The 288,358-nt window shown below is 43.3% G+C and overlaps 3 protein-coding genes and 2 non-coding genes across 6 annotated transcripts; 1 reads left to right on the top strand and 4 right to left on the bottom strand.

Moving 5' to 3' along the window:
* Positions 1-74,705: 74,705 nt before the first annotated feature.
* FHL5 (four and a half LIM domains 5) lies at positions 74,706-141,895 on the bottom strand. Of its 2 annotated transcripts, none has more exons than XM_040350127.1 (6): positions 141,525-141,895; positions 103,832-104,003; positions 98,255-98,429; positions 92,448-92,617; positions 82,123-82,309; positions 74,706-75,156 (listed from the first exon to the last, which is right to left on the bottom strand). In XM_040350127.1, exons 2-6 carry the CDS (start codon positions 103,988-103,990, stop codon positions 75,005-75,007), a joined length of 843 nt encoding a protein of 280 aa, XP_040206061.1. In that variant the 5' UTR covers positions 103,991-104,003; positions 141,525-141,895; the 3' UTR covers positions 74,706-75,004. The 2 variants fall into 2 exon arrangements, with proteins under 2 accessions (XP_040206061.1, XP_040206060.1); XM_040350126.1 differs by lacking the exon at positions 141,525-141,895 and adding an exon at positions 124,174-124,361.
* Positions 141,896-158,277: 16,382 nt separating this feature from the next.
* UFL1 (UFM1 specific ligase 1) lies at positions 158,278-267,482 on the bottom strand. Its single transcript, XM_040350125.1, has 19 exons — positions 267,277-267,482; positions 251,943-252,088; positions 251,825-251,853; positions 248,496-248,593; positions 237,691-237,805; positions 236,093-236,223; positions 234,145-234,203; positions 229,368-229,514; positions 220,068-220,243; positions 217,943-218,122; positions 215,592-215,712; positions 206,399-206,521; positions 198,281-198,401; positions 192,728-192,894; positions 182,550-182,680; positions 181,648-181,728; positions 180,288-180,373; positions 161,011-161,191; positions 158,278-158,648 (listed from the first exon to the last, which is right to left on the bottom strand). Exons 1-19 carry the CDS (start codon positions 267,351-267,353, stop codon positions 158,430-158,432), a joined length of 2,388 nt encoding a protein of 795 aa, XP_040206059.1. The 5' UTR covers positions 267,354-267,482; the 3' UTR covers positions 158,278-158,429.
* Positions 260,763-260,835, bottom strand: TRNAK-CUU. Its single transcript has one exon. It is a non-coding gene; the product is annotated as a tRNA-Lys (tRNA).
* On the bottom strand, positions 261,880-261,950 carry TRNAG-GCC. The gene has a single exon. It is a non-coding gene; the product is annotated as a tRNA-Gly (tRNA).
* Positions 267,483-271,199: 3,717 nt separating the features above from the next.
* LOC120935372 (cystatin-like) lies at positions 271,200-279,052 on the top strand. The gene is made up of 3 exons (XM_040347490.1): positions 271,200-271,471; positions 273,653-273,766; positions 278,814-279,052. The coding sequence occupies exons 1-3, from the start codon at positions 271,274-271,276 to the stop codon at positions 278,889-278,891; spliced, it is 390 nt and encodes a 129-aa protein (XP_040203424.1). The 5' UTR covers positions 271,200-271,273; the 3' UTR covers positions 278,892-279,052.
* Positions 279,053-288,358: the final 9,306 nt, after the last annotated feature.

Below are 288,358 nucleotides of genomic sequence, written 5' to 3'. Positions count from 1 at the left end.
GTCTTCCTGTGTTACAAAAAAAAAATCAATTCTCGAGTATTTAGTATGTAGTGGTGAATAATAAGTGTAGTCTTTAGTCGTAGGATTGAGCGTACGCCATGTGTCATGTAAGGTCAGCAAGTCTAGTTGGGTTTTAATGGCCCGGAGGGCTCGGTAAGTCAAACAGGAAGATCCATTGGATGTGTCAAGAAGGGGATTCAGGGGGACATTGAAATCTCCTCCTAAGATCAGTATCCCAGATTGAAACATCGTTAGTCTTTGAACAATATCTCTAAAAAAGCTAACTTGTTGTGTATTCGGTGCGTAGATATTGGCAATGGTCATCGGGGAGTTATATATCTTGCCCTTGATGAAAAGAAACCTCCCATCCGGGTCTTGTTCAACGCTCTCTACCTGAAGTGGGCAATGTTTAGACAATAAAATGGATACTCCTCTCGACTTTGATACCCCGTTAGTGGCGTGATACGCGTTCGGGAAATGGACGCTCCGTAATATGGGAATGCTATCTGACCTGAAATGGGTTTCTTGCAAAAAAACTATGTGAGGCCTTTCCTTCCATAAAGAGGAAAGTAATAAGGATCGCTTCTCTGGTGTGTTTAAGCCTCTTGTATTCAGAGAGTATAGTTTCAAATTCATATTAGTAGTGTCTTGATCAGTGGATCGTAGGGTTATGTTATTTCTGTCAACCATCTTCTCCCTATTGGTTAGGAGTGTGGGTAAGAAAGAAGCAGGAGTGGAAAGGAAAGGTAGAGGAAGATGAGAAAAGAGGTCTAATTAAGCAAGTAATATTGCAGAACCCGCGGAGTGGAGGATTGTATAATAGTACAGGATTCAGTAAGCAACCGAACAAATAAAAGGCCGAACGGCAAAGGGTGCGGTGCACCCAAATCAGGTATACCGCAACCAGCGGGTATAGAAGCAACCAGGCCCCACCGTGTGGGGGTCAGCCAGACCGAGTCCGAAGGCAGAATGTATTGACTCGAAAAGTATAATCAGTAATATCAACAGTAAACTATTAATAACTAGAATAACCCATGCCACCCCAGGACAACCCCTAGCATAAATTAACCTAAACCAGCCAATCTTAAAACTATTGGCGAATAACGTAACCCATGGAATATAGATATTGCTAGGGAGGATGGAACTCAATCCCCCCAGCAATGGATCTAGTAATGTATAGTAAGGGAAAGAGCCCCCCACCTATTATCAAAGTGAGAATACCCAATCCCCCTGGTAGGGCAGCATCTCCACCCCCCTTGGCTTTGTTAGAGATGATGACTCCCTGCCCAATAGGAGCTATAGGAAGCATCCTAACCCTCTCACATCTTCCCAGTGGTACCCGAAGAATTAATATCGTATACACCATGTTATTTGAGCCAATATCATATAGGGGTAACATTTGAGGTAACTAAGCCATCCCTCCCCACTAAATCATATCTATAAAGCAAGATCAAAACTTAATGGAAAAGACATCCTCACAAACTATTAATGTTGAGGCTAAAATGTTACATTGGAGTAAGAGAGGTCGCGTTCAGTTGACTCATGAATGACCAAGTTTTCCAGGATGTAATTCCAAGTGTAGAAACTGCAAATATCTTCCATAAGGAGAATGAAGAAGGGTAAAATCTTAGACATTGCTAAGTCTGTACTCAAAGAGGCTCGTTTAGCAGTGCATCCATGTGGTCCTATGGATTTATCCGTTAGTAGGACAACCACCATCTGTTTTGTAAGGCAATATATCCTAAGTGCTCTTCCTAGGTTCATCATGGAATTCCAGAGTTAATATGCTAAATCCGGAAGGATCGTGTATAGATAAATGGCATTGGTCCTCCAAGGCATAAAAGCATCCAGAGATGTGGAATACCTGAAGCCCCGTGCTAAAGACTCCAGGTGGAGATCTGGTACTAGTCATGTCACCAAGCACCGTTACACAGTATTCTGTGTTTGAAGAAAACCTCCTAAACCACAATAGTTTAACAATTTTCATTTTATGCTGTCATTCACTCCTAGCATACAAGGTACTTTGGTCCTATACCATATGTATGAGGGACCCTTGAAACCCTCAGGGTAATGAAATATAATTGTGCCTTGTCAGTAAGTGTTTAACATGGCAGAGCTGAATAATATAATGTCTTCACCACTATAGAAGTATGAGTGAAGTCATCTGGTTCAATAGGTTTCAATGAGCTGTAAGCCAAAAGGGATGTGGGATTCCAGTTTTCATTCTCAAACAGAAGCCTTACCAGCCCTCATCTCTATCCCAAGAATGACATTGACAGCGAACCCACAATTCCAATTAGATGAGAGCTATATACATTAACTTTTGAATACCTCTCAAAACTTGTGTCAAAGTTTCATTGCGAAGAACAGATAAACAGGGGAAACCGCCAACGGGGCTTGATGACTGAAATGTCTCAGTGGTCTCTTCGAGCTCTTCTAGCAGCTGGTCTGGTGGATCCTATGCTCTGAGAGCCGGGTGCCCTGTCGTCAGGTGGCAGTTCAGATTCCGATGGGGAGCGCCGACGACGATAGTTGGTAGACTGAGTCTCCATTGGTTCTGTACGTTGAGGTGGCCATCTGTTAACTGATTGACGGTACATCGCGTACCAATCCGGTACAGCAATTAAGGGGATCCCCAAAGTGTCGCAGAAATGTGGCAAATCCTCAGGAACTTTCAACAGAACAGTGCGACCCTGATGAGATGCTGATAAGCAAAATGGAAACTTCCATTTATAGCTTATGTTTCTGTCACGTAATACATTCAAGAGGGGTCTAAGATCTCTGCGGTGTTTTAATGTGATGCCCGATAGATCTTGGAAAAGTTGAATTGGTGCTCCCTGACAGGATAATTGCTTACCCCGCGCTTTTCTTAGAATATCTTCTTTAATTCTAAAATCAGCTAGGCAACAGATAACATCCCTTGGGGGGTCTGCTTCTTTACCTTTAGGGCGCAATGCGCGATGAATTCTGACGAGATCTATGTCAGTCTGAGGGGGTCTGTCAAGAATAAAATTAAACAGGCCCACCACTGATTGAGAGATGAGGTCCCCCTCAACCGATTCGGGTAACCCCCGCACCCTTAAGTTCTGGCGTCGTCCTCTATTGTCGAGGTCCTCCATGTGTCTATTCATATCCCTCATTTGAAGGGTGTGATCATCCACCTTCCTAGTACATCGCCTGAGGGCAGATTCATGGTCTTCTATAACAGTCTCCGTTTGCGATACTCTGTCTGTGAGGGAGCGGAGGTCTAACCGCAATTCCGAAATGGCGGCTGCCAGGGCGTCTTTAATATCAGTTGCCACACTTTTTAAGTCATCAATAGTTAGTGATCTTTGTGTTGCGACACCCTGTATCCCTGAAGCCTCCGGTCCCCTCGGGGTTAACGTTGGAGTCTGTGTCGGGCTTAGTATAATGTCATCAGAGCCCCTCTGCTGTGTCTGTGAGGTACCTGAGGTAATCCTCTGATGGGATGCTGCCATCTCTCCCCTGTTAGTGCGGGACCTCTCCGTGGATGAGAAAGTAGTTGTGCTGCTGTTTTGCCTGGGCGAACGGGATCTAGATGCTGACGAAGACCTAGAGGCTGTTCCCATGTCGGTAACGATTGTAAATTTTGGCTGGGTGAGCTGTACGGGGAGAAAGTTATCCTGAGGTGACAGGAGCTCAGCGGTTAGGCATCCATTCTCCCTCACGGCCCGGCCACGCCCCCCGTCATTTAAATTGTGAGAGCACTGAAAGCTGAAAATTCCGAAATGAGGGTTGGGACTTTAACCCTCCTGGCGGTATTCCCGAGCGTGACTCGGGGTGGATTTTTTGTGCCAAAATTGGTAACCCCGAGTCACGCTTGGGGTAGCTATGCAGAGCCTGCAGCGCGCGCTGGCTTACCTTGTCCCTGGATCCAGCGATGCCACTGCGCTGTGTGAGCGAGCGGGACCTTGCCCGATTCACACAGTGTCCTCCTGTGCCGCCGATCTCCGTTCCCTGCGACGTTACGACGCACGGGGGCGGAGATCGGTGCCAAATTCAAAAAGGTAAACAAACACTATACATACAGTATACTGTAATCTTATAGATTACAGTACTGTATGTAAAAAATACACACCCCCTTGTCCCTAGTGGTCTGCCCAGTGCCCTACATGTACTTTTATATAATAAAAACGGTTCTTTCTCCCTGCAAACTGTAGATTGTCCATAGCAACCAAAAGTGTCCCTTTATGTCAAAAATGGTTTTAGATCAGCTAGAAAACAGCGATAATAAATTATAATCACTTGCAGAATTGTGCGATAGCGATTTGTGGGGAAATTCGTCATAAAAAAAATAAAATAATGACAGCAACAATTCTGCAACTGAGCAAATTTCAGTGATTTTGAGTTGATTACATTATTGAATATTTTTTATTAGAATTATATTATTATTATTTGTTATAATTATTTATAATTATTTATTATATTATAATTTACAATTTTGTTTTTAAAAAAATATCATACCCGGGATGCCTATTAGACTCTGGTTTGGTCAGATTTAAGTGAGTTATTCCTAAGAATTACAGGCCTACAGTATAAAACGCCAAGTTTCCTTGCAAATAATGGTACCGCTTTCAGCATCTTTTTTCTGAAATAATCATACCGCCAGGGAGGTTAAAGGCAACCAAATATAGGTACGAAACCAATGAATATAAATTAAATGTAATTTATTAAATATGGTTAAGAAGTCAATAATGTGGACAACATTGGAATTCACTGGTTAATAAAAACAATATCAAAATGACAAAAAACAGTTACAATAAATTGACATAAATGATGTCTCCAGAGTGAAGATTACGCCCGACACGTTTCAGGATATTATCCTTTCCTCTGGGGCATTCCTTAGTGTATATCTATAACATGGGTCTTCAAATTACGGTCCTCCAGTTGTTCAGGAACTACAATTCCCATCATGCCTAGTCCTGTCTGTAAATGTCAGAGTTTTACAATTAACAACAAAACCTGGGGAATGCACAGGGAAAAACCAAGCCTCCTTACCGACCAGCCTGCAGAACAACCAATTAACCTGTCTAACAGTATGCGTTAAAAACAGGGGTTTTGTCCGCACGCATTTGCAAACGCATGCGTGAGCCACAGAGCCGCGCCAAGGCACCCTGTAATCTGTGGTCCTAACACTAAACAATGAGCGTCCCCACAGTGGAGGCACATGCATTCTAATGGATAGATAGGGGCAGGTGGACTGAAGGGGAGCCACCCTTCCTTAAGGGTTCAGAAGCACACCAAACACCCAGCATATAGCACAATGGCTGCAAAGGTGTTGGTGCACTGCTGGACTAATATAAACACCACAGGTGAAATATAAACGTGTCCACCGCTCCCATCTATAGCTGGCAATCGCAGTAAGTGGCATTGGAAGGCTAAAGCAGATAACAACAAAACCTGGGGAATGCCCAGGGAAAAACCAAGCCCCCTTACCGACCAGCCTGCAGAACAACCAAATTAACCTGTCTAACAGTATGCGTTAAAAACAGGGGTTTTGTCCGCACGCATTTGCAAACGCATGCGTGAGCCACAGAGCCACGCCAGAGTTTTACAATGCCTCATGGATTGTGTAGTTCCACAACAGCTGGTGGGCCGTAGTTTGAGGATCCCTGATCTATAACAAAAGAGTACAAAAGAAGGTTGGTAACAGAGAGACAGGGAACAAGCAGTGAGCATCGGAAACAAGAAGGCAGACTTGAACAAGATGAAACAAGGGACATGCGGTCAGAAAACATCAAAAATGACAATGTAAAAAATGTAACCTGATGTCAAAATGATAAGATTATTGCTGTCGGTAGCTCAAACATTGAGGACAATGGATCAAAGCCTCATATTCAGATGAGTGTTGTTGAAAACCCCGCACAGGGGATAAAAGTGAACCAATGCAAAACGCCCCCAAAAACGCCTGTCAGGAGGCAGCCGTACTCAAATTGAACTGATGGTCAGACCCTATATAACCATAAATAGTCAAAAGCAGAGTGGTGGTGGCAGTGCCGGCCCAAGACATTGTGCTGCCTGGGACCAAGAATGAAATGCTGCCCCCCCCAGAAAAAAAATCACGCCAACCAAAAGGCCCCCACATTCATTATTTTATATCATGATAACTAAAGGGGACCCGTCATGGCTCTATACATGTATAAAGGAGTATAAAGACGACCTGTCATTACTCTTTACATGTAAAGGAATATCAAGAGGACCTGTCATGGCTCTATAAATGTATATAGGACTAGAAAGAGTACTTGACATGGCTCTATACATGTATAAAGGAGTATAACGAGGGCCTGTCATGGCTCTATAGATGTATAAAGAGGACCTGTCATGACTCTATACATGTATATAGAGGACCTGTCGAGACTCTTTACATGTAAAGGAATATAAAGAGGACCTGCCATGGCTCTATAAATGTATATAGGAGTATAAAGAGGACCTGTCATAGCTCTTTACATGTATAAAGGAGTATAACGAGGGCCTGTCATGGCTCTATAGATGTATAAAGAGGGCCTGTCATGGCTCTATACATGCAGATAGGCGTATAAAAGGACCTGCCATGGCTCTCTATACATGTATCCAAAAATATGTAGAAGAATACATATTGGCCTTAACTGAAGAAAATAGTTTATTTTTCTAAATTTTGGGGATATTTATTATAGCAAAAAGTAAAAAAAATATATATTTATAGCACAAAAAAAAAAAAAAACGCAGAGGTGATCAAATATCACCAAAAGAAAGCTCTATTTGTGGGAAAAAAAGGACATCAATTTTATTTGGGTGGCGGAACGGGCTGGTGGGCATCAGTATGCTGCCCCCCTAACAGTGCTGCCTGGTACCCATGGTACCACCTGGTCCCATCATAGGGCCGGCCCTGGGTGGTGGTGTTGCTGCGATTTCTACAAAAAAATAGGAAATATAATATATTTTATTTGAAATATTTAAAATTAATACTGAAGAAATAATAATATGTCTCACCAGAAAACAATAACAATGCTTGGTGAGGCAGAAATATAACATCTATATAACAGCTACAGTAGGTAATTACTATCGGCCAAGCGGCAAATAGCCACTCGAGTGACAACCATTGTCGCCTAATCCTGACCCAAAAATATAAATAGTAAAACTGCCATTACTGTCCATAGATAAAGGACCAAATGCTAATGATGCTAATCAACTACTAGGGATAGATAGAATAAAATAGATAAAGAGCCAAACAGCAACATTTGCTCAGAATTGTCCAGCAAGAGAAGCCAGCTAGTGAGGACAAGGAGTCACTGAGACTCTAAACAAAAGTTTGCAGACAAGCATTACAATACTTGAAGCAGAAAACGGCACTATATGACGGTCCATGCATAAGGCAACAGCAGTGACATTGTGTATTGAGCCAAGTGGACTATATATAGGGGCCTAACAGCAGCGCTTCTGTGCAGTGGAGCTCAGATCGCAGCTGTAAAGGGGTAAAGTGTGATTGGGGGCGGTGATGGCCTGATGCGAGTGGCGCCGTCAGAGGCATCGGGACCAATTGAACCAGCTTCTAAGGCCCCATACACACGGGCGGATAATCTGCTGAAAACGGTCCGCCGGACCGTTTTCAGCGAACATGTCCGCCCGGAGATTTCTGTCTGGTGGTTGTACACACCATCAGACAGAAATCGACAGACAGGTTTCCAGCGGATAGATTTCTTAGCATGCTAAGAAATTTTTATCCGCTTGAAAAACGGTCGGCTGGACAAATGTCCGCCGAAAAATGTCCGCTAGGCCGTACACACGACCGGATTTGTCTGCTGGAACTGATCCACGGATAAATCCAGGCGGACAGATCCGGTCGTGTGTACGGGGCCTAACAGCGCATGCGCGGTCCAGAGGAGATACGTGACGACGCAAGCCCAACAGTACATGATAAAGCAGCAACAGCGTAACAAGCAAACGGCAAAGTCCCGCGAGAGTCAAAACCAAAGGTCGCGCACACACACAAACCAACAGGCCGTACATCCACACCCAGGCAGCATCGGCAAAAGCCGGCCGCAGCCGTGCATGCGCACAGCCAGCAAAAAAGGCTTAAAGAGAAACTGGCGCGCAAAACAAGACTTATGTTATCTGCACCACTACTGTTAATGCCCAATGGATTGGACAATAAACCAGAGCAGTGTATTAACCCTATATGCTCAATGTGGGGTAAAGATTTATATGCATATGTTTTGCCAAAATAAATATGTAAAGAGAATTGAAAGAGTACTACATTATATCTAAATAACCTACAAAAATGAGAGCCAGACAATCACATTGATGGTAAAGACGCACGTCAAATGAACATAATGGACAGACTGCCTCCCCGCCTTCAAGGCATGTAAACCAAACATGAACAGTCATATTGCATAACAATAAAATATAATCTTGCCTGACTAATGAAGAGTGACATTTTAAGCATATAATAAAAACCTCACACATTATATAATCTTCAAAAAAAGAGACCAGGGAAAAAATCATAAAAACAAAGACATACCTATGATAGGCTAGATACATTTACATTTTCACAGACTCCAGAGCTAAACCCCTCTAAGAATGGTCTATAGCTTAATAAAGTGTTTAAGCCTGGTGGTTATGTGGCACGCAACTCCATAATCCATCGGGATTCTCTTTGGAGAAGGATTTTATTCCAATCCCCATCCCTCGTGTTTGGGTGAATTCTGTCCAGAATTACAAACAAGATTTTTGGAGTTTTGCCTGCATGAAAATCCCTAACACGTCTCCCAAGGGGTAGGTCTGTATTTGCTGTGATTTTACTTTTAATATGTCTTCCAGCCCTATTACGAAACACAAGTTTCGTTTTGACAATATAAAACCTCTGGCATTGTAACATATAGATTATACCCAGGGTTTTGCAATTGGCAAAGTTCTGCGGTTTCAGCACTTTGCCATTGGGTAACATAATGTGGGGTCTAGTGTCCATATTTTGGCAGATGGTACAACCCACATGTAAAAGTACCTAATCGTTTACATGGGTCTTTTCTAAATTCCCCCACAAATTCAGTGTGAATTAACTTATTTTTCAAAGATGTGGCTTTGCGGAATGTATCGTTGGATATGTAGATATATGAGGGCATTAAAGGGGATCCACCTGTAAGATCGTTCAATGTTTCTTTAAGATATCTTTGATATTCTTGTGCTGATTGCTGAACTTAGTGATCAACCTTGTGTGTTGTGGTTGTAACAGCATATTGGTCTCTTTAGGCAAGAGTAAATCAGATCTAGGTCTATTGCACGCACGCCTGTAAGCCTTTTTCAGGCATTGCCCACACACCATCATTTTAAAAAAATTATGAAAAAAGCGTGGTGACGTACAACACGTACGACAGCACTCTAAAGGGGAAGTTCTATTCGCCTTTGGGCTGCTTTAGCTGATTCCGTGTTAGTAAAAGACGATTCGCGCTTTTCTGTCTGTTACAGCGTGATGAATGCGCTCCTGTCAATTAACTTGCTTCTGAGCATGCGCGGGTTTAAAACGTCGTTTTAGCCCACACACGATCATTTTTTACAACCCGAAAAACTAAAATTTTTAAAACGACGTTAAAAAATGCAGCATGTTCGAATTATTATTTTGTTGTTTTTCAGAAGCCGAAAAACTATGTGAAGCCCACACACGATCATTTTAAATGACGTTTTTAAAAACGTCGTTTTTTTTTATGCCAAAGAATGATCGTGTGTACGCGGCATTAGGTATTGACTGAAAGGAATAGAACAAATGAGCGATTGTGGATGAGCACTAGACGCATGGAGGATAGTGTTCCCACAGTGGGCTTCCTAAAAAGCCCACTGGAGAGGCCACCATTCTTGTTTTTGTGAATAGTGACATCCAAAAACATTATTTTGATGGCACTATATGTCAACATAAATTGAAAATTAAAGGCATTTTTGTTAATAGCCAACATCAACGCATTAAGACTATCGACGGAACCCTCCCAGATAACGAGCACACTTAGCTAGATTCAGTAAGAGTTAGGCCGGCATATCAGTAGATACGCCGACCTAACTCGGAATCTGCGCCGACCTAAGTTTAAGTGTATTCTCAAACAGAGATACACTTAAACCTATCTAAGATACGACGGCTTGCGCCGTCCTATCTTAGGGTGCAATATTTTGGCTGGCCGCTAGGTGGCGCTTCAATTGCGGTCGGCGTAGAATATGTAAATCACTAGATATGCCTATTCACGAACGTACGCCCGGCCGACGCAGTACAGATACGCCATTTACGTAACGCATTAGCAGGCCTAAAGATATTCCATCAAATAGCTGGAATAGTAATGTTAAAGTATGGCCGCCGTTCCCGCGTCGAAATTAGAAAATTTTACGTTGTTTGCGTAAGTCGTCTGTGAATAGGGTTTTACGTCATTTATGTCCACGTCGAAATCAATAGGACCGTGCGGCGTACTTAGCCGCAATGCACACTGGGAAATGTAGGCGGACGGCGCATGCGCCGTTCCAAAAAAACGTCAATCACGTCAGGTCAAACCAAATTATCATAAAACACGCCCCCTCAGCCTATTTTGAATTAGGCGCGCTTGCGCCCGCCACATTTACGCTACGCCGCCGTAACTTAGCAGGCAAGTACTTTGTGAATCATGTACTTGCCTCGCTAACTTACGGCGGTGTAGTGTAAACACGATACACTGCGCCGCCGCAAAGTTAGGGCGGCCTACCTGAATCTAGCTAATTGTCTATATAACGCTATAGAAAGCTGAAAATTGGTCTGAGCTGGAAGGGGGTATAAGTGCCTTGAAGTGGTTAAGCGACACTGATTAACCACTTAAGGGCTGAGCCTCTTTCTGAGATTTGGTATTTCCATTTTTTTTTTTTAGAAAATTACTTAGAACCCTCAAACATTATATATATATATATTTTTTCTAACACCCTAGAGAATAAAATGGCGGTCGTTGCAATACTTTTTGTCACACCGTATTTGCGCAGCGGTCTTACAAGCGCACTTTTTTGGAAAAAATTTGCTTTTTTGAATTCAAAAATAAGACAACAGTAAAGTTAGCTCAATTTTTTTTATATTGTGAAAGATAATGTTGCGCAGAGTAAATTGATACCCAACATGTCACGCTTAAAGCTGTGCCTGCTCTTGGAATGGCGACAAACTTTTACCTTTATAAATCTCCATAGGCGCTGTTTAAAAACTTCTACAGGTTACCAATTTTAAGTCACAGAGGAGGTCTAGGGCTAGAATTATTGCTCTCACTCCAATGATCATGGAGATACCTCACATGTGTGGTCTGAACACCGTTTTCATAATGCAGGCCCGACTTAAGTATGCATTCGCTTTTGATCGCAAGCTCAGCGGGACGGTGCACTTAAATTATTTTTCTTATTTCATTTTTTTGACACTGTCCTATTAAAAAAAAAATTGGGTCACTTTTATTCCTATTTTTAAGAGCATTGGCTGCAAGTGAAGTTTTGGCGTCGCTTCTGCCCTGCAATGATATGGAGATTGGTGGGGGCCATCTTTCCGTCACTCCTCTCCATGTCAGGCTAGGAATAGGATCCGATCGCCACTGCCACTGCAGATGGCTCCGGCTCTGGTAAGCGGCGGAGGGCACCGGGGGGCGGCGGGAGGGGGGCCCCTCTGACCTTTAGCAAAGACCACTTTTATCTTGAAGCGGACCGCCCTCTCTTGAAGAGGATACTGGGGTTAGTTAGTTAGCTGCTCCCATAACAACAGTATTCCTCTTCGAAGCAGCTGCGCAAAACGACGGCAGGTGGTCCGGAAGTGGTTAAAGTGCTTTTCTTACAGTGTCTTATATTCAACTGATAAACATACTTCCCCAGTATTAGGCTGGCCATACACGGTACAAATGTATTTCCTGCAACCACGGTTTCCCCATCAACACAGGCAGTGCTGAGAGGGGAATTTAGCAATCGTCTTCTCTTGGCAGGGAGTGAGTGGGGGAAGCCGTTTCCCCCGGGAGAAGACAGTGATTATTGCTAGGGGCTGTAGCAGTCCCTAGCAATAATCGCAAATGAATCCGGCAGTTTTTATCCAAGTTGATCGATTGCCCATTAACGGATCGAATCTCGGCCGGTTCCTGCTGAACTGGCCAAGAGTTGAACCCGTATATGGCCAGCCTAAGTAAAAGGTGGAACAAAATAAAATTACTGCAACGTGAAACGCTCATGTATTAAGTGCATTACTGCTTTTATTAAAGCATTCTTATCATTTAACACTGAAAAATGTTCGGTCACCACTTAGGAAGAAATAAACAATTCACTGTTATTATTAGGTATGATTAACCCATGTTGTTGTGCTTTCTGATTATTTGTGGAAGATCTCCCAAATGTATTTAGCTGCTGTGAAAAAATAGCTCCCTTGAAACTCCCTCTGTACTTCTGCATGCTGAAAAAAAAAAAAAACACCGGGGCTATATCCCCTTGTAACCATTTGTAAGCATTGTTATTTTTAACTTGGCTTTGAACAGTTTGTCGACAGATTCATCAACTGGCTTTGTAGACAAACCAGCTGGGACTGAGACACACGTTGCACTTACTGTACTGTAATGTTTGGGGGACCAGCTTGATCGCAGGACACAGGCTTTTTAAATCAAAACTAAGGTTTATTAAACTTAAATGGCTTAGCAGCAGCAAAAACAAAGGAAATAACAGTCTCACCGACTTGTACAGCTCAGAACTGCTATCGCAGTTAAACAGTCCTTGCAGGTAAGTCCTTCAGTAGCAGGCTTTCAGGCAACACACTGCCAAGTCCTTTCACAGCTTTTCATAGCTTCCACAGCTTTCCTTGTCCACCATTCACCATGCATAGACTCTCCTACACTCCTTCACTCTCACCTGCACTTCCTGTCTGCTTTAAACTACTTCCTTGGGCAGGTGCATTAACCCTTTCCGTTCCCTTAAAGGCACCACAGTCCAAACAGAGGGGAAATATAACGTCCTTCCAGGACCCAGCCATGGCGTCCTGTACATATCCCCCCCCTGTGCCCCAACGCCAAGGAGGTGGAGGCAACAGTGGAGCTCAAACAATGGACTCGGGAGAGGGCATCTGCATTTTGATGCAGTCTCCCGGGCCTATGCTCCACTACAAACTTAAATTCTTGGAGCGCCAGGAACCAACGTGTAATCCTGGCATTAGTCCCTTTACCCTGCCTCATCCATGTTAAAGGGGCATGATCAGAAATGAGCCTAAACTTCCTCCCCAAGAGGTAATACCTGAGGGAATCCAGAGCCCACTTAATGGCCAGACACTCTCTTTCAATAATAGCATAGTTTTTCTCCGCTGGTGTCAACTTTCTACTGAGGAAGACTACTGGGTGTTCCTCACCACAAACAACCTGTGACAACACAGCTCCCAATCCTACATCGGAAGCATCAGTTTGGACAACAAACTCTTCTGAAAAATTGGGCGCTATCAAGACAGGGTGTTGGCACAGTGCTGACTTGAGCACCAAAAAAGCCTTCTCAGCGTCTGCATTCCACTCCACCATGACCGATTTCCGACCCTTAGTCAGATCGGTCAATGGAGCCGCCAATGTGGCAAAGTTGGGTACGAACCTCCTGTAGTATCCCACCATGCCCAGGAATGCACGTACCTGCTTTTTTGTGAGGGGGCGGGGCCAACTCTTTATAGCCTCTACCTTGCTGACCTGAGGTTTCACCACCCCTCTACCCACAATATAGCCCAGGTATTTCACCTCCTCCATTCCCAAAGCACATTTTTCAGGGTTTATTGTAAACCCCTCTTTCCAGAGAGAGTCCAGTACTGCCTGGACTTTGGGCAAGTGTGACTCCCAGTCTCTGCTAAAAATGACTATGTCGTCCAAGTACACTGAGGCATACTCCCGATGAGGTCGTAAAATCCTATCCATTGCTCGCTGGAACGTGGCTGGAGCAGTTTGCAGTCCAAAAGGCATTCTTTTGTACTGAAAACTCCCCTCTGGAGTAGAAAAAGCAGTTTTCTTTTTAGCAGCCTTAGTTAATGGGATTTGCCAATACCCCTTGGTAAGGTCTAATGTTGTGATATACCTAGCTGGACCTAGTCTCTCAATAAGTTCATCTACCCGGGGCATGGGGTAGGCATCAAACCGTGAAACTTCATTAAGCTTCCGGAAATCATTGCAGAATCGCAGAGTCCCGTTGGGCTTTGGTACCAACACAATCGGGCTCGACCACTCACTCTGCGATTCCTCAATGATCTCCAGGTCCAGCATCTTCTTTACTTCCTCTGAAACGGCCTTCCTTTGAGCCTCTGGGATGCGGTAGGGCCTGACAAAAACTTTGACTCCAGGTTCCGTGATAATATCATGCTCTATGATACTAGTTAGCCCCGGCAAGTCTGAAAACTTCTCTTTATTTCTCTGCAAGAACTCCTTTGCCTGCTGACTTTGGTATTTAGATAGGGTATTTGCTACTTGGACACTCTCCACCCCAACCTGTGGCTCAAGCCTTGCACTAGCCAGGGAGGTCACCGGTTCCCTGTCTGTCCAGGGCTTTAACAAGTTGACATGATATATCTGATACGGTTTCCTCTTGCCTGGCTGGTGGACTCTATAATTGACCTCTCCCACTTTTTCCACAACTTCAAAGGGTCCTTGCCACCTGGCTAAGAACTTACTTTCCACAGTGGGAATTAGCACCGCTACTCGATCCCCCACTTGGAAGTGCCTTATTTTAGCAGCCCTGTTATAGACCCGTCGTTGAGCCTCCTGGGCTTTTTGCAAATGCTCTTTGACTAGCGGCATCACGGTTTGGATCCTTTCCTGCATTTGGGAGACATATTCCAGGACACTCTTATGCTGAACAGGTTCACTTTCCCACTCCTCTTTAACCACGTCAAGAAGTCCGCGAGGTCTCCGCCCATATACCAACTCAAAGGGCGAAAAACCCGTGGAGGCCTGGGGCACTTCCCGGATAGCAAACAGGAGAGCTGGTAACAGGCAGTCCCAATCTTTCCCATCCCTTTGTACCACTTTCTTGAGCATAGATTTAAGGGTCTTATTAAAGCGTTCCACCAACCCGTCCGTTTGGGGATGGTAGACCGATGTGCGTAGCTGTTTAATCCGGAACAGCTTACACACATCGGCCATAACCCTTGACATAAACGGGGTACCCTGGTCTGTGAGTATTTCCTTGGGGAAACCAGTCCGTGTAAACATCTGGAATAATTCCCGGGCAATGGCCTTTGAGGAGGTATTCCGCAGGGGAAGCGCCTCAGGATATCGGGTGGCATAGTCAAGAATCACCAATATGTAGGAGTGACCTCGAGCTGACTTTACCAAGGGACCCACTATATCCATGGCTATCCTCTCGAATGGGACCTCAATTATGGGCAGAGGGACCAAAGGGCTCCGAAAATGAGTCACCGGAGCGGTCAACTGACAGGTCGGACAAGAGGTACAGTATCTCTTTACCTCTGCTTTCAGACCTGGCCAGTAAAACCGGTCGGTGATCCGTGCCTCCGTTTTTTCAACTCCCAGGTGTCCCCCTAACACATCGTTATGGGCCAGGTCCAGAACCTTTCGTCTATATTGTTGGGGTACCAACAATTGCTCTACCACATTTTCTCTCTCCTTGGTAACCCGATACAGCAATTCATTATATATTGCAAAGTGTGGCCACCTCTCATTCGCACCTGGCTCTTGGGGAACCCCATTTACTACTACCACTTGTTCCCGTGCATGGGCAAAAGTGGGGTCCTGCATCTGAGCAGTCCCAAATGCCCCATGGGGAACACCCAAATCCGGCAGCGCAGGGGTAGAGGCCACTTCCTCATCCTCTTCCCCCAGCATTACCTGAAGTGGGAAAGGCTCCTCCCCCTTAGTGTTTTGGTAGGTCTGTGGACCACATATCTTGACATCCTCAATAGTATCAACACTACTTTCATCACCATTAACCCAATCATTAGCATTTTCCCCATCTGGGTCCACATTAACGTTTGGCAGTTCAGGGTTATCCCTCTCAGCAGCAGGAACAGGGGGGCTAGTTTCTCCCCAGTCTCTGAACTGTTCTCCTTGTTCCCACAGTTTTGTAAACAATGGACAGTCTCGTCCTATTATAACATCATGCACCAAGTTCTTTATCACCCCCACCTCTTGAGTAACAGTGCCACATGCTGAGGAGATAGACAACGTGATGAGCGGGTACTCTCTAGTGTCCTCGTGAATGCATACCACCCGTAAAGTTTTTCTTACCGGACCGATCTTCCCAATCACTCTAGGATGAACCAGGGTTACCATGCTTCCAGAGTCCAACAAAGCCCGGGCAGGGAGGTGGTTCACTTGGACTTCACACTCAAACTTTTCCTCATCCAGGTCGAGGTGTGTGGTGCACACTTTGTGGGCACAAAAAGACCCCCTCCGAAGAACCCCGCATTCCATGGGCTCCTCTTGCAGTGGGCAGTGTGCCCGGGTATGACCCCAGGAATGACATCGCCAACATTGTACATCCCCTCCTCTCCGAACAGGAACAGAACGCTGCGAAGGTACCGGGAGTGTCTCTTGGCCTTCCGGGGTGTTTGTCCCAGGGCTCCTTGGAACATCCTTTCGAAGGGCAGCAGTTGGTCGAACAGGCCGTGGCAGACTAGGCCCTATGCGCTTGGTAGGTCCGAGCAGGTCCTCCACCACTGTATATCGTTCCACCATCTCAACAAGGAGGTTTGCTGTTTTGGGGTCTCCATGGCTGACCCACCGTTGGAGGTCATCTGGCAGGGACCTCAGGTATCGGTCCAGCACGACCCGCTCCACAATTTGGGGGCCAGACAACACCTCAGGCTGCAGCCATTTTTTTACTAGTTGCACCAGGTCATGCATTTGAGACCGGGGAGGCCGATCTGGACGATATTTCCATTGGTGTACACGTTGGGCCCGAACGGCCGTAGTCACCCCCAGACGAGCCAGAATTTCTGCCTTTAACTTTTGATAGTCTTTAGCATCATCTGGTGGCAGGTCAAAGTAGGCTTTTTGAGGATCTCCAGTGAGAAAAGGAGCAATGAGGCCGGCCCACTGGTCCTGAGACCATCCTTCTCTCTCCGCTGTCCTCTCAAATGTAGCAAGAAATGCCTCTACATCATCGCTCAGGGATAATTTCTGTAGAAAATGGCTTGCCCTCACAGTCACCTGGTTGCCAGGGGCAACAGCCGCTTGTTCCCGAACCTGAGACAGCTGCTGCACTGCTTCCTTTAAAGCCGTCACCTGAGCCTGCATAACCCCTTGCTGCGTCGCTTGCTGGGCCGCCAACAGGCGAGTATTTTCTTGCTGCAGAGCCAGCGCCTCTTTGTGGTAAGTTTGTTGTGCCTCCAGCTGGGCTGCTAAGCGCTGATTAGCTTCCTCATTGCGAGTCTGCGCTTGCATGTTAGCCAAGGTCAGCTGTTTAATTAGCTCCTCCATTGCTTCAACTTTCAATGTTTGTGCAGCTTTAACCCAGGACATAAATTCAATGTACTGTCTCTTTAAATGTCAGTTCAATATAAAGTCCAATGCAAAAAGAAAAAAAGTTTTTTTTTTTTTCTCTTCTTATGCCTGTTATTCTGTCCTGCCCGCATTCGAGCACCAGTGTAATGTTTGGGGGACCAGCTTGATCGCAGGACACAGGCTTTTTAAATCAAAACTAAGGTTTATTAAACTTAAATGGCTTAGCAGCAGCAAAAACAAAGGAAATAACAGTCTCACCGACTTGTACAGCTCAGAACTGCTATCGCAGTTAAACAGTCCTTGCAGGTAAGTCCTTCAGTAGCAGGCTTTCAGGCAACACACTGCCAAGTCCTTTCACAGCTTTTCATAGCTTCCACAGCTTTCCTTGTCCACCATTCACCATGCATAGACTCTCCTACACTCCTTCACTCTCACCTGCACTTCCTGTCTGCTTTAAACTACTTCCTTGGGCAGGTGCATTAACCCTTTCCGTTCCCTTAAAGGCACCACAGTCCAAACAGAGGGGAAATATAACGTCCTTCCAGGACCCAGCCATGGCGTCCTGTACAGTACAAATGACATTCCAGTTGCAGGAGTCCAAAAATAAAAATGTCAGCATTGGAATAAAATTAGCACAAAGAGCAGAAAGTGTAAGGGCTGGTCTACGGTTCCAATTAATCCTGTCTTTGTAAGTACATTTCCAACTGGATAGCTTGTTCATCTTTGACAAGGCCCCGCCCATCCGGCAATGGAACCGTTCATATGGTCACGACTCATGCTGCAGCGATTATGAAAAAGGTTCCTGCACTACTTTTTTCCACTTTCATTGACTCTTGTTAAATGAAGTTGCAAGACGCAATTAAAGTGCAAATCGCACTAATCTACAGCTTTAAAATTATGCTGAAGTAGTGCCATTTCAAAGCTGCACCAGTGTGAACCAGGGCTATTAATCCCTAGTTATGCTGCTCCTTTAAAAGTGGAACTCATGATTTTCTCTTAAAAAATCGAACGAAATTACCGTGCAGGACGATCTAATGTATGAAAACTCTCAAAATTTGAGAAGAGGCTTAGAAAAGGGCATGTGCCAGTGGTGGTGGTGGAGGCTGTGGCACCCATTGCAATATTATAAATTGGTATTGTTACGGCTCATCTTGCCAATATCATCATGTGCAATGCAAGACGAGCACCCAAATGGGGGGAAGGGGATATTGGTCAATCATTTTATGTATTTGGCTCTATAGGTACTTGAGTTTTTGTTTTGTTTTTCAGCAGAGGAGTTAAGATTAGTCTGATGTACTGTGATTTCAGAACACCTTATAAATCTTAGCTGCTGGAAAGTGTAAAATGCAAGGACTTTAAAGCCCAATTTACGGTGCAATGCATGCCTTTTTTGTGCATTGACATTTAAGTTAATTGTGCTGCAACCTGTACTGCGGTATGCTTTGGAGGTGTAACAGAAAGCTTTTCACAATGAATGGCACAGCAGTGCACCAACACAAGTAGGGTGAGTGGGCACTAAAGAATCTAAGATTTTTGCAAAGTTTTGCTAAAATATTTGTGCTTTGCGTGGAGTTTATTTATTCAAATTGTTTTTTCTTTTCTCTGTGTCAGGCTGAAAAGCGTACGTATTAAATTTATTTTGCATCTAGTATCAGCAAACTACTACAGACCGTATGCTCTGCTGACTGTAAACAAGCTTAGTATAGTTCAAGCCTTATGGCAAATCTGATGATGCATGTGCACTGATATTTTAAAATATGCTTAGAAACAGTTTATGAAGTTCATGCCTAGCCTCAAATAACGCTATCTGCTGTTCTTCCTGCATGACTGGATGATTGCCTTTATATCTTTGTTTTGTGCTTATATGCTGAGATTAATTTGTTTATTAAATTCCAGTAGAATATCATTTCGTTTTGCTTTTTATTCACCATACAGAATTATAGTTTCCCAGAAAATCTATCAACTAGGTATATGCTATAAAATTGAGAATATGTTTGTATAGCAACTATTGCTACTGGAAAAAAAAAAAATCTTTTGCTTTCATGCTAGTTACATGTAAAGCAGTTATTAATAGTGATGTAGGTGGAGTTATTTACACATAGGGGGTTATTTACAAAACGCGTAAATAAATAAATAAATGTGTATTTGTAAAATACAGTTTTTTGTTTTTTTGAATAAAAAAATGAAAACAAATGCAGCCACCATATCTATAGACTGGTAAGCTGCAATATATAACTTTTTCAGATTTCTCTTCTATAATCCTATTCTTTAACCACTTGCTGACCTCGCTATAGCCGAATGATGGCTACAGCGCAGTTGGCCAGTTCTGCAAGAGCGTAATATGACGTCCTCCTGTGATCGCGCCTGCTGCTGCACTCTCTGTGATTGCTGTGTGCTTGGGACACAGCTGATCACAGATCAGGAAAAAGGGCCGATCACAGCAGCCTTTTATCATGTGATCAGCTGTGTGCAATCATGGCTGATTACGATGTAAGCACAAGTCGGTTATCAGCATTCCTTTCCTCACACTGGCAGCGTGAGGAGAGGATAGCTGGTAACCTGCTTGTGTAAAAGGGACACCTACACTGATAATCAGGGTACCGTGCACTGATGGGCAACAGTGGCCATTAGTGCTGCCTATCAGTGGCCATCAGTGCTGCCAATCAGTGGCCATCAGTGTCGCCAATCAGTGGCCATCAGTGTCACCTATCAGTGCTGCCTATCAGTGCCCATCAGTACAGCCTATCAGTGCCCATCTGTGCAGTATCATCAGCGCACATAGGTGATGAAGAAAAATTACCTGTTTGCAAAACTTTATACAAAGTATGAAAAACTTATTTTTTTTTCAAAATTTTCTGTCTTTTTTAGTTTATTTAGCAAAAAATAATATACCCAGTGGTGATTAAATAGCACAAAAAGAAAGCTCTATTTGTGTGAAAAAAATATAAAAATGTACAGTGTTGCATTACCGTGCAATTGTCAGTCAAAGTGTGACAGGGCTGAAAGCTAAAAATTGGCCTGGGAAGGGAGTAAAAGTGCCCTGCAAGTGGTTAAAGTTTAAGTTCATGATTTCAGAAAAAAATCAAAAGGAGAACTAACACCCTACACTCTCTCCCCCGTCCTCCTCCTCCTCTTTGGTCCCTCCATGGGTAATTAGCTGTCACTACCAGTGTTGTAAGTAACGGAGTTACAATAAACGCAGTTACCTAACGCAGCCCCTTTTGAGGGTAACGAGTAATCTACCTTCCCCTCACGGTAACGCAGTTACCATTACTTGGGCGGCGTTACTGCAATTACATCTACCGCCACTAGATGGCAGTAGAGTAATTGCTTCTGCCGGCGCTGTGAATATGAATATGGGTGGAACTCCGCTTTAGAATCATGTGACCGCTGTGATGGCCTGTCACAACGGTCTGAAAACTCCCAATCGCAAGGAGCCCTGGATACAATGAGCCCCATCTGCCTCACACTGACCTATCACCGGGGAACAACTCACATCGATCACACACACTGTGTGCGCAACCCAGAGCTTTTTTTCTCAGAAAATAGGTGCAGGAACTCAACCACGACCCGTTCAGATTTCACAAACAGTAGGAGGGTCTTAAAGGAGCATTAAATACCAGAATTGCATTACATACAGAGTGCAGAGTTCAGGGGGTTACAAAGCTGCCACTTGTAAACACAGAAACCAGACTTCTGTGTTTACAAGTGATTGTGGTGAGCAGGCACCAAAGGGTCTGAGCCAAAGGTGGTGGAACTGAGTTCCCCCAAGTTCCCCCTGAAAAAAAGCCCTGGCGCAACCTGATCAATGATCCGGGGAACACATGGCCGGAACAAAATGTTCCACAGAACAAACGTTCCCTATACAACACAGTGTACACAGCGACATCTAGTGGTCAACATGGTAAGTGCAGGACACCTATACAGACCAATGATCAGCAGGTCAGTGATTTCATCTCTTCATCAGACAACAAAGAAAAATCTGACATGCCCATTCCAGATCCCTTGCACCTAATAAAGCTTATATAAGATAAATAAAATAATAAACAATAAACTATAGAAAATTCTTATAAAGCCTAATATAAGATTTTGAATTACAGACTCTGTAAACGTCAAGGGAATGTATATTATAAACATACATTTTAATCCAGCTTATAATTTGGATGTAATATGTAGCAGATGGATAAGGGTTTTAAGTCCCATTAGCTGCACATACATGGTGGGACGGATGCACCTAGGCTGGGATATACACGAGATCACCATTTGTTTCCGGTTTTCTTCTCTCAAGGATCTGGCATTCTTTTGTCTTGGAGTATTAACTCACTGCTCCTTGGCAAGCGCCCATCATCTGCTTCTCAACAAAGCATTGTAGAATATTATTCAGTTACTTTGCTGAGTAACTAATTACTTTTTCAATGTAGTAACTGAGTCACTAACGCAATTACTTTTTCGGAGAAGTAATTTGTAACTGTAACTAATTACTTTTTTAAAATAAGATGGTCACTACCCATGCAGTCAGTATAGCTGACCAGGGATTTGATCTTTCCTTCTTTTTGTAGGGCTCCTGGGACAGATCAGAGCGATTTTGATTGGTCAAAGCAGTCATGTGCTGGTGCTGACCAATCAGAATTATTGTGATCCCTCCTTGAAGCCCTACAGAGAGAAGGGGAAGAAGAGCGCAGTTTTAAAATTCCTGGATCGCTCCACCAGCTGTGTATGCACTGACAGCTTATCACCTATAGAGGTAAATACAGTGAGAATCGGGGGTGGGAAGAGTGTAGAGTTCCTTTTTTTTTTTTGAAAAGGTGAATTAATACTTTAAATATTTCTAAACGGTGCATCATCCGTATGGTTAACACCTGAAAATTAAACAAAAGCTGTGCAGAAATGAATGATGATGAATGCCTGGATCTTCAGACAAGTACCCTTGCTAAAAATAGGAAGCTTAAATGATTACCATTGAACTTGGTTATTATAAGAATACCTCATGTCTATTTAAACCAAACCTTTTCTATTCAAAAGTCTTTACAGATCACCTTTTTCAAAGAGCTTTTAATAGCTTCTCTGCCGAGAATTTATGATGAGTTTCTTCTAAATGCATTCTCCAGTCTGCACTGTTCTTTCCTTACATTATTGTCCTATTCTGTGTGCTGAAATAACAACTTTCCATAGCCCCTATTAATAATGATATAAAAGATAGATAAACAACATAAGCGTGTGATTTGATAGCATTGTACGGCACTGTAGTTTAGTAGGCAAAGGGCAGCATTAATGTTTACTTTCAAATGTGCTAAAAAAAAAAACATTCCAAGTTGTAAGGTTATTCCTAGGTGATAGACAAGGATAAATGCATTCCACGTATTGCTATTGGCCCGGATTCACATACATTGGCGCATATTTATGCCGGCGTAGCGTATCGAATATACGCTACGCCGACACAGCGCACAGAGGCAAGCACAGTATTCACAAAGCACTCCCTCATAGTTGCTGTTAAAGATACACTGGGTTTCCTCAGCGTAAGCTAGCGTAGGTGGAAGTGGGCGTGAGCCATGCTAATGAGGCATGACCCCATGTAAATGAAGGACTGAGCGTCATAAAGTTACGAATAACGTACGGCGCATGCGCATGATTAGAATCACGTCGAAACAACTGCCTAAGATACGATGGATCACTGCCTACGACGTGAATGTAACCTACGTCTAGCCCTATTCACGTACTACGTAAACAACGTAAAATACGACGGCTATGTTCCCTGGTCCATACCTTTGCATGACTTGCGCCTCCTATATGGTTAATAACTTTACGCCGGACGTAGGACTTACGCAAAGCGCGTATATTACGCTCCGGGCGCAAGTACTTCGTGAATCGGCGTATCTCCCTCATTTGTATAGGTGAATAGGAAATCAATGGGAATGCGGTCATGTGACCGCCAATGAAGCAGAGGAGAGCAGTCAAATGACCGGGTCCATGAGAGAGAACGGCATTAATGGAGGTATTTTTAGAACTTTGCTTAACAATGAGAGTGACACAGTGTATGAGAAGGGGCTGACAGTGTGAAGTTTTCTCCACTTTAGAGTATGATGGCAGCACTGTCCCTGTCCCAGTGATGGGAGTGCAGGGGGGTCTTTATAATGAAAGGGGGTTGTGTTGTTGTACAGGGAGCTGTGTTGTTGTACAGGGGGCTGCAGTGTTGTACAGGGGGCTGCAGTGTTGTACAGGGGGCTGCAGTGTTGTGCAGGGGGTCCCTGTATTATACCAGGGGCCCGTGTATTATGTCAGGGGTCTGTGTACTATGCCAGGGAGCTGTGTAAAGTTTTTTCTAAAATTTTCCTCTTAAAGTTAAGGTGCGTGTTATACGCCCGTGCGTGTTATACGCAGATAAATACGGTACTATATTTTAAATATTTTTGCTTGTGAGGCACACTTTTTCCACCTTTATAGTGTAAATGTGGCTTTATAGTAATACAATGACATTAAAATAAACTGGATTACCTGACACCTTGGATTGTCCAAAATATTCCCTTCCACCTCTCCTATCTGTTGGAGGTGTGAGAGATTAGTGGGAAACCTATACCATACTCTTTGGTCATGCAAGAACCTTTCACGTTTTTGGAACTCAGTTTCCTCTTTTGTTGCAGAACTTACAGGTAATCAGACAGAACTGACACCACACCGGCAACAGCATTATTAGGACTAAATCTAGATGTATATCCACATTCAGGGCAGGAACTAGGGAGAACTCAGTTCCACCACCTCTGGCTCAGGTCTTCTGCTCCCTGCTCACCACTATCACTTGGAAAAACTGAGGTCCAGCTTCTGCGTTTACAAGTGATAGCTTATCTCCCAGTAGCTCCCACAGGTCAGATCTCCCACTGAGTGTCAGACAGGGACAAGTGAGATTCAGAACAGGTGCCAAGGGTTCAGTGTAATCATGGGCAGTAGGGGGAGCATGGTAGGCTGCACCTTCTGTGGTCTCCATTTTTTCCCTGGTGGCCAGTTGTTGATGCTCCTACTGCATGATCTCCCTTGCACGTGACTGTAGTATAGCATAGTATGCTGGGAGGTACTACAGCCAGATAGATGTTTCAGCTTAATATTGCAACAAAGGTAAGAGATATGACAAATGGTGGCGCTTTTAAGGAGGGGGGGGGGGCATGAGGGCAGTGGAGGGAGGGGGTTCTATGCAGAGAGAAGAGCTACTATTTGATGCCATTTAGCAGGTATGTGTGTGTGTGTGTGTGTGGGGGGGGGGGGGGTATGGTTGAGTTCCTGCACCTATTCTCTGAGAAAAAAAGCCCTGCATTGCTATAGAACAATAGTATCACATCCTAATAGCAGCGAGACTTACCATTGCCAACATGTGGAAACGCACAGAAGCTCCTAACTTGTCAAATGTCATTATAAGACTAAACACTCAGGCCCAATACGATTTGATGTTAGCATTCAAAAATGTCTCTATCACTATTTAAAAAAAATGGCAACTTGGATATACAACCCGAGAGTCTCGGATTACTTAAGGTGGTACTAAAGCTTAGATTTTTTTTTTTTAAATAACAAACATATAATACTTCCCTTCGCTGTGCAGTTCATTTTACACAGCAAGACCCCGGTCATCCTCATCTGGGTACCCATGGCAGCTCTTGTGGCTCCTCCCCGCAAGAGCTAACCCCCCTCTGGGAAGCTCTCTCCCGAGGGGGTAAGCTTGTGGGCGCGCTCCCGTGTCATACAATCGGCATCCATAGCCGTCGATTGTATGACTCAGCCCCGCCCCCCGGCGACCACAGAAATTCAGGGCTCAGGTAAGTAAAGCGAGGGCTCAGGGGGGCCGGTGACTGCAAGGTGTTTTTCCACCTTAATGCACAAGATGCACACTGGTGGCATGGATACTGGGGAGTGAGGTGTGTGTGTTGGAGTGCAGACCTACTAGTGCAGGAGTCTCCAAACTTTCTAAACAAAGGGCTAGTTTACTGTCCTTCAGACTTTAGGGGGGCCAGACTGTGGTCATCAGTAGTACAAAATGTACCAGCATCAGCAGGAGTAAACAATCCCTCAACATTGGTGTCATTGGGAGGAATAGGGCCCCATCACTGGTGTCATTGGGAGGAATTGTGCCCCATCACTGGTATCATTGGGAGGAATGGTGCCCCATCACTGGTATCATTGGGAGAAATTGTGCGTTATTATTGGTGTCATTGAGCCCCATTGTTGATGTCATTAGGAGGAATTGTGCCCCATCGTTGATGTAATTGGTAGGAATCGTGCCCCATCGTTGGTGTCATTAGGAGGAATTGTGCCCCTCATTGGTGTCAGTGAATGAAATAGTGCCCCAAGGCCCAGATAAAAGCAAGCAAAGGGCCGCAGTTTGGAGACCACTGTACTAGTGGAATAAATACTGGGGAGTGAGCTGTGTGCTGGAGTGCAGATCTACTGGTGACATGGATACTAAGGATTGAGCTGTGTGCTGGAGTGAAGATTTACGAGTGGCAGGAATACTGGGCAGTGAGACTTGTGTGTACTGGAGTGCAAATCCACTGGTGGAATGGATAATGGGAAGTGAGCTGTGTGCTACAGTGCAGGTCCCACTGATGACTTACACACTGGGGAGTGAAATGTGGGCTACAGTGTAGGGTGACCACATTTACAAACTACTATTCAGGGACACCCCCCTTCCCAAAAATCAGCTTGTGGTGTAACCAATCACAGCACAGTGATTGGACACAAGAGGCGGGATTTATGATTTCGCTAATCACGAGCAGGGGAAGGGAACTGTGCTCCTTTAGGCATTCCCAGCTAGGACAAGTACTGTCAGTAAAGCGATGATGTGGCGGCCATTTTTGGGGGGCATTAGTTGGTCTTCGGGGGGTGGCTGTGTCAGTTTCATTCCGGGACACTGTATTGTCCTTGAATTAAGGTGCCCGGGACAGACCTGAAAATGCGGGACTGTCCCGGGCAATTCGGGACACATGGTCACCCTACTACAGTGTAACTTCTTCTAATTGTATTGATACTAGAAAGAGGGTCGTGAAGAGGGTCGTGTGTGCCACAATGAATATTGCACTGATGGCACAAATACTGTGCAGTGAGGTGTATGTGCTAAAGTGCATATTCCACTAATGGCATTAATACATGGGAGTGAGGTTTATGTGCTACAGTACAGATACCACCTCTAGAAAGAATACTGGGCAGTGAGGTGTGTGCACTACAGTGCTGATGCCTAAGATGGAAAAGATAGGCAGGAGTGAACTGTGTCGGTTTTTATGTGCAGTGTGTTTTATAGTGTGTACTCGACTGTGCCAAGCAGTATTTGGGTATCATAGAATAATCCGACTTTATTACCAGTCAGGTCGCCCATGTTGATTGTGTACCATCTGCCAAATAACTTTTTTTTTTTTCTTTTTTACAGGATGGCATATCAGATGCCAGGAGGCTAGGGAAGACCCAAATCATTTCCAGGAATATAGTAATCAATTCAGCTTAAGTGACTTTCTCTGTCATTTAATCTAAATCCAGTCATGCATGTCTGGGATGAAATGGAGTGATACTAATACTGTCATGCACACTGATACCTGCAGTAGACACTGATATCATAGTATAAGCCACAGGTGATCAGCCAGTCAGTAAAATATCTATTTGCAATGCTTGCTTGGAAATAAATGCCTGGATTACTGCCTGAAAAATAAGCATGCTAAAAAAGTTCAGGGTTTTAGTGCTCTTAAAACAGATCTGCTGAGTGATAATAATCAAAAATTATAAACTATATATATATATATATATATATATATATATATATATATATATATATATATATAAAAAGATTCCCCTAAACAGAAAAGTACTGTGGAAAAAATAAAATGTAGGGAATTCAATAAAGCTGCTGCGCCACTCCTCTGGTGTTAATTGCTCATGTTTTTTATTACGCCAAATTAAGCTGTGAAAATTTTCACCAGCACGCCATGGATCTTCAGATTAAGTCCAAACGTTTTATTGAAGAATGATCAGATCACTAATAGGAGGGTGCAATGTTTTGGAGTCACGCAGGGCCCCTTCGTCAGGCATGTGATGATCATCACATGACTGACAAAGGGATCCTGCGTGACTCCAAAATGTTGCACCTTCCCATCCGCGATGTAATAATTCTTCAATAAAACGTTTGGACTTAATCTGAGAGATCCATGGCGTGCTGGCGAAAATTTTCTGTGTCATGAATGATCCAGTCTTGCAGCTGGTGGTTTCTGCAGCACCCAATATTTCAGAGCCTTCGTCAGAAATGTGTGTGATGGAAACATTGATGGTTTAATTCATGAAGCATTTGCACAGTGAATCGTGCATGAAATTCGGGTAGTTCTAATATGCACCACTTTTACATTGTGTCACATTAAATGAAACACTTTTACATTGTGTCAAAGTGAGTGACTCCACACTTGTGTAGCATTTAAGGGTAAACTTGAGCTGGCAAATCCATGTTATCCAAACATAAAGGACTTTATTGGCTACATGATTAAATACAGTGCAGATACAGCAACGCGTTTCATCTTTCAGAAAGTATTCATTGACCTTATAACCAATAAAGTCTTTTATGTCTAGATGATTCTGAGTTGCCAGCTCGATATTACCATTTCCCTAGGAGGGGCTATGAGTCCCCACACTGCAGTCCCCAAATGTCTTTTCAGATATCCAGCAGCCAGTGGGAGATTGTTCCAGGAAACTGACAGAGGAGACACCTTGTAAGTCAAAACCTTATTTTTCCGTCCCTAACCAACGGGGGCTTTGTACCTATTGTACTCCTATACTGTGGGCACCTCTAGGGTCACAAGATTTTACTATTTATGGAGTCTTCAGTCAAATTGGCTTCCAAAATCTCATGGGAAAATTCCGAACGTGTGTACGGGGCTTTAGTCTTCAATTGGCTCCTGCCACTCTAAAGAAAAGGCACAGTGCATGTAACGGAATTTCCAGTGGGACCCAGAGGCTCTTGAAGGGTGTGGGGTACTTCTGTTTCAGCTTCACTGATGACTCTTGTGTCTAAAGTCATCCTATGTCCACTAGGGGCATAGGATGACTGAGAAATTATATCTTGGACTACATGAGATGGGGCAGTAATGATAATTCACAATGTATTTCAGGATATCTTGAAATATTACTGTTTGTTGATTCTGAACCCAACAGGTCAATTAAAAGAGTGACCCATTCCATGTGGGAACACAGACTGTTAAGGTGTTAATATCGTCTGCTACTGTAATGTAAATTAACTTTAGTATGGCTCCCAAGAACCTATCATTTTGTCATGCTAATTGACACTGTATTGTGTGAAAGTTATATTGATGATAGATGTGTGTTGTGAGTTTGCACATTCTAAAGGTCAGACGTCTGACTTGTCAGCTGTAGTTAATTAGCTCCTGTAAATTATGTCTACTAAAGGAATGTGTATTGTATAGCAGGTGAGAGAAGCCGGAGTCATGATGTCTACCTAAAATATGTGTATTGGAGGCTCTTTAGGAACCATTGTATAATGGTATTATAACCAAAAACAGAATAGGACAAAGAGGAGGAGGCCTGGCGGTGATCCACAAGAATCACCTTGCGATCACTAAACCGGTCCTTCAAAACCCTCGTCCATTCATGGAAACCCTTACTCTGCAACTGCAAACAAACTCCCAGGAGACCGTTCATATTCTACTCTGCTATAGACCACCGGGTCCAAAATCGCAGCTTACATCATCATTGACGGACTTTATCTCCACTTACACCCTTAACAGCAAACACCTTTTGCTGCTCGGGGATTTCAACCTCTGGGCCAATTCCTCACAAGACCCCGTTGCCGATGCCTGCATTGACCACCTCAAAGGTTTAGGGCTACAGCAATTAGTATGTGGGCCCACACATACTTCAGGTCACACGCTTGATCTTATTTTCAGACAAGATCTGCAAATAAACATTTTGGAAAATGAACCGTTGTCATGGACAGATCACAATGCAATTAAATTCATAATCTCCAAAATCCCCCCTTAACAAAAACATCAAAACCAGTGACAACACACTGGACTAGATGTCAGAAGAAGCTCCATTCGGAACTCTTCAAAACCACATTAAGGGAAAAAATAAAAACAATTCAACCCTATCAAACAGCCTTAGAAACACTAGATGCCATTAGCACAGCCCTATTACAGTCAGCCGACTTAATAGCGCCGAAACGTAAAACCTGCATTCGGAAAAACACTTCCAGCTGGTTTAACAACCAGATGTCGTTACTGAAGCAAGAGCGCAGAAGGGCGGAAGCCGCCTGGAAAAGAAGCTCTTCAGAAGAAAACCTCACCAGCTACAAAGCAATAACAAGATAATACCACAAATAAATCTTCATAGCCAAGAAAAACTATTTTTCCAAGGCTATCAACAGTGCCCTAAACCGCCCCCGCGAACTCTTCAAGATGGTCACTCAGACCATGAATCCCGTCTGTCTTGAACCCCCCAATTCAGATACCCAGGAGTTCTGCAGTGAATTGTCGGATTACTTCATTAATAAAATTGAGGGAATCCGGGAAAGCATTCAGCAGAACAATAGCCCCGAAACCCCCCCCCCCCCCGCAATTACTCACATAATACCCACAGAAATTCACCACAATCAGGAAAGTTCACGCTAGAACCCATCTCCATCGATGCCACAAAAAATATCATCGGTTCTCTGCGAAACAGCACAGCACCAAATGATATTATCCCCACTAAACTGCTGAAGGAATGCGCCGACATCCTGGCACCTCCTATCACGCAGCTCGTAAACCAGTCTTTCAAGGAAGGCTTAGTGCCCTCCCAGTTGAAAGAAGGCATAATTCAACCCATCTTGAAGAAACCCACCCTAGACCCCAAGGACCCACTTCACCGCCGTCCCATTACAGGCCTAAACGTTCTCTCCAAGGTAATGGAGAAAGTAGTGATACAACAGCTGCATCAGCATCTAGATACCTATAATCTACTTGATCCATTTCAATCGGGCTTCCGTCCCGGATACGGGACGGAAACAGCATTGCTCGAAATATGGGACGACGCTCTCGAGGCCGCAGACGAAGGAGAATCTTGTCTTCTGGTTCTGTTGGACCTAAGCGCAGCCTTCGACACGGTAGACCACAAACTGTTACTAACTCGGCTAGCTGACGTAGCCAAAGTCGCAGAAGGTGATTTATCTCGGTTCTCCTCTTTTTTGGAAAACCAATCACAAACGGTGAAATTGGGACCTTTTACTTCTGAGAAACGCACAGTATCGTACGGAGTTCCTCAAGGATCGCCGCTGTCGCCGGTGCTGTTTAACATCTATCTTCGTCCTCTTTTTGAAATCATTAGTAGCCAAAAACTACTATATCACTCTTATGCAGACGACACGCAACTGTATTTCCGCATTTGCAACAAAAAGGATCACCATCTCAATCTAGAGACATGCCTCTCTTTGATAGAGAACTGGATGACGAAGAGTTATCTTAAACTCAACGGAGCAAAAACAGAACTTCTCCTGTTTCACGCCAAGCGTCTGAACCAACCTGCAACAACTTGGATACCCCCGCCCATTCTGGGCAAAATCATCACCCCTAGCGCCAAAGTCAAAAGTCTTGGGGTCATCTTCGACTCTCACATGACATTGGATGCACAAATAGGGTCAGTAGTCAGCGGATCTCACCATCTGCTGCGCCTACTACGCAAACTTACTCCTTTTATTCCCAAAGAAGACATAGCGGCCGTGGTTGGAGCGATTGTAAACTCCAGATTAGATTATGCAAACGCACTTTACCTCGGTCTCCCAAAGTACCAAATCGCTCGTCTGCAAATCGTTCAAAATACGGCCGCCAGACTAGTGACTGGAAAAAAAACATGGGAATCAATCTCACCTTCACTGAGAACCCTTCATTGGTTGCCAGTAAAAGACAGAATTGCTTTTAAAGCACTCTGTCTAACTCATAGATGTATCCATGGGACCGCTCCCCATTATCTGTGCGAAAAAATAAAAGCTCACAACTCCAATCGCGTTCTGCGATCCACCAACCAAAATCTGCTTCAGATACCGAAAGCCAATTACAAGTCCAAAGGAGAAAGAAGATTCGCGGTTCAGGGTCCCAGACTATGGAACGCTTTACCAACCAGCATTCGGTTGGAGGAAAACCACTTGGCATTCAGGAGAAAGATCAAGACGCATCTCTTTTGATATCAAAGGAGACAGGAACAACAAGCGCCCAGAGGCGATTTAGTTCGCATGTGCTGCGCTATATACGTTTTTCATTCATTCATTCATTCAATGTTGTGGGTGGAGTTGAGTCATTGTTCATATTTGGTTGCTGACTGTATATAAAGAGCCTGAGTTTCTCATTAAAGGGTCTATTCCTGTTGAACCAGAGAACAGAGCTGCGTGTCTCGTTTCTGGGGGGAAAATCCGTATGGGTCGTGTCGCCGGATTGTGGAGTGTCGATAAGCTGTCTTGGGCTCGGAATGGAATATCGTAAACGGCGTTAAACCCTGTCCCATTTGGGGTTCTGTTACAATTGGTGGCTAGCAGTGGGATGATTCCATCACCAGAAGAACAGCTACAAGGGGACACAGGACAATGGAGACACAGTATGAACGGCTGAAGCTCTCTTCCCTCAAGGACTTACTGGAGAGCCAGGGCAGAGTGGCCAACAACCATGAGAAAAGGGACATTATCGCAGAACTTGTCGAAATGGATAGAGCTGAAAGGCCAAGCGTAACAGACAGGACACCCGAGGAAGCAAGTTTTGATCGGGCTGTTAAACTAAGACTGGCACAGTATGGTCCTAACCCTCCACTGGAAATCATAGACCTAGTTATAGCTGCTGTGGATGCAACTTGGCTACATCAAAGAGGTTCTGCAGCAGCAGAAGTCACAGCAGCACCAACTAAAGAGAGAGGATATAGATACCAGTCGCCATGGAAGAGGAATTCAGAAGGAGGTTACAAGAGATGCAGATACAGCACAGAGGACCAGTATCAGAGGAGGCCCTGCTGGGATGGTCTGATTTGATCCGTTGCCAACTCTGGAAGGAAGCGCTAGCTCTTGAGCAGCAACATCAGGGAAAGGTCCTCCCCTCCATTCATGTAAGGCACTGGCCGCAATATGACGTACAAATGCCGTTATTGGGGAAACAACCGAAGCAGGAGTGGACAGCCGAGTTAAGCAGGCTGATCCGGGCAGAGATGCGGTTGGACGAGAGCTACAGAGCCCTCTGGTGGTATGTAGCCCAAGAGTGCCCGTGGTCAGTGGATGACAGCCCGACGGAAGGCTATGACTATGATGGCCTAGGATTGTTGTATTGGAGGATGTCCAGTGACCCTGACTTTGGGAGTGATTGGGAGTGGCGCTTGGAGGAAATAATGGAGCACAGAGAGAAAAAATGTAATGTCTCGGAAGGGCACTGGAAGATTTGGAGTTTCTGGCCGTTCAGGAATGGGAGCTGGAGATCGCCTACAGACAGCTGCTAGACTCTGCTCAGCAGCAGGGTGGGGCTCCCGTTTCCTGGGACTATGAGGAAATTTCAGCTGACAACTCTGAAATCCTGGCTGATGAATCGGCAGTGGAAAATCGGAAGATTGCCATCCCTAAAGCCGAAGCGGATGATGTGGAGTTCCAGGGGGCTAGGGCAGTTGGCTCACCTCCCCAGCCACAGATTACAGAATGCATGGACTCAATGGACCGTTCAGAGGATGTTACGGTTTATGCATCCCCAGCAGAAGTGCTGGCAACAGGGCAGAGTGCTACCAATCTCTGCCCAGCACCGGAACCAACTGTGGAGTTCCAGGGAGCCGGGGCGGTTGGCCCCTCTCTCCAGCAACAAGCTGAGGTGGTAAAACTTTTACTCCCAGCTGAATCACTGGCAACAGAGCAAAGTGCCACGGGGCGCTGCTCTCAATTAGCAGGAGAGGGAGTTCCTGTGGTAGTAGATGGGACTTCAGTTCAGTCTCCACTTGTATACCCCAGGGATTGGGGGCAGTTGGCCCAGATCCCCAACAGCATGATGAACTGAGCCCAGTCACCCTGTCTTCTCTCCAGCAGCTGAAAGGACTCCCGGGAGAAGGGCCAGTCCAGGCCTCTCCCCAGCAGCAGGCATGTTCTCTGAGAGAGGCAGAGGTTGGCTGGGTGAGTAATGCTCTGTTCGGAGCAATTTATTTGGGGTACTGTATGAATACCAACATTGGAGGAATGGAACTATGGACTAACTTTGGAGTCAACCCGTCTGGGGTCTCCTCCTGTGTTAGTCTCCTGCCGAAAGGGGAGAGATGTAATGGAATGGCCCATGGGACCCAGAGGCTCTTGAAGGGTGTGGGGTACTCCTGTTTCAGCTTCACCGATGACTCTTGTGTCTAAAGTCATCCTATGTCCACTAGGGGCATAGGATGACTGAGAAATTATATCTTGGACTACATGAGATGGGGCAGTAATGATAATTCACAATGTATTTCAGGATATCTTGAAATATTACTGTTTGTTGTTTCTGAACCCAATAGGTCAATTAAAAGAGTGACTCATTCCATGTGGGAACACAGACTGTTAAGGTGTTAATATCGTCTGCTACTGTAATGTCAATTAACCTTAGTATGGCTCCCAAGAACCTTTCATGGTGTCATGCTAATTGACACTGTATTGTGTAAAAGTCCTATTGATAATAGATGTGTGTTGTGAGTTAGCACAGTCTAAAGGTCAGACGTCTGACTTGTCAGCTGTAGTTAATTAGCTCCTGTAAATTATGTCTACTAAAGGAATGTGTATTGTATAGCAGGTGAGAGAAGCCAGAGTCATGATGTCTAATTAAAAGATGTGTATTGGAGGCTCGTTAGGAACCATTGTAAAATGTTGTGGGTGGAGTTGTGTCATTGTTCATATTTGGTTGCTGACTGTATATAAAGAGCCCGAGTTTCTCATTAAAGGGTCTATTCCTGTTGAACCAGAGAACAGAGCTGTGTGTCTTGTTTCTGGGGGGGGGGGAATCCGTATGGGTCGCGTCGCCGGATTGTGGAGTGTCGATAAGCTGTCTTGGGCTCGGAATGGAATATCGTAAACGGCGTTAACCCCTGTCCCATTTGGGGTTCTGTTACAGTGCCAACTTCAGGTTGGAGGATTTACTGCAGCCTCCTCCTGCATATAAAGTGACACTTTATAATATTTTCCCACATGTCCTGAAGTTATGTAGTTAGGTGAAGTTAGAGGCAGAGGACTTTGGCCATCAGAGACAGAACTAGGGAACTGACTAGTTTTAACCACTTCCCTACCGGCCCATAGTAAAATGACGTCCACAAAGAACCTCTGCCGTTCAGAGTGGACGTCATATGACGTCCTGGGCTTTGTGGGGGGATATCTGAATGATGCCTGCAGCTAGAGGCATCATTCAGATATCCTTCTCTTGTGCCGGCGATTCTGCACAACGTAAGAACGATCATAGCGGCGGTTCCGCCGCTAGATCATTCTTACAGGCGGCGGGAGGGGACATCCCCCCCTCCCGCCGCCATCCGGTGCTTCTCCGGGCTCTCCCGTGCCATCGGGGGCCCGGAGAACAAATTGTCCGGCGCTCGCAGGAAGCATAGAGATGACTGGTGACCAGATGGTCACCAGTCATCTCTATGACCGTCGGAGGACCCGGGCGCGATGTGATGACGTCACGCCCGGGTCCCCGTAAGTAAACAAAGCCGCGATTGCGGCTGCTAAGCAACGGTAAACATGAGATCTGTGAATTTTTTTTCACTGATTTCATGCTTTCCAGCCTGGAGGAGAGATGTGCGGTCTTATTGACCCTGCATCTCTCCATAAAGAGTACCTGTCACACACAATAAAAGTGATAATAAAAAAAAAAAAATAAAATAAAAAAGTGTAAAAAAAGAAATAAATATGTAAAAAAAAAAAAAAAAGAATTTTTTTTTTTTTAACGCCCCTGTCCCCAGTAGCTTGCGCGCAGAAGCGAACGCACACGCAAGTCCCGCCGACATATGTAAACGCCGTTTAAACCACATATGTGAGGTATCGCCGCATGCGCTAGAGTGCCAGCAACAATTCTAGCACTAGATCTCCTCTGTAAATCTAAACTGGTAACCTGTAAAAAATTTCAAAGTGTTGCCTATGGAGATTTTTAAGTACCGAAGTTTGGCGCCATTCCATGAGTGTGCGCAATTTTAAAGCGTGACATGTTAGGTATCTATTTACTCGGTGTAACATAATCTTTCATATTTTACAAAAAAATTGGGCTAACTTTACTGTTTTGTTATTTTTTTAATTCATGAAACAATTTTTTTCCAAAAAAAAAGGCGTTTGAAAAATTATTGCGCAAATACCGTGAAGAATAAAAGGTTTCAATGACTGTCGTTTTATTCCCTAGGGTGTCTGCTAAAAAACCATATATAATGTTTGGGGGTTCTGCGTAATTTTCTAGCAAAAAAACGATGATTTGTACATGTAAGAGAGAAGTGCCAGAATAGGCCCGGTATGGAGGTGTGTATAAAAGCCCGGTATTGAAGAGGTTAAAGGTACATTGCAAGTGAATGAAAAATAATTTATGGAAAGAAAACACTGCAAGTAAGCATTTAAAATGTTTGATCCTTCTATGCTTTTTGATCATGAAAAGTGAAAACTTGCACAATTTTTTTAGAATGCAATCACTTAACCAATACTGATACAAAATAATTCCACTATCTCCTTTGATATGACTCCCTAAAACTGAGACCATTAGTGCTTGTGTATGAGAATGTGCCTTTAGGCCACCACACACTCATGGGAATGAATGCCAACTCTTCAGGACTCCGGGAAATGACTTTGTAACCACTTTAATATAAAATAAAAGGTACTCACAAGAGTATAAAAATAAAACAGCAGATCAGGTAAGAACACACCACTCAGAAGTGTGTGCATATGCAATGATGTCATTACCAAGGCCCCCGCCCAACGCATTTAGACTCACCACTGCAACTTTGCTCTTGCTAGATACTTGCCAATTTGCCTGGCAATTCTCTAGCAAGAGCAAAGTTGTAGTGCTGACTCTACAGCAAGAGCTCTGCAAGTCTACAGCATGACAATTCAGCCACAGTGACCCCCTGTGATGGGATGACTATTGCACAACATAACTGAACCAGAACTTGCAGTAGACTTGCAGAATGTTTGCAAAGAAAGTTGATCTGGAGTCATGCAATGCTGCAATTGTGCAAAAAATCTGTGAAGCCTGGCAAGTCTAGCAATTAAATTTCAAACTTTCAGCACAATTGCTTATTATCTGGGTATCCAGTCGCAAAAGGGAGGAGGACCAGGGTCTAAAAATGCAATTTAACTGAAGCTGAAATAAATCAGGTCTTCTGCCCTGTCAAACAGGGCTGAACTTTATAGCAGAACTGTGTAAATCTCAGGATTGAATATACAGAATATAAATAATCTGGCAAAAGAAACATCTCACATGTGGGTAGACAGGTGGGGTTTGGGTGGTCCTTAGATGCCTGTGTATAGCTCTGTGGAAAGCGTATATACCCTGATTTACATGTACGGTACAAATGTACAGTGATGTACAAATTTTATTATGCTCTATTTAAATTCATATCTAGTGTGCACAGATTGGCAAATGGCACAGCACATCCTCAACCCAAACGATTTGTTATTTTAGGCTTGTGAATCAACTGGCAGCTGAAAAGCTGTGTTTCTGCATATTGCTGCATCATGTGGCTCTGTATATGCCAGATTTTATATATAGCCTAGATGCTGAGACACGGCTATTTATAGCACATCAGGTTTTGGGTCATGGAGCGCTTTATAATGGATTGCATTCAGAGCAGAAAATATGAGCTGGATAAAATGCTGCTGTCAAATATACACATCCTTATAATGTTTAAAGAGCACAGACCTTTCTTTTGTGCAGTCAAAGGCTGTTACTTCCACCTATGCTAGATGAGTAAGTATACTTGATGTAATAATATTCATAAATAGATGTGGAATGAAAATGTTGCATTGGAATTATTGTCGACACTGAGATTTGCTTTACAAAGCAGATATTCAAAATGCCCCTCGCAAGTAGTGAGCTGTTAAAGGGGTCCATTGAACCCCTTGCTAGTTCACTTAAAGTGGAGGTTCACCCGAAAACTTAATTTTTAACATTAGATTGAGGCTCATATTGTCTAGGGGAATCGGCTAGTTTTTTTAAAATCGAAGCAGTACTTACCGTTTTAGAAAGCGATCTTCTCCGCTGCTTCCGGGTATGGGCTGCGGGACTGGGCATACCTATTTGATTGACAGGCTTCCGACAGGCTGCCGATGGTCGCATACATCGCATCACGATTTTCCGAAAGTAGCCGAACGTCGGTGCGCAGGCGCCGTATAGAGCCGCACCGACGTTCGGCTTCTTTCGGCTACTCGTGACGCGATGTATGCGACCGTCGGAAGCCTGTCGGAAGCCTGTCAATCAAATAGGAACACCCAGTCCCGAAGACCATACCCGGAAGCGGCCAAGAAGATCGCTCTCTAAAATGGTAAGTACTGCTTCGATTTAAAAAAAACATCCGATTCCCCTTGACAAAATGAACATCAATCTAATGTTAAAAAAAAAATTTCGGGTGAACTCCCGCTTTAAGGCCGGGTACACACGGACAAACATGTATGGTGAAAGCGGTCCGTCGGACCGTTTTCACCATACATGTCTGCCAGAGGGCTTCTGTACGATGGTTGTACACACCATCGTACAGAAGTCCGCGCGTAAACAATACGCGGGGCGTGTCCGCGGTGTTGCCGCGTCGATGACGCGGTGTCGCCGCGACAATGACGCAGCGACGTGGGCGGCCCGCCTTTAAAATGCTTCCACGCATGCTTCGAAGTCATTCGACGCATGCGAGGGACGGCGGGCGCCTGGACATGTACGGTAGGTCTGTACTGACGACCGTACATGTCCGAGCGGGCAGGATTCCAGCGGACTGTTTTAAAACAAGTCCAGGAATATTTGTCCGCTGGGAAAAGGCCCGGCGGGCAAATGTTTGCTGGAATTCGGCCCGCTCGCGCCCACACACGACCAAACATGTCTGCTGAAACTGGCCTGCGGACCAGTTTCAGCAGACATGTTTGGTCGTGAGTACGGGGCCTAAGGTGTATGTCTGAGCAACATGAAAATAAATCATTAAATCAATAAATAATCAATAAATAAAAAGCAACTTTTCAGTATATTTCTCTAATATGTTTCCCCATGTTTTGTCTTTTTAAAAAAATAATGCAAATATAGGAAAACGCCTGATCTACCAGAACACTGCTGTGCTCCTAACGTTCTGCTTAGGCTGACAGCACAGTGACTTTGCTGTACTGGAATCCCAAGCAACCCTACCTGGTGAACTGCAGAACTTTGCCAGTCCCTGACTATCCTTCTGTCCTACTGTGCATGCATACTTTGATTACTTCCCGAGCAAAAAGTGCTGCTGCCTTGACTCCCAAGAGCTTGGCTGTTGGTAGTTCTGTTATCCAGAGGGGGCATACCTTTGCCAAGAGTAGCTGACCTCCCAACAGCTGCCCCTGCAAGAATATTAGAATACTGGTGAGGAGTTTGCAGTGACTAGTAAAAGCTCTTTCTTGCTACATAAACAAAGTAAAAAAATCATTAAAGTGGATGTAAATCCTCTCTCATCCTTTCTAAACTACTGTCATAGTGCTGATCTATAAGGATATACACGCCTCCTGCATGTATCCTTACCTGTCAAATGTTTCCCATCTGTCTGTTATAAGAACTGAAAAACTGCAGATTCTGTGGGTGGATCTGTTGTCTGGAGCTCTGTGGGTGGAGTCGTGATGTCAATAGACTCCCCTCCCTCCTCTACACTCCCCTTGTCAACATGCATTTTCTCCTGTGTATTCCTTACACTCAATTCTGCTATGATCACTAACATCCAGTCAAAATCCATAAAAGTAACCACATGACTTCAGAAAAGGAGTAGGGGTGGGAATTAAAAAATAATGCCTGTCTCCAGGCTAGTGCATGAGATATGTAAATAACCTGTCACTCACAGCAAGGGGGTGGAAGGGACTAAGGTTTTTCTCTGTAAGTCTGTTTTATTTCACTGAACAATAAAAGAGGATTGCTCAGCTCTGGATTAACTCTGTGTGGCAAGACTGGGCACAGATGATAGGAAATCTTATACTGTACATTGTGACATCAAAAAAATAAAAATACATTTTTTTCGGGTTTACATCCACTTTAAGTAATGCTTTGACACGACCTTTAAACAGCTGTAAGTGAGCAGAATCTAATGGAGGTCTTACTTTCTTTGATTGGCAAATAGTGCAAGGGATTGTGGGGGGGATACCTAGCTCTTTGATCTCTAAAATAATAATTAGTAATATCTATCAATATAGCCAATATAGCAGGTGGAGCTGAAGCAACAGGTCGTGATACTGTCTAGGAAAGAAAGTGTATTCTATAAATATGTACCAGTGAATCAGCAACTCAAGACATTATAAAACAGACATGATTATCTACAGTATTTGTTCCATTCCAATTTGGTAAAATAATCTGTGAAGTAATATCTTGGTCTCATCGCACCTTAGCTCCTTGTCTCCTCTTCTGTGAACACTTTGATTGCTGATGAATGCTTTAATGATTTTAAAACTGAAGCTCTCTCAGACAGACGACAATCAGTGTACAACTATGACTTCAGTAAGAGCAAGTGAAATCAATAAGATCAGTTGCATGTATTTAATTCCCTCATTTTATGGCCAGTATTCGACTGGTGATGTATCATATTGGGCTGCTGCAAATAGCATATACTGTAGCGCAGAAAGAGTTTGTCTGTATTATAAGCGAATGCTAATTCTACTTCCAATCTTTAGACAATTGGATATATAATCCTCTGGCATAACTTGGTTTCTTCTGGAGTCCTACACACAACTGTATGTTTGGAAGCATTATGGCCCAGATTCACAAAGCACTTACGCCGACGTATAACACGTTATGCCGACGTAAGTGCAAATGTGCGCCGGCGTATGTGTGTGCCAGACCCACAAACTAATATGCGCCTAAAAACAGGCTACACCCCGCCGACGTAGCTTGCACACGCCGGCGTAGGGTGGGCGCACATTTAGGCTGGACGCATGGGGCTGCTCCCATTGATTAGCCATTCAAACATGCAAATGAGGGAAATACGGTGATTCACGTACGTGCGCATGCTACGCGAGATGCGCGTAAGTTGTACGTCCGGCGTAAAGTTATTCCCCATAAAGGAGGTGCAACCCAGCAACAGACATGCACAGGTCTGCACCAGGGAACACAAGCCGGTGTATTGTGCGTTGGATGTGTGTCTGGCTGGGCGTACGTTATGTTCACGGCGTATGCAGTGATCCGGCGTAGCTTAGGCAGTTGTGCCGGCGTGGTTGTGAGCAGGCGCATGGGGGTGCTGTGCTTGCGTCCACATCACGGCGCATGCAAAGTTTGTGATACGTACCTGTCTGGCGCTCGGCCCATCATTTGCATGGGGTCACGCCTCATTTGCATGGGTTCACACCCACTTCAACCTACGCTGGCGTGCGACTTCGAAACCCACGCCATGCTGGCGCATCGTTGGGAGCACTGGCTTGCTGAATGCAATGCTTGCCTCTCTGTGCTGCGTTGGCGTATCATACAGTGTTTGCCTTACGGCGGCGTAATGTGCGCCTTGCTCTCTGTGAATCTGGGCCATAGATTCAGTAATGACTCTGTAAGTTCTATAATTGGAATTTGGGTCTTATGCAAGAAAGCAGTGTGATTATTTTTTTACCAGATATTGATCATTATTACAAACAAGTGGCTCCACCTATAACTGGTCTATGCAGCAAGGAGCACTGGAAGGACGACACATGTCAAACAAATACAAAAAGATTTCCAAGCTTAAACTTACCAACCAGCCAGCGACCAACCGAAACGACCTAATAATATGCTTTAAGAACAGGGCTTTAGTGTGCACACATTTGCAAATACATGCGTAAGCTACAGGCCCCGTCAAGGCACCCCGTTTTCTGTAGTCCCTGTTTTATGACATCGTTGCTGCTATAGTGCAATGTGCTGGTCGTTCAGTGTGCCCCTGTACCTTTAAGGAAGGATGGGCTCCTTCCAGGCCATCTGTCCTCACTTATCCATAAAAATGCATGTGCACCCATTGTGAAGACCCAGAAGTCAGGGTCCGGGACTACAGAAAACAGGATGTCTTGATGGGCCTGTAGCTTACGCATGTATTTGCAAATGTGTGCAGACTAAACCCCTGTTCCTAATGCCTATTGTTAGAAAGAAATAATTTGTTTGGTCTCTGGCTGGTTGGTACGTTTGAGCCTGGAAATATTTTTGTATTTGTTTGACATTGATCATTATTACACCTGTGCAGCGTGGCTAACCTATCACTAAAACACTCCCTTCTAGATTGAAAGCTCTAACAAGCAGGGCCCTCTGATTCCTCCTTTATTGAATTCTATTATAACTGTACTGTCTGCCCTCATGTTGTAAAGTGCTGCAAATACTGTTGGCGCTAAATGAAATCCTTTATAATAATAATAATAACAATATTATAGGGTTACAAGTATTAAAACTTGGGTCAAAAGAGAGCTGTAACCTATAGTTGGGATTTTCATTTTTCCATTAGTAAAATTTTAAACATAGTAGGTGAGGTTAAAAAAAGACACAAGTCCATCCAGTTCAACCTGGCAACATGACTGGTTGCGATGAAAAACACTTGTTTTAACCCCCAAGTTTTAAATGAAATAGCGACTTTAGAGACTACATTTTTGCACATTTTTTAACGCAACATAAAAAAAGTTAACACAAACATGAATTAAAATGATAAAAGTTGATAGGTTGCATAAATATAATCAAAGTGGACATCCTCCCTTATACTTCTATATAGCTTTCAGGTTGTCCATATTACCCCACTTTTTGGTATCATGCCTCATATTAGTACTATGATAGTGTTATTTGGTGCCGCAAATAATATTATTTTTCATGCTACCTTGTTGGTCAGGATACTAGGCAGGGTCTACAATAGGCCCAACAAGAAATAGGTTACTATAGACCAGGGGTGTCAAACTCAATTTCATCGTGGGCCACATCAGCATTATGATTGCCCTCAAAAGGGCCGGTTGTATCTGTAAGATTAGATGTCCAGTGTATCCCCTCCCCTTACAGAAGATGTCAAGAGCCACCCTACCTTCAGAAGTTGAGTCCCCCACCCTCTCTTACATCACAGTGCACCCCTCTTACCTTATGATGCTGCTGGGAAGAAGATGGATGCATTGCTTGAAAGCATAAAGTAAGGGTCTGGAGGAGGACCAGAGGGGAGGGCTGGAGCTCTCCTGCAGCTGCAGGAGAGGTGCGAGGGCCACATGAAATGGCCTGGAGGGCCAGATTCGGCCCGCGGGCCTTGTGTTTGACACCTGTGCTATAGACAAAAGAGAGGGGAAGGGAGGGAGACAGCATGGCCACTCTGGTGTAGTAAGTTCCAACAAGGATTAAAAAGAAAAAATTAAAATTCATACTTACAAAAGTATAAAAAACACAAATATATATACATATGGGAGTCCACGGGAGAGGGTGAGCCTGTGGTGGAGGCACAATCCTGAAAGGCTGCAGCTGGATGGTTGGATGATGAGCTGCTGCAGGTACAAAGTTCAGATCTCTGTGGCACTGATTGTTAAGGGAATCGTCCCTGACAGCCCAGCAAGCATGTGTAGTGTCATGGCTTCCTCGTTCTTGGTGTCAATGGCCGATAGATGGTAATGTCCACCTGGAGTGCAGGGCCACAGCCCTCTGATCCCACTCAGTCTTCCTCTTTGGCTATGGATCAATCTTATTTGTTGATACGAGAGTCATCTCTGACATTGAAGTCCACCTGTTCTATCTCAACTTTTACCCCCATGCTACAATAAGCAGAAGGTGTGAATAGAGTGCTCTCAATTGACCAATTAACTGGGCTCTCCTCCCCCTTCTACCTTACTCTCTAGATCCCATGCTGACTTTGAAAAGTTACCCTTGCGAGTGGATGGGCCCAACCATGCAGTGTCTACCTTATACCAACTGCTACACCAGAAAACACACACCTGAGTCTGAAATTTCTCTGTGGTATACAGAATTAAGCCTTACCCCAGAAGATGTGAACTGGGGTAAAAAAAATACATTTGCACAAAAAAGTTTAACTAGCTAGAGGAATGCAACTATAAAAATTGTATTGGTGCCAATGTCCTACAACCCTGCAAAGGATGAACCCTTATATTCCCAATATTCCTTTCCTGGATAAAATCCTACAAATATACCACATACTTAAAATGACAGGATTCCCAACAAAGCCCAAATGACTATTCTCTCTATGATTTCAGAGTCTGATAGACACGCTAAGCTGAGCCTACTTTCACAGTTAGTATCAGCTCATACTGTTATAGCTAGACGCTGATGCAGGACAAACCTACTTTCTCCTAAAGAGTTGATGTGTGAGATGGGCTCTGTATATCAAATGGAACTGATGCTCTCAAGGGACAAAAATGATGGTTAATTTTAATCTTTTTTAAGCAGCTTCCAAAGCAGTGGCGACTCTAGGAACAATATACGGAGGGGGGGACATAAGATACCACAGTCAAAACTAATAATTTTCACCACTAAATCATGCCACTGAAAAAACAAAATAAGTAAATATAAATTACATTAGATTACAAAATATGAGAGTAATTCAGTATACCTTTTTATTGTACTAACCTAACACTTAAGTGACAAGCTTTCAAGAGTTTTCCTTTCTTCGTCGGATATTGCTTCAGACTTGAGAAAGACTCTCAAAAGCTTTTCTTTATAGTAGTATATAGTTTAAAGCAATTTCAGCAAACACCAGGACTATGTAAATCATTCCCTTTGTTAAATAAGTTACTTATACAGATCCAAGAATAGACCCCGAGTGTTTGTTTAACTATCTAATACTATGTACCATCATGTACCAATTTTACACAGCCAGCCAGAGAGAGAGAGAGAAAGAGGGGGGAGAGGGGAGAAAGAGATATGAGAGAGGGAGAGGGGGGAGAGAGAGAGAATGAGGGAGGGTGAGGGGGGGAGAGAGGGGGGAGATAAAGAGGGAGAGAGAGAGGAGGAGGGGAGAGAGGGGGGTAGGAGAGATGTAGAGGGAGGGGAGAGAGAGTGTGAAGGAGAAGGGAGGGAGAGGTGGAGAGAGAGAACGAGAGAAGGTGAGGGTGGAGAGAAAGAGGAGAGAGAGGGAAAGAGGGGGAGAGAGAGTGTGAAGGAGAAGGGAGGGAGAGGTGGAGAGAGAGAATGAGAGAGGGTGAGGGTGGAGAGAAAGAGGAGAGAGAGAGGGAAAGAGGGGGGAGAGAGAGTGGAGAGAGAGAAGGAGAGGCAGAAGAGAGTACAGAAAGGTAAGAGAAGAGAGATGAAGGGGACCCCTCGCAATAAATATCTCTTTCCTGCGCACATTCTCCAGATTACCTTCTCCTTAATTGATGGCTCTGCTCCACCTTCTCACCTCCCCAGGTAGCTTGGTTCTTTCTCCAGCTCAGCTCTGATATTCTGTTCCCAATCAAAGTGGTAGGCTTGGGAAGGGGGTGGGAACCGCAGCGCCCATTGGCTCAGTGGGCTGCAGGAGGCGGACCAGCTGTAGCTGGACAGTTAACTCTTTGGTGCCTCACTCCTTGTCCTGCTGGCAAGGTTAGCAGCTGTTCCTATACAGTTTAAACCTGCTGGATCCTTCCTTTTGCAGTGCTGCTTCTACAGTAATAGGGCGGGGAGAACTGTAGGGACCCCTATGCATGTGGGGCCACAGGGCAGTCTCCTTTGGGTGCCCATGTATTAACACGGCCAGCTGACACCTCTTCACTACACCTCCAACCTCCCCACAGCTGCCTCTCTGCATAACTGCTCCCCACTTTTTCACAGCTCTTTCTAACCTCAGAAAAGCTTCAGACTAGTGCAGGGGACACAGTGCAGTCTCCACCTATCAGAAGTGTAGTACACAGCAGAGGAAAAGTTTGAGAGCTCTCGGTTCTGTGCTACATGTCTGACAGGCAGGGTGGGGACTGAAGCCACCTCCCAAAGCACAACAGGAATTCAGGCAGTTGTGACATCGGGACCTCTGCCCAACAGCCCAATTTAGCAGAAGGTGCACATGGGGGGATAATGTAGGGACAGTTGCCCCCTGCCCCCCTGTAGTGATGCCTCTGTTCCACAGGAACACACTACTCCCTCTACAGGTACCAATCACAGCGTACAGACACCTGGAGCTTTCCAAAATCATTGGGTAGACCCCACTCTCTTTAAACATTTTACAAGAATAAGGACATGTTAGAAGACTTCTAATAATGTGGAGTGCTGGACTAAAATGTTATTAGAAAAACCAAGCAGATCTGAAAGAAGGTATTGTCCTTACAAATGTACCCATAAGTGATAGTGATAATTATCATATTTTAATTGAACAAGAGAAAGTTAATTAGGATAAAAGAAAAATGCTAGGAAGTGTGTTGATGTTTATAGAAGTATCCTAAACCTAATGGAAGAAGGTTGATTTTGTATTTATAATGTGATGTTATCAGTACCTAATTTTGAACTGTAAAGTAAGCCAACGGAATCCATTTCTCTTCATTTCCATATTAAGCACTTTGTGCTCTCAGATCTGTGTTGCCATGACAGCATAAATGCCAGTGAACTGGAAGCTTAATTTACAGATTGTTTTATATCGCTTCGAAATAGGTGATTTATAATAACCCGATATCTGCTCCAATAGTACAGCGTGTGCATGTTGCGTTGTACAAAAAGATGAATTCAATTTGTCCATGACATATTGGCCACACAAGTAATTATGTGATCATTCATTATCACAGTCCTTCTGAAGAAAGAATGGAATCCTTCAGAAACTGAATGCATTAACTGGATGGATCAATCAATAAATAGTTGCTTTTGTACCAAAAAGAAACAATAGGTTCTGGCGGGAAATCCAGATGAGTTTGACCAAACTCATTTTTTGTTGTTGTTCTAGAATGAACTGAAAATAAATTGAAACAATAGGATCTATGATTGGCCATTTATTTTACCATATATGGCCAGAATTAGCCGCAGTGATCAATAATTCCCTTGATCTTGAGGTTTTGGGCTTTGCATAAAAAAAAAAAACAATTCTGCTTTTCCTCCCACAGTTGAAGGCATGCATTGCAATTCTTCCACATTTATGTTACCTGGATACTTACACTAAATTGTCTCTCTTCATCTGGTGGATTTTTTTCATGCATTTTTATTAAATAAATAAATAAATAACTTAAAAAATAAATTTGGAAAGTGGAAATTTGCATATGCAAATCAGCTGTCTGGACTAGACCTCTATTCCTGCAAATCAGTTTGCTAAAGTGTAGTCTGAAAGTTTGTAATTTTATCATTTCTGATGTCCTGCAGGTAGCTCTCATCCTTTTTATGATTCTTACTTTATATATTGCTACATATTTTCTTACGGCGTTGAAATCATTAAAGAAAATGAGATCCACCTTCCCTTTTTATTGCAAACTAATGTAATTGCACTGATATGCCATCACATAAATCAGCTGCATGTATTTGTTTGTCGGTTGCCGCTTGTCAAGGAAGATAAACACAAATCTTTATATAGTAGTCATTTCCTCTTAAATGGCAACTCATAGAAATGACTTAAGGCATGTTTAGGATTTATTTGTAGGGTAGGGAGTAAGCTATTTTAGGAATTTTTAAGCTAAAAGTTTCTTTACTAATAACAGCATATTACTGAGGCTGAAATCTCACTGTACTATTTGAAAAATGTTGGATTTTAGTGCACATTGTTTAAAAAAAAATGTAATGCATTTTAATACACATTTTGTAGTTTTTGCATTTAAGTACATTTAAGCACATTAACCTTATGATTAACACACACTTAAAAAAGGAGTAAAATATCCCTGCAGATCTTAAATGTTGGCACTTCCAATCATTTACTTGGTTTGAGTGGAACAATATATTAAAAAGGAATGTTTTGCCATGGCTCTATATTTTGCAGACCCTCCTGATCCATGTTCCCAGGGCTTTTCTCAGGTCAGTGAAGACAGAGTTCATCAATTTCCTCTGAGCCTATGAGGCTAGGAGAATTTTGTATCAGTTGTTGTCACTGCCTAAGCTTTACAGAGGTATGGGGTTCCCCGACCCCTTTAAATACTACCTGGCAGTACATATGGACTGGATTAAACATGGGGATATGAAGCGATGGGTGCGTCTGGAACAGGACATGTTTTTGATTCCATTGTCGACCGTTCCGTGGCAATATCCAACTTTTCCTCCTTCAATAACAACTCACTTAATAGGTAGTACCCTACAGGCACTGTCAAAATTGGAGTTTATACTGCCCTCATCATTTGGCCCTTCAGGAATGTCTACTGTCATCGGAGTAACAGTGAGTATAATGGACTAATGCTTAATGCCATTTCTGTCGACAAAGATTTTACCTCTGGGTGCGGTTGGAAACCTATCTCGGATATTTAACAGATGATTTTTTTTTCACCGATTTCATGCTTGTAAGCCTGGAGGAGAGATGTGGGGTCTTATTGACCCCACATCTCTCCATAAGGAGGACCTGTCACTCTGATTCTTATTACAAGGGATGTTTACATTCCTTGTAATAGGAATAAAAGTTATCAAAAAATAAAGTGTAAAAAAAGTGTAAACATAAAAAAGTAAGTAAAATACAAATAAAATAAAAAAAAATTTTTAAACGCCCCTGTCCCTGTTATCTCACGTGCAGAAGCGAACACGCATGCAAGTCCGGCCCACATATGTAAACGCCGTTCAAACCCCACATGTGAGGTATCGTCGCATGCGTTAGAGTGTGTGCAACAATTCTAGCACTAGACCTCCTCTGTAACTCGAAAATAGTAACCTGTAAAAAATGTTAAAGCGTCGCCTATGGAGATTTTTAAGTACCGAAGTTTGGCGCCATTCCATGAGTGTGCGCAATTTTGAAGCGTGACATGTTGGGTATCTATTTACTCGGCGTAACATCCTCTTTCACATTATACAAAAAAATTGGGCTAACTTTACTGTTTTGTTATTTTTTAATTCATGAAACGTTTTGTTCCAAAAATGATTGCGCAAATACCGTGTGAGAAAAAAAGTTGCAATGACCGCCAATTTGTTCCCTAGGGTGTCTGCTAAAAAAATATATATATATAATGTTTGGGGGTTCTGATTAATTTTCTAGCAAAAAAATTGTGATTTTTACATGAAGGAGAGAAGTGCCAAAATAGGCCCGGTTGTCAAGTGGTTAAATCAGTTTCCAGGTTTTATTGCCAAAGATTAATTGAATAAGCTGACCTTAGAATCTAATTAGCTACCATGCACAGCTGCACCAGATTCTAAATGTGCTCTAGTTTTAGTAAATTTCCCCAAGTGTGTGTTACAGACATTGAGCCCTGGTTCACACTGGGTACGATTTGGAACGATTTGAGATGCGATTTGACATGTCAAATCGCATCTCAAATCGGCGGCAATTGTCGGCAATGGCACTGTCCTAATCAGTGCGACGCCGCATCTGCGATTTCAAAAAGTAGTTCCTGTACTACTTTTTGCGATTTCGGGCCGCGATTTACATTAAATTGCGGCCGAAATGGCGGCAAAATCGCAGCCGCGAAATCGCGGTAAAATCGGGCATTTTACCGCGATTTTGAATTCGCAGCAGTGTGAACCTAGGCAAAGTGTCAGTTCACACCAGCGCAATGTGGGAGCCAGTGCGATTCCAGTGCCAGTTCCCACATCACATAGAACTTGCAGGCAGTTCCCACTGCCTTATGCGAATCGCTGCGGATGTCAAACAAAAGTTAATGACACCCCCAGATTGGTTTGCATATCGCAGTGCGAACTGTGAATTCGGAAAGGAATCGTATCGCATGGGTGTGACTGTGAACACGCATGCGATTAGATTCTGGTACAGACAAAAAAAAGGGTCCTGCACAATTTTGGTCCAAATCCAATGCAAATTCAGCCATACGATCTGTGTGGCTGAATTCACTTTGCACAGACATCGCATGTGATCTACACCGCAGTAAGGAGTGAATCACATGCGATGTCTGACATCGCGCTGGTGTAAACTGGCACTTATTCTTAAAGATTATGAGTTTCCTCCCTCTGTGTCAAAAGGGGGTGGTGGTAGCTTAAAGCAATCACTCTCAGGCTGCTGGCGCCTAGATTATGGCCCTGCAAGATGGAAAATCTTTGTGCAGGGTACAGCTGAGAGTGGCATTGTTACACATGTGACAGCTTGGTGCGAGATTGTCCAGTCCTGTGTCACGAGTTGGTGAGAAGGGCAGGGATCTGATACTGTGTTTCGTCACATCCCCCAATTCTTCAAGTTACAGAGCAATTGACTCCCTACATGACATTCAATATGTGTTTTTCATTTCACTTTAGTGTATCTGCCAGTGCCTACAAAAAAGCCCTACACTAATTTGTTCCTATGCAGTTTATCAGCAGCACTTCCTAGGCTTTCCTTTTACAGATAAGCACATTAACAATATGGCTGCTAGTAACTCCAAGTAACTGCTAGTAACTCACCCATATATAGTAAAGTTCAAATGCCAGGAAGTGCAATATGGATGATATTGCTGTAAAACCCTGCATTAGTTTGACATGTCCACGAACTATAAATGGTCAGGGTTCGGAGCTGCGGTGGCTCAACGCGATTGGCACTGCGCTGACAAGCCATTCACCTCTGCAGCTAGAGGTTCGGATCCCGGTCTCAGCTACATGTGAATTGAGTTTGGTGGTCTCAGCCCGGCTCCCAGTGGGTGTGCTATGCGAGGTAAGCCTGCGCTTAGTACGCCCACCCCCCTCCCACAAAAACCACCACACTTACACGCACTCGAAATTGGGGCTAACGGGGCTGGTTGAGCGGGCTAGATCCTCTCACTCCCTTATAGGGAGTCCCTCTGCCCCGTTGGGCTTCAAAGCGGAGCAGGTAGGGCGGACTGTGTGGGAGGACCCCCTCACACACCCACCATTGCCACCCGGGGCATGGAGAAAGGTGGCAGATTGCCTCTGGGGGAGGCCTGCCTACTCCCAACTCCTGCAGTCCAGCTCCTCTCTCGAGTACACGCACAAAATACACTTTAAAAGAAAAAAAAAAACAACCAAAAAAAAAAAATGGTCAGGGTTCACCTCCAAACTATGGAAGACCCAAACTTGAATCCTTCATGAGCACATAACATTGCATACTGCCTGTTATAAATGGAAGTAAATTCAATTAAGGAGTTATTTTAGTCATATAAATGGGATCAGTGTCAACCATAGGTGAGTGACTGTCATTGACCCCTTCTCACGCGTGTGGTGCCTTATGTTGTTGTGCATTGTTAGGCCTCGTACACACGATAGGTTAACCAGAGGACAACGGTCTGATGGACCGTTTTCATCGGTCAAAACCGATCGTGTGTGGGCCCCATAGGTTATTTAACCATCGGTTAAAAAAAAGCCAACTTGCTTTAAATTTAACCAATGGATTCCTAACCGATGGGAAAAAAACGATCGTTAGTAGGCACAACCATCGGTTAAAAGTCCACGCATGCTCAGAATCAAGTCAACGCATGCTTGGAAGCATTGAACTTCGTTTTTTTCAGCACGTCTTTGTGTTTTACGTCACTGCATTCTGACACAATCGTTTTTTAACCGATGGTGTGTAGGCGTGACGGACCTTCAGTCAGCTTCATCGGTTAACCGATGACAACGGTCCATCAGACCGTTCTCATCGGATGGACTGATCGTGTGTACGAGGCTTTAGTGTTTATTGCATTAAGGCAGTCCATTAATTTTTGTTTCCAACTGTGCATTGTCTTGCATCACAACACACATACGTTTTCAAGGTGCATTGGGTACAATTTAAAAATGTGTGTTTCATCAACTGCGTCACGTACTGCCTTTTATCTTTTCCAGCTGATAAAAAAATGATTTTGCAATTGGGGAAAATCCCAGCTGTCTGCCACAGGGAAGACACACACAGCCTGTCACACCAGGAAGAGTGGAGTTGATTGATCCTCACCCACAGCATTTGGCTCCCTTTCAACTGGCAGTGCAAGAAAACCTGTTGTTGCTGAAATGAAAAATGAAAAAAATAAAAATAGTGTGGACTAGACTAAATTCTAGCCAATATAGCCCTTTCTAAAAGATTTTTATTTATATATGATTTTATAAAATAAATATGGAGGATACCATTGCCGATATCTCCTGAAAATGTCTATCTACCGTATAGGCACTCTTGCCTAAATACCAGACCACCGCCCTAGAACAAGCATGCATTTAAAGACTCTAAACTTTAATGATGTACATGCTTTTTCCGATCAGTATTAGACCCCTTTCACACTGAGGAGTTTTTCAGGCGGTACAGCGCTAAAAATAGCGCTGCTATACCGCCTGAAAAACTCCTGCACTGCATACTCATTGTGAAAGCCTGAGGGCTTTCACACTGAGGCCCCGTACACACGACCGAGTTTCTCGGCAGAATTCAGCCAGAAACTCGATCGGAGCTGGTACACTTTTCACCGAGGAAGCCGACGAGGAACTCGTCGAGCCAAATAGAGAACATGTTCTCTATTTCCTCGTTGTTCTATGAGGAAAGTTGGCTCGCCGAGATCCTCGGCGGCTTCACACAGAACTCGACGGGCAAAACGATGAGTTTTGCCCGTCGAGTTCCTCGGACGTGTGTACGGGGCCTGAGGCGATGCGCTGGCAGGAGATAAAAAAATCTCCTGCCAGCAGCATCTTTGAAGCGGTCAGAGGACCGGCGTGTATACCGCTCCTTCACCGCTCCTTTCCAATTAAAACAATGGGAAACCGCGGCAATGCCTCTGCAGAGGCGCATTGCGGGCGGTATTAACCCTTTATCGCCCGCTAGCGGGGGTTAATACTGCACCGCTAGCGGCAAATCCGACGGTATAGCGCCGCTATACCGCCACCGCGCCTCCCGCCCCAGTGTGAAAGGGGCCTTAAAGTCAGCGGGTGAGTATAAGCTACACTAATACATTTTTTTAGAAAAAAGGTTTGCAATGGCATTAATTATCTTCCTCTACAGTTTTTGCTTAAAAAAATTAAAATCCAAGTCGCCCTGGTGTATTAAATGTATTATTACCAAAAGGTTAGATGTGGTTATAATATATTTTAATCTCTGACTAGACCCACCGCAGAGCAGACAGTGTTCTATATCTACTCATTATGCCTGAGTTATGAGTGTAATCCCTTTCTCCAGATGAATTCCCTTGCTCATATTTTTCAGTGGGTGGACAGTTGCTGCGGTCTACAACCTGATATAATCCCACCTCAGGACATAGCATGTCACCGTTTTGTAAAGAAATCAATTGAAGGAAATGTTGCCACGGCAACTGTAAAAAGTTGGAAATTTGGTTTTCAAACATTTATTTTCAACAGTAGGATTGGGCTGCCTTTTGTACTCTATAAACATTCATCACATACTGAAACTCACTGATATTCAAGTTATATCATTTCTGCAGCCTTCAGATTGCCTTTTCAAAGTCCCAGGAAGCAATATTTAACTTTTTATTCAGCTAATAGGGTTTTCCATCTGATTTGGCTTTTGCTAATGTTGTCGGAAATAAAAATGTATCTAAAGCAAGCTGGTCACTAGTGATCTTCAGCATTCAGGAAAGCACAAAAGTAGAGCACTAGGAGGCCTCTAGATGCTTTATCTTATGCTGGCCATACACTATACGAAAATTCGGCCGAAATTCGGTCGTTCAGACAGTTCTTTTGTTTTTCGAACAGTTAATGGGCACAAAATCGATAATCGTTGGGACGTTTTTCAGTCGAAAAAATGAAGGGCACAAAAGTAGAGCACTAGGGGGCCTCTAGATGCTTTATCTTATGCTGGCCATACACTATACGAAAATTCGGCCGAAATTCGGTCGTTCAGACAGTTCTTTCGTTTTTCGGCCAGTTAATGCGCACAAAATCGATAATCGTTGGAACGTTTTTGAGCCGAAAAAATAAAATGAAGGACACATTTGAAAATTTTCTGCCGAACGAACGATAAATCGTAAGGTTAATGTGTTTACCGTCCAAACTTTCTGCACTAGGTATATGTAAAAAAAAAACGAACCAATTTTTTTTTATTTATGTCCACTGAACGATTTATCGGTCATTACATGATGGCACTATCTTTTGCACTCACGACCGAACGTTCGTTTTTCGAAAGTTCGTTCGGACGATTTTTCGTGGAGTGTATGGCCAGCATTAGTCTTCAGAACACCCAATAACCCACAAACCAAGGGCGCTCAATATGTAACAATAGGTGCCAGTTTCTGAAACCCATATTTGCTGTCTCTACGGTCCTGTATTGCCCACAGAGATGAACGGTTGTAGAGGATATAGTGCAGGTCCAATATTCTGTGTGGAAAGCCAGCGTTTGCATACAGAGCGCCCTGGGCTTGATGAGTCTTGGGGTGTAGGGTTGACAGGTTTGCTTACTTTGTAATCTAATTTTGGCTACTTTTTAATAATGCTGATTATTTTTACATTTTTTTTTTTTGAACAGCCTTATTGATACATAAAGCACACTGCATTTGGTTTGACAGAGAAGAGTTTTATTGAAAATATTCCTTTAAAAATATAGTTAGTTACCCATTGGCTTTTATTGATTATGTATATCCAAGTATGTAGTTCTTGGCTACTTTTGAGAAAAATTTTGGCTATTTTGGCTGGTTTCTAACAAGTGTTTGGTTACTTTTTAGACTTTATACCTGGCAAACTTGGCTGGAGCTTTGACAGTAACACAATGGGGGTTATTTCCGAAAAGGCAAATCCACTTTGCACTACAAGTGCAAACTTCAAGTGCAAAGTGCACTTGAATTTGCACTGAAAGTGCACTTGGAAGTGCAGTCGCTGTAAATCTGAGGGGAAGATCTGAAATGAGGGGAAGCTCTGCTGATTTTATTATCCAATCATGTGCAAGCTAAAATGCTGTTTTTTATTTTCCTTGCATGTCCCCCTCGGATCTACAAAGACTGCACTTCCAAGTGCACTTTGCATTTGTAGCTTGAATTTTGGATTTTTTAAAATTCCTCTGGTGAATAAGTATTATATTTTCATTTGAAGTACAGCCTGGTACATAATTAATAATTTGAAGACTAATTGCTTTGCAGCTGACTACCCTGCCAATCATGTTCCTTATACAACCTCCCCTGGCTGCTATTAAACATTATCACTGTGTCCATCTCTGCTAACTCTGTTTATACTATAAGCCAGTGATCTGTGTGTACTCTAGGTATTTATTGATTCCAGGATTAAGCTATGAGGAAGTTCATTTGTTTTTTATTAATATGCTCAGTGTGGAGACCTATTTATACCCTAAATAATAATTTTCAATATATCAAAGATTATATGAAAATCCAAGTTATCCCAGAAACAACAGAGCACAGTTGGATGGCGATTAAACCAGTGCAAGGCATTGAACTGGCAATTCCCTGCTTCATATCACATAATTGAATATCTTTTGCTGCTTCCTAGTGGCTACTGTTGGAATAGCCTCACTACCTTAGATATTAAAATTAGCACAGTATATAGCATATAAAAAAATAAATAAAACACAAATACTTTTTTTGCCGCATATATAATATAAAACTGTTTTGCAAAAGAAAAAAGAAAAAGCTCAGCCACAATAATTAAATCACAGAAGCATATCCCTTTAAGGTAAACAGTTGTTCTACCTACATTCAGTTGTTCTATCTTTAAAATAAAAGTAAACCTTTTTCAAAGCGCTTTGTAACCCCCCTGAGTATGAGAGGTTGCTGGCTTTCTGCTAAGCCTTTACTTTATCTATGGTAATGGGCATCACGCTGCCAAGCTTCTGATCAACGTTCCGCCTCTTTTCTATGGGATCTCTTCTGTTGAATATCAGCCATATATGAACTTTTTTTCTTTTTCATTATTTCGTTTTACTTTTTTTTACTTTAAATGTGATTTAATATTGCACATATGTTATATATGATTAAGGCACATTGTATTATTGCACACTTGCACTTTACAGTTAGTCACATGCCATTCACTTGCGTTGTGTTATCATGAATCGCACAGTATTGTCCTAGCGCTGCACTTTATATTTTTAGTTTTTCTTTTGTGCCCAATATCTGGGTTGTAGTGCACAGCTGCTGGTTTCTTCTTTTTTATTCACTAAGCGCAGATATATTTTTACACTTACCTTGCAATACTTGTATAGCCCTTTAAAATAGTTACTAGTGATTTTATACACTGATGATACTGATAACTATAAGCTAGCTTCTGAACCTTAAGTCTGCCTTGCTTCTCTTTATGTGTAACATACAAATCTTCTTGAGACGTCTGACTGTTGCGACATGTGACCAATGCCAAATCGAAAGACATTAAGTCGTAAATGTTTAAAATAAATTATAGCTAGACAGCAGGAAAAGTCTGATGGAAAAAAGTCTAAAATTACAAACAATCGTCATGGATACCTGAATATTCTTACCAGTGCCTGATCACTGATTGTAGGTAAGGACACAGAGGACCTGCCTACAACCTGGGATCACGGACCATTTAGGCTTTGATCAAGGGGGTACGCCCCAGAAACGCGCCAGTCGTCCAGATGTTTGAGGTTCCACTGGCAGTTGCCGCAAGGTCCAGTCCAGCTGTCTGAAAAGCGCTTATTCAATTTTCCTTGTGAGTAGGACTATTGCTTTTTATTCTCTTTTTAATACAATTTTAAGTGGTAACGCACTAGGTTGGTGCAACCTTCTTTTCTTTTCTTTTTGTTTCAGCCATACGAACACCCTTTTGTTCTGTGGAGGGCTGCAAGACTTTAGACTTTGCCGTTGGACTATACTGCTGTACCTGGTTTTGGCGAAACACCAGAGCGCAGGAGGTTTTTTGTGTTATTGCTACAACCTGGTGTGCCAGAGGAAGAAGAGGAGCATTGGTTGCTGGAGAATGAGGGATAAGGTAAGTATAGTTTATATTTCTGTTCTCCCTAGACAAAAAAAGGAATGTTTAACCCTTGTATCGCTGGCAAGCCTAGAGTTCAGCTTTAAAATCTAAAGTTTAACTCACTAACATTATAATTACATTAGAAGGCAAAGCCTAGGAACAGTAAGATCTGCCTGATGATAGCTTGAGTAGCATGGTGGCCTTTTCAACACCACATAGTACCATGGACCGGAGGGCAAAGCAGACCTAGGTAAAAAAAAGCAGCTACTGAATGCCTCGTGATATATTGAAGCTGATATAGGATATAGGTACAGGATATAGGATATAGGTTTATTCGCAGTACTTACCTCTGGTAAGTATATTCCATTCCTTGGTTTTAAAATTGTTGGTATCCTGATGGCCACCCACACCTTTCCGTCATCTTTTATTTCGAAAAGTTATTGTATTGTTTTTACAGAATGCAACAGGTTCTGTGGATCAATAATATAACAGAAAATTGCGCTAACCCAACAAAAAATAATAAAGTAGTAACGAACCAGAAGGTTCTGTGGATGGGGGAGAGGATCCTGTCATTCATCCACATCCCCTCCATTCACAGAACATGTGGCATTCTGTAAAAAAAAAAAAAATACACAGAATTTTCTAATTGGAGGAGAGGATAGAAGAGGCTTTTTTAATGTACTGTAATGGTAGGGCCGAGACAGTTAACCCAAACAGTGACAGAAGTTCAACAATGTGAAGAGAACTTGTCATCACTGCATGACACTAAAGAACAGTTCGCAGGACATGGGATACAATTCATGTATTTTGCATAAAAAAATTTAACCATACTGCGGCTTCAATTAAAACTGACTTGTTGCACTGGAAGAAAAAAAAAAGCTTTAAATTGAACCTGTAAACTTTAGCAGTAAGGAAGACAGTACTATATGCCTGCTCTTAACTCTATAATCCAAATAACTCTGTTCTGTGCCCCTCTCTGATTGAATTTCACTATGTTTCCTAGGCTTGACTTCCCTGATTTTGTGGTTAAAGCAAAACACTGTATTTGAGCACCACAAACCAACAATGCTGTTTAATTAATTTTCAATGTTCAAAACATCCATGTCTCCATGCTTTATTTTGCTGAGAAAGCACTTTGAAAAACACCCCCTAGCATTTCTGGGTGTGGCCATCTTGAGTAAGGGAAGATGATTCATGTAGCATTTAATTTCTGGAATCCATCTGCCCTTAGTTGAGCAGGCAGGAGGGTGTGCTTAGCTGAGAAAATCCCTCCTCACATTCTGGGATGTATAACATAATTTGCCTAGGCCTGAAAACCAGGAAGTAAGTGAAGAAACGTTAAAAAAAAAGTTTAAAACAAGTAAAAATTATATACTTTCCTATCTATTTACTAAGCCATTGCTTATGCTAGCAGCATAAGGATTCAAAACAGTCAATGTTGATTGAGAAAGTGAAGTTCCGCTTTAAGTCCTGTCAACTGCCATTCCACTACCTAATGAGATTGTTTTGGTGGCCACTAAATTAAGGGGATGTACAGTTGGTGGAGCTTATAAATGAAGTCAAATAAACTTAGAACCCAGTAACAAAATAATCTGTCTCAGAGGGGAGCAGACAAGGCTTTTCTGCCGAATAAAGATAATAGAATGCACCTTCTGGTGACTGATCATAGTCAGAAATATCATGGGATTGTAGTCTGCAATATTACAAGACAAACACACCAATAAATGAATCAAAATGATTAAACAATAGATAATTCTACTTGCGGGCGGCGGGATGACGTGGTGCAGGTGAAGCACGCACGTCGGAGGGAGGAGCAGCCAGCGCTACTGATCTGATCCGGCTACGGCTGCGAGGGATGGAGGGATCTAGACCCGGCGGTGCTCCAGCGACGGCGGACGCGTTGCAGGGAGGGAGTCCACCGAGCGGTTAGCCCGTCCACCCCGCAGACCACATCAGCCCCCGCCGCTCTCCGGGAGTCTCTCATCCTCCGGCCCCCCCGCACCCCCCCCGGCAGCAGATGAAACATAGCATGGAGAAATAGCAGGGAGGATTCCTTCTGTGGCGCGCTTGTCGGCTGCCCGCCCCCCCTCCTTGTTCGGAGTGATTCTGGGATATCTCGGCACCAGGTGGAATTTTTTTTTTTTTTTCTTTAAACTGGAAGATCGGCAAATAGGTAATATTAACCCTTTGCTCACTGTCATAAGACTGTATTGTAGCAATGTGTGGATCCTGAGACCTAGCCCTAACAGCGAGGACAGGGTGAGAAAGTGAAGCCCACCTACTTTATTCACAATATTCCAAGTGTTATAACGGTGTCTTGCAAAAATCCCATTTCTTTTCTCTCCATATATACCCCAAGAGTTTAAGCACTTATGGTCTACAAGGTCTCAGCTCTGTTTGTTGTGGACATTGACACTGACACTGACTAAGGGGGATAAGTGGAAAAACATCAGATACCCCAAAGTCACTGTACCTACCTCCGTAAATAATAGGTAAACCACGAAGGGGGGTTTGTATTGGAACACAGCTGGCAAACATCAGAGGCCTACACCCAATTCGCCTCATTTTTTTTAATTTAGTCTGGCTACTAACTAAAAACAACAAAAAAGGAAAAGTTAAATTGCTACACTCAAGGAGCATAAGCATATATGGACTATAAATTCTTAGACCATACACGCTGTTGAAATAGCCCCTGAGGACTAGCTGGATAAGTACCAGTCACTTAAGAGACACTATACCTACCTCCGCAGAGCTCTGTTAAACCACTGGGGGACTGGAGCATTAGTGGCAACATCAGAGAGGTCTCCCCCTCCTCGGACCTGGCCTGTATTGTGGGCCGGGCGTGTTAGATTGCCCTGGGGGCATTTAGAAACCCGAGAGCAGAGGTCAATATCAAGGCACAGCGTGTAGCAGCCCCACTTTGCTTGAGGTCTCTGCATACCCCAAAGGGGGAAAGGAAAAGGGGAAAAGGAAAGGAAAAAAAAAAAAAAGGTGTATACAGGGGGGTGGTGGAGATACAAACCCCCCCCCCCCCCGGTTCGTTGCTGCTTGGAGACTGCTGGGTCCTTCACTGTGGAGGATCCCCCAAGAAGGTCTCTGGCTCAAACGGGGGTGGTATCACCTTCCAAGTAGAGGGTACGCAACCCTTCTCTTATGTATACACCCTAACGTCCTGGGTAATTCACTGAAACTTTTAATTTTTGAGGTTCTCTGGAAATACCCGGTGCAAAAAAAAAATTTCGGCTCCTTTTTTTTTTTTTTTTGTGTGTGTTCTTTAAATTTATTAATAGACGCAATCAACATCTCCCTAGTATTTCCAACTAGCCCCTCAGTAAGCTATAAAAACTACCGTTAAAAGGTAAAAAAAAAAAAAAAAAAGGGGGGGAGGCTTGCCCCTTCCTGGTCAAACTGGGGAAACGCATCAGAACGACAAAGAAATATAATATGAATAGGTCAACAAGGGGGGCTGCCCCGAAAATCCCTAAAGAGATTTCTTCTACCAGTACGATCAGACACTATATGACCCCGGACGGGAGCTCTAAGAGCCCAGGCCCGATAAAAAAAGTGGAAAAAACTGGGACTAATAAAAAGGGAGTGGGGGGGGGGCGGCAACCCCAATTGCTGACATTTCAATAGAATCTGAACACGTAGCCAACCAAATGGACGACACTAGCCTGGACTCCCATGTCCCCACCATGGGAGAAATGGAGGCTATGTTAAAGAGGTTGGAGAACGTAATAAGAGAGGAAATCAGCACATTAAGAACGGACCTATTTCACATGTTAGAACGAGTAGAGGAAGCCGAGAAAAAGATAGAAAAGCAGGACCTTGACCTTATTGAATTAAAAAATCAACATCTGACTTTGAAACAAAACCAGAGGTGGCTGCAATACCGATTAGAAGATCAAGGGAACCGTAACAGAAGGCAAAATTTAAGAATACGATCTATCAAGGAGGAGAAGGGTGAAGACTTGAGAAAAATTCTCAATGATCTGTTCCTCCCCCTCCTCGAAAATGGCTCGGAAGGTCCCCTCAAATTAGAACGGGTCCATCGTGTGGGGAAGATCAGGGAGGGAGGAGGCAATTGGCACAGGGATATTATTGCTAGGTTCAGACATTTCGAACATAAAGAGGAGATCTGGCGAAAACTGAGAAGAAAGCCGCCGTTATCCTATGCCGGGATGGAGATCCAGATCTTCACGGACTTGGCCTGGGAAACCCTGGCCAGAAGAAGACATCAAAAACCCTTACTGGAACAGATGCGCTTACTTAATATAAATTACCAATGGGGATTCCCGGCCTGTTTGATAGGCCACAAAGAAGGGGTGTCAGCAAAATTAATATTCCCCGAGGACCTGGCGGGGTTCTGCCGCAAATTGGATATGCCTGCTGTGGACTTACCCGGATGGGTCGAATAGCTAGTGGAAAGCAGCATGGCCCTCGGGGCGGACCCGAGGGATGCGATTCGGTGTTGCGGGGGGGAGTGGGGAGGATGACCGGAGAGGGGAATAGGGAGGGCAGATCTGTTACCCCACCCATATAAGATCAAGTCCCTGGGAATCCCTGGGGAAAAAAGGGCGGGAGGAGCGCGGAGGTGCTCCACCTCATCCATAAGAACCGACGGGTAGGGGGTACCAAGGATCCCTATGGTTCAGAGGCGATGTATCGGCCTGGGCAGGGGGGGGAGGGGGGAGGGGTAGAGGAGGGTGCGTGGGTTTGGAAGGGGAGAAGGAATCTACCTCTTCAAAACAGGGAGGGAATAGGGAATATGGCTCCCAAGGAATCTCATGGAAAGTTCAGTAGGAAATGATCTAGTTATAGAAAATGACAGAAGTAAAATGTTTATCTTATAACGTAAAGGGATTAAATTCAGCCGTTAAAAGACTTAAGGTCCTTGCCGAGATTGAACAACTTAGAGCGGATGTTGTCTTTATCCAGGAATCCCACTTAACCATAGACGCGAATATCAAGCTTTTTTCCCCTGCATACCCCACTTGGTTTTACGGGGACTCCATCTCAAAACACGCTAGGGGCGTGGCAATTGGGTTCACAAGGGGGTTCGGGTTCACCCTTGAGGCAAGGATGACAGACCCAGAAGGAAGATTTATATTTCTTAGGGTAAGGATTGATAACATTGTCTATACCTTAGCAAATATCTATGCCCCAAATGTACACCAAACCCAATACTTAGGGAAAATTCTGGGAAAATTGAATGATTTCGCCGAGGGATAAATAATCCTGATGGGTGATTTAAATTTCGTCTTTGATCCGAAAGAAGATAGTACGTTCCGTGGGAAGGAGACAAGAAATGTGCATTTACAAAGAATTAAACAAAAGATTCATGACCGCCAACTAGTCGATGTCTGGCGGATTTTTCATCCAAATGAACATGATTACACGTTTTACTCTCCTCCCCACGGAACATACTCCAGAATTGACTACATCCTGGCGGATCATAGGCTGCTGGACTCTATAACGGAGACGGACATAGGAATTATGACTGTGTCAGATCACGCACCAATCTCTATGAAAATTAAATTATCTATACAAAAGAGACAGCGGCCGTTGTGGCGCCTAGATGATAGCCTGATACGCGATGAAGGAGGGGCAAGTAGGGTGGAGGCGGAATTAAAACAATTTTTTCTCATCAACGATACAGAAGGGATTACCAGCGCAACCCTTTGGGAGACGCACAAAGCTTACATTAGAGGAATTCTAATTACGGAGGGCGTTAAAAAAAAAAAGAGAGGAAAAGTAAAGAAAACACCCTGATTAAAGATATAGAGTCCCTAGAACGCAAACACAAAGCGCAGGGATCAAAAGAGACTTACCATAATTTAATTATAAAAAGAGACGCTCTCAAGGAGATCATGGAACAGGAAGCGAGAAATAAACTAAACTGTATTTCCAAAGAGAGATACCTATGGGGTAACAAACCAAGCAAGCTCCTAGCTAAAATGGCTCAAAAAAAGAAAGCTAGAAATTACATCGGAAAAATTAAAAGGAAAGACGGGAATATGGTTTACGCAACCAGAGAAATTGCGGATACATTTAAAAAATATTATGAGGAACTATACACATTAAAACATCCAGGGTGGCAGGCAGGGGAAAGGGAGGGAAAGACCCGAGATTTCCTTGACAGGGCAGGACTTCCTAGATTAGAGGAGATGGAAAGTTCCAATATGGACCGCCCCATAACTGAAGAAGAAATAAAAATAGCTCTAAATACCACCACTGGCGGAAAAAGCCCGGGGCCGGATGGGTTTTCCTCCCTGTATTATAAGAGATATAGCAACATTTTGATACCGAGGATGTGCAAATACTTTAATGGGCTAGGGTCTGAATTTGAAACCAGCAGCGAAGCTGTGGTCGCAATAATTTTGAAAGAAGGGAAAGATAGCTCTCTCTGTTTGGGATACAGACCAATCTCTCTGTTAAATACAGATATTAAGCTTTTTGCCAAAATTCTTGCGGGGCGCCTGAAAGGGGTTATGCACTCCTTGGTACACCCCGACCAGGTAGGCTTTGTGCCCAACAGAGAGGGCAAAGACAACAGTCTAAGGGCAATTCTCCTGCTACAGACCATAAGGCAGAATGAGCCCCCAGGACTATTCCTGTCAGTTGATGCTGAAAAAGCTTTTGATAGGGTAGACTGGGGGCTCATGATGGAGACTCTTAATGCCATGGGAATAGGAAACAGGATGTCCCGCTGGATTAAAGCACTTTATCATCATCCCACTGCAAAAATAAAAATTAATGGTACACTATCTGACCCATTCGAGATGAAAAATGGGACAAGACAAGGCTGTCCCCTGTCCCCCCTCCTCTTCATTCTATCTTTAGAGCCTCTGCTGTCTACCATACGTAACGACCCTGACATTAACGGAGTTAGAGTAGAAGGGGAGGAACATAAATTATCGGCTTTTGCCGATGATATTTTGTTTTACTTAACCAATCCAGCCAATTCTATTCCAAAGCTCTCTAAAGTTTTGCAACAATATGGCGCCATTTCAAACTTTAAAATCAATGTAACTAAATCTGAAATTCTGAATATTAATTTAAATAAAAAGGAGGTATGTCGTGTCAAGGAAATCTGCGCATTCCCCTGGACCAAAGAACTAAAGTACCTAGGTATCAAACTGGCCAACACAGAGCAGAAGATGTATAAAATAAATTATGTTCCCTTACTAAATGAGATCAAGAGCGAATTAAAAAGAACGGTTAATAAACCCATATCATGGATCGGACGCATTAATATGCTGAAGATGGTTGTAGTCCCAAAAATTCTTTATAAATTTTTATTAGTTCCCATAGCTCTCCCTCAGCAATTTTTGAGAATCCTTAATGCCTTGCTACTAAACTATGTCTGGAAAAATAAGAAGCACAGAATATCCCTCTTCACCCTAAAACAGGGTAAGCCACTCGGCGGTCTGGCAGTTCCGGACATTAAAAGTTATTATAAGGCGGTTATATAAGTTATTATAAGTTATTATAAGTCTTAGCACGCGCGGTAGAATGGGCACGAGATAGGACTGACAAAAGGTGGGTGCAAATTGAGAAAGCACTAACAAGTAAATATTTGAAAAATATTATCTGGATCCCCGCACAACACAGAGCACTAGATCACAAAATACATGATTTAACACGGGACACTTTAAGAATGTGGGACAGGACCCTGACACAATTAGAAGGGAAATGTAATTCCCCATTAATGAATCTAAAAGAAAATCCTTATTTTGCTCCAGGGGAAAATAAAATTGGAGGGAATTGGATTAAGGTAGACACTGTTCACTTAGGGGATATTATTAAAGATGGAGAGATAATGTCCTATGAAGATTTGAGATCCAAAACGGAATCTGGATAGGTGGCATTATTCCCAGTTGCATCACTTTGTGCGGCACCTCCCCCGCCCATTACGGACGGAGGCGGAGCTAACCCCACTCGAGAAGATTTGCAAATCTAAGAATTCAAAGGGCACTATCACTAAATTATATGGGATATTGGTAAAGATAGGTTCACGGAGTGAAGCACCTTTCATAGATAAATGGGAAAGAGAGTTAGGAATCACACAAGAGGGACAAATAGTTATAAGAGGATTATGCACCTAACCCATTCATCTGCAATCGATATACGAACTGCCGAAACAAATTACAAGTGTATTTCAGGGTGGTATATCACCCCGGATAAAGCAAACAAATTTAAAGCGGATCAGACCGCAGAGTGTTGGCGGGGCTGCTCAGAAAGAGGCACGATGGCCCATCTTTGGTGGTTATGCCCAAAAATACAAACCTACTGGGACATAATTCTGAGTCAAATTAAAGCTATTACGGGCGAAGAATTAAAGAAAGACCCCTGGGTTGTGCTCTTTCATTGCAGCCAAGAGGGGGTAAAAAAATACAAGCAGTCTTTACTTCCTCACCTTCTAAACGCTGCTAAGAAACTCATACCCAAAAAGTGGCAGGAGATGGAAAGCCCACACGTCTGGAATTGGATAGACGAAGTGGAGGAAACGTACAGGTTGGAAGAGTTAAAGGATAGTCACCTAGAGACGATCGGTGAACATAGGGAGAAATGGGAAAAATGGAGGGATTACAAAAAAAACATGGAGTTATGCTGAGAGAGTCAGGGTATGCTATTAACAAGTTGTATGTTAGTAGTTTTATAGTAGAAACTATATCTATCCCTTCTATGGTCATTTCCTAGAGCGATTCATATACTTTTTATTCTCAGATGAACGTTTGAGACTGTTCTTGTACTCGAGGGAAAAGTTAGGAGATTCCTGGGAGCCATGAGGGGGAGGGGGGGGTGTAAATAATCTATAAAGTTGGCTATATGGTAATGTGTCCCGTCCAGTCCAGCTGGGACGTTGAGGGCTAAGGAAGTGGGGCCAGGACCTCACGGCCCCAGCGGGTGGCTGTTACATATATTGTTAAGTACACAAATAATTCAAAGGGGGGGGGGGGGAAGGGGCTACTGTCACAACTTGAAGTATATGAAAAAGCCATTTTTTTCTGTTTTCGCGCTAGGCTATTTAAAAAAACAAAAAAAAACAAAAAAACAAAACAAAGGAGCACAGAATATATACCACACATGATGCAAACCACAAACCGAGACATAAGAAGCATCAAATCATGAGCTGGTCTCTAGAATTTGGTAAAAGCTGAGGTGGTAAAAAAAAAAATGATTAAACAACAGTCCCCCCTTGAACCAATGTGACAATTCTCTTAAAGTGCCAGCAACGAAGGGGGGGAAGGACCGAAATTTGTAGTGTTGCTGCCGACCAAGAAGCCTCAGAGAGGCCCCTTTTATAGGGAATTCCCAGGTTCAGGAAAATTCGGGAAAAGACTGGAAGCATTCTTTAACTTCAGCCCCGGACCATTTGGCTGGTCAAAGACCAGGCCGCTTTTTGCGATCATATGATCTTCTCACCAGAACAAAGGAGATGCTGTCTGTAGCAAAGCTTAAACTGCACAAGATTATATCCAACAGCCAGGAACTTATGAATGCCTTTCACTCTGAGGACTATGCCACTAGTTTGAAAAACCTTGATGTAGGTACAGGTGTGTCTCCTGTACAGCGAAGTCTGGGTTTGTTGTGATGACTAAGTGATTAAGCGCTGACATTTTTGGTGCGAAACACGTCTATCTCTTTGTCCCCTGCTCCATCTGTCCACCACTTGTCATATGAAGCTTTAATAAAAGGATTTTTGGAAGTGCAGCCGCCTGGAATTATTTCTTCACATTATTTTTGAGGTCTTAGCGTAGGTCTGCCGTTTGATATTAAGGGGCCTAATTATAAAACTTTGCACAGCCATTCATCCATCAATGTGAAAAACAAATGTTCTATACTAGGACATTTTCTCTTCTGAACAAATGTTCTTATGGCTATTACATAGAGCAAAGGAGCATAGGAAATGTATGTTTTTGTAACTAGAGATCAAGAGATACAATGTAACAATTCTAGAGAATACTAGATGGAATTAACAGATTTATGGAACCAATGTTTACAACCAATGTTACATTGTATCTCATGTTTCAAAGACATACGTATTGTTCACCAGTCCCATATGGGGTCCATAATGTGATATTTTACTACTGTCCATTATAAAATAACATTCACTCAATAACCCTAAAGGATTTTTGTCTTCTACCCAATTCACACAGAAGAAATGTACATGCAAATTCACCTTTAAAAGTTTTCTGTGACAGATGTTTATTGAAGGGAGTTTGTTGGTAAGGATCAATAAAGATATCATCCAGTTCAACCTGTGTGGGTGTATGGGTGTGTATTTATGTCTCTACCATTTCACATATCCCTGTATATTGAGTTTGTTAGGATGCCCATCTATGAGTTTTTGTTAAATTATCATCACTCCCCGCTGACACCACCAATTGTGGAAGGGAGTTCCACATCCTTGCCAATTTAACAGTAAATAAACCCCTGTGTAGTTTAAGGTTAAACTGCTTCTCTCCCATCTTCATTCACTGGCCACGTGTCTTCTTACGCAATCTGAGACTGAATCGTTTTTTCCTTAAGCTAGGATCCCCATTTACATATTTGAATATTGCAATCGTATCTCCTACTAAAATGTAACTATTTAATTCAAGCTCTATAATCATTAATGTGCAAGGTAAACAGAACTGGTCCAAGGACAGGGCCCTGGGGCACCCCGCTCACAACTCTAGACTGTTCGAAATATTTTTCAACAATCTTTGGACATGCTCCTGTAACCAAACCAGTTTTCCATCCAGGTACGTACACTGTTGTCAATGTCAACAGACCTCAGTTTGTAAAGTAAGCATTTATGACGCTGTGAGTGGATAGATTTAGGGATTTTTTTTATCATTTTTACTGGTAATGGCGGCGATCAGTGGCGGCGATTTTTAGCAGGACTGTGACATTGTGGCGGACAAATCTGACCCCAAATGACACTTTTGGCTAGTGTAACAGTATGAGCAGAACAGAGGGAGTGACCTAGCTTCAGTAGCATGCAAGGAACATGTGTACAGGGTGGGTACATGGGAAAGGGGGGCTTTGTGTAGAGCTGACAGAGTTGTAAAGGGAAAAGAGATAAGTCTGGGCAAAGAGGGGACTCTGCTACTCGGGACAACAAAACACCAAACGGAGGACAACGCAATTTGTGATATATATATATATATATATATATATATACTTATAGGGCCCAGATCTTGGGATAAAGCTGTCACATGACAACTGACTGAAAAGCAAGACTAACCTAGCAAATTCAGGACAGTTGGTAAGTATGCATTTGGTTGTTATTGTTCTGTTGTATGCTTGCATCTAGTGACAGTTTTGCGTCACTAGAACTTGTTTACTATGTGATTTTGGGTTCTCCCTCTGCCCACCCCCCTCCTACTCTGTATCTTCTATGTCTAGTCAGTGTACTTTGCAGAGACAGGGCTTAGGAATGTAATTGTCTTCTTACACTTCAAAAGATTGGAAAAACATCTTCTGTACTGCATATAGCTGAAATAAAATTGTGTTGAATTCAACTTCTGTTTCTTATCGAAGAGTTAAAGTGACACTTTAAAAAAAAACAACAAACATGTTAAACTCACCATTTTTGGCTCCCCGTCCGCAAGAGCTTTCCACCTTCATGCGAGCAAGCGAGCGAGCATGATGGAAAGCTCTTGATACACTGTATCTTCCCGTGATACAGTGGTGGGCATAGCCGCTGACTGTATCACTCGGCCCCGCCCCCCTGTGCGCTGCGTCATTGAATGCGATTGACAGCAGCGCCAGCCAATGGCTGCGCTGCTATCAATCCGTCCAACCTAGTCAACCGCGGCCAGGCTGAGAACCGAAGAGGATGACGGGGACAAGCGCGGGACTATCGAAGGGTGAGGTAAGTAAAACGGGCACGGTCAAACTCTGAATGACCGGAGCAGATATCTCCATAGTGCTGAAGCAGCCTCCTTCATGCTGTACATTACCCATGACAGCACACACTACTTAGCTCACTGACTGCAATACTCTTATGCCCTGTACACACGATCGGAAATTTTGATGGAAAAAGTCAGACAGACTTTTTCCATCGGAAATTCCGCGTGTATGCCCCATCGGACTTTTTTCTCCAGAAATTCCGAGGAATTCTATCGGAGTTTAGATAGAGTACATTCGGAATTCCGATGTGATTTTGGCCGGTCAAAAGTCCGACCGTGTGTACGGGGGATTATTTTTCATATTTCCAAATGACAGTGTAAACAAGTACCAGATCCAGTTCCAATGTGCTGTGCAAGCCTCATGAACTGAGCCAAATCTTCCTTTATTTGTGCTTCACTTGTGACCAACCTTCTAAAAGACACCAGGATCCTATTATTTTATCAATATTTGGGGAAAAAATGAAGAAAAACTTGAGCCATTTAGACCCAGGAAGACAATAGTAACTCTGTTGAGATTATATATTTGGATGGAAGTAAATCCAAAACATCTGTGCTGTAGTTTTTTTTTTTTTTTTTGTACTCTCACTCTTTATGCGCAAAATATAATGTTTTAAAATGAATCCAGTATATTTGAAGTATCACACTCCTAAGTACAACTCACATTTGACTTATCAGCAGTTCCTATTCTCCTAGTTTAGACTACACATCCCATTGTTATCAGCAGGGTGCACTGTTGAGCAGTGTTTCAAAATAAATATAACAGTCAAATATTTTAATAAAATATTAAACAATGTAATGTGAATATCTGTTATTATAAGCCTCATAATAAAAAAGATTATCTTTTTAACATGAAATCCTTTTTAATTACGTTATCTCCTTATAGTCCATGAAGTCGTTTAGAAAGAATATAGAATAAAATATATTATTGGCATGTTATTATCAAGGTTTCAAGAACAGAATTTGTAATACAAAATTACTGGGTACACTTTAGGCAAATGTAAGTAAATGTAGCAGATAATGTTCCTTAAAATGAAAAGGGATAGTGATTAGTGAAAACAATCAGTCTAGCATAATGTTCTGAAGATGGAGGATACCAAATTTTCAATTGTTTTTTCATTGCTTTTATCCAGGCTCTAGGCAATAGCAATCATAAATCATAAAAGCTCTACTTTTGTACTATATGCTGTATATATATATATATATATATATATATATATATATATATATATATATATATAGTAGCTCACAAAGGTGCTGGCAACAAAAGTTATTCCCCCCCTAAGTGAAAATGTCCAAATTGGGCCCAAAGTGTCAATATTGTGTGTGGCCACCAATATTTTCCAGCACTGCCTTAACCCTCTTGGACATGGAGTTCACCAGAGCTTCACAGATTGCCACTGGAGTCCTCTTCCACTTCTCCATGATGACATCACAGAGCTGGTGGATGTTAGAGACCTTGCGCTCCTCCGCCTTCCGTTTAAGGATGCCCCACAGATGCTCAATAGGGTTTAGGTCTGGAGACATGCTTGGCCAGTCCATCACTTTTACCCTCAGCTTATTTAGCAAGGCAGTGGTCATCTTCGAGGTGTGTTTGGGGTCGTTATCATGTTTGAATACTGCCCTGTGGCCCAGCCCCCGAATGGAGGGGATCATGCTCTGCTTCAGTATGTCACAGTACATGTTGGCATTCATGGTTCCCTCAATGAACTATGTAGCTCCCCAGTGCTGGCAGCACTCATACAGCCCCAAACCATGACACTCTCACCACCATGATTGACTGTAGGCAAGACACACTTGTCTTTGTACTCTTCAGCTGGTTTCTGCCACACACGCTTGACACCATCTGAACCAAATAAGTTTACCTTGGACTCATCAGACCACAGGACATGGTTCCAGTAATCCATGTCCTTAGTCTGCTTGTCTTCAGCTTACTGTTTGTAGGCTTTCTTGTGCATGATCTTTAGAAGAGGCTTCCTTCTGGGATGACAGCCATGCAGACCAATTTGATGCAGTGTGCCGCGTATGGTCTGAGCACTGACAGGCTGACCCCCCACCCTTTCAACGTTTGCAGCAATGCTGGCAGCACTCATACCTCTATTTTATAAAAACAACCTCTGCATATGAGGCTGAGCATGTGCACTCAATTTCTTTAGTCGACCATGGCAAAGCCTGTCCTGAGTTGAACCTGTCCTGTTAAACTGCTGTATGGTCTTGGCCACCGTACTGCAGCTCAGTTTCAGGGTCTTGGTTATCTTCTTATAGCCTAGGCCATCTTTATCAGATCCCCAGAGTTTTTTGCCATAAGTTGCCATGTTGAACTTCCAGTAACCAGTATGAGAGAGTGAGAGCGATAACACCAAATTTAACACACCTGCTCTCCATTCACACCTGATACCTTGTAACACTAATGAGTCACATGACACTCAGGAGGGAAAATGGCTAATTGGGCCCAATTTGGACATTTTCACTAAGGGGTGTACTCACTTTTGTTGCCAGCGGTTTAGACATTAATGGCTGTGTGTTGAGTTATTTTGAGGGGACAGCAAATTTACACTGTTGAACATTTCTTCAGTGTTGTCACATGAAAAGATAATATAATATTTACAAAAATGTGAGGGGTGTTCTTACTTTTGTGAGATATTGTATATCTCCACACAGTAGCAATACGCTCACCGGCCACTTTATTAGGTACACCCATTTAATTGCTTAGTAACACAAATTGCTAATCAGCCCATCACATGGCAGCAACTCAATGCATTTAGGCATCTAGACATGAATGGGGAAGAAAGTGGATTTAAGTGACTTTGAACGTGACATGGTTGTTGGTGCCAGACGGGCTGGTGTGAATATTTCAAAAACTGCTGATCTACTGGTATTTTCATGCACAACCATCTCTAGGGTTTACAGAGAATGGTCCAAATAAGATAAAATATCCAGTGAGCAGAAGTTGTCTGGATGAAAATGTCTTGCTGATATCAGAGCTCAGAGGAGAATGGGCAGACTGGTTCAAGATAATAGAAAGGCAACAGTAACTCAAACAACCACTTGTTACAACCAAGGTATGCAGAATACCATCTCTCAACACACAACACATCAAACCTTGAAGCAGATGGGCTTCAGCAGAAGAAGACCAAACCGGGTGCCACTGAGGCTACAATTCGCACAAGCGCAACAAAATTAGACAAAAGAAGATTGGAAAAACGTTGCCTGGTTTGAGGAGTCTCTATTTTAGCTGTGACATTCAGATGGTAGGGTCAGAATTTGGCGTAAACAATATGAAAGCATCGATCCATCCTGCCTTGTATCAACGGTTCAGGCTGGTGGTGGTGGTGTAATGGTGTGGGGGATATTTTCTTGCCAAACTTTGGGCCCCCTGGTACCAATAGAGCATTGTTTAAATGCCACAGCCTACCTGAGTATTGTTGCTGACCATGTCCATCTCTTTATTTACTTTACTATCACAGTGTACCCATCTTCTGATGGCTACTTCCAGCAGGATAATGCACCATGTCACAAAGCTCAAATATTTCAAACTGGTTTCTTGAACGTGACAATAAGTTCACTATACTCCAATGACCCCCACGGTCACCAGATCTCAATCCAATAGAGCACCTTTGGGATGTGATGGAAAGGGAGATTTGCATCATGGATGTGCAGCCGACAAATCTGCAGCAACTGCGTCAGGTTACCATATCAATATGGACCAAAATCTCTGGGGAATGTTTCCCACATCGTGTTGAATCAATGTCACAAAGAATTAAGGCAGTTCTGAAGGCAGTACCAGCACTAATAAAGTGGCAGCTGAGTGTATATAAAGTATATCAATTTATATTAGTCAGGTACAACATGGAATTATTGTCAGGTACAACATTGAAGGTGTGTATGAGATGTCAACTAAATGCTAAGCAGCTACTACAGCTAATCAGGTGGATTTTAAGGGGGACACTGGTATTTGTGTTAATTTCAGAATGATAAGGTATGAAGCACAGCCAGCAATTCCCTTTAGTACACAGTATAGAATGGACACTAGACAATTCTTAGTGTTTAAGTATAATATCTTATATGGTTATGTAAAGGCAAAGTTTTGTAGTTTACCAGAGAATGATTAGGACCCCTGTCATGTTTTTAGTGCTGTCTGTGTCCTCGCTATGGAGATTCATCCCTCCATTTGCCCTGGTGACCCTTGTTGCAAAGACAGGAAGTGATAGGAAATCCAACATTTTAAAGTCGACAGTAGAACAAAGGAAGATTTCTTAAATTGTGACATATTCCTATGACAACTTTGGTTGGAATTCTGCTTAATTAGAAGAGGTTTCCTCTCATTTCCTGTTGGGTGTCCAGGACAGGAAGTGAAGAGAAATATCCCAGCCGGACACAAGACAGAAAAAGATACAAGTTTAGCTCATCCCTACCTTAGAAGCAGTGGCGGCTGGTGCTCAAAATTTGGGGGGGACAAACTAAAAAAAAAAACTCACTGTGCCCATCAATTTCCACCACTGTGCCCATCAATTGCCGCCACTGTGCCCATCAAACGCAGCCAGTATGCCATAAAATTGTCGCCACTGTGCCATAAAATTGTCGCCACTGTGCCATGCCATCAAACGCAGCCACTGTGCGATGCCATCAAACGCAGCCACTGTGCCCATCAAACACAGCCACTGTGCCATGCAAACAAACGCAGCCACTGTGCCATCAATTGGCACCACTGTGCCATGCCATCAATTGTCGCCACTGTGCCATGCCATTGTCGCCACTGTGCCCATCAATTGTCACCGATGTGCCATGCCAAACGCAGCCACTGTGCCATCAATTGTCGCCACTGTGACATGCCAAATGCAGCCACTGTGCCATGCCATTGTCGCCACTGTGCCATGCCAAACGCAGTCACTGTGCCATGCCATTGTGGTCACTGTGCCCATCAATTGCAGCCTCACTGTGCCCATCAAATTCCACCACTGTCCCCATCAATAACGTTTAAGTGTGGAATAGTGTAAAAATAATATTTCTATGCATGGTTTACTGTTATAGCATGTTTTATTGATATTTATTATGCAAGTACATAGAATAATACTGTACAGTTAACAAAAACACATACATTTCAAAAGATTCATATCTGATGTAGTCCTTGTCCTATCACTTTCGAGCTCTTAGTTACCTTTCATGATAGCTCTTCTAGCCAAAAGCCTCATACACATGAACAAATGTGTGACGGCAGTTTTTTTTGGATAATCCGACCGTTTGTATGCTCCATCAGACAACTGTTGTCAGAATCTCCGACAACAAATGTTTTATAGCATGCTTTCAAATTTTCCGACAACAAAATGTGTCTTTTCGGATTATCCGATCGTATGTATTCAAGTCCGTCGGAAAAAAATCCAAAGTACAAACTTGCATGCTTCGAACCAATGCTAACCATAGCACAAGATTAGCAGAAGTTGCCCAAAGGGTGGCGCTAAAGAGCTGAAAAAACACGTAGTTTCCTGTATGTTGCCTGAAAAAGTTCTGCCATCTGTATGCCTACCAAATTCATGGCCAGTGCCCTTTGCACAAAATTCCACAGATTTGTCCGTTGTAAATCTGATCGTGTGTACGAGGCTCAACTCCTTCACTTCACGTCTCCTTCTCATAACCTACTACTATGTTTTGCCATCAGATACCACTTGTTAACACATAACATAAGTGTGTAAAGTAAGTAAGATTGGCTAGGCTGGACGGATTGATAGCAGCGCAGCCATTGGCTGGCGCTGCTGTCAATCAAATGCGATGACGCGGCACGCCGGGGGGCGGGGCCAAATGATACAGTCGGCGGCTATGCCCACCGCTGTATCACAGGAGCGCGCCCGCAAAAGCTTTCCACCATGCGAGCTCGCTCGCATGAAGGTGGAAATCTCTTGCGAGGAGGAGCCGAGACAGCCGCCGAGGGACCCCAGAAGACAGGGTTCGGGGACACTCTGTGCAAAACTAGCTGAACAGTGGAGGTAACATGTTTGTTATTTTACAAAAAAAAAATAAAAATGACTTTAGTGTTCCTTTAAGGTCGGCCCAACCAATAGCCTATGCATGGCTTTCCTGCTGCTCCAATCATCAACAGGCAGTGAAGAGAGTCACAGCTTGGAGCTTACACAGGGCTGAGGACTCCCCTATCTATCCCCATGTGACAACATTGGGTGTCTAAATGGCCAATCATGTGGGAGGAAGGGAACCAAGTCACAGTTTGTCCATAGTTTGTCCATAGTTAAAGGTACTGGGTATTGTTCCCTCACTTCCAACAGCATAACGACGGCTTGGAAAATATTCTTTGTATAAGCTACTGCAGGGCCTGCCATTAAAGTGAAATAATTGCTTTTCTCCGCATTGGCAAAGCATTTTAAAGCAGGTTCATTAGCAATTTGGTTGTACATTAACAAATAACTGTTACCTGTCTGAAAACTGGCAAGCAGAAGATTTTTTACTTCTTTTACACTTTAAACATTATTATAACATGTATATAGACCGTTGCTTTCTCAAGCACCTTACAATCTTGTAATCACGCACACAGTTTTAACATTTTCAAAATAGTTTTTTTTTTAATACTGGTTTGAACTTTTCAATAAATGTGTGAAAGTGTGGAATGCTGTAATATCTAAGTGGATAATTTAAGACAACCAGTGATAAAACTAAAAGCCCACATGGTATGACCCACATGGACAACATGCATGGTTATGTGCGATTTGCTTAAAAGAAGCATAAAACTACACATCAAACATCTATGAATTTATAAGTCACGACCACACTGGAGGCACAGTATACCATAATCACGTTGGAGAAATTTTTGGCCAATGAGTGAATGAGTGCATTTTGAACAATTGAAGCAGTCTGTGTGCCAATGATTATCCTCAAATGAGATGTATTTGGCACCTCCTTGACCTGCAATGAAAATAAATATCAGATTACTGTGGCAAATGTTAGAGATGATACATTAGTGTCAGGGAAGTACGTGGTCCATATAATGTTGTCAAGAAGTCATTATCTCAATATGTGTCCAGAATTAACTGTCACGTAGCAACAGGCACAATATTTTGCTCTGTACTTATTTTAGTATGAACAGTGAGTCACAAAGCATCTGACAACGGGTAGACATATGAGAACTGATTTGGAGGTGTCTTGTGCCTAATAGTAGTTGTCAAGTTGACAACATTGAACTAATTCTGTTCCGTTCTATGATGATAAATACAGCTGGAAATGTCCTTCAGATGTTTTAGTATTAAAAAATATATATTAAGTGGTAATCACAGGTCCCATTATACCAACTGGAAGATTTTTGCAAGCATAAATATAAATCTGAATCTGGTAAACTCCAAGGGCACAGTACAAAAAATGATGTAAGTTAGATAGTGCACCATACAGTATCAATATCTAAATATACCTTGCTTGTGATTACAAAGGAAATGCATAGTGGTTTTGTACATATTTACTTTTTCATTTATTAAGGTTAGGACTAGAACAACGTATACAATTATATATTGCATGTCAATATTACATATTCTTATACCCAAGTCAGCAGTTAAAACTTTATACTCAACTGTAGTTCCTGTCCCCTAAACACACCAGCTGAAGCACCGAAATGGCACCTTTTATCCTGACTCTGGGAATAGACCTTTGAATGCTTAGGGGGTACCTGATGCTCATAGGACAATTCTGCATAGGAGGGCATGGAGGTGCAGAGGAGGAGGAGGAGGTAGAGATCACAGGTCTGGCATCATCACCACCAGCTGTATGGAGATGTGGGGGGCACAACAAGCTGCAGCACGGAGCCCTGTCCTGCATACTTTCGAGGTGCAAACAGAGTTACCCAGTGTGCTGTGAACTAAATATATCGTCCCTGCCCATGCTTGCTGGACCACGTGTCAGCAGTAAGGTGGATTTTTCGGCTGACTGCTTTGCCCAACGATGCCAGAACATTTCCTTCCACGTGATGGTAGAGAGATGGAATGGGCTTACGTGAAACGTAGTAGCGACTGGGAACCTGCCATTGTGGTACATCACATTGTGTAAATTCATAGAAGGGGGCAGAATCCACCAGGCTAAAAGGCAGAAGTTGGAGAGCCAACAGCTTTGACAAACTTGAATTTAGACGCTGGGCATGTGGGTGCCAGGGACTGTATTTTTTTTTCTGCTGCAGTCTACAGCTGGTGTTGTGCTGCTGGCAGATGTGCTGCTAGGACCTGGGACACCCTGTGATATACCATCATCCCTGTCAGTGGAGGCTGCTGAGAGGTAATGACTCAGTATAGCAGGGGCAGACTGAAGTGGGTAAGGAGGAGGAGGAGGGAAAGATTTGTGCCCCTTTTGTGGCTTTTGGGTGCTTTTGCCAATGGGCTGAGTGGTTGGACGTTAAATGCCTTGTTAAGCATGTGGTACCCAAATGGTTGGTGTTTTTGCCACGTTTGATGTGCCTGAGACATGGTTTGCAGATAGCAACAGTGCAATCTGCTGCAGATATGCTGAAAAAGGCCCAGACAGCTGAGCTGTGGGGAGTGGGCCAGGAGAAAACAGATAAAAGAATGTGATGGAATAGGTTGGCTGCTCTCTACTCTTTCTTGATGTCGGCATCCCTGAGGTTGTGACTCCTCATCTTCAGTTTTCTCCTCTGCTCTATCTGGCACCCAAGCCACATTACATCAGTGACCTCTCATCATCATCATCTCCATCTCCTCCATCATCATCATTACCACTGGAGACAACTTGGCAATTTGCTGCGGCTGGGGGAACATGAATGCCAATTTATCTACCAGTGTTCTCCCCTCTCTCAATGGCTGGGCATCATCAAGAAGCAAGTGGCTGACACTGTGGTCAAATAACTCAACTGACTCCACCACCTCCTCTGAATGCTGTGGCTGGTTATCAGGGGAAAACTCACGAAACATTGGAAATTATGCCCTGCCTGAGGAATGACCACCACGTCCACCTTTGCCTGTGGACACATTTGTTGCTGGCCCCCTTACAGTGCCAAGGGAACGTCTGCCTCTCCTCGTTGTCCTCCCAGATAATATTGGGAGGGAGAGGGCGGTGCTTATAAGAAACTGTATAGAAGAAGTGGAAATCTGTACGTAGATGCACTTTAATCAAAGTAAAGTGGTGTTTGGGGCACTTTAATTTGTGGACTCATACTATACAGATACACTATAATATAATGCGCCAAACATACAGTGACGCACAGAACTATATGGCATTAAACTTGCAGTAACGCACACAGAAATAAATGGCGTTAAACTTGCAGTAAAGCACACAGAAGTAAATGGTGTTAAACGTGCAGTAACGCACAAAACTTTATGGCATTAAACTGGCAGTAATGCACACAAAGCTATATGGCGTTAAACTGGTAGTAACGCACACAGAACTATATGGCGTTAAACTTGCAGGAATGCACAAAACTATATAGCGTTAAACTGCCAGTAACGCACACAGAACTATATGGCATTAAACTGACAGTAACGTACACAGAGCTATAAACTGGCAGTAACGCACAAAAAATTATATGGCGTTAAACTGGCAGGTATGCACAATAAAGTAAATGGCGTTAAAATTGCAGTAATGCACAAAACTATAGGGCATTAAAATGGCAGTAATGCACACAGATCTATATGGCATTAAACTGGCAATATTGCTCTCAAAACTATATGGCGTTTACCACTCCGCCGCTCTGTGAGAGGATTGCGATATAGCACACGATCACCAGTCTACCCCAGTGGGTCCAGCCACCAGCTGCTGGCAGAAGGACGCCCTGCAGTGGCACTCAATACAGCGGAACCAGATAGCAGAGTCCACAGATGGATCCCTGTCCCGGTTCAGCTGAAAGAGGAAGAATTGTTTGTTGGTCCCACCAGGTGACTCGAAGGTCTATCAGGATTGGTGAGGGGCTTGAGGCTGGGTTCACACTACTACACTACTTTCATCCTACTTTGCTCTGCTACATTGGTCCTACATTTATCCTACATTGGTCCTACATCCATCCTACTTTCATGAACAGGATACTACTTTGGTCCGACTTCAATGATATTCAATGGGCCTGAAGTAGGATCAATGTAGGACCAAAAGTAGTACAGGGAGCATTTTCAAAGTTGGACCGACTTGTGTAGGACGCTACAAGACGCTCTCATAGGTAAACATTGAACACAGAGCAAAGTAGGATGAAAAGTAGTGTAGTAGTGTGAACCCAGCCTTAGGCCTTGCTGTTAGGACAGTGTTGTTAGTACTCTTAAAGGGGACACTTAACTGGTCACTATAGTAGACTATCTCTCAATAAGATAAAGGTATTATAGGTCAGTCTGGGGTTTCCCTTTAAAGTGGACACTTTCCTTACGTTCATTGATAGCTTCTCAATATACTCTATGGTAATTGTGTATATTGCTGCATTCATGTGTCACTATTAATTGCTATTGTTACACGTGTTATTTCAGCCTAGTCGTGGTCCATCCAGGATTTGTCTGAATAATTCTAATCTCCACCTCTCATCTTAAAGAAGTAAAGTCTGAGAGAGTTGAAACTATTTGCTTTTTGTCTGTGTATCATTTAAAGGTGTACAAAATATGTCTGAGCCTAGAGTGTCAGAGGAACTGGAGGGTTTACAGGGTGAAGGTGGCATAAGAGAACCTGCATTATCAAGTAACCCCCAGTTGGTATCAGTGGGAGGAAAATCCCCCCATCATTGGTATTAGTTAAATGAATAGTGCCCCATCATCACTATGAATGGAAGGAATAGTGCCCCATTACTGGTGTCAGTGAAAGGAATAGTGCCACATTGTTGGTAATAACGGAAGAAATATTGCCCCATCATTGATATCCATTGGAGGAATAGTGTACCATAGTTGGTGTCAGTGAGGACTACTGCCCCATTGAACTATGCTGCACTGTTGCTGACAGTGGGGGGAATATTGCCCTAAGAGCTTGACAAAAGCAAGCAGTTTGGAGACCACTGATCTAGTTCATCTCCCAAGCTACAGCTATTAACCACCTCACTGCAGCATCAGAATGTGTTGTTTTATAGAACCTGTTTGTAGGAATGCTGCCTACCAGGGGAGTGTAGTGGTGGGTTACTGCTTTTACTGTTCTCCCAAGACTAAACAAGGAGTCAGCCCCTGCAGTGTGGGCACGCAGCTCCACAGCAAAGGAGATTTTTTAGGTTTCCTGAGGTTGGGTTTTAACAACACACTCTTATCTGGTTTTCACAGTCAGAGAACAGTGATCACCTGTGGAAAACCAGTTTAATTTAATGTATCATTCTTTTTATTGAAGAGAAATTTCACCCCCCCCCCCCTATTATTTTTTTCTCCACCACTTATTTGATGCTGGGCAGTGCACATTTCAAATACTCACCTACACAATGATCCAGTATTGTCCTGCTTATATACTCTTCTCAATTGCCCACTGGTGTGATGTCATCGGAAGGCTATAATGACTCTTCCAGGTTCTGGCCCAGCCTTCCAGTGACACGCTGCTAGGCCCATAACCCTCATATGTTAGTGAATGAGGTGACATGTAGGGCTCCCAGTGTCTCCTGGGATATGAATGTCACATATCCCAGGAGGCACTGGAGCATTGGCATCATTCGAGTTACGAAGGATGGAAAGTGGTCCAAAACAAATTCTTAAAAAAAAAGTAAACAAATAAACATAAAAAACACAATATATGTCCCTGGGTGGGGGGGGGGATGGGGAAGAGCCAAGTCCATTTAAAAGGGTGAAGATCCACTTTAATGTTCTGGTTTAAATAGAATATAACATAGAATATATATGGGGGAATTCAATACGACACTACCGACAGTTTTATGGCACTTTAAAATGTCTTGTGCCAGATTCAAAAATCCCTACCGCCTGTTTCTTGCTGCTTTTAGAGTTGCAGGCTTGTTTGTGGCTCTTTTTTGTGACCCCAGTGACTCATAGGCTGGTGGTTGGCTCTCCCCGATGGTTATTTAGGATGAGTCGCTATTGTGACAAAACATTGTACTATATTGTACCAGGTAACACCCCCCACAAATGAGACAACTCTATGCTGTATTTACTGTATCTATATTATATCTAATTGTATGTTTCTTTTAAAGAGTATAGTTCCTTTTTGTGGCTTTACAATATCCCTAAAGAAGAGTAGAGGAATACCATCCTTGAAACACGGTGGATATCTATAGTTTGGAGATTATCTCAAGTCGTGACCCACAACTGATGGGAACATTCTATATCCAACAACAAATAAGAATAGCCTTTGTACCATTTGTACTTTCATGTTTTTATTTTGAATCTTTTGTGAATAATAAAGCCTTGCTGCTTTTATACTATGTGATACTATATGAGTGATATATTGCTGTATATAACTCTGTTGCCGAGTCCCAACTACAAGCGTTCTCTTCTATTACCGCCTGTTTCGGTATCGTTATCAAGACATGCGGCAGATGCAGGTAGTTATTTTATAAAGTAGCACTATTAATGCACCAAATTCAAAACTGATTACCTCCAGTTTGTAGATAATAAAACTGGAGGTAATTAAGGTCTACTTCAACTTGGTGTACAGAGACAGGAAGGGTGCCTGTCCCTGTACACAGTGTACCAGAACAGTATATTTACCACTGCTATGCTCTCCTTTTCACTTGTTAAGGAGGCTGTGAAGACTACACTAGCTCCCCATCAGATCTGCTCTTGCCTTGTAACTGACAACAGGCAGTAAGTGGATAGCCAATATCAGGCTGTCTGTTGGTTAAGAATCCACCCAGCTGTCAATCACAGGGGGAGCTGACTTGATGGAAAACTAGTGTTTGTACATCCCCATCGGGGCCAGTTCCCCCCACGAAACAAATCTCCCTGTTGCTGCATTGTCTGACAGGTGCAGGAGCGGGGAAAATGCCCAGTTGCAATGACGGAGGAGTGGTGACAGTGCACCTCCACACTTGGTGCATGCTCCAGATTCATATACCTTTCTACAAAAACAGGTCATTTGTCATGTGGCAGCACACCAAATTAGACACTCCTCTGATGCCCTTGATAGTCTTTTTTACTGTTTGAAGCATTATACAGTGCATTTAAATGAGGTAAGTGTTATGTAATAAATATGTTTAATTTCCAGTTATTAGATATGCAGACTGCTTTTGGATTTTTACTACAACAAAATGGTTGTGCTTTGCTGCTTATCCTCACAATGCAATGCCAAGTCTATATGCCTGTCAATTAGGGTGACCACGTGTCCCGGATTGCCCTGGACAGTCCCGCATTTTGCAGGTCTGTCCCGGGCACATTCATTCCGGGACAATACAGTGTCCCGGAATGAAACTGACACAGCCACCCCCCAGGGCCAATCTGATGCCCCCAAAAAAGGCAGCTACATCACCGCTTTACTCACTGACAGTACTTGTCCTGGCCGGGATTGCCTGGAGGAGCACAATCCCGCCCCCAGCTTGTGATTGGAGAAATCATAAATCCCGCCTCTTGTGTCTAATCACTGTGCTGTGATTCGTTACAGCACAAGCTGATTTTTGGGAAGGGAGGGTGTCCCTGAATGGTAGTTTGGAAATGTGGTCACCCTACTGTCAATGCACTGAAAACAATGATCCCCCACCTCCCCAGTTTGATTTACTGCATATCTGAATTCAACAGCGATTGAGTAAATAGTCTGAACCAGACAGAGCTCCCTCTACACTACAGGCTGATCTAAAAAAATCTCTGTATTTAATACAATACAAAAAGATGAAAAAAAAAGTTTTTAAAAAGTAAAAGTCATATCAACAATCACTGTAAGATAACAGTGATAGTTAAAATATGTGTTCATTTAAAATGCATATATTTTTAAAAATTAAATAACATGCACATAATCTCTGTCTCTGCTTACTATAAACAATATGGAACTTACCAGTTATAGGTTTAGCACATGCAGTACACTTTTTGGCATACAGATTACCAAAGCAATCTAAACAGTATGGATCCTCATCATTCGCCGTGAACTCCTGTCCCACCAGCTTCTTCTTACAGTTTGTACATAGAAAGCATTCACTGTGCCATGGCTGATCTTGGAAAGATATTCCTGATGTGATGATTGCCTGTTTTTAAAATGTAAGGTACATGTCAGTGCTTTTCTACCCTTTTAGATGATCAAATAATAAATATAAATATACATAAAACAGAATTTTTTAGCTAAAAGTAACAAGATAAAAATGAATGGCTTGCTGAATGGCTCGCTGAAAGATACAAATGAAAAGCCTTCTAAAAGATAAAATAGCAAAACCATTTTGCTTTTTCTTCAACATTCAGCTCCAACCGAAATATGTCCCTTCGCAGTACTTTTTTCTGCCACTTAGATGTTCTCAGTCTGAAGAAAAATATAATTTAACCTGCTTCCTCTGAACCCAGGTCATCCTACACTCACCCCAGGCTGTAACTGGACATTGAATGGAGAAGCTGTACAGTGATGAGCTCATCTCTCTGTCGCTATGTTCTCTCTCCTACTCTCTTCTTTTATCAGCATGCTTCTTGTCAGCACAAACTGGTTCCTTGTACTCCTTCTGCCTCTCACACTCCAGTCCTATTATACAGGTACTTATATCGCTTGTTTTTTAAAAAAAAAGGGATTTTTAATAACAGCTTACCTGTAAAATCCTTTTCTTGTAGTACATCACGGGACACAGAGCAGCATAGCCATTACATATGGGTTATATAGTGTACCTTCAGGTGATGGACACTGGCACTCTCCGGCAGGAAGTTCCCTCCCTATATAACCCCCACCCATAGTGGGAGTACCTCAGTTTTGTAGCAAGCAATATGCATCCCAAAATTCCCCATAAGAGGGGTGGGAGCTCTGTGTCCCGTGATGTACTACAAGAAAAGGATTTTACAGGTAAGCTGTTATTAAAAATCCCTTTTTCTTTATCGTACATCACGGGACACAGAGCAGCATAGCCATTACATATGGGATGTCCCCAAGCAATGCTCCATGAGGGGAGGGAGACAACCAGAAAAAAACAAACAGGAGGTGCCACCGGACAGGAGGAGGTTAAATTGCGGCCTGGAGGACCGCCTGCCCAAAAGCTGAATCAGCGTTCCTCCTGACGTCCATTTGATAAAACTTTGCAAATGTGTGGACAGACGACCAGGTCGCTGCCCTGCAGACCTGAGCCATAGAGACCTGGTGATACGCTGCCCAAGAGGCACTCATAGCTCTAGTGGAATGAGCCTTAACCGATAAGGGTGGACTCTTCCCCTTCAGGCCATAGGCCTGTATAATTGTCTGCCTAATCCACTTTGAAATAGTGGCTTTAGACGCTGCCTGGCCCTTCTTGGACCCTTCTGGCAGAATGAATAAGACGTCAGTCTTACGAATCTGGGCTGTAGCTTCCAAGTAAATCTTTACAGCTCTAACTACATCCAAGGAATGTAGTAACCTCTCTTCCTTAGAAGAAGGCTTTGGAAAAAATGATGGAAGAATCACATCTTGATTAAGGTGAAAATTAGACACCACCTTAGGCAGGAAGGACGGAAGCGGCCGCAAAACGACCCTGTCCTTATGCAGTAACAAATAAGGTGCCTTACATGACAAGGCTGCCAACTCCGACACTCTTCTGGCGGATGCCATGGCCACCAGAAACACTAGTTTCCTAGTCAAAAGGACCAAAGGGATCGCAGACAAGGGCTCAAAGGGCTGCCTTTGCAAGGCCGATAGAACCAAATTTAGATCCCAAGGATACAGGGGAGCTTTAATCGGGGGATTCACCCGAATAACACCTTGTAAAAAGGATTTCATTAAAGAATGGGCAGCCAAAGGTCTCTGGAAGAAGACCGACAAGGCAGACACCTGCCCCTTGATTGTGCTGACCGCCAAACCTTTTTCCACTCCCTACTGTAAAAACTCCAGGATTCTCCCAATGGTATATTTGCGGGGATCCCATTTCCTGGTCTCACACCAGGTAATATAGGCCTTACACACCCTATAGTATATTAACCTGGAAACTGGTTTTCTTGCGCTTATAAGGGTGGAAACTACCTGCCCTGAAAGGCCTCTGTTTCTGAGAATCAGGGACTCAGCCGCCAGGCCGTTAAATTTAGGGCCTGTAAGGCAGGATGGTAGAATGGCCCTTGTGAGAGGAGGTCCGGACGTAGAGGGAGGACCCAAGGCTCCTCTACCGTCATCCTTTTTATCAAGGAGTACCAAGGTCTTCGGGGCCACGCTGGGGTCACTAGAATCGCTGGCTTGCGTTCCCTTTGAATTCTGTGAAGAAGACGGGGTAGCATCCGTATTGGAGGGAAGGCATAGATTAGCGTAAACTGATGCCAAGGGCACACCAAGGCATCCGTCCCGCAGGCCAATGGATCCCTCGTTCGAGAGACAAACTTTGCTACTTTGGCATTGAATCTGGACGCCATAACGTCCACCTCCGGAGTACCCCACTTCCGGCAGATGTCCTGGAACACTTCGGGGTGGAGGGACCACTCCCCTGGGGACATCTGTTGGCGGCTGAGGAAGTCCGCTTGCCAATTGTCCACCCCGGGGATAAAGATAGCTGAGATGCAGGGGACATGGGCTTCTGCCCATGAAAAGATCCGATCTACCTCCCTCTGGGCTGCCTGACTTCTGGTGCCACCCTGGTGGTTTATATAAGCCACGGCAGTGGCATTGTCGGATTGTACCCTTACTGGGGAGCCCTGCAGAATCTCCGTCCAGCCCAAAAGAGCCAACCGAGCTGCTCGGATCTCTAAGACATTTATGGGTAGGGCTGATTCTGCCCTTGACCATTTCCCCTGTAGGGTTAAATCGTCTAGGACTGCACCCCAGCCCGATAGGCTGGCATCCGTGGTTACTATCCTCCATGAGGGGGGACTGAACGATCTTCCTTTCAGAAGATTTTTTGTGACTAGCCACCAACACAGACTCTGCCTTACCGCATAGGGAAGAGAAATGAGAAGATCCAAGGCCTGGAGTCTTTTGTCCCAGGCCGTGAGAATTGCTCTCTGTAGCCTCCGAGAATGGATCTGGGCATAGGGCACTGCCTCGAAGGTGGCCACTATCTTTCCCAACAGGTGCATGCAGAGGCGTATAGATGGCCTTGTGCTGCTTAGGACTATCTGGATTAACTCCCTTATCGAGTCTACTCTGGACTGGGGCAGGAAGATCCGTTGTCGTCTTGTATCTAAAATTAGACCTAGATACTCCAACCTTCTTGTGGGCTGTAAGGCCGATTTTTCCTGGTTTAGAACCCAACCCAGGGACTCCAGGCAGTTTCCTACTAGCAACACTGCCCGATTTAAGCCGGCCGCTGAGTGGTCGACTACCAGAAGATCGTCTAAGTAGGCCATGACCAGAATGCCCTGTTCCCTTAGGATGGCTAACACGGGGGCCAGGATTTTTGTAAAAACCCGAGGGGCCGTGGCCAGTCCGAACGGAAGGGCCACGAACTGATAATGCCGATAGTTTAGGGCAAAACGTAGAAACCTGTAATGGCCTGGGAAAATCGGAACGTGCAGGTACGCGTCCTTTATATCGATGGAGGCCAAGAACTCCCTTCCTTGAAGGGCGGCCGCCACCGAGCGAATGGACTCCATTCGAAAGGACCGGACTCTTAAAAAGCGGTTTAATGACTTTAGGTCCAGTATAGGCCTGACGTCGCCGTTTGGCTTCGGGACAATGAAGAGGTTTGAGTAAAACCCTTGTCCTTGCTCCCCTGCTGGTACTTCCATAATCACTCCTTGAGATAGGAGTCGCTCTAGGGCGGACAGAAGTGATGCCTGCTTTTGAGGGTCGCCTGGAAGTCTTGACGCTTGAAAGTAAGGAGGGGGGAACTCCCGAAACTCCAGCTTGTACCCCTGAGTCACTGAGGACAGAACCCATTGGTCGGTAACTTTGGCCCCCCACAACTCCGAGAAGAACCGGAGTCTTCCCCCCACCCGAGAGAGTGGGGGCGCCCCTTCACAAGGCTGCCTTAGGGGCAGCCTTAACCGGCTTACGGTTTCATGGTCTCTTGTTCCCTGCAGCTTGCCCCTGTGGCCTGTTTGCAGCTGCGCGTCCAGGAGGCCGTCGATACTGCCTAGAGAATGAGGGCCCTGAGACTGGAGAGGTTGGACGCTTAAAAGAGGGACCCCGGAACCTTCTCTTAACCGGCAAGAGGGTGCTCTTACCACTAGAGATCTTTTGTATATATTTGTCAAGATCTTCTCCAAACAATCTTTCTCCCTGAAAGGAGAATCCAGTAAGGAGTTTCTTGCAGGGGGTTTCTGCAGACCAGTTTTTCAACCAAAGTAATCTCCTCATATGAACCAAAAATAGGGATAAGCGAGAAGCTTGTTGGATCGAATCCTTGATTGCGTCTACCGCGAAACATAAGGCCCTAGGTAGGTCAGCCAGCTCCTGAGCTTGTTGGGCTGGGAGGTCCTTTAGGGCCTGCTTTGCTTGGTCCTTTAAAGCCTGGCAGACGCCAATGGCGGCTACAGCCGGCTGGACCACTGCCCCCGCTGTGGCAAAGGGTGCCTTCAATAAGGTCTCAAGCCTTTTATCCACAGGGTCTTTAAACATGTGGATATTGTCTACTGGACACGTTAAAGACTTATTCACACATGAGATGGCCGCGTCCACAGTAGGGACAGCCCATTTCTTCGAAAACTCTTCCTCTAAGGGGTACATGACTGCGAACCTTTTGGGAGGCAGAAAAATCCTGTCCGGCTTAGCCCAGTCCTGAAATATCAGGTCCTTTAACAAAGGATGTACTGGGAATAACAAATTGGCTTGGGGCGCTTTCAGGGAGCCCAATGAGGATACCGCGGAGGCCAGAGGCTGAGGCCCAGGTATCTTAAAAGCCAACCGCACCATATCCGTTAGGGACTGAACCCACAGTCTTTCTGCGTGAGAAGCTGAAAAAGGTTCCTCTATTGTAGAATCCTCAGAACCTAAATGGTCAAGGAGATCCTGAGTCTGGTCTCCTGGATCTTCCAATTCGTCAGCGGAGAGGATATCCTCCTCCAGAGACTCAGACCTGGGAGATGGGGATCTAACCCGCTTCTTCCCTGACAAAGATGCCGTAATTAGAGCGGCCATCCTCCTTTCCAATCCACCCAAGGTGGAGGCTAACATCTCTTCCGTCACATAGGAAGGAGCTGGTTGAGTAGGGCCAGCCGTAGCACCTAGCAACCCTGATGGCTCACCTAGGACAACAACCTCCGGGCATTCCGGAGCAGTAGGGGCCGCTGGATTTTGGATATCCTCAGAGCCTGATGGAGAACCCTTTGGTTTTTTAACGGTCTTAGCGTTTTTAGCGCTACCTGCACCCTTAGGAGCCATAATATACAAATTCTGAGGCACTCCGCTAGTATACAACTGACTGTAATAGCTGGAGGAAATACACATATAATCAAATAAATGTGAAACAATAGGATAGGGTAATGTTAGAGAGACTCCAAACCTCCCATAACCTATAAAAAAGGAAAATCAATACTGAGCCCCAAGGGCTTCAACTACCAGTCTGGTATTGACCCCCTAATGCTGGGCTAGGTGAGCACCCCTAAGTGTTCAAGGCGCTGCTTAGTACACAGGCTTTGAATGCAAACTTTAAGCCAGAGGCTCTTTTAGTAAGGTGTACTTCCAACAACTGCCACCGGGTGTCACTGTGCCAGAAAGCTCTGTCAAACCTTCCTATGCTGTAGCCAGCATCGCTGCTCCGTGTCCCTCCACAGCCTTCACAGACTGAACAGCCCTTCAGGATTTATCCTCCCTGTATGCAGGGAGGAGGAGCCGTCCGGCATCACCCGCCCCCTCCCCGCGGCGTCGCCGCGCGCGCGCAAGCGCGCACACAAATAAGTAAACCGCGCGCGCGCGTCAGACGCCGCCAGGGGAAGCAGGAAGCCATGTGGAGAGGAGCATCAGGAATGGAATCCCATGACTCCTCAAACGCTGGAGCAGCAGACACAGGTAAAAAGGAAGCTTTCAACTGTCTCCCTAATGGTATGGTTCCCTCTCTGTGGAACACCCTGCCCAAAAAGGCCCTCCTTGTGACAGAAGCAGCAGCAGCCTACTAGCCCAGCCAGGGGAAACTATACCTGGGTGCTTTGAGCCATCCCGTTTGAAAACTTTGTGGTTCTCCTTTGCCCATGCACAGAGGCATAAATAGGCTGCCCAAGAATCCCCTGTAGGAAGCCTACTGACAAACCAAGTTCCGTAGGCCCCCTGCTTACCTTTCCACGCCGCAGGGTATTGCTCTGCAAGAGGCCCAATCTTCCCCCTTCACCGTGGGTATGGTCATAGACCTTCAGGGACCGGGGTCTTAAAAGAACACCACACACCTGGACCTATACAGCACCACTGGCAACAGGTATTCTCTAGGTATAGAAACCAGACCTGGAACCCAGGGTCCAGCCCTCCAAGGAGAGGCATTATAGGCAAAACCCCATCCACGAATTGGGGCCCGGGTACCGTCCACTTTGGCTATGAAGCACCTTGGACGGATCCGGTCAGCTGGCCCTGGTCCCAAGGACTACTACAGGCACAGCCTCAACGTGCACCAACACCTAAGACACTGGCGAAAAAACTGAGGTTCTCCCACTATGGGTGGGGGTTATATAGGGAGGGAACTTCCTGTCGGAGAGTGCCAGTGTCCATCACCTGAAGGTACACTATATAACCCATATGTAATGGCTATGCTGCTCTGTGTCCCGTGATGTACGATTAAGAAAATACATTAAAATTGCGTATTAAGGATTATAGAGCTGTATTCAGTTATGTTGTTCATATCTGCCTGACAGTCATCTTTAACTACTTCCCCTCTCATACCTGTGAACTGCTTATGGACCAGAGCATTTTTTACAGTTCTACTATGGACCTGTTTATTCATCAATATCTTTTTCATTACCTAAGATGTAATACAAATAGTGGGGTTCTTTTTATATATATATATAGTTAAGGACAAAGGTCAATATGTCAAAAGATAAAGTCAAAGCTCTTTTGGCTATACTTCTCCTGTGGGTCACAGGAGTGCAGTTCGTTCTGCATTCCTGTGACCCATTTTCAGCTGACAGTTGGCTAAGGCCCACTGTTGGTGGATATCACAGAGCGGGTCAAGGCTCTGAATAGATCCCGACCATATGGTTGGGATCTGTGCAGAAGCCTGGACCAGCAGCTGGCTCAGCCATCCACCTAGGTGAGTATATATACACTGAGCCAAATTATAAATGCAACACTTTTGTGTTTGCCCCTGTTTATCATGAGCTGAACTTAAAGATCTACAACTTTTTCTACGTACACAAAAGGCCTATTTCTCTCAAATATTGTTCACAAATCTGTCTAAATATGTGTAATGCCCTGTACACACGGTCAGAATTTCTGATGGAAAAAGTCTGATGGGAGCTTTTCATCGGATATTCCAACCGTGTGTATGCACAATCTGACTTTTTCCGTCCAAAATTCCGACGGACTTAGATAGAGAACATGTTCTCTATTTTTCCGATGGAAAAAAATCCTATCCGAAAATCCATTCGTCGGTATGGAATTCCGATGCACTAAAAACCATGCATGCTCAGAATCAAGTCGACGCATGCTCGGAAGCATTGAACTTAATTTTTCTCGGCTCATCGTAGAGTTGTACGTCACTGTTCTTGACAGTCGGAATTTGGTGTGACCATGTGTATGCAAGACAGCTTGAGCGGAATTCCGTCGGAATTCCATCAGAAAAAACATCAGAGTTTATTCCGACGGAAAAAACGATTGTGTGTACAGGGCATTAGTCTCCTTTGCTGAGATAATCCACCTCACAGGTGTGGGATATCAAGATGCTGATTAGACAGCATGATTATTGCACAGGTGTGCCTTAGGCTGGCCACAATAAAAGGCCGCTCTAAAATGTGCAGTTTTATCACACAGCACAATGCCACAGATGTCGCAAGTTTTGAGGGAGCGTGCAATTGGCATGTGGACTGCAGGAATGTCCACCAGAGCTTTTCCTTGGATTTGGATTATCTCGGCAAAGGAAAAGTGCTCACTAACACAGATTTAGACAGATTTGAGAACAATATTTGACAGTCCTTTTGTGTACATAGAAAAAGTTGAAGATCTTTGAGTGCAGCTCATGATAAATAGGGGCAAGCACAAACGTGTTGCGTTTATAATTTTGCTCAATGTATATACAGTAGCAGTAATCAGCATGGATTCATGAAGAATTGTTCTTGCCAAACCAATCTATTAATCTTCTATGAGGAGGTGAGCTGCCATCTAGATATAGGAAGGCCCGTAGACGTGGTGTATCTGGATTTTGTTAGCGCATTCGATACAATTCACCATAAACGATTACTGTACAAACTAAGGTATGTCAAAGGGTGAGTACATGGATTGAAAACTGGCTACAGGGGCTAGTTCAGAGGGTAGTGATAAATGGGGAGTACTCAGGTTGGTCCGATGTGGAAATTGTGGTCCTACAGGGTTCTGTCCTGGGACCAATCCTATTTCATTTATTCATAAACGACCTGGAGGATGGGATACGCAGCTCAATCACAATATTTGTGGATGATACTAAACTAAGAAGGGCAGTAATTTCTCTGCAGGATGTAGAAACCTTGCAAGAAGATCTTAACAAATGAATGGGGTGGGCAACTACATGGCAACTGAGGTTCAATGTAGAAAAATTTAAAATAATGCATATGAGTAGCAAAAACATGAATGCAATCTACTCACTAGGGAGTGAACTTCTGGGGGAATCTAGGATGAAAAAGGACCTGGGGGTCCTAGTAGATGACAGGCTCAGCAATGGCATGGTATGCCAAGCAGATGCAAGTAAAGCCAACAGAAGTTTAGCATGTATTAAAAAGGGGATTAACTCCAGAGATAAAATGATTATTTTCCCACTCTACGAGACTCTGGTTCCGTTGCACCTGGAGTATGCCTTCCAGTTCTGGGCAACAGTCCTCAGGAGGGATGTGCTGGAACTGACGTACTGTATATATATATATATATATATATATATATATATATATATATATATATATATATATATACACATATACATATATTGTTATCCCACACTTCTCTTTTAGCAGACGTCATCTGCAGGTGAAGTGCATCCTTCGATCTGCAGATGAATGAAAAGAAGAGGTAACAATGTTACATTGTATCTTTCTATTTCTGTCGGAAGAGTGTTTTTTTATAACAGTAACAGCTGGCACAGCTGCAGCATCCAGCCCACTGCCAGCAGCGTATCAAAAGCTATTAGACCCCTTTCACAGGTTCGCAGGTGTTTTAGCGCTTAAAATAGTGCCTGAAAACTGCCTGAAAACTGCTTCCCCAGCCACCCCAGTGTGAAAGCTCAAGTGCTTTCACACTGGGGCGGTGCACTTGCAGAAGTTAGAAAAAGTCCTGCAAGCAGCATCTTTGGGGAAGTTCAGGAGTGGTGTATAGATTGCCCCTGCCCATTGGAATGAATGGCATGCAGAAACAGCCTGCAAGCATGGGGAGACAGGGCACTTTATTTAATTTTTTATTTTGACACTGTTGCTTTAAATATCTTTTTTTGTTGTTGCTGTCACACGGAATGTTATCATCCTTTTAAAAGCAATAGACATGTGACAGGTACTCTTTATGGAGAGATCTGGGGTATAAAAGATCTCTCCCCTGCCCTTAGAAGCATTTAAAACAGCAAGATCTGTATTTTTGAATGCTTTAGATTTATTTTAAATGGCGCTGTTTACATACGGGTAAATCGGAAGTAATGTTAGGTCATCGCTTTTGGGTTACCATAGCAGAGAACTGATCAAAGCTGACCCTGGCTTTGTTGGGCTGTTCGACCTGCCGGCAGACGTGCCGAATGGTCGCTCGGGGGTCCAGGTGAGGCAGGAGAGCCCAAGCAAGCCACAGAAGGTGGCAAGAGGGGGGCTACTAGCAGCTAGTTAGAGCCGCCAGCTCTACAAAAAGGCACCTGAGTAATGCCTGGTCGGCAAGTGGTTATGGTACAATGAACAATTAATAATCTTAAATTCATGGCAACAGAACCTTTGCAAAAAAAGTTATCTTGTCTATAACAGTCCTGATTCTCAAGTACAAATAGAATGTTTTATTTATTTTATGGGAAGCTTTTATACAAAAAAAAAATCAACATTGTAATACTTTTCTGGGACAAAAGTGACAACTTCTTTCAGTAAAATCTGAGCATTTACAGAAAAAAAATGTATGACATCATTGAATAATGATCATATTTAAATTGTACCTTAACATTTTACCTTTTTGCAAAATGTGCAGTGACTTGCGAATTGATTCTCAAAACACTGCACACAATATAAACTGGATTGTTTGGGAATAAAGGGCTTGCTTCCTAAGGGCTGCTGACAGCTCTCGCAGACAAAGCACGTTTCATGCCAGCTACACCCCTTGTAGTCCATTTTACGAGAACCTGCAAGAAGAAATATGTTAGACATGTGTAAAGTAATGTATACAATGAGAGATTTTGTTCACTCCGAAAAATCACATATTCTTATAACAACCATTGTAGCATAGCATGGTTTTGAACAATTATTTCCTATAGTCCATTATAGTAGTTCTAATTTTATTTGGCAATAAAGGGAGTAAGGAAGAGTATTAGTTTTACTTTATTGCTGACTTGGGACTTTCCTTATGGTTCTAATAGACTCAGCAACAGGGAAAATGGTTGAAAACAATCAGTCATCAACAGCCACACAAATGTGTAAACTATACTGGAGCCCAATGGAAGGCTTTCATTTCATTATATACCTATAACCTCTTACTATCTTGTAGGTGTTTTTAATCCCATTGTGCCTGTAATAAATCTTTTAACCACTGCACTTAAAGGAGCCTTTCTCTTTCCTTTCATTTCATTTTATGATCTGCTGCACTGTTACAAAGCTCTCAATTAAAACCCAGTTCTCGATTTTTTTTTAATGTCCTATGAATGTACTGTGAATATGTATGCAGTAAATATGTCCTGTGGGTTACCCAAGCGCCCTGCATCATTCAACCCAAAGGTTGAGGACGTATTGGGAGAATGTATACTGTAAGGCCCCTTTCACACTGGGGCGGGAGGTGCACTGACTGTATAGCGGCACTATTTTTAGCGGCACTATACCGTCGGAATTGCGGCTGAAAAAGGGTTAATACCGCCCGCAATGCGCCTCTGCAGAGGCGCATTGCCGGCGGTATTACCACGGTTTCCCATTGCTTTCAATGGGAAGGAGCGTTGGAGGAGTGGTAAACACACCGTTCCTTCACCACTCCAAAGATGTTGCTAGCAGGACTTTTGGAGTGGTCCCGCTAGCGCACCGCTCCAGTGTAAAGATCTCTGACTTTCACATTGAGACTGCATGGCAGGAGTTTTTCAGGCGGTATTTAGGTGCTATTTTTAGCGCTAAAACGCCTGAAAAACTCCTCAGTGTGTAAGGGGTCTACGTATGCACTGTGGATGCATAACCACAGCACCTTGCACACACAAGGTAATGATTCAAAGAGTGGCACTAATATCATCATCATATAAAAGAAATGGATATTACTACGCTGTCTCAAATAAGTACATAAAAAGCAGCAACTTCCTGTGAGAAGCAAATAAACACTTTTCAAAAGTAAGGCCTTGGGGCTGCTTTTGCTAATTTCATGTTACTGCGTGTTAAGTAAAAGTTTGGTAAGAGACAATTTGCACTTTTCAGACTGTTACAGCATGACAAATGTGCTACCTCCATTACAAACGCTACTTTTACCGAAGGTGCGCTCCCGTCTCATACTTTATTCTGAGCATGCGTGGGATTCTTAGCATACACACAAACGTATTTCTCATCGAAAACCAGCCCGACGAGGAAATTGAGACTCCCGTCGAGTTCCTTGATAGTTTCCTTGATGAAAAACGTACACAGGAACGGTTTCCTCGGCAGAAAAGCTCTCCCACCAAGTTTCTTGATGGATTCTTTCGAGGAAAACGGCCGTGTGCACGAGGCCTCAGTTGTACTAATGACCAAAATTGTGAGTACAAAATATAGATGAGTGATATTAAGTAATAAAGTACATCTGATGAACTGACATCAACGTAGCAATAAATGACAATACACCCAAGAAACGTGATGTGTAAAGGGATACATTTCACCACTGATTTCACTGCTGCTTACCGACTCCCTATGCTCTCTTATTACAGGAGATCACAAGCGCTTTCGGCTTTGTACACAGGCAGGGCCTTTCAATAGACACATCAACAGACTTGATGTTTTGCCTGTGATGGTCCTGGGGACAATCAGTGCACAAAGTATACTCTTTCAACTGACTAGTGGTCTCATACCAGGGATCGCAGGGAAGAGAATTTCTAGCTACTCCTCCGTGGATTGGTAAATATTTGAGAAATTGTAGGCAAACTAAGTGGACTGCTTATGAGACTCTTTGGGGTAGAAATTTAAAGAGCATACATGAATTAGGGATGAGTTAAATGCCCGGGTTCGGATTCAGGGTAAGTTCACATACTTAAGGAAAGTTCAGTTGCTGAATCTTAACCCTACTAAAGTCAATAGGAATGGAATGTTAAAAAACAGTAATGGATGCTTTATAGGTTTGGGGTTGTCAAAAAAATGGTGTGGGGGCTGGGCACTGCCTTGGGCAAAGCACCAATTTTAATAATGCTTAAAGGGCAAGATTAAAAAATCTTAATTATTTAAATAAGCATGGGGGAGGACCTTAAAGTGTTGTTATTGTTGTTACTACAATCCCCTCTGTTATAATAAATGCTGTGCCCAACTGTATGTGTTTTAAAAAAAAATCTGCCGATAAATACCTTATTTTATAGTGTCAACCGGCAGTAACGTGACCGGCTGTGTCTCTCTTCTCCAGGTCTGACATCGAAGTGGGTGGAGCTGAGAAACCCCCACTGATGTCAATCACATACAGTGGGGCACAGCATTTATTATAACAGAGGGGATTGTAGTAATAACAAAAAGTTATGATACCAACAGGAAGGGGGGGGGGCACTGGTACGAGATGACAGGCAGAGAGGGGAGGGGAGGAGGACATAGGAGCGCAGAGTAGAGCAGAGCTGCAGATGACGGAGGCATGTAAACTGACCACAGTGTCAGGGCTTAGCAGCCATGATAAACCGTGATCAATTTACAGAGGGGAGGGTATAGCCAGGCAGGATCAGCAAGGTATTTAAGTTGTTACAGGGGGCAAAATTACACAGCACAAGCACTGTATAAAATGCTTTATGGGAACAGGACACAATTTTTTTTTTTTAGCTTAACAAACACTCTAGTTTGCCTGTGAAGTGGCACATCTGTATAATGTACTATATACAACTTACTTTAGCAAAATTTACATTTATAAAGAAAAAATTCAGTTTTAATTGGCAGTAAATGACAGCTCCCTGCTGCTTACTTCTGTTTGAAAACAAACAACTGGAAATTCCCTTCATCTATACCAGTCCCTTAGGCAGCTCATCTACTGGGAATATAACATCCCATATATATATATATATATATATATATATATATATATATATATATATATATATATATATATATACACACACAGTATCTCACAAAACTGAGTATACCCCACACATATTTGAAAATATTTTATTATATCTTTTCATGTGACAACACTGAAGAAATTATACTTTGCTACAATGTAAAGAAGTGAGTGTACAGCTTGTATAATAGTGTACATTTGCTGTCCCCTCAAAATAACTCAACACATAGCCATTCATGTCTAAACCGCTGGCAACAAAAGTGAGTACACCTCTAAGTGAAAATGCCCAAATTGGGCCCAAAGGGGCAATATTTTGTGTGGCCACCATTATTTTCCAGCACTGCCTTAACCCTCTTGGGCATGGAGTTCACCAGAGCTTCACAGGTTGCCAGAGCTTAAGTGTTGTCACATTAAAAGATATAATAAAAATATTTACAAAAATGAGGGGTGTACTTACTTCTGTGAGATACTGTATATGTATATGTATATATATATATATATATATATATGTGTGTGTGTGTGTGTGTATATATATATATATACATTGTAGCAAAGTGTAATTTCTTCAGTGTTGTCACATGAAAAGATATAATAACATATTTTCAAAAATGTGAGGGGTGTACTCACTTTTGTGAGATACTGTAAATATACTGTATATACTGTATATACAGTATACAGTTGTGCTCATAGGTTTACACACTCTGGCAGAATTTATGATTTCTTGGCCATTTTTGAGAGAATATGAATGATAACACAAAAACTTTTCTTTCACTCATGGTTAGTTTTTGGCCATTTATTATCAATCAATTGTGTTTACTCATAATGACAACAGTAACCATCTTCACCTGTGATCTGTTTTCTTATAATTAGTGTGTGTGTATAAAAGCTCAATGAGTTTCTGGACTCCTGACAGACCCTTGCAAGCAAAAGAATTGTCAAGGGATCTGTGGGAAAAGGTAGTTGAACTGTATAAAACAGGAAAGGGATATAAAAAGATATCCAAGAAATTGAGAAGGCCAATCAGCAGTGTTCAAACTCTAATTAAGAAGTGGAAAATGAGGGGTTCTTTTAAAACCAAACCACGGTCAGGTAGACCAACTAAAATTTCAGCCACAATTGCCAGTAAAATTGTTTGGGATGCAAAGAAAACCCACAAATAACTTCAGGTGCAATACAGGACGTTTGAAAACATGTGGTGTGGCTGTTTCAAGAAGCACAATAAGGAGGCACTTTAGGAAAGATGAGCTGCATGGTCGAGTCACCAGAAAAAAAGCCATTACTATGCAAATGCCACAAAGTATCTCTATTACAATACAACCAAACAGCACAGAGACAACCCTCAAACCTTCTGGCACAGCCATTTGGAATGAGGAGACGAAAATTTAGCTTTTTGGCCACAACCAAAAATGCTACATTTGGAGAGGAGTCAACAAGGCCTATGATGAAAGGTACACCATTCCTACTGTGAAACACGGAGGTGGATTGCTGATGTTATGGGGATGTGAGCTACAAAAGAAAATTTGACCAGGAAATTTGGTCAAAATGAATGGAAAGATGAATGCATTATGTTATCAAAAAATACTGGAGGAACCTTTGCATTCATCAGCCAGGAAGCTGTGCATGGGATGTACTTGGACATTCCAACATGACAATAATCCAAAACACAAGGCCAAGTCGACCTTTCATTGGCTACAGCAGAATAAAGTGAAGGGTTTAGAGTGGCCATCTCAGTCTCCTGACCTCAATATCATTGAGAGAACTCTGGGGAGGTCTCAAACATGCAGTTCATGCAAGACAGCCCAAGAATTTACAGGAACTGGAGTCTTTTTGCCAAGAGGAATGGGCAGCTTTACCATCTAAGAATATAAAGGGCCTCATCCACAAATACCACAAAAGACTTCAAGCTGTCATTGATGTTAAAGGGGGCAATACACGGTATTAAGAACTGGGGTATGTAAACTTTGGACCAGGGTCATTTGGGTAGTTTCTGTTGTGATTATGATTGAAAAAGAGTAAACACAGTTGATTGATAATAAATGGCTTCAGCCAAACACTAACCATGAGCGAAAGAAAAGTTGTTGTGTTGTGTGTTGTAATGGTGGGAGAATGGGAGAATCTGAGCAGGTTGGCAACAGAAAATTAGGCAGGACTGACACAGCTCAGTCCACAAAAAAATGCTGTCTGTTGTAAGCCACAACAGGGCTTAGTAACTGACTGCATTTCTGGCTGATCCACCGGTATTTTTATGTACCGTACTTGCAGGATCTTTCAAGAGATAAAACATTGGGAAATGTGTATTTATTTTATTTTCTCTGACATACACTTTATTTAATATGGTTATTTATTTATTTTATTTTTTTTTTCACAAATTTCTTTTTTTTTTCACAAGTTATTTTCACTTGTATTACCTAATAAAGTCAGCATAATTTTCCTTTATTCACATTCACTCACAAAGTGAACACTCTATAATATATCTATAATAAAAAGGTGATAAACATAGATTTAGGGCTAGTCATTACTTAATATTGCCATTGTTTCCAGTCCCAGAAATTAATATTTTGCAGTGGATAAGTCTTACCAGGCATTATGCTGGCCTTGCAGTTGAAGCACTTGGAGGAATACTCATTGGAGTAGCAATCAATGCACAGCAGCAGCTCATCCTTGGCAGCAAATGGTTTCTCTACCAAAGAGCAAGTGCATTTGGCACACTTGAAACAAACTTCATGCCAGTGGCTGTCTTTGTAGGTAAGATCCTTAAAGATAAATACATAAAAACGTTGATGCACAAATAAAATAAATCTTGTACTGTACCTTAAAAATGTGACATAAGATCCACAGTGGTTATTCATTTTAGAGTGGTGGTTGATTGATCATTTTATTACTATTTATAAGAAATAATGCTAGCGCCCTTTGGAAATGATTAACCAATACAATTGTTCCTGTTCCTCCAGTGGATGAAGAATATAGGGCCAGATCCACGTACAGCGGGCGCAACTTAATTTTTGGGATTTAAGTTACACCGCTGCACTTACAAAGCACTTACCTAGAAATGTTCAGCGGTGTAACTAAAATCCGTCCGGCGCAAGGCGTGCCCAATCTAAAGAGGGATTTTCCCGACGTGCTTTGCGCGAAGTTACGTTGTGCCGAGTTTTGTGAATCGCGCCGGGTAAAAAAAGTTGCGTCGAGAAAAAAAAGAGATGCGGCGGGAAAAAAAAAATGTAAAAAAAATTTGACAGCGTCGCGGGAAAGAAGGGTCTACTTTTACATGGTGTACTAACTTTACACTTTGTAAAAGTAGCCCTAATTTTGCGTTTGCAAACTAACAACTTAAGGAGACTTCACGAAGGGAAACCGCTTTGTAAGTGCTAATTTGCATACCCAACGCGGAATTTCGATGAGAAATGCCCCCAGCGGCGGCCCGAGGTACTGCATTCTAAGATCCGACAGTGTAAAACTATTACAGCTGCCGGATCTTAGGAATATCTATGCGTAACTGATTCTGTGAATCAGTCGCATAGATAGAAACAGGGATACGACGGCGTATCAGTAGATACGCCTGCGTATCCCTTTTGAGGATCTGGCCCATAGTTCTTGTTTTTCTAGGGGTTTATGTAATCTTACTGGATCCAGCAGTCCATTCCTCGACTCGCCAGCACCAGAATGTGGGTGTGCACTCTTATGTCATCATGTACAATACTATAAATAGGAGAACAGCAATAAGGGCAGCTTTGGGGGCAGACATCATAACTGGCAGGGAGGAAGATGGCAGGGCCATGTAAGTAAATATCTCTATCAGAAAAAGAAAAATTGCCACTATATTTTTCATCTTCGGCGGGGGTGCAATGTTAATTATTTTACTTATGAACAGAGTTAAGTTGGTCTTACACATAGATTTTTTGCAGACTGAATGGAAAAAAATCTATCAGATTCTTCCATCTACATTACAGAGCGTAGATGGATGGATAAATCCCCCACTGCAGCTATTGTACTTTGACAACTGCCCTCCCATAATACCTGAAGAGTGCCTGCGTCTGATTGGATGCCCACACTTTCTTCTTGGCAACTTCAGTTTTTTAATTGAGGGATGTTGGATGGTAGGAGGCCAATGGGGCCACCCATTGAGTACATTTCAGCTGCTTCAAAAGCTTATCATGAAGATAAATTGTACTGGTGCCATCATACTCTGTGGTGGCATATGGGTGGCTTACATGCCATCCTCTAGTGTAGTGACCACATATCCCCATAACATGAGGCTAGTCTATGGTCTGTGAGCCACCATACTTTGAAGGGAACCTGCTAGTGACCTAACACTTACACCGATCCAGTGGCCTTAATGCCTCTGAGTCACTGATATGAAATTAATATTCAGATGAAGGATTTTAATTTCACTCACTGCAAGGTTGGACTCAATAAATCAGAAGTTATAAAAGGAGGTCTGGCAGCCCTTACATTTTTAAAGGGCATGTTTACTAAAAGAATTGTCCAAAGACTACCTAGTTATTTGTATTCTATCATAGTTTAAAGACCCCTGGTGTAGACTGTATGGAGGGAGCTGTCAGCCCGGACACGCATATTTTTATATTGCACTTGATGTTTTATGGAATGTGAGTGCTTTTAACGTTTTTAATAAAATACATATATGGATAGAGAGTACTATGGTCTGCCTTATTGATTTTGCATGAGTGGAGGCTGTTAAAAAAGGAGGATGAAGTGGCTGCTAACTGGTGGTTTATGCTTTATTGACTTCCTATTATAATAGAGGCCCATTGCATCAGGCATTACCAAGAGCATGAGGTGGATCTGGAGGGGAGCATTGAAGAGTGTGAGCATAGGTGTGCATTTGAGCTTATTGCATTAAGCTCAAAAACACATGCGTGTGTATGTGTCTACATATACATGACCCCAGCACATTGATCTCCCTGCCGGCATAGTGAAAGAGAAGAGCATAAACACTTCTCTTACAGCAGAGCCAGTAAGAGGGAGATCTTTCCCATGTTCCTGCTGCTACACAGAGTGATAACACTAATGTGCATGGGGTTATTAGGGTGTGCCTGGGCACACCTGGCACACCCTGTGCGCACGCCTATAAGTGTAAGGTATATATGCACAAGAGGATTTGGACCATAATGCCTTGTACATATGATAGGAATTTCTGATGAAAACAGTCTGATGGAATTTTTTCATCAGAAATTCCTATCGTGTGTGGGCCTATATGTTTTTTTTTCCATCAAAAGTAAAAAAATTGAAAATGTTTTAAATGTTTCTGATGGAATAAAATCCTACGGGAAATTCCAATCCTCTGTGTGGAACTCCGTCTGAGAAAATTCCTGCACATGCTCAGAATCAAGTCGACGCATGCTCGGAAGCACTGAACTTAATTTTTTTCGGCTCGTCGTGGTGTTTTACGTCACCGCGTTTTGTACGGTCAGAATGTTGTCTGACAATGTGTATGCAAGACTGATGGAAAACAGCTTGATCGGAATTCTGACGAAAACATTCCATCAGATTTTAGTCCATCAGAAATTCCTATCGTGTGTACAAGGCATTAGACACTGGCTGGGACTTTACTAGAGTTTTTTTAATTTAAAGGAACACTAAAGGCAAAACATTTATTTTTTTTAAATACCAAACATGTTATACTTACCTCCACTGTGCAGCTCGTTTTGCACAGAGTGTCCCCGAACCGTGTCTTCTGGGGTCCCTCGGCAGCTGTCTCAGCTCCTCCTCGCAAAAGCTTTCTACCTTCATGCGAGCGAGCTCGCATGGTGGAAAGCTTTTGCTAGCGCGTTCCCGTGATACAGCGGCGGCCATAGCCACCGACTGTATCACTCGGCCCGCCCCCCAGCGCACCGCGTCATCCGCTCTGATTGACAGCAGAATTCCTGTTGGAGAGAATCTGATCATTAAATCAACTTCTCTTAAACTATATGGTCATAGATGGATTGAAATTTGCTTGGTCCTTGCTGAATATTTTCAGACAATTTCAGTCAATTTGCAGTCAATCCATCTATGTGGAAAATAGAATGCATTAAGATAAAAAAACATTCTGCCTTTACAACTCTTTTAGCTGAAGGAAGAGGACATTTAAACACAATTACTGTTCAGCTTCAGAAAGTATAGCCTTTGTATCAAATTCACAAGTACAGATATTCCCATGTGCATAAATATTTATAGAAACGATTTATTTAAACAAAGGTATGTAGGGTAAAAGTTAGATTCCATTTAGGCCCCTTTCAGACGTGCGGACCGTATGTCCGCATTTTCATCCATCCATTGCGGATGAAAACGGGACATAAATTGGTCCCTATGTGATTGCGGGTGTCAGCGGATGACCATCCGCTGACACCCGTAATCACCCGCCTCCGCAAGGCTCCGCAAAATCGGACGGAAGAAAATCCTATTTTTCTTCCGTCTGGTGGATCGGATCGGGAGATAACAGACATACGGTCCGTGTTCATCCGATCCCCCCATAGGGGAGAGCGGAGAAAAGACAGGACGGTCCCTGCACAGTGTGCGGGGACCGCCCCTGTCAGCCGACGGCTCAGCAGGGATTTTACGGAGGATCCCCGTTGAGCTTGACGGACACACGGAAGCGGATCATTACTGATCCGCCCCGTGTGAAAGGGCCCTTAGAAAGAATCTGTCACCTACTACAAGATGTTTGCACTTTCAGTAATTCAATAATTGGATAATATAACTTGTTTCTAATAAAATGTGGCAGTGTACAGTTTAATGTTACAATGTGAATACAATCAATCTAGGAAAATCCATCCCAAATTAGTCTCTGTGCTTGTGTTGCTATGGCAATTTCTATAGTGACTTTATTGTAATAATATAGAGTTTAGGTTTAGTAACAGTATATGTGTACAGAGCCCCTTCCATCCCCTCCATTCATAAACAGGAAATTGGTGGGAGGGGCTTGGAAAGGGTTTTGGAGATGCATGTGTTTAAAAAACAGATGGTGTTTGGAAGGACAAAGAGGAAGATGGTGGCCTGAATCTTGGAGAGTTTTGGAGAACTTTTAAGTTGGATTGAGCAAAGAACCATGGACATTACATCTTAACCCCCAAGTTGAGTACATGTTTCGTTTAATTAATGTGTACATATTGTACTTATAGCTTATATTTGTAGGCATATATTTTGTAAGCTATGAATTGTGTTGTATTGTGCATCCTACAGTTGTATGTGCAGATTTTTCCCTGTTTAGTAAAGCATTGATACACTACAGAAGTCTAAGGCCCCGTACACACGAGAGGATATCCGCTCGAAACGCTCTGGCGGATTTGGATCTGATGGCTGTACACACCATCAGATCGAAATCCGCGCGGAATACATCCGCGGTGACGTGTCGCGCCGTCCGCGCGACGATGACGCGGCGACGTGCGCGACGCTGGAAGGTAAATACTTCCACGCATGTGTCGAATCAATACGACGCATGCGGGGGAGCGGACGGACTGATCCGGTGAGTCTGTACAGACGACCGGATCAGTCCGCTGGACTGGATTCCAGCGGATAGATTTCTTAGCATGATAAGAAATTTATATCCGCTGGGAATCCGTCGGCTGGATTTTTATCCGCCGGAAATGTCCGCTCGGACGTACACACGATCGGATCTATCTGCTGGAACTGATCCGCGGATCAATCCCAGCGGATAGATCCAGTCTTCTGTACGAGGCCTAAAGCTTCCTTGGTTTTACCACAAGAACTTAATAGATAGACGCAAAGCATTACAGTGCTATACAGGCACAGAGCAGCTTCTTGAAGTTGAAGTCCATGCTGCTTGTATACAGCTGGTAAGCTACTCTGGGCAAAGGTTTGGGAGAGCTAAATGAAAGACACCAACCTAATGGTTGTCTACTGTTTATTAGTCAGCATAAATACAAGTAAAAAGGTTTTGCATTGTCTTAAGCTGGCTACACATTTTGCATTTTTTTTCCAATTTCCTTTAGATTTACCTTCAACTATGTAATGCAAGGACCTGACTGGTTGCATACAATTTGAAATTTTTTAGGTATGACCTCATATTCTATGGTTTTGCTAAACTTAAAGAAAAATTGTACAACAGAATTGTATAATGTGTTCTAAAATATTTGATCTAATCTAACTTATGTTAGATATATAAGGCAAACAGGTTGTACATAAATATCATTAGTACCTTGGAGTCACATTCAATGGGTTTTTTACATCCTTCACATATATTTGCAAAAAGGTTTTCAAAGCATTTGATGCAGTAGGGATTGTCGTCCTTAACGGTGTATTTCTTTCCATAGAGAGATTCCTTACAGCTCTGGCAGTCAAAGGCCTCGATATCCATAGCGGGATGGCAGCTGAATACAAGGAAATTTTCAGTTAATAGTATAAATTACTGGAGCGCTATGAAACTACTTTAATAGAATATGGTATACGATATATATATATGCTCTATATTTATCTGGTGCACCCAATCTTTTCACTTTCAATACGTTTTTATTAATGATTTGAGATACAGTTAATGATGTAGAAAGGTACACAGATATAGACAATACACAACTAAAACAGCCAGTATCATGGCGTCACATTGAAGCATAACAGAAGCCTGTACAAACCAGGTACACCTAATCTTTTCTATTGCAACTGTGTGCAATGCATGCAGTTGCAGCATGGTAGTGTGGCATTTAGGGGGTTAAACAGGCAGTAAGAAGGTGACATATTGCCCCCTCAATGCATTTTTTTTGTGTGTTTTCAGTTTTGTAGGAACAAACTACAGTCTATTTAACATGGTTTCCTATGGATGTAGTTTACATCTGTGCATTTATGGAGAGCGCCAGGGACTTTTTTCTGGTTTTTGGTTCCATAGACTTTAACCACCTGCTTACTGGGCACATATACCCCCTTCCTGCCCAGGCGAAATTTCAGCTTTCCTTTAACTTGCCTTTAACTGACAATTGCGCGGTCGTGCGACGTGGCTTCCAAACAAAATTGGCGTCCTTTTTTTCCCACAAATAGAGCTTTCTTTTGGTGGTATTTGATCACCTCTGCGCTTTTTATTTTTTGCGCTATAAACAAAAACATAGCGACAATTTTGAAAAAAAACACCATTTTTTTTACTTTTTGTTATAATAAATATCCAATTTTTTTTTTTAAATATATTTTTTCTCAGTTTAGGCCAATATGTATTCTTCTACATATTTTTGGTAAAAAAAAAAACGCAATAAGCGTATATTGATTGGTTTGTGCAAAAGTTATAGGGGCAGATCCACAGAGCAAGTACGCCGGCGTATCTACTGATACGCCGGCGTACTTTCAAATTTCCCGCGTCGTATCTTTAGTTTGAATCCTCAAACCAAGATACGACGGCATCTGGGTAAGATCCGACAGGCGTACGGCTTCGTACGCCTTCGGATCGCAGATGCAATACTTTGGCGTCCGCTGGGTGGAGTTCGCATTGTTTTCCGCGTCGGGTATGCAAATGAGCTTTTTCCGACGATCCACGAACGTACGCGCGGCCGTCGCATTTTTTTACGTCGTCTCTAGTCGGCTTTTTCCGGTGTACAGTTAAAGCTGCTATTTTGCGGCGTATAGATAGACTTGCCATGTTAAAGTATGCCCGTCGTTCCCGCGTCGAAATTTAAATTTTTTTTTTGCGTAAGTCGGCCGTGAATAGGGATGGACGTAAGTCACGTCCAAGTTCAAAAAATGACGTTGTTGCGACGTCATTTCGCGCAAAGCACGGCGGGAAATTTCGAAACGGAGCAAGCACAGTTCAATCGGCGCGGGGACGCGCTTCATTTAAATGAATCACGCCCCCTACCCACCGATTTGAATTCCGCCGCCAGAAATACACTACGCCGCCGTAACTTACGGCGCAAATTATTCCTGGATTCGACTTTAAGCCAGGTAAGATACGGCGGCCATTTGTATGTGGATCCCATAGTGCCTACAAAATAGGGGACAGAATTTTTATTTTTTTTTTACTAGGAATGGCGGTGATCTGCGACATTATGGCGGACACTTTTGACACATTTTTGGGACCATTCACATTTATACAGCGAACAGTGCTATAAATATGCACTGATTACTGTATAAATGTGACTGGCAGGGAAGGGGTTAACACTAGGGGTCGTGAAAGGGGTTAAGTGTGTACCCTGGGAGTGATTCTAACTGTGGGGGGAGGGGACTGATTGGGGGAGGTGACTGATCTGTGTCCCTATGTACAAGGGGCACAGCATCGGTCTCCTCTCCCTGACAGGACGTAGATCTGTGTGTTTACACACACAGATCCACGTCCTTGTCTCTGTGTAATGGCCGATCGCGGGTACCTGACGGATATCGCGTCCGCCGAGGACGTCAATCCCGGCATTGTAGAGCCACCTAGTGGCCGTCAATGTACAATGCAGGGCCTCCTAGTGGTTAATGGATCAAAAACGTGAAAAATGAAAATGCAAACTGCACCTGGATCATGCAAACTACAACCTGCCTAAGGCTGGATTCACACCTTTGCATTTTTAGAGATTTTTGCATTTTGCAGAATGCACTACAGTCCATTTAACATGGTTTGCTATGGAACACATTCTATAGTAAAAATTTGCAAAAAGCACTAAAAATGCATAGGTGTGAATCAGGCCTAAAAGAATATCTAGATAATTTTCTGTTGCCGAAGATGCAGAGCTGTCTGTTCGGAAGATTGGAAGGTATTTCCCACAAGGTGCATATTTCTAGTAGAGCCCTGTGTGTGGATGAAGAGGAAGGTCAGTGCTGGATCAGTCTACATTTCACATAATGGCTCCTTTGTGTTCTGCACACAGAGTCAGGACATCATTGGAGATGAGCTTCATTTTTTTTCCCTCAAAGCCAGACACCTTGTGAAAGGTCATTTACTTCCAATGTGATCATCCAGAAACAAAAAGTACAACTTTTCACATTTAGAACAAAATTTTCCGTTCGGCTTGCAGATTGGCACTGTGTCAGTGTTTTTTTTTTTTTTTTCCCTTTCTGTACCTGGCACAGTTTAGGACAGTCATGTGCTAACAAAGCTCAGCAGCAGGACTGTTACTGTGTTTAAGAATAATATTCAACTGTATGTGTTCATTGTGTATATACAGAGATAGTAGTGCCAATGAACACCTTAGTATATACGTTGCTTTGTTTCACCAATTATAGGACACCTTATTGATTTAAGGTTTGCTTGTTCTTTTCACATATTGAAAATTACTATACACGCGTCAGTCAAAACTTTATGACCCTTGACAGGTTAGACGAATAACATCTCATTACAGTGACCTCTGAAAGTGGGTTGGATATATTAGACAGCAAGTGAACATGTTGTTCCTGAAGTTGATGTGTTAGGAGCAGTAAAAAAGGTTATTGCAGATTGTTGCTTATGGGACTGCATAGCCACAGACTGGTCGGGGTGCCCATGCTGACCCCTGTCCACAGACAAAAGCACCTACAATGGGCGCGTGAACTGACAGTGGCCTGGTCTAATGCAGGGGTTGACAAATTTGCTTGGAATCTAGGAGCCAGCTAAACAAGTTAGGAGCCAGAAAACGTGCCCCGTCCCGACGAGCTTGCGCGCAAAAGCGAACACATACGTGAGCAGCGACCGCATATGTAAACAGTGTTCATACCACACATGTGAGGTATCGCCGCGATTGGTAGAGCGAGAGCAATAATTCTAGCCCTAGACCTCCTCTGTAACTCAAAACATGCAACCTGTAGAATTTTTTAAACATCGCCTATGGAGATTTTAAAGGGTAAAAGTTTGTCGCCATTCCACGAGCAGACGTAATTTTGAAGCATGACATGTTGGGTATCAATTTACTCGGCGTAACATTATCTTTCATGACATTAAAAAAATTGGGATAACTTTACTGTTGTCTTATTTTTTAATTAAAAAAAGTGTAATTTTTTCCCAAAAAAGTGCGCTTGTAAGACCGCTGCGCAAATACGGCGTGACAGAAAGTATTGCAACGATCGCCATTTTATTCTGTAGGGTGTTAGGATAAAAAATATATATAATGTTTGGGGGTTCTAATTAGAGGGAAGAAGATGGCAGTGAAAATAGTGAAAAATTTTGAAAAATTACATTAGAATTGCTGTTTAACCACTTGACAACTGGGCACTTAAACACCCTTAATAACCAGACCAATTTTCAGCTTTCGGTGCTCTCACATTTTGAATGACAATAACTCAGTCATACAACACTGTAACCAAATGAAATTTTTGTCCTTTTTTTCCCACAAATAGAGCTTTCTTTTGGTGGTATTTGATCACCTCTGCGGTTTTTATTTTTTTCGCTATAAATGAAAAAAGAACGAAAATTTTGTAAAAAAATGAATTTTTCTTCATTTCTATTATAAGATTTTGCAAAAAAATGAATTTTTCTTCATAAATTTGGCCTAAAATGTATACTGCTACATATCTTTGGTAAAAAAAAAAAAAAAAATTTGGATATTATTTAGTCTGGGTGAAAGTTATAGGGTCTACAAGCTATGGTACCAATTACTGAAAATTGATCAATTTGATCACATCTGAAGTACTGACGGCCTCTCTCATTTCTTGAGACCCTAACATGCCAGAAAAGTACAAATACCCCCTAAATGACCCCTTTTTGGAAAGAAGACATTCCAAGGTATTTAGAAAGAGGCATGGTGAGTTTTTTGAAGTTGTCATTTTTTCCCACAATTCTTTGCAAAATCAAGGTTTTTTTTTTTTTTGTTTTTTTTCCACAAAAGTTTCATATTAGCAGGTTATTTCTCACACACAGCATATGCATACCACAAATTACACCCCAAAACACATTCTGCTATTCCTCCCGAGTATGGCGATACCACATGTGTGAGACTTTTACACAGCGTGGCCACATACAGAGGCCCGACATGCAGGGAGCACCATCAGGCGTTCTGGAACACCCAGACCAATTCTGACATTCCTCTCCTACATGTAAAAATCACCATTTATTTGCTAGAAAATTACATAGAACCCCAAAACATTATATATGCTTTTTTAGCAAAGACCCTAGAGAATACAATGGCGGTCGTTGCAACTTTTTATCGCGCATGGTATTTGCACAGCAATTTTTCGAACGCATTTTTTTGGGAAATAAAACAGTTTTGTGCTTTTTAAAAAAAAAAACATTAAAGTTAGCCCAATGTTTTTGCATAATATGAAAGACGAAGTTACGCCGAGTAAATAGATACCCAACATGTCACCCTTCAATATTGCACACGCTTGTGGAATGGCGCCAAACTTCGCTACTTAAAAATCCCCATAGGTGACGTTTTAAATGTTTTTACTGGTTACATGTTTTTAGTTACAGAGGAGGTCTGGGGCCAAAATGATTGCTCTCGCTCTAACGTTCGCAGCGATACCCCACATGTGTGGTTTGAACTCAGTTTTCATATGTGGGCGGGACTTACGTACACATTCGCTTCTGTATACGAGCACGCGGGAACAGGGGCGCTTTAAATATTTATTTTTTATTTTTATTGTTCATTTTACTTAATTTATTTTAGTTTGACACGTTTTTCCCCAAAAATAAATGTTTTGATCACTTTTATTCCAATTACAAGGAATGTAAACATCCCTTGTAATAGGAATATAGCATGACAGGTCCTCTTTACAGTGAGATATGGGGTCAATAAGACCCCACATCTCACCTCTAGGCTGGGAAGCTTGGAAAAAAACAAGAAAAAAAACAAGAAAAAAAACGATCCTGGCTTCGATCGCAGCGGTGAGTCAGAAGAAGCACCGGAGGGCGAAGGGAGTGGGGACGTCCCTTTTTGCCTCCCGTAAGAACGATCAAGAGGCGGAACAGCCGCCATGATCGTTCTTATGGTGTAGAGAATCGCCGGCTGAAAAAAATGATATCTGAATGATGCCTGTAGCTGCAGGCATCATTTAGATATCCCTGCACAAAGTCAAGGACCTCATATGACGTGGGCGGGAAGTGGTTAAAACACATTTTTTTCCCCAGAGTATTTTCTGGGTATTGCAAAGTATTGGCCGGGGTATTGCAAAGTATTGGTGTGGGGGTATTGCAGAGTATGGTGCGGGGGTATTGCAGAGTATGGTGCGGGGGTATTGCAGAGTATTGGTGCGGGGGTATTGCAGAGTATTGGTGCGGGGGTATTGCAGAGTATTGGTGCGGGGGTATTGCAGAGTATTGTGTGGGGGGTATTGCAGAGTATGGTGCGGGGGTATTGCAGAGTATTGTGCGTGGGGTATTGCAGAGTATTGTGTGGGGGGTATTGCAGAGTATTGTGTGGGGGGTATTGCAGAGTATGGTGCGGGGGTATTGCAGAGTATTGGTGCGGGGGTATTGCAGAGTATTGGTGCGGGGGTATTGCAGAGTATTGTGCGTGGGGTATTGCAGAGTATTGTGCGTGGGGTATTGCAGAGTATTGTGCGTGGGGTATTGCAGAGTATTGTGCGTGGGGTATTGCAGAGTATTGTGCGTGGGGTATTGCAGAGTATTGTGCGTGGGGTATTGCAGAGTATTGTGCGTGGGGTATTGCAGAGTATTGTGCGTGGGGTATTGCAGAGTATTGCGAGTGGGGTATTGCAGAGTATTGCGCGGGGGGTACTGCAGAGTATTGCGCGGGGGGTATTGCAGAGTATTGCGCGGGGGTATTGCAGAGTATTGCGCGGGGGGTATTGCAGAGTATTGCGCAAGGGGTACTGCAGAGTACTGGCAGGGGGTACTGCAGAGTATTGCGCGGGGGTATTGCAGAGTATTGCGCGGGGGTATTGCAGAGTATTGCGCGGAGGTATTGCAGAGTATTGCGCGGGGGTATTGCAGAGTATTGCGCGGGGGTATTGCAGAGTATTGCGCGGGGGTATTGCAGAGTATTGCGCGGGGGTATTGCAGAGTATTGCGCGGGGGTATTGCAGAGTATTGCGCAAGGGGTACTGCAGAGTATTGCGCGGGGGTATTGCAGAGTATTGCGCGGGGGTATTGCAGAGTATTGCGCGGGTGTTTTGCAGAGTATTGCGCGGGTGTTTTGCAGAGTATTGCGCGGGTGTTTTGCAGAGTATTGCGCGGGTGTTTTGCAGAGTATTGCGCGGGTGTTTTGCAGAGTATTGCACGGGTGTTTTGCAGAGTATTGCGCGGGGGTATTGCAGAGTATTGCGCGGGTGTTTTGCAGAGTATTGCGCGGGTGTTTTGCAGAGTATTGCGCGGGTGTTTTGCAGAGTATTGCGCGGGTGTTTTGCAGAGTATTGCGCGGGTGTTTTGCAGAGTATTGCGCGGGTGTTTTGCAGAGTATTGCGCGGGTGTTTTGCAGAGTATTGCGCGGGTGTTTTGCAGAGTATTGCGCGGGGGTATTGCAGGGAAGGCAGAGCATTGCAGAGTATTGCGCAGGGAAGGCAGAGTATTGCAGGGGTTAATGCAGGGATGGCTGAGCAGGGATGGATGGATCTGTGACTGCAATAGTCACAGATCCATCCCACACTGCTGCTGCCATCCGCGCTCTCCTCTCACACTGTACCGATCGGTACAGCGAGAGGAGGGAGGAACCGGCGTCATCAAATGACGCCGGTTTGTTTACCTGTGGTCGCGCCGTCATTGGACGGCGCGATCACATGGTAAAAGACCGGCGTTGCCGGTCAGTTACCGTGATCTGTGTAGCGCCGGGTCTCATAGACCCGGCGCGCACAGAATTTTCTGTGTGCGCGCCCGAGGCGGCGCGCATTACTGCTTCTGGTGGGCGCCGTTTCAGAACGGCGACCCCCAGTTAAGCAACCACCTTGCCGCCGTTTGTAGACGGCGGCTGGTGGTTAAGTGGTTAACTTGTAATGCTTAACTTGTAATACCAACGGCCACCACCAGATGGCGCCAGCTTACACATCTGGTGGTAATAACTTGTAATACCAACGGCTCACCACCAGATGGCGCCAGCTCACGAAAAAAAAATGATGAATCACATTTTCTTTTACATCATGTGAGCAAGTACCCCCCTTCATGGAAACCATATTCTCTGATGGCAGTGGCCTCTTTCAGCACGAGAAAGTGCCCTGTCACACTGTAAAAATGGTTTAGGGAACACAACAACAAGTTTAAGATGTTGACTTGCCCTCCAAACACTCTCAGATCTCAATCCAATCGGGCATCTGTGGGATGTGCTAGAAAGACAAGTCTAATCCATGGAGGCCCCACCTCACAACATATAGCACTTAAAGGATCTGCTACTGATGGCTTAGTGACAGATACCACAACATACCTTTGGAGGTCAAGTGGTGGCCATGTCGTGACTGGTCTGGCCTGTTTTGGCAGCAAAAGGGGGACCTACTCAATATTGGGTGGGTAATCGTAAAGTCAACCCTCAAAAAATCCACTCGCCTGCTCGCATTTTGCGAATGGATTTTGAGGGCTGGTGAGGAAGGGCTGCCTGGAAACTGGGGGTGAGCCGGCAGCCTGTGTGAAATGGGAGTCCTTCTCCCAGTGATCACAGAGGGGAAGAGAGAGAGAGAGAGAGGGCCGCCCAGGTGTTCAAAGCGCAGCGCGGGGAACACAGCGATAACAGCTTTCATTTCAATAGCCATTTTCCCCACTGCACGCTGTCAGATACAGCTCCTCCTCCTGGGACTTTGATAGACAGATCACCCGTCTAATCCCAGTGACGGGTGATCTGTCAATCAAAGTTTCCCGGCCAGGGGGCAGGGCTGTATATGACGTTACATGACTGGAACACGGCTATTGAAATTAAAGCTGTTATCGATGTGTTCCCCGCGCTGCGCTCTGAACACCTGGGCGGCTCTCCTGTTCCTCTCCTCCTTTGCACAGGTAGGCTGCATGGTGCACAGCTGCATCGTGGACACAAGACTGCATTAGTGGGCACAAGGCTGCATGGTGGACACAAGACTGCATCGGTGGGCACAAGGCTGCATGGTGGGCACTGGGCACAAGGCTGCATGGTGGGAACAAGGCTGCATGATGGGCACTGGACACAAGGCTGCATGGTGGACACAAAGCTGCATTGGTGGGCACAAGGCTGCATGGTGGGCAAAAGACTGCATTGGTGGGCACAAGGCTGCATTAGTGGGCACAAGGCTGCATAGTGGACACATGGCTGCATGGGGGACACATGGCTGCATTGGTGGATACAAGACTGTATTGTTTGGCACAAGGCTGCATTGGTGGGCACAAGGTTGCATTGGTGGGCACAAGGTTGCATTGGTGGGCACTGGGCACAAGGCTGCATTGGTGGGCACAAGGCTGCATGGTGGGCACTGGACCCAAGGCTGCATTGGTGGGCACAAGGCTGCATTGGTGTACACAAGGCTATATTGGTGGGCACTGGACACAAGGCTGCATTGTGGGCACAAGGCTGCATTAGTGGGCAAAAGGCTGCATCGGTGGGCACATGGCTGCATGGTGGAAACAAGGCTGCATTGGTAGGCACAAGGCTGCATTGGTGGGCACGGGGCACAAGGCTGTATGGTGGACACAAAGCTGCATTGGTTGGCACAAGGCTGCATGGTGGGCACTGGGCACAAGGCTGCATTGTGGACACACACATCCTGCATTGGTAGGCACAGATACAGTTGTTAATATTTATTTTTATAACTTAATTCTGCATAATACATTTAAGTGTCATTTTATGAGATAATTTATGAGGGTGTTTTTAGGGGCGGAATTAGGGGCGGGGCGGGCTAGGGTGGGGCAACTGGTGGCGAGTAACCCTTGAGGCCTGGCTAGTAGTTCAGGGCTTGAAATTTTGAGCCCTGATAAAGTTACTTGGGGACTGGGTGGGCCTCCCTCTGTGCATGAGCGTCATGCCCCGCACCCAGCGCACAATGTCACCCTTTGGTGACACGGCGCCGGCTGCGTGTAACCCATCCTCAGCGTGCTTTGGGCATCCCCCCAGGCGCTGGTCGGTTCTGCATCAGCTGTCCTGGTGAGAATGGCCTGCCCCAACATGCCTAGCGTGACGTAGGGGACGTCATACGTTGTGGCCGGAGTGGATAAGCATTGCAGTCTTGAGAGAAAGGGGTTTCCCATTTCACTCTGCACACTCTTTGGAACACATGCTAGCCTTAGCATCACCATCAGGTGTGTCATATATTGGAGCTGCTTTCAGGCACTACCACGTCATTCCCCATGGACACCCTTCATTTCTCCTCTCCTCCCCTCGAGTGTGGTGTTATCCGCTTTGGCTTCCCGTGGATTCATGTCCCCTCAGCTCCCAACAGGGATAATCTCCAGCCTTCCTTAAACTTTCAGTTCTCTGCACTTAATGAAATATTAGAGGGCTGATAAATATGCATCCTGCATTTGCTTCTGAAGAAGTGGAACTATATCCACGAAACGCGTCAAGTTTTGAAATGCAGTTTTTTTATGCATTTAAATTCCATCTTATAGGAAGTTCAGGTTTTGTGTGCAACAACGGAATTCTTGTTGTTGTTTTTCTACTGTATGTACATCAGCTCGTCATATTTGCAATATACCATGTCTCATGTGCAATATACAAGTAAACTTTTATATGTTTTTTATATATTATTGTGGAACAATTTTCAATTGTACAAACACACATCTCACTCAAAGTCCCAAACCCCTTCCTTTTATCAATTATCAGTGATGGAGGCGTATGTTGGTTTCATCACACGCCTAATTTAAAGTCCCAAACCTCTTGTCCAAGTTGTGGCTGACTGGTGTATATTAGTATTATTTATGTAAGCATGATGCTAAACTGAAACCTTTTACATGTATTTGTTCATTTAAAAAAGGTCCTTTAAAATTTGGTGTCGATTTTTCTCGGTTAATCTTCTTCTTCTCGTATAGAGAAATTCATTTGTTTTCTTAATTTCTCCACTTATTACACTAAGTGATGCTGACATATACTGATTACAAGTCAGGCCGATTCAGTTAACTGATAATTATACTGACTGACTTCATAGGCATATCTAGGGCAGACAGTTCATACTGTCTGACATCTAGATTAAGTGTTTAGAGGCAATATTCTTCATGCTTTCTGGAAATACTGGTACATTCATTTGTAAAAACAGGGACAATTAGGACAAGTGACGAGCAAGTCAATTTACTGAAGGTTTGGCAAATCTATTTTAAAGTTCAACGAACCCAAACTTTGTGACGAATCCCACAGAAGTCTATCAGAGTGAATCCTGCAGATTCATGGGCTAATAGGCAAACTATTGTAAAAATAGATTGTATGGGGATCAAGGCACTGCCATGGACAACATTTAAAAGAGCAAAACAATTTTTTTTCAGAGTTTTTTTTAAAAGTCCAGTAGGAACTGGGCTTTTTAATGCGGCTTTAAGTACAACATGGAAAAAGACCAATCCTTTCAAACAAAATGTTTGGGAGATGCCTCTAAGCTGTGTATGGTTTTACAGAACAGTACAATTGTATTGGACACCGTCAGTCACTTGGTATTCTGGCATTACACAATGGGTGTGTCATTGATTTTTTTTTTTTACTTTTACATTGACGCGGCTTAAATACACAAGCAGAACACCAGGGGCTGACTGACCATTGAGGCTCTTGGGCACTGCTGAGGGCCCCATGCCACTTGGGGGCCCCATCAGGGTTGCCAGGCTCAATAAAACCAGGGACAGTATGTAAAAATGTGTGTTTTTTTTTACATCTGTCCCTGATATGTCCGAAACTGACATGCTTTTGATGTGAAAATCCTGAGATTTTAGCTGCCCTGCCTCTGCACTGCCTTCTGGTGTGGTGGCCATCTGTAAGCCCGGGGGGGCCCCATAATCTTCTATTGCCCGGGGGCCCCATGAGTTGTCAGTCCGCCCCTGCAGTACACTAATCTGATTAATTTCAACTTCAAAAAGTCTTTTTTTTTTTAAGTAGTTTTGGACACGACACCTGTTTTTTGGCAATAGACCTGCATTGACCTTTGAAAGTAGCAGCCACAATAGATAGGGAAATTCTCACTTAAAGAAAATGAAGGCAAAGACCATGCTGCTTTCAAAATAAGTCAATGCAGAATTTACAAAAAAAGGCTTCAAAGCCAAAACCCCACATTCTGTAAAATCCCTACCATTTCTTTATCCCAAATGCTTCCAAAAAGAATTGTAACATGAGTCACTTTTGGGCACAGGTTGAGCCAGGAAATAAAGAGACATATATTGGATTGTTTTAACATGGACAGTAATCTACCATATATTCTTTAAATGTCTGTAAAGGATATTGTGACCCAACCAGTCAATACTGACTCTGTTCTATGATTAGCCCTGACTAGTGACATGCTAATTGAGTCAGGGCCTGGAAGACATTTCATTGTCCTTGTGTAAAGGTGTTAATCCAGGTCAGCTCCCAGACCTCTAATTATGTATGCTAAATACTGTTTATGTGTGGAATGTACTTGTCGGAGACAGAGCGTCTGTCTGGGGATGTGGATTGGAAGGAGATCATTGTGTGATGTGTCGGTGGGGAGTTGATTGTTCTTTTAATGCCTTGTACTGTATATAAGACTGAAAGAAACCATTAAAGTTAGCATTATATTTGAAACCAGAAGCACAGAGCTGTGTGTCTCGTGTCTGGGGGGAATTCTTATGGGTCGTGTTCATTTGCCGGATTGTGGAGTGTCGATAAGCTGTCTTGGATGGGATGGAAGGTCGTAAACGGTGGTGACCGTTACAAGAATCAAAACATAGACCTCAGGAATGTGTTTGGTAGAAATTGGCTATCATCTTGGACAGTACGTGGACACTTGAATAGGCAGCAAATAAAGTGAGACACAGCAGGTTTTATCTTGCAATACAAATTTGAATCTGAGAGACAATAGCCACAAATATTTTAGAGTGGCTGGATGGAATGTGAGAAGGTTGGCTAAGCCACAATTTAAGAGTGGGAAGAGACAGGTTTTTTTGTCTTGAAATCAAGAGTGTATTATCTGAGAGTTATTAGCCACAACTATTGTACAGTGGCTGGACAGTATGTAAGCAACTTGGTTAAGCCGGCCATAGATATATTGAATCTCGACCGGTTCAGCAGGGACAGACCGAGATTCGATCCATCTATGGGCAGACGGATTATACACAAGTTGATCTGTTAATTGACTAGAGTACAACCAGCACGGTTGCCCCCTCCACTACAGATGCCCCTCCACTACCAGAGGAACCATCACCCATCTCCTGGCTGATTGGCTTCCTTAAGCAATGACACAAAACTGTAGTCCTTAGCAACAACCCAATCATTTTCACCGGACAGTACTCTGTGTGTTAGACCCATGTATTCTATCTTTCTCAAGATCAGTCCCCTTGTTGCATTGAAAGCCCTGTTCTTTAGATGTGTGTGCATGCAACCCTTTAAGACTTCAGACTAGGCAAAGAAAGTACACCAACAAATATCTTTAACTGAGGTTACTGATCACAGTACAGTTCTCAAAAGCAGTTCAACACAATTCCTGTACAGAGCTCTTTCAACAATCTATAGAATGTACATACCTTATACAGAAGGCAAGTCCAGAAAGCAATCCTTCTTAACGCAATTGTCCATTAAGGCAATAATCCATAAGAGGTACTGCAAGTCCCTTAGAGTCCATGATTGTCAATAATCCACAATGGCTGTAAGTCCATGATTAACAGCTACAAGTCCATAAGGTCCCTAGGCATAAGACCCTCCCCAGAGACCCTGATACCGCTCCAATTACCCATTTGCCACACGCAACCACAGGCCTTAAACCCAATACAGTGAATCTAAAATCATCCCTAATTAGGATACATTTGTAAATAATCATGGGAGGGTTCTGGACTGTTCATACCAAATTCTTCTTAATCTTGTTACCCTCACATCCCTTCTTTTCTTTGAGTGGCCATTTGGATCACTGCAGTAGTGTAGTGACACAAAAGTAAAAGAACTGTAGAGCTGTAGCTTTATACTAAAAACAGCTTAGTATACAAAAGTTAAGGCCTAAAATGCAGCACTGTTCCATCTACACAGCCTGGCTACTGGCAGGCATCTGCTCCCCCCAAAAGGTGCCAAATGGGGCAGCTGTGGTGGAAATTTAAAGATGTATTTAATATGTATTGTCATAGTGTCACCCAGTCTTAGTACTTCCACAACCCGCTCTAAACAGAGCAGACTGGGGCAGTCTGAGGCTGGTTGAATCTCGTCTGGTAGTAGAAAATGTCTTGAGGTTGGAGTGTGATGTTTGCGGCGTGGGCTTATGTCTGCCGGCGAGGGGCCCTCTGTGCATTTAGCACCGACGGTCTTTGAGGAGGGGATGCGCTCACTCCGCAAGCACACTAGTGGTTATGGACAGATGTACGCTCTTATCTGGGTCTTGTCTGATCAGCATGGCTTGGGATTCGTAGCGTACGCCTGTAGATAGCCTCCATTCCACCTTTAATAAGGACATAATCTGGAAATGCATTATTCTATGAAATGGTGCAGATTAAGGATTCTATCAGCGATTAATATGAGAGCTTGTGATCGTTTATGGAGTCAGGGGGGGCACATTCACTCCCTGCCCAGACACGCCCATAAGACTTTAGCCAGCATTGTATGTATTTGTATTCATTGTATGTATTTCTATTCATTGTATTGTATTGTGGTGTTGTTGTATTATTTTGTTATTGTTATATTACTGTATTGAATCCCTGTTGGAAGGGTTTCCGTATATGGGCATCTGCCGGGTGGAGCTGACACCCTGTGAGCTCACTTCCTATGGAGGCGGTCACATGTTGTGACATCACTTCCTACTGGGTCTTTAATAAAACTGCCTGTGAGGGCGTCGGCAAACCTGTGATGACTGGGACGGTGACTTGAGAACAAGCTGGTGTGAGGTCTCTTGACTTGAATGAATGGCAGGGAATATATGGTGAGTCAATTTATTTAGCTTTAAGATGGATTATTTCATTAAGACTGAGTATGTGCTTTTTAGCACAGGGCAAAATGGCGGTATGCTCTGCGTACAGCCAATTTTGCCATGTCACAGCGGAGGGGGAGGAAGCAAACAAGCAGAGCTTCCCCTTTTGGGTGAAGCTCCACTTTAACAAAGGTGCCAGATCCTAAGTAAAAAAGCCTGCTTCCTGTCAGCATGCTAAAAAGAAGGACCCTTGTTGTCTGAGTGTAAGCAGTGGGCTCTCTGCAGAAGTACAATGCACCACCCCCTAAACTAGGGCTTTACGATCCACAGGCTGCATGAGCTTTGCTGATTGGAGAGCTCTAGCCCTTTCAGACCTCTGCAGAAACACCACCGCTTTCACGCAAGGATTCTTTTCTGCAGCATGGTGGCCAGGGACAGGATTTTCTACATGGCTAAGGCTGCTTTCTACAGAAAATAGCTGTAAGATTTTGCACGCCAATTTATTTTGATGCACGTGTAATGTATTTAAGTGATTTTAACTTTAAGTTAAATTGCACTTTAATGCTCTATTATGATGCTACCTTTGATCCCTTTTTATTGTTTGGTTTGCAGAGTTTCAGCAAATCACATAGCATCCAGTGTGAAAAAATGAACATATATTAAAAACACCCCCCTGTCACCATTACAATATTAGAATATTGTGTAATGCAACTCCCACGACAGACAATAAGCAGGGCCAAACAATTGCCAAATAGTATGAGTGCTATAGATCAAAAAGTGAAACTTTTTAAAGGGTGTTATTTGTTTTATCTCAATTTGCAAGTACATAAGAAGGGTTTTCTGTTCCATAAATTAGGTGGAACATGTCCTGGTGTTCTCCATTAAATCACCCCTTTTGAGTACATTTTCATTAGTTTTCTCTTGTGCTAGCAATTCCTCCTCTAGAGGTCATCTTGCAACTTTCCATAGAGACAAATTTGAACAGGGACATTTCTGATATAAAGCAGATGCTGATGGTGTGATCTCATAATTCTTAATTTTTTTACAAAATGTTCAAGAATGTTCTAGTTTTTGTAATGATGGCAAATGTATCTTCTTTATATATATATAAAAACAAGTATATGAAAATCAATAGTATGCAGACAACACTGACCTAGAAACGCATGTTACTACTAAATGCATACAGATATAAACATTTGGTGAGTAAAATGATTCTATGATTGCATTTATAAAGTATAGCACATTGTTATAGAAATATCATTGCAATGTTTTGGTTGTGATACTGAGTTTGAAAATACATTGGATAGTTGGAAAACTGTCCATCAAACAAGAGAAAGGGAAGATAATTTCATGTTTCCTTTGTTAGAAAAGAACAACAGCATGTAAAGTAAAGTCGCAGGTTGCGCTGTGGTATTATAGTGTATAGTACATGTTCTGTGTTTCCATTGGCAAATATAATGGGGATTCGGGGAGGGGGGTATGTGTGAGGAGGAAGAATAGGGGGGGGGAATATGTGTGAGAAGAAAGAATGGGGGATATGTGTGAGGAGGAAGAATGGGTAATATGTGCGAGGAGGAAGAATTGGGGGTATATGTGTGAGGAGGAAGAATGGGTGGTATATGTGCGAGGAGTAAGAATGGGGGGTATATGTGCGAGGAGGAAAAATAGGAGGATATGTGTGAGGAGGAAGAATGGGGGGATATGTGTGAGGAGGAAGAATGGGGGTAGATATGTATGAGGAGGAAGAATGGGGGGATATGTGTGAGGAGGAAGAATGGGGGGGATATGTGTGAGGAGGAAGAATGGGGGGATATGTGTGAGGAGGAAGAATGGGGGGATATGTGTAAGGAGGAAGAATGGGGGTAGATATGTATGAGGAGGAAGAATGGGGGGATATGTGTCAGGAGGAAGAATGGGGGTAGATATGTGTGAGGAGGAAGAATGGGGGGATGTGTGAGGAGGAAGAATGGGGGGATGTGTGAGGAGGAAGAATGGGGGGATATGTGTCAGGAGGAAGAATGGGGGTAGATATGTGTGAGGAGGAAGAACGGGGGTAGATATGTGTGAGGAGGAAGAATAGGGGGATATGTGTGAAGAGGAAGAATGGGGGGATATGTATAAAGAGGAAGAATGGGGGGATATGTGCTGGGAGGAAGAATGGGGGGGGAATATGTGTGAGACAGAAGAATGGGGGGGAAGTGTTAGGAGGAAGAATGGGGGGATATGTGTGAGGAGGAAAAATGGGGGGGGGGGTTTGTGAGGAGGAAGAATGGGGGAGATATATGTGGGGAGGAAGAATAGGGGTATATGTGTGAGAATAGTGTGAAGAATGGGGGGATATGTGTTAAGAGGAAGAATGGGGGAATATGTATAAGGAGGAAGAATGGGGGGGGGGGTATGTGCTGGGAGGAAGAATGGGGGAATATGTGTGAGAAGGAAGTAAGGGGGGGAATGTGTTAGTAGGAAGAATGGGGGGATATGTGTGAGGAGGAAAAATGGGGGAATAAATGTGTGAGGAGGAAGAATGGGGGGGACATGTGTGAGGAGGAAGAATGGGGGATATGTGTGAGGAGGAAGAATGGAGGAGATATGTGTGAGGAGGAAGAATAGGGGGAGATATGTGTGAGAAGGAAGAATGGGGGGAGATATGTGTGAGGAGGAAGAATGGGGAAGGATATGTGCTGGGAGGAAGAATGGGGGGATATGTGTGAGGAGGAAGAATGGGAGGATATGTGTGAGGAGGAAGAATGGGAGGATATGTGTGAGGAGGAAGAATGGGGGGATATGTGTGAGGAGGAAGAATGGGGGTAGATATGTATGAGGAGGAAGAATGGGGGGATATGTGTCAGGAGGAAGAATGGGGGTAGATATGTGTGAGGAGGAAGAATGGGGGGATGTGTGAGGAGGAAGAATGGGGGGATATGTGTCAGGAGGAAGAATGGGGGTAGATATGTGTGAGGAGGAAGAACAGGGGTAGATATGTGTGAGGAGGAAGAATAGGGGGATATGTGTGAAGAGGAAGAATGGGGGGATATGTATAAGGAGGAAGAATGGGGGGATATGTGCTGGGAGGAAGAATGGGGGGGGGGGGAATATGTGTGAGACGGAAGAATGGGGGGGAAGTGTTAGGAGGAAGAATGGGGGGATATGTGTGAGGAGGAAAAATGGGGGAAGATATGTGTGAGGAGGAAGAATGGGGGGGACGTGTGTGAGGAGGAAGAATGGAGGAGATATGTGTGAGGAGGAAGAATAGGGGGAGATATGTGTGAGGAGGAAGAATGGGGGGAGATATGTGTGAGAAGGAAGAATGGGGGGAGATATGTGTGAGGAGGAAGAATGGGGGAGGATATGTGCTGGAGGAAGAATGGGGGGATATGTGTTGGGAGGAAGAATGGAGGGATATGTGTGAGGAAGAAGAGTTGGGGAGGATATGTGTGAGGAGGAAGAATAGGGGTATATGTGTGAGAATAGTGTGAAGAATGGGGGGATATGTGTTAAGAGGAAGAATGGGGGGGGGGTATGTGCTGGGAGGAAGAATGGGGGAATATGTGTGAGAAGGAAGTAAGGGGGGGGAATGTGTTAGTAGGAAGAATGGGGGGGATATGTGTGAGGAGGAAAAATGGGGGAATAAATGTGTGAGGAGGAAGAATGGGGGGGACATGTGTGAGGAGGAAGAATGGGGGATATGTGTGAGGAGGAAGAATGGAGGAGATATGTGTGAGGAGGAAGAATAGGGGGAGATATGTGTGAGGAGGAAGAATGGGGGGAGATATGTGTGAGAAGGAAGAATGGGGGGAGATATGTGTGAGGAGGAAGAATGGGGGAGGATATGTGCTGGGAGGAAGAATGGGGGGATATGTGTGAGGAGGAAGAATGAGAGGATATGTGTGAGGAGGAAGAATGGGAGGATATGTGTGAGGAGGAAGAATGGGGGGATATGTGTGAGGAGGAAGAATGGGGGTAGATATGTATGAGGAGGAAGAATGGGGGGATATGTGTCAGGAGGAAGAATGGGGGTAGATATGTGTGAGGAGGAAGAATGGGGGGATGTGTGAGGAGGAAGAATGGGGGGATATGTGTCAGGAGGAAGAATGGGGGTAGATATGTGTGAGGAGGAAGAACGGGGGTAGATATGTGTGAGGAGGAAGAATAGGGGGATATGTGTGAAGAGGAAGAATGGGGGGATATGTATAAGGAGGAAGAATGGGGGGATATGTGCTGGGAGGAAGAATGGGGGGGGGGGAATATGTGTGAGACGGAAGAATGGGGGGGAAGTGTTAGGAGGAAGAATGGGGGGATATGTGTGAGGAGGAAAAATGGGGGAAGATATGTGTGAGGAGGAAGAATGGGGGGGACATGTGTGAGGAGGAAGAATGGAGGAGATATGTGTGAGGAGGAAGAATAGGGGGAGATATGTGTGAGGAGGAAGAATGGGGGTAGATATGTGTGAGGAGGAAGAATAGGGGGAATATGTTTGAGGAGGAAGAATGGGGGGAGATATGTGTGAGGAGGAAGAAAGGGGGGGTGATATGTGTGAGGAGGAAGAATAGGGGGAGATATGTGTGAGGAGGAAGAATGGGGGGAGATATGTGTGAGGAGGAAGAATGGGGGAGGATATGTGCTGGGAGGAAGAATGGGGGGGATATGTGTTGGGAGGAAGAATGGGGGGATATGTGTTGGGAGGAAGAATGGGGGGAGATATGTGTGGGGAGGAAGAATGGGGGAGATATGTGTGAGAAGGAAGAATGGGGGGGGGTATGTGTGAGGAGGAAGAATGGGGGGAGATATGTGTGAGGAGGAAGAATGGAGGGAGATATGTGTTGGAAGGAAGAATAGAGGGATATGTGTGAGGAGGAAGAGTGGGGAAAGATATGTGCTGGGAGGAGGGTTTTGGGGGGATAGTATTTTAGAGGGGGTTGTGCTAGAGGGATTTGTGGAAATGTGTCCTAGGAGGGGGGTTGAAGAAAGAAGATTTGTGCTGAGAGGGGGGATGGGGGGGGATTTTGTACTAGGAGGAAGTAGGGGGATTTGGGCTAATAGGAGGGATTGGGGGGAGAAGACTTGTGCTAGGATAGAAAGTCTGAGAAGAAAGAGGACATATGTGCTAGGAGGGGGGATTTCCGTTTGGAAATGTCAGGTAGATTGTACGGGGCCCTGTGATTTCTAACAGCGGCCCTGTTTGTCTGATCTAGTTGGTGTGATACAAGGGCTAGCCAGTGAATTGTGGTAGGAAAGGAGTAATACAAGACAGTTAGCCTAGTAGGGAAGGATGCTTAAATCTAGCCTTGAGGGGCTAAAATTTAGAAACAGACATTAGGAAGAACATGCATATGCACACACACACTTTCTTACTTTAATATCAAAATTCCATTTACCAGAATAACACAGCATGGTTACAAAAAAGCTTCATTTTAGTGCCATTATACATTCAGTTCTCTTGAATAAAAGAACAACTTGCTCCGTTCACTGATAAGAACATTTGGCAATCAATGTTAATACGTGAGAAACAGAAGTGTTTCTATATAAAGACAACACTGTATTTGGAAGGTTCCATTCCTGTTAGTGGTTAATGAATGCAAACACACTACAAAGGAATACAGACTCCTAGTACCTAGATATAACCTCCAATATTCGAATCTAGTATAAAATGCCTAACAATACATCGGTCCCCTGTAAGTAATATTAATAATAATACATACAGTATATCAGATATACAGTAAAAGTGCAGACCTGTACATGGATCTTCTTTCCCTTACGCTTTCCAGTCTTGGAGCTTTTCTGTGTTATACTGGCAGTCAGAACAGCTGATAGAGGACTCCACTTTCTTGTATCTTATTTCCAAAGCAATAGACCACTGTTGGAAATGTGCCATAGAGCAGTGACTAACTCAAAGCGGCACTACAGTTATGTTTAAAAAGGGGTGGGGTTTAACACTAGAGGACTTCTTAAAGTATTTGTCCAGCCAGAGCTTTTTTTTTTTTTTTAATAGAGTGGAGGGTTGGAATTTGTCTAGTTTTAAGTACTATCTAGGGCTCCATTAGAGGGATTCTTCCTCACATTTACCAACAGCAAATGTTTATTTTGTATTAGAGTAGCAGTGGCGGTGCGTCTATAGAGGGCGCTGGAGCGCCACCCCCTCTGGCTCTCGCACCACCACTGATTAAAATAACATAGATTCATGCATTGCATGAATCTATGTTATTTTTGCCACTGCCACTGGCCATTGCCACTACCGCAGGCTATTCAGATGGCCGGATGGTGAGCGCCGGCCACCTGAATAACGGCAGCTGGTTGGCTGTGTGGAAGTGCCTATCAGAGCCAGGCTGTAGTCGGCTTCCGCAAATTTATCTAAGGGACGTACGGGGGGTGCGTTCCTTAGATAAGACTGACCGGCGCCTCAGCCAATCAGATTCACCGGTTCTGGTTACCGGTAACCTGATTGGCTGAAGCGTCATCGAGGGTGGAGAAGACATCGAGGGACGTGGAAGGAGGATGGCTGACCCCCAGAAAGGTAAGTGTCAGGCGAGGGAGGGGCATTTTACAGGGCACAGTGGCGACAATGGGCACAGTGGCGACAATGGGCACAGTGGTATCAATGGTCACAGTGGCGACAATGGGCACAGTGGCGACAATTAAAGGGCACAGTGGCATCAATTGGCACAGAGGTGACAATTAAAGGGAACAGTGGCGACAAAGGGCACAGTGGTGACAATTGGCACAGTGGCTGCGTTTCATGGCATGGCACAGTGGCTGCGTTTGATGGCATGGCACAGTGGTGACAATTGATGGCACAGTGGCTACGTTTGATGGCATGGCACAGTGGTGACAATTGATGGCACAGTGGCTGTGTTTGATGGCATGGCACAGTGACTGCGTTTGATGGCATGGCACAGTGGTGACAATTGATGGCACAGTGGCTGTGTTTGATGGCATGGCACAGTGACTGCGTTTTATGGCATGGCACAGTGGTGATAATTGATGGCACAGTGGCTGTGTTTGATGGCATGGCACAGTGGCTGTGTTTGATGGCATGGCACAGTGACTGCATTTGATGGCATGGCAGCGTTTGATGGCATGGCACAGTGGTGACAATTGATGGCACAGTGGCTGTGTTTGATGGCATGGCACAGTGACTGCGTTTTATGACATGGCACAGTGGTGACAATTGATGGCACAGTGGCTGCGTTTGACGGTATGGCATAGTGGCTGCGTTTGCATACTCGATGTGGATTACGACGGGAACGCCACCTAGCGGACACCAAAAAATTGCATCTTAGATCCGACGCGGGAATTTTGAAATTACCGGCGTCATTTCTTTGTGGATCTACCCCATTGTGTGAATAATGTAAAACTGGAAACTTAAATAGGAATATACACTAAAAAGTGTATATAAGTGATGCAAATGTTGCACAAAACCATAAATAAATAAATAAATAAATATGTAGATGTCTCGTCCAAATCAGTGAGAGTTCTGGGAGACCAGCAGGAGGATCCTTTATTAATCTATGTTTCTATTTCACAATACTTGTCTGTTTTGACATCATCTTCTATGGACTAACTCCAAGGCTACCATCATTGGAACATCTGGTCTTTGAGATAGTCATCCATGCAACATTAGCCCTTCTAGGTGGACTGTATTTGCACTTGAGTGATCCTATTTCACATGCACATTGATGAACCATTGTTCATCTACATATTTATTTATTTATTTATTTATGTTTTTGTGCAACATTTGCATCACTTATATACACTTTTTAGTGTATATTCCTATTTAAGTTTCCAGTTTTACATTATTTACACACGATGTTTGTATGTTTATATCTGGCATGTTATTATCATTTTTATTGAACGCGATATCCCCTTCTTTATAACCCAAAAATGGAACATCCACTGGGTGCAGATACCTGTATAATACAGGTATTTTCACCCACTTCCAGGCATAGACACCCGCGGGGGTTACGCCACTTCCTGATTCCCCTAACGAAAGATGGCGGCAGTAGCATCCGAGGCCCGAGGGACGGGTCGGACTTGGGTGCCGTCATCGCGGGCGTGCTGGACAGATATGTGTCCTTATTTTAAAAGTCAGCAGCTGCCGTATTTGTAGCTGCTGACTTTAAAAAAAAAATTGGGCGGACCTCTGTTTTAAACCTACAAGTGCTTTACCATTAATATTCCTTTACATTGGCTTTTGAAATTTACTGATACAGCAATTTGGAAATTGGATGAAAGGTTTAGCACTTAAACACTTTTTAAAAGAGAAAAACTTTCATTTTATATACAATAACAGTATATAGATGAGACCAAAATGAGGGACAAATGGGGAGGAAAGAGGGACTTTGTTCCAAATCAGGGACAGTCCCTCTAAATCAGGGATAGTCGGGATCTACCTGTATTGGAAAATGTTACAACTTCTGTCTTTTTTCCCCTCTGTACTTTTCTATGTTGGTAACATTCCCAACATAGGGCTAGATTCAGGTAGGGAGCGCGTATTTGTGTGCGGGCGTAGCGTATCCTATTTACGCTACGCCCCTGCAACTTTGACAGGCAAGTGCAGTATTCACAAAGCACTTGCTCCGTAAGTTGTGGCGGCGTAGCGTAAATTGGCCGGCGTAAGCCCGCCTAATTCAAATGTGTAAGATGTGGGCGTGTTTTATGTAAAATCATTGTGACCCCACGTAAATGACGCATGCGCCGTCCGTGAACGTATCCCAGTTCGCATGCTCCAAATTAACCCGCAAAAATTCAATGCTTTTGACGTGAACGTAAATTACGCACAGCCCTATTCGCAAACGACTTACACAAACGACGTAATCGATGGAAAATTTGACGCGGTCCCGACGTCCATACTTAACATTGGCTGCGCCTCATATAGCAGGGGTAACTTTACACCGGAAAAAGCCTTACGTAAACGGCGTATCTTTACTTCGACGGCCGGGCGTACCTTTGTGAATAGGCGTATCTAGCTGATTTACATATTCTAGGTGTAAATCAGCGTACACACCCCTAGCGGCCAGCGTAAATAAGCAGCTAAGATACGACGGCGTAGGAGACTTACGCCGGTCGTATCTTAGCAATATTTAAGCGTATCTCAGTTTAAGAATACGCTTAAATATACGATGGCGGGGATTCAGACTTACGACGGCGTCTCTACTGAAACGCCCGTCGTAAGTCTTCATGAATCTGGCCCTTAGTATATAAAAAATATCATACAATTACATTTCATAAAACGTTAAGGCACAAGTACATGTTTATTGTATAAAACAGTAAAACAAAAATAAAAAAAAACCCAGCTACAAAAACCACAAGCCCCCAGGGACTACTTATCCCTTGCATCCCCTTCTCTTTTTCCAGCTTTGTCATGTTTTCTATAGTCTATTTTTAGATAAGCCAGTTAAATGAACATGCAAAATTTTTCACCAGACTTCCTGCTGTGCTAAGAAAAATGAGCAGTCTTGAAGGAGCTGTAACAAGTTACATTATGTGAAAATATATCTGCTATCTAATGGAAGATATGTATACAGTATGTGTGTCTATATATACAGTATCTCACAAAAGTGAGTACACCCCTCACATTTTTGTGAATATTTTATTATATCTTTTCATGTGACAATGCTGAAGAAATTACACTTTGTGAGTGTACAGCTTGTATAACAGTGTACATTTGCTGCCCCCTCAAAATAACTCAACACCGCCATTAATGTCTAAACTGCTGGCAACAAAAGTGAGTACACCCCTAAGTGAAAATGTCCAAATTGGGCCCAACATGTCAATATTTTGTGTGGCCACCATTATTTTCCAGCACTGCCTTAACCCTCTTGGGCATGGAGTTCACCAGAGCTTCACAGGTTGCCACTGGAGTCCTCTTCCACTCCTCCCTAACGACATCACGGAGCTGGTGGATGTTAGAGACCTTGCACTCCTCCACCTTCGGTTTGAGGATGCCCCACAGATGCTCAATAGGGTTTAGGTCTGGAGACATGCTTGGTCTGTCCTTCACCTTTACCCTCAGTTTCTTTAGCAAGGCAGTGGTCATCTTGAAGGTGTGTTTGGGGTCATTATCATGTTTGAATACTGCCCTGTGGCCCAGTCTCTGAAGGGAGGGGATCATGCTCTGCTTCAGTATGTCACAGTACATGTTGGCATTTATGGTTCCCTCAATGAACTGTAGCTCCCCAGTGCCAGCAGCACTCATGTAGCCCCAGACCATGACACTCCCACCACCATGCTTGACTATAGGCAAGACACACTTGTCTTTGCACTCCTCATCTGGTCGCCACCACACACGCTTGACACCATATGAACCAAATACGTTTATCTTGGTCTCATCAGACCACAGGACATGGTTCCAGTAATCCATGTCCTTAGTCTGCTTTTTCTCTTCTGCAAAATGTATGCAGGCTTTCTTGTGCATCATCTTTAGAAGAGGCTTTCTTTTGGGACGACAGCCATGCAGACTAATTTGATGCAGTGTGCGGCGTATGGTCTGCGCACTGGTAGGCTTACACCCCCCCCTCCAACCTCTGCAGCAATGCTGGCAGCACTCATACGTCTATTTCCCAAAGGCAACCTCTGGATATGACATTGAGCACGTGCACTCAACGTCTTTGGTTGACATTGGCGAGGCCTGTTCTGAGTGGAACCTGTCCTGTTTAACCGCTGTATGGTCTTGGCCACTGTGCTGCAGCTCAGTTTCAGGATCTTGGCAATCTTCTTATAGCCTAGGCCATCTTTATATAGAGCAACAATTATTTTTTTTAGATCCTCAGAGAGTTCATGAGGTGCCATGTTGAACTTCCAGTGACCAGTATGAAAGAGTGAGAACGATAAAAACAAATTTAACACACCTGCTCTCCATTCACACCTGAGACCTTGTAACACTAATGAGTCACATGACACCTGGGAGGGAAAATGGCTAATTGGGTCCTTTCTGGACATTTTCACTTAGGGGTGTACTCACTTTTGTTGCCAGCGGTTTAGACATTGATGGCTCTGTGTTGAGTTATTTTGAGGGGACAGCAAATGTACACTGTTATACAAGCTGTACACTTACTACTTCACATTGTAGCAAAGTATAATTTCTTTAGTGTTGTCACATATAAAAGATATAATAAAAATATTTACAACAATGTTAGGATGGTACTCACTTTTGTGAGATACTGTATATGTATAAATAAATAAATATATATATATATATATATATATATATATATATATATATATACCCACACAACCTCATAGCCCAGCATTTACACTACAAACAATGCCCAAAGAAAACACCACTTGCCTGTTTACGGGCAGGTCTAACAGGACCAGAACAGCCCTCACCCCATTTATATTCACCGTACACTATCACCGTTGCTGTGGCAGTGGTTACCTGCACTTGGCTTTACTATATGGAGCGCAGTGTACATCATCAAAATAGAACATGCTCCAGATGGTTTGGACTGAGTTTGGTAAAACAGCAGCACCAATCCTCAAACTAGGTTTTGTTCATACCTATCTTTGTATTTATCTTCTGAGCAGCTTTTAAAGCGGAGGTTCACACAAAAAACAAGTATATAACATTACATTCAGTATACCTCAAACATGTACAGTATGCCGTTTTTTTTTTTTTTTTGGGGGTGTACATACGGTATTATCGGTATTTTCCTCCTGGCTTCCGGGTACTCGCTCCCGCAGGAGTGGGTGTTCCTGTGCAGTGCCGCAATGTCATCTGGGACTTCGCCCAAATGATTGACGTGCCTGAGAAAAACTCCCCCTGGCGGATAAGGCGCCTCACGACTTTCCGAAAGTAGCCGAACCGCGAGTCGGCTCTATACGGCGCCTGCGCACCGACTAGGAGCCGTGTAGAGCTGACTGCGCAGGCGCTGTATAGAGCCGACTCGCGGTTCGGCTACTTTCGGAAAGTCGTGACGCGCCTTATCTGCCAGGGGGAGTTTTTCTCAGGCACGTCAATCATATGGGCGAAGTCCCAGTTGACATTGCGGCACTGCACAGGAACGCCCACTCCCGCGGGAGCGAGTACCCGGAAGTCGGGAGGAAAATACTGATAATACCGTATGTACACCCCCCCCCAAAAAAAAACAGCATATTGTACATGTTTGAGGTGTACTGATTGTAATGTTATATACTTGTTTTTTGGGTGAACCTCCGCTTTAAGTACTAAACATGATGAGACTGCTAGCAATTTTTTAAAGCACCTCTACTAATACAAGAGAGCACTATTTGTCTAGGTCTGTCTAGGTTCAGTAATGGTAAATGCACAAGTAGTCATAAGTGATTATGGAGCTCCTTCTGCTGAAAATATGGAGAGCTCCAGTGCTAAAGGCTCTAAAAAGAACAGGTATAACTTGGTGGTGCTCAGAGGGCACATATTCCAGTCTCTACCAAAATCCACCTAACATGATAGAGCAAATATGAAACATGAACAAAGCTAGAGACAAAAGGAAACCAACATGTGCAACGTTGTTTAAGATATTGACCTTTTTGTTAAAAATCTTGTTGCTATTACTTTGTTCTGTTGCCAAATGTTGGGTTAATATCTGTAGGTGGAATGTTGCTGTTATGAAGCACAGATTGTAAAAGTCTCCAAACATACTCATATTGCAGATTTATTCCAAAGGGCAGTACAAAGACTTGGTGAATGGGCACAGTGCAGTAACCAACTAGATTTCAGACTGGTTGCTTGGGAATTCTGTATTTTGTCCTAAATAAACCAGTTAGCAGTAAAATAGAGGTAGGATATAACACATGTAAGGAAAGCAAGATGGTCTATGTAGCATGCCATTATTTTATTGTATAGTGTCCAGATAAAATAAAAAATTATGTGCAGGCAAGGATATAAGAATTTGTTAACAATACTTTTGGTGCTGATAAGGTAGGCCTGCCATAAGGGGTTACAGATAAGGGCTAGGTGAAAATGAGGTTTGAAGGTCAACATTGAGAGTTAAAGTTAGGGTTATGTTTATTCCAAATCGGTCCACGAGCATAAATATAAGAAGGCTGTATTTAAACCTACAGACCCCGGCAGAGAACACGGGAGATAGATGTATCTTAGCATTGGACGCCACTAAGGCCTTTGATAGTCTGGAGTGGGACTATCTCTGGTACGCTCTGGAGAAGTTTGGGTTTGGCCCATCTTTTATTAAATGGATAAAGCTATTGTATAATTCCCCAAGGGCCAAAATAAAAATAAACAATGAAGTTTCACAGTCGTTTGAATTGGAAAGGGGAACGAGACAGGGATGTCCACTGTCCCCCCTCCTTTTCGCCCTGGCAATTGAGCCCTTGGCGACTGCAATTAGAGCTAGGCAGGAAATACAGGGGTTCCAGAGAGGAGCAGAGGAGGAGAAAGTCGCGCTTTATGCGGACGATATCCTCCTTTTCTTGGGCAACTCTACAACCTCCCTCAAAACTGCAGTTCAAACAGTAGAAGCGTTCGGACGATTCTCGGGCCTGGTAATAAATTGGGAAAAATCAACACTCTTACCTGTGGACCTGGTAAGCAACATTGATGGGATAGGAATCCCTCAATTAAAAATCGGGGAGAAGATGGAGTACTTGGGAATAGTGGTAACACGTAACCCAGAACAATTTATAAATAACAATCTAGTACCACTTTTGGTTAAATTTAAACGCAAAGCGGAAATATGGGGACATTTGCCATTGTCGGTTGCTGGCCGTAGCAATCTCATTAAAATTATCTGGTTGCCACAGTTGCTGTATATACTTCACAACTCCCCAGTATGGATTGACAATCAATGGTTTAAGAAGATAGAGACCCTCTTTAGGACTTTAATTTGGAAAAAGGGAAAAGCAAGGATCAGTCTCCGAACGCTGCAACTACCAACAAATAGGGGAGGGCTGGCGGTTCCGCACCCCCACAGTTACTTCTTGGCGGCACAGCTGCAGCACCTGGGGGGCTGTGGTACAGAGGGGGGAGGAAATGCAAGCGGGAAAATGATGCTAAGGGGGTCCCCACATAGTTCTGTAATAGAGGCCTTAGAGGCCAACTCGTTCTTGGTAAAAAGCCCAACAGTAAAAATGATGGTAAGAGTGTGGCAAGCAGGAAAAGTAGCTTTGGGCTATCAAGGATTATCAGAATACTCTCCATTATGGGAAAATAAGAATTTAAAAGACATTTTGGCCATGGGGAAACTAAAAGAATGGGATAAACGTGGGATAACCAGAGTGGCACAATTGTACACAGGTTGCACATTAAAACCCTTCTCAGAGCTAAGTAGGGAATATGGTATTCCAAATTCCATGTTCTTTACCTATTTGCAGGTTAGACATGCACTACAAGCCCAATTTAAGTTACAGCCGGTAAGATGGCAAAAGCTAACGCATTTTCAAAGACTAATCAAGACAGGGGTCTTGAAAGGTCTTATCTCAGATCTGTACGAACGAATCAGGGATCAGTTGGTAGGAAATGAGAGGCTCTGCAGGAACAAACAGAGGTGGGAGGAGGATATTGGCCCAATAACGAATGACCAATGGGACAGGATATTGGAATTGGGGACAGTGGTTTCACTAGCCCCGTCACAACGGGTCTCCCATCTATTCCTTCTCCACAGGGTTTATTATACTCCCAAGAAACTATTTCGATTCGGATGGAAGCCAGATGATAAATGTCCCAGATGTCAAAACACAGGGGACCTTATCCACATGATGTGGAAATGCCCAAAATTGCATCGATATTGGGTTAAGATTCTGGACATTATAAATGCAACTTTTGGAATTACTCTGGAACTTGAAGCCAGGGTTTGCCTATTAGGATGCATTGAGGAGAGAATGGGGCAGAGGGATGTACTAGTAGCAGCCATAAGAAGTCTGTTCCAGGCGAGGAAACTAATAGCACTAAAATGGCAAGCACAAAATCCACCTACAGTAGCAGAATGGCTCAATGTAATGAACAGCACAATAGGGAAAGAGAGGGGAACATGGATTAGACGTGGCAACCTTAAAAAATTTAATGCAATATGGGAGCACTGGTTAGTGAAAATAGGCCGCTCACTCTAATTAAGTATAGACTAGTAAAGTACTATTTAATTTAAGGACAAGAGCATGATTTAAAACGTGTATGCACTTTAAGGGTAAGATAGGGAGGGGGAGGGAAGGGAGGGTTGGGATGGATGGAGATTTTTAGTGTTTGTTATAGATTTTTTTTGTATGCACATAAAATGCACTGTGTGTAAAACACGAATTTATATTTCCTGTCATGTATATGGATGGAAAACAATAAAAAAAGGTACTGGATTAAAAAAAAAAAAAAGTTAGGGTTATGTTAATGGTAAAAAAAAGAGCACCAGTGTTTAAAAAAAATGGCTATAATATTCACCTCCTCTCTGTGCTGTCCCCCACAAGATTTCTTTTTGGTTGGAAAATACCCACCACCAGGAAAAGATCCACATGAGCTGCGTGTCACATGTGCTGAAGACTTCAGGGAAAAGGTAATTGTATAAAAAAAAATACAGTAAGGGACTTTGAGCACTGGGTTGGAGGATTGAGCCTGGAGTTTGGCTCTATATGGTCAAAAGTAGAAAGTTTGGTTCTATTAATACCTAGAGTAGAAAGAGTTGTCTTTAAAAATGTGATAGTCATGGTTTTTTAATCTATAGATGCAGTAGAACATATACTGTTACTATAGTTAGCTATAGTTATAGTTTTATTTATTTATTTGTTCTAAGTTTTGTTTTTTAGCTACAAGCAGATGGCCATCGCTATTGCTAAAGCATGCTTCTGAACACCGCTCCAGGCTGAACATGTGACTGTCAGGCCTTGTACACACGATCAGTCCAAACTGATGAAAACGGACTGAGGTTCAGTTTCATCAGTCCAAACCTACCGTGTGTATGGCCTATCAGACTTTTGTCCTTCAGTCCAAAGTTTTAGAACTTGCTTTAAAATCGGACTGATAGACTGATGACCGATCGGTCAAAACGGATGGTTAGTACGCAAAAGCATCGGTTCAAAACCTGCGCATGCTCAGAATCAAGTCAACGCATGCTTGGAAACATTGAACTTTGTTTTTTTCAGCACGTCCTTGTGTTTTACGTCACCGCGTTGGACTCGATCGGATTTTGAACTGATGGTGTGTAGGCCCTTTAGACCATCAGACCATCAGCCTTCAGTCCATTTTCATCGGATGGACTGATCGTGTGTACAGGGCCTCAGGTGCTATTGTAGGCTGCCAATGGGACTTACTCCAACTCCCACCTTCCATGACCAAACAGTGACCAATCAGTGCATAGAATGCAGCCACACTCTGTCTTCCAGCATGTATACAGCCTATTGTACGTGACAGTAGATGTTACAAGGACCTCACTGCCTGATGCATCGCTACTCACGGAAACAAATTATACAAAATTATGGCTCCTACTTATATTAATTATATTAATAACAAAAGATACTAAAAATACAAAAAATAAATCTAAAAAAGATACTAAAGAAACAAGTTGTGTTGATGTTTAAGTGTAAAGATCAGGATAAGAGTTAAAGCCCAACTCCAGCCGAAACTAAGAAAAAATGGGAATGGTTTAGAACCTCTATAAAGTTTATTATTGGGCAAGGGTTAGGACCTCTATTAGGTCATTATTTCATTCTGTGTCTCACTGTCCTAGTTAGCAATAAAACTTGAGATAATTATTTATATTTCTTTTTAAAACTGAAAAAAAAATTTGGCTCAAGTTGGGCTTTAGGTTTTAGGGTTTAGTTAAGAGTTGTGAGGAAGTTAGATGTTACTTGTTCATTTATAGTTCACTGTTTAAGATTTTTAACAGGAAAAATAACACTCTAAGGCGTCTAGATGGAGTGGGGGAACAAGGAGAGAGGTGAAGAAGAGAGTAGAGCAGAAAACAAAAACAGTGGGGGGTGAGGGACAGAGGGCATAGAAGGAGGGGGTGGGGGGGATACCCTGGTGGGGTGGCAGCACCACAAGTCGGCTCACAGCATTGAATGACCACAGGGTAGGTTTCATCAGAATAATGATACAATGTTCAATATTATCCTGTATTGTGCTCCTTTGTTTTGTCTTTGAGGGTAGCAAGTGTTCCATTCATCCTGGCAAACCATTGAAAAATGGTGGGTGGAGATTGTTGTTTCCACATGCTGGGGATGCAGACCCTGGTAGCGTTCAGTAATGTTTTAGTAGCGACTTAAGATATCTCTCACTTGACACAAGGGTTAAGCTGAGGAGCACTGCCACAGGATTGTCAAAAAGGGTGAAATATGTAAGTTTGTGTACAATCTGCAAGACTTGTTGCCAAAAAGGCCAGATATTGAGACATTCCCAGAAAATGTGGAATATCGCACAGACCTGGGCACTGCATTTCCAGCACAATGGGCTGTGTCAAGGAAACAAGAATGCCAGGAGAGAGGGGTCAGGACAGAGGGGGTCTGATACCACCATGTCAGGATTTCATATGTGATTTCTTGGTATTTGCTACACAAGGAAGATTTGTGAGCAAAAAAGAGTATGCAGTTTTTTTAACTTCAGTAAATGTGTTCAGGCCCCTTACCCTTTTGTATGGAGGATCTTGCTGGGAAAATAAGTCCAGCAGGATACAGTAAGAGGCAGAGAGGGATTTACATATGGGTCCTTCAGCAAGACAGAGGTCTTCAAACGGGATGAGACATCTGTTAAAGCATGTATGGTCCACGTTAAGATCATACGTGCTTTTCATGGGATCATATGTAAAGCCGTCAGGCCCTAGAGCTTTACCCAAAGGAGAACTTGCTAGTGCCATTGCAAATTCCTCAGAGCAAATGGGTTGGGAGAGAGAGTAAATTTCCTCTTCTGTGAGAGAGGTCAAAGCACCATCTTTGAGGTATGTTTCAGTTGAAGCAGATTTATTGGTGGCAGACCTAGTAGGGGACATGGGTTGAAAATTGTACAGGGTCGCACAGAAAGCTTTGGCCATTTACAAGGATGAATATTTTCTTGTAGGTGTAGACAAAGTAGGAGCGGCCAACTACATTTATCTCCAAATTACTAAAATGATCTTTCATGAATTTGTTTTTGGTTTGAAATAAGGAGTGTTCTTGAATCTGTTTCCGTACACGAGTAAGCTCAGAATGTTTATTTTTATAAAAAAAAATTGGCATTGCAAGCCACACACCAAACACTACCAGTAGCAAGTTTTTAGTTGCGAAAACCAAAATATGGCAAGAAAATAACAGATTATGAATGGTTTGGTATGGAGTAATTGCTAGTGGGATTTTTAGCAAATAAAATGAAAAGAAGAACTTTACCTACAAATATTGTTATTATTTATTTAAATGCATACAGCGGTTTATGATCTTTTCATGGTAACTGTAGTGCAGCATGTTTCCACTGCACAGTACTCCTGCTGCAATATGAAGTGTCCCCTGACAATAAGTTAAAATGTTGGCACCAGTCATAGACTGCTCACTGAAAAATAAATATGGTGGGAACATTCCATGCATTCTGAGATCTACTGCAGCAATACATATAATAAACTGCTGGGAAAGTATGCCCAGTTCATTCTATGAATATGCTTCCTTGTAAGCCATGGCAAATATTCAGTGGCAAGCTTGACACATCTGTAGTGCAGCTGTTATCACGGGTAGGGCGTGCAGAGCTGAGAAGCCCAGCACACCATTCCCTGTCATATTTTCCTGCTAAGTCACTGCAGTACATAATGGAACTTCTAGGTATAAAATAGTCTGTGACACATCACAAGTAAATGAAGTTGACACAGATCATCTCTCTGCTTTCAGAGCCAAATGCTGAGCTATAAGTAGATTTTTTACAGTGTGGTCCTAGCAAAATCCAATTGAGAAGTAATGAAATATATCTTGCATGTTATTAACTGCTACTGTTACATGCTTAAGGAATTTGCTTCTGTGTATGAGGATGATGACAAGCTCATATAAGGAACATGCAGCATCAAAACAGCTAAAGGGGAAGGGCTCCTACATACAAAAACAGTATCATCCAAAGGATGAAAACCTAATTTATATAATATGTGCATCCTACAAAGATCCCTGTAACATAGCTGAATTTAGTTTGATTAAAAATCAGTTTTTGGCAACTAAATGCTGCTTATCTACTTGGCTGCTTATCCCCTGGAAAACAATCCAAGTCCATTAATGTTATACAACAACAGGAATAAGACCAGGTTGCAGTTTACATAATTTTGATTATCACTTCGGCAGAAAAAAAGACAGTTGAAGCTCAAAGTAAACTAAAATATAATAACTTGCAAAAGTCATAACCTCAAGTGCTCAACCCCCACGATCTGTTTACACACACGTCCCTGTTCTGCCTCTCGTGCCCGCAATCACTCATGGCTGGTGGTCATCACGACCGTCGGTCACTAGCATTGGCACCCCCGCGATGCAGCGGGCGCCTGCACCTCCTGCTAGCTCACTTAAAGCGACTGACGTACAGCTACGACGGTTCACGCAGCAAAGCCAACCTGTCGCAGTATAACTGCAGCGGCTGGTCCATAAGCGTCTTAATAGAATTTTACAGAAATACACAGTGGCTGCAGATTCAAAAGGATAGGTAATTTTTAAAAACAATAAATTACAATATGGCTTGCAGATTTTTTTTCGCAAGAATGTTATTTTTTAAGTAAAGCTTACTCTTTCCTTTAAAGTACATAGATTACCTTGCTGTACCAGCAAATTTATTATAGAGGGGTATTATTATTTCGAAATTGAGCTAACCTGACTGTCCCCATAATTTTTTAAAACATAACTGTTCTTTTAAAATATGTAGACGTTATTGTTCATAAAGTAATTAAAAGAAAAACTGACCTTGTCACCTAACAGTATAATCACTTTTGTACATAAGAGTGGCTACGATCTGATAGATTTTCCAGCTGCTGTTACAAAGATTTTCTAATTCGTTACTATTTACATGAATAGTTAGGGAAAGACTATAAACAAGCATTTTGGAGTATTGAAATTCTGTCTCTTCATTTAAAGTTACATTCAAGTATACTGGACACTTTAAAGCTTCATGCAAAGGGGCCCATTAGGGGTGCACAACAAACTTTTTTTTTATCCGCATCCCATGAGCCCAGGTGCTGCATACAGCTCCACATGAATGGCAATGCATGGCTGTACATGGGTGTAAGCCAATATTTGCATGTACCCACATATGGCATATGGACATATTACCCGAATGCAGAAAGTTTACAGAGCTGAGGCCATTGAATTGTGTTCAAAAGCACATTGGTAAATCTGTAAAAACATTCCTTTAAAGTGAATCTGTCATGATAGAAATATTGGCCCTACCATTATTTAATTTACATTGCCCCTTCTATTTCTGTATGTGGATGATGGCACTGTAATGATTTGAATAATAAAAAAAAAATCAGAGTACCTTTTTTCTAATCGATATACAGCTGTCACATGACCCAGCTCATTCCCAGCCTGTCTGCAGGGAAACTTAAGCAGGATGAGCTTTTAATCCTCTGCTGCTGCTCACATGTTCAAAAAAAAACCAACAGACTAAAAATAAATAAATAATATCAATAAACTGTTTTAAAGTGGCATAACAATATATATTTAAAATTAAATCTTTGTGGAAATAACATGGTGTGGTCAGATTTCTGCCAGTCATAGGCCGTGTCACGCCCCTCCAGCCTGTGTTTTAGAATAAGGGGGAGGTGAAGCCTCCATTAATCTACATATGATATCCTACCACCATTGTGTTTAGCTGGCTAGTGGGCATGGAGCAGGAGGGAAGAAGTGGGCTGTCATTTACCGCTGTGTATTCGCCCACATGACTCTATAGTCACATGGGCTATTCAGATGTGATAGGGATGAAATGCTCAGCATAGAAACTCACTGAAATATGAGCATGTGCAGAGTTGCCACCACAGCTGCAACGTCCCTAGCCAAACTGGGGACTTGGACAGAAGGCAGAGATAGAGAGCAGCAGGGTTAACCAGTTTTTTTGCAGAATACAGAAAACGATTCTCATAGTGACTTAGTGAGTATTAACAGCATGTAATACCATATTTATTAATAGTTTTTTTATGATGTGGGTTTAGTGACTCTTTAACTTCTTTTAAAAAAATTGTAAGTTGCTTGACTGTCATGCTTACCAATCTCACTCTTTTAAAATGGACCTGCACTTTGGGTGCATTTACACTTACTGTACATTGGTGACCCCCCCCCCCCCCCCCCATTTTTATAGTTACCTGTCACAGATTCAGCCAAATATTGGGGCCACACAGCCCCTTGCCAAAATCTTCCATGTTGGTCCAGTGCATGTTCTCTGCCCTCTCATTAGTTCTTATGCAGCAATCTCAAATACTAGCTTGTACGCTGGGCTAACTCTCCATTGAAATGAATAAGAGTCTTGAACGCATGTGCAGACCCACCAGTGTTATGTTAATAAGAGGCTGTGCGGCCTAGATGGTGATATCTTGCTGGATTGGGTACAGGTAAGCACACGACTGGCGGGAGAAGGGGGGCTACAATAATTATAACTGCACCAACAAGTTCAGCCTCTTAAAATGTTTAGCTCAAGGATAACTCAGTTCAGTAACCCAGTGCCAAAACTTACCCTTCTCTTACTTTGTTGAAACAAAAATGGCTGGAGCTATAAAGTTTAGGTATGTACCTTACATAAATAGGTATGTCTGGGCGCCTCTGAAAATCAGACTATTGCAATCTGCCAGTTTATGGTATTGTTGATTCCACCTTCCTCCTTCCTATCTATATATGTGCCTGCACTGTATAGCTCTGGTCAGTTTAGTAAATTGTTTGCTGACAAGCATGCTTTAAACTAACCACTAATCCTAGCTGTTAACCTATCTCCTAAACTTAACATACCCTTATAGTTGACCTTGCTGTTAAAATGTAACACTTTAAACCTGGGGGAAAAAATCAGCATGGACTTGTATGTTCCCCTGCCTACTGAAAGCTGAAAGCCACAGCAGTTAAAATCTGAAATTATAGTCTTGATCAAAAGAAAGAAGTTAAAAACCTAAGACCAATTATGATACTTGTATGTAAGTTTGAGCTCCCGTTCATGCCATTTGCATTGGGCTGCACCCGGCAGCCATGTCGAGCGCAGTTCCACAGCAAAGACACGGCAGTTTGCCTTGTTTTCTATGTAGTCGGTCTACACCACTATGTTGAAAATAAGCACTGCATGCACTACTACATCCCAACTCCCCTGCAGTGAAAATGTATTATTTTTTACAAAATGTCAATGTTTTTCCACATATAAATACAAAATCACACTCAATTCCTTATTTAAACATCAATTTTCTATATTCTCTCATTCTGACATGACACATAAGGTCAAACAGAATAAATAAGGGGGTAGGTCCTGATGGCTCTATGTTTCTAACATATCATGCCATAAGAAAATCTCCCCTCTCCTATCTCCTCTTACTATACTCCTTTCCTCTTCTACTCTTCTCTCCCTCCTAACTCCTTCCCCATTCCTCTTCTCCACTGATACCATCAGTCTCGGCGGACTTTTCAGCCCAGATAAAATTGAATAAAATTATATTGTGACATTTTAATACATTTCTAACAAAAAATACTTAATTAAACAAAAAGAGCTACAAAGAAAAACAATCCTGGCGTGTGATGTACCAGGATTGGTGCATTGACACTCTTCCTCTCAACATTCAGTCACATGCAGTCAGCGGGTTTGCTGGTCTGAACAAGTTCTGAAAGTACCTGGTTCAAGAGATGCATTTCATTTTAAATAGTGAATATAAAAACATGTACTAAAAAGTAATAAAAATTATTTGTGGTCTATAAAATTAATATTTATTTACTAACTACAAATTTTTAAGCAATATACATTTTTACATCACAAAAAAAATACCATGATTATAAACTTTTATTTTGTCTAAAAAGAAATACCAGTTTTTCGGACAACTCCACAGGTATGATCATTAAACAAACATACAGCAAACTTCACCAATTTTCATACCCCTAAATCATAGGATGATATTTTTGAAAATTACGCTTACAAAGAACACAAAATGTATATAAATGTAGGAAACCAGTCTAAGGGTACAGTATCCCAATCCATTCTTTCCATATAAACAAGTAGCATTTTTAAGATAGATACTCACATCTGTCCTTCCTCTCAGCTGAGCTGCTGAAAGCTTGTAGGGACGTTTCCCAGACACATACTGAAGTCTGTGAGCAGAGGTTCTGTAATTCAATTCTTGTCAGATTTTGGCTCTTGCGCAGACTTGGTTTCTTCAAGCTTCTCCAAGTCCATGTCTGTCTTTTCACACAGCAATAAAGGATGTTTATGTAGAGCTCCTAAACTTGCAAATGATAGAAAGTAACATAGATTTAATGAAGAATGTGAAGTTCAGCCTATTTCCTTTTAACCACGGCCAGGACCCAAAGGGCTAACCTGATGGAATGTTAGTGGTCATAGTAACCACTGGAATGTGTATCTGATGGTGCAATGGATGCAAAGCAAAACACACATATGACTCAGTGCTGCTATGCTTAAACTTTTAGTTGTTATTACATTTAAATCTAAATGCTTTATTTTAAATATCCTTTTACTTTACAGCTTAATGAACTCATGAATGAAATGAAATAAAGAAGAGGTTGTCAAGCAAATTGCTACTCCCTGATGCATACTAATGCAGCCACAAATCAAAATATTACATGCGGCTACTTTGAGATGTAAGGTTACTTTTTAAATTCTGAGCAGAGCTCAAATTCAGATACTTTTACTAAAAATAAAAATTGTGTTTTGTGCACTCAGATACATAGTAATGTTAAAGTTCAGCTCTCGTAGCTCTTGTAAAAAAACTGAAATAAAGGAGATAATCAGTGAAGCCCTGTTTAGCTTTTAAGGTCACTTTGCTGTAAAACCTCTGTAGTATATTATGTGCTTTTACTAAACAAGAATGCTGTATATACAAACTGCGTACATTTATGGAAAACAATACAAAACATACAAAATATTACAGATATACATATAACACATGTATACATTATTATTACTATACAGGATTTATATAGCGCCAACAGTTTGTGCAGTGCTTCACAAATGAAGGCAATTACAATACAATTTGGTCAGAGGGATCAGAGGGCCCTATTCGTTAAAGCTTACAATTTACTAAACTTCCTAGTGTATAAGCGTGAACAATGGTCTGTGTGCAACAGGAATACGTTAAAAGTCACTTAACTTCTGGATTTAGCAGCTTCACAATCTCTGTAGACAACCATGGCTCCCTGCTATTTGAGCGATTGCAGAAATCAGTCTCTTTCATAGGGTAACTTTAGCATCATCCACAAGTGGATTTCCCTCTATGGTCATCTTGTGGTTATGATGCCCTCATGCACAGACTTTGATTGTTGTTATGGAGCCCTCCTTTCAGCTTATGCTGATGGACATTTATTTAGAAGGTTTAAACCTTTCTATATTGGTGTGACCCTTTCTATTTACTTACTCTACCATATTTGAGGGAAAACATTTCCCAACTGAAACTATAGATGGCACTGTTGTATCATACATGCCATAGGCCAAATATGTCAAAAGGTCAGGCTATTGTTGATTGGCTTTGTTTGACATTAACTCCCTGTAAAGTTTGGGGGATTGTAGCTCTACAGGACCCAATCTGGTAAACTTTAAACAAAGAAGATTTTATTTTCAGCAGGAAAAACAAAGTAAGACCCCTTTCACACTTGTACGACTTATACAATGACTTGGAACTGCAAAGTTGCATGACAAGTTCTTCCCCATGATTTCCAATAACAACCATTCATATTAGTACGACTTCAAGTCGTGCCGACTTCAAAGTAGTGCCTGCACTACTTTGGTCCAACTTTGATGTGAGTTGAGGTCCATAGACCTCAAGTCTCCCTGAAATCGCTGAAAAATCGCTTCAAAATTACGCAACTTTGAAGTCGCGGAAGTGTGAAAGGGGCCTCAGGCTTCCAGCAGCACACAAGCATAAAAAAGAAATTCTGCTTATCTTCAGCACAAAGAAAAATTAAAAAGGCACCTACAGTTCATGGTTGGGTCTTTAGCAGTCCCTGGCATATCAGCAGTCTCCAGCATGCTCACAGCTCTCCAAAACAGATGTCTCCACACAACTCCTCCTCACCACCCCACCTAACACTACTTCCTGTCTTTTAAGAGCTGCTTCCTGGAGGCTTTTAACACTGTGTCTGCTGGAATCTCTGTAGTCAGGGGTGGAGGCCCTTTCCCACCCGAATATCACTTCAGGGCCTCCGAAATTCCAGGCCCCAAATATCTCTCTATTAACACAGAGAGAACTGCAAGTCAGTCCTCTCCTGATTATGGCTATTCCCAGGAATTCCTTAACCATCTTGGGTGACCCCCTGAATACTTCCACACTTCCCTTAAAGGGACCATAACCCACATATCGGTGGTAAATAGCATCCGTCAAAGGACCCAATCTTGGTCACCTGTACATCCCCTAAAACATTGGAAATGGCTACAAATATATACACTGCTGATTGATTCAATACAACAATAGTACCTATTTCCCGTTGTATTAGAGGACAGCATGTGTAAACATTTCCAATGGCATTTATTAATGAAATGTCCACTCAAAGAAACCTGATGTTTACCGGTAAAACAACAAACGGATTGTATATGCAAGTCTGAAAAAATAACAACAACAACAAATATATATATATATTTATATATCTCAGATGCAACAAAAGCCTAAAAGTTCAGAACCAATAGGGCCCCTTTCAGTTTTTCAGGAGGACCTGATCAAAGTTCCATGTTATTCTTTGGGCAGCTGGATGTGAACAAACTTTCATCAGTTTACATCCTAGTGTATCACTCTCTAGTGTGCTACATGTATATAGATTGTAGTGTAGGAAAATTGGCCTGGGTTGAATCTGGGTCAGGGTTGAGTGACTCAGGGAGGCTCGATGACTCAGCAAGCAGCATATCTGGTAACTCCTCCTGTTCTCTGGTACCTTGGAGATGCTTCCAGAAATAGAGGATGGAGTCTAGGAGGAGCTGCTTGGAGTATTGATGAGGGCCCCAGCCAATCCCCAGCAAAATGGGCTGGCAGGGGGCAGGCACCTCAAAAATACTCATGGATCATGCCAGCAGGCGCAGTCAGGTGAAAGATGGAGAAGAAGTGCTGAGGAGGCTGTCAGTGGCCCTAATTAGTGGCAACTAATTCTAAAAACTTAAAGAAGCAGAAAAAACTGGAGGTGTTGCACTAAATGACCAGACACTATTTTTTGCCATCTAAAAAAAAACTACTTGGTCATTATGGGCAACAACCCAACTTTTATTCCTTTGTAAGCCTCCAGTGGCTTGTACATAGAGACTGAACTGCTGTGCACTAACTACTTAGGTTAATTCCAGTGCATGCAAATATCAGTATTGCCACTTTTCTTACAACCCATGACAAAAAGTATGGAATCACCACTCTTGGAAAATGTTCATTCAATTGTTTAATTGTGCAGATAAAAAACTAATCACAGACACAAACATTCCAACCTTCTGGCTTTAAGAAACACTTAAGAAAATTAGAAAAAGAAAGAAAACTGTAGTCAATTGCAACTGTTTTTGCAGATTAAGCAAAAGAATATGGAATCGCCATGTGCTTTACAGTTCTAAAACAAACATCTGCATCAGATTACATCCTGAAAAATGATGTCATCATCACCAAACAACACCAAACATCCTTTCAATTGATGGAATAAGAAGTGTCTCAATATAAACTTGTGCATTTAATGAAGATTTAATGACTGTCATCTCCCCCGTACCTTTGCCTGACATGCAACCCCCTATCATCAAAGATTGTGTTTTCTTCAGGCAGTCGTCTTCATCAATTTCATTGAAATGGCACCAAACAAAAGTTCCAGCATCATCACAATGCCCAATGCAGATTTGTGATTCATCACTGCATATCACTTTATCCAGTCATCCACAATCCATGATTTTCTTTAGCCCGCTGTAACCTTGTTTTTTTTCTGTTTAGGTGTTTATAATGGTTTTCGTTAGTAAAAATTAAATGGAAAGGTTGTTAAAGGGAAGCGTACTGGTAGACCAAGGAAGAATGCAAACTGTAAAGTTAGAAAACTTAAAACAAGATGCCTTGAAAACAGAAACTGCACAACAAAACAAATGAGGAACAAATGGTCAGAAACTGGAGTCAATGTCTGTGACTGAACTGTAATACATCACCTAAAGGAAATTAGATTTACATACAGAAAAGCCAAATAAAAACCATCATTAAAGGGTCACTAAAGGATTATTTTTTTTAGCTAAATAGCTTACCTTACTGCAGTCCTGGTTTCATGTCCTCATTGTTCGTTTTTGCTCTGATGTTGCTGTAATCCTTCTCTGTTCTGAACACTTCCTGGTTGTCTGTTTCCTGATGAAAAAAGTCATGGGAGCTTTCTCTCTGTGGTCACTAATCAAGGAGGTGTGATTACTGTGTGTCTAAAACCCCTCAACACCAATCAGTTTCGTTTTAAAAACCATCACTGCCCTGTATTGGCTCTGAGTCTCTGTACATCACAGAACCAGGAAACAGCATGCAAAAACGAAACTAGAAACTACAGGTACATTATATGATTGATTTTTATCTATTTTTAATCATTTTTAAAAGGAATCAGTTAACTATTATGTCTCTATACCCTGTAAACAGTCATTTTGAGCAAAAAAAAAACATTTTTCCTCGGATGAAAGTGAAATTCAGTAATGAATCACCAATCTACATTGGGCAGAAAACATGCACATTTCCACAATCATTGATGATAGGGGGTTGCGTGTCAGGTAAAGGTACAGGGGAGATAACAGTCATTTAATCTTCAATAAATGCACAAGTTTATATTGAGATTTTGGAAACTTTTCTTATTCCATCAATTGAAAGGATATTTGGTGATGATGACATAATTTTTCAGAATGTTATCTAATGCAGATGTTTGTTTTAGAACTGCAAAGTAAATGGTGATTCCATAATATTTTCCTTGTTTTTGAAGGGTAAGGATCATGCTGGACTGACTTAGTAGGTCACTGGTTGTAGAAAGAAAGTCAGATAGGCAGAATAGGAAACATTTCTTTCCAGGATTTGATGACCCGCTGTTGTGTAAAAATAGCATGCCCTGTTGTGGACCTGGGCTGCTACCTCAGGATGCTACCTAATGGCTGTTACCATAGTGATCAGAGGAGGTAAATGTAAAGGAGCGCTCAAAATGCAATAGTTGAGAAATAAACCCTTTTAGGGTAGAGGTGATGGAACAAAGCCAACATTTTTCGGGGACAAAGGACTCCCCCTTCTTCAGGGCTGCTGTTAAAGATCCTGTTAGGACCTGAACGTCATCAAGATTCGGCCGTCAGGTACAGATTGAAAGGCAGCATTCGATCTTCATGACGTTCAGGTCCTAGCAGGATCTTTATCATAACAGCAGCCCTTAAAAAGCGGAAGTGATTTGTCCCCCGAAACGTGTTAGTTTTGTTTCATCACCTGTCCCTTTATTAAAGCGGTTTATATCTCAACTATTGCATTTTGGATGCTCCTGATAATATTTTCCTCTGCTTGATCTGCAAAAACAGTTGCAATTGACTAAAGTGTTCTTTCTTTTTTAAGTGTTTGTTAAAGCCAGAAGTTTAGAATCTTAAATAAAAATAGTTTTGAGACATGTCTGTGATTATTATTTTTTCTACACAATTAAACAATTGAAGCATACTTTTTTCCAAGGGTTTTATTGCTGACATTGCATCAGATGTTATTTACAGCATCTGAGTGCCCTGGTGCTCAGAGGGCTCTGGTAACTGCAGGAAACCAAATACAGACCCCTTTACCAGTTACGTGACCATTGAAGCTCATGTCAATGGATGCTGTTTTCCTGAGCTTGGAATAAATGTCAAGCACAGATCTGTAAAATCACATTGACTCTTATTGAGCAGTACACACAGCAGTTTAGAGGCTGCACTTGACCTGCTTTATGTTTCATTTCTGTACACGCATGTCTACAGGTATGTTTGAACTGCAGGCAAAGATCAAAACACAGCCTTTTCATGTCAAATGCTGTTGCCTGGAATACCCTTCCACATGAATTGTTAGAAGTAGAATGTAAATTAATGTGGCACTCTGTTGCGGATCCATTTAAAAAAAAGGCATTTAAGAGTTTATGTGTATGACAACTGCACACTCAGATACCAGAGAGGTTAGATACATTGTGAGGTTTAATTTGCAGGCCCTAAATGTTGTTGAATATTTTGAATCTACCAGGCTTATTTAAGCAAGAAGCAGAAACAATAGCAGTATGCAGCAACCCAAAGTAACCGCCTGTCAGTTTATAGCAGTTGAACAGCACAAGATGACTGCTGGTTGCTATGAGTTACTGTCATTTTTCTCTTCTTTTTCTTAGTTCTACAATCCACTTTCTACATGTTGTGTTTATTCTGTTTTTGAATAACTTTTACACCCTCCCACTGATATGAGAAAAATAAGCCTATAATTGTACAGTGCACATAGATAATTATGCAGTGCCATGATACCCTGGTGTCTTGTGTGGGATGGAAGGTCGGCACTCTGCACCTGTTGCAGAGTTTATAAACAGAATGGCAGGAACAGAATGTCATTCTTGTTGCCATGTTGGCAGACATGAACATCAACAAAGAGGAAGCAGCTCGAGCGCAGTCATTGCCCCAAGAAAGAAGCTGAACTCCACAAGGCCAGGCGTACAATACATTTTCTTCTAAGATTACTATGACTGTCTGCAGTATGTATAATTTCCCATGAATGCTTTCAAGACAAATAAAGATCAAGTGAAGAGCTCTAATTAGTTCATGAACATTGGAGAATTTTTAAGGCCACTGGAGGGTGAAAGGACGCAAAAGTCACTCAGAAGAAAATAAAGTCATCAGTTTGAAATCTATTTTAGGAGGCCAATTTTATTAATAAAAATATTTTTATTTAGAATGACTTTGTTATTTATACTGTAAAATTATTTCCATATATCAGCCTACCCAAAACACCACGTATATATAAACAACTACAGAGCATTCCTTTATAGATTTCATTAGCAATCTGTCAAACAATAAAAATGCCTTTGTTTTTCCAAGGATGTAAACATAAAAATACATAGTAAGTTTGGAAAAGAAAACATTGTTATTAAGGAAAATATTTATCCATGATGGAAATCTGGGAGGTTGTGGGTTGCAACTGATGAATGCATGGGTAAGAATGCCAGCGTGTCAGCAGCTAGATCCAGGTCAGCCATCTTACAACACTGGTATTTGCCACAAGAACATTACAGAACATTTGTCACTAGTAATGCTGTATAGAGTTGTGGTGTCAATTGCCAGTCATCTTTAGTCAATCAGGACTACTTTGTTGTTGTTCTAATTTATTAAATAAACCTTGCCTGTTTTTTACGTAGACTTTACATAAAAAGGTTAATTTTTACTGGCAGCCTCCCATGTGCTGGAGAACCTTCTTATAGGAATGATGAGGCATGGCGATTTTCTTTTTTATAAAAGATTTCTTTTTGGCATCCGTTTTTAAAGCATTTTGTGAGGGGTGGGGGTATTTTATTACAAGGTCTGCTTAAATTCCAGAACACCACATGGGCAAACTAGATGGACAGGAAAATATACCCAACTCTCCAAGAATATGGGTTTAGTCCATTGACATACATATGTCAGGTGTAATTTTACCAAGGAATCCCCAAAAGGCTTGGCTCTGAATATAGCCCAATAAAATAAATTGCATTTAGTATGTTACCTGAAGAACCCCAGAATGACTGTGGGAACCACCCTGGTTTCCTAATCAACATGCAAATAATCATTATAGAATATGCTTCTTAATTTTGAAATGTAGTCTTCATATCATGTAGTTTACTGTGTGGCACTGAAGTTCACAGTCTGCAAATTAGTCTAGAACAGTGGTCTCCAAACTGCAGCCAGGGAGCCAGATACAGCCCTTTGCTTGTCTTCATTCGGGCCTTGGGGTACTTTTCCTCCCCCTGATATGAAACACTATTAAAAAGGGGGGGTAGGGTTGGGACTTTGAATGAGGCATATGATAGACACTACCACAGGCCTCCATCCCTGTAAATGTATAAAAAAGGGGGGAGAGTTGGGACTTTGAATGAGATGCGTTTTTAGCAGTATGCGATTAAATATATATATGGAATATAAAAAAAAAAATAACATAATAGCCAGGCTCAAAGTTACCAACCAAAAAAGCACTAAACCAAATTAATCTGTCTAACTGTATGTACTTAAAAACAGAGGTTTAGTTGCATGTATTTGCAAATACCTGTGTAAGCTGCAGGCCAACGTCAAGGCACTCCGTGTTCTGCAGTCCTAGCTATGATATTTAAAGTCTCCTAAAAAGCACTGGAAAAACAAAAGAAATGCAGGAGTGGAACCAAACATGCCTACCAAACCAAAGTACCACCAAACTAAGTGCGGACCACATCAAACTGGGTCAGCTAGTCAAAAAATGACAATGCATAAGTTCACTGTTGGTGGTAGATCGGTGGAGGCACTCTATATGAAACACTATCCTGCCAACTGACACCAACAATGAGGCACCATTCCTCCTAATGATATTAATAGTGTAAATGGAATAGCCATTTTATTTATGGATTATCAAAACATGTATTTCTGATTTAGTGTATATATATATATATATATATATATATATATATATATATATATATATATATATATATATATATATATGTTGTATATTCTGTTAGAAGTCATATTGTGTAACAATTGTCTTGATTGTGTCCAAAGGCTATTAACACCTTCATTTGCAAAGAATGCTATCTCGACCTTTGAAGGCCTGGTCAGCCAAAGAGCCTTGGAATTGACAACTATGTAAACAAGTATTTTGCATTTGATTCAAGATTTGACTTCAAAAGACCCTTTAGCTAGCTAGTTCCCACCCTTTTTGTAAGAAATATAAATTTGTATCAGCTGTGCTAGGCAGGGGAGCAATGTTTTTTAAATCAAAATGTGTGCTTGTATTGTGCTGGGCTGTGCTGTTCTCCATGCTTATGTCTAAAACTATAGGCCTTTATATTAAATACATCTTTGTTAAATGTGACTTCAGCAGTCAACACGTTATTGAAACCTCTGGAGTTTACCTATCAATACCAATGATGGGGCACTATTTCTCCTAATGATACCAACAATGGGGCACTATTGTCAAGGAAGCATGAATCAGACGTACAAAACAGATAAATGAATAAGAAGATTTTATTGGAAACCAAACAGCAAGATCAAAGTCCACACTGACGGTCGAAACAGCCAGAAGAGTCGTCCAATGGTGCCAGGGTCGATAGCCAGGGATGAGAGTCAGCCAAGCCGGAGTCTGTAACCAAAGACGGAGTGAAACGAAGCCGGGGATCAGGAACCAGAAGGAACGTCCGTAGCCGGGTCGGTGACCAGGAGCAGGCAGCACGATCACAGAAGGGGTGTCAGACAAAAGGCCCAAGCGAGGAAATGCTGCAGCTGCCGTCATATATATATGCTGAGCAGCCAGCTCCTCCCAGTGGAAAGGAGGAGCCGCAGGGTGTGACAGGTTACAAGAACCCCACGAAGCAAGATGGCTGCTAGCACATGTCAGTGATGAGAAGCCTGCAAAGAGGTAAGACCATGACAACTATTCCTCCCCCAATACCAAATGTGGTGAAGTTTACTCCAACTGATGCCAAACAAATGTCCACTCCACTGGCCAAAGTTGCCCCCCCCCCCCCCAAGTCTAAAGGACAATAAACTGGCCCTTTGTTTAGAAAGCTTGGAGACCTGTGGTCTAGAACTACAACGCAGTCTTAAAGGGTTACTAAAGGAAAAAAAAAATTCTTTAAAATAACAAACATGTCTTTAAAAAAAACGTAATCAAATATTCTCCTCCTTTCTATGGGGTCCCTCATCGCCCAGATACAGACGGTCTACCTTGATGAGGCCGAGGACGCAGGGTGGTATGGCATTCCCGGACTGTTACAAATACTTCCTGGCCGTGCAGCTGGTGACTGTGGCCTGGTGGTTACTCCCAGACAGAACAAACTCATCCACTGTGCTGGAGGCTACGGTGGTTGGTTCAATAGAAGCTCTCCAATTTCTAATCTACCGGGGCCTTCATGCCCCTTATCCCCTGACCCCTCCATGCTTACCACATTGCGGGCTTGGCGAGCAGAACTAGCTATTGAAAACTGCAAACACTTTGAGGTTTCCCCGAATGCCCCGTTTTTTATAAATTACTAGCATGGACCAAGTACGGTGTCAAACTCATTTCTCATTATGTATCACAGAATTCTTTATTACCCTTATCACATCTCTCCTCCCTCTATAATATACCTGTGCACTATCATTTTCACTACCTCCAACTATCCCATGCTTTTGCTGCACAATTCCCACATTCCTCATGTATTGTGGCCCAGTCGGAGTTGGAGAGGACACTCAGGTTCAACTGTGCCGAGAAACCTACCACACATTTGTATACACACTTGATCTTTGTTTTTCTCCCACCGCTGGACAAACTTTGATCTTGCTGGCAGCGTGAAATTCCCACACTAGACAATGATGATTGGGACGATGTTTGGGACTTCCCTTTCAGTTCACTAGTTTCCATTCTTGACAGACTGGTACAGTTCAAAATAGTTCATAAGGCATACTTAACCCCACACAGACTCCATAAGATGGACCCTACACATTCCTCAGAATGCTGGAGATGTGGAGCATCGCCGAGTAATTTCTCCCATATTTTTTGGCGTTGCCCTAAGGTCCAGCAGTATTGGGAGGAGGTGCTTGACTTGATTAATAGAGTTGCGTCAGTCACTTTACCATTGGCAATGGAGGTATGCCTACTAGGACTCATTGAAACTATCATACCGACCATGGCTAAACGCACAATGATTGGCCTGTTACTATTTTATGCCAGGAAAAACATTGCAATGCAGTGGAAAAAACCCACTGCCCCTTCGTTGGTTCAGTGGAAATGGTTGATAAACAACAGCCTTCCTTTGTACAAAGATACTTACGTAAACAGGGGCTGCCCACTAAAATATGATAAAGTCTGGCGTACATGGTTGGCTAAACCTGAAACGGCCTGATGGTGAAATTTTTCTTTTAAGTTATTTTCAATTTCTTTTTTTTTTATTGGGCATCGCTATTGTTAGATTGTTTTTTTTTTCTCTCGATTGTTTTTGCTGAAGCCCACTCTGACGCTTTCCAGGAGCATGTTTTAGGCATTAGGTTGTGTACCATACGATTAATGTATCTTTATCCATCACACCCGTATTCGCAGAATTGTAATGTAGCAATTGTTTGTTGTTGTTCATGAGTACTGTAAGCACTTAGGTTGTTTGTGTTTTGTTTGTCTATAAAACTTGCAATAAAAATAATAATAATAATAAAAAAAATTAACAAACATGTTATACTTGCCTCCACTGTGCAGTTATGTCTTCTGGGGTCCCTCGGCAGCTGTTTCTGGTCGTACTCGCAAGAACTCACCACATTAATGCAAGAGAGCTTGCATGGTGATGAGTCCTTGCGGGCGCCATAGCCGCTCACTGTATCTCTTGGCGCGCCGCGTCACTGGATGCGATTGACAGCAGCGCCAGCCAATGGCTGCACAGCTCTCAATCCATCCACTCTAGCCAATCAGCGGCCAGGCTGAGCGGGCGAAGAGGATCTCGGGACTGAGCGCGGGACTTTCGACGGGTCAGGTAAGTAAAACAGGGGCTGGGGGCGGGCGGGATCATCAGATGTTTTTTCACAGTAATGCATAGATTGCATTAAGGTGAAAAAATGTTTTCCTTTACAACTCCTTTAAACCAAAATCCAGCAATATATAGCTTTATAATATCCCCTTCAGTCTGCTGTGTAGCTTTTTCCCTTTGTGTTAACATTTAGTACTTTACGCTTCCGACCTTAAAACCGAAAGAAAAAAAACAAATGGTCACATCCTTAGTCTTGTCATTGTGCTCTACACTGGCCTTTAGGAGGAGTCAGGTGGGGCCAGGCTCTCACTGCAGTAAGGCCCACTCAACAATTGAATAGCAGCAGACAGGATGCAGACTAATGTACAGCCATGGCCAAAAAGTTTTGAGAATGACACAAATACTAATTTTCACATCAGACGAATTGCAATTAATTGCAAAGTTCCTCTTTGCCATGAAAATTAACTTAATCCCATAAAAAAAATGTCCACTGCATTTGTGAAGAAGGCTTCAAGGTGCCCAAGAAAGTCCAGCAAGTGGCAAGACCGTCTCCTAAAGAGGATTCAGCTGCGGGATCAGAGTGCCACCAGTGCAGAGCTTGCTCAGGAATGACAGCAGGCAGGTGTGAGCGCATTTGCACGCACAGTGAGGTGAAGAATTTTGGAAGATGGCCTGGTGTCAAGAACGGCAGCAAAGAAGCCACTTCTCTCCAAAAAAAACATCAGGGACAGATTGATCTTCTGCAGAAAATATGGTGAATGGACTGCTGAGGACTGGGGCAAAGTCATATTCTCCGATGAAGCCTCTTTCTGATTGTTTGGGGCATCAGGAAAAAGGCTTGTCCGGAGAAGAAAAGTTGAGCGCTACCATCAGTCCTGTGTCATGCCAACAGTAAAGCATCCTGAGGCCATTCATGTGTGGGGTTGCTTCTCATCCAAGGTAGTGGACTCACTCACAATTTTGCCCAAAAACACAGCCATGAATAAAGAATGGTACCAAAACACCCTCCAACAGAAACTTCTTCCAACAATCCAACAACGGTTTGGTGAAGAACAATGCATTTTCCAGCACAATGGAGCACCGTGCCATAAGGCAAAAGTGATAACTAAGTGGCTCGGGGACCAAAACGTTGACATTTTGGATCCATGGCCTGGAAACTCCCCAAATCTTAATCCCATTGAGAACTTGTGGTCAATGCTCAAGAGGCGGGTGGACAAACAAAAACCCACTAATTCTGACAAACTCCAAGAAGTGATTATGAAAGAATGGGTTGCTATCAGTCAGGAATTGGCCCAGAAGTTGATTGAGAGCATGCCCAGTCGAATTGCAGAGGTCCTGAAAAAGAAGGGCCAAAACGGCAAATACTGACTCTTTGCATAAATGTCATGTAATTGTCGATAAAAGCCTTTGAAACGTATGAAGTGCGTGTAATTATATTTCACTACATCACAGAAACAACTGAAACAAAGATCTAAAAGCAGTATAGCAGCAAACTTTGTGAAAACTATGTGTCATTCTCAAAACTTTGGGCCACAACTGTACAGTTTTACCCAAATGTGAACCGTACAAGACAAGTGTTATGTATTTCTTGCTATAAGGAAGGCTCTGGCCAAAACGCGTTACCACTGTAGATCTAGCACTGCTGTAGTGTCAAATAAAGATTTGTAAGGATGACATCCCCATGGATGATAATTATAAACAGGCCATATCTAGAGCCCCGTTTCAGGCCCGCAAACTTATTCTTAGGCATTGGAAGGCTACTGAGCCACCAACGGTGAGGGAATGGATTACCCAAATGGGTGACACCATTCGCTTGGAGAAATTTATATATCAGCATAGGGGTCGGTCGGGAAGTTTGATAGACTGTGGACACCTTGGCTGGATACCCTCGGCCTGTCCCCAGTTGATCTGGTGATGGATCGACTGTTGAGAGAGGGTGGGTGAGTGATGTGGACACTGGGTGAGCGGATAGAGTAACCTTATTGTGATATACGTGACATATCGCGGTGTGGGCTTCTGTAATGCATATCCCCGGTGAAAGCGAGACCTGAATTTTTGTTTTATGTATGGTGACAGGTATTATCAGTACAGCTGCCGTACCCCTCTTGCAATGCAGACTGTGTTGGCTGACTACATGCGGGGCCTGTATAGGTGCTGTGTAATTTTCCTCTTCTTTTTTTTTCCGGCTGTGTAGGGGGTTTTCCCTTTTTTTCTTTCTTTTCCGTTTTTCCTTTCTTTTTTTCAATGTTCCGACTTTGTTATTTATATTTTATTTTGTTGCTTTTCAATAAATTCCCGTGTTGAGGTAATAGGGAGAAAGAATTTGTAGCGATATGGTACAGCACTATGTATGACAATGTCAATAAGTTTGTTTGGGTACAGAATACCTTCCTTTGTATCCTTTTGTATGAGAAGAGAAATGTGGTAGGGAAAAAATCTGTACTCTGTATTCTTTTTGCTGCACAATGTAATGTGTATGTTTTGTAATTTTGTATGATTCTTTTTTTCAATAAAAAACTTTTCTGATTAAAAAAAAAAAAAGATTTGTAAGAAGCAATCGAGTTGCCAGCATCTCTTGCTATAATAATTTATATCACAAACCATATATTTTGGAGTCAGAGAACAAAGACAAAACCGGCTACTTGTGCTCCAGAGCAATGGCTTTTGTGTCACAACATAGGAAAAGATGAGCACCACTGCTCAGAAAACATATTGAATCAATAAAAATCCAAAATAAAGGTGCAAGCTTTGTAATGTATTTTATCTGTATTCCAATCATCCCCATGTTCAGCAGTCCAAAATTGTTTGGTAAGATTTTGTTACCGTAAAATACTCTATTTCTCTCTGGTAATTTACCCAGTTCACAAAACTTGGATCACTATGTTAGAGAATCAAAATTAAAGCACAATTATTATGGCAGCTGCATGAAACCTGTACTAATTAGTTAGGTTTACTTATGAAATGACTAAGGCTCCACGCACACTATAAGCTAAAAATAAATGCCAGAAAGACGCTGGATTAAAAATGCTAATAATAGCATTTTTGTGCCATCTTCTAATAGCATTTAAGAAGCAATTCGGAGCATTAGGATTTTATTGGCATTTTTGCAGCACATGAAGAAAAAATAAAGAAAAAGCAAGCAAAAAAAAATAAAAAAAATACTGTTAGTAGCATTTTAGTAGAGTTTAGAAGCAGTTAGGAGCATTCAGAATATTTTTTCTGCTGGAAAAACACTCCAAGGAACTCTACAAAAACTATTTTTTTCTGTTCCTAGAAGCTGAAGCTCAAAAAATGCTAATAGCCTAAAGTAGTGTGCATGGCCACGTTAGGAGAACACCATTTAGCTTCTAATGCCACGTACACACGACCGTTTTTCATGACGGGAAAAATGTCTTTTTTTTTTAGGTCATTAAAAACGATTTTTTCGCATTGTTTTTCACGTCGTGAAAAACGGTCGTGTGTAGGCTTTAACGGCGTGAAAAAAACGTGCATGCTCAGAAGCAAGTTATGAGACGGGAGCGCTCGTTCTGGTAAAACTAGCATTTGTAATGGAGATAGCACATTCGTCACGGTGTAACAGACTGAAAAGCACAAAGACTGAAAAGCGTGAAAAGTCTCTCACCAAACTTTTCTAACACAAAATCAGCAAAAGCAGCCCCAAGGGTGGCGTCATCCGAATGGAACTTCCCCTTTATAATGCCGTCGTACGTGTTGTACATCACCGCGCATTGCTCGAGCATTTTTTTTTTATGATCGTGTGTAGGCAAGGCAGGTTTAACAAGAATCGTGTGTAGGCAAGGCAGGTTTAACAAGAATCGTGCGTACGCGGCATCAGAGCTTAAAGAAAACGCTAGTGTGCATGGAGCCTTAATGTTTTGAAGATGAGGGTTCTTGGTTTTTCATGTTTTATTAATCAAAGCAAAACTGGAGTCACATTGGGTAACAGTGGTTAAAGTTTTGGAAAGAACTAGATCCTCTGACAGTTTTTTTCCCTTTGTTCTGGGTTCCTGTTTGAGAGATTTAATTTCCTGTCATATTTACACTGCCCTCATCAGGGTGTCACCATGGTAAGTGAAGGGATGATTGGAATCTCCCCAACAATTACTGATAACAGGCAGATAGTTCTGGTGATTGCTGGCAGATCATGCTCCAGATGTAAGCTGCCCAAAATCAGTAAAAGTGGATGTAAACCCTCTCTTATACCCAGTAAAATGAACAGCCTCAGATTATACACAGAGATGAAACAAATCTCCCTACATAAGTATATCTGCCGTCTTTGCCTTTCTACACTTTTTAGAAAATGCAGATTGTGTTAGAAATCTTTCTTCCTCTTCCATCCGTGGGTGGGGAGTCTGGGAATACAGCTGATTGGAGGAAAGGGACACACCCCCCCCCCCTCCACGTAGCAGAGGAACGAGGGAATAGATAAGTTCTCTGCTTATCTATCTCTAAGTTCCCTCCCCAACACAAATTTCCAGCTGCTGTTCTCTCCTGTGTCAGAGAACTTGTCAGAAGTTATCATGCTGATAACAGAGGAACAGAGCAGCAAAAAGACACAGCACTTAGAGCTTTGGAGAGAGATAAGTAAACACTACAGATGTACATGCTTAGGTTAAATTTCATAAATGGGGTTTACAACCACTTTAAAAGGAGAAAAATGCACACCACTCAGATCCTTTTTTTTAGGCCTCATTTACACTGGACATATTTACAGCTGTTCCTAGGGGCATCTGGTGTGTTATTTTCCTGCCTCTAAACTCCCCTGCATGTTAGCCCATGTGTCCATGCACACACAGGCTTTTGGCAGCCTTTTAGAGGCGGGAAAAAAACACACTGCCAGTGAGTCCAGGAGCAGCACTCGACACTACTAAAAGCTGCTAAACGCTAGGCACATTTAGCATTAATTCATTTTAGTGGCCAGAATAAATTAATGAAATGAATGGGCAGGAGCTTGACGGCTGCAAAAGCTCCTTAAAGTTAGTCTGTAAAAGCTTTAGACACTTACAAGTGTCAGGCATTTTAGGAGAGTTTAGGAGAGCTTCTAGGAGAGTTAAATAAATGTCCTGTGTGCATGAGGCCTTAAAAAAAATGAACTGTAGTGATCAGGTGTTTTGGAATGACAAAAAGACTGATACAGCTAGAAACAAATGTAAAAGGGGTTCTGTACATAGATCATTATTAAAAGATACTTTTATTAGAACAATACAATCTTATTCTTAGATAATTCATCACAAAATAATGGCAAAATAAACCCTATTTAAATTAGGGAATACATATTTTCATTATCTTGTGAAACTGTGCATTTTTAATATGGTTTTCTTCTGTTACTCTTCAGATGCAGAGGACTTTCTGGAACGCAGAGCGAGATCTTTGATTTTGGTGGACAGTTCCTGAAGTTCCTTTCTAACGTCTTCTGATGCTTTTTCAAGTACTTCTGCTGGGTCTCCCAACGTGTCAACATTTTCATCGTCCTTTTGCTTTGTCTGACCTATAAGCTGTTTCACCACAAGGCTTTGGTAGTTAACCAAAAGGCTATGCTGATCCTGGAATAAAAAGAACAAAACAACAATATCAGATATAGTCAAATTGAAGGAAAAATAAATTTGGACAACTTGGTGATTAAATTAATATTTAAAACAGAATCATTTTAACTCAATTTAAAGCATAACTAAATCCACGAACAAAAATGTAATCTATTGCAGATTAACAGTCCTTAGATGTGGTAGCTCCATTTGTTTTTTCAAGCCAATAGCGGTTTTAGCAAGTACAAAATATGCTTGTTGATCTTACCAAAAATCCAGTGTCACTCTGCATGAAATGTTGAGAAAGCGCAGAACCATGGAGTTGATTTACTAAAATTGCAGAGTATACAATCTGGTGCAGCTCTGCATAGAAACCAATCAATTTCCATTTTTATTTATTTTTTGTCAAAGCTTAATTGAACATACTGAAGTTAGAAGCTGATTGGCTACCATGCACAGCTGCACTAGATTTTGCACTCTTCAGTTTTAGTAAATGAACCCCAGTGTTACCTTTCTTCTGTGAACTACTAGTCTCCCCATCCCACATGTAATTAGGATGAATATAGGTAAACATATTTACATAGGTCTAACCTGTCTGACTACCACAGCAACCTCTCCCCAAAAAGAAACAAAAAAGTGGAGTGAATGTAGCAACCCCCCCATTAAGAGCCGGTTCACACAGGGGCAACTCGTCAGGCGACTCAGCCGCCTGACAAGTCGCGCTCCGCTCTGTTCAATGGAACCATTCTAATAGGAGCCACTCAAGTCGCTCCGACTTAGAAAAAGGTTCTTGTATGACTTTGGGGGTGACTTGCATTGACTTCAATACAGAAGTAATTTTGCGAGAACCGGGTCTGAAGGGCTGGTAACATGCAATGTGTTACATTTTTGTTTTTATTTTTAGATAAGATATAAAAATATAATTTTTTTTGCTTAGATAGTTTAACCCTTAAAGTGTTACTAAACCCAGGACCATGCATTCATTATATTTGGTCTTCCACAGTACACAGAACATGGAAATTAAACTTTAGTAAATATAAAAACTACTAAATACCTCTTCTCATCAGCAGTATATAGCAGTCTTTTGATTTCTATCAATGTGTGGTAACGCTTGTAGGAAGAATTTTCATTCTGTTCTTACTGTCCTATAAAACTTCAGGGCCCCCTGATACTCCATCTGGACAGTGCTGATTGGCCCTGTGCTGATCACATGCACTCTCCCAAGAAAAAAAAAAGAAGAAGAAAAAAACGCTCCAGCAATACACATCAAACTGAGCATGTGCAGCCTGACTCCTTCCATTTATAATATTCAGAGAGGAGTTGGAGACACTGGAAGAAGGTGCAGATCAGACAAGACAGGATCAAACAGTCTTTTTACACAATGCAGAGGATTAACCCCTTAGGTTCCACAGTGAGTATAACAAGTATGCTTTACTGCATATAAACTGATTTTACTGTTGTGTGTTTAGTAACACTTTAAAAGGATTTTTTTTAAACTGTTTGAACATCGCATTCACTTTTATAGCTCGCTCCACCATAGAGTGTGTACAAGCATATAAACCACTGTGATCTGTGCTGCACACTACTAAAGTTTACCTGTGATAATAGAAATATGTGGGCTGTCATTGTTGGTCTCATTTTAAAGACGGCAGTTATTATGAAATTCAGATTTTCAAGATGGGCGACAGTTGCCGTTCTCTCCATACTTGTTCTAGGACAGTGATTCAGAATGAACTGAATCTAAAGCACCAGCATGATAGCCAAACGTATTTGGTTTTCAGGAAAGGTCTGCAATTCCTGCCTCCCTTTTACTCCCCTGTTGCAGAGTTTACTTGGGGCTGAGGTCTCTCTACCTGCCCCCTGTGACAGTGCTGGGTGCCCGAATGGCATGCTGAAAGTAATAGGTATTTCTCTTTTCTCCCAACAGCTAAAGCAGTGGGGGAGTAAAGTTAAGGTGAATACCTGCAGCTGGGAAGCAAAGCAGTTAGAACAATCTACTTGCTTTGCCCTGCATGGTTTTCTTTAGATAAACTACAGACACAGACCACTGGTTTCAAAATCAGCTGATAACCTTTTTTCCTTGCAGATATCACACAATGCCTATTAACTATAAATACTTTCAGCAATAAATGCACTGTCATCTCAAGTTTTCTTCAGATAATGGGAAACATAAAAGGTAATATATTTCAGGTGTACTGGTCCTTTAAATGTAAAATAACTATGTCTAGGTGTAACCTAAATGGAATAGGAAAAGATTTGTAAAAATGATCCCTCATGACATTTATGTTTTACATCACTGTCACACAACATATCTATATGCTATTTCGCATGACTCACAGTTGTGCTATGCAGTACATATACTACAACTTGTTCATGACAATACCTCAGGGATCTTGGATTTCAGAAAAGCAATAATCTGTGGGACACATCTTCCTGGTGCGTGAAGCATACAATGTGTTGTGAATTGGAACAGCAAGACAGATGTCAGATGCAGAACTAGGGCTGCGTCTTCCGTGACTTTGAGCTGCTCGATAAGAGCTAGCCTGTGCTGGAACAAAACTTGCCTAAAAAAGAAAAAAAAAATGTGTCACTTGTGTTAAAATGCTCTGAAAAGATCAAAAGCAATCCTTTTTAATAATGACTGTTTCAACAACCGTACAAAAGCAGCATGTGAATGGGTTCCCCAACAGCGCAAGGACATATCAGAATGGTTCTGAGGAGACAGTCTTGTCAATATTCCTACCGCACACGTTCCTGGGAAGTATGGCTCTTAAAATTGTGGGTGCTGTAGCACTTACCAGTTGGGTCCTGGAAACATAAAACAAGTGAACATATTCGCCAGCACACCAAGGATCAACACTCCCTTCGAAAAGGTTTCTTTTATTGACAGAGATTACATCACAGAAATAAGTGCAAAGGTTTGCAACCATGCAGGGCCCCGTTCGTCAGGCATATGATGGCTCACATGCCTGACGAAGGGGCCCTGCGCAGCTACGAAACATTGCACTTATTTCTGTGATGTGCTCTCTCTCAATAAAAGAAACCTTCGGACGGAAGTGTTGATCCTTGGTGTGCTGGCGAATATGTTTTTTTTTTTAACTTCAAAAAACAAGTTTATTGAGATGTGTTCAAGGTGTACAGGTCATACAATACAGGAGTTACATTTCCTCCTGACTTACAACATATGCATTCTGAACTCAAGGCCTTCCGCCTTGACAATATGTTCCAGGTATGTATACCTATCTTTATTACAATCGCCATTGCCATATCTTACATGAGGGATCCCTTTTCGTATTTCCTAATATGCTGTGGTCATACATTTTCTTCTTCACCCACTTCCTTCCCTGTATTACTCCTGGGTTATACTGTGCACGTTTCCCCATCCTCTAACCACCTGTCCCATACACTAGAGAATTTTTGTGGACGGCCCCTATGTTTATATATCATTTTCCTGTAGGGTAATACAGCATTTATTTCCTTCTTCCAATCCCGTAAGGATGGAGCCATTGCTCGCAACCATGTCTTGGCTACCACTTTTCTTGCGACAAACAGTGATTCCTGTATAAATATGGACTGGTATTTGTCAACCTCAACGTCTGGTATTAGGCCCAGTAGGCACAGTTTTGGGTCCATTCCCACTGGTGATCCCATATTGTCATGCAGGAATTGCGTCACTTGAAGCCAGTATGCCTGCATGTCAGAGCACTGCCATATTAAATGGTAGAAGGTGCCCTCCATCAATAGACACATGGGGCATAGTGGGCTTCTCGTGGGTTGGAATTTTGTCATTCTCAGTGGCGTCAGGTATGCTCGGTGTATTATATACAGTTGTGTCAGTCTGTCTGAGAGCTTGGGAGATGCGGTCTTCACTCCCTCCAGAATTTCCCCCCATTCCTCTGACTCGATGGGGCCTACATCCTGCTCCCACTGTATTCTTGCTGCCTGAATTATTCCGTTTACTTTACTTTGCCTGATAGCATAGTATAAGTTGGAAATGAGTTTGGTCGGGTCGGCTCCAAATATGATGCCCAGCACTGGTGAGACACTCAGGTCCACTGCTGCCGATGCTATTTGTTTGCTAATTGCGTGCCTGAGTTGCAGGTATCTGAAGAGGAACTGTTGTGGAAGGGAGAACTCCCTCCTCACCATCGAAAAGGGCTTGACCCCATTTTCTGTTAGGATCTGGGAGAGATATAGAACCCCATATGCTGCCCAGATCTGTGAGTCTGGTACTGAAGTCAATTCGGTCATGCCTCCATTTAGCCACAGCGGCGTGTGCGAGTGCATATGTGTCCTGTGTTGCTTTTTAAGTGCTATGTCCCATATCTTTTGAAGGTGTATTAGCATACCGGCTCCAAACTGCGATGTCTTACAGCCTCCCTGTCCTCTTCTGAATATCGCCTGGCAGGGGGTGTGAAACACCCCTCCCGGCTTATTGCAGACCAGCGATCTGTATCTCCCCGACTCAACTGTGTTATAGTGATAGAGGTGAGAGAGTTGAGCTGCTACATAGTAGTCCTGGATATCTGGTAGAGAACAACCCCCCTCCGCCGTTGGATTTTTAAGTACATGCCATGCCAGTTTGTGTCTGCCAGATCCCCATACAAAGGAATTTAGTATGGCCTCCATCTGTTTGAATATCTTCAGTGGGATATATAGGGGAGCGTGCCATATCATGTACAAAATTTTGGGTAGTAGGATCATCTTAATTAAATTGATTCTTCCCATGACCCCCAGAGGTAGTCTCGCCCATGCCTGTGTTCTGGATTTTATAATTTCAAATAGAGGGTCTATATTGAGGGACACATACTCCTGTAGATTTTTGGTGACCATAACTCCCAAATACTTAACCTCTGCTACCCTTTGTAGTGGCATTTCCGATTGGGTCTTTGACGGAGGGAACTGATCTAGTGGGAGGATCTTGGATTTATCCCAGTTTATTTTGAGCCCGGAGAATCTTCCTATCTCCTCTATGATGTTTAATGCCGCTGTTAGTGATGGGCCCTGATCTGCTAAATAGAGGACCGTATCATCGGCATATAGTCCTATCTTTTCCCATGTGTCACCTTTTCTAAGTCCAATGACCTCCGGGCTCATCCGTATGGCGATAGCCAGGGGTTCTGCAGCAAGGGCATACAACAGTGGAGAGAGGGGGCAGCCCTGTCTCGTACCCCTCTCCAGGGATATATGATCCGAGAGCCAGCCATTAACGTAAACCCTAGCCCTGGGGGTCTGGTACAGAAGCCGCACCCATTTTATAAAATTTGGTCCGAATCCAAAGCACCTTAGGCATTCCCACAGGTATGGCCACTCGACTGAGTCGAAGGCCTTGGCCGTGTCTAGCGCCACTACTACTCTCGTCCCCGTGTTATCGTGTTGAGCTTGGATATTCATAAATAGTCTACGTATGTTCATTGCTGTATTCTTCCCCGGCATGAACCCGGTCTGATCCGGGTGCACTAGGGAAAGAATAACCTCATTTAGTCTATTGGCCAGTACCTTGGCTAGGACCTTTATATCCACTGGCAACAGGGATATAGGTCTGTATGACTCTGAGTATTGCAGATCCTTGCCCGGTTTCGGTAGCACTATGATCTGGGCCTCCTGCATGGAAGAAGGGAGCTTCTCTAGTTCAAAGATGGAATGAAACAATTCCTTCAGTTTAGGGATTAGGACCTCTGAGTAAGTGGCATAGAACTCTAATGGTAGGCCATCTAGTCCTGGCGCCTTAGATTTGGCCAGTTGCGACACTGCATTATCTATGTCGTGCGTTGTAACCGGGGCTTCTAATAATTTAGCTTGTTCTGAGTTAAGTTTGGGGAACTGCAATCTATGTAAGTAGTTTCTAATTTCCGCTGGCGTGTTTTGACACTGCGATTTATATAGAGCCCCATAAAAATCTTTGAATCTATCTGCCACCTTCGGGGGGTCTGTGATCACTGAGCCGTCCGGCTCTATCAAAGACACGACCACCGGAGGCCTATCCTCCATGTGCGCCAGATATGCCAGCATCTTCCCTGCTTTTTCTCCATGTTCGTATATCCTGGTCTTGTTAAAAAATACCCGCTGTTTAGCCTTTTCCATAAGTAGTTGTGATACCACCCTGGATTGTAGCTTGACCTTGGTGAGATTTTCTAGAGATGGCTGCGCATTATAGGTCCCCTCCAGATCCCGCAACGCTTTCTCAGACATGGAAACCACCTCCTTCGAGGAAGCTTTGAGCCTATTAATCCTGTTATCTAAGATCCTACGTGCATGTAGTTTAAATGCATCCCAATGCTCATTTATCCAGGTAGCATCTCGCCCCTCCATAAAATAGAATGTCAGTTCCCTGGTCACACTATCTTGGTCTGTCAGGGCTGTCAGCCAGTAGGGATTTAGTCTCCATATCCTCTCGGGTGCCACCCCCAGCAGGGACATCTGTACCCAGCACGGGGAGTGGTCCGAGAGGGCACGAGTAAAGCCTGCCCCTGTCACTCTCGGCATCAAGGGTTTTGACATAAGAACATAGTCTATACGGGACATGGTTGCGTAGCTCGCCGAGTGGCATGTATACGCCCGAACTTCCAGGTTTCTCTGTCTCCAAACGTCTACTAACGCGAATTCCTGAAAAAGTCTACTTAGTCTGGTCTGTCTAATAACTCCCACTCTCCCCTCTACACCCTTAGGGCGATCCATGTATGGATCCATGGTCATATTAAAATCCCCCATCCACACAGCCGGGATATTCTGGTGCCTGGCCATAAATTCCAAGCCTTCTATTACGACCTCAGAGCTGTATGGAGGGGGGACATAGCATATTATCAACACCATAGGGACTCCCCCAATTAATACATTCATAAACAGATACCTCCCCTGCTGATCAGACTGCAGTGTTACAAGCTCAAATGGGGTGGCCTTAGTCACCAGCAATGACACACCTCTGGAAAAACTGGTATGTGTGCTGTGGTATGCCCAGCCAATCCATGGACGCTTCAATGCCGCCTGCAGATGGCCTGTAACATGCGTCTCGGTTAGGGCTATTACGTTAGCTTTCTGCGCTTTCAGATATGCGAGAACAGCCGTTCTTTTAATTTTGTCTCTCACCCCTCTGACGTTCCATGTCAGAAATTTAATAGTTGTCATGTCTGCATCTCATATACATTTCTAAACCGTCTCGGTCTACCCCACAGTTCACTGACCAATTGCATCTGCCTTTGACTCCCAAGCATATCCATCCTCCTCCAGTACCCCTGCTTCCCACCTTGCACATCTCCATAATACATAGAACCCAACTACCCTTTGTGGGCCACAACGGTGGCTCCGCCCGTAGGCAACCTTCCCCCCTCCCAGCCCAGCACCCCCCAAACCTGGTGCAGGCATTTGATCCCCGAACAAAATAAACCAAACTGTCTCAAAAAACATCCAGCTTTGAACTCCAGCTGGAGGCACATTTCTTGCTTCTGTGTGTAAGGACGTTACTTCATACTTTTCCATGGGGACGATTGTCCACTGATCCAGGTGTGGATCTAACACGTGTGAGATCAGTGATCCCAGGCAAACATTAGGCCTGGGCTCCTCTTGCACTAGAGGATTCGGTGCATCAGGCTTCACATTGTCTCAGTCTCTTTCCAACAGCCATTGTATGCGTCTGGGCATCCAGCTTGCGGCTCTTGTCCCTATCCAAGCCTGTGTCTAAAGGTGTGGAAATATGGGGGACTCGGTCTTCCCCCCCAGGCCCGGGGGGGGGGCAAAGTGGGGGACCACCATCAGATCAGTCCGACAGTGCAGATACTGCATGGTAGAAACAAACCATAGGGGAAAGGGGGGCTGGAAAGCGAGCGAGGTGTCTCGTGCCCCAGGGGTGTCTGCACAGTTACACTGTCTTGTCCCGCTATTATCCATGACTTTGAGACCCCCCCTGTGGTAGTATGTGTCCATTCCTCCCCCTCCTCCCCATCTCAGGTGTACTCACGATCGCTCATTTACAGGACCATTCCTGCCTTCCCTTCCGATCCATCCATGCTACGGCCGCAGCAGGTGTGTCAAAAAACTGTGCTTTTCCATCTTCCTCCACTCTCAGACGGGCAGGAAACAACATGGAGTATCTTATGTGCAGCACCCGGAGTCTGCGTTTCACTTCCTGAAATTGCGCCCTTTTCTTCTGAACTTCACTGGAAAAGTCCGGAAAGACCGCCACGTGGCCATTTCCCAGCTTAATATTCCCCTTCTCTCTGGATAACCGCATAATGGTGTCTCTGTCCCTGAAGTTTAGAAACTTTGCGATAAACGTGCGGGGGGTGCTCCTTCAGGTGGGGGCTTAGCTGGTATCCTATGCGCCCTTTCCACCGCAATCATCACTGAGAATGCTTCTCTTCCATAAATTGTGATGAGGAGGTTTTCCAGGTAGTCGGCTGGTTCTCTGCCCTCTGCTCTCTCCGGTAAACCAATGAATCGCAAATTACAGCGGCGGAGTCTGTTCTCCATTTCGTCCTGATGTGCATGGAGCTGGTACATTTGGCGCTTTAGTTCCTCCGTTTCCTGCTGTAAGGGGTGCAGAATGTCCTCTGCTGCTCCTATCCGGGTCTCTGCTTCTGTGACCCTGTCTCTCACTGTGGCTAGGTCCTGTCTCATTAGAGATATATCTATTTTGACCTCGTCGATCTTTGTTGTTAAGGTGCCCTGTAGCGCTGCGAAAGCTTCCAGCACCTTCGCCGTGTCTGCGGCCTGGCGGTCCTCCCCACGTTCCTCGCCGGCGCCATCTTTGGCCTGGTCCTCGCCTCCTTCATGCCGAAATTTTGCCAGCTTGTCGACCGCTGAGGATGGTTTCTTTGGCGGCGACATTCTCTCTCTGCTCCCCGGACCTTCCAGCCGGTGTCAGCGCGGTTTAACCACTTGCCGTCGCCGCACCGTCATAATACGTCCACAAGATGGCACTCCTGGGCGAGATCACGTATTATGACGTCCGGCGCGGGAACGGCGATGGGGCGCGCGCGCGCGCCCCACCGCCGTTCACGATGATCAGATTCGATGCAGAACTGATCAATCACCAGGTCCAGGCCAATAAAATCTGGCCTGGACCTGGTGATCGCTCCTACCAATGGTTGTCTTCCCCTGGCAATGTTTTGTAAACATTGGCAGGGGAAGTACTGCTCTCTCCCTCGTGTCGGTCTTTCCGTTCCAGACCGAGAGGGAGAGAGCATCTAACAGTGAGTTGCACAACACTACACTGACACCAGGTCACGTAGGCACACTTTTAACCCCCTGATCACCCCCCGATCACCCCCCAAATTAACCCATTCACTGCCTGTCACTGTGTCACCCAGTACAGCAATCAGATTTTTTTTTGATCGCTGTACTAGTGTCATTAGTGACAAAAATAAGTGTTAGGGTAATCAGTATTAGGCTCTAAATAGTCTAGGGACCCCCCCTAACCCCCCCCAATAAAGGTTTAACCCCATCATTACCCCCTGTCACCAGTGATCACAGTATAAGTGTCACCGGTGACGCAGTTTAGCTAGTTAATTTTTTATTGCATCAAGGCACCCGCCATATTTTTTGCAATAAAATTTTAACCCCCTGATCGCCCGGCGGGTGATCAAAGTTTGGTTTTAGCGCCAGATAGGGTCTGCGTCGCCCCAGGCAGCGGCCAATAGCGCTAACACCCACGCACGCACCATACGCATCCCTTTAGTGGTATAGTATCTGATCGGATCGATACTTGATCTGATCAGATCTATACTAGCGTCCCCTGCAGTTTAGGGTTCCCAAAAACGCATGGTTAGCGGGATCAGCCCAGATACCTGCTAGCACCTGCGTTTAGCCCCTTCGCCCAGTCCAGCCCACCGAAGTGCAGTATCGATCAATCGATCGATCACTGACACAAAACACAAAAACACATAACTGCAGCGTTCGCAGAGTCAGGCCTGATCTCTGCGATCGCTAACAGTTTTTTTGGTAGCGCTTGACTCAGTCGCTAACAGGTCAGGTGCTTTTTTGCCTGTGAATCTCACCACTGTACCCCTAAATTTAGAGCCCAAAATGGCAAATCGATGGTACAGTGATGAAGAGGCCTACTTGTTTATGAGCCTGACGGATAGTGATGAGGAGGTCACGCATCTGTCAAATTCTTGCTCAGAATACGATCCTGTAGACGACAGTGGCTCCCTGACAGATAGCTCTGACGACGGAGTGGTCCCTGCTAGGGTCAGGCGTACCAGACCCCGATCTTCTGCTGTCGCTGAGGTGCAAGAACCGCAGGGCTCTCGTATGGAGGAGAGAAGTACTAGCGCCGCTATTCCTTCTGGTGAACTGGCAAGCACCAGCGGCCTAGTACATCCTGGTCATATATCCAGCACTGCAGTAACACTTGGTGACGTGGCGAGTCCCATAAGTGCAGTTCAAGCTGGAGAGGTGGCAAGCACGAGTAGTGTCCCGCTGCCACCAAGAAGAAGAAGACGACAAAGACAGGCCCGTCCCCATAGTGCCCTTCCTGCTGCATTCGCCAATCCTGATTGGGTACCCACCACTTCTGCAGCACCTGTACTTCCCCCATTCACTGGCCAACCCGGAATTCAGGTGAATACAGTTGATTTTACGTCACTGGATTTTTATTCGCTGTATTTCACGGAAGATCTCTATAGATCTATTGTGGACCAAAGCAATTTGTACGCTGGTCAATTCTTCGCCGCTAATCCCCAGCTGTCCCTTGCCAGAGATTGGAAGCCAATTACGGTTTCCGAATTTAAGATCTTTCTGGGCCTTTCCCTCATCATGGGCATTACTAAAAAGAGTGAGCTGCGGATGTATTGGTCCACGCACCCAGTTCACCATATGCCCATTTTCTCTGCCTCCATGACCAGGACACGATACGAGCAGATCTTGCGGTTCATGCATTTTAGTGACAATGAACTCTGTCGTCCTCGGGGAGACCCTGAATTCGATCGGCTCTACAAAATTCGGCCCCTCGTAAACCACTTCAACGAACGGTTTGCAGCCTTGTATAATCCCAATCAAGTTGTCTGCGTTGATGAGTCCCTGGTTAAGTTTTCTGGCCGCTTGTCATTCAAACAATTCCTTCCCAGCAAGCGTGCCAGATACGGGGTCAAGTTGTATAAGCTCTGTGACAGGGCAACAGGCTATACATCTAGCTTTATGGTTTACGAGGGAAAAGACAGTCACGTAGAGCCGGAGAATTGCCCTGATTACATAGGGAGCGCTGGTAAGATAGTGTGGGAATTGGTGTCACCCTTATTCGGAAAGGGGTACCACTTGTACGTGGACAATTATTACACAAGCGTGCCACTTTTTAGTCACCTTTTTGATTATGGAATTGGCACATGTGGCACCGTGCGACCTAATCGCCGGGGCATCCCCCAACGGCTTGTAGAATCCCGTCTTAGTCGGGGGGAGAGAGCCTGCTTACGGTGTAATAATTTGTTAGCAGTGAAGTGGAGGGATTCACGGAATGTTTTCGTTCTGTCCACGCTTCACGCAGACACGGCAGTCCAAATTCCTACGGCGACTGGTGTTGTGGAGAAACCCCTCTGTATCCACGAGTACAACCTTAACATGGGAGGGGTGGACCTCAATGACCAGTTGTTGGCGCCGTACCTAATTGCCCGGAGGTCCAAAACGCTGGTACAAAAAAGTGTCAGTGTATTTGTTTCAATTGGCTTTGCTGAACGCTCATGTGCTATACAGAGCTTCAGGACGGACTGGATCCTTCCTAAAATTCCAGGAAGAGATCGTCGAAGCCCTTCTGTTTCCAGATGGTGCTGTGCCTCACCTTCCCAACGCAAATGCAGTGAGCCGGCTGTATGAGAGGCATTTTCCTTTTGTCCTCCCTGGTACCCCTACCCAAAGAGCCCGCCAAAAAAGATGTCGTGTCTGCAGCAAACTCGGATTTAGGCGTGACACCCGCTTTTATTGTCCCGACTGTCCTGACCAACCTGGTCTCTGCATTGGTGTATGTTTCAAACGCTACCACACACTAGTTGAGTTTTAGCGTAGGGTACAGCACCACACAGTCCTAGGCACACCAACACAGGGTCTCGGAATATGTGATGGCCATCACATTTTGAGAGACCATAATCTGCAACGTTCAGTTTACAGTTTTCTTACAGTTTTTATAAAAGTGAAAAAAAGTGGAAAAAAAATTAAAAAAACTTACACAAAAACACAAAAAAAAATATAAAATAAAAAATCCAAAAATAGTTGTGGTTGTATTTTTCTCCTCTCTTTATTGTTCTCTTATGTTCACTCTCTACTGTCCACTCACTATTGTTCTATATCTATTCTCTCTATTTTTACAATGTTTTATTGTATTTGCTTTGCAGGTATGGTATGTTATACTGTAATGTTTGTTTTATTGTTAACCATCATTTGTTTAGCAGGTACGCCATTCAGTTGCATCGCGGATTTATTTAGCGTGACAGCAACAGCGTTTGCTCCCACGATTTATAAAGCTGTGACTCCAACGCTGTAGGAGGTGATTTCACCACCACGGTTAAAAAAAAAAGCATATATGCCGAAGCATGGGGGCAGCAGGGGCGGAGGAGCGATTTTGCTCCTAATGCCGCGTACATACGGTCGAAATTCCGACGGAGGCTTGCCCGTGGAAAAGTTCGACCGTGTGTATGCGGCATAACTTTTTATGCGGGAGGATGCCCCCATGCTTTGGCATGTATATTTTTTAGGCACAGGTTGCGTTAAAAAATGTTTTATTTTTTACTGTATTTATTTTTTTGGTATTTGCTTTGCAGGTATGGTATGGTAAGATCTTAATATTAAAATGTAATGTTACTTTGTTATAATGTTAACCATCATTTGCTTAGCAGGTACGCCATTCAGTTGCAGCACGGATTTATTTAGCGTGACAGCAACAGCGTTTGCTCCCACGATACATAAAGCCGCGACTCCAACACTGTGGGAGGTGATTTCACCACCACAGTTAAAAAAAGAGCATATATGCCGAAGCATGGGGGCATTAGGGGCGGAGGAGCGATTTTGCTCCTAATGCCGCGTACATACGGTCGAAATTCCGTCGGAAGCTTGCCCGTGGAAAAGTCCGACCGTGTGTATGCGCCATAACTTTTTATGCGGCGTACATACGTGTGTGAGCGGCATAACTTTTTTGCGGGAGGATGCCCCATGCTTCGGCATATATAAATGGTGCATGTATGCCCATCATTAGAAGTGGGTGGATGAAGGGAGGTATTCTAATGGTGGGCATACCCACCGATCAATCTTTTTTTCGTTCAGCCAACAGGCTGCATGAAAAAAAAAAAAGATTACAATACATGTCCAACAAGAACCATCAACGTATGGTATGTTGCTGGACTTTGAATGGTTATACCAGAATGATGCCTGCGGGTTTAGGTATCATCTTGGTATCATTCTTTTCAGCCAGCGGTCGGCTTTCATGTAAAAGCAGTCCTAGCGGCTAATTAGCCTCTAAACTGCTTTTACAAGCAGTGGGAGGGTATGTCCCCTCCCCGGATATAAACTGCGCCATTGGGAAAGTGGGAAAACATTTTATCACACCGATCTTGGTGTGGTCAGATGCTTTAAGGGCAGAGGAGAGATCTAGGGTCTAATAGACCCCAATTTTTTCAAAAAAGAGTACCTGTCACTAACTATTGCTATCATAGGGGATATTTACATGCCCTAAGATGGCAATAAAAATTATAAAAATAATAAAAAAAAGTAAGGAACAGTTTAAAATAAAATTAAAAAAGCAAATTAAATAATAATAAAAAAAAAAAAAAAAAAAAAGCACCCCTGTCCCCCCCTGCTCTTGCGCAAAGGCGAACGCAAGCGTCGGTTTGGCGTCATATGTAAACAGCAATTGTACCATGCATGTGAGGTATCACCGCGAAGGTCAGATCGAGGGCAGTAATTTTAGCAGTAGACCTCCTCTGTAAATCTAATGTGGTAACCCGTAGAGGCTTTTAAAGGCTTTTAAAAATGTATGTAGTTTGTCGCCACTGCGCATTTGTGCGCAATTTTAAAGCATGTCGTGTTTGGTATCTATGTACTCGGCCTAAGATCATCTTTTTTATTTCATCAAACATTTGGGCAATATAGTGTGTTTTAGTGCATTAAAATAAAAAAATATGTATTTTTGCCCAAAAAAATGCATTTGAAAAATCGCTGCGCAAATACTGCGTGGTAAAAAAAAATGCAACACCCACCATTTTAATCTGTAGGGCCTTTGCTTTAAAATAATATATAATGTTTGGGGGTTCAACTTAACTTTCTTGCAAAAAAATAATATGTTTTTATGTAAACAAACAGTGTCAGAAAGGGCTTTTTCTTCAAGTGGTTAGAAGAGTGGGTAATGTGTGACATAAGCTTCTAAATGTTGTTCATAAAATGCCAGGACAGTTCAAAACCCCCCCAAATGACCCCATTTTGGAAAGTAGACACCCCAAGCTATTTGCTGAGAGGCATCTCGAGTCCATGGAATATTTTATATTTTGACACAAGTTGTAGGAAAGAGAATTATTATTATTTTATTTTATTTTTTTTGCACAAAGTTGTCACTAAATGATATATTGCTCAAACATGCCATGGGCATATGTGGAATTACACCCCAAAATACATTCTGCTGCTTCTCCTGAGTACGGGGATACCACATGTGTGAGACTTTTTGGGAGCCTAGCCGCGTACGGGACCCCAAAAACCAATCACCACCTTCAGGCTTTCTAAGGGTGTAAATTTTTGATTTCACTCCTCACTACCTATCACAGTTTCGGAGGCCATGGAATGCCCAGATGGCACAAAACCCCCCTAAATGACCCCATTTTGGAAAGTAGACACCCCAAGCTATTTGCTGAGAGGTATGTTGAGTATTTTGCAGATCTTGCTTTTTGTCACAAAGATTTGAAAATTGAAAAAAGAAAAAAAATATATATATATATATATATCTTTCTTCATTTTCAAAAATAAATGAGCGCTGTAAAATACTCACCATGCCTCTCAGCAAATAGCTTGGGGTGTCTACTTTCCAAAATGGGGTCATTTGGGGGGGTTGTCTGCCATCTGGGAATTCTATGGCCTCCGAAACTGTGATAGGCAGCGAGGAGTGAAATCAAAAATTTGCGCCCTTAGAAATCCTGAAGGCGGTGCTTGGTTTTCGGGGCCCCGTACGCGGCTAGGCTCCCGAAAAGTCCCACACATGTGGTATCCCCGTACTCAGGAGAAGCAGCAGAATGTATTTTGGGGTGCAATTCCACATATAACCATGGCATGTGTGAGCAATATATCATTTAGTGACAACTTTGTGCAAAAAAAAAAAAAAAAAAAAAAGTTTGTCATATTCCAGCAACTGGTGGCAAGATATAAAATATTCCATGAACTCAAAATGCCTCTCAGAAAATAGCTTGGGGTGTCTACTTTCCAAAATGGGGTCATTTGGGGGGGTTGTGTGCCATCTTGGCCTTTTATGGCCTTCAATACTGTGATAGGTAGTGATCGGTAGTGAGGAGTGAAATCAAAAATGTATGCCCTTAGAAATCCTGAAGGCGGTGCTTGGTTTTCGGGGTCCCGTACGCGGCTAGGCTCCCAAAAAGTCCCACACATGTGGTATCCCCGTACTCAGGAGAAGCTGCAGAATGTATTTTGGGGTGTAATTCCACATATGCCCATGGCATGTGTGAGCAATATATCATTTAGTGACAACTTTGTGCAAAAAAAAAAAAAATTGTCATATTCCCGCAACTTGTGTCAAAATATTAAATATTCCATGGACTCAACATGCCTCTCAGCAAATAGCCTGGGGTGTCTACTTTCCAAAATGGGGTCATTTGGGGGGGGTTTCTGCTATTTGGGCATTTTATGGCCTTCAAAACTGTGATAGGTAGTGAGGAGTGAAATAAAAAATTTGCGCCCTTAGAAATCCTGAAGGCGATGCTTGGTTTTCGGGGTCCCGTACGCGGCTAGACTCGCAAAAAGTCCCACACATGTGGTATCCCCGTACTCAGGAGAAGCAGCAGAATGTATTTTGGGGTGCAATTCCACATATAACCATGGCATGTATGAGCAATATATCATTTAGTTACAACTTTTTGTAATTTCTTTTTTCTTTTTTTTTTTTGTCATTATTCAATCACTTGGTACAAAAAAAAAAAATATTCAGTGGGCTCAATATGCCCCTCAGGAGATTCCTTGGGGTGTCTACTTTCCAAAATGGGGTCATTTGGGGGGATTTTGTGCTATTTGGGCATTTTATGGCCTTCAAAACTGTCTTAGGTAGTGAGAAGTGAAATCAAAAATTTGCGCCCTTAGAAATCCTGAAGGCGGTGCTTGATTTCCGGGGCCCCGTACGTGGTTGGGCTCCCAAAAAGTCTCACACATGTGGTATCCCCGTACTCAGGAGAAGCAGGAGAATGTATTTTGGGGTGCAATTCCACATATAACTATGGCATGTGTGAGCAATATATCATTTAGTGACAACTTTTTGTAATTTCTTTTTTTTTTTTTTTTTTTTTGTCATTATTCAATCACTTGTTACAAAAAAAAAAAATATTCAATGGACTCAACATGCCTTTCAGCAGGTTCCTTGGGGTGTCTACTTTCCAAAATGGGGTCATTTGGGGGGGTTTTGTACTTCCTTGCTATTTTAGCACCTCAAGAATTGAGATAGGCAGTCATAAAATAAAAGCTGTGTAAATTCCAGAAAATGTACCCTAGTTTGTAGATGCTATAACTTTTGCGCAAACCAATAAATTTACGCTTATTGGCATTTTTTTTACTAAAGACATGTGGCTGAATACATTTTGGCCAAAATGTATGACTAAAATTGAGTTTGTTCGATTTTTCTTATAACAAAAAGTAGAAAATATCATTTTTTCTCAAAATTTTCGCTCTTTTTCCGTTTATATCGCAAACATTAAAAATCGCAGAGGCAATCAAATACCATCAAAAGAAAGCTCTATTTGTGGGAAAAAAAGGACGCAAATTTTGTTTGGGTACAACATTGTATGGCCGCGCAATTACCAGTTAAAGCAGCGCAGTGGAAAATTGTAAAAACACCTCTGGTCTTAAGGCTGACAAATGGTCCGGTGGGAAAGTGGTTAAAGACCCAGAATATGCGTGCAATCTATTAGTCAGGATCTATTGCAAGAGGAGCTCTGTCTCCGCACGTCTCACTCCATTGCCTGCCAGGCCACGCCCCGCTGGCGAATATGTTTACTTGGTTCTGAGGAGAGACTTTATTACCCGGCTCTGTATAGATCTATATGGAGTTGTAATTACAGTGAAAGTTACAAAAGAGAAAAAAACAAATGCTGTACTCTTTCTTTAGAAAACCCAGAACGTTCTGCAGGCCCAATAAGGGTACACCCTGTAATAAATTATCATTGGTAAAATAAAAGGTTTTATACAAATAATAAAATAAAAATACTTATTTATACAATAGGAGCTTAAAAACATGTACACTTAAAGCTGAAATCGAGGCCCCTCCAACAATTGCTGGCACTGAAAAAAAAAAAAAAATCTTAAACCTTTTCGTACCAATTCCGCAATTACACGATGCTCTGAGTCTTCACTCTTGTTCACAGGAAGCAGGGTCCTTCTTTGGTTGTCCGTGTCACTGCCTGCATAATATGAACACTTATTGGCTGTCTAACAGCCAGGTTCTTTCAGGATCCAGAAGACAAGCCTCATAACGACAGCAAGAGGGGACTGTTGGGAACCGGCAAGCAACAGCAAATCTACATTGCTGGAATTATTGGTCACCTTAACCCAGAAACGGTGTCAGCATACAATCAGGGGTGTGTAATACAATGCTTAAAGGGGTTGTAAAGGTAAAAAATGTTTTCCCTAAATAGCTTCCTTTACCTTAGTGCAGTCCTCCTTCACTTACCCCATCCTTCGATTTTGCTTTTAAATGTCCTTATTTCTTCTGAGAAATCCTCACTTACTGTTCTTCTGTCTGTAACTACACACCGTAATGCGAGGCTTTCTCCCTGGAGTGGAGAAAGCCTCTTGAGGGGGGGGGAGCGAGCAGGAGTGTCAGGACACCCACTTACACACAGCTCCTTTCTCTATCTGCAAAGTAGAGAGTGTTCTGACTTGCCTGCTCACCCCCTCCCCCTCAAGAGGCTTTCTTCACAACAGGGAGAAAGCCTTGCATTACTGTGTGTAGTTACAGACAGAATAACAGGAAGTGAGGATTTCTCAGAAGAAATAAGGACATTTAAAAGCAAAATCGAAGGATGAGGTAAGTAAAGGAGTATTGCACTAAGGTAAAGGAAGCTATTTAGGGAAAAAAATAGTTTTCCTTTATAACCCCTTTAAACGAGATGTATTTTTTTTAATTCATAGGTGAATGGAGCATTGGTCCGAACAACGCAGATTGCTCGCTTCTCACAGCTTCCCGAGCAGAGAGCTGCTGTGATCTGTCAGTCACCGGCTCTCTGCTCTGCCTTGCCCTGCTCACTGGAGCGCTGGGCTGTGGAGGGGGCGAAAGCGGCCAAGGTCAGGCTCTCAGCGGCTTGCTGAAAATCTCAGTTCGCTCTCTGCTAAAAAAAAAAGGGCAAAACAAACTGCACTCCTGTAATCCACATGAGATGTACAGCCAAACGAGCTTTGGCTGTACTTCTTTAAAAAAAAAGTAAAGAAAATGTGCTACATGGGTACGGAATGGCTGAGAAGTGTGTGGGGTTAATCTTTTTCCAGAGATGGGCATTTAAAATAATCTACCCAAAACCATTAAAGTTTCTATGAGATTTCTAATTCATAGGTGGTTTCCCATACCAGCTAATTAAATTACATTCTGTACTGGTCCAACTTTAGTAGCATGCATTCTGTACTTAAAGTACAACTAAGGGCAAAACTTTTATTTTTTTCGGCAGAATGGAGATGGATTACAGTTTTATTAATGTCTTTGCTCCCATTAGGGAGATTCCCCCACTCTATTTGTCCGGTTTACCATCACTGAGAGTGAAAGTAAAAAAAAAAAAAATCACAAATTTTGGGTTGTCCCCAGAAAAGTAATAGAGTGGAAATCTTCCATTGGGGACCTGGAGGTCCCCAAGAGAATCCCTTAATATGCAGTGATTTCCTCTCGACTCCTGTTTTGGCTATGGACCAGGAAGTGAAGGGAATGCTCCCCAATGGGACACACATGCTCTGACAGGGGTTATGTGACCCTTCCTTACTCTATCCATTAAATGAAAAAAAATAAAGTTTTGCCCATAGTTAGCATTTAGAAATACGTATTCTTGATTGAATTTGGCCATATTGTTTTAATTATTGGTTAACAATATGTACAGTAGTACCATTTTAGAATAGATGGCATTCATTTGTCATATTTCCTTACAATTTCAAAACAGAAGCGTTGTCTCAATTTTTGGATGGGCAGACATGTCAATCAGCGCTTTGTGCTCTGGTGCCCAAACTGTGCAACCAGAACTGAAGGTTCTGAACATGCATATAGTTGTTTTGAGATTCTGATCTATCTTTAATTCAGTATATGGAACAATAGTTTTTAGTCACTCAATCCTAATGAATCCTGACATGAACATGCTAAAAAATAAACTCTATGGACTGTGCACAAATCTGAATTTGTCCTTAAAATGCATGTACATAACTAACTTGCAAGAGACAACATAAACAAGGTAAACTATGGTATGCTTTTGGGAGGGGTTTTAGATTGGTTAGGAAGACCACAAAAGAAATATTCTGACATTTACCACCTCCATAAATAGCCCCGTCTTTACAAAATGTGAACATTCCAAATCGAAAATGTACTGGGCGAGAGATAAACATTCAAGTGGGCCTATACTCTCCAGTAGCCTGGCCATATCTGTGTTTGGGGAGATTAGGCCAAGCAAAAGGTTACATTTAATAACATTTTCTTTTTAGAAAGTCAGGCACAGGGACTGCAACACCACAGACTAAAGCATTTTAAAACATTAAATTACAGTGCATTCTTGTTAACATTATCCACCTATAAACTCTTTTTAAGAGGCCTTGAACAAAGCACTAACATAGACATGTCAATCAAGTCCGTAGTACCAAAAATATACGCCTCGTCAATCCCACTAACATTCTAGTGTAATCACTAAAATCTTTTGAGATTTGGGCATAAAAGGCAACCATTATCAAAATACTGTATTCGGATAAATATATGCGTTGTGCCTCGTACACACGGCCGGATTTTCCGAGAAAAAAAAGTCAGAATGGCTTTTTTTCTCGGAAAGTCTGGCCGTGTGTAGCCTCCATCTGACTTTTTTGTCGGAAGTCCAACGGACCTTAGATAGAGAACCTGTTCTCTATCTTTCCGTCTGACTTTCCACGGACTCACGGCAGACTTTTGCATGGTCAAAAGTCCGACCGTGTGTACAAGGCATAAGTCTCTGTATATGAATTCTTTATTTTTATTCCACATGCCTTTATAATGTTCTCCTCATTAACATGCAGAGCACACTATCCAGAAGTGACAGGGTGTGGGACAATTTTAACACTATCAGGAGTGCTTACAGTGGCCACTTATTTTCTTAGGTTAAATGTTCTCTTAAAACTTAAACTGCTTAAACACTCATGAAAGTATTATACATTGAGGGATATTTAATAAAACTGGTGCACTCGGAATCTGGTGCAGCTTTCTATGTAGAGCTGCACCAGATTTTGCATGCTCCAGTTTTAATAAATCAACCACACTGTCCCTACCTCTGTCCCCACCATGTTTTTTTTGGGTAGCTCAGCGTTAATCTGTATGTAAAAGAGAAAAAAAATGAAAAAAAGTCAAGGAACTTGAAATTAATATAGTCAATTCTATAATTGAATGTATTAGCCCCAATACAGTTACCAAAACAGTATTTTGGTATTTTTGGGGTTATCGGTCATTAAAGCCTTTTATGGCCCAGCTCACATCTGAGCAACTCAGATTCTGGATCGTAGTAAAAATGTGCCAATGTTGATGGCATGTCAAAGGTGCTATAGAAGTGGGCATCATGCTGTGTGACAAAATGACTAAAAACATGCAAAAGGGTGATATTCAAAGAGATAGTTTGGAGCATATGGAAGCCCATGCAAAAAAAGCAGGAAAAACACAACGCTCCCACGTCACTCATATGCGAATGGAGCCTAAAGGTGATTTGAGTACTTCTGAACTAATTTTACTGCATTAATATCAAAGTATAGCCATACAAAGTGGACATGGATATTTGTCTCTTGGGACATGGACATTATTTACCCTTAGTCTAAGCAGCATCAGTTTCAGCAACTACTTTTGCTAAACCTTTAACGATCTTTTAACTGCTTTGAAGCCCTTTGGGATACCTGTACAGAAATAAAATATGAGGGCTGCCTTCTCGAGAATACTAGTTGCCTTACTGTGTCTGGCTTTAATACTTTATGATTTACCAACACGGAGCATGCATGACGTTTTTAAAGTCAAATTGAAGTGTGAATGCCTGATCTGCATACTTGTTCTAGGTCATCAGTACCTCAGAAAAGTATTATAGCCATAGGATCAATATGTAAGCCACAAAACTAGCATTTGTTACAGAAAAGATCAGCAATGGCAGACCCATATTGTCTCAGTCCAGCTTTCTTTGAAGCCTTCTGAGTATGTAAATTAGCAGCGTAAGGCTGAAAGTGAAATAAACTACTAGATACATAAAGATGTGCTCATCCCCAATTCTATTCTAGCGAAACAGATGTAAGTACCTTTCTTTCTTCTTATCTCCCTTCTTTACTAGGATGCCACATGCATCTGCTGCTGAATCCAGACAGGACAAAAATTCTTCTATATTCTGTGTGGGAGAAAAAAAATACACGTACACGTTTACAATTTTTTTTTAAAACTTCTGTTTGTAAAAAGTATTTAAAGCCAGGCATTTTATAAACTCCCCCCGTGTTCGTTATCACTTCCTGTATTCTCATTGCATTGTTTTCGAGCAGGGCAAACACCTTTGTTGTATTCCCCTACTTCCGCAGTACCTCGCTGTGGTCGCTGAGAGCGAACCTTTGCCGAGAGCCGAGGTATACCGGAAGTGACGCCAGTTAGGATACGAGTTCAGCACTCATCGATTTTCGCCGTTTTTTGGCTTTTAAATGTGAGTTGTAGCGGTTTCTGTTCAATAAACCAATTTCTTTTAAAAAGTTATCACACTATGAGAGCATTCTCTTTTAAGGACACCCATACCTGGAGGACACAGGAAAGGACCCTGTATCAACACTGCAGATATCACACTACCAAATACAAAGAGCAAAGTGTTGAGAGAAGTACACAGAGAACCCCCAGAGGTGACCTGACTACATTACATCATCCCTAAGAGATAGTACCTTATGCTCTATACCAGGGGTCTTCAAACTATGGCCCTCCAGTTGTTCAGGAACTACAATTCCCATCATGCCTAGTCATGTCTGTGAAGGTCAGAGTTTTACAATGCCTCATGGGATGTGTAGTTCTGCCACAGCTGGAGGGCCGTAGTTTGAGGATCCCTGCTCTATACCAAGTATATCTCAGGTGAGAGGCTATAGAGCACACAGGCGATACGGGAAGAAAGGGAAGAAGTCGCCTCGTATTTTGGACATCCACAAGCTTTGGTGAAGGGATACATCACACACATTTATTATAGACGTATAAAAAAGCGCACAATATTGAAGAATTCATGATAAATGTTTGCTTCTTGAATACTGTCATCTTTTCATATTTTCAATTCTTGGACTGATTTGTGTCCAGCCTAGAGACACTTGTAATAAATACTTGCACTGTTATATAGGAATTGCAGTCACCAATGCACATGTTCAAGTTTATATTGATTAATAGTACTACACTATTCATCATTTTATTTTATACCAATTAGCCATGGATAAGCTGTAGAGTCTGACCCACCATTTTGCATATTCACACACGTTGGGAGTGTGAGAGTATCACAATTTAATACTGCTTTAAGTACCAGCCATTTCCTTCCAGCTCCTGGTGTTGAACAGAGATGCTGGGTATGGAGTGAATGAAGTAAAACACAGGTTATTCAGATAAGATTCTAGCTATATGTGAAAATGATGTATTCTCAACACTTACTTTTCCAGACAGGGAGCCGTTAAGTTTTGCCAAAGGGCTCTTGGCTTCTTCTTGGAACTTATTTAACATTTTTTTTCTAACCTGAAAAACAGGGCATGTATAAAAAAAAACACCATCTTGTAATACAACAATCTACAAGTAACTGAAGTGATAGAACATAAGCACAAATCATCATCATTATGACTTTCAATGTAGTAGATCAAGTCACTAATTCCCTAGCAGATGCTAATGTACGGTGATCAGACTATACCTCGCTCCTTGTGCACAATTTCACTTTTAAGTTAAATTAAGCCCTAGTTCAAACCAATGAGGCTTTGAAATCGTGCTACTTCAGTGTGATTTGCACCTCCGATTTTATTGCGGCTTGCAACATCATTTAACAGAAGTCTATGCAAGTCACAATTAAATCTCAAAAAAGTAGCGCAGGAACCTTTCTCAAAGTCGCAGCGACTTGTGTCACAATGATTTGAACAGTTCTATTGCCGGCAATGGGGTGTGACTTATCATGCGATTTTGAACTGTCATACAGTTATGCCATATGCTTAGCAGAGGATGTATTACAATAATTTGAGAAATGCCAATAGTTATTATAATAATGTGTTGAAAATATTACAATACCTCAACAGATATTTCTATATAATCAGAGAGGGAAAAAATAAAAACTGGAGGTTTACCGATTTGACCTCATCAGGTCCTTTTTTCCTTTCTCTACCTTGTAGTGGAAAATGATCACTTCAGCCCTGGTTTTCCAGCATGCTCCCATGAGAACTATTACCTAGTTTATTTATGTAAAACTGAATGCACAAATTCCTAAATGTTTCCAGAGGCTGCACTTTAGCAAATAATATTAAGGGGAAAATGGTGGTTTCATTATGCAGAAAATAAAACAATGGTATGAATACCTCACTGGTAATGGTAGTGTAATCTTCGGCTGCCATCATTACATCACCGGCCAGAAAATTGAAGATGAGATTGGTAATATCAGTGCAAACTGTCTTCAGCAAGTGTTTGGCAAGATTACTCTGAGTTTCATCTATAGAATACAGAATCTCAGTTATACTGCTTCTCACTTAAAGGTGCTTTATAAAAAAGGTATTGAACACAGAACAAGATACACTGAAAACTGAACTCCAGATTAAACTTTTTAAATTTAAAAATAATAAGGAGTAGAAGGGTCAGTATTTTGTCTTTACCGGTGTCACTGTACTCATTCAAGAGGATTTTCCTTCACTTCCTGCACCCAGTGATGATACTCGCCAGCATTAAATATGAAGTAATCTCTCGCCAATAGAGACACCAACAGCAATGAAAACACCTTTTTTAGTAGAGTCGGGAGGGGTTTAGAAACTTCCCTCCTCTTCTGGTGACATTTACCCCCTTAATGACCAGGCCATTTTTTGCGATACGGCACTGCGTTGCTTTAACTGACAATTGCGCGGTTGTGTGACACTGTACCCAAACAAAATGTTCCCACAAATAGAGCTTTCTTTTAGTGGTATTTGATCACCTCTGGAGGTTTTTATTTTTTTATACAAACAAAAAAAAAAGCGATAATTTTGAGGAAAAAAATACATTTTTACTTTCTGTTTTAAAACATTTTCAAAAAAATAAAAATGTACTCATCAATTTAGGCCAATTTGTATTCTGCTACATATTTTTTGAAAAAAAAAAAATATCCCAATAAGCGTATATTGATCGGTTTGCGCAAAAGGTACCACTTCTACAAAATAGGGGATAGATTTATTTTTATTATTTATTTCTTTTTTTACGAGTAATTGCGGTGATCTGTGACTTTTAGCGGGATTGCGGCAGACAGATCGGACATTTTTGGAACAAATGACATTACTACAGTAAATGGGTGCTAAAAATATGCACTGTTATTGTACTAATGACACTGGCAGGGAAGGGGGTTAACATCAGGGGCAATCGAGGGGTGAACCATGTTTCCTCACTGTGTGTTGTAATTATACAGGGGGAAGGGCTCACTGGGAAAACACACAGATCTGTCTTCCTGCATAGCAGAAAGACAGGATCTGTGTGATCTACCCTGTCAGAATGAAGATTTGCCTTGTTTACACTGGCAGGTCCCCGCTCTGTAACTGCGGGGAATGATCGCAAGTGGCCGGCGGACATCGAGTCTGCCTGACACGCTGATTGGTTTCCCCGCTGGCCAATAGGAGCGCGCGCGTAGCTCCCGTGCCCACAGATTGCCGTGCACGAGCCCGTTGTACACCTATGGCGATTTGCGCAGCTGAGCCAACCTGCTGCAGTATAACTGCGCCAGCTGGTCAGCAAGTGGTTAATCACCAGAGCACAGAATTCCAAAAAGGTGACCCAGACCCAGCAGTATTCTCTAGGGAATTAGGCAAATAAGCGTTGATTAAATAAATAAAAAAAATACATTTTAAATAGCAAAATTATATATATATATATATATATATATATATATATATATATATATATATATATATATATATATAAAGAGATTTTTAATACAGCTTACCTGTAAAATCTTTTTCTTGGAGTACATCACGGGACACAGAGCGGCATTCATTACTATATGGGTTATATGGAGTACCTTCAGGTGTAGACACTGGCAATCTCAAACAGGAAATGCCCCTCCCTATATAACCCCCTCCCATAGGAGGAGTACCTCAGTTTTGTAGCAAGCAGTATGCCTCCCAAAATGGTCCTCAAAAAAGAGGGGTGGGAGCTCTGTGTCCCGTGATGTACTCCAAGAAAAAGATTTTACAGGTAAGCTGTATTAAAAATCTCTTTTTCTTTATCGTACATCACGGGACACAGAGCGGCATTCATTACTATATGGGATGTCCCAAAGCAATGCTTACAATGAGGGGAGGGAGAACATCTCCAAGACAAAAGGATTTAATTTAGAGATATACTCAAATCATAATAAATCCAACTTAGTTGAGAAAAATAAAATTTTTAAATTTAACTCGAACAAGAGGAGCCCCCGGAATCCGAGGGTCTCAAACTGCAGCCTGCAGCACTGCCTGCCCGAAGGCAGTATCAGTATTCCTTCTTACGTCCAACTTGTAGAATTTTGTAAACGTGTGGACAGAAGACCAGGTTGCCGCCTTGCAAACTTGAGCCATAGAGATCTGGTGGTGTGCTGCCCAGGAGGCGCCCATGGCTCTAGTAGAATGAGCCTTTAATGATACTGGAGGAGGCAACCCTTTCAAGCCGTAGGCCTGAGTGATTAATTGCTTAATCCACCTAGAAATGGTGGACTTTGCAGCTGCCTGCCCCTTCTTGGGCCCATCCGGTAGAATGAACAGCACATCTGTCTTCCGGATCTTCTTTGTAGCTTTAAGATAGGCCTTCATGGCCCTGACAATATCCAAGGTATGCAGCAACCCTTCCTTTCTGGAAGTAGGTTTAGGGAAGAAGGATGGTAATACCAAATCCTGGTTCAAATGAAAACTGGATATGACCTTCGGAAGGAAGGAAGGATGAGGGCGGAGAACGACCCTGTCCTTATGAAAAACAAGATATGGTTCCTTACAGGATAAGGCTGCCAGCTCCGAAACTCTTCTTGCGGAAACTATGGCAACCAAAAATACTAACTTCCTTGTCAGTAGAACCAAAGGAATATCAGCCAACGGCTCAAACGGTTGTTTCTGTAAACTTGACAGAACAAGATTTAAATCCCACGGACAAAGCGGGGATTTAACTGGAGGTCTAATACGTAAGACCCCTTGAAGGAAGGTCTTAACCAGCGAGTGGGTGGCCAGCGGCCGCTGAAACCACACTGACAGAGCAGAAATCTGTCCTTTGATTGTGCTTAATGCCAATCCTTTATCCACTCCTAGCTGGAGAAAACTTAATACTCTATCGATGGTAAATTTGCGAGAAAGCCATCGCTTGGACTCACACCAGCCTACATAGGCCTTCCAGACCCTGTAATAAATCACCCTAGAGACCGGTTTCCTGGCTCTGATTAGGGTAGAGATTACCTTCTGAGACAGACCTCTACCCCTGAGAATCAGGGATTCAGCTTCCAGGCCGTCAAATTTAGATGCCGTAAGGCAGGGTGGAGGATCGGACCTTGCGATAGCAGGTCTGGCCGTAGAGGAAGAGTCCACGGGTCTCCCACTACCATCCTTAAGATTAGTGAGTACCATGCTCTTCTGGGCCATGCTGGAGCTACCAGGATGACTGGTATGTGCTCCACCCGGATCCTGCGCAGCAGGCGGGGTAGTAACTGGAGCGGGGGAAACGCATAAAGAAGTTTGAACTGATGCCAAGGGCAAACCAACGCATCGGTTCCGCAGGCCATCGGATCCCTTGAGCGGGACATGAACCTGTCTAGTTTCTTGTTGAGTCTCGATGCCATGATATCCACGTCCGGCACTCCCCATCTTTGGCAGAGTGCTTGAAAGACCTGTGGATGCAGAGACCATTCCCCCGGCCATAGAGTCTGGCGGCTTAAGAAGTCCGCCTGAAAGTTGTCCACTCCTGGAATGAATATTGCCGATATGCAGGGCACATGAGCCTCTGCCCATAGAAGAATCAAGCTCACCTCTCTCTGAGCGGCTTGACTCCTGGTTCCCCCTTGGTGATTTATGTATGCCACGGCCGTGGCATTGGCTGATTGAATTCTCACCGGGAACCCCTGCAATTTTGACGTCCAAGCCCTGAGGGCTAGTCGAGCAGCTCTGAGCTCCAAGATGTTGATGGGCAACTGCTTCTCTGGCTTTGCCCAAGTACCTTGGCGAGTGCAACCATCCAAAATTGCTCCCCAGCCCGTCAGGCTGGCGTCTGTGGTCACTATCTTCCAAGCCACTGGGCTGAAAGACTTCCCCTTCAGTAGATTCTGAGGGTCTAACCACCAACACAGACTTTGTCGGACTCTTGATGAGAGCGGCAACGGGATATCCAAGGCCTGTGGCCTTCTGCTCCATGCTGACAGGATGGCTGCCTGTAGGATGCGAGTGTGGCTCTGGGCGTATGGTACCGCCTCGAATGTGGCCACCATCTTGCCTAGTAACCTCATACATAGGCGAATAGTCGGTTCTTTCTTGCTTAGAACCAGTAGGATTAATTCCTTGATGGCTTTTACCTTCCTCAGAGGTAGGAACACTCCTTGTTGTTCTGTGTCTAATCTCATGCCGAGATATTCCAACTGCTTTGTGGGCTGGAAAGCTGACTTTTCTCGATTTAGGACCCAGCCGAACCTCTCGAGGTATTGGACCGTGAGGGCCACTGCTCGCTCCAAGCCGGGAGACGAGTGATCTATGACTAGGAGGTCGTCCAGGTATGCTAGGATCGTGACCCCTTGGATCCTTAGTTTGGCTAGGATTGGAGCTAGGACCTTCGTGAACACCCGGGGGGCCGTAGCCAACCCGAAGGGAAGCGCCACGAATTGGAAGTGACGCGAAGCCACCATGAAGCGTAGATATCTTTGATGTGGCTGATCCTTTATGTCTATGGACGCCATGAAGTCGTCCTTCTGGAGTGTGGCAGCTGCTGACCGCACGGATTCCATCCGAAATGAGCGGATCTTTAGATATGCATTTACCATCTTTAGGTCCAAAATTGGCCTGACATCTCCATTGGATTTTGGGATGATGAATAGGTTGGAGTAGAAACCCAGCCCCTGTTCCAGGACTGGTACCTCTACTATTACTTCCTGGGAAAGTAGATGATCTAATGCCGATCTTAATGCGGCTCCCTTTTCCGGATCGTTTGGAATCCTCGACTTCTGGAAATGAGGAGGAGGAAACCTTAGGAAATCTAATTTGTAGCCTGTGGCCACGGAAGACCGTACCCACTCGTCGGGAATGCTGGCTTCCCAAATCTCTGAAAAGAGTCGCAGCCTTCCCCCCACCTTCGTGGGTGGGGGCGCCCCTTCATAAGGTTGGCTTGGGGGCTGGTTTTGCTGGTTTGCGAAACCACTGCCTTTTGCCTCTAACAGCCTGTCCTTGTGATCTGCTGTTGAAGCCGAAGTTTGCTTTTGCAGGAGGCCGTCGATACTGCTTGGCATTAGAGGGCCCCTGCCCAGGGGAATACTGTCGTTTAAACGCAGGTCCCTGAACCTTCTTCTTAGTTGGCAAGAGAGTACTCTTGCCGTTTGAAATGGTCTGAATGTATTTATCTAGGTCTTCTCCGAAGAGTCGTCCTCCATGGAAGGGGAACCCTACCAGGAGCTTCTTGCATGGGGGCTCAGCCTCCCAGCTTTTTAACCATAAGAGTCTTCTCATATGGATAAGGGATAACGATAAACGTGACGCTTGCTGGATAGAATCCTTGATTGCGTCTACCGTAAAACATATGGCCTTAGGGACATCCGAAAATTTTTCTGCCTGCTGGGCCGGAATAAGTTTAAGCATCTGCTTAAATTGATCCGATAATGCTTGAGCGACCCCAATCGCAGCCACAGCTGGCTGTACTACTGCCCCTGCAGTAGTGAAGGAGTTCTTAAGTAGTGCTTCCAAGCGCTTATCAACTGGATCCTTGAACACCTGTATGTTTTCTACAGGGCATGTTAACGATCTGTTAACACATGAGATGGCTGCGTCCACTGCAGGAGTAGCCCATCTTTTTGGAAAATTTTTCTTCCATAGGATATAGGACAGAGAACCTTTTAGGTGGTAAGAAGATCTTATCTGGCTTGTTCCAATCTTGGAACAAAATTCCCTCTAATAGAGGATGGATCGGAAACACAGCATTGCTTTGAGGCGCCCTCAGTGAGCCCAAAGCTGAAACCGTCGATACCTGGAGATCTGGTACTGGCAAGTTGAATGCCCTATGGACCAAGTCCGACAATCCTTGAATCCACCAGCTCTCCCTCAGGGAGACTGCCCCAGACTCCTCTGTATCCGGGTCTTCGATCCCTGAACCTACTTGGTCCTTGTCCAAGAGGTCGTCCAATTTCCCCTGAGGAAAGGACCTCCTCTTCTGAGGGTCCGCGCTCGGGCGACGGAGATCTATTCCGCTTACTGCCCCGCATAGCTGCGGCTATCATTTTTCCCATGCTTTTCTGCATCTCTTTTAAAGAGGTGAGTAATACCTCCTCCGTGACCATCTTAGGGTTGGACTGACCCGCGTCAGCTCCAGCCCCAGATCCCGATGGCCCCAAGGCTCCCTGTAGGGAAAACAGCGGCATAGCCCATGGTACAATACCGAGGTACACCTGCTACCTATTGGTATTTGGAACTATAAAAGTTAATTGTCCAAACACCTGTTTGGGGGATAAAAAAATGCTTCCTCTCCCCTAGATGACTTTTTTTTTTTTTTCGTTTTTGTTTCAAATCCAGGAAAGAAAAAACATTCTGTCCCCCTGAGTAGTATTGCAAAGAAAAACTATGAGATGGAAAAGAAACAGCCTATTTCTAGGCTTGAAAAAACAGTCCTCTGAAGACTGCAATATCCTTTCTGGCCACTGTGTGTCCTCGGCGCCCCGTGCTGCCGCTCTGGTCTTTCTCCTCAGTTCCAAAGTATTGAATGGAACAAACAAGGAAGGGCCGCCCCTTCCTTTAAGCCACTGACCCGCCCTTCCCCCCCCAGCAATCTCAAACAGGAAATGCCCCTCCCGACAGGGGGAGGGGGGGGGGGATTTTGGGAGGAAGGGACCTCTCTGTTCCAGCAAACTGCAGCCTGGAACCATGAGGAGGTCAGCGTTTTGCCTGCTTGCAGGCTCTGAGGAGGAAGACTGAATGGAGCATCGCCTGGAGGCCTGCAGGTAAGCAAAGCTCTCTGACACACACATATATTTTTATATAACACAGGCCCCACTCAATGCTTTTCCAACACTACAAGGGAGGTCACATCTTATGGGGAATAATACATAGAGAGCCATCCTATCTTTATGATATGTGACTAGTTTGCCAGATGCAGTGCATAACTTTAGGCATGTCCCCTGTGACCCCCCAGAAAAAAACCTGCTAAGAACCAAGTTCCGCAAGTTTTCCCCTCACTTACCTGCTCCATGCCGCAGGACTTTGCCAAGCAAGAGGCCCAATCTTCCCCCATCTCCGTGGGGATGTCTAGACCTTCAGGCCCTGGGTTCCTATGAAGGATCCACTGTCCTGGGCCCATATAGCACCCTGGCAACAGAAAACTTTAGGTACCCAAAGGTTTCTAAGTTCTGGGCCCAGGGTCCAGCTCTCTAAAAAGAAAAGCATTATGGGCTATACCCCAAGGGTTTGGGGTCCGGTTACTGGCCACTTTAGCGCTGAGGCTTTTTTGGACAGAACCGGTAGCTCACCTAATCCCAAGGATGCGGAGGCAAGCTAAACCATGACTAACACCTAAGACACTGGCGTAAAAACTGAGGTACTCCTCCTATGGGAGGGGGTTATATAGGGAGGGGCATTTCCTGTTTGAGATTGCCAGTGTCTACACCTGAAGGTACTCCATATAACCCATATAGTAATGAATGCCGCTCTGTGTCCCGTGATGTACGATAAAGAAATATATATATACACACACACACACACACATATATATATATATATATATATACATACATACATACATACACACACACACGTATATATTACACACACACACAAAGTGCTCTACCCACTGGATTTCTGAGAGTTCTGCCTCTACACATCTGCAGAGGGGCCTTCTATTTCAGATGTGCCATGTAAAATTACATTTCACTAGAGGTTGTTTCTGCTTTTGGATAGGTATATTAGCTGGTTTGTGTTAGATCTGGACAGTATACTGTGGAAACCTTGATTTTGTTTGTTTAAAGGAGATGTAAAGGAAAACATTTTTTGGGCTAAAATTAATGTCTGCCAGGCAGACAGAATAGTGTAATGATTCTGTTAAAAAACGAGTAAATACCTATTAAATTCCTTCATCTATATCACCTCCGGCGTTCTAGTTTCTGTTCTCTCATTCACTTCCTGGTTTGCATCACTCGTTCATGTAAGAACTACATTTCCCAGTATGCATTGCGGCACGCCCAGTAATTCACACCTCCTTGAGGTCTCTAACACGTAGAGAGCGTCCTGCCGCACAGATGTAGTTCCCAGGAGGGGGCGAGCACGTCACTGACCACCACAGTAAAGCCTCCCATCACGGTGGTGAGTAACAATCAGACAAGCAGGAAGTGAACAGAACAGAGAAGAAATAGAGCAACTTCTGAGCAAAAACGAACAATGAGGAAGTGAAAAGAGGAATGTCTGCAGGTAAAGGATGCTTATTATGAAAACAAAAAAGTGTTTCCTTTACAACCCCTTTAAACTCTGTTTCAATGCATAGTAGGCAGTATTAAATGCAAAAAAAAAAAAACATATTGCTACTATTGTTACTATTTCTTTGATGTGATGGCTGAGTTCATTTTCGTTTTTAGGCTCTTTTTTTCTTCTATTTCCATCTAGTGATCTGGCCAATAATCTGTTGTTTTTTCAAAAGAACAAGCTCTTCAGCTTTTATTTATATGAACCTTCCCTTCTCCCAAAAGGAAAAAAAAAAAGGATTGCTGTAACTGCTTATAAAGCGTGAGCTGGAGTTTGGCTTCAATATGTAATCTGCTAGTACATCTAACAATTCCCTCTTCCCAGACTTACAAAACTGCCGTCTAAAGGTTCCCCTGTGCTCATTCATCCAGAGTGGAGGCACTCGAATACAGGAGGTGTGCTACTGGCCTGATCACCAGGTGAAAACATAGGGAAGAACCGAAGAAAAAGAAAATGAGTGCAGCCACCTCATTCCATTTTTGTTTTAATACAGCTTTAATAAACGCAGATTTCCTGTATAATGAATCTAAGGAGCAGATCTCAGTCTTTACCAAGATTTTGCTGTGTTTCGTGTGCATTTCCTCTGCATTCTTGGTGCATTTTTGAGTTGCCTGTACATGTGAAAAATGGTTGCGACTCAAAATCACACCAAAAACAAACCACAGTGCTTTTTTATCACAATTTCCATTAATTTTAATGGGAAGCTGCGTTTTTTGCGTGGTTCTCAAAACTGCACCAAAGATGCAGCATGCAGCACTTTTCAAAACGCACTGCACCTGTAACACAGTGGTGTGAAGAGTCCCATAGGATTTAAAGGGAAACATTTTTCTTGCAAAGCGAAAATGCAGGAAAAATATATCAGTGTGAAAAGGCCCTAAGCTTTTAAAATTACAGCAAGGAGAAGGTTCACACCAATGACATCTCTCAGCTCAAAAAATCGTTATTCAGGTATAAAAGCAACACAGCTCACACCTGCCTGTAGACCACCACTGTCTGATATGATTCAGCCTCATGATGCCCATAAGGGTGGGACATGTCAATGAGTGTCAGTCTTCACGCGGGGAAGCTGTGTTGCTTTTATGGCTGAATACAATTTTACTGAGCTGAGTGGCGTCATTGGTGTGCGGCTTTTCTGTTCTCTGTCAGTGCATCTCCACAAATGGAGGACAGGCAAGGTGGACCAGCACCCTTTGCAGCGTGGTGATGTCTGCATGACTCACTTTAGCTTTTAATGTCACTTTTTGTTTTGGAAAATGTTCAACTTTAAGGCCCCATGCACACTAGGCATTTGTCCAGCTCTTCTAAAGCACCATAAAAAAAATTCAGTCTAAGGCGTATTTTTTCAAACAAGTTTAGTCGAGTCAAATATTTCGCCCTTCATTTATTCCATTGGCCATAATAATTATTATTCCGGCCATTGAAATGAATAAACGCACCCAACAAGGTTTTTTTTTCTGCCTCTAAGCCCAGGTTCACACTGAGCTGTGGGAATGAAGCTGTGCGAGTTCAGCTAAACTTGCACGATTTCACTCCCGCTTGTCAGTCCCGATTTCGGCCGCGATTTCAGAGACATCTGTGCGGGTTTCTGCACAGATGTAAATGTAAATCGCAGCCCGAAATCGCAAAAAGTAGTACAGAAACTAGTTTTTGAAATTGGTGCAGCGCCGCAGATGCATCGTTGCACCGATTAGGACGATGCCATTGCCGGAAAATGCCGCCGATTTGACATATCAAATCGCATGTCAAATCGTACCAATGTGAACCAGGGCTAAATGTTCGTGGAGACCCTGTTTGCTTGAGTCCTAAAGCAGCACATGGGATACAAAAATCATTATAAAAAGCCAACATCAACAATGAAAACTAACCTGCAAAAAGCTTGATTCCCTTTTCAAACAACCGAATGTTGTTATAAAGATTGGAAACTTCTTCTTGAAAGTCTTTCATAGTTTGCTTTCTGCTTGTGCCTGATGCTGTTGAAGTCGAGGACATGAATATTGAACGTACCACCTCCTGATAACTTTTGGTTAGGGGTCTTAAAAAATAAAATAAAAATAAAGTAAATTTTAAGTTTAAAGATATTTAAAGCAGACTGCCACTCAAAATGGGAAGCTCAACTTCCCTGCCTCCTCCGCTGCCACATTTGGCACCTTTTGGAAGGGAGGTAGAAGCAGGTACCTGGTTTTGACACGTCACAGTGAACTGAGCTAGAAGTTCGCCCCCTCCTTTCCCCCGCAGTGATCTAGGACACTTCACAGGTCCCAGAAGACTGCGGTCCATTCACAAAGCACAGTGCACATTGCGCATGCGCAGGAGGAAACTGGTTGTGAAGCCAAAAGGGTTTACTGCCGGTTTGCCTCAGTCAAGATGGTTGTGCCAGCACTCGATAGCCGATTGAATAATCGGCTTGGGTGAGGACACCGCCAGATGCCTGGACAGGTAAGTGCCCTAATATTAAAAGTCAGTAGCTACAGTATTTGAAGCTGCTGGCTTTTATTTTTTTCTAAAGGAGCCTGAAGCTTCTCTTTAATGCAACATAGTTCATAGAACAGCTATACTGGAATAACTGAAGAAGGCCTCAACTAATAGTTAGCTACACTGTTGCCTAAGGTGAGCTCAGCAGCTGTGACAGGAGAGAATACACAATGTGCACGTGCGGCCCAAAAGAACAGCACATTGCTCCCTCCCATGGCACTAGGGGGCACTGGGCCCAACGGCTGCACTGTCCATACAATAACTTAGGATGGAGCCATCACAGACTGCAAAGGATTTTAAGAAGCCTTCTTTTGAATGTGGTTTTGGACTACATTCTATAGACAGAAAGGGAGCCCTAGCTGGAAGCTAGGTTTAGCACTTCATACTGCTATACCCATGAGACAGCATAGTGTGCTTTTCTTTTTAAAGGGGAACGTAAAAAATTGTTTAATTTGCCAGTCCGGAGTACAAAGCTATACCTTACCAAAACATTTAAAATAATAAAAAAAAAAAAAACAGCACAATGTAAATTAATAAAAAAAAAACTACTTTACCACCTTGAACGTCAAGATGGTGTCTGGGTTCAGTCCAATATGCGTGGTTGCATCATTAGGGTTACCCAATATGCTTGGAAGATGATTATAACGGTTTCTTTTTTGCTGCCATATTGCCCCCTTAATCCAAAAGTATGTGCAGTAACGTGCTGTGATGATAGCAATACAGCGGCAGTACAACATTCATGCAGGTTAGTGTACAATCTCTGTTGCCAAATTGTGATGTGATACTGTTGCATATTGTTGTATTAGAAATACAACAGCAAGATCCTACACATACTCAGTAATGTTTTTCTGTACAGCCACCATATTTCTTATCTCACAATACACGCAGTAGTTAGGATGACATGCTCACGTGCTGTAGAGCTGAAGGCAGGGCAAAGAGCTGGACATATGTATGGTAGATGTATTTGTGCACTCTTGGGTCACAGAGCAGCACACTGGAATGGGACAACAAACATCATAGATGCATGGAACAGAAATGAATATATGTAAATTAGGCAAAAAGCCTGGCTGTATGTATGTGAAAAGGGTGAATGCTGAAATACATGCAGGAGAGTACAGGACCAGCGTTCCACAACAGCCCAAAATCAGGGCCATCATTGCATTCTATAGCATGCTGCTGGTGACAATAGCACAAGTAGGATAACCAGGTATGGGTATACTTGTGTATGACACCAGCACTGCACCGACTGGGCATAAACCCTAAACTGCACCAACCATGACCGACCCCCTAAGCAACCCCACATAATGCCACTACATTCATTCTGTTCAATCTATGGCTTCCACTGTAATGATGCTTACCACCCCAATCATTGCCACTGTCCTACGGTGCACCTCTGTCCTATCTGACAATGGCAATGAAACTATATTAAGCCTGTTCAAGAAAATTCATAAATTAATTCATATCAATAAACATAATAAATCTTCCAAATGTGTGTAATCTGAACTTATAACGGATTAAAAAGATATATAAAAAATATATGCAGGGACCAAATTAATAAACTGTAGAGTGTGTAAAGGAACGGCCAGAAAAAAGAAAACTATTACTAATTAGGCATTACACATTCTTATAGCTTCATTTTTTGTTGCTTTTTATGCAATGTTGTTTTACATATTGGTAATTTTCAAATTAATTAAGAGAGATATCTATATTTAGCATTTTTTTTTTTTTGTGAAATAAAAATGTATAGGATGTGGTCTCGCTGTAGCTATGATACTGCAAAAGATCTGCTGGATACCAATGGGAGATTTTTTTTTATGTTGTTTATTGATATGAATTCATTTTTTTATTTATTTTTGCACATTTTTATATTATTTTATATTTAATTGTGTGTGTAAATTTTGTATGTGGTTCACATATTTGGTAAAAGGCAGGCTCTTAGTTAGGGTATTATACAGTATTGCTTCCTGGTGACACACTAATATCTGTTCAACAAATGGACACACTATTTTTGAAAACATTTTTTTTATGAGATTGCTATAAATTACATCATATGCACATCAAGGTCATGTGTCGGAGAAAGTGGAAGCTAGGGAAGTACACTCCCTGGCCCAGATTCAAGAAGCACTTGCGCCGCGCAACCATAGGTTGCGCGGCGCAAGGGCTTACTTGCACCGGTGTAACGAGTGCTCCTGATTCAGGAACCTCGTTACACCGACTGCAGCCTAGGATGTGACAGACATAAGCCTCCTTATGCCTTCACATCCCAGGCTGCATTCTTGCGTTGGCCGCTAGGGGGCGCGGCCATTGTGATCGGCGAATAGTATGCAAATTGCATACTACCACCGATTCACGAAAGTTGCGCGGGCCCTGCTCACGCAAGGTACGGAGTTTCCGTACGGCGCCTTTAGCATAAGGCTGCTCCTGCTAATAGCAGGCGCAGCCAATGCTAAAGTATAGCTGCGCTTCCCGCTCTCGAGACGTTCAAATTTTACGTCGTTTACGTAAGTGAACCGTGAATGGCGCTGGACGCCATTCACGTTCACTTAGAAGCAAATGACGTCTTTGCGACGTCATTTGCCGCAATGCACGTCGGGAAAGTTTCCCGACGGAGCATGCGCTGTTCGCTCGGCGCGGGAGCGCGCCTAATTTAAATGATTCCCGCCCCCGGCGGGATCATTTACATTAGGCAGCCTTGCGCCCGGCTGTTTAGCATATTGCCCGCGCAATTTACGGAGCAACTGCTCCGTGAATCGCGGACAAAGCGCAATATTTGCGTGGGCGCAGAGAAAAATATTTGCTCTTTGCCCACGCAAATATTGCGCGATTCTACCTGAATCTGGGCCCCTGTGTATAAAGTATTTTTAGGCGTACACAACTTTTAACGAACATAACTGGTTAATACTGAATAGGATGCAATTCATTATTTGGTGCGTATTTAAGTAGTTTGGAGGTTAAAGCTTTTTTTAATTTTTTATCTTAATGCATACTCTGCCTTAAAGTGGTTGTAAACCCTCACATATAGCACTGATTCACACTGGTGTGATTTGATATGTCAAATCGGCGGCATTTGCCGGCAATGGCACCGTTCTAATCGATGCGAAGCATCTGCGGCGCTGCACTGATTTCAAAAAGTAGTTTCTGTACTACTTGTTGCGATTTCGGCCCACAATTTACATTGACATCGGCACAGATGTCCCTGTAATCGCAGCCGAAATCTGGACTGCCAGCGGGAGGGTAATCGTGGGAGTTCAGCTGAACTTGCATGGCTTCACTCCCGCAGCCCAGTGTGAACCTGGGCATATCCAGTGAAGTGAACAACCTCAGATGATACACAGAGATGAAACAAATCCTCCTATAGTGCCTTGAAAAAGTATTCATCGTCCTTGACATTTTCCACATTTTGTCATGTTAAACCAAAAATGTAAATATATTTTATTGGGATTTTTATGTGATAGACCAACACAAAGTGGCACATAATTGTGAAGTGGAAGGCAAATGATAAATGGTTATCATTTTTTTTTACAAATAAATATCTAAAAAGTGTGATGCGCATTTGTATTCAGCACCCTTTACCCCGATACCCCTAACTAAAATCTAGTGGAATCAATTTCCTTCAGAAGTCACATAATTACTAAACAGAGTCTACCTGTGTGTAATTTAAAATGAAAAAGAGTATGGCACAACTGCAAACCTACTAAGACATGGCCCTTCACCTAAACTTACAGGCCGGGCAAGGAGAGCATTAATCAGAGAACAGCCAAGAGGCCCATGGTAACTGGTAATCTGGAGGAGCTGCAGAGATCCACAGCTCAGGTGGGAGAATCTGTCCACAGGACAACTATTAGTGGTGCACTCCACAAATCTGGCCTTTATGGAAGAGTGGCAAGAAGAAAGTCATTGTTGAAAGCCATAAGAAGTCCCTTTGCAGTTTTCAATTAGCATTGTGGGGGACACAGCAAACGTGGAAGAAGGTGCTCTGGTCAGAGGAGACCAAAATTGAACTTTTTGGCCTCAAACAAAATTCTATGTGTGGTGGAAAACAAACACTGCACATCACCCTGAACACACCATCCCCACAGTGAAACATGGTGGTGGCAGCATCATGTTGTGGGGATGCTTTTCATCAGCTGGGACAGGGAAGCTGGTCAGAGATGATGGGAAGATGGATTAAGCCAGCAGAAGAACTGTGTTGTGAATAGACAAGCTCCGTTCTCAGCTCTTCCCCCTCCTCCCTCAAATCTCATGTATCGGGAAAACTTGTCAGAAGTGACTCATGTTGATAACAGAGGAACAAAGCACCAGAGAGAAACGACCCTCAGAGCTTTGGAGAAAGATAAGTAAACACTACAGATACATGTGCTTTGCTCAGATTCCATGACTGAGGTTTACAACCACTTTAATGTAAAAAACGGTGCTGCTACCCCTAAATACTTAACTGAGCTGATCTCGATCCAATGCTGTTCTCTCATAGACTCAGCGATAGCAGCGGGAGCCATGGACTCCTGCTGCTGTCAGTCAAAGCCAGTGAGCAGCGGGGGGGAAGGGCCAAGCCACACTTTTGCGTGTCTGTGGACACACAAAGATGACTCAGGTGCTTGCTATGGGGGCAGACACTGAATAGGAGGAGTGGAGAGCGCTGGTGGGGGACCCCAGAAGAGGAGGATCAGGGCTGCACAGAGGGGGTAAGTATAACATGTTGGTTAGTTAATAAAATAAAGAACGTTTACAATTACTTTACTTTAAGACACAGTAAATATAAATTCATGATGGATAGATTATAAAGAAAACAACATTATTATTATTATACACAAAGTGACTTTTTCTGCTCAAAGCCAAGATCGGCTGCCATCTAACTGAGCCACACAGGTGTAAAACTATCTATTGTACTCTAAAGCTGATGCAACTAATGAGGAGAAATGAGAAAGGAATTGCTTTTTAAAACTAACCTTATTAGGTTTTCAGACAGTTCAACAAGCAGCTCATCGGGAGAATCTGCAACATGTTTTCTTAAAACATCTTGAATTTCTTCTAAGGACAGAAATGGGATCTCTCGGTCCTTTGGTTTATCTGATGCGGAGGTAAAGTACATCGTCATTAAACAATACCAGAGCAGCACGACCGCTATTTGTCAAATTTATTATACCTAAAAGGGAGGCACTAATTTTAGCTGTGTGGATAAATTAGAAGACAAAATTTTATTATGCCTGAACATTTGTTAGAAATGTCTGAAACACTGCTGTGGTTTCTTCTTTTTATTAAATGGTCAGAAGGTTTTACTAAACATAGTTAACCACAGAAAACTAAAACATCAAACGAACTTTAGCCAAAATGTTCCCCTTTTGTGGAATACAAGAATACATTGAGCTGAGCATTAGAGTTTTAATATAGAACTCTAGATCAAAGAGACTGTAACTAATGCAAGAAAGTTGAACAAATGAAATTAAAGCAGCTGATACAAAAGCTGAAACCAAGGCAAATGCATATACAAGAGCCGTTTTACCGGATGAAGGGATTAGGATTATATTTAGCCAGTCTTGTGATCCTGACACCCCTGCCAGACACTAATGTTGGATCCACCCAGATACCTGACCGACAGCTCCCACCCCATCCACAGCTCAGTGTGAGCGACGGGGGGCAGAGCACAGAATGGTGATGGACAGTCACCACTCTGTGCTCAGAGTGGACCTGAGAACTGAGCAATCAGTTGTCTCTGATCACTCAGTTCATGGTGTAGAGGGGGCGGGGGCCAGATGCAGCATTGGATCAATGCTGCATCTACCTACCTAAATGAGTATTCTTTCTGTAAGCATTCTCTATGTGCTGGAAAGATGGGGAAATGCATAGGATTTATGTCCACAGAGACAAGAAAGTCTCCAATATAAAGGAAGGCTATGGCAGACCTGGTGGAATTCCTTGTGGAATTTCTGGGTCCAAATGAAGACAATAAAGCATATCTCAACCCAATATAAAAAATGTAATATATATTGCAGCTAATCAATCATAGCTTTTCTTTTCCATTTTTTTAAACTAGTGATTTGGCCAGTAACAGGTTTCCTGCCTTATCTATCTATGGAGGAGCAAAGGAGACACCCTTGGACAGCAACCTTGTCTGGAGAGGGTAATGTTAGATGGACTAGTAGAATTAGATGGACGTTACATAAGTGGTTAACAAATTAAAGTTAAACCCCATCGAACACTCAGTTACAGAATTTTTTTTTTTCTTTTGGGATAAAGATTTTTCTAAAATTAATAAAAGTTTTTACATTTAGTGTTTAATGGTTTGTCTTAACCCTCTGACAACTTGTTAACTGCTTACCACCTAATGTCCCCCAATAGCAGTTTTACTGCTACAGGATGGCTCTCCTGTGCAGAATCACATATATATATATATGCGATTCTGCACTTCCACCTGCATGGGGAACAGTTTACTTTTTGATCGCCCTATATTTTTAACCCCTTCCCAGCCAGCGTCATTAGTAGTGTGACAGTGCATATTTTTAACACTGATAACTGTAGTATTGTCACCGGTTCCCACAAAGTGTCAGTTAGTGTCCAACTGTCTGCCGCAATATCGCAGTGAACCTGGAAACCACCATGTAAATGTCCAAAGAGGCCAACAGCTACCCCTCCACTTTGGAAAGTTGGGACATCACACAACTTCATGCTCAACACAATTAGTCTGACAGTTTGGTAGACTTGGAGTTCTAATACTTGTGAGGGGTCTGGAATCTCAATTTGAACTTAAACTCAGAGTTTGAGGATATGGAGTAATAAAAAGGGGTAAGTCTACCTAGACTGAGCCTCAGGCCTCTTTGGCTGAGCAGGAGAGGTTGTCTTGTCACCTGTAGTGACCCTGATGATGGTATTCAGGGTGGACCCAGAGAGCGCTTTAACCAAAGTGTCCTCCACATATGGACAGACATGAGACTTATGGAGTGTAGTCCAGAGCTACAGCCAATGCTCTATCTCAGTGTTTCCCAACTCCAGTCCTCAAGGCACACCAACAGGTCATGTTTTCAGGCTTTCCATTATGTTGCACAGGTGATTTGATCAGTTTCACTGCCTTAGTAATAACCACAGCCGTTTCATCTGAGGGAAATCCTGAAAACATGACCTGTTGGTGTGCCCCGAGGACTGGAGTTGAAAAACACTGCTCTATCTTGTCCTAGGCTGACAAGGTATAGCGCCAGCAGTGTCGTCGCTATGGGGGTGTGGACCGCACTCATGTGACACCCACCAGAGAGGTGACACTGAGCCGCATGTCCTAACCACTGGTTGTGGTGAGTGTCACCAGCACTAAGGGGGCCGCTGGCATTATGACAGGACGGGCTAGAAGGAATCTGATTGGCCAGAGCCGTCCATGTGACGGTGCTGACCAATCATAATGCCTCTTCTGCTGAGAGTTACAGATGTAGATGATGCTGCAGGGTTTTCAAATCCCCCTAAATACACCACTGGCTACAGCCATTTGTTTTTAAACGTTCCATAACAAAGCTGCCATAGATCTTAAACCAAAGTTTGACAGATCAAGGTCACAGCCAAAACAGGATGCAGGGCCTGCCAGAGCCACCAAAGCTTTAAAGGGGGCTTACAGCCACTTGTCACTAGAGTCCTTAAAGACAAGTGCATCCCTACCCAAATAGCCAATGCTTTGTTAAGACAGACCACTGTCTGAGGCATAGAGGGGGCTACTATCTTATCAAAATGTTTCCACGGTCCACAAAAGAACACTTGGGACAGTGGGTGCACCGGAAAGGTCATGTCTTAGGAGCTCTAATGGACTCTAGGCTGGGGTACAGTACTTGTGACAAAAAATAAAGGAAAAATTGCACTAATCATGTAAAAAGATAAATAATAAGTGTAGCAGCCAGCACCAACAATGGAACAATGTTGTATACAAAAATAAAAAATAAAAAGTGCAGCGCTAAATTACATATGGTAAAAACCATATATAAAAAAATTATTTTGCAAAAAGCAAATACAGTGCTCACAACCAAGTGAGAATGTATTGGACCTGATTAAAGTAAACAAATATGAATACCTAGAGGTATATGACAAAAAAATATATAATACATGTGAATAACCCTATATATCACAAGGGTGATATATGTGAAAACAGCGACGAGTTCGGAGTTGGGCCTTTTTTATTGGGAATAACTACACCATGTGGAGCGGTTTTCGTTTTCCTTCCATGTTCCTATGAACGGACATATACACCTGCTGCCCTCTGTAAGGATTCCTTCAGGGATTTATCCCAATTTGGATACATTTGACTTCTGATGGTGATTATCAACAATTTCATCGGCTGTTCCATTTGTTGCCACCGCTTTGAGGAGCTCGTACATGCCCGAATTTACACACCGTCGCTGACGAGAGTGTCCACCTTATCTGGTAAGAGTATCCATCTTTTATATTTACCATTTGGATGTCTTGGCTGACCCTGAAAGAGTTATACCTTGATGTGACCTCTCTCACCTGTTCAAGTCATTATTGGATTGTACTACGGATCGTGCATCTGATTCCTGCCTTGAGACGACTCGCCTCACATGTTTTTGAACTAAGTCTACCTCAATGATGCTTTTTCTTTATTTGTTTCATATTTGGACTTTCTGTAATTGGAGTAGTTCCATTTATTAGTATTTGACTCTTTTTTTTTTCACTTATATCACCCTTGTGATATATAGGGTTATTCACATGTATTATATATTCTTTTGTCATATACCTCTAGGTATTCATATGTTAACTTTAATCAGGTCCAATACATTCTCACTTGGTTGTGAGCACTGTATTTGCTTTTTGCAAAATACATTTTTTATACATGGTTTTTACCATATGTAATTTAGCACTGCACAGTACTTGTGACAGGCTGATCATTTGGCTTCAATGTGTTGCAAATTGCATCATTAAGAAAGATCTTTTATAGATTGGCAGTCATGGCAGAAGACTCTCTCATATCTCTGAGGAATTCCCACACGTTACACGCAAGATGTGGTTCTGCCCCTTTGCAGACATTATCACATTTTGAATGACGAGATCTGCCAGAATCTGTGTCCTACAGCAGTACTCCCTTATGGAAGTTTACACTAATGTTGTACTTGTGAGTATGTTGACTGCTGCATATTTTAAATAAAGGTATACAGAGAGCATTTCAATCTGGTCTGTTTCTCTATTGTTGTGAGGTAAAAGCTGTCCCACCTTGAAGTATACCAGGTTTCTGTTGAGAGCTGTCTGGGTATGGAGACGGAGAGGAAGATACCGCGCAACCAGTAGATGGTGTGTGGTCACATTTGAGCTTATGAGACCACTTATAATCTAGGGGTATGGACCTGTGTGAGCATATATTTTGCACACAGTGTAGAGTTGAAGGTGTTGGCTATGAGCACTACAGATTGAGTGGGGATACTGATCATACACCAAGGTTGAGCACTGAAGATTGTTGGTGTGGAGGTTCATGCACTGTTGCAAGTACCATTTGTGTGAACATTGATGTAAGCACTATTGGAATGTAACTTCCATTTGGACACTGATGTGCACATTTTATTTGGTAAATTATCATGATTTATGCAATAAGCTTCTTGTGTATATTAGATGTCACTGATTGTCTTATATAGAGTGCTACACGTTTCTGATTTGTTTTACGTTTACATGAGTGAAACACATAATTTGTGCTAGTTGGCTCTCCAATCGGGTTAGGGTGGCCACACGGGAACACTATAATATATATATATATAGTACACTTTATTGTCAAAAGTATTGTGATGCCTGCCTTTACATGCACATGACCTTTAATGTCATCTAGTCTTAGTCCGTAGGGTTCAATAGTGAGTTAGCCCACCCTTTGCAGGTATAACAGCTTCAAATCTTTTAGAAAGGCTGTCCACAAGGTTTAGGAGTGTGTCTATGGGAATGTTTGACCATTTTTTTATTAGTGCTTTTGTGAGGTCAGGCACTGATGCAGGCCAAAAATGAAAATGACAATAAATGGTGAACAAAGTTCAAACAAATCAAGTGAATAGTCCCGCCACACGGGCAATTTGGTGAATTAATCTCCCAGGTGCACAAACGAAATCCACAAGAAAAGTGCTTTAAAGGAAAGGATCCTCCACCAAGGTTAAGAAGGGCCTCTTACCGGATGGAATTGATCTCCAGGTTATAAGAGATCTCACACAGCATGATAAGAGGTACTAGGATAATCGCATAGACAGCCACAGCATAGGAATCCTTATCACAGCAAGTCCTCATAAGCCAGAAACTCCCCAATAGATCATCCAGATGTATGCAAGAAAAACAAAGGCTCACATAGTGTAAAATCCTTATGTTTTAATAGAAAGGGGTAGATGCAAATACACTTACATTTAGTAGTTGAAAAACGTGCACATAAAAGCCGGCCAGCTTTGGAATCACAGCCCGTATCGGGTACAAGGTACGCGGTGACGTCAGCACGCCGCCTCCCAACGTTTCGTCGCAAAACTGGACTTGATCACGGGATTTCATCCCGTGATCAAGTCCAGTTTTGCGACGAAACGTTGGGAGGCGGCGTGCTGACGTCACCGCGTACCTTGTACCCGATACGGGCTGTGATTCCAAAGCTGGCCGGCTTTTATGTGCACGTTTTTCAACTACTAAATGTAAGTGTATTTGCATCTACCCCTTTCTATTAAAACATAAGGATTTTACACTATGTGAGCCTTTGTTTTTCTTGCATACATCTGGATGATCTATTGGGGAGTTTCTGGCTTATGAGGACTTGCTGTGATAAGGATTCCTATGCTGTGGCTGTCTATGCGATTATCCTAGTACCTCTTATCATGCTGTGTGAGATCTCTTATAACCTGGAGATCAATTCCATCCGGTAAGAGGCCCTTCTTAACCTTGGTGGAGGATCCTTTCCTTTAAAGCACTTTTCTTGTGGATTTCGTTTGTGCACCTGGGAGATTAATTCACCAAATTGCCCGTGTGGCGGGACTATTCACTTGATTTGTTTGAACTTTGTTCACCATTTATTGTCACTTTCATTTTTAGCGCGATCTTTTTTCCCTTTAATCTGTTTTTGTGTAGTATAACACTTTTGATCGCAGCTTCACATAATAATTTTAAATTAAGCGCAATATTTTCTTTGTACTGATGCAGGCCAGTCAAGTTCCTCCATCCCAAGCTCTCTCATCTATGTCTTTATGGACCTTGCTTTGTGCACTGGTCATTTGGTGGAGGGGAATGATGGTGTGGGGTTGTTTTTTCAGGGGTTGGGCTTGGCACCTTAGTTCCTGTGAAGGGAACTCCTAAGGCATCAGCATACCAAGACATTTTGGACAATTTAATGCTCCCAGGTTTGCAGGAACAGTTTAGGGATGGCCCCTTCCAATTTAAACATGACTGCGCACCACTGCACAAAGCAAGATATAGATGAGCTCCTGGAAGAATGCTCAAACATTCCAATAGACACACTCCTAACTTTATGGACAGCCTTCCCAGAAGACTTGCAGCTGTTATAGCTGCAAAGGGTGGGCTAACTCAATATTGAACCATACCGACTAAGACTGGGAGGCCATTAAAATTCATACTTTTGACATTATAGTGTATATTGTTTTGAACATAATGGCAGAAGACTGGCCTATCCAGAAAGGAATGAAGAGACTTGACATCAGATAGAGTCTTAGGCCGCGTACACACGGTCGGACAAAACCGATGAGAATGGACCGAGGTTCAGTTTCATCGGTCCAAACCGACCGTGTGTATAGCCCATCGGTCTGTTGTCCTTCGGTCCAAAATTTTAAAACATGCTTTAAAATCAAACCGATGGACTGCTGCCCGATCGGTCCAAACCGATAGTTAGTACAGAAAGCATTGGTTCAAAACCCGTGCATGCTCAGAATCAAGTCGACGCATGCTTGGAAAAATTGAACTTCGTTTTATTCAGCACGTCGTGTGTTTGACGTCACCGCGTTCTGACCCGATTGGTTTTTGGAACGATGGTGTGTACGCAAATCAGACCATCAGGCCACTTCAGCGGTGAACCGATGGAAATGGCCCGTCGGACCATTCTCATTGGTTTGGAACGACCGTGTGTACGCGGCCTTAGTGGCTGGATGCTCAACTAAAACCAAAAGCAGATCAGATAAAGAATCTGCAGAGGAATAAGCGGGAGTAGGAGTCGAGGCCTTAAGTACTTACAAAACCCCACTGCAAGAGGGGGTTTAGACAGCCCGAGGTGACCAAGTCACTGTAGATGGCCAGCAGGATGGGAGTTTCATGTGGTTCCTGCAAGCAGAAGCAGCAGGATGGGTGCTTCCTCAGTGCGGAATAGTGTGAAAGCGAGCATGAATTATTTTATCTAATAGTAAGTAGTGTGTTTTTTTTTTTTTTTAAAGTGGGGTTCTGGTCACGTTTTTTTTTTGCCCATTTAAATAGTATATTACTAAAGATCACATTAATGTTAGTCAAACATACCCCATCGATCGCTAAATTAATTTAAAACTTGCCTCATTTGCTGTATTGTAAGATGTGGCCGTTTCGATCCTCGGTGTGGGCATCTGAAGCCCAGTAAAAATTTTTTACTCTTCTCCGTGGAGAGGTGCATGCTGGGTAACCTCTAGATCTTGCGCGTGCGCATTAGAGCGCCGCTCGTAGCGGCGATTGTTTGTGCCGTTGTCATAACAACAGGCAGCGTTGGAGGAATGTCCCGCCCGTTGTTATGACAAAGTAGATAACACAGATGTGCGCGCTCTCTTTCTCTCTCTCGTGCATTATCTCAGCATTATGTTATGTGCCCAAAGAAAAGCTGCATGAACTATCTGTTGAAAATACTGCAGAAGGTATGTGCTACAGCTCTAGCACTAGCTCTAGCTCTAGTGAAACTGTGCCCGGAGCACAGTGGTACTGTTAACTCAGTGCTTCCAGCCTCAAAGATTTTCATTGTCACAACTATGGTACTTTAATTCAGAAAATAGCAGGGAACAAAAATCTAAACATGTAAACGTAGGCATGTGATATGATTTTAAAGTACAATTATTGCCTAGAAATCATTGGTCATATGCAATTATAAAATTATTAGAAGTTCATTATACTTGCGCTTGTAGTATGAGACTCATCATCAATGTCTTCATCCTTTCTGGACTTCTTCTTGGTCTTTTTTATTTTTATTTCTCTGGCATTTGATGCTCCACCACTCCTAGTGCTTCCACTGCCCTCTGGTGGAGAATAGAAGTAGAATATTTTTTAATGTAAGAACATAGAATATCTGTTTTTTTTTTGTACGGCCTGCTTTTTAATCCAAATTCAAGTAGGCCTACCAAGACTTAAATATAAATATCTAAAAGCATGTATCCAACCTGTTCCTCTTTTTCATCAAATATTTTTTATTGGATTTTCACAAAGAAAAATTAACAAAAATATATTTTTATGACAGAAACAATATAACAATAAGGTATGATTATAGCAAGGTCAGAGCGATATATATTGAGTAATACATAGGAACTGTGAAATCGTCAAATTATTAGATAATCCGTTAAGTATATAATACCATCAGAAGGGGTGAATCCTCTCCCGAACACCCCTATTGGGAACATACTGTGTTCCGGGGTTAAGGGCACCCCCCTCGATTTTTTAACATTTCAATTATAGTTTTACATACCTTCAGAATATAGTTAAAGCGGAGGTTCACCCTAAAAAACATCTATATACCATCCCATCCAGCATACTTGCGTCAGCTACAGTATGCTGTTTTTTTTTTGCTGTACTTACCGTTTAATCGTTCATTTTCTTTTCTTCCTCCCGCGGGGAATAGGCGTTCCTATGAAGGGGCGTAGATGATTGACATGCGGCTAAGGCGCGTTGTGCTTTCCGAAAATAGCCGGACTAGGACTCGGCTCTTCACGGCGCTAGCGCACAGACTAGGAACTGACTGCGCAGGCACCGTATATAGCCGAGTCCTAGGTCGGCTATTTTTGAAAAGCGTGACGCGCCTTAGCTGCACGTCAATCATCTACGCCCCTTAATAGGAACGCCTATTCCCCGCGGGAGGAAGAAAAGAAAATGAACGATTAAACAGTAAGTAAAGCGGAAAAAAAATAAAATAAAACAGCATACTGTAGCTTACGCAAGTATGCTGGATGGGATGGTATATAATTTATTTAGGGTGAACCTCCGCTTTAAATAAGAACCAGAAATACAGGAAAGACCGTACCAAACATTTAACTTTCAATAAAAAAGACCCGTACCATATTGTTAGAGTGTGGTTCTATTATGTTTAGCCATTATGGGCTTCTAGGTTGTTCTTTTAGTCATCAACAGGGTGACACAAGGCCCACATGTTCCAGCAAGAATTAAAGTTGGAGAGATTTTGAGATCTTATTGTAGCACCCTCTACCATAGGTAGATGTTAGAGGTGAGGATTTTTGCGATAGCTGCCAGTAAGGATGATCTCTGGTGTGTTCGCACACTCCATGTGCAGAGCCTGCCAGGAAGTCGGCACTGCGCTAATCACAGGCAGTGAGACATTTCCCGATCTCTGCAGCCACGCATCGGGATAACGTCTCACTGCCTGTGATTAGTGCAGCGCAGTGAGGACTTCCTGGTGGGCTCTGCTTGTGAAGTGTGTGAACACGCCGGAGCTCATCCTTAGCTGCCAGGCAGGTAAATTTAGGCAGACCTTTGCTGCAAGATAGGCCTGTTTGTTTTTGATCTGGGGGGCAGGGAGTGGTTAGTGTAGCAGTGGGTGTGACCACCTGTCCTCCAGTTCTTGGGCACCTCCCCTGCTTTCAGGGAGAATGTTCTGGAAGAGGGGCAGGGCTGGGGATTGGAGTGACGGATCTCATGTGAGGAGCCCCGACCAATCCACAATTGGAATTGGCAGGGAGCAGGCATCCTTCATAAGCTCAGTTCCAGCCCACTGGAGAGGAGTTGTTGGCTGGGTGAAGGTAATAATGGAGTGTTAGACTGCAAGCAGGAGGCCCATCTCCGTCTGGATCAAGGGGTTATCTGTGTTTCCTAGTGTGTGTTCCAACTGTGGGAGGATGGGACTGACTAGGAGAGATGACAGATCGTCTGAACACACGATCAGTCTCCTCTCCCCTGAGAGAACCAGGATCTTTGTGTTTACTTACACACACACACACACACACACACACAGAGATCCCGGTTCTCGCTCTGTCACAAGTGACCACTGGTGCCCGGTGGTCACTCGCATTGGCTCTAGCAGCGAGCCACAAGCACACCCCCCTTAGTGGCCAAAAGGTGAAGCGACGCAAGGTAAAGTCGTTTTGCCCTGGGGAGCCAACCTGCCATAGTAAAACTACGGCAGCTGGTCCAGAAGAGGTTAAGCAGATAACTCTATGCTTCTTGGTGGACCTTAAAATGTATGTTCTGATGGTTGTTATGAAGAAAAAGGAGTTGAATTTGAGACAATGATGTAGGTTTAGGTTGTTTGGATAAAAGTTCCTTGTAGGTTAATATGTTAATTTTGTAACCAGGGTAAGACTTTTAGATAGGGTATTACATATTCGAAACGGAGGGTCACTGCATTTTTCTAGTGAGTTTGGGGAAGTAGAGAGGTGTAGTTTATCCCACGCTAGTATTGTAGCATCTATAGAGGGAAAAGAATTGTAGTGTACCTGTAGATGAGTACATCGAGCTAGCAAAAGAGAAGGTAGGTGCTTGTTTCCCATTATATGTTTCTCAATATGGACCAACAGTTTATCGAAATCTGGCTCCAACCATACTTTAGCTTGGTCTATCAGGGCCATGTAGTAATAGTACCTTAGGTTGGGGAAGTTCCCAACCTGTTCCTCTTTCAAGAGATATTTAAAATGTTCTGTCCCAGTTTTCTCTTCAACTGTCCCTCTTTTGTGTCCGATACATAGATAAAGGAAAATGCACACACTATATAACCTCTTCATTGCTGGGGGTATTTGGTGTTTTCATACATGGTCAGAGTGTTTGCAAAGAGCAGGCTTTAAAAAGGGGTTGTAAAGGTTCACTTTTTTTTCACCTTAATGCATCCTATGCATTAAGGTGAAAAAACATACAACGATTAACGCCCCCCGTTTTACTTACCTGAGTCCTGCGTCGGGAACGCGCTGGATCTTTGCCCCTGGCTTTTCGGTTCTTCATTGGATAGATTGATAGCAGCGCAGCCATTGGCTCACGCTGCTGTCAATCAAATCCAATGACGTGGGGGCAGGGCCGAGTCCTGCAATTGGACTTGGAAACACGCCCGCAAGGTAACCCCCTTAGGGGAGAGCTTCCCAGAGGGGGTCATCTAAAGCAGGGAGGAGCCAAGAGAGGCGCAGAGGGACCCCTTAGAACAGGAGGATCGGGGGCCACTCTGTGTAGAACGAACTTCACAGTGGAGGCAAGTTTGTCATTTAAAAAAAATAAAAATTGAACCTTTACAGCCACTTTAACGTGTAACTAGTTCAGATAGATGAGAGCTGCCACTGTTGAAATTGCTGTGGGCATCATTCTGATCCCAGCTTCATAACAAAGACTGAGAGCAAGTATGCAGCATTCATTTTTTTACAGTTTAGGCACTGTTCGCATGGGCCAGATCTGGTTTTGCTCAGCAGGGGATACGTCTGCTGATCCCATGCTGAGCTGAATGGAGCTGCTAGGTGAATGGTCACAGACACAGCCCGCTCTGCTCTATGAGCAGTCAGATGTAAACAGACCAGCTGTTAATTTACACCCGACTGCCCTCCAATCTCATCTAGCCAGTCAGAGGGGAACAAATCCCCTTTAATTTTTTTTTTTTTACCAGATCGGATATAGCCAGGTGTAAATGGACACAAAGCAATTTACATCCGACGGCCCATAGAGGAGAATGTAGGATCTGATCAGGAATGCTTGAAAAACAGAGAGGCAGACCCAATCAGATGGCCTGCGTGAAAGGGGCCTTACAGGCTACATGCATTATGTAGACCGCAGCAATCTTCAGAGCTGGCATAGTCATTGTAAGACATCACTGGCCTGAATCTGAGGTATCCATATGGAAGATTTTGATGTGCATGGTGGGTGTTAAGGCACAGAGTCGCCCTCACTGAACAGGACATAGTTTTAAAGTCAGATCCCTTATAACAAAACATACTAGTTTCAGAGAGGAGTTTTCTGGCCAACAAAATATATATCCTGTAGTGTTGGCTTTTAGGCTGTGCTTTTTCTTTTAACATTTTAAAATGGATGATGAGCTCCCTTTAACAGCTATCAAACATAACATGCATTTTTTAGGCTTACTATTAAAACTAAAAGAGTGGAAATTTTAAATCATTTCATATCAGAACCACTTAGTTTAATTGCTGCCCTGATTGAAACAGTCTCACGCTGAAATTATTCGAACCTCCCGGAGATATAGTTTCCTGTTTCGATCACACTAGATGATAATAACTGTTCTCCATTTGCATCCAAATTGGGTAGTTTATTTTTAGATTATAATTTATTTCAGGTCAACATGCAGGACATGCACTCAATGAAAAGTAGTTTTGAAAGAAAAGAACAGTGTCATGGACTTCTAAGAAGAGAACAGACTGAAGGAATTTGACCATCTCTGAAATGTCAAAGTGGTTGCTTGCCAGAAAACAAAACAGTTTAGCAACAATTGAAAGGTTTACAGCAAAGAGACAGCTCAATTTTTTCACTTTTTCGGCCATCTATAGTATTCAAACTCCTTAAAATGTTCCACATTTGGTCATGTTACAACCAAAAACGTAAATGTATTTTATTGGGATTTTATGTGATAGAACAACACAAAGTGGCACATAATTAAGAGTGTAAGCTTCTTGAGGGTAGGGACTGATGTGAATGTACAATGTATATGTAAAGCGCTGCGTAAATTGACGGCGCTATATAAGTACCTGAAATAAATAATTGTGATGTGAAAGGAAAATGATAAATGATTTTCAAAATTTTTTACAAATAAATTTGCATTCATCCACCTTGAATCAATACTTTGTAGAACCACCTTTCGCTGCAATTACATCTGCAAGTCTTTTTGGGTATGTCTCTACCAGCTTTGCACATCTAGAGAGTGACATTTTTGTCCATTTTTCTTTGCAAAATAGCTCAAGCTTTATCAGATTGGATTGAGAGTGTCTGAACAGCAATTTTCAAGTCTTGCCACAGATTCTCAATTGGATTTAGGTCTGGACTTTGACTGGGCCATTCTAACACATGAATGTGCTTTGATCTAAACCACACCAATTGTTGCTCTGGCTGCATGTTTAGGATCGTCGTCCTGCTGGAAGGTAAACCTCTGCCCCAGTCTCTTTGCAGACTCGAACAGGTTTTATTCTAAAGATTGCCCTGTATTTGGCTCCAGCCATCTTCCCATTAACTCTGACTAGCTTCCCTGTCACTGCTGAAGAAAAGCATCACCACAACATGATGCTGCCATCACCATGTTTCACGGTGGGGATGGTGTGTTCAGGGTTCGTTTTCCGCCACACATAGCATTTTGCTTTTTAGGTAAAAAAAGTTAAATTTTGATCTCATTTGACCAGAGCACCTTCTTCCACATGTTTTCTGTGTCCCCCCCAGATGACTTTTTTCAAACTGCAAATGGGACTTCTGTTGGCTTTCTTTTTGCCACTCTTCCATAAATGCATGACTAATAGTCCTGTGGACAGATTCTCCTATCTGAGCTGTGGAACTCTGCAGCTCCCCCAGAGTTACCATGGGCCTCTTGGCTGCTTCTCTGATTAATGCTCTCCTTTGTCCAGGCTGTTAGTTTAAGTGGACAGCCATGTCTTGGTAGGTTTGCAGTTGTGCCATACTCTTTCCATTTTCAGATGATAGATTGAACAGTGCTCCGTGAGATGTTCAAAGCTTGGGATATTTTTTATGACGTAACTCTGCCTTAAACTTTTCCACAACTTTATTCCTGACCTGTCTGGTGTGTTCTTTGGCCTTCATGATGCTGTGTGTTCACTAAGGTTCTCTAACACTCTGAGGGCTTCACAGAACAGCTGTATGTATAATTAGATTAAATTATACACAGGTGGACTATTTACTAATTAGGTGACTTCTGAAGGCAAATGGTTCTACTAGATTTTAGTTGGGGGTAGCAAAATAAAGGGGGCTGAATACAATTTCAAATTAGTAAACAAAATTGAAAACCATTTATTAATTTCCTTTCACTTTACAATTACTGTATGTGCCACTTTGTGTTGGTCGATCACATAAAATCTCAATAAAATAAATGTTTTTGGTTATAACATGACAAAATGTGGACAGTTTCAAGGGGTAGGAATACTTTTTCGAATCACTGTATCCTATCTTGTTCATAAAAATCTGCTCTTTTGATTAGTGCAAACAGGAGGCAGCTCTGAGTGTTAGTTTCCATGTTCCTGAACAGATGGAAGTGCCTGCTGGACAGGAGAACATGGTAACTCCAAAATGTAAAAACTCCTCCTGCTTTATAGAAAAGATAATTATGTATGCTAACAGTCATCAAACGTCAAAAAGAAAAACCCCAAACTGTGGGTTGACATCAGAACAAGAACAGAGAGGAAATCTTCTAATGGGGACACTAGTTCTGGTTACACCCTGGGATTCCTGCACAATTGATGAATTTCCTCAATTTCCTCTCACTTTCTGTTTTGGCTACAGGACAGGAAATTAAAGCGGATGTATACCCGCATATACATTTTTTTTTTCTTACACCTGCAAGGCAAAAGCCATAATGAGCTAGTATGCACCGCATACTAGCTCATTATGAAATACTTACCTCAGAGCGAGGTGAAGAGAACTTACCTGGTCCACGCCGAGCGAGATATCATCTTGCCTGGCGTGTCTTCCGGGTATCGCCGCTCCAGCGCTGTGATTGGCTGGAGCGGCGATGTCGTCACTCCCGCGCATGCGCGCGGGAGATTTCATTCCGGCAAGGTACGACGGCTGCCGGCCCTTTCGCCGAGGATCCCCCCTGGAATATCTCCTAAACCGTACAGGTTTAGGAGATATTCTTTATACCTACAGGTAAGCCTTATTATAATCCACCTACAGAGGGCCGAATTCAAAGACACCCCGAATATCAAAGTGAAAAAATTATGCAGCAAGCTAGTCCATTTTGCTGAAATTTAATGGCATCAACTCAAAATGGTCCTCAGTAGTTTGTATGGCCCCCAAAGTGCTTGTATGCATGCCTGACAACATCAGGGCAGGCTCCTAATGAGACGACGGAAGGTGTCCTGGGGCATTTCCTCCCAGATTTGGACCAGAGCATCACTGAGCTCCTGAACAGACTGAGGTGCAACCTGAAGGCACCGGATGGAACAGAAACATAATGTCCCAGAGGTGTTCTTTTGGATTTAGGTCAGGTGAGCGTGGGGGCCATTCAATGGTATCAATTTCTTCATCCTCCAGGAACTGGCTGCATGCTCTCGCCACATTAGGCCCGGGCATTGTCGTGCACCAGGAGGAACCCAGGACCCACTGTACCAGCGTAGGGTTTGACAATGGGTCCAAGCATTTCATCCCGATACCTAATGGCAGTCAGGGTGCCATTGTGTAGCCTGTAGAGGTCTGAGCGTCCCTCCATAGATATGCCTGCCCAGACCATCACTGACCCACCACCAAACCGGTCATGCTGAACGATGTTACAGGCAGCATAAAGTTCTCCGCGGCTTTTCCAGACCCTTTCACATCTGTCATATATATTTAGGGTGAACCTGCTCTCATCTGTGAAAAGCATGGGGCACCTGTGGCGGACCTGCCAATTCTGGTGTTCAATGCAAAATGCCAATCGAGCTCCACAGTACCCGGCAGTGAGCACAGAGCACAATAGAGGACTTCGGGCCCTCAGGCCACCCCGATGAAGTCTGTTTCTGATTGTTTGGTCAGAGACATTCACACCAGTGGCCTGCCGGAGGTCATTTTGTAGGGCTCTAGCAGTGCTCATCCTGTTCCTCCTTGCTGCCTCCTCTCATTGTTGCCCATCTAGTGCACCTGTTGTTAATTTCAATTACCAGCAAAGCAGCTGAAACTGATTAACAACCCCCTCTGTATACACCCCTCCCCCTCGGCTACTTAACTGACCAGATCACTATCCCATGAGTTCGGATTCAAAAATGTTCCTTTAATTTTTTTGAGCAGTGTATATAGGGCGCTTCTGCAGGCACAAAGAATAATCAGCTTTCTTATAAAAGCAGCAGATCTTTAAATGTCTTCTGGTTTTGCAACGGAAGATCTACTAAAAATCACATATACCAGCAACTTAGTAGCCAGGCAATGTCAATAATGCAAACGTAAAAGCAGTAGGAAAGATATAGCTGTAGAATTTGCACAATTTTTTACATTACTTAGTTCCTGATGGGCCAATGTACAAATTGTACTTTGTTCAATCTTCCTAGGTGCCCTAAAACACTAACTGCAATGTCCAACAGGGTCCCCTCTTTGGCATATAGATGCCCAACACTGCAGCCATCAAGGAGGTGGCTGCTTTGATAGCTTGATAGCCAGTTTTACTACACTGCGCTTGTCTTTTCCCTTCTCTCTGCAATATTGCTTGCCTCAGGCAAGTGTTGGGTGCTGGAGACATGCACTATCTAGCAGATGTCTCTTTGCTAGCTCGGACAAAGTACTATGTGTACTCTGTCCCACCAGGAACTAGTGTAAAAAAATAAATAGTGAGAATTCTTATAGCTCTCCCACAACAAATGTAATGCCGCGTACACACGATAGGTTAGTCTGATGAAAACGGTCTGATGGACCGTTTTCATCAGACCAAACCGATCGTGTGTGGGCCCCATCGGTTATTTATCCATAGGTTAAAAAAATAGGAACTTGTTTTAAAATTATCTGATGGATAAAAAAACCTATAGAAAAAAATGATCGTCTGTGGGTATTTCCATCGGTTAAAAATCCACGCATGCTCAGAATCAAGTTAACGCATGCTTGGAAGCATTGAACTTCATTTTTTTCAGCACGTCGTTGTGTTTTACGTCACCGCATTCTGACACGATCGTTTTTTTAACTGATGGTGTGTAGGCACGACTGATCATCAGTCAGCTTCATCAGATAACTGATGGAAAAATCCATCAGACTGTTTTCATCAAACTAACCTATCGTGTGTACAGGGCATAAGACTAGTGACAAAGCTGCAGTTATATGCAGAGTTCTATGTGAAACCTGGACAATACAATTTAGAAATCCAGCGGACCTGTCTTTTGTCATAAGTACATCTGTTCATTTGTTCATCAGTCAAACCCCTGCACTTGTCACATTTATCATCAGACTATCATAAAGATTTAGATTGCTGTGTTCATTTCTAACCTGTAGCTTTCTTCCTCCTTTCTTCCCTTTTGTCTTTTTTACCCACGAGGGCATTTTCTAATAAGGATGCTTGCTTGAGATCTTCTTCTGTTACCAGAAATACGGGACTGTGCTTCATTTCCTGATGTGAAAGGACAAACACATAATAAATAACAATGTTGATATAACTATAATATTCCCAGACAATTATGTGGTTTAAACAAAAAAAACATAAAAAATTTAACAATATACATATCTACATACAGTACATCACAAAAGTGAGTACACCCCTCACATTTTTGTAAATATTTTATTATATCTTTTCATGTGACAACACTGAAGAAATGACACATTGCTACAATGTAAAGTAGTGAGTGTACAGCTTGTAGAACGGTGTAAATTTGTGGTCCCCTCAAAATAACTCAACACACAGCCATTAATTTCTAAACTGCTGGCAACAAAAGTGAGTACAATGTCCAAATTGGGCCCAAAGTGTCAATATTTTGTGTGGCCACCATTATTTTCCAGCACTGCCTTAACCTTCTTGGGCATGGAGTTCACTGGAACTTTGCAGGTTGCCACTGGAGTCCTCTTCCACTCCTCCATGACGACATCACAGAGCTGGTGGATATTAGAGACCATGCGCTCCTCCACCTTCCATTTGAGGATGCCCCACATATGTACAATAGGGTTTAGGTCTGGAGACATGCTTGGCCAGTCCATCACCTTTACCCTCTGCTTCTTTATTAAGGCAGTGGTTGTCTTGAAGGTGTGTTTGTGGTTGTTATGTTGGAATACTGCCCTGCAGCAGAGAGGGGATCATGCTCTGCTTCAGTATGTCACAGTACATGCTGGCATTCATGGTTCCCTCAATGGACTGTAGCTCCCCAGTGACAGCAGCACTCATGTAGCCCCAGATCATGACACTCCCACCACCATGCTTGACTGTAGGCAAGACACACTTGTCTTTGTACTCCTCACCTGGTTGCCGCCACACACACACTTGACACCATCTAAAACCAAAATGCGTTCATCTTGGTCTCAGACCACAGGACATGGTTCCAGTTTCTTGTGCATCATCTTTAGAATGTGCTTCCTTCTGGGGCGACAGGCAAGCAGACCAATTTATTTGCAGTGTGCGGTGTATGGTCTGAGCACTGACAGGCTGACCCCTTCAACCTCTGCAGCAATGCTGGCAGCACTCATACGTCCATTTCCCAAAGACAACCTCTGGATATGATACTGAGCATGTGCATTGAACTTCTTTGGTCGACCATGGAGAGGCCTGTTCTGAATGGACCCTGTCCTGTTAAACCACTATATGGTTTTGGCCACCGTGCTGCAGCTCAGTTTCAGGGTCTTGGCAATCTTCTTATAGCCTAGGCCATTTTTATATAGAGCAACAATTATTTTTTTCAGATCCTCAGACAGTTCTTTGCCATGAGGTGCCATCTTCAACTTCCAGTGACCAGTATGAGAGAGTGAGAGCAATAACACCAAATTTAACACACCTGAGACCTTGCAACACTAACAAGTTACATGACACCAGGAAGGGAAAAATGGCTAATTGGGTGCCATTTGGAAATTTTCACTTAGGGATGTACTCACTTTTGTTGCCAGCGGTTTAGAATTTAAAGTGGTTGTTAACCCTTACCCCTTACATACCACTTTTTGCTACAGGTAAGCATATAATAAGGCTTACCTGTAGCTATCCTGGATATCTCCTAAACGGTTTAGGATATATCCCCCTGTATCTGCATGTGTCGAACACATCGACACATGCGCACTGAAGCAATGGCACATCGTGCCGTTGCTTCAGTTGGACTGTGATGTTTTCGGTGGCTCATGTCACATCACAGAGCCGGAGTCCGCGGCTCCGGCGAATCACAGAGCCAGAGTCCGCGGACCCGGATGGATTCGTTTGCAGGTAAGTGTCAATCTTGTAAATTGGCAGGCTTTGCAGGGAGCAAAAGAGGAAGTAAAACCCATCAGGGCTTACTTCCTCTTTAATGGCTGTGTGTTGAGTTTTTTTGAGGGGACAGCTAATTTACACTGTTATACAAGCTGTACACTCACTACTGTCATTCCTTCAGTGTTGGCATATGAAAAAATTTAATAAAATATTTACAAAAATGTGAGGTGGTGTACTCACTTTTCCGAGATACCGTGTGTGCATAAATAAATAAAATATTTATGTATATATATATATATATATATATATATATATATATATATATATATAAACTAAACTATTTAAGACCACTGCAGTCTTCCAATCAAAATAATGAATGAATCATGTTGTAAAGCGCTGCACAAACTGTTGGCACCATTTAAATACTGTATAATAAAAATAAAAGATAATGCTTGCATACCTTTTCGGCTTTATGATGCATGAGATCATTAAAAATTCCGGTACATTCACTTATAAATTTTTCACTGATGACAATGGTGTCACCAAAGATCCGAGCAGATGAACCTTTGTTTAACTTTCTCATCACTTGCTGGAGTAAGATGGAAGCGTCTTCCACCGAAAGACAACTCGGTAACAACGTCTAGAGTTTAAGAGAGACAGTAAATTGATCATGTTTTTAGAGGGTCTGTGATTCTCAAAGCAGTACACAAAAGACACAAATAAACCTTTAATTTTTATCAAATATTATTTCTAATGCCCATTTAGTAAATCACTTTCTCTTGTTGGCCCTCCCAGTATAGGGGCATCATTTCTAAGCGCCAAGGCAGTACCAGAAAATGGAGCCGTACCATGTAATCTTCTTACCAGGTAGCTGTGGTAAGTGGGAACACTTCACATAATGGTGGGTTCCAAGCAGATAAGGAACTGAATTTAGAATGGTAATTTTAGTGAGTTAGTAGTATGCAAAACGTTGTGAATGAAGATTGCATAAGGCCTGTATCGCTGAGCATATATTCATTTCAAATGGTTTTGTATATTGACCCCTTGACTGACATTGAAAAGCACTGTTGGACAAGGAAAACTCAATACGTTTGAGACATTCATAGGTGTAGAGAAGCATATTTGTAAAGTTAATGTAAAAAGGTATATTGCACCAAATCCCATCAAAGAGGGGAGGATTGTGTCCACGGATATACAACCCTCAAATCTTCGTTGAGGGTTTTTCGTGACATTGTTTTTAATGATCTTGAAAAAATGAAAGTTCAAAATACTAAGATGCAATCAAAATTAGAAGAGGGTCTACAACAACTCTATGACTGCAGGGATCTTGTTATAAGACTGGCTGATATGGGGGGGGGTTACAGTTTTGGATAAAGAGGCATATATTGGTGAAATTACTAAAATTCTTAATGACCGTGATACATGTATCCCTTTGAGAAGGGATCTTGGCCTTGAGTTCCAGAAGGAACTGATCAAAATGGTCAATAGGGGCTTTCAACAGGATATCAACCAGAAAGAAAAACTATTTCTGGTACCATCGTTCCCTAGAATACCTATTATGTACTATATTCCGAAGATACATAAAGATCCTATTTGCCCCCCGGGTCGTCCTATAGTAAGTGGTATAGGATAAGTGCCATCCCGGGTGGGCAAATATATAGATTTTTATCTTCAGCCTCTTGTTAAAGTTATGCCCTCTTTTGTCAAGGATACTAGGGCAGTAATTTACTTAAAAAGAGAGTGCTGATGTTACATCCCTTTACACCACCATTCCGCATGATATGGGTTTGGCTGCAGTTTCGTACTATCCGAATCAGAATTCTAGTATATTGCCGATCCAGAGGGATTTCATTATGGATCTTTTGAAATTTGCAGCTATGTGCAATTACTTTTGGTTCGGAGGTGAATATTTTTTTTACAGAACAGGGGTGTCGCAATAGGGCCAACCTTTTTATGGCAAAACAGGAGGAGGATGCATCTATGCAGTGGCGTAGCTAGCACATCTGGCACTCAGGGCTGGTAATAAAATGTCACATTACCTTATATATAATTGTTTTATGCTTAAAGGGTCACTAAAGGAAATTTTTTTTTTTGCTGAAATGACTGTTTACAGGGCATAGAGACATAATAGTTAACTGATTCCTTTTAAAAATGATTAAAAATAGATAAAAAACAATCATATAATGTGCCTGCAGTGTAGTTTCGTTTTTGCTGTTGTTTCCTGGTTCTCTGATGTACAGAGAGCCACTAGAGGGCAGTCAGCCAATAGAGAGCAGTGATACTTTGTCTAAAACTCCTCAGCACCAATCCAGTTTCGTTTTACTCACACCTCCTTGATTAGTGACCACCGTGAGAAATCTCCCAGTACTGTGGTTATCAGGAAACAGGCAACCAGGAAGTGTCCAGAACAGAGAGGATTTACAGCAACATGAATGCAAAAACGAACAATGAGGACATGAAACCAGGACTGCAGCAAGGTAAAGGAAGCTATTTAGCTAAAAAAAAAAATTCCTTTAGTGACCCTTTAAGCTTCTGCACTATAATTATAACATTAAATGTTTTCATTTTTAGTTCGCTAAACTCACCATGATATCCAGCCATGATCCAGAACTAATAGCTTCTTCTGCTGAAGCCTCCACTTGATCAATTATACTTTGCCCAACACAAACTGATTTCAGAAAAATTAACTGTGTGGACTTATAGCGTTTTCTGACATAACTCAAGGGGTCAGGGATCCCAAGCCTGGATAAGGAATCAAATTCTGAAATAAAAAAAAAATATTTAAAAATGTGTTAAGGTTAGAACTAAATCTAAATGTAAAAATGACAAATTATAATTAATGTACAGTATATAACAATAAGATAAACCAAATATCCAGTGTAAATTAGAAAAAAAAACATTTCACAAGCGAATAATTAACTACAAAGTCATGGGGTGTGCCATGACCTGCTAGCAGTACATGCAATAAATCTGTGTTTATTGAGCTAGGTGACTAAACTGGTATTTTTAATGATAAAAAGGGGAACGTTCTAGTTTCTACACTTGCTTTATTATTATGCATGTCATTGCAGTTTAGGATCTTGGTCTTGCCACATCACTATAAAAACATAGCTTTACAAAACACTGCAGCTTTTGGCATGAAGTACTGCTGGACATCAAATGTGCCACAGTCAATCAGAGCAATAGCACAGACATGTATGAAATGTCAAGCTCAAATAAAATAGCGCACAGGAGGAGACAATATTATAAACAATCCCCAGCAGCTAGCAGCACAATGCTCCCCTGGGCAGGTTAAACATATAATCTAAAAAAACAGCACTCATAGAAATGTGCCAATAATCAAAGTACCTGAATTGAATATAAAATAAAATGTTTTTAAAATGAGATCCGCACCAGATAGACAGGCCCTTTCTGAAACCGGTTCCAATAAAGCTTCTAATATCAAATATGGCAACATGCCTTGTTTTGATTTTATCCGATTCTTCTTTGTATTCTCACTACAATCAGGTGCCATATGTCAAACATATAACAAAAAAAAAAAAAAAAAAAACACGTTGATATTGGAAGCTTTATTGGACCCAGTTTCAGGGGGGGTATATCCATCTGGTGAGGATCCCATGAGAAAACATTTTATTTTATATTAAATTGAGAGACTGATTAAATATAAGGACATTTCTCTGAACGCTATTATTTTTAGATTATATGTATGAAATGCCATATGATCAGATACTTTTATTCATCTAAAACATCGATTTAGTCAGGCCCATTCAGTAGATTCCTGGTGCTGCCATTTGCACCAGGCCAAAATGCCCATGTGAATGTAGCCTAATGGAATATTTTTCACAACCTATGTGTTGTGAGACACCCATTCATGTGCAAAGCTAGCATTTGTAGATACAGATTGATTTTGTAATACTTAGGGAGCATGCTGTATTTATAGAAGACCAGCTTGCATGCCTTACAGACCTGAGAGACACAGAGGCTTAAGACATTCTCACTGCTCCAATGGATTGAGCTTTAACAGGAAAAGGATGTGCTGTTTTAAATCCCAAGGATGCAAAGGAGAATTTTATGTAACCCCTTGTTTAAAAGTATGAATTAGCAAATGATTAGTAAAAGGGTGTTGAAAAATGACAGACAATGCAGAAACTTCACCTTTGATGCTAAAGGGCCAGATGTTCTATCTCCAACTGGAGGGAAGAAAAGGACAAGGCTTACAAAAAAGGCACATGGGGAAACCATCTCATGCCAAGTCTTCTATGAACATTGATAGATCTTGCATGAAGCAGATTTACAAACTTTTAACATGGTCAGGTCACAGGAATTTAAAACGCCTTGGTTTCTCATAACTTGATTTTCAACTGCCAGGCTATCAAGCCAGAGACTGAGAAACAGGGTAGAAAATTGGCACTTGAAAAGTAGATCAGGTTGATCTGAGAGTCCATGGGCGTTAGATAACAGACAAACAACATTGGCATACCACACTCCCTGAGACTAATCCAGAGCAATGAGAATGACTGGAATGCCCTCAGCTTCCTTCAAAGTAGATGAAGTAAAAGTTTCATTGGAGGGGGCATGACCAATTTCTGGCGATTGAAAATCAGCTGAGCTTTACGCCACTCACATTACAAGAACCTAAACTGGTCCTGCATTACTGGACCCATCCTAACTGGCCCTCTGCTGTTGCCCTGCTTCAAGGACCTCTTCCCATTGATATGGTTAAAATCTGGAAGCACATGGCCAAATCGTCTGGTGATTTCACCCTCTACCTCCCTGACTGCACATAGCCACGGTACAATGCAGGTAAGAGAAAAGACTTCCAGCGGCCGCCCTTAAATAAGATGGCCCGATACTAAAACCGATAGACTCCCTGACATATGCACTAGTCCTTTGACGCCCATGGACTGGGAACAAACAGAGCCTACATTATAAGAGAATCTAGGGCGCCATAAAAATACTACCACACCATGCTGACAAACTACATATAATTTGTTAGGACTTACAAGAAGGGAAGAATATCAGACATATGCATAAGCTTGGGCTGCACCAAGACCTCCCTGTCTGACCACCAGGTAGCTAAACAGATCAACTTGGACGACTGCCTACGGTTTAACAACCTGAGACTGTTGAACTTCCTTGAGGGGTTTGAAGGATGTAAACCCAAAGAATTTCTAGAAAAACATTTACCTCAAAACGGCTGAGGCTCAAAGTTTCTCCCGGCTATTCGCCATAGAGGGTTCTCATCAAATTACTAAGGCCCCGTACACACGGCCGAGGAACTCGACGTGCAAAGCACGTCGAGTTCCTCGTCGAGTTTTGGGATGAAGCCGCCGAGGAGCTCGGCGGGCCGCCTTCTCCCATAGAACAACGAGAAAATAGAGAACATGTTCTCTATTTTCTCGTCGAGCTCCTCGGCGGCTCCATCGAGCCAAAACTGTACAGACGACAGAGTTTCTCGGCAGAATCCGGGTTTTGACCGAGTTTCTCGGTGAATTCTGCCGAGAAACTCTGTCGTGTGTACGGGGCCTAAGACACCATTGCCCCCTGACCACCACATACACTTTTGATTAAAAGGTCTACACTTTAAAGCTAAGCTATAACTACATAGCAGCAGGGGGTGGTTTTACAACTTTGGTCTGTTCTTGTATTTTTTTCCTCCATCTATTTTGTTCCTGTTGATTGTCACTATGCTGCAGCAACTTACTGCTTTTATAATTTGTACGATATCTGGCTTGATCAGGAACATCCCCTGCACTGCTAGGTGTTTAAAGTGGTTGTAAACTCCATTCATGAAATCTGACCTGGGCACATACAGTGAGGGAAAAAAGTATTTGATCCCCTGCTGATTTTGCACATTTGCCCACTGACAAAGAAATGATCAGTCTATAATTTTAATGGTAGGTTTATTATAACAGCGCGAGACAGAACGGCAACAAAAATATCCAGAAACACACATTTAAAAAAGTTATAAATTGATTGGAATTTTAACCACTTAAGCCCTGGAAGGACTTGCCCCCTTCCTGACCAGGTCATTTTTTGTGATACGGTACTGCGTTGCTTTAACTGACCATTGCGCGGTCATGCGACATTGTACCCAAACAAAATTTCCCCCCTCCCCCCACAAACAGAGCTTTATTTTGGTAGTATTTGATCATCACTGCGGTTTTTATTTTGTTTGCGCTATAAACAAAAGAAAGAGTTTATATTCTTCTACATATTTTTGTTAAAAAAAAAATATTGCAATAAGCGTATATCGATTGGTTTGTGCAAAATTTATAGCGTCTACAAAATAGGGCATGGATTTATGGCATTTTTATTTTATTTACTAGTAATGGCGGTGATCAGCGATTTGTTTGGTGACTGCGACATTGCGGCGGACAGATTGAACACTTTTGACACTTTTTTGGGACCAGTGACATTTATACAGCGATCAGAGCTAAAAAATAGCCACTGATTACTGTATACATGTCATTTGGCAGGGAAGGGGTTAACACTAAGGGGTGATCAAGGGGTTAATTGTGTTCCCTAGTGTTGTAATATTAATATAGATATGTAGGTATTATAAAATATTGTGGTATATGAAAGGCACAGTATATATAGGTTTACATACAGGCATTCAAGGTTACACATCAAAGGGGTTAGTGGTCAAACGACACGTATCAAAAGGACTCTTTGATGTGTTAATCTTATCTAAGACGACCTAGGTGTGTGGCCTGGTACTTCCTTACATAAGGAAGTGTTTATTAATGTTAATTAGACTCGGTGGGATATTCATTCAATGGGAACATTTGGTTGACCCCCCCCCCCCCCCCCCTTCCAGTGTGAGTCCAATATTTGAAGGACTCAAGCTGGCTTCCAAAGAATCCCATCTTCTCCTAGACCTGTGCAATGCTCATCATAGAGTGACAAGATAAGACTAGATTCCTTGGAAGCCAGCTTGAGTCCTTCAAATATTGGACTCACACTGGAAGGGGGGGGGGGGGGCAACCAAATGTTCCCATTGAATGAATATCCCACCGAGTCTAATTAACATTAATAAACACTTCCTTATGTAAGTAAGTACCAGGCCACACACCTAGGTCGTCTTAGATAAGATTAACACATCAAAGAGTCCTTTTGATACGTGTCGTTTGACCACTAACCCCTTTGATGTGTAACCTTGAATGCCTGTATGTAAACCTATATATACTGTGCCTTTCATATACCACAATATTTTATAATACCTACATATCCATATTAATATTACAACATATTCCCCCACTTGAGTCGGTTCTAACTACTTTTCCAGTCATGGTCTAAAGTTATATTATCTAATAACTGTTTCATGGGGATATTTTAGAGGTTGGTGAAGAGAGATGTAACCAGTCTGAACTTAATATTTCATATGAGCCGTTGTAAAGCATCCAGTACCTCAAACCATAATGCTTGATTTATGAGTCAGTTCTAGTAGTTAGAACCGACTCAAGTGGGGGAATATGTTGTAATATTAATATAGATATGTAGGTATTATAAAATATTGTGGTATATGAAAGGCACAGTATATATAGGTTTACATACAGGCATTCAAGGTTACACATCAAAGGGGTTAGTGGTCAAACGACACGTATCAAAAGGACTCTTTGATGTGTTAATCTTATCTAAGACGACCTAGGTGTGTGGCCTGGTACTTCCTTACATAAGGAAGTGTTTATTAATGTTAATTAGACTCGGTGGGATATTCATTCAATGGGAACATTTGGTTGACCCCCCCCCCCCCCCTTCCAGTGTGAGTCCAATATTTGAAGGACTCAAGCTGGCTTCCAAGGAATCTAGTCTTATCTTGTCACTCTATGATGAGCATTGCACAGGTCTAGGAGAAGATGGGATTCTGAATTATACTCTGTTGGATTCTTGTATCGTCTGTGGACTTTGTATGTTATTCGAAGATCCATTAAATGCGTTCTCTGGAGAACCTGGTGTGAGTTGTTGCGGAACAACCTAATTTACTCTCTGACTTCAGTACATTGGATCTTATGGTTCTGTGTTGGACACTATACAAGATTACTACACCTAGGTGTGTTCTAACTGGGGGGGTGGGACTGACTAGGGGAGGAGACCGATCGGTGTTCCTACTTAGTACCGGGATTTGTGTATACACATACAGATCTCGGTTCTCGCACTGTCACGAGCAATCGCGGGTGCCCGGCGGTCATAGCTTAGTAACAGGAAGGTAAATGACTTCTCAACTCCAATGTAATCAATACTAAATTTGCCATATAACAAAATCTCTGATTTCATGGTCCCAAAATGCAGGGCACAGGGAAAGCAGAATGTAAATATGACATCTCTTTGGATCTGCAGGGTTTACATATTGACAGCTCACGCTCTAGCAGAATAATCTCTAGTGTGAAAATGTGGAATTTAAATAGCTAACCAGTGCATTATATCCTTTAAAATCACAGAACAAAAGAGTAGAGATAAGGGTAATGCTGACAAGTTGTGGGTTGCAGATACAGCGGGTAAAATAAGTATTAAAGACGTTACCCTTTTTCTTGGTAAATATATTTCTAAAGGTGCCATTGACATGAAACTGTCACCACATGTCGGTAACAACACATGCAATTCATACATACAAAGAAACCAAAACAAAAGTTCAGAAAACAAGTGTAATAAAGTGGAATGACACAGTAAAAAAGAAGTATTGAACACATGAAGAAAGGGAGGTGCAAAAAAGGCATTGAAAGCCAAGACACCAGCTGAAATCTATCTGTTATTAGAAAGCAATTTAACTTGTCACTGCAAATTCATATCAGCTGGTTCAATCTCAACCAATGGCCTATAAAAAGGCATCTCATTAAGGTGCCACACAAGAAACATTTCACGATGGGTAAAAGCAGAGGGCTCTCAAGACCTTCACAACCTTATTGTTTCAAAACATATTTATGTCATTGTTTACAGAAGGATTGCTAAACTTCTGAATGTTCCAGTGAGCACTGTTCAGACCATAATCCGGACGAAAGAACATAATTTCACCATAAACTGGCCACAACCAGGCGCCCCTCACAAGATTTCTGACATAGAAGTGAAAAGAATTATCAGAAGAGTTGTCCAAGAGCCAATGACCACTTGTGGAAAACTTCAGAAAGACCTAGCTAGAATTAGCAGGTACAATTGTTTCAAAGAAAACAATAAGTAATGCACTCAGCCGCCATGGCTTGTATACACGCTCACCACGCAAGACTCCATTGCTGAAGAAAAACCATGTTGAAGCTCGTTTAAAGTTTGCTGCATAACATTTAGACAAGCCTGTGAAATACTGGGAGAATATAGTCTGGTCAGGGGAGACCAAAATTGAACTCTTTGGATGCCATAATACACACCAGGCTTGGAGGTCAAATGAAACTGCACATCACCCCAAAAACACCATACCAACGGTGAAGTGGAAGTGGGAACATAATGGGGCTGTTTTTCAGCATACGGTACTGGTAAACTTCATATCATCGAAGGAAGGATGATTTTAAAAATGTACCAAGACATTCTTGATTAAAAAAAAAAAAGCTGCCATCTTCCAGGATGATAAAGATAAAATGAGGGTGGACATTTCAGCAAGACAATGATCCCAAACAAAAAAGGCAAGGAAACGCTCAAATGGTTTCAAAGAAAAAAAATAAAGCTGCTAGAATGGCCCAGCCAATCACCTGACTTGAATCCTATAGGAAATCTATGGAAAGAACTAAAGACTAAAAGTTAAAAGAAGAGGCCCACGGAACCTTCAAGATCTGAAGACTGTTTGTCTAGATTACAGGGGTCTCCAAGCTACGGCCCTACAGCTGTTCAGGAACTACAATTCCCATCATGCCTTGTCATGTCTGTGAATGTCAGAGTTTTACATTGCCTCATGGGATGAGTAGTTCCACAACAGCTGGAGGGCCGTAGCTTGGAGATGCCTGGTCTAGAGGAATGGGCCAAATTCACACCTGAGCAATGCATGTGACTAGTTTCTCCATACAGGAGGCGTCTTGAAGCGTTCATTACCAACAAAGGATTTTGTACCAAGTATTTCGGTTAGCATGTTCAATACTTTTTCCCTGTATTTCTGAATTTATTTGTTTTGGTTTCTTTGTTTGTATGAATTTTATGGGTTGTTACCGACATGTGGTGAACATGTTATGTCAATAGCACCTTTAGAAATCTATTTACCTAGATAAATGGTGACGTGTGCAATACAAATTTTACCCGCTGTAAATTCTCCAGTTTATGAGATTGCATGTTCTCCCAGTGCTTGTGTGGGTTTCCTCTAGGTACTCTGGTTGCCTCCCATACTAAAAAGACATGGCAGTAGGTTAATTGGCTCAAGTGAGGTAGGGACCCTAAACAGTAAGCTTGCTGAGTGCAGGAACAGCTGTTTTAAAAAGGACATTAAAGCAGATCTCCGCCGAAAAAAATATGTTAAAAGCCAGCAGCTACAAATACTGCAACTGCTGACTTTTAATATTAGGACCCTTACCTGTCCTGGAGTCCAGCGGCGTCCGCAGCAGAGGAAGAGTGATCGCTCGTTACTCTGCTGTCCCCACCGCCATCCTCAGTGAGGGAACCAGGAAGTGCAGCATTGCGGCTTCACTGCCCGCCTCCCTACGGTGCATGCGTAAGTCGCGCTGTGCCAGGCTCACTGGTCCCCGCTGCGCTCTGGGAGCCGCGTGTTTCCCAGAACACAATGGGGGGGGGGTTACGGGATCTGACGTCCTGCCCGCAGTCTACCTGTGGACTGTGTGGCCGGAAGTGGGTTCAAATACCTGTCTTCGACAGCTATCTGCACCCCCTCCCCCCTGAAAGGTGTCAAATGTGACACCGGAGGGGGGGGGGGGGTTCCAATGAGCGGAAGTTCCACTTTAGGGTGGAGCACCGCTTTAAGTGCTTGTTAACAATGTAAATGTATGAACATCTATAACCTTACCACTAATTTACTTTAGAGCCCAACTGAATACACGGATAGCTATTTAGTCAGATAGACATCGTATGATACTTTTTCTTACTTTTACCTTGCTTAGTGACTATTTGCTACGCCTAAAAATAAATAGCTATTCATTTTAACAGCAGTATTGGGAAACTAAGACCTCAAGTATTGCTCTAGCCCCGGGATATGCAATTAGTGGACCTCCAGCTGTTGCAAAACTACAAGTCCCATGAGGCATAGCAAGACTCTGACAGCCAAAAGCATGACACCCAGAGGCATGATGGGACTTGTAGTTTTGCAACAGCTGGAGGTCCGCTAATTGCATATCCCTGCTCTAGCCTGTTCAGATGACTGCCAGCAAAAAAAGTTAAATCTTAGTAGCAAAAGATTAAAACTCGCCAGTGTAGCCCTAGTCCAGTGCTGATTTAGTGGCTTAAAAGATTTCCAAGTCACTCATCCAAATCAAATATCAGAGTCAGGATTCTTTATCTGCATACTTGCATTGACCATTGAAGTTTGGCGTTATGCAGCCTGGAAGCATCCACTACATAATTTTCGCTTGGCTCCTTACCTTTGTATTAGGATTCATGAAAGCGTGTTTGTACTGGTAGATGTTTTATTTATAACAACTCATCACAAGGTTGACTGAATCTTCTTATCATGCGAGAATGAATAAAATACTTTGTAATTAGTAGAACTTCCTGTTTTTCTGCCCATCTCCCTCTCCCCCCCCCCCATTTTTATTTCAGTCAAAGCCTACAAAAAGGTTAACCAAAATGTTGAAAAACACACAAAACAACAAAGACGCATGATTGCCCATCTCAAAGCAGTAGGTAAAAAGCCAGTCTTTTCATGCCAGAAGCTGCATTTCCTAAATCACCTTAATGTAGCTAAAAACAAGAAATGACAAAGCCCTCCTTGTTACTTGAACATAGAGAAAGAAGTGTGTTACCTAGGTAACCGTTTTGCTTGAAAAATGCGTCTATCCAATTGCTCTGTGTTCTGGCATAGATGTCAGGAATAAACACAGCCTTATCCTGTCTCCCGCCGACCACTGTGCCCTTTAAACGTCCACAGTTAACAAGCTCCTCCAACAGAGCTGCAAAAAGAGGATGAACAAAAAAAAAAATCAGGCTTAAAAAAAAAAAAAATTTTAAATGGCACTTGTTAATTGCCAGAAGAGTTTGCAACACAAGGCTTACAAATGTGCTATGTATTCAGGAGCAGTCATTCAGTAACTGGATTAGAAGACTATAAAATGATGCAGCTCTTTTTAAAGAGACCCTGTCACTAGACCATTTATTTCAAGATTTTTTTCCCCATAAAACTATATACCGTATATACTCGAGTATAAGCCGACTCGAGTATAAGCCTTGAGTGTCCATCTGCATGCCTCACTGTGTCCATCTGCATGCCTCACTGTGCCCATGACTAGACTGACGTTTAACATTGGAGTCTATGGAAGGGGTGCCCAGCATTGAAAAATTGGTGCGCCCCAGTCGTAGGTCCCCCAGACAACAAACTTTGCACACTTGTAGAGGAGAAATACATGTGGGGCTACATGTGTGCCAAGTTCCGGGTCCAGGGGACCTACAACCGGCTGGTACCAGGTCCCCAAAGGCACAAGAGGAAATGACCGTTTAACATGGGAGTCTATGGAAGGGGTGCCCGGCTTTGGAAAAAAAAAACGGTGCTCCCCGGCAGAAGGTCCCCCGGACAACAAACTTTGCACACTAGTAAAGGAAAAGTGGGGCTACATGTGTGCCAAGTTCGGCCGGTACCAGGTCCCCAAAGTCCGGGAGATCAGGTGCAAAAATGTGACTCGAGTATAAGCTGAGGGGGGCATTTTCAGCACAAAAACTCGGCTTATACTCGAGTATATACGTTATGTGCATTTAAATTATTTTAGACATGTCATTTACCTGTAAAAGCCTCCAAGGTGCAGATACCCAAAAGCTCTGAGACAGCTGTTCAGCACTAACATCTTTTAGATGTGATGTCAGCAGCCTCAGCATGGTTACTCAATTTCCCTTCTGCAATAAAAGGTCATATAAGAAGGCGAGGGGAGGGGTGAAGGAGCTAGGCCAGCTCAACAGTGAACAGACACTCAGAAAAAAAACACTATGCCATACAAGGAGGCAGGGGATTGATTTGCTAGGGAATTAACGCTCCAGGTATTCAAATGTTCTAGCAAGTTCAGAGGCACATTTCAAGGCAATACCAATCATTTACGCAAAAGGAAAAACACAACAAGTAAAAATTTAAAATAATAAATTTTTCCCCAAGCCTAAACCTGCAATTTTTAAGTTAGTGACTGAATCTATTTAGAGAAGACAATTTTTTAAATGTTTTCTAGAAAACACAACAGTAAAGACCAATATAAAAACTATTCGTGACCCTAGGTAGGGACAGAACAGCACAGATCAACTTTAGGTACTCGCATTCCCTGCAAGCCACGTCATCTAAAAAACAGGTTGCAAAAGAATCTGTCAGCTTACAGTAAAATGTAGGAGTCACTAGGATCTCTTGAGTTCACAGAATCCTAGGATGGAAGTCAACAGGATAAAACCACCTGAAAAACATTCAATGGTCACCCCAAAAGCTCTAGTGCATTGACCCACACCTTTGACATAAGGTTTAAAGTGTATGTTACCCAAAATACAATTTTTATTATGTGATCGCATATATGTATTTTTTTTAATTATAGTCTCTATCATTTTCATGTAATTCTGCCATCTGAAGTACCTGGTGGATTCAGTTAGTAACCTGTTTTCCTTGTAATAAACTGACCAAACAAAGCACAGAAGCCAAGCTGTGCTTGTATGGCCTGGTCAATCCTTTTTTTGGTCCTTCAGTGGTTCAGGACACTGTGCAGACACACATCATGCCTGTTATTGAGTAGTTTGTTCAGCCATCACACTCCTGACCAATCATAGCCAGCCTCTGGCGCACACACCCTCTCAGTCATACTCTGCCTTTTGAACATGCCCCATGCACTAGCACAGATTGCATCTTACCTCAGGTTGAACAGACTATGGAGTACAGGCACATTGTGTGTCTGCACAGTGTCCTGTAACCCCACACCCCCATTAGCAGAAGGAAGTATGGTCACATGACTGAACTTTGTAAAATAAAAATAAAGACAGACAGATCATTTTTAAAACTAAGCAAAAGCAGTTATGGTACCTGCATCATTGTAACTGTAATATAAAGTGTCTATACCATGGTATGTTAACAACTACAGTACTTTAACCACCTCAATGCAGGGCACTTTCACCCCCTTCCTTCCCAGACCAATTTTCAGCTTTCAGCGCTCTCACACTTTCAATGACAATTGCACGGTCCTGCAACGCTTTACTCAAATGACATTTTTATCATTTTGTTCGCACAAATAGAGCTTTCTTTTGGTGGTATTTATTCATGACTCCAGTTTAATTTTTTTGCGATATAAGTGAAAAAAGAGCGAACATTTTGGGGGGGGGGAACACAATATTTTCTTCTATTTTAAAAGAAATCCAATAACATTGAATTTTGTCATAAATGTAAGCCAAAATGTATTCCGCTACATGTTTTTGGTAAAAAAAAATCCCATTAAGTGTATAATTGGTTTGTGTGATCACGGACAGATGTACACAGATGATCATGTACAGATGTGTGCAGGTGATCACGGACATGTGTGTGCAAATGATCATTGTGTGTGCAAACGATCATAGCGGCGGTTCCGCCGCTAGATCGTTCTTACAGGCGGCGGGAGGGGACATCCCCCCCCTCCCGCCGCCATCCGGTGCTTCTCCGGGCTCTCCCATGCCATCGGGGGCCCGGAGAACGAATCGTCCGGCGCTCGCAGGAAGCATAGAGATGACTGGTGACCAGATGGTCACCAGTCATCTCTATGACCGTCGGAGGACCCGGGCGCGATGTGATGACGTCACGCCCGGGTCCCCGTAAGTAAACAAAGCCGCGATTGCGGCTGCTAAGCAACGGTAAACATGAGATCTGTGAATTTTTTTTCACGATCTCATGCTTTCAGGCCTGGAGGAGAGATGCAGGGTCTTATTGACCCCGCATCTCTCCATAAAGAGTACCTGTCACACACATTCCTATTACAAGGGATGTTTACATTCCTTGTAATAGGAATAAAAGTGATAATAAAAAAAAAAAAAAAAAAAAAAAAAAGAAGTGTAAAAAAAGAAAAAAAAATGTAAAAAAAAAAAAAAAAAAAAATAATTTTTTTTTTTTTAACGCCCCTGTCCCCAGTAGCTTGCGCGCAGAAGCGAACGCACACACAAGTCCCGCCGACATATGTAAACGCCGTTTAAACCACATATGTGAGGTATCGCCGCGTGCGCTAGAGTGCCAGCAACAATTCTAGCACTAGATCTCCTCTGTAAATCTAAACTGGTAACCTGTAAAAATTTTCAAAGCTTTGCCTATGGAGATTTTTAAGTAACAAAGTTTGGCGCCATTCCACGAGTGTGCGCAATTTTAAAGCGTGACATGTTAGGTATCTATTTACTCGGTGTAACATAATCTTTCATATTTTACAAAAAAATTGGGCTAACTTTACTGTTTTGTTATTTTTTGAATTCATGAAACAATTGTTTTCCAAAAAAAAGGCGTTTGAAAAATTATTGCGCAAATACCGTGCAGAATAAAAGGTTTCAATGACCGTCGTTTTATTCCCTAGGGTGTCTGCTAAAAAAACATATATAATGTTTGGGGGTTCTGCGTAATTTTCTAGCAAAAAAATTAGGATTTGTACATGTAGGAGAGAAGTGCCAGAATAGGCCCGGTATGGAGGTGTGTATAAAAGCCCGGTATGGAAGAGGTTAAAGAGGAGCAAAAAAAAGAAAAGAAAAGGAAAATGCAGCTGCTGACTTTTAATATAAGGACACTTACCTGTCCAGGATTCATGTAATATCAGCAACCCAAGACAGATTTGGCAAACGGCTTCAGGTGCAGGCAACGGCATTGTAACTAAGGGAAACTGGCAGTGAAGCCTTCAGCCGGTTTCCTACTGTGCATGCACGAGTCGCGCTGCACTTTCTGAATAGTTTTGCCATCTTCTGGGACCTGTGTGTGTCCCAGAAGGCAGCAGGGGGAAGGGAATGTTGTAGATCGTCAATCTTACCCAGAAAAAAAAAAAAGAAGTGGGAGCGGGTATCTGTCAAAATCAGGTACCTGCTTTCCCCCCAAAAAAGTGCCAAATGTGGCAGTGGAGGGTGTGGAGGGTGGAGTGCAAATAAGCAAAGCTTCCTTCTTTTGGGTGGAGCTTCGCTTAAAGGACACAAAAATAAGTTGATTTTGAAATTGGCGGCAGCATCACTTCTCAAAAGAGTTGGGATAGGACAACATAAAGCTGGCAAAGTAAGTGGTATTAACAAGGAAGAGCTGGAGGAACATTTGTTGTTACAAAAACTTGGCAGACTGCCCAGACTTTTTGTTTACACACACAGAAGTTTATCCCTTTGATCTAAACTTGGCAGACTGCCCAGACTTTTTGTTTACACACAAAAAAAGTTTATCCCTTTGATTTAAACTTGGCAGACTGCCCAGACTTTTTCTTTTGACAGCTGAGTGAACACATAAAGTCTCTCCACTTGTTATATGAAAGAATTGTGGAGATCGCTAGGGGGGTTGAAATGAGATCGTGATTTTTTTTAACGATTTTTTGTGCAGCTCTAGCAGCAACCACACATACTTAACAAAGAGAAACCAAAAAAACTTACAGTATAGTAGATGCTCCTGAAAGCCATTCTGGGTGATCAAAGTGATGACTGGAGTGGGTCTAAAAAAAAAGAAAAAAGAAAGAAAGTATAATACTAAAGATCATACTAACCTTCAGAAATTCTGTAAAAGTAAAAAGAAACTTTAACCCTGGGCAATACTAACAAAGCAAATGATTCCAGTTCAGATTATTATTTTTACAGCCCATAACTTTTTGAACAAGCTTCTTCAGTGTACACTTGCTGAGCAAGTTGATATACAATGCGCACAGTGTGCATACAAAAACACAATACATTATTCAGTGTTAAGCTGGCAATACATTATATCATTTTCTTATTCAATTTCCTTCAGATTTACCTTCAACAACTATGTAGTGCAAGGACCTGCATAATTGCATACAAATTGGAAGTGTTTTAGGTATGACCTCATATTATATGGTTTTGGTAAATCTAAAGGAAAATGGCACAGAAACATTGTATAATATATGGCCAGCCTTAGTTGGGATTACATTTGTTAGTGCACACTTGTGTTTTACTTAAAGCAGTCTTCAACTGAAGAAGTAAAAAAAAGTCCTAAAATGCTAGGAAATTATACTGCATTAAAGGTTTCCAAACCAGAAACACACAACCGGCATGAAAGATTACAGTGGTCTGGTGCTAGAAATATTGCTCTCACTCCAGTGTGAGTGGTGATATGCAACATGTATTGAAATCAGTGTTTTTGTGCATACACGTCCCCGGCGTGTGCATTTATGTACGTGCGGGATTGTGGGGGATTTTTATATGCTTAGGTGTAACTTTCATTGTTACACAGTTGAAAAAAAAAACATTTTTTAAATCACCAAAGGTCCCCAATGTGAGGATTGTTTGGTGACAGATTGCATTTAACAAGAGTTTTAGACCCTGGATGTCTCCCCTATGCTCCAAAGAATCGAATGCAGAGCAGATTGCACTGCAGTCGTTTCTTTCCTGGCCATGCTGGCTGGGGAAACACACATGGAGACCTGGAAGAGATGGTTTACACGTTGCTTCTGGGCCAGCAAGAAGAAGGGAAGGAGAGTCGACGCATGTCTGCTCAGCTCCCTCCCCTGTACCTGGTGGCAAGCGGAACACGGGATACGTTGGGGGGTTGTTTTAGCAATCTAGTGCTGACAGTCAGAAGTTGGCTTGTAAAGTATACACATACCCCCAGTATCTGTGTGTAAAACCCCCACTGTCAGGTCTGTATGAACCTGGCAGCGATAGGGTTAAAGCCAACTTCCTGGATGCGGTTACATGGTCATAAAGGGGTTAGACTTCACTCTGATTTTGCTGATACAGAATGTATATTTGTTCCTGGTACTGATGCCACAGGATCAGCAAGATAGCCAGGCAACCAGCAATATGAAAATAAAGTCAGTGATAACAGTTACATGTTTTTTGTTCCAAGCAAAGATGTCTTTATGTCATCAATTACCAATATAAACCTGCACCATCCCCTCACCCACTGCCATTCAAATTATATTGGGATCCTGGATTCAACTCCCATCAGTCAAATTTACTAGTTTAGTAACAGGTTTGTTTGACTTTACTTGTGAGTACCTCTGAGGCAGGAACCTACAGAACGTGACTGATTGATATTAAGTGTGGCTTATTAGGTTTTTGTTATATATCCCCAAGGAAGAAGGAAACCCATGCAAGATTTTTATTCTGTCCAAGGGAAATGCAATGAAAGAGCGAACAAGTGGACCGTAAAGCCCTGTTAGATCATTATGATTAATTAAATAAATTAAAATATAGCTTAAAGAGTCCCTGTAAAGATGGACTCGAAACATCACAAAATGTACACTATGTATTTCTAAAAGCAACAAAATTAAAATGTAGCAATGCCCCCCCAAAAAACACAACCTGTACCTACAATATAGTTGTGGCCAAAACCATCAATGGAATATAAAATTAAATAAGTTCTTACCTTGTTATAGCTGTAAAAAGACCACGAATACGTGCTCTGTGACGCGATACAAACGCCTCTGTATAAATCACACCCTTGTTGCTTTGGTCAATTTTCCCTTGAACAATACTGCCAAGTCTCCTTGACAGTGCCTATGGATTACAAATGTGTAAAATGTACCCATAGTGAAAACATACTCCAGATCAAAATAGCAGAGACAAAATAACATCTAGAAATACTTTTCCTAACATACCATATCCAGTAGAGTGGCGCTATGAGGTTAGAATTATTTACATCCAACAAGAACACATAACTAAATTGACTGTGCCTTGTGCCAGGTCACATTGATGACATCAAACTTGGCCAAGGCATACAATCTTGGCCAGGTTTTTATCGCTGTAAGTTTCACTAACAGGAAAGACCTCTCATTGCTTCCTATTGTAATGAGCACACAGATAGTGACACCAGAGACAATGACAGCAGTAAAATCCTGACAGAGGTTTCAACCCTTCTGCACGCTTTAAAAAAAGCAAAACAAGTTTTAGCAAGTACTGGAAATTCTGATGAAAATGTTCTGAAAAATGAAAAAAGATTCTTATGGTAAATATATGAGACAGGGCCACATCTAGCCTGTCTGAGACTGTCATGTCTGTCATAGAATGAATTAAAGGAGTTGTAAAGCCTTGTGTTTTTTCACCTTGCACTCCGGCCCCCCCGTTTTACTTACCTGAGCCCCAAATTTACTAGGGTGCGATCCTGCCTCGTTCTCCCCACTGCTTCTCTGCTCTTCATTGGATAGATTGATAGCAGCGCAGCCATTGGCTGACGCTGCTGTCAATCAAATTCAATGACCCAGCTGCCAGGGGGGGGGGGGGGCCGAGTCATACACTTGGCAGCTATGTATGCCGAGTGTATGACACAGGAGCGCCTGCCCGCAAGGTAACCCTCTCGGCAGAGAGATTCCCAGAGGGGGTTATCTATTGTGGGGAGGAGCCGCGAGAGCCGTCGTGGGACCCCAGAAGAGGACGATCGGGGCCACTCTGTGCAAAACTATGTAAAATTTAAGAGGAAAACTAGGACAGCCGAACTCCAAAAACGTTCCTTTTAATAAAACTGGTCACAAAAAATACATGCCACAGCAAAAATTAAAACAGAAGCTGACACGTTTCACACTGTAGCTCAGTGCTTAATCATGAGCTATGATTAAGCACTGAGCTACAGAGTGAAACGCGTCAGATATTGTTCTAATTTTTGCTGTGGCATGTATTTTTTGTGACCAGTTTTATTAAAAGGAACGTTTTTGGAGTGCGGCTGTCCTAGTTTTCCTCTTCAATTTTGCATATCATTGCATTGCTGGCAACCATGGTTTGGATCCAGTGAGAAGGTTCTTTGGTTGTATCTGAGCGGTTACTTTTCTTCTCATCTGTGCAAAACTAACTGCACAGTGGAGGCAAGTATGATATGTTTGTTATTTTTTTTATTTCATTTTTAAATGTGAACCTCTAGAACATTTACTTTGAAAGTAAACCAGGAGGTCTAGCCGATTTATGTTCAAATGCAGTAGTAATAATGAAAGTACAGAGCTACTGAAATATGGTTCTGGCTGAGTCCTTTATCACCTCTGTCAGGAAGTCTCCGGGGAGGTCGTATGTCTTGCAGAGTTCTGATATAGTCACTTGGCCGGCTTCCTGCAGTTTATCATTAACTTCTTCTGCTATTTGGTCCAGATAGTTGCTAATAAAGCAAGAAATATGGGTTAGGGTTTTGACACTTGCAAAATTATTCAAAGTCAAGATTTATATGAGAAACGTGGTTTAATGTTTTTAGAGATACAACTAATGTAAATAGTCTATTATTTTGAGGTGTGTTAATATTTTAAAATCCTTCTTTTTATAGCCTGCAACTATATATGCACACAGGGGCAATCTTATCTGCCTGTTACATGTGAAGGGTTGGGGGTTCTGCACTTCTACCACTGCAAGTTTATAAGACAAGGTATGCCTTAATGAAAGTAAGAGACTCTGTGCAGACTAATATCATGAAACTCGCATAATACTGTGTTAAGACGATGCAATATTTTCTTTTTTTTTTATAATTCTTTATTTTATATATCTTTTTCTTTTATCATATACAGAAAATAAAATACAGCCATTTCAATTTCCTCAATGACATATCAACCATGTTTAACATTAACTAAATATCTCACATTCCATATTTGGAATATCTGCATTTTATATCATATCAATTTTTCCTTTCCTTAATTGTAGTGCATTCTTTTACCTATTCTTACTACCCTCCACTACAATCTTCGAGAGAGCATCTTTACCATCAAAGAGCAATAGTTTCCCCCCCACCCCCCCCCCCCCCACAAAAAGAAAAAACAAAAAACAGAAACAACACAAAAAAAATAAAAAAAATAAATAAAAAAAATAAATAAAAATAAAATAAAAATAAATAAAAAGGGAACAGATTCTCCCCCCTCTCTCCAGCCCCTCCCGCCCCCTCTAGTTATCACAACCCCCATATTCAATATATGGGGTCCAAGTCCTCAAATACTCCTCCTCTCGCTCCCTGAGTCCCATAGTAAGATTTTCCATCAATTGAATCTCATTTATTCTGCTAAACCATTGTGTTTTTGTTGGAGGAATCGTGCTCTTCCATAAGATTGGTATGCACGCCTTAGCTGCCGTTAATAAATGTCTTAATAAGGATTGTTTATACTTTTCCAGAGACAGTGAAATATCGAAGAGCAAAAATGCTTCTGGTCTATCACCTAAATTTACCCCAGTAATCTCTCGAATCGTCTCCGAGACCATGTCCCAGAATTCCTTTAACTTTTGACAGCTCCAAAAAATGTGTATCATGGTCCCTTCTTCTTTCTGGCATCTCCAGCACAAACTTGATGTATTCGGGAAGATCCGATTCAATAACTTCGGTGTCCTGTACCACCTGGTCAGTACTTTGTAACCCCCCTCCTGGTATCTGGATGCAATTGACGCTTTATGTGTAAATGAAAAGATCTTGTTTTTCTGTTTCTCTGAAAACTTTATACCCAAGTCCCTTTCCCATGCCTGTATAAAAACTAATTCTTGGGGTGCACTAGAGTCAATCAATAGATTGTACATATATGATAACATATGTCTCTTTGGTTCTTTCTTTAAGCAAATTTCTTCAAATTTCGACGGTGGTCCTATCTCCTCCTCTCGGATTTTTAGAGAACCTATGAAGGTTCTCAGCTGATTTCGTCTCCATAAGTCTAAATCCTCACCGTATGCTTGTTCCATTTGATCGTTATGCATCACATGATTATTGGTCATAAAATGTGTCAGTCTGCTAATTCCCTTCCGTCTCAGATTGTTAAAACATCGGTCTTTAAGACCTGGCTCAAAGCTTGGGTTGCCCAAAATGGGTGTCATTGGACCAATGTGTTTCAGCAAATTTGTTTTCTTAGCGATCTTTCTGATCACTCTAAGAGTGGCATTTATCGTTGGATGTTTTTTTATACTCTGAGGAATCTTGCTTTCTGCTATCCATGCCAATCCTTCTAATGGAATGTTGCACATCTCACGTTCCATGTTAACCCATGGTTTGTCTTCCTGATGTGTGCACCAGTCTGCTATACGTGCTAAGTGCGAGGCGTCATAGTAGCCTATGGGGTCTGGAAGTCCAACTCCCCCCCTTTCTTTCGGTAAACTCAGTATGTTCCTCCGCACTCTTGCAGATTTACCTGCCCAAATAAATTTCATAAATCTGACTCTCATATCTCTTAGAAATCCCGTCGGTATTTTTATTGGTAAGGTCTGGAACAGATATAGTATTCTTGGCATTAAATTCATTTTTACTATATTAATTCTGCCGAACCAAGAAAAAATTTCTTTGTCCCACTTTTGTAGGTCAAGTTTAATTTGTTTTATCAGAGGAGCAAAATTTAATTCAAAGATCCTACTTATCTTCTTTGGTATCTTAGTCCCTAAATAGTCTACATGAGAATCTGTCCATCTAAGGGAGAAATTAGCTGTTAATTGTTGTTTCATCCGACTCTCTACCTCCACTCCCATAGCTTCCGACTTGTTGTAATTTACTTTAAAATTAGATATGTCTCCATATCTTTTTATTTCTGCAAATAGGCATGGTAACGATGTTATTGGGGCGGTTATTGTGAACAGTAGATCATCGGCATACGCTGCTACCTTGTATTCTTCTCCCTTACCTCGTATACCTTTTATATCTGTGTTTGCTCTAACAACTCTCAGAAATGGTTCCAGTGAGAGGATAAATATAATAGGGGAGAGGGGGCATCCCTGTCGGGTTCCGTTCTGAATGGAAAAGCTATCCGATTTTATCCCATTTATTTTTACCCTTGCAGTAGGGCAAGAGTAAAGACTCATAATCCAATTCTGTAATCCCCTTCCTAATCCTATATGTTGCAGTATCGCTTTTAAAAATCCCCAATCCACTCTGTCAAAAGCTTTTTCCGCATCCGCCGAAATAATGATTAGTGGCTTATTAAGTTGTTGGGCTAGATGTATTGTACTTAAAACTCTTTGGGTATTTTCTCTGCCTTCTCTACCTGGCGTGAACCCAACCTGGTCTGCGTGTATCAGGGCGGGGATATACGTCAGAATTCTATCGGCCAATATCCTTGCGAAAATTTTTAAGTCCACATTTAGCAAGGATATTGGGCGGTAGCTCGCGCACTGAGCAGGGTCCTTCCCATCCTTGGGAATTACTGCTATTTCTGCCATTAGAGTTTCCGCCAGCATCCTATGTCCGTCACGAATTGAATTATAGGCCGAGATAAACTTAGGCGCAAGCTTTTCTGCGAATATTTTATAATATCGTAGTGTGTATCCGTCAGGGCCTGGGGCCTTTCCCAGTTTTAATGATCTGAGGGCACCTAAAAACTCCTCTATTGTGATTGGTCCATCTATTTTCTCTGCGTTCTCTGTCGTTATACTGGGCATCCCTGAGTCCTTTAAATATTCTTTTATCTTTTCTTCTCTGTCAGATATTTTTGCCTTTGATGATTTTTTATCCAATTGATACAAGTTTGAGTAGTATTCTCTGAATACTCCCGCTATTTGCTGCGTTGATCTAACTATTTCATCTCCTTGTGTTTTAATTTTTTCTATCCGGTTCCGGGCTTTCGTCTCTTTGAGTGCATTTGCCAACAGTCTGCTAGGTTTATTCCCGTACTCATAATATACTCTTTTACATCTACTCAATTTAGCTTTTGCTTTTTCTGTTAACATAAGATTCAGTTTTTCTCGCAGGCCCGTCAGCTTTTCCTCGAACCGCTGTGTCTGCGCTTTTTTATGTGCCATTTCCATCGTACGGATCTCTCCCAGCAGAGTGTTGAGTTTAGCACCCAGAGAGCGTTTTCTGTGTGCTCCTAATGATATAAGCACGCCCCTTAAATAACACTTGTGCGCCTCCCAGATATACATTGGACTTGTTTCCTCCAGGTCATTAATATCAAAAAAAGTATCTATCTCCCGAGCTAACTGCTTCTCATATATTGGGTCTTTTAGTAAGGACTCGTTTATTTTCCAATTCCATCCATCTGGGCCTCTCTCTCCCCACTCTATGCTACAGCTTGTAGGCGCATGATCTGATATGGTAATTGATCCTATTGATGCATCTCGCAAACGAAAAAGAATATTCTGATCGATAAAAATATAATCGATTCTCGTGTATGTCTTATGTTTAGCGGAGAAAAAACTGTAGTCCTTATCGTGTACGTGCATAATCCTCCAGCTATCCACTAACTCTGCATCTTGTAGCATCGATTTTACTTTGCGTAATTTTATGTTAGATATGTGGGATCTACCCTTTGATACATCAAGTGTCGGTTCTAATGCTATATTCAAATCTCCACCTAAAATTAATGTCCCCTCTTTATTTTGTTGTATAATTTCCAGATATCTTTCCAGAGCAGGTATGGGATTCACATTGGGTAAATATAGATTTGCCAGAGTGACCTTTTGCTCCCCCAATTGACCCTTTACTATCACCATCCGTCCTTCGTCATCTGTTATTAGATCGGATTCCTTCCATAACATTTGTTTCGAAAACATAATTGCCACTCCATTTGCCTTGGATGTCTGAGAGGCACCATGATACACAATTGGAAACTTATAGTTTCCCAATTTTGGGATCTTATTTTTTCTAAAGTGTGTCTCTTGCAGAAAAATTACTTGTGCTTTGTTTCTGCCGAGTTCCGCCATTAATTTTGAACGCTTTTCTGGACTATTTAAGCCCTTTACATTATAAGAAATAAAGTTAATTGTGTCCATTTTGTCTTCCCTTCTCTTCCCTCCCGCCGCCCCCCCTCCTCCGACTATCTGAAGCGTATACAAAAAGTTCTCAAATATTCCACAAGGGAATCTGAGGTCCCAGAGAGGGGAAGTGGCGAGAGGGAGGAGGGAGGAAGAGGGAGAGCAGAGAGAGAGGAGAAGAAGGGAGAAAGAAGAGAGAGAGGAGAGAGGGAAGAGAAAAAAAAAAAAAAAAAAACAAAAAAAAAAAAAAACCCCCCCTTACCCGTCCCTCGGAGGCTGGTCACTCGTCCAAGCCCCCGAGTAGTTTACTTCCCTTTCCCTTTTAACTCCAACCACTCGGTCCCTATTGGTCTGTCAACCTATAGGGCACCCAGCTATAAGCAGTGGTATGGAAGAGAGAGAGGGAAGAAAAAAAAAAAAAAAAAAAAAAAAAAAAAAAAAAAAAACCCTACCCCTTGAACGCCTCCGGCTTACCTCCTCCTGGAGGAGAGGCGTTACAAATGGGGAGAGTGTATGTGCAATACAGAGCGTGAGGTGCCTCTGGAGCCCCCCCACGTTTGTCCGCGTGTACCCTTACTAAGCTTATTTTGCCTAAGGCTTACTCACCCCAGCTCAAGTCCAAAAAGAAAGAAAAAGGGAGAGAAAAAAAAGGAAAAAGAAGAAAGCATCCCATATAATTAGACACCTATTTGCTATTAAGTGTCAATGTTATGAAGCTATTTTTAGTCGAGTTGAGTAGGGTGACGTCTCCTATCCGCCCCTAAGTTAATGAGTGTGATATCCAGCGGGTGTGACTCCAAGTCGAGCTTATTATATTTTATCAATGGAGGACATACCCCCCGAAAGAGAGGGAGAGACAAACACAAAAAAAAAAAAAAAAAAAAAAAATACCTAGGTTTATCCGTTCTTCATCGGATCCATTTTCCTAATTAATATCTCATACTCCCTCTACGTTAACATATCTTTCATAGGGTACTGTGCATTAATACATATCTTTTAAACTGCTTATCATTTTCCTACTACCCATTACCATCCACCCTCCCTAAAGAAAATTCATTGTTTTTAACTCACACCTTTTAAGAGATTTTAACTTCAAGATATACAATATGAAAATATAAAAATATAAAGGTATACAGTACAATACTCCTATATATATGGTAGACCTAATTCTTATAGATATATACATAAGACCTTCCCTAGACCGAGGACCCTCCCACCCTTAAACCCTTTCCCATTACTCTATCTATTTATTCAAAGTGGTGTCTTATCTGCCTGTTACATGTGAAGGGTTGGGGGTTCTGCACTTCTACCACTGCAAGTTTATAAGACAAGGTATGCCTTAATGAAAGTAAGAGACTCTGTGCAGACTAATATCATGAAACTCGCATAATACTGTGTTAAGACGATGCAATATTTTCCAAGAGATTTATGTCATATGATTGGGAGCAGCAGTTTTTTTTTTTATGGCATAAAAGTACAGTACTAATGATAAGCTCCCTACTGATTCTTGTGAAGTATAATTTGATTAAAAGTTCAGATCTTAAAATTGAGTTTAGTAAAATGAAGCGATAAATATTAAATTTTTTTTACCAGAGTGCAGCCGATGGCATGGGGATCATACAGTAAAAGGTTACTTAAAAAAAACTTTAACCCACTTCAGCCCTGGAAGGTTTTACCCCCTTCGTGAAAAGGCCATTTTGTGCGATACGGCACTGCATTAATTTAACTGACAATTGCGCGGTCGTGTGATGCTGTACACGAATACAATTGATGTCCTTTTTTCCCACAAATACAGCTTTCTTCCGGTAGTGTTTGATCACCTCTGTGGTTTTTATTTTTTGGGTTCTAAACAAAAAAAAAAAAGACCGCCAATTTTGAAAAAATTATATATTTTTTTTCCTTTCTGCTATAAAACACACCCATTTAAAAAAAATGATTTCTTCATCAATTTAGGCCAATATGAATTCTGCTACATATTTTTGGTAAAAAAATAAATAAATACCAATAAGCGTATATTGATTGGTTTTCGCAAAATTTATAGTGTCTACAAACTATGGGATATTTGTATGCCATTTTTATTTATTTTCTTTCAAATTTACTATTAATGGCGGCGATCATCGATTTTTAGTGGTACTGCAACATTGCGGTGCACAAATTGAACACCTGACATTTTTGGGGGGAATCGTGACATTATAACAGTGATCAGTGCTAAAAATATGCACTGTACTAAAGACACTGGCAGGGAAGGGGGTTAACACCAGAGGCGATCAAAGGGTTAAGTGTGTCCCTAGGGCAGGGATATGCTTTCTTACTGTGTGGGGGATTGACTTACTGTATGAACAGAGAGATCCGTGTTCCTGCTTGGCAGGAACACGGATCTCTCTGTTCATACCTGACAGGACGGCGATCTGTGAACTTGAAAGATGACAAATATTACTTCTCTTGCTCAGTAAAGCTTCTCTAGTCACTTGTCCATATCCAAGATGATTTTTTTACACCCTTAGAAAGCCTGAAGGCGGTGCTTGGTTTTTGGGGTCCCGTACGTGGCTAGGCTCCCAAAAAGTCTCACACATGTGGTATCCCCGTACTCAGGAGAAGCAGCAGAATGTATTTTGGGGTGTAATTCCACATATGCCCATGGCATGTTTGAGCAATATATCATTTAGTGACAACTTTGCGCAAAAAAAAAAAATATATATATATATATATATATATATATATATATATATATATATATATATATATATATATATATATTTTTCCCGCAACTTGTGTCAAAATATAAAATATTCCATGCACTCTCAGCAAATAGCTTAGGGTGTCTACTTTCCAAAATGGGGTCATTTGGGGGGGATTTTGAACTGCCCTGGCATTTTATGCACAACATTTAGAAGCTTATGTCACACATCACCCACTCTTCTAACCACTTCTAAAGACAAAGCCCTTTCTGACACTGTTTGTTTACATAAAAACGTATTTTTTTTTTTTTTGCAAGGAAGTTAAGTTGAACCCCTAAACATTATATATTTTTTTTAAAGCAAAGGCCCTACAGAATAAAATGGTGGGTGTTGCATTTTTTTTCCACACAGTGTTCGCGCAGCGATTTTTCAAACACATTTTTTGGGGAAAAAATACACTTTTTTTTTATTTTAAAGCACCAAAACACACTATATTGCCCAAATTATTGATGAAATAAAAAAGATGATCTTAGGCCGAGTACATGGATACCAAACACGACATACTTTAAAATTGCGCACAAACGCACAGTGGCGACAAACTACATACATTTTTAAAAGCCTTTACAGGTTACCACATTAGATTTACAGAGTAGGTCTACTGCTAAAATTACTGCTCTCGATCTGCCCTCCGCGGTGATACCTCACATGCATGGTGCAATTGCTGTTTATATATGACTTCAGACCGACGCTTGCGTTCGCCTTTGCGCAAGAGCAGGGGGGGCAGGGGTATTTTTTTTTTTTTTTTTTTTATATTTATTTAGCTTTTTTTATTTTATTTGTAAACTGTTACTTCCATTTTATTATTTTTTTACCATTTTTATTGTTATCTCAGGGAATGTAAATATCCCTTATGATAGCAATAGTTAGTGTGACAGGTACTCTTTTTTTTTTTTTTAAATGGGGTCTATTAGACCCTAGATCTTTCCTCTGCCCTCAAAGCATTTGACCACACCAAGATCAGTATGATAAAATGCTTTCCCAATTGCGCTGTTTATATTCGGGGGGGGGGGGGCATTCCCTCCCACTGAATGTAAAAGCAGTCTAGAGGCTAATTAGCCGCTAGGACTGCTTTTACATGAAAGCCGACCGCTGGCTGAAAAGAATGATACCAAGATGATACCTAAACCCGCAGGCATCATTCTGGTGTAACCATTCAAAGTCCAGACAAATACCAGTACGTTGATGGTTCTTGTTGGACATGTATTGTAATCTTTTTTTTCATGCAGCCTGTTGGCTGAACAAAAAAAAGATTGATCGGTGGGTATGCCCACCATTAGAATACCTCCCTTCATCCACCCATTTCTAATGATGGGCATACATGCACCATTTATATATGCCGAAGCATGGGGGGCATCCTCCCGCAAAAACGTTATGCCGCGTACATACGGTCAGACTTTTCCACGTGCAAGCCTCCGTCGGAATTTCGACCGTATGTACGCGGCATTAGGAGCAAAATCGCTCCTCCGCCCCTAATGCCACCATGCTCCTACAAGCACTGGAGTCACGGCTTTATATATCGTGGGAGCAAACGCTGTTGCTGTCAAGATAAATAAGTCCGCGCAACAGCTGAATGGCGTACCTGAAAACAGTAAAGTAAATTACATACCTGAAAAGAAAGCATGAAAAAACATAACAACAATAAACCTTTGCAGAATAGAATACAGTAAAAAGAACAGAACAATAGAGAGAGAATAGAGAGGGAGAGAACAATAAAACGACAACTATTTTTTTATTTTTTATATTTTTTTTGTGTTTTTATTTTTTACTTAGAAAACGCTTTAAAAAAAAACTGTTAGCGATCGCAGGGATCAGGCCTGTCTCTGCGAACGCTGTAGTTATGTGTGTTGTGTTTTGTAAGTGACAGTGATCGATCGATACTGCACTTGGGTGGGTTGGGCTGGGCTGGGCGGAGGGGCAAAATGCAGGTGCTACTGGGTATCAGGGCTGATTCCGCTAACAATGCGTTTTTGGGAACCCTAAACTGCTGGGTACGCTAGTATAGATCTGATCAGATCAGGTATCAATCCGTTCAGATACTATACCACTAAGGGGGGTGTATGCTTTGCGCGTGGGTGTAAGCGTTACTGGCACTAACCTGGGGCGACACAGACCCTAACTGATGCTAAAATGTAATTGATATCACCTGCCGGGCGATCAGGGGGTTAAACTTTTATTGGGTTATATACGGCGGGTGCCCTGATGCTATAAGAAGCAAACTAACTAACCAGCGTCAACCGTAACACTTATACGGTGATCACTGGTGAAAGGCTTAACTAGGGGGCAATCAGGGGGTTAAATCCTTTGTTAGGTAATATATGGGGGTACCTGACGCTTTATAAAAACCTGGCGGCAAACCTAAATAACTAACTGGCTAACCAGCGTCACCAGTAACACTTATATGGTGATCACTGGTGAAAGGGTTAACTCTAGGGGCAATCAGGGGTTAAAACCTTCATTTAGAAAATTTATGGGAGTACCCAACGCTATAAAAACCTGGCGGCGAACCTCAAAAAATAACTAGCTATGTAGCGGCACCAGTGACACTAATACAGCGATCAGAAAAACGATCGCTTAGTGACGCTGGCAATAGGGGGTGAAAGGGTAAACTAGGGCGGTGATCAAGGGGTTAAACCTTTATTAGGGGGGGGGTAGGGGGCTACACTGGACCTAAAGGGGCCTAAGACTAACTGCCCTGCAACTTTTAACTGTCACACTGACACTAAATGCAGTGATCAGTAAATAAATGATCACTGCAATCAATGACACTGTAACAGTGTTTCACCGAACGAAAATACCGCAGAGAGGAGAGATGACATCACTTCCTCCTGCCTGTGTTTACATTACACAGGCAGAGGAATTCTTTCGGCGGAAGGAGATTGGCAGGGAGCGATCGCGAGGGGGTGGCCAGAAATGAACAGCCGCCCCCTCATCCCGGATCGCTCCCAGAGGCTAACCGACCGCCGCATGTACCAGGGAGGGGGGGGGTCCTGATTGGACCCCCGACCCACGTCTAGGCAGGGACGTACCGGCACGTCCATCTGCCTGCACGTGCCATTCTGCCGACGTATATTTACATGCGGCGGTCAGTAAGTGGTTAAAAATGTACTCCTAAAGTTTAACGATCTTTAAAGGTAATGGGGACAGATTTAAATTTGAAATGACATTTAAAAAATGCATTGCTAAAAAGTAAGGATGTTTCTTAAATCTGTACACTGTTCTGAGCTAGAGGTGAAAAAGATTTTGCACAGATGTTACAATGCCTCCATAGCCTGTCACTCTGATAATGATCTTGGACAATCGGTCCAACTGATTTGTTTAATTTATTTTTCAAGAATAAAAAACACGGTCAGATCAGACAAATGTTTTTCTGTCTATGGCCAGCCTGTGATTTATTGTTTGTTTACTTACTCATCTACAAGCTGTCCGAGTACCAACTGTACATTTTTTTCTGACCTCACAAGGTCATTTGCTCTGCTTTCAATGTGAGTAAGATCAACATTTACCACCTGTCAAAAAAAAAAAAAAAAAAAAAAAAAAAAAAAACACAATAAAATCAATTCAAAACCTTATCAACAGTGTTAATACACGAATATATGCACATTTTCTACTTTGGCAGATATGGAGAAACCGTTTTTTCTACCTTTACCAAATAAAATTCTATGGTCCTATAACCCTTCGGGGGGGGGGGGGGGGGGGTTACACACACACACACACACACACACACTCCCGGTGGTTGCAGCCACGAGGATTGCATGTAAATCTAACAAGCAGGCAGCTGCCTGTCAGATGAAAGCAGTTTAGTACCTCTGGCGGCGCCGGATTGCTTTCACCCCCACTCCCCACCCCATCTGCAGGCCCATGACCGGCATAGCGGGTGCCACTGGGTAAGGGAGCCGAGAAGGCACACATCCACTCTCCCTCCCTTCTTGAAGGTGTTTGACGTCACTTCTGGGTGCCCGTCATTTTTCCCGACTAGTATGGCCAGGTAGGAAATGTAATGCAATGCGATGCGATCTTTTAGACCCCGAATGTCTCATTAAAGAAAGACTGTCACCAAAAAATCATCCCATGGGGGCACTTACTGTCCTCTATGTGATGAAAAAAAGTAAAAATGAAAAAAAATTTTTTTAAATAAAATAATAAATCACACCCAAGCACATAATATCCCCCCAAAAAAGGTTTAGCTCCACATATACACACGTACAAACATAAACACACGTTGGGGGCAACTAAGCATAACAACTTTAGTTGTGATACATGTTACATTTCACTGTACACGCCAGCAATTTGTTTCTAGCACCAGACCTCCTCTGTAATGCTAAACTGACAGTCAGCAGCTCTCCTCTCCAGTCATCTGCGAAGTTTGGCGGCTCGGTTCTCAGTGCAGAGACGGCGAGGGACAGATGCAACATCGGTCTGATGCTGCATCCACCGAGGTAAGTATGAATCAAAAAAACAAAAACAAACATACTTCTCTTTTAACATGTTTGGTATCTATTTGACAATGAGCCGCAAACAGAAGCAACAAAATAGTTGTCGCTTCTAGGTTCTGACCGGAAACAGTGGGAGGAACAGCTTCAGTTACTCTCACTGTGAGTCTGGAGCAGGATGCCACCGGCCACATCATTAGTGGGCTTGCCAAACGTTCAGGAGAGCCCGGTAAAACAGCGTGGCCTGTCGGGTGACAGCATGAGCAGGCAAATCCACGGGGGACAGCATGAGCGGGTGGGTGACAGCATGAGCGGGTGGGTGACAGCATGAGCGGGTGGGTGACAGCATGAGCGGGTGGGTGACAGCATGAGCGGGTGGGTGATAGCATGTGCGGGTGGGTGATAGCATGTGCGGGTGGGCGATAGCATGAGCGGGTGGGTGATAGCATGAGCGGGTGGGTGATAGCATGAGCGGGTGGGTGATAGCATGAGCGGGCGGGCGATAGCATAAGCGGGTGGGCGGCGGGTGAGAGAGTGGGCGGTCAGCTGGGCAGCTCTGTGGGTGAGGGCGGCTGGTTAATCAACAAGCCGACGGGCGGGGGAGCAGACATCATCTCTCACAACACCCTGCATCCCTGCAGTAACTTCTGCCCTCACTGTGCAGGCAGCAGAGAGATTACATCATCTCTCTGCTGCCTGACTGACAACAAGCAAAACACCACCATAGCAAGTGACAATCCGCAACGTGTGGCAGGCGATGTGGCAAGTGACAATCCCCAACGTGTGACAGGTGACGTGGCAAGTGACAATCCCCAACGTGTGGCAAGTGACAATCTGCATATGGTGGCAGGCGACAGTGGCAAGCGACAATCCGCAACTTGTGACAGGCGACGTGGCAAGCGACACACTCAGAGCTCCCACTGATTCTGCATTATGGTGAGTTAAACTATTATTACATTGTAATATAAAATTATGTGCTTTAATCGTCCTGACACCATACCAACCATGGTACCGTGATGATTGAAGCACTAACACCAGCCATTTCCCCGATAAATTGCCTGCAAAAAAAAAAACGTATTTTCTGGCAGTGCCCCTCCCGAGACTAGACTCTGGATCCGGTCTTGGGCTAGATCAATTGGTATTTTTCGTGTTTGCTGAAAATGTTCATTAAAGTGGATGCAAACCCGACATTTTTTTATTTATTTTTTGCTGTCAAAATGTAGAGTAAAAGATTTCCTATCATCTGTGCCCAGTCTTGCCACACAGAGTTAATCCAGCTCTAAGCAATCCTCTTTTATTGTTCAGTGAGATAAAACAGACTAACAGAGAAAAACCTTAGTCCATTCCACCCCCTTGCGGTGAGTGACAGGTGATTTACATATCTCATGCACTAGCTTGAAGACAGGCATTATTTTTTAATTCCCACCCCCACTCCTTTTCTGAAGTCATGTGGTTACTTTTCTGGATTTTGACTGGATGTTACTGATTGTAGCAGAATTTAGTGTAAGAAATACACAGGACAAAATGCATGTTGACAAGGGGAGTGTAGAGGTGGGAGGGGAGTCTACTGACATCACGATTCCACCCACTGAGCTCCAGACAACAGACCCACCCACAGAATCTGCAGTTTTTCAGTTCTTATAACAGACAGAGGGGAGATATTGATAACATGCACACAAGTTGACAAAAAGGGGTTTGAATGCTTTGGATACAGGTCTGTTATGGATTGTAGGGAGCCCCCGCGCCGTTTTTTCGGCATAGATGGGTTCTTCTTACAACCCATACCAGACCTAAGGGCCTGGTATGCCCCTGGGGGGGAACCCATGCCGTTTTTTTATTTAAAATGTGGTGTGAATTTCCCCCTCGCGATTCATACCAAACGTCGCGGCTAGAATTGGCGGGAATCCAAGTCGGATCCTCGTTGCTTCTATGGCGGCTTTTTCCCCATCGCGGCGAGCCGGCTCGGCGCTGGTTCCCGCGACGGGGCTCTTAGGTGGTCAATCTCGCCGAGAAAGGGAGCGAGATTGACACAATAGCGCGGTCACCTACAGTATATCCTTATAGATCAGCACCACGGCAGTAGTTTAGAAAGGATGAGAGTGGGTTTACATCCACTTTAAAAAAAAAAGGAAGAAAGAAAGAAAACAAACAACAAATTGTAAGCTGCATTATTGTTCTTGGGTTTAGTTATCCTCTAATGTCTGAAGATAGCTTTGCAGACATAAGTAAACAACAAATTGAGGTTACAGGAACTGAAAGGAATACAAATTCACTGGTCATACCCCTGTGAATAGCAAATAAACATACCTGTTGCAGCTCGACTGTGTTTACTCTCCCTAGGAAAAAAAAAAGAAAGAAAAGCAAAGCAAATGAAGAATGTAATTTACTGTTTCCATTCCAAATTAATTCTGTTTGATCCACTCACCACCTCTGACTTGAAGCTCATCCCTTATTTCTTTAGAAATTTGTGAAGGTGTGATATATTCTTTTCCATCAAGAGTATGAACTACATCCAACTGCTTCTCAGCTATGAGTTTAGAAACAATCTCTATGCAGTTACGTTCTGATAACCTGCAGGGAAAATATAATACGCTTAAAAGAAAAGCATGTACAACCCATTTCATAGGTTAAAATTATTTCCTCAAAATCTAGTAGAACTGGTGCTCAAAAAAAAAAAACAGCGACATGGACATATGGACTTGATCTGACATATGCAGTTCTTACACCTCATAGCAGCCATATATTATTTCTTGCCCATTTTTCAGAGAATATGAATAACACAAAAACATTTCTTTCACTCATGGTTAGTGTTTGACTGAAGTCATTTATTATCAATCAACTGTGTTTACTCTTTTTAAGTCACAATGACAGAAACTACCCAAATGACCCTGATCAAACGTTTACATACCCTGGTGATTTTGGCCTGATAACATGCACACAAGTTGACACAAAGGGGTTTGAATGCCTATTAATGGTAACCATCCTCACCTGTGATCTGTTTACTTGTAATTAGTGTGTGTGTATAAAAGGTCAATGAGTTTCTGGACTCCTGACAGACCCTTGCATTTTTCATCCAGTGCTGCACTGACATTTCTGGATTCTAAGTCATGGGGAAAGCAAAAAACATTGTCAAAAGGATCTGCGGGAAAATGTAGTTGAACTGTATAAAACCGGAAAGGGATATAAAACGAGATCCAAGGAATTGAGAAAGCTAATCAGCAGTGTTCAAACTCTAATCAAGAAGTAGAAAATGAGGGGTTCTGTTAAAACCAAACCATGGTCAGGTAGACCAACTAAAATTTCAGCCACAACTGTGAGGAAAATTGTTTGGGATGCAAAGAAAAACCCCAAAATTACTTCAAATTCCGAAAGTCCCATAGTATTGGGGGGCACTTTTTGCTCCATACACAAATAACTTCAGGGGAAATACAGGACTCTCTGAAAACATGTGGTGTGACTGTTTCAAGATGCACAATAAGGAGGCACTTGAAGAAAGATGGGCTGCCTGGTGGAGTCACCAGAAGAAAGCCATTACTACGCAAATGCCACAAAGTATTATGCTTACAATATGCCAAACAGCACAGAGACAAGCCTCAAACCTTCTGGTACAAAGTCAACAAACAATAGTCACTGCCCCTACCTATGAATGGTATAATAAGGAGCGCTGGAATGGGCGTATAAACATACAAAAACATAGAATATCCAGGCTCAAACTTACCAACCAATCAGCAACCAACCAAATTCCCCTGTCTAACTGGTGCGTTAAAAACAGAGGCTTAGTTGCACACATCTGCAAATGCATGTGTAAGCTGCAGGCCCCGTCAAGGCGCTCTGTGTAAACTGCAGTCCTAACTGCAACATTGCATTTTATGTCTCCTCAGTGGGAGCACATGACTGCTGATGGATAGATAAGGGGCAGGTGACTGGAGGAGCCCAGCCCTCAATAAAGGGGCAGGAACACACTGCACACTAAGCACATGGAAGCAAAGGTGCTAGTGCGTTGCCTGACCACAATGACAAAAATACAACAAACAATAGTCACTGCCCCTACCTATGAATGGTATAATAAGGAGCGCTGGAATGGGCGTATAAACATACAAAAACATAGAATATCCAGGCTCAAACTTACCAACCAATCAGCAACCAACCACCTGCCCCTTATCTATCCATCAGCAGTCATGTGCTCCCACTGAGGAGACATAAAATGCAATGTTGCAGTTAGGACTGCAGTTTACACAGAGCGCCTTGACGGGGCCTGCAGCTTACACATGCATTTGCAGATGTGTGCAACTAAGCCTCTGTTTTTAACGCACCAGTTAGACAGGGGAATTTGGTTGGTTGCTGATTGGTTGGTAAGTTTGAGCCTGGATATTCTATGTTTTTGTATGTTTATACGCCCATTCCAGCGCTCCTTATTATACCATTCATAGGTAGGGGCAGTGACTATTGTTTGTTGTATTTTTGTCATTGTGGTCAGGCAACGCACTAGCACCTTTGCTTCCATGTGCTTAGTGTGCAGTGTGTTCCTGCCCCTTTATTGAGGGCTGGGCTCCTCCAGTCACCTGCCCCTTATCTATCCATCAGCAGTCATGTGCTCCCACTGAGGAGACATAAAATGCAATGTTGCAGTTAGGACTGCAGTTTACACAGAGCGCCTTGACGGGGCCTGCAGCTTACACATGCATTTGCAGATGTGTGCAACTAAGCCTCTGTTTTTAACGCACCAGTTAGACAGGGGAATTTGGTTGGTTGCTGATTGGTTGGTAAGTTTGAGCCTGGATATTCTATGTTTTTGTATGTTTATACGCCCATTCCAGCGCTCCTTATTATACCATTCATAGGTAGGGGCAGTGACTATTGTTTGTTGTATTTTTGTCATTGTGGTCAGGCAACGCACTAGCACCTTTGCTTCCATGTGCTTAGTGTGCAGTGTGTTCCTGCCCCTTTATTGAGGGCTGGGCTCCTCCAGTCACCTGCCCCTTATCTATCCATCAGCAGTCATGTGCTCCCACTGAGGAGACATAAAATGCAATGTTGCAGTTAGGACTGCAGTTTACACAGAGCGCCTTGACGGGGCCTGCAGCTTACACATGCATTTGCAGATGTGTGCAACTAAGCCTCTGTTTTTAACGCACCAGTTAGACAGGGGAATTTGGTTGGTTGCTGATTGGTTGGTAAGTTTGAGCCTGGATATTCTATGTTTTTGTATGTTTATACGCCCATTCCAGCGCTCCTTATTATACCATTCATAGGTAGGGGCAGTGACTATTGTTTGTTGTATTTTTGTCATTGTGGTCAGGCAACGCACTAGCACCTTTGCTTCCATGTGCTTAGTGTGCAGTGTGTTCCTGCCCCTTTATTGAGGGCTGGGCTCCTCCAGTCACCTGCCCCTTATCTATCCATCAGCAGTCATGTGCTCCCACTGAGGAGACATAAAATGCAATGTTGCAGTTAGGACTGCAGTTTACACAGAGCGCCTTGACGGGGCCTGCAGCTTACACATGCATTTGCAGATGTGTGCAACTAAGCCTCTGTTTTTAACGCACCAGTTAGACAGGGGAATTTGGTTGGTTGCTGATTGGTTGGTAAGTTTGAGCCTGGATATTCTATGTTTTTGTATGTTTATACGCCCATTCCAGCGCTCCTTATTATACCATTCATAGGTAGGGGCAGTGACTATTGTTTGTTGTATTTTTGTCATTGTGGTCAGGCAACGCACTAGCACCTTTGCTTCCATGTGCTTAGTGTGCAGTGTGTTCCTGCCCCTTTATTGAGGGCTGGGCTCCTCCAGTCACCTGCCCCTTATCTATCCATCAGCAGTCATGTGCTCCCACTGAGGAGACATAAAATGCAATGTTGCAGTTAGGACTGCAGTTTACACAGAGCGCCTTGACAGGGCCTGCAGCTTACACATGCATTTGCAGATGTGTGCAACTAAGCCTCTGTTTTTAACGCACCAGTTAGACAGGGGAATTTGGTTGGTTGCTGATTGGTTGGTAAGTTTGAGCCTGGATATTCTATGTTCTGGTACAAAGTCACTTGGAGTGATGAGACCAAAATTTAGCTTTTTGGCTACAACCATAAACGCTACAATTGGAGAGCAGTCAACAAGACCTACAATGAAAGGTACACCATTCCTACTGTGAAACACGGAGGTGGATCCCTGATGTTTTGTGGATGTGTGAGCTACAAAAGGCACAGAACATTTGGTCAAAATTGTTGGCAAGATGAATGCAGTACGTTATCAAAAACACAAGGCCAAGTTTCAAACAAAATAAAATGACTGCGTTGTCATGAAGATCAAGTGAAATGGTGAATAAACTATGAATTATAATTGTTTTAGAAAGCCAAGCTGCAACTTCCTGTGTGATACACACAAAATCAACAACTTTAATATTAAAGCGGAGGTTCACCCGCACATGACCCTTTTTCCCCTTAGATGGATGCTCGTTTTGTCTAGGGGAATCGGCTAGTTGTTTTAAAATATGAGCCGTACTTACCGTTTACGAGATGCATCTTCTCCGCCGCTTCCGGGTATGGGCTGCGGGACTGGGCGTTCCTATTTTGATTGACAGTCTTCCGAGAGGCTTCCGACGGGCGCATCCATCGCGTCACGATTTTCCGAAAGAAGCCGAACGTCGGTGCGCAGGCGCAGTATACAGCCGCACCGACGTTCGGCTACTAGTGATGCGATGGATGCGACCGTCGGAAGCCTCTCGGAAGACTGTCAATCAAGAAGGAACGCCCGCTTCCGAAGACCCATACCCGGAAGCGACGGAGAAGATGCATCTCGAAAACGGTAAGTACGGCTCATATTTTAAAACAACTAGCCGATTCCCCTAGACAAAACGAGCATCCATCTAAGGGGAAAAGAGAAAAAAATATATAATTGGGTGAACTCCCGCTTTAAGTTGCGCTAAACCTTCATATAAAGTAAATCTGTGCAATAAACATTGATTATGCTACACTTCCATATAAAGTGACTCCGTGCAGATAAAGAATTAATTGGTTATCACATTGTGTCACACTGTAAATAGTCCATTATATTAAAGATGAATTTCAAATGTGAGACTGACACATATTACATCTTGTGCAGGGGTCCCTCTTGCCCACTCCTTGTTCTAGCCCTGAGTTTTCTATTGGTGCACAGAACTAATATCCAGGCCGGCCTAAAAAAAATTAAATCATTCCCACCCTCCCAAGCATATGATCATTGTGTCTAGGGGGGGGAATGTTACGGAGCGTAGTAACTACATTGATTTTCCAGCAGCCAGTTATACAGTCTTCTTATTTCCCACCCTGGAATGTGGGTGAACACTTGATATCATTACCTAAAATGCAGGACCAGTTGTGGCCACTAATACTACATTGTATATGATGATGTGAGATGGGTGGTGATACAACTGAAGAAGAAGAAGAAGAAGAAGAAGTGTGGTTTCAAGGGACCCATTATGGGAACTGGTGGGAAGGACCCACAGATTATGCCAAGAGTTCCTCCCTATTTGATGTTCCATAAACAAAACAAGCATTATACCCTGCCCATGTTTGGGTGAAGACACATTTTATGTTCAGGCTAGCTAAACCCACAACAGTAAAAATCAGTCTGTATATGCAGTAAAGCATGCTTGTTAATTACTCACTGTGGAATCTAAGGGGTTAATCCTCTGTATAGCATATAAAAACCTGTGTGATCCTGTCTCTTTGATCCTCCTCTCTTTCTACTGTCCCCTAATTATTTCCTGATAATACAGAGCTCGGGGACAAGCTGCACATGCTCAGTTTGGTGTGTATTGCTAGAGAGTTTTTCTTTTTTCTTGGGAGAATGCATGTGATCAGCACAGGGCCAATCAGCACTGTCCAGAGAATGAAAACTCCTCCTACAAGCTTTACTAGGAACTGGTACAAGTCACAAGACTGCTATATACTGCTGATGAGAAAAGGTATTTAGCTGTTTACATTTACTAAAATAATTGCATTTCCATGTTCTGTGTGCTGTGGGAGACCAGATATAATAAATGCAGGTTCTGGGTTTAGAAACAATTTAAGTTTTTACTATGATGAACGGTGTCACTCACCAAGTTCAGAAAGAGATAGGGTTAGGTCAAGTTTGATTTTTACAGTCAAGGACTTCCATATAAAATTTCATCTGCCTATATACAGCATCTGGATCTAATGATAATTTTGACATGTAAAGGATGATTAAAACTAAAAGAATTCCACCATTCACACTGATCAGCGCTGCAGCAGTGATCAAACAATTTTTTTTAAGGCTGTGAAAATTAACGATTAATTCCTCGATTAATCCTTAATTTCTTTGATCGATCAAAATAATTTTGATTGAGTACGATCCGCGGATTAAGCTCCGCGGTCTCGCCCATAGGAAAAGCCGTGGCTTCGGCCTAGCTCTGGAGCCGCGGCCATCTTGGTACACCGGGCGGCAGCCTAATAGCAGCGCGCTGACGTCATCATTTGTTTTCTGCTGTGAGTGTGCTTTCTATTCTGGGAGATGTGCGGACATTACGGTTATAATTAATCGAATATAGTCGATTAAAAAAAAACAGAATGGGACGAATACTCTAGGTGTGGCCGGACCAGAGTCTTGTAGAGCGGGAAAATTATTGAAGTAGTAGATCTGGTGAAGAGTTTTATCTCTGCAGTTAATCCCCTTTTTAATGCATGCCAATAATAGGATTTTTTGTACTCACCGTAAAATCCTTTTCTCTGAAGTCCATGGACGGACACAGCTCCTTAAGTCTTGACAAGTGGGTTATGTTCCCTGTTTACAGGAGAGGACTAGGCAGAAACATGTTAAATGGTTAAATACATGTTACATTAACAGAGTTGAACAGCCCCGCCCAGGGGGCGGTCCCTCCAGACATAACCCTCCTCACTGCAGCTTGCAGCCTCAGTTCGTAACAAGCAGTACAAACCTAAAAAGGAGGGGTGGGAGCTGTGTCCGTCCATGGACTTCAGAGAAAAGGATTTTACGGTGAGTACAAAAAATCCTATTTTCTCTTATCGTCCATGGACGGACACAGCTCCTTAAGTCTTGACAAGTGGGACGTCCCCAAGCAGTGTCAAAAAACGAGGGGTGGGAAATATATCAGTAAAACCAATTTTAACTTCACCCCAAAATAAGCAGAGCTCCTCAAATGGAGGAGATGCAACTTCAAACGGCCGCCTGCAAACACTAGCGAGCGAAAAAAAAAGCATCAGAAGATGCACTCACAGCAACCATGTAAATTCTGGAAAGGCTGTGAACGGACGACCAAGTCGCCGCCTCGCACACCTGAGACCGACGCATGTTGTCGGACCGGAAAAGGGGGGCCCGCCCCTTAAGAACACAGGCCTGTATGACAGCCTACCTGATCCACCGAGAAATGGTGGGCAACGAGATTGTCAGTCCCCTTTTGTGGACCAGACACCGACACTAAAGAGTCAGATCTTCCGAAACTGAGCAGTAGCAGGCTAGTATACCCGCAAAGTGCGTACCCCGCCTAAAGTATGAAAGGCAACCTCCGTAGGATGCGGCGGCCGAGGACAGAAAGATGTGAGAAACAATGTCCTTATTCTGGCGAAAAAGCCGAAACCACCTTCGGAAGAAGGGTAGGTCGCGGACGCACCACCACCTAAGGCTATGAAGGATCAAACATGGCGGCTTGCAAGACAAGAGCGCCAACTCAGAAACCCCTCTGTAACAGAGGTAAAAGCCACTTAAAGGGGCCACTTCTGAGGTAGTGTCAAGAGAAAATCTCTCTGATGTTTCCAAAAGGAAGATTCCCGAAGAACCGAGAGCGCCAGAGTCAAAACTCATGCGGGAAAAGATGGGCCAAGGGGGGGGGGGGGGTAAGGTATAGGATAAGCCCCCTCCACAAAAAAAGGTACCCACCAGGGAACGGCCGCAGAAAGGCCACTGAAAGAACACAGCCAAGGCTGAAATCTGCCCCCAAACGGTGCTCTAAGCTAATTTTTTGATCCACCGAGCTGTAAAAACAGCAGGCCGATGGACCCCGAGTACGTCCGTGGACGTCACTCCATCTCTTTGCACCCAGAGATGTAGGTCCGCCAGACACGACGGTAGGTTCACCGGAAGAAGACTACCGTGCCCTCAGCATTGTTGAGGTGACCGGGTCGGACAGACCCCGGTCCCTTAAAGTCTGGCTTCCAATAGCCCTGTTGAGCAAGTCAGTGACTGTACAACAGGAGGAAGTATGGGACCTCGAGACAGGAGGACCTCCTGCCCTGGCTACCGCCAGGGTACCTCCGCTACCAGGCGGCCGAAATCGGCGCACCCAGGATCTGAAGCTATTAAAGTCGTCGGGATTCCTCAGCCTCCACTCTGTGGGGAAGCCACTACAATGGGGGAAAGGCATAAAAGTCGCCGAGACAGACCCCACAGGGCCACCAGCGCAACTTGCACGTCTGTACCAGATCGCTAGATCTGGCCACTAACCTTGATACCCCTGTGGCTGAGACGAGTGGCTAGGAGATCCATGCCCTGCGAGGCTCACCTCCTGCCGGGGAGTTGAATCCATGTACCAAGACCAGTTGTCCTGATTCAACATCAGGCGACTCCAGTAGCCCGCCTGCCGGCATACCTGATGGTAGCCCGAAGCCACCGGCGTGGCGTTGTTAGGTTGAATCAAGATCGGACGACCTTGCAACCCCCTCGACCATGAGGAGAGGCATAGCCTCTCATAGTACCGCCCATAGTACTAGGGCAAGTAACGGTAGACAAGGTCTACGGCACCTGGTATTTCCAGGCGGACTCCCACCCAGGTGCTAACCAGGCCCGAGCTTGGGCAGTTACCGAGATTGGGCGCATATAGGCCTGTGTGGTCGTAGGTCCACTCACGTCCAGCGACTCTGGGCCGACCGGACCCCCCAGACGCCCTCACAACCCTAGAGGTTGGCGTCCATTGTAATCTCCACAGAAGGGAAGAAACCACCTCCCAGACCGAAAAGTCAGGGATCCCAGCCACCAATTCAGAGAGACACTGACTAGGTGGCGTACCTGAATCTGATGATTCAGAGACCAGAGATTCGAGTCGTAGGCACTCCAAACTGAGTCGGAACCAGGGCCGACTCCAAATGTTTAACACCCACCCGAATTCACGGAGGGTCCGAAAAGCCACAGACACAACCTCTGAGTCAGGAAGTCGTCTAAGTAGCCACGACAGCAAAGCCTCGCTGTCCCAACAAGGATAGGATAAGTGCAAAACTCCTTGGTGAAAATCATTGGTGGCGCCCAACGTGGGGCACGAACCCACGACCCTGAGATTAAGAGTCTCATGCTCTACCGACTGAGCTAGCCGGGCTGCTGGCACCAGTTCAAAAGGAAGGCCCACAACTGACCGTGGGCATCTCCATCGCGAGGCACAGAAAAACTCTATGACTTGCGCAAAGTTGAACAAGCATGTATGCGTCCTTATGTCCAAGGACGCCAGAAAGTCCCCCGGATGGAGCGCAGCTAAAAAGCTATATAGGTAGCAGCCCCATGGTGGGTCGTACCTATGACCTTTTGCACTGAAGTGCAAGTGGCTACCCCACTGAACGAATGGATTCCGAGCGGACCTACCCATCATTTACAAAGACCTTTTGGTCCTTGAAGCCCAAAATCGGATGGATCATGCCCATCCTTGGGACCGAGATAGAGTCCCTCAAACCACTAGTCCTGCGGAAAAGATAAAATCACACCGCAGCTTAGCAAGTCCCATACTGCTCAAAGGCAGACCGAGCCGGGAGAGGGAGACACGAGGGAAGAAAACTGTTCGGTGGATCGGAAGGGACCCTATCTAGTACCCCGAAGATACCACCTCACAGACCCACTGTCGGAGGGCAGGGAGGTTCACCGAGCTGTTAACAGCAAAGGCGACCCCCCACTTAAGAGACGGGCAGGGGAAGCTACATACATTGGCGGGTTCGGGTGCCGGCGCAATTGGCTTACGCACCCAGGGACGGATCAGCCCCCCAGCTGAGCCCTTGTCGGCCCAGGAGGTTCGCCCGCGGCCCCTGACTGACGGAAAAAGACCGCTTTGGAAAAAGAAGGACCCGGCCCACGGCGGGGCCCCTTCCCCCTGGAAGCCTGAGGGAGGAGAGCGCTCTTCCCTCCAGTGACATCCTTGATAATGTCAACCAGCAAGGACCCAAAGGTCTCCCACCCAAAAAGGGTAAATCAGTCAGGGCGTATGTTAGAGACCTGGCCAGCAGACCAGCATTCCAACCAGAGAAGGCGCCATCTCAGAAACCAAAGCCCTGGATATCAAGGGCGCGGCATCCAGTGAAACATCACAGACATATACAGGGCCCTGGACCTGCAGGTCCGTTAGCCTAACAACTTCGGGAGAGAGTAAAGTACTCATTGCATTGTCCGGGAATCGAACCCGGGCCTCCCGCGTGGCAGGCGAGAATTCTACCACTGAACCACCAATGCATTTATCCACTGTATGGTTCAAAATGCTCACTCAGTGAGCGACTGGGATCCAGAGTAGTGGCCACAATAGGCCGCAAGACAGACCCCAGCATGATAGACATGGAACGGGTCAGAACTTCGGATCTTCTCAGTCAAATTCATACAAGCGGGGGTGTCCCGCAATAGGGGGGGGTGGTCACCTATACATGACGCCCGGAGGGTCCACCACCGGAGGAGAAGCCCACTCTCTTAAAAGGCTCCCCTCAAGGGGCACCGAGCCGCCAGGCGGTGAGGGACTACAAAAGCCCTCAGTGGCTTTTCTCATTCCGCGTTTTTTTTAAAAAAATTAGCAAGAAAGGGCACAGAAGGAAAACCTACACAGAGCGGTCTGATTTGTGTGATCCCAAAAAAGACCAAGCCCTCAGCGGAAACCCAGCTGCACTATCCAGCTACAGGGAGTCCCGTACAGCAGTGAGAAGCGCACCTCTAAGTGCCTTATCCTGCACCCCCAGGTATCTGGTCCATGGCTCCATCTGTGACAGAGCATTCCCCAGGGGATAAGAGGGGGGGGGGGGAGGGCACTCCTTTGACCCCTGCCCGTCCACAGTCCCCCACCCTGGCACCAAGGTGTCCAGGACAAACAGTAAAAAACCATCTGTGGGATCCCAGGTGGGGAAGGACCAGATACTGACTCCAATAGAGCAACCCATACACATAGTGTGTATGTATAAATTGCCATTGATTTACAGAAGCTCCAACACCCTATGCAGGGCAACTCACCCTTCGCTGCGCTGGTCGGGGGTATAACAGGGGACTCACCGAGGAGGCGACTGCCCAGCGCGCCATCCGCCCACAGCACACGGCGTGTGGGGAGGAAAAAATACTGTGAGGAGACTGCGGCATCCGAGGGACCTGTGTGTACTGTAGGATTCAGCACTAGGGGTCAGCCAAGATGGCCGCCGAACGTCCTCGGAGCGCGGCTACGGCAAAATGGCCACCAATGGGAGTTTTCAATGCAATTGAAAACCACCCCAAAAATGGCGCCAGAGCCGGCCGAATGGCGGCAAAACGCAGCATTTAAACAGCAAAAGCCTCTAAGGCTTTTAAAAGTGAAAAAAATTACACACAGAAACCTCACAGAAAAACTCAGGCCAGACACAGTCCCCTCAGGGAGCCCCCCCCCCCCCCCCCCGACAGCGGCAAATGTTTGCAATGCAGCAGAGGGAAAGGAGCAGGGGAGGGAGGAGAAAAGGCCCCCCAAACCCCGGGAATGCCCAGCCGTACCAACCCACCTAAGCGGGAGGGACTGTACTTACCTCAGAGCGAGCATTCGCTGACGCATTCCTGACAGAACTACAACCGCAATGGAGGTAGCTGTCGGCCCGGTCCACTGTGAGTGAGACAACACCACAGCCCAGTCATATGTGGACCTCGGAGCAAAGCTCACCGGCCACCTCAGGAGTCATGAGGTATGGCGTGGCAGACCAAGCCTCTTTGCAAAGGTGTGTCCACGCATGCTGGTCGGACTGAGAAGACTACAAGGATCTATAATATCCAGCCTGTCTCTCAGCCGACAGTTGAAAGAAGATTCTTTAAGAAAAAATTAAAAGAAAAGAAAATAAAAGAAAATTTCTCCTCAAGGCGCTGGGCCCAAAGGGAGCCATACGTCCATCTCCTTTGCTAGGCAGAACGAAACTGAGGCTGCAAGCTGCAGTGAGGAGGGTTATGTCTGGAGGGACCGCCCCCTGGGCGGGGCTGTTCAACTCTGTTAATGTAACATGTATTTAACCATTTAACATGTTTCTGCCTAGTCCTCTCCTGTAAACAGGGAACATAACCCACTTGTCAAGACTTAAGGAGCTGTGTCCGTCCATGGACGATAAGAGAAATTCTGTTTTCTTTGTTAGCAGAAGCTTGGCATTGCATGCCATTGCTGAGCCTATCACCTACTAGGACCCCCAGGTCCTTTTCCATCCTAGATTCCTCCAGAGGTTCTCCCCCTAGTGAATAGATGGCATTCATATTTTTGCCACCCAAATGCATTATTTTACATTTTTCCACATTAAACCACATTTGTCACGTAGTTGCCCACCCCATTAATCTGTTCAGATCTACTTGCAAATTTTCTACATCCTGCGGAGAAGTTATTTCCCTGCTTAACATCGTCTGCAAATACAGAGATTAAATGGTTTACCCCATTCTCCAGATCTTTTATGAACAAATTAAACAGAATTGGCCCCAGCACAGAACCCTGGGGGAACCCAACTTTCTACCCCATACCATTCCGAGTATTTCTCATTTATCACTACCCTCTGAACTTGTAGCCAGTTTTCAATCCATGTACTCACCCTTTGGTCCATGCGAACGACCTTACTTTGTACAGTAAACGTTTATGGGGAACTGTGTCAAATGCTTTTGCAAAATCCAGATACACCCCATCTATGGGCCTTCCTTTATCTAGATGGCAACTCACCTCCTCATAGAAGGTAAATAGATTGGTTTGTCAAAAGCGATTCTTCATGAATCCATGCCGATTACTGATAATGATACTGTTCTCATTACTAAAATCTTGCCTATAGTCCCTTATCATCCCCTCCAAGAGCTTACATACTATTGATTGTTAGGCTAACTGGTCTGTAATTCCCAGGGATGTATTTTGGCTCTTTTTAAATATTGGTGCTACGTTGGCTTTTCTCCAATCAGCTGATACCATTCCAGTCAGTAGACTGTCAGTAAAAATTAGAAACAATGGTCTGGAAATTACTTGACTGGTCCCAGGGATTTATTAAGTCTAATTTTAATTCTCTCCTCTGTTAGCTATGAGGGTGCTTCCTGTGATGTGTCATGAGGACAAACATTGCAGTTTTGATTACTGAAGCCCCCCTGATTCCCTCGTGAGGACTGAGGAGAAGAATAAATTCTTCTGCTAATTTGTCGGCTGTACATCTCCAGTTCCACCACATCCCAAGGGTGCTTTATTGGAGTGAGATCTGGTGACTAGAGGATATTGGAGTACAGTGAACATTGTACATTATTCTGCTGGAAGTAGTCATAAAGGGATGGACATGGTCAACAACAATACTCAGGTAGGCCGTGGTGTTTAAACTATGCTCAATTGGTACCAAGGGGTCCAAAGTGTGCCAAGAAAATATCCCCCACTCAATTACTCCACCAGTCTGAACCGTTGATACAAGGCAGGGTGGATCCATGCTTTTATGTTGTTTACGCCAAATTCTGACCCTACTATCTGAATGTTGCAGCTGAAATGGAGACTCCTCAGACCAAGCAAAGTTTTTCCAAACTTCTATTGTCCAATTTTGGTGAGCCTGTGCAAATTGTAGCCTCAGTTTCCTGTTCTTAGCTGCCGATAGCCGACTTTTTTTGTACATTTAACCACTTCAATACCAGGCACTTTCGCCCCTTCCTGCCCAGGACAACTTTCAGCACTGTCACACTTTGAATGACAATTGCGCAGTCATGCAACACTGTAACCAAATTTTTATAATTTTTTTCCCACACATAGAGCTTTCTTTTGGTGGTATTTGATCACCTCTGGGGTTTTTATTTTTTGCTAAACGAACTAAAAAAAGACCAACATTTTTGATAAAAATGTCATAAAATGTTGTTTTCCCCTTCACTGACAGGCACCGCTGAGGCGGCACTGATATGTAGAATTGATGGGAACTGATGTGCAGCACTGACAGGCGGCTGTGATGGGCACTGATGAAAAGGTGCTGATTAGTTACTGACAGGTGTTACTGCTGGGCACTGATTGGCACTGAAAATATTTATTATTGGGGCACTGCTTGCTTGCTGATTGGCAGATCTGAGGGGGCTGTGCTGATAATCAATGTGATGATTATCAGCACAGACCCCCCCCCCCGACAGGAAGAGCCACCGATCGGTTCTCTCCCTGTCAGCGCGAACCGAGGAATGCTGATCACGTGGTAAGAAGCCTGACAGAGACTCCTTATCACGATCGGAGATGCGGCATGTCAGACTGACACGCCGCACTCATGATTGGGGCGCGCGTTGGTATGTTATCCTGCTGGACGCCCAGTCAGGATAACAGAACCACTTCCCGGCCATCATTCTGCATACGGCAAGCGGGAAGTGGTTAAAAAAAAAACGAATTTACACTGCCATTTTACATTTTTGTGTTTTTTTAGCACTGTTATTGCTGTCACAAGGAATGTAAACATCCCTTGTGACAGCAATAGGCATGTGAGAGGTACTCTTTAGATTGGGGGTCTTTAAGACCACAAAACCCCTCCTCTGAACTTCAAAATCTGTGTTTTTGAATACTTTATTTTTTAAAACTAGCGCCTTTAATATGCCAGTAATCCGGGAAGTCATGTCATGATATCACTTCCGGATTACTAGATCCGAGACCTGAACGAAGCATCGGCTATGTTCGGGTCTTTGGCCAGCCGGTGGATGTGCTAGCTGCTTGCTCCGGCCTCCCAATGGGACAGGAGAGGCCGGGCGAGTTGCTGCCATGTGATTGGCTGATTAGCAATTTGTGTTACCAAGCAACTGAACAAGTGTACCTAATAAAGTGGCGGGTGAGTGTATGTGCAGGTATTTTTTGGCCTTGTTTACACAGGGCATACAACTGTACAGGGCTGTGTTTACCTGCACAGGGATGCTCAGGTGTTCCATACATCGCTGTGTAGGAAGTCCCATTGCCTTCTATTGGAACATAACCACCATATATCAATATCACACCAGTGTGAGTGGGTGCCCACATACCCTGGGAGCAGCTGGCAACACGCACCCACACAGCGACTTCCTACACAGTGATTTACAGAACACCCCGTGTGGGAAAACACGACCCTCCACGGGCGTACGCTATTATATGACCTGTGAGAACAAGGCTTTTTTTGCAAATAGTGGACTTAGACTTCCTACCTTTTGGAATGGGCTGTAAGCACAAAAATGGGCACAAAAAGCATGCAGCGCTTTCTCTGGCGTTTAAGCGTTTCTGTGCATTAAAGTGCGGTGCATTGGGGCACCATTCAAAGCGAACGACTCCGCAATGCCATGACACATGCAACGTATGTTGTGGTAATGCATGAAATCACAAAAGTGCCTTTCACCCCCTCATACGCTGCATTTTAGACATCCTCATCACATATTATGAGGAGAAACGCCAGTCACACTGCAGTAGATATAACATTAGAAAGAGTCGAAGTCCTGTGCAATGTCAGGTGGGTGCAGTGAGCAGCAGAGCATGCTGGGAGATGTAGTTGTAGAAGCCTAGGCCGGCTGTGTGGTGCAGGGAATATACAGGCCGTACATATGATATGACAGTGTATTGCTATGGCCGCTGCACAGCCCGGGTTACCTCTGCACGGTGTCGCTGAGCTGAGCTCTCTGGAAGTCAGCGGCCAGGCGCCGTATTTCTTCCCAGTCTGCAGACATGTCTGTATTGTGTGAGATGTGAACGTCCTCCGTACAGACACGTCACCTCACCGGCTACGGAGACCGGGCCAGACCAACCTTCCTGGGAGGAGCTGAGCTCGGAGCACCGTGTGTGACACCAATAGAGGAGCTCAGGCGCTGCACACTGTCACAGTGCAAGCATCATTGTGCACGGCAGTCTATGCATTGTTATTCACATGGGCTCCATAGGGAATGGCCTGCTAGTTGCCAGGGTCTCTGTCACAAGGTTTCCTCTCTATCTGTTTTGGTGGCAACAACCCCTTTAATTTTCAGTAGTAAAATAAATAACACAATTTGTAAGGATGCACACAATCAGCCCATATAGCATTAACCTAGGTTTGCATCTATGCGCAGCTGATGCAAATTTGTGGTGTGTTTTGGGGGTGTATCGGGTCCACCTGCCAGTTTTTCAGGCAGACCTAATCAGAAGGTCCATGCATTCTTATGGGCAGGCTGGTGTAAACAGACTTCTTTCCTAATGTCTTCATGTTTCTCTTTCCAGCCAATCAGGAAGCGGGTCCACGGCCACGGCCCACGAGTCCAAACACATATGAACTACACAGGTTCTGAGGCAGATTTAATGCAGATAAGCAATGGCGACTCTAGGGGGGGGGGCCTGAGGGGGCCCTGACCCCTCCAACATTATGCTGTGCCCCACCATACAGTCTGTCAGAGTGGACCTGATTGTGATAAGTTGGGGTCAGAGCCAGAATCATTTGACAGTGTTGCAGTTCCACATCAGGTCTACTACTGACGTTGGGTGAGAAGAGAAAATTCTGTATTTGTAGAATTTGATTGGCAGAAACATCACAGCGGACCTGATAGGGTCTAACACTAAATAGATAGCCACTAGCACCTTCCCCACCATAGTCAGTGAATGAATGACTCACTCATTCAGCTGACATGTCAGTTTAATAGTTTGTAATCAGCATTGCTGATTCCACATAGTTAAAGCGGTAGTTCACCCTCACTGACTTGATTTTACCATCGAGACAGGCATTGTAGCGCGAGCTACAGTATGCCTGTCCCGATTTTTTTAACCCCGGACTCACCTTGTAATCGTACATTGTAGATTTCGGCTCCCGCGGGGAATGGGCGTGCCTATGGAGAGGGAGGATGATTGACGGCCGGCCCTGGCACGTCACTCTCCCCGAAGACAGCCGGAGTAGGTCTCGGCTCTTCACGGCGCCTGCGCACAGGCTATGCGCAGGCGCCGTGAAGAGCCAAGCCTATTTCGGCTATTTCCGAAGAAGCGTGACGCGCCAGAGCCGGCCGTCAATCATCCTCCGTCTCCATAGGCACGCCCATTCCCCGGTATCTTCGATGTACGAGTACAAGGTGAGTACGGGGGTAAAAAAATCGGGACATGCATACTGTAGCTCGCGCTACAATGCCTGATTTTATGGTAAAAGAAAAAAAAATATTTTTTTTTGCGTTGATAGGGTGAACCCCCGCTTTAAAGTGGATGTAAACCCTCTATACACCCAGTGAAGTGAACAGCCTCAGATGATACACAGAGATTAACCAAATCTCCCTACATAGGTTTTACATGTATATCTGATGTGTTCACATTTATATACTGTTAAGTTCAGATCGTGATAGGAGACTTTCTCTTCCTGGTTAACACAGGGTGTGATGTCTGGGCATACAGCCAAGATAGTTAACATTGCTGATTGGATGAAAGGCACACACCCCCTCTCATCATAGTCTGAGACTCTCAGAGCTGTTTTGTAATAGGAGCTGCTCTCTGCTAATCTATTTTAGAAACCTCCTTTGACAAAAGTTTCTGGCTGCTTTTGTCTAAAAAGTCAAAAAATATGTCAGGAGCTCTCAGGCTGATAACAGAGGAACTGTTCAGAAGAGAGCTATAAGACTTAGCTCATTGAAAAGAGATAACAAAATACTGCAGATATATGTGCTCAGCTCAAATTTAATGAATCAGCTTTACATCCACTTATATTTACATATTGGCCCTGAGTAGTGGTAGACAACATACTGTAAGGCCTCTTTCAGACAATGTGTCAAGCGAATCCGTCTGCTCAGCAAGGGGTTTTTCTGCTGATGTCCGCAGAGCAGGTGGATGACAGGTCCGTGTCTGCTCAACTATGCAGAGCGGACACAGACACAGCCCACTGTTCTCTATGGGGCAGTCGGACAGAAACTAACTGCCTATCCGTTTCCAATCGACTGTCATCCAATCCACCAGACAGATGGGAAACACATCCCCATCCATCTGTTTTTAGCAGATTGGATGCCGGTGGGTGTCAGCGGATCTGCCTAAAAAACGGACAGTCTGTGAAAGGGGTCTAAGCCAGTAAGCATCCCAGATAGCAAGCAATTGCGCTGCAAGTTTAACCACTTGCTTACTGGGCACATATACCCTCCTCCTGCCCAGGTGAAATTTCAGCTTCCGGCACTGCGTCGCTTTAACACAATTGCACTCGTGCGACGTGGCTCCCAAACACAATTGACGTCCTTTTTCCCCCACAAGTAGAGCTTTCTTTTGGTGGTATTTGATCACCTCTGCGGTTTTTATTTTTTGCGCTATAATCAAAAAAAAAAGCGTACATTTTGAAAAAAAAATCAATATTTTTTACTTGTTGCTATAATAAATAGCCCAATTAAAAAAAAAAACAAAAAAAAAAAAAACTTTTTTTTCTCAGTCTAGGCCGATAAATATTCTTCACATATTTTTGGTAAAAAAAAAAATCACAATAAGTGAATGGTTTGCGCAAAAGTTATAGCGCCTACAAAATAGGGGACAGAATTATTATTTTTATTATTTTTTTTTTACTAGTAATGGCGGCGATCTGCGATTTTTATCGGCACTGCGACATTATGGCGGACACATAGGACACTTTTGACACATTTTTGGCGCCATTCACATTTCCAGATACGCCGCCAGATCTCTGAGTCCGGCCGGTCGTATCTATGCACCTGATTCATAGAATCAGTTACGCATAGATTTCCCTAAGATCCGACCGGCGTAAGTGTTTTACACCGTCGTATCTTAGGCTGCATATTTACGCTGGCCGCTAGGTGGCGCTTCCATAGATTTACGCAAGAAATATGCAAATGAGCTAGATACGCCGATTCAGAAACGTACGTCCGGCCGGCGCATTTTTTTACGTTGTTTACGTTAGGCTTTTTTCGGCGTATAGTTACCCCTGCTATATGAGGCGTATCCTATGTTAAGTATGGCGTAAGTCGCTCGCGAATAGGGATGTACGTAATTTACATTCACGTCTAAAGCAATGACGTTTTGCAGCGGATTTTCGAGCATGCGCACTGGGATTTTTTCACGAACGGCGCATGCGCCGTTCGTAAAAAAACTCAAATACGCGGGGTCACAGTTAATATTCATTAAAAACGCCCACATCATCCACATTTGAATTAAGCGGGCTTACGCCGACACAGATATGTTACGCCGCCGTAACTAAGGGCGCAAGTTGTATCTGAATACGGAACTTGCGCCCTAAATTACGGCGGCGTAACATATCTGAGATACGTTACGCCGGGCGGATAGATAGACCATTCTATCTGAATCCAGCCCTATATGTATCTGATCATAGCATTTTCTACGTCCGTGTGACTGAGACCATATGGTGATAGCAAACAGTTTAGGATATTTGTATAACACTATACTGGTAAAAACAGCCCCACTGAATGGATTTTTAAAGTACCATGTAGCTTGCTTGTGTTGCAAAAGCCAGCAAACTGCATAGATAGCATCTGGTGTGAATAACCCTCTCTGGAATTAGGTAAAACGACATTTGGATGATGACCTGCACTTTGTATTCAGTAATTGTATTCAGTTGTTTTTAGTTGTCGGGTGGTGGAGCTGCGTTTTCTCTCTCTCTCTCTTTCCCTCTCCCCCTCCCATTACAATCAGTGCCACAATGGCGACGCTGCACTCTTTGTTGGCTGTGCTTTTGCTGGTAGCAGTATCTGTTAAAGCCCATGGAGGTTCGAAGGATGTGGACGCACGGGATAAAGGAGCACAGAAGGCCCTGGAATTTTCCCTACAAGAATACAATAAGGGCAGTAACGACATATATGTTAATCGAGTGTCCAAGATACACAGGGTCCAGAAACAGGTCAGTGCGGGACAACGAGTAAGGATTTTTCAATTACTGAGAGTCAGAGATGCATGACAAATTACCGTGTACACGTTCAATAAAAGAGCACAGTACTTTTATATATAAGCTCTTGCCAGCAGGCAATTGCAGAGATCTTTTGTCTTTTCTTTCATGGTTTTTCTAAAATGACGGAGGTAATATGTTGGTACTGTCTCATGTAAATGGGCTTTGCTTACAAATGCAGTTTTGCATTCAGACGCAGTGCTACTCAAGTGTATGTACTTTGCCTGCAACGTTATTAGATCTCAGTAGGCATCAAAAAAACGGAACTTCGGGAAATATTCCAAACTACCCTTGAAGTAGGGCTACCTACCCCATACACTGAAAGGGTTAAATGCTCATTTTTGTCTTGGAGAACTATCCTATACCATGCAACCAGTCCCTCAAATCGCTTCTCTTTGGCACCAGATCGGTCCCAGGCACCATGAGGTTTATATGTGTGTGAGAGTAGATGTCCGGAGTCTGGAAGTTTGACACGCATTGACTTAAATGTGGAGAGGGTATCCAGTGGTCGCCAGGGCTGTATCCTGGCTTAGGCCTAGGGCAGCACGTTGCAGGGGGGCAGCACAGAAAGAGTCCCCGCCGGCTTGCGCTATTAGTGTAGCACTGTTAGTGTATCACCAGTCTTATGGGCCGGACTAGGCAGAGAGGCAAGCATCCCGCAACTGTAGGGGGGGCGGAGCTTCTAATTTTGACTGTCCTATCATCCTGGACCACAAACCTTCCTCACTGTGCTACATATTTTCTGCTGTACCATTGGCATGGTTATATCTTTTTAGTCCTCTCCATAAAATTATCAGAATGTGCTTAAAGTAGAACTATAGGAACACTTTATTTTTTTCCATTTTGGATAGAGTAAGGGTAAGGGAATGACAGGTCTTTAACAGCAAGGGGTGTGGCCTTGACAGGAAGGGGTGGGTCATATTTAAATTAGGGGTGCACGAGTTTAGTCAGGCCTAGGGCAGCACAAAACATAAATACATCACTGGTGGTCGCAACATGGGAGTCAAGTCCACAATAGGGATAAAACTTTTTCGCAGAACGGAGTTTAACAAGACATATGGCCACTCATTAAAGTTAGAAGAAAAGAGGTTTAACTTTAAACTGCGTAGAGGGTTCTTTACTGTAAAGCGTCGTACACACGATCAGTCCATCCGATGAAAACGGTCTGAAGGACCATTTTCATTGGTTAACCTATGAAGCTGACTGATGGTCCGTCGTGCCTACACACCATCGGTTAAAAAAACGATCGTGTCAGAACGCGGTGACGTAAAACACAACAACGTGCTGAAAAAAACGAAGTTCAATGCTTCCAAGCATGCGTCGACTTGATTCTGAGCATGCGTGGGTTTTTAACCGATGCTTTTGCCTACTAACGATCAGTTTTGACCTATCGGTTACCAATCCATAGGTTAAATTTTAAAATAAGTTCTCATTTATTTAACCTAAGGTTAAATAACCGATGGGGCCTACACACGATCGGTTTGGACTGATGAAAACAGTCCATCAGACCGTTTTCATAGGTTTAACCTATCGTGTGTACGAGGCTTAAGAGTGGCATGGATGTGGAATTCCCTTCCACAGGCGGTGGTCTCAGCAGGGTGGGGCATTAATAGTTTCAAGAAACTATTAGATAAGCACCTGAACGACGACAAAATACAGGGAAATACAATGTAATACTGACATAAAATCACACACATAGGTTGGATTTGATGGACTTGTGTCTTTTTCAACCTCACCTACTATGTAACTTGTCAATGAAGTCTAAAAGCTGACAGTATCTCCATGTTGTTAGTGTGAAGTTTCCGTAGGATGATTGCAGTGTGGCAAGGAGTAAAAATTGACCGGAAGACTTCCAAGTCACTGCTGGGAGGGAGGAGCAGGATGAGCTGAGAAAACAAGATATAGGAGCATAAAGCTAACTTTAGATGTGCAGCAGATGTTTTCACCCCTTCCATATGAGATCTGCAGTGGATCCCTTTTGCAGAAGCATTTGATGGGCAGTGAGGAGGAGATATGTTGCCTCCTCACTGCCTGTTTTAATCCTGTAAATGCTGCTAAAAACATTAGCATACAGTGCAAATTCATATAATGTGTTTGTATAAAAATTGACATGCATCCTCTCTCTGTTTTTTTAAGATTGTCAATGGAATCAAATATATTATAGAAGTTGATATCGGTCGAACTGAATGTACAAAACCAACCTCCAATCCTGAGGACTGTGCTTTTCATACGGATCCCTACATTTCCAAGGTATTGTAGAACTTTGCAAAGTGAAATATATACTTAGAAATAAATATTGCTTACATTCGCTTTAGAAACACTTATATATGACATTTGTACAAACAACATTGTTGTATCTGTATGCAATGACTCTAGGTTTTTATATACCGTATTTATCGGCGTATACCGCGCACTATTTTGCCCTGAAAATCGCCGATACCCGCTTTCCCGCCACGAGTTTGAATACTGCGCCGGCATATACCGAGCGCAGTACACTCGTGTATCTTCGGGCAGTCTCGGCGCCTCTCGCGCTGACGTCCTGAGCGTACAGGACGTCAGCGCGAGAGTTGCCGAGCCTGCCCGACGATACACAAGTGTACTGCGCTCGGTATATGTTGGCGCAGTATTCAAACTCGGCGCGGGAAAAGAGCGGGGAGGACGCGAGGATGCTGCAGAAGGATGCCGGACCCGACGAAGAGGACACCCGAAGCCGCAGACGGACGCCGGACCCGACGAAGAGGACACCCGAAGCCGCAGAAGGACACCGGACCCGACGAAGAGGACACCCGAAGCCGCAGACGGACGCCGGACCCGACGAGGCCGCCGATGGACGCCGCGCAAGACACCAAAACTGTAAGTACAAAAAAAACGTTTTTTCCACAGGATTCGGGGCAACTTTAGGGGTGCGCGGTATACGCGGGAGCGCATTATACCGCGATAAATACGGTACCTTCAATAAACTTTTGTAAAAAAAAAAAAAAAAAAACTCTTATATAGTTGTATAGGAACAGAGTTGGACAGTCCATGTGACGACATGGAGAATGATGAGCCATCACTGCTATGGAAAAATAGAACGTATTCTATACACAGGGCACAGTGTATTCCAGTGACATTGTAGAGAAGTGTGGGCGTTCTTTCTTCCACAAGAGTATGTTGCAGCACTAACCTGTGCTGTGTGTAAAATGTCACCCTCCATATGACATTAGGGTGAATGGTGGCCCTCCTGCACAAACTGACATGCATCAGAGCACATATCAATGTATGCATTCTAAGAACTGGTAATACTTCATCCCAGACTACCCTCAGATTCCGTTTCAACCTGCATGTCCTATTCCAACTGGTTTTTACCAAGTCCAGAGCATCAAGTTACATTTCTTACAGTGTTTATACATCTATATAAAAGTAGGGGCTCTATATTCACCTAGGTGGATGCAGCATCAATCTGATGCTGGATCTGTCCCCCACTTCTTCGAAGACTGAGACCTGAGTGATCAAAGACTGTTGTGCAGAGAGATGGTGACTGTCAGTCTAGGGCTCTCTGCTCTGCCCCTCCAGAGCTCACTAGAGCACTGTACTGTGGAGGGGGCAGGAGGACCTGGCTTAGGCTATCTAGCCTAAACTAGCTGAGAGGTCGAGCCAGCTGCTGATCCAGGCATCTGGGTGGATCCCGACTGTAAATTCAGGATTTTTCCCATACCATTACCAGCTAAGTGACATCAGCCGACAGTGGGCTTTAGCCAGCTGTCAGCTAAAAAAAGGGTAACAAGGGTGCAGTTCTTTCATGGGAGAATTAGGGCCAAGAAAACTTTGGCTATACTTCTAATTTAAACCCAAAGGCGTATCTAGTGAAAATAGCGCCTATGGCAAGTACTGAAACTGCGCCCCTGTCGAAACATTTGAAACCCATCTTTCAGATAACCTTAACAAAAAAAACAGCTAACAAAACTAGTGATATTTATCATCCCTTGTGATACCTTGGGTAGTGACATATCCTCTTTATGGAGAAATCTGGGGTTTATTAGACCCCTGATCTCTCCTCTGCCCTCCAAGGCCAGGTGAATGCAGAACCAATACTGGAAGTGATGAAATCTTCATCACTTAAAGCGGTGGTTCACTCTTAGAGGGCACTTTTCCCCCTTAGATTCCTGCTCGTTTTGTCTAGGGGAATCGGCTATTTGTTTTAAAATATGAGCAGTACTTACCCGTTTACGAGATGCATCCTCTCCGTCGCTTCCGGGTATGGGCTGCGGGAATGGGCGTTCCTTCTTGATTGACAGTCTTCTGAGAGGCTTCCGACGGTCGCATCCATCGCGTCACGATTTTCCGAAAGAAGCCGAACGTCGGTGCGCAGGCGCAGTATAGAACCGCACCGACGTTCGGCTTCTTTCGGCTACAAGTGACGCGATGGATGCGACCGTCGGAAGCCTCTCGGAAGACTGTCAATCAAGAAGGAACGCCCGCTCCCAAAGACCCATACCCGGAAGCGACAGAAGAAGATGCATCTCGAAAACGGTAAGTACTGCTCATATTTTAAAACAAATAGCCGATTCCCCTAGACCAAACGAGCAGGAATCTAAGGGGAAAAAAAATATTTTTTAATAAATGGGTGAACTCCCAATTTAAGGCCTCCGTTTTCACAGAGGAGAGGAAGAAACTGATGTTCCTCCTTCTTCTTTGTGCGCTGCCAATCCGACCTGATGGAATGGGAGAGCCTGGGAGAACAAGGGAGTGCTGTGGCTGAACGCAGCAGGGATAGCGCTGCCATTGTCCGTGCTGAAAAGGAGATCCTTTTGACTGCCATACCCTAGATACGCCACTGTTTAAACCCACTATATAACGATAGAGCACACTCCCAGAGACCCGTTAATGGAGAGCTATGATTACTTTTTTATTTTATTTAACATCCCAGGAAAACAAATGCATACAGTAAAACCCTGGTTTGTGAGCATAATTTGTTCCAGAAACATGCTTGTAATCCAAAGCACTTGTATATCAAGGCATTTTCTTTACAGGGTATAAAAGCGAAGAGAGGCGACTATATGCGTAGCAATACGTTGCTAAATGTTGTACCTTCAGTAAATGTAACCATATTGCTACACTTAGAGGCTCCTCTGTCCTTTTTTATACTCAGCTGTGACATGACACTACTCTTATATCAAGACATTGTGTGTATATCAAGGCAAAATATATTAAAACATTTTGCTTGTCTTGCAAAACGCTCTCAATCCAAGTTACTCTCAAACCAAGGTTTTACTGTATAGTGTTCTGATTTGTGGTGAAATTGTCAAACATACAGTACCTCTTAATTCTTGCTGTAGTTCCATCCCCTTTTGAAACCCAAATTATGGGCGTTCCTGAGGGGGCGGGGCAGCACAGAGCCCTGCCCAGTCTCTAAGTTCAGTGATCTGTCACTATTATCAATGACTGATCAGCACTGCATGTTAATAGTATAAAAGATCACTCAGATGTTCAACTATGAAAAAAAAAGAATCTGTTAAAGCCCTGAAAGTGCAGCGAGGCAGTCTCCTCATGTTCAGCAGATGTAAACGGACCACCTATCCTTTTATAGCCAACTGCCATCTGATCTGATCAGCTAGAATGGAAGGAGAACAGATCCTCATCAGTCTGTTTTTAGTGGATCGGATGTCAGTTGGTGTAAACAGACACATGTCCGTTTACACCCACCGCTCCATAGAGAAGGATGGAGGATCTGATTGAGTTCGATCCGATTGAGTCCATCTGAAAAACTGACAGGCAAACTTGATAGGTCTGCTTGTGTGAAAGGGGCCTAAGACAGAAAGTATATTACTGGTAGGATAAAGGAAAATGAGCCTGAAACTAGTGCATCTACTACAACTAATTGGGACTGGTAAGCTGCAATATATTACACGTATTTGTGTTTATCTGCATACACGTTTAAAACCAAGGTACTATTCTAAAGTGATGTTCAGGCCCTGGCTTCTTGCACCCAAGTGATGCTGGTATTCAGGCCCTGGCTACCTTTGGGTAGTCCATCAGCAAGATCTCCCCGCTATAATACTGTTTTTCTGTCCACCTAAAATCTGACAAAGTGTGCAAATCCCAGAACACAAACACATATCTTTTACCAATAATGTCCCTAATGCCGCGTACACACGATCATTTTTCGGGTTGTAAAAAATTACGTATTTTTTTTATGTCATTAAAAACTATCGTGTGTGGGCATTTTTCGGGTTCTGAAAAACGGCCAAAAAAAACTTCGAACATGCTCTATTTTTTAACGACGTTTTTAATGTTGTAGTTTTTCGGGTTGTAAAAAATGGCCGTGTGTGGGCTTTAACGACGTGAAAAATCCGTGCATGCTCAGAAGCAAGTTAGGAGACGTGAGCGCTCGTTCTGGTAAAACTACAGTTCATAATGGAGTAAGCACATTCATCATGCTGTAACAGACAGAAAAGCGTGAATCGTCTTTTACTAACACAAAATCAGCTAAAGCAGCCCCAAGGGTGGCGTCATCCGCATGGAACTTCCCCTTTATAGTGCCGTCGTATGTGTTGTACGTCACCGCGATTTGCGAGAGCATTTTTTTTTTTTTACGATCGTGTGTAGGCAAGGCCGTTTTAATGATCAAGTTGAAAAAAACTTTGTTTTTTCTAGAGCCTGAAAACGTAGTTTTTAGAACCTGAAAAATGATCGTGTGTACGTGGCATAAGACCCCTTTTACACTGGGTCGCTTTGCAGGCGCTATAATGCTAAAAATAGCGCCTGCAAAGCAACCTGAAACAGTCGCTGCTGTCTCTCCAGTGTGACAGCCCCGAGGACTGTCACGCTGGAGCGGTGTGCTAGCAGGACGGTGAAAAAAGTCCTGCTAGCAGCATCTTTGGAGCGGTGAAGGAGCAGTGTGTATACCGCTCCTCCACTGCTCCTGCCCATTGAAATCAATCGGGCACCCCGGATATACCGCCAGCATAGCACCTCTGCAGAGGCGATTTGCGGTGGTTCTTAACCCTTTCCCGGGCGCTAGCGGGGGGTAAGACCACCCCGATATCGGCCGAATAGCGCCACAAAATTGACGGTAAATCGCCGCTAAAAATAGCGGCGCTTTATTGCAGAACCCACCCCAGTGTGAAAGGGGCCTAAAAGATATATTGGACTATGGGGTTGTTTAACTCTTTAGAAGCTACTAAATTTGAAAAATTTGATTTTGGTGGACTGATCTAATAACTTATTCACGTATGTGTATGTGTGTTTCTGTTTCTGTTTCTGTTTCATCGTGTACATACATTTAATGCTTTATCTGTTTTTTTCTTTCTTGTAGACCACATTCTGCCATTTTGAAGTCATTTCTATTCCATGGCTGAAACAAACTGAAATGAAGGAGAGTAAATGCTACTGATTCCTGATGACAACAATATGCTTTGCTAGAGATTGATTACATTTCTCTGATACTTAAAAATAAATAACAATTGTATTCCAATAATTTTAGGCTTTGATATTCTCATGTAATAACTAATTTGTTCATTAGTGCAGAATAAAACATTTGTTGTTAGAGGAAAAGAGGCACTAGCTCTGTTTTTATTGATTATAACCAGGGCTTTTTTTCAGGGGGAACTTGGGGGAACTCAGTTCCACCACCTCTGGCTCAGACCCTTTTGTGCCTGCTCACCACAATCACTTGTAAACACAGAAGTCTGGTTTCTGTGTTTACAAGTGACAGCTCTGCACTCTGCATGTAATGCAATTCTGGTATTTAATGTCCCTTTAAGACCCTTCTACTGTTTGTGAAATCTGAACGGGTCGTGGTTGAGTTCCTGCACCTATTTTCTGAGAAAAAAAGCTCTGATTATAACACCAAAAAGACTAAACAAATTGAACAAACCATGAGGTTCCATTCACACTTTGGCTGTCGCATGACAAGTCACACTCTATTCTTTTCAAAAGCACCGGTTCAAATCAGTGCAACTTAAAGGCGCAGTGACTTCAAAAAGGTGCCTACACTACTTTTGTGAGACTTTTGATGTGACCTTAATCCATAAAATGTAAAGTCGGTTCAAAATCGCACCAAAGTCACACTTTTGAGACGCGTTAATGTGAATGGAGCCCGAACCAGCCTTTCTCAACCTTTTCAACGCAGAGGAACCCTTGAAATACTGTATTTATTGGCGTATAACACTCACTTTTTTTTCCCTGAAAATAGAGGGTAAACTGTGCCTGCGTGTTATACGCAGGGGGTTGTGGAACGTTTTTTTCCCTGAAAATTCCCTCTTAAAGTTAAGGTGCGTGTTAGGCCTCGTACAGACGAGGGGACAGTCCGCTGAAAACAGTCCGCCGGACCGTTTTCAGCGGACATGTCCCCTTGGAGATTTCTGTCTGATGGTTGTACACACCATCAGACAGAAATCCGCGCGGACAGACAGCGCGGTGACGTGTCCGCGCCGTCGCCGCGACAATGACGCGGCGACGTGCGCGACGCTGGAAGGTCAATGCTTCCATGCATGCGTCGAAGTGATTCAACGCATGCGAGGGATGGCGGCCGCTCGGACATGTACGGTGAGTCTGTACAGACGACCGAACATGTCCGACGGACAGCATTCCAGCGGACATGTTTCTTAGCATGCTAAGAAACATGTGTCCACTTGAAAACGGTCGGGTGGACAAATGTCCACTGGAAACCTGTCCGGTCGGCCGTACTCACGACCGAACATGTCTGCTGCAACTGGTCAGCGGACCAGTTTCAGCAGACATGTTCGGTCGTCTGTACGAGGCCTTATACGCCTTTGCGTGTTATACACCGATAAATACGGTAACTTTCCAGACCTAGGGAACACATTCTAAAAATTACTATATCTACAATTTATGATACATTTGTGTGATGGGCAGTGGGAAGAATGCTCCTTACACTTGTAGACATTCAGAAGAATTACCCCCTTACAGATAGCTAAAAAAGATCATTGGTGTCAGTGGGAACTTTTCTGAGAGGAAGAAATTGCTCATTGCTCAAGGAACACCTAGCAAATTGCTCAAGGAACACCTAGCAACCTTCGGAGGAACCCTAGGGCTCCATGCAACCCTGATTGAAAAAAATCGTTCTTAAACCCTATAGGGCTCTTTCCCTCTGCCCATATGCTAAACACTCTATTTTAGTGTGCAGACAGCTGAAGTGAGCTTCGGTGAGGTGGAAGTAGGAAACACGTGGCATTGTTTACTTTTTTTTTTTTTTTTACTTTATTTGAAGTGCACAAAGTGACACTTCATTCATACCTTTGCACAGCGTCGTGGTGCCAAGTCGTGCACTGCAGAAATATGCAACATGTTTGCATTTTTCTGCACTGCACAGCACACCAACAATTGTTTTCTATGTGCCCTTGCAGTGACTTTTTATCCAGTGTGTAAAACTGCCAGTCACCATACAGAGTGTGAACAAGCCGTAAAGCCCAACTCGGCTACATAGTTACATAGTAGGTGAGGTTGAAAAAAAAGACACAAGTCCATCAAGTCCAACCTACGTGTGTGATTACATGTCAGTATTACATTGCCTGTCCCTGTATGTTGCGGTCGTTCAGGTGCTTATCTAAGACCACTTCCTGTGGAAGGGAATTCCACATCCTTGCCGCTCTTACAGTAAAGAACCCTCTACGTAGTGTAATATGGGGGTGTTTAACTTAAGTGGTAAATGCGGTTGTTAGCGAGTCCACAGCAGCCAGTTGTAAGATTTAAGGGCATGGCAGCCCATTTTTATTAAAAGAAAACAAAATAAAAAGTCCATTCATAGGATTCCCACGCAGTGGTTCTTCTCCAATACAGTTCACAAATACAAAATGCCAAGCTTCCTGGCTCCTAGGCTTACTTCAGCCGGGCTGTACCTGTTAAACCATGGCCCACTCCTGGCCTCAACAGGATTCTCCAGGTCTACTAGCCTCTCAGTCCATCGGCACGAAGTCCCCCCCCCCCACACAAGGGATGTAGTCTTGCAGGGTAGACAGACAGCTCCCCACACACAGGTCTGCCTTGCAGCAACAGCCAGCTGTGCACACTCCACCTTCCTCTCCACTCTGTTCTCACCAATCCCTGATTATATTGGCTGTTTTCACATGAGCACCCAACCTGCTGGCTATTCCCAAGACCTGGACACAGGGCCGGAGATCCCATCCCGCCCAAGTCTCTGCAGGATCTCCAAACCACACAGCCCCATTCAAACTTAGCAAAACCCAGAGAAAGCTGCCAAAACAGTTTTCTCCGTTTTAAAGTTATGCTGTGAAGTTCTGCAGTCCACTGACATGCAGACTCTGTGTCCGTTTTTGCTGCGTTTTTATGGTGACCGGGACCCTCACTATTACAGTAGTTAAACCTCTTTTCTTCTAATTCTAATGAGTGGCCATGTGTCTTGTTAAACTCCCTTCCGCAAAAATTTTTTATCCCTATTGTGGGGTCACCAGTACAGTATTTGTACATTGAAATAATATCCCCTCTCAAGTGTCTCTTCTCCAGAGAGAATAAGTTCAGTGCTCACAACCTTTCCTCATAACTAATATCCTCCAGACCAGGGGTGGGCAATTATTTTTTCGATGGGGCCACATGAGAAACTAAAAATATTTTGGAGGGCCGGGCCAAAAGGCTAAACTCAATACTGCATAAAATCAATTGTATTTCTTTATAAAAAGCAGTAAATATCATTGTTGGAAAACTGGTACGAGTACTTGTTATAGACATGGCACAGGAGGGGGACAGAGGCTGGGGACATGGCACAGGAGGGGGACAGAGGCTGGGGACATGGCACAGGAGGGGGACAGAGGCTGGGGACATGACACAGGAGGGGGACAGAGGCTGGGGACATGACACAGGAGGGGGACAGAGGCTGGGGACATGACACAGGAGGGGGACAGAGGCTGGGGACATGGCACAGGAGGGGGACAGAGGCTGGGGACATGGCACAGGAGGGGGACAGAGGCTGGGGACATGGCACAGGAGGGGGACAGAGGCTGGGGACATGACACAGGAGGGGGACAGAGGCTGGGGACATGACACAGGAGGGGGACAGAGGCTGGGGACATGGCACAGGAGGGGGACAGAGGCTGGGGACATGGCACAGGAGGGGGACAGAGGCTGGGGACATGACACAGGAGGGGGACAGAGGCTGGGGACATGACACAGGAGGGGGACAGAGGCTGGGGACATGACACAGGAGGGGGACAGAGGCTGGGGACATGGCACAGGAGGGGGACAGAGGCTGGGGACATGGCACAGGAGGGGGACAGAGGCTGGGGACATGACACAGGAGGAGGACAGAGGCTGGGGACATGACACAGGAGGGGGACAGAGGCTGGGGACATGACACAGGAGGGGGACAGAGGCTGGGGACATGGCACAGGAGGGGGACAGAGGCTGGGGACATGGCACAGGAGGGGGACAGAGGCCGGGGACATGGCACAGGAGGGGGACAGAGGCTGGGGACATGACACAGGAGGGGGACAGAGGCTGGGGACATGACACCGGAGGGGGACAGAGGCTGGGGACATGACACAGGAGGGGGACAGAGGCTGGGGACATGACACAAGAGGGGGACAGAGGCTGGGGACATGACACAGGAGGGGGACAGACGCTGGGGACATGACACAGGAGGGGGACAGACGCTGGGGACATGACACAGGAGGGGGACAGACGCTGGGGACATGACACAGGAGGGGGACAGACGCTGGGGACATGACACAGGAGGGGGACAGACGCTGGGGACATGACACAGGAGGGGGACAGAGGCTGGGGACATGACACAGGAGGGGGACAGACGCTGGGGACATGACACAGGAGGGGGACAGACGCTGGGGACATGGCACAGGAGGGGGACAGACGCTGGGGACATGACACAGGAGGGGGACAGACGCTGGGGACATGGCACAGGAGGGGGTCAGACGCTGGGGACATGACACAGGAGGGGGACAGACGCTGGGGACATGACACAGGAGGGGGACAGACGCTGGGGACATGACACAGGAGGGGGACAGAGGCTGGGGACATGACACAGGAGGGGGACAGACGCTGGGGACATGACACAGGAGGGGGACAGAGGCTGGGGACATGACACAGGAGGGGGACAGAGGCTGGGGACAGGCAGCCACTGTTTAATCAATAACAATTGATTAAACAGTGGCTGCATGTGATGGCACAGTGGCTGCGTGTGATGGCACAGTGGTTGCGTTTGATGGGCACAGTGGCGACAATTGATGGCACAGTGGCTGCGTGTGATGGGCACAGTGGCAACAATTGATGGCACAGTGATTGCATGTGTTGGCACAGTGGCTGCATGTGATGGCACAGTGGCTGCGTTTGATGGGCACAGTGGCTGGGTGTGATTGGCACAGTGGCTGCGTTTGATGGGCAGAGTGGCTGCGTGTTATTGGCACAGTGGCTGCGTGTGATTGGCACAGTGGCTGCGTTTGATGGGCACAGTGGCTGCATGTGATTGGCACAGTGGCTGCGTGTGATTGGCACAGTGGCTGCGTTTGATGGGCACAGTGGCTGCGTGTGATTGGCACAGTGGCTGCGTGTGATTGGCACAGTGGCTGCATGTGATTGGCACAGTGGCTGTGTTTGGGAACAGTGGCAACAATTGATTGCACAGTGGCTGCGTGTGATTGGCACAGTGGCTGCGTTTGATGGGAACAGTGGCTGCGTTTGATGGGAACAGTGGCTGCGTGTGATTGGCACAGTGGCTGCGTGTGATTGGCACAGTGGCTGCGTGTGATTGGCACAGTGGCTGCGTGTGATGGGCACAGTGGCGACAATTTATGGTGGCACAGTGGCTGCGTGTGTTGGCACAAGTGGCTGCATGTGTTGGCACAGTGACCCCTCCCGGCCCTGCCTACTGTTATCACCGCGGCGGGGAACATTACAGACAGTGTTCGTTTGAACAGCTGTTTTCCCCGCTGCGCTTAGACACTCCCCTTTGGACAGATCTGTCCAATCGCGAGCAAGGGGGAGTGTCTATGTGACTCCCCCTTGCTCGCGATTGGACAGATCCGTCCAAGGGGGAGTGTCTATGCGCGGCGGGGAAAACAGCTGTTCAAACAAACGCTGTCTGTAATGTTCCCCGCCGCGGTGATTAACGTGGCAGTGGCAGCGGCGGCGGCGGCGATTACGGCGGCGGCGGGGGGGGGGCTGGATTAAAAGGTCCGCCGGGCCGTAGTTTGCCCAGGTCTGCTCCAGACCCTTTATTAGCTTTGTTGCCCTTCTTTGTACTTGCTCCATTTCCAGTTCATCCTTCCTGAGGACTGGTGCCTAGAACTGGACAGCATAGTCTAGGTGTGGCCGGACCAGAGTCTTGTAGAGTGGGAGAATTATCGTTTTATCTCTGGAGTCGATCCCCTTTTTAATGCATGCCAGTATTCTGTTTGCTTTATTAGCAGCAGCTTGGCATTGGATGCCATTGCTGAGCCTATCATCTACTAGGACCCCCAGGTCCTTTTCCATCCTAGATTCCCCCAGAGGTTCTCCCCCCCAGTGTATAGATTACATTCCCAATCCCCAGTGTATAGATTGCATTCGTATTTTTGCCACCCAAATGCATTACTTTAAATCTTTCTACATTAAACTTAATTCGCCATGTCGCTGCCCACCCCATTAATTTGTTCAGATCTTCTTGCAAGGTTTCCACATCCTGCAGAAAAATGATTTCCCTGCTTAGCTCAGTATTATCGGCAAATACAGAGATTGAACTGTTTACCCACCCCTGACCATTCTGAGTACTCCCCATTTATCACCACCCTCTGAACTCGCCCTTGTAGCCAGTTTTCAATTCATGTACTCACCCTATGGTCCATGCCAGCGGACCCTATTTTGTACAGTAAACGCTTATGGGGAACTGTGTCAAATGCTTTTGCAAAATCCAGATACACCCCATCTATGGGCCTTCCTTTATCTAGATGGCAGCTCACCTCCTCATAGAAGGTTAATAGATTGGTTTGGCAAGAACGATTCTTCATGAATCCATGCTGATAATGATACCGTTCTCATTACTAAAATCTTGCATATAGTCCCTTATCCAAGAGCTTGCATACTATTGATGTTAGGCTAACTGGTCTGTAATTCCCATGGATGTATTTTGGGCCCTTTTTAAATATTAGGGCTCTTTCACACGTCCGTTCCGTTCGTCCGTTTTTTGGACGTCCGTTAACGGACCGCAATGCTTCCCTATGGGCTAGCGTCCGTTAGCAGATGAGCATCCGCTAACGTCCGTTAGCATCCGTCTGCGTTCAGTTCCGTTTTTTTGGACGGAAGAAAACCCTATTTTTCTTCCGTCTAAAAAACGGAACGGACGAAAAACGGACGTTAACTAACCATCCGTTCCGCTAAGGCTGGGTTCACACTACGGTTTTCCCGTCCGTCAGCCGCATACGATTTCAGTATTAAAAAACGTACGGGCCCGGACGGGAAAACGTATAGATAGACAATGCATTGCAAATCGTATGCACTCAGATGCATCCGGGTGCGTACGATTTGCTGGCAAAACGTTTTTTAAACGTACGCAAAACCGTGTTCAACCACGGTTTTGCGGTCGTTTTTAAAACAGTATGGCAAACGCATACGTTTTCCTTTAACATTAATGTCAATGGAAAACGCACATATGTGCGGTTCCATACGTTCCCGTCCGTTTCAGCCGCATACGGTTTTTCATATAAATCGTATGCGGCTGACGGACGGGAAAACCGTAGTGTGAACCCAGCCTAACATCCGTTTTTCTATGTAAAAAGCCCCCAAAAAAAACGGATGAAAAAACGGATGGAAAAACGGATGGAAAAACTGATGCAAAAACTGATGAAAAACTGACGAAAAACTGACGAAAAACTGATGGAAAAACGGATCAACTGATGGGAAAAAAAAACTGATCTGAAAAACTGAACGGACGTGTGAAAGAGCCCTTAGTGCTATATTGACTTTTCTCCAATCAGCTGGAACAACAAAACAAATACCTTTGCAGTGGGCCCCCCACAGGTTAAATGAGAAATACTTACCTTATGCAGCGATCCAGAAGGGTCCTTTCAGCATTGCAAACCGTCCTCCACAGCCAACCAGGCCCTCTCATGTGCCAGCGTATATTTCCTTTCTGCATTTATGCGTTTTTAATGCTTGTTGATGCATGTTTCCAATCATTTTTGAATTTAGAATTTGGAGTGGATAGAACTAACAACTAAGGGAAATATAGAGCCCCTTACTCACCTCTCCAGGGATGCCCAGCTCTGTTTTCTTGCCGAAGCAAGGTAGTAGTACTTACCCAACCTGTGGTTTTATGCTGGAGCATCCTGGACAGTGCATCTTCCGCATGGTAATGGAGATGACTGTCGGCCAGGCTACTGCGATTTGGCCCTGTAGACCGGTCTTTATGCAAGCCCTGGAGCGCATAGCTCACCGGCCACCCGTAGAGTGACTGGCATGTCGTGGACGACCCAGCACGCAGCTACGGTCGGCACACGCTCGATGGCCAAAACTGGGAATAATATAAGGGTCTAGGATCCAGCCTGTCGCCCAGTCTGCAGTTGATCGAAGATCGCAGGAAAAAAATATAAATCCAGAATCCATGGGCATGAAGGGAGTCATGTCTTCTCCTGAAACTAGGCAGAAAAAAACTGATCTGCGAGATGGAGAGAGAGGGGTTATACCCAGAGGGCCCACCCCCTGGGCGGGGGTATAGGGTGTGTATGATAAGTTAACCTTTTATATATAGTTTCTGCCTAGTCAACTCCTAAAGGAAGGCTAATACCCACTAAGTCACGATTAAGGCTGAACGAAAGAGAAAAAAAGGCGGTAACCACCTTCTGTTTACTTCCGTGGTCAGCTGTCATTGGCTGACAGCTGATCACATGGTAAAGGGCCCACTGTGATTGCCCCTTTATGCTGCTCTGTGATCAGCTGAGTCTGAAGGACTCAGCGATCACAGAGCGCGGCACACAGATTTGAGGTCTGCGCATTTGAAGTCCGCGCTGTAGCCATCTTTCGGCTATAGCACGGATGTCAAGTGGTTAAAGATCCCATTAGATTGCCTTACCATGTGGCAGCCACTGCAAGCCAGAAAGTGGCTGTTGGAGTTGGGGGACGGAGCTGGGAATTTGGGCAGCTTCACAAAGTGCTATTTTCCGTCCCCTGTGCACAGTGGCAACGTGTGTCATTGGTTGCTAGAATGCCAGCGGTCCTAACAAACAATGACTGTAAGGCTCCTTTCACACTGGGGCGGGAGGCGCGGTGGCGATAAAGCGCCGCTATTTTTAGCGGCTCTTTACTATTGGAATTGCGGGGGTATCCGACCGCTAGCGGTGTGGTTTTACCCCCCCGCTAGCGGCTGAAAAAGGGTTAATACTCTGCAGAGGCGCTATGCCGGCGGTATATCCGTGTTTTTTTTCATTGCTTTCAATGGGAAGGAGTGGTGGAGGAGCGGTAAACACACCGCTCCTTCACCGCTCCAAAGATGCAGCTAGCAGGACTTTTGGAGTGGTCCTGCTAGCGCACCGCTCCAGTGTGAAAGCCCTCGGGCTGCTGTTTCAGGTAAGTTTGCAGGCGCTATAGCACCTGCAAACCGCCCCAGTGTGAAAGGGGCCTAAAGGTAAATGAGGCGGGGAAAAAGCCAGAGCACAGGCAGGCACTGCCAACAGGAATCCTCACTGGAGTGGAGTCCAGTGCCGGAACTTGCTTCTGCATGGACTCCAATGCAGATCTGCGGGACAGATTCACTTGAAATCCAAGGACAATTGGGAGGTATTTGTCTGGGTTTCAGGCAGACTAAAACCTGGAAACATGATTCAAAACCCGGACTGTCCGGGTGAATCCCCGAAAGGTGACAACCTTAGCTATAGCCAAATGATGGTTACAGCTCGGCCG

This window comes from Rana temporaria, chromosome 4 (genome assembly GCF_905171775.1).
Source record: "Rana temporaria chromosome 4, aRanTem1.1, whole genome shotgun sequence".
NCBI lineage: Eukaryota > Metazoa > Chordata > Amphibia > Anura > Ranidae > Rana > Rana temporaria.
Note: the sequence above shows the minus strand (reverse complement) of the source record. Positions and strands in the feature narration are given on the sequence as shown.

Coding starts and splice junctions, on each gene's coding strand:
- LOC120935372 (XM_040347490.1), top strand. CDS start 271,274: ATGGCGACGCTGCACTCTTTGTTGGCTGTGCTTTTGCTGGTAGCAGTA. Junction 271,472..273,652: donor TACACAGGGTCCAGAAACAG/GTCAGTGCGGGA, acceptor TGTTTTTTTAAG/ATTGTCAATGGAATCAAATA. Junction 273,767..278,813: donor CGGATCCCTACATTTCCAAG/GTATTGTAGAAC, acceptor TCTTTCTTGTAG/ACCACATTCTGCCATTTTGA.
- FHL5 (XM_040350126.1), bottom strand. Junction 92,618..98,254: donor CAAGGCCAGCATAATGCCTG/GTAAGACTTATC, acceptor TTCTTCTTGCAG/GTTCTCGTAAAATGGACTAC. Junction 82,310..92,447: donor ACTGCACATTTTGCAAAAAG/GTAAAATGTTAA, acceptor TTTTAAAAACAG/GCAATCATCACATCAGGAAT.
- UFL1 (XM_040350125.1), bottom strand. CDS start 267,353: ATGTCTGCAGACTGGGAAGAAATACGGCGCCTGGCCGCTGACTTCCAG. Junction 251,854..251,942: donor TGAGCTTCAAGTCAGAGGTG/GTGAGTGGATCA, acceptor TTTTTTTCCTAG/GGAGAGTAAACACAGTCGAG. Junction 206,522..215,591: donor AAGGAGGAAGAAAGCTACAG/GTTAGAAATGAA, acceptor ATTCTCCACCAG/AGGGCAGTGGAAGCACTAGG.